Here is a 262,660-nt window from a genome sequence, read left to right as displayed (position 1 = left end):
GCTAAGCCGTGTGTCCAGGAGCAGGCTGGAGGCACAGATTCAAGCCTCCACTCAGATCTTTAAACTCTGCACCTCATTTCCTGTAATAAAAGCTACCAAGCTACCAGTCAATGCACTTTTGGAACAAAATAGAAAGGCAGGTGCTTTTACATTTGTCTGAAACTGTACCTGTTTCACATAGGCCATCTTACTCTCCCAACCTTTGACTGTTTAGAAGGGAGTGAGGCCGGATCTCAGAGTCTGGCCACTTCTCTAGTTCACTGTTTCCACTCTGCTGGGCTACCCCGTGGCCAGTCATCACCACCTCCCTGTTGGATTAATCCAGACCCTCCTGGTCTGCTAACCCCTAAGTCAATGCAAGCTCTCCCTGTTGCCTCTGGAGTGGAGAGAGTGTCTGGAACCCTTCAAGAAATTCAGCAGAGGAGTGTGAAGAGTCACGTCTGACCCCACCCCTCAGAGACACCACATTTGCATTGAGTTTCTTCGAAGTCTTCCCTGTGCACATAGAATGGGGTCATATATTTGGTGTGGCAACTTTTTCCTTCGGTAGTCTACCTGTAATGAGAATTTTCCTGGAAAAAAAATGTGATTTTGTTGGTTTGGGGTGTGTGGTGTCATATTACACTGTAGTTTGTTTATTGAATCTTCTTTGTGTTTTGCGGGATGTTTAGGGTGTTTTCAAACTTTGTTCCATGGTAAACTCCTGGTGCAGAGTATGTGTGTGATCTGATTGTTTCCTTAAATTGCTGGATTATGGAATAGGAATATGTCGTTTAACTTTTTATTTTGAATTTTAATCTACAGATTTGTAAAGCAGTACAATGACCTCATGACTCCTTACCTCTAAGTCCATCATCAAGTATCTCCTAATAACAAGGTCCATGTGTAGTAGGGAATTTGGACTCACCCAAAGGAAGGGCTGGTCTTTGACCCCTTTATCTTGGTTTAGGCACCATACACCAATAAAATTTGCAACTTAGATGAAATAGGTAAATTTTTTGAAAGACACAAATTACCAAAACAGACATGAAAAGAAGGTTTGAATAGGTATTTAAAAAATTGATTTACTACCCTTCCCACAAAGAACATTCCAAACCCAGATGGCTTCACTGGTAAGTTCTATGAAATGTTTAAAGATGGATTATACCAGTCTTACATAACGTTTTGGAAGACAGAAGAGAACCCTATGTACCAGTTAATGTGCATTTTTTTCAAGAGATGGAGTTACACATATGTTGATATATATACGATTTGATATGTATGCTATTTTGTTGTATTGACAACAAGCTTCAAAACTCATATGTCAAGTTTTCTGAAGGTGTTAACATCATAGGTATTTTTATGCTTAAAAATGTCGAATTTTGTGCAAAAAAAGCATTTGCAGGAAGTTTTAATTCATTATTTTGAAGAAAAGTGTTGCTGAAAGTTATTGTATACTTTGGGAAGCTTATGGTGAACATGCTCTATCTCAAGATACTTGTGAACACTGGTTTAAACGCTTTTTTTAAAAAAATATATTTTATTGATTTTTTTACAGAGAGGAAGGGAGAGGGATAGAGAGTTAGAAACATCGATGAGAGAGAAACATCGATCAGCTGCCTCCTGCACATCTCCCACTGGGGATGTGCCCGCAACCCAGGCACATGCCCTTGACCGGAATCGAACCTGGGACCCTTCAGTCCGCAGGCCGACGCTCTTTCCACTGAGCCAAACCAGTTTTGGCGATTTAAACGCTTTAAAAGTGATGATTTCGATGTGAAGACAAAGAACGTCCAGGTCAACCGAAAAAGTTTGAAGACCAACAATTACAAGCATTATTGGATGAAGATGCGTGTCAAGCTCAAAAACAACTTGCAGAAAGATTAAATGTTGCTCAGCAAACAATTTTCGATCATTTATAAGCAATGGGAATGATTTTAAAGGAAGGAAAATGGGTGCCACATCAACTGAACAAAAGACAAATGGAAAACCAAAAAGTCATCAATAAAATGTTGCTTCAGTTGCACAAAAGAAGGTCTTTTTTGCATTGAATTGTGACTGGCAATGAAAAGTGGATTTATTTTGAGAACCCCAAACGCACGAAATTATGGGTTGATTCAGGTCAACCATCAACATTGACTGCAAGGCCAAATTGCTTCAGAAAGACAGTGCTCTGCGTTTGGTGGGATCAGGAAGGTGTGTATTTTGAGCTTCTACCAGGTGTACTGGTTAGTAATGCAGATTTTACAATCAAAGAAAACACGATAATTTCAAGAGAAACATCAAAAGTGCTTTATTAAAAGTAATGTCCATCATGAGCTACACATTTCCCCCACCTTTCGGGTACTTTCTGGAGACCGTCCCAATAGAACTTTTCTTGTTTTGAGGCAGACCATTCAGAGACCAAATTTTCTGCCTTTTCGTACGTTTTGAAGTGCTGCTCAGAAAGTGCGTGTGCCATTGATCAGAACAAGTGGTAATCTGAAGGAGCAAGGTCTGGTGAATACGGCGGGTGGGTTAACACTTCCCAGGCAAGATCTTTTAATGTGTTTTTAACTGGTTTTGAACTGTGTGATGGTGCATCATCATGAAGCAAAATTACTTTGCCATGTCTTCTGGCCCATTCCAGTTATTTTATGATCAAAGCGTGGTTTAAATTGATTATTTGTTGTCGGTAGTGATCAGTATTAATGGTTTCACCTGGTTTTACCAGCTGTACCAGTTAATGACATGGATTTTTTTAATTGGTGGAGTTATGCATACTAGGTTTACTGGTTAATTATGCAGATTTTTTTCAATAGATGGAGTTACATATACCAGTAAACCCACCACCCCAAACAAGGTATATATTTTTACATCATCCTAGAAGGTTACTTTGTAGCCCTTTCTAGTTAAGTTTTCCCACCACTTCTATCCTCTCCAGCAGCAGTTCTGATTTTTTTAAACCTCTATAGTTTATTTAGTCTGTTCTAGAACATTATCTAAATAGAATCATACAGTATATATTCTTCTGCACCTGGCTTCTTTGCTAAATCTAATGTCTCTGAGATTTGGTCACGTCTGCAGCTTCTTTTTATTGCTGAATAGTGTCCCCCTATGTGATTTTATTGTTTCCTGTCAATATATATTTGGGTTATGTCCAGCTACAATGAACCCTCATGTACCAGTGATTCTGTGGACATGTGCTTCCATTTTTCTTTGTTACCAGTTGTACCGGTTAATAATGTGGAATTTTTTCAATAGATGGAGTTACACCTATGTTGATATATACCATGGTACATGAGGACAAAGTGGTTTTTCCCCAGGAATGCAAGGTTGGTATAATACTTGAAACTTGATTAGTGCTTTTTATCATAACAGCAGAATTAATGAGAAAACACACACACACACGATCATTTCAATAGGCACAGTAAAGACATTTTACAAAGTTCTTAATAAAAGCTTTCAGCAGACAAGGAATAGAAGGGAACTTCCTCAACCTAATAAAGGGAATTTACAAAATACTGGCAACATCATATTGAGTGATAAGATATTGAACACTTTCCCCCTAAAATCTGCACCAAGATGAGGATGTATCCTCTCAATACTTCTGTTCAAACTTGTATTTGAGGTCCTAGTCAGTGCAGTAAAGATTGGAAAGGATAAAGTAAAACTGTTTAGTCAAACTCAATAAAACGTCATCTACACACTGCATCATGCGCTCACCACCCAGTGAAGTCATCCCCATTCATCCCTCCTTTGCCCACTTCCTCATTCCCCAACCTCTTTCCCTCTGGCTATCACTATACTGTTATCCATGTCTATGTGTCATATATATCCTATATAATAAAAGGGTAATATGCAAATTAACCATCACTCTGTCACAAAAGATGGCGGTGCCCAGTCCCCTCATCCCCGCCGCTGGAGTATCTGGTCCTGTCAGCCCCGCTGGGGGGAGCAGCGGCTGCTCGTCTGCCACTGGAGTGTCCGGTCCTGTCAGCCCTGCCGGGGTAGTGGCAGCCGAGCGGCACAGCTGGATCCGCCCTCAGGCGACAAGCTCTAGCGTCCCACACACCCCGGCCTGCGGAGGGAGGGAGGGTGGGCAGGTGGGCCTCTGGCCAGAGGTCGGCTGGGGTGTGTGGGACACTGGGGCGGCATTGCCCCGGCGACGAGCCCCAGTGTCCTGCATGCCCCGGCCCGCAGAGGGAGGGAGGGAGGGCAGGCGGGCGGGCCTCTGGCCAGAGGCCAGCCGGGGTGTGGGACGCTGGCATCGTTGCAGGCCGGGCTGAGGCTCCCCTCCCCCCCATGCACGAATTTCATACACCCAGCCCATATATATATATATATATATGTTAATCCTTCACATTTTTTCACCCAACTCAGAGCCCCCCTCCCCTTTAACAGCTGTCAGTCTGTTCTATGTATCTATGCTTCTGTTTCTTTTTGTGTGTGTGTTAAATTATTTTGTTGATTAGATTCCCCATATAAGTGAGCTCAGATGGTATTTGTCTTTCTCTGACTGGCTTATTTCCTTCCCTTAACCATAATGATTTCCAGGTCCATCCATGCTGTTGCACAAGGTAAGATTTGCTTCTTCTTTATGGTCGAGCAGTATTCCATTGTGTAAATGTACCACAGCTTTTTAATCCACTCATCTAGGGACTTGGACTGTTTATTGTAAATAATGCTGTATTGAATAATCACTTCTAATCTGTGTTTTACAAATTTAAATTTTTATTTTTTTAATTATAGAAAGCTACACCTGAATATGATAGAACTCATTTAGCAAGTCCTTATAAAAACTTGGTGATAATAAATACTATTTAAAAGCGCAAGAAAAGAAAGTGCAGTGTATCTAAAAGTGGGAAGAGGATGTGCTACTGATTTCCCTTTTGATTTTAATGTTCTTGATCTTTAGTAGCATTCAAGGGAAATTAAAAAAGAGAAAGAGAAATTAAGAATGTTAAAATCAAGGAAGCAGCTTCTAAGAAACTGAGATTATTATTGGTGGGCATCTTGGGCCTGTTGTGTTTGGTCCCTATGGCTTCAGGAGGTTTGCTCATCACTTGGTTCAATTGTACTAGTTTTTGTAAAGTTACAGTCCAATATACTGAATGTTCTTACTGACCTGAGTCTCCTTTAATCTCCACATAAAATTCTGCCAGGACAAGGAACCAATGAATGTAATGTCCTGGTTCCCCTAATCTACCTATCAAATTGTACTTCACCTCTGGTCTGCTTGGCTTCCCCAGCCTTGCTCTCCCATCCCTCCTTGGAGCGAGGTGAAAGCACTGTAGCTATGGGAACTGTTTACAGCCGTCACCGCAGCCTGTGTTTGCAGCTTGATCACAATGGGCAATATCCCCGCTTCCATCTATTTTGTAAAGCGTAGTCTGCCAATGTATCTGCTTCGGCAAAGTCTCAAACTGACCAGAGTGGGCATTAGACGGAAGTTTTACTGGCTAGTTAGATTCTTCAAAGCCCTTCATTTATTGTGGGTGACTAGCATCTTTGAGCCAATAAAGTCCCTCGTTTCCCAAAACAGGGAACTCATTAAGCAACTTTAGGATTTGCTGAGACCTGTTTCATAGGTCAAGGAAGCTAAGTTTCCATAAAAAAAAAAGAGCTTTCATTTCAGAACATTGTCCACCAGATGGAGACAAAGCACCTCTCCCCGAAAAGGCTCCACATAAAACCCACCTGTGACTTCGCAGCTGCAGCCACGCCAGTTTATGTAACGTTCCAAGCAGGGCAAGCCTGTGGGAAGACAGGGACAATTACCTTTGCCAACCAAAGATATTCTTGCCTCCACTGGGGAAAATCCTAGGAACTAACTTAAAAGATAGCATATGGCTGATATGTCTTATTGACCCAATTAATTGATCTTGCATCTAGAAATATTTTCAATTCTTTTCCTAGCTCACTTTGATAAAATAGACCATATAAACTGATATCAAGACTGAAAAAAAAAGTTTTTTTAAAAGGACGGTATTATTATTCATATATTATGGAGTGGAAATTTCTGAAATAAAATCACTTGCAAATAGAAATCAACATCAGCACGAGTAAATTAGCTTAAGCTATGCTCACAGATATTTTAGGAAATATGCAAATGTAATAACATAACTTAGACTTATTTTTAAGTCTGATTGGCAGCTCTCAACTTTCTTGCTCCCATCTTTGCCAAGCTTTCTCACAGACACCGTGAAAGCTACAGGCTTGATCTCTGTCCCCTTGTAGCTGGAGGTCGTCAGTGAGATGGAGGTAGAAACCAGAGGGAAGGGCTTCCCTTCCAGAATAAAATAACAAAGGGAGTACAGGAGATATTTTTCTCCCTTGTCCCCCCTCCTCCTGCCCCCATCTTCTTGTGGGGACAAAACTCGGTGGTGGAAGGGCCATCCCTGCCCCTGAGATGACCAATGTGGGGATCAAAGCCATGTAAGGAGGGCAGAGACGGCAGCAGGGGGAGCCTGGGTCCTTCCTTGATGAGCATTTTCCAAACCAAAAAGCGTCGTCTGACATATCGCCTGGTTACCTGGTGACTATTTTCAACAGAACGGAGCTAGAAAAGCCAGGCCCTCCCGTCACCCTCCTGACACAGCCTGTGATTCCCCAGTGCACACACCAGGTCAGAGCACACAGACCCTGCCAGGGCCGGGCACCCAGATAACAGAATAGGAACAACACACCAAATAGCATGGACAACAGTATTATAGCAACACAGGCCGCATTTGATCTCGAGGGCAGATGGCACGCAAAGGTATCTGATTGCAGAAAGATGGGAAAGAGCAAGATTCCTACATTCTGATGAGCACAGAGGCGATTTGGGATGTAAAGGCCCGGGTACTCAGGATCATTCCTGGTCTAGCATCCAGCCCCTCGAGGGAGGACTTCATGGGAGAGGATTTCACAGAATTCAGGGGCTGCTCAAAGAACTCAGGAGAACTGAGCTGGCAAAATGTGGGGAAAGATATGATCGGCATAGGGTGTCTCCTGGGAAAGGTCACGAAGGCCTAGTGGGCCCTCCCTTGAGCACAGCCCAGACAGGTGTCGCGGGCGTGTGCTGTGCACCAGCTATGAGCAGCCCAGACGGCGAGGGTGGGCTTCTAGAGGCAGAGGTGGGAGGGAGGATGTCCCCTTCATTGTCGAACTCCCCTGGGGCAGCAGCAGGGGCCGCCCCAGAAGGTATCAGCTTGTTGTAAAGGGTGAATTTGTTGCTGGAGCCGAAGTCTGCTGCTCACACCAGCATTAGGAGCAGGTGTCCTGCCTGCAAGTCTCTATGGACAATGTACTTCCGGGGACAGTGCACAGCAGACACTCACTGCGGGATTTGTCTTCAGCCTCTTTCCGTTCCCATGACCGTGAGTCATTAGGCAGGCAAACGAGGCCTCTCCTCCACGGGAATCTCCTCCGTCGCTTCAGATATGTCACCACAGCCGAGTCGCCCTTGCCAATGCTCTTGAGACCGTTGCGATATGAGCCTCTCCCCAGCAGAGGTGGCCGAGGGCCCTGCAGCACGCTGGGGGCACTGCTGTGCCCGGAGTCACAGTGGGCAAAGCTGGTGAGAAGCTTGGTCCGGATCATCTCCACAGAAATCAGTTCAAAGTTCAGTTATTGGATACTTGGAATTTCAAAACAGTAGCTCCTTAGGAGGTCATAGAAAGAACCCATCCACAAGGTTGGGGATAACCCACAGTCATTTTCTCAGTTTTTGGTCTCAAGACCCTTTATTCTTTATATATATATATTCTTTATTATGTGTGTGTATATATATATATTCTTTATTATGTATATATAATCTCCAAGAACTTGTTGTTTATAGGGGTTATGGCCATCATTTATCTTGTTAGAAGTTAAAGCCTGTGGGCTGCTTTAGTTACTTTTTACTTCTAGTTCATAAAGCTGTCACTTTCGGCTTTTAAAGAGCTTATAATGTTTATACTTAAAATATTCAATTCCTTTAAAAAAAAAAACTTCTTAAGTGATTGGTCTCCAAATGCCACCACAACCTAAGTGGCATTATGAAACCGTGTGAAAATGCATCCTAAATGCACTAGGAACACCCATAGCAGTTTCACCCAGTTCTTCGTAGAGTCCTTCCTTCCACCGGCCAGGGAACTCCGTGTCAGTGTCAGTATCTTGAAATGTCGAGGGTGCAGCTGTGAGTTGTTTTCTCAGCCAACAATCCGTGCTCTGTGTCCCTCTCACTCAGCACGGGATGTGGGTGGGGTGTCTGGGGTTGGACCTGTCACTGGTACCTCAGAGGAGGGAAGCAAGATTCCTCTACACCAGTGGTTCCCAACGTGGGCACACACTCCTCAGGGGGCCAATTTGATTTTTAAGGGGGGCAATTCAAGAATGAGTAATTAACAGTGAATTTTTTGCATTTCTTATGGTTCTAGGGGCCTCAATACAGTATATAAATATATATTGTGACATATTTCTGCATTTCAGTTCTCTATTATGTTTTGAAACTTTATTTGCTATTTGTTTATATCACTTTATATTATTATTATTTTTTCAACAATTTCTTAGTGATTTCTTCCTCAGTCCTTCAACTGTCCTTTCGTTTTTTTATTTTTCTCTTTCATGGATGCCATGTTCTTTGGAAGCTTATTTAGACCAAGTTAATGGCCTGCTAGGCTTCCTCCATGGGAATAGGAGTTTACTTTTTGAATAATAAGAATTATGTGTCACAGGGAGGGGTATCAGGATTTTAGAGATGCTTAGGTGGGGCATGGACAAAAGAAGGTTGGGAACCACTGATCTACATTTTTTTTTTTTTTTTACAGAGAGGAAGGGAGAGAGATAGAGAGTTAGAAACATCGATGAGAGAGAAACATCGATCAGCTGCCTCCTGCACATCTCCTACTGGGGATATGTCCACAACCCAGGTACATGCCCTTGACCGGAATCAAACCCGGGACCCTTCAGTCTGCAGGCCGATGCTCCATCCACTGAGCCAAACCGGTTTTGGCAACATTTTTGTTTTTAAATGTATTACTATTGATTTCAGAGAGGAAGGGAGAGGGAGAGAAAGATAGAAACATCAATGATGAGAGAGAATCATCAATCTGCTGCCTCCCGCACACCCCCTACTGGGGATCGAGCCCTTGACCAGAATCGAACCCAGGACCCTTCCATCCACAGGCCGACGCTCTCTACTGAGCCAAACCAGCTAGGGTGCTGGTTTGAAGTATAATAGAGATACAGAAAAGTGCCCAAATCATCAGTGGCTGCTCACAAATTGAACTCATTTACTTACCTAGCATCCAGATCAGGAACTAAGACACGGCCAACTCCCCAAGTCCCCACAGTCCCCCTTTCCAGCCACTTCTCCACAAGGATAACCACTGTTCTAGCTTCTAGCAGCATAGGTTAGTTTGCTTATTTGGGTTTTTTTAGAGAAGGGAAAAAGAGAAACATGAATCTGCTGCCTCTGAGCCTGGGATCAAACCTGCAACCTGGGAACGTGCCCTGACCAGGAATCACACCCTCACCTTTCGGTATATGGGATGATGCTCCAGCCAACTGAGCCAGGGCTGGTTTTGCTTGTTTTTGAACTTCACATGTATGGACTCACACAGAATTGAGTCCTTGGTGTCTGCTTCCTCTGCTCACTGTTTTTGTGAGATTCACTGTATTGATTATTTTGGTTTTCTAACTGCTGTGTAGTAGCCCATTGTTGATCCATGTTGCTATTACTGGGCATTTGAGTAGTGCTCAGTTTTTGGATGTTAAGAATCGTGCTGCTCTGGATATTCTTGTTCCAGAAAACCTTTCCCATGGTTTTCTGTTGGATATATAGGTAGAAATGGAATTGATTGCTTGTAGTAGACATGTGCCAGTTTACATACCTACCAGCAGTGTGTGAGAGTTCTGTTTCCTCTCTAATGACCAGTATTGCCTGCTTTTCCCTGTGGTCTTCCTGTGGGTGTGTGGTGGTGTAGCATTGTGGCTCTAATGGACATTTCCTGAGGCCTAATGAAGTAGAACACATGTTCATGTGCTCATTGGCCATTTCCTTTTCTGTAAAGTGCCTTTTCACATCCCCTCCCCCGTCCCCCCCCCCCTTTTCTATTGGGTTGCCTATATTTTTCTGATTGGTTTGCAGGTGTTTTTTGTATATTTGGGGTATGGATTCTCTGTTGGATTTGGCCCTGCATGCGTATCCTCTCCTCCCTATTCACCCCTGTTAATTCTCTGATGCCACACCTCCTGCTATTGTACCATTGACATCCCTTTCCAGCCATTAGCTCCTCCTTCCTGGGACAGCCCTACCAGGCACACCCACCTCAGAGCTCTATAGTAGCTCCCATTTCTGCTTGAGAGGTTCTTACTCAGAGATTCACTTGGATCTCTTCCCACTGCCTCAAGTCTTTGCTCCGTTGGTACCTTCTTAGTGAAGGCTTCCCTGATCTACCTATTTGGTTTTTTACATCATCCCTTACACATCCTGTTTGCCACCCTATCCATCACTTAAAAATGAAATAAAACTTTGTACTAATGAAATTTTCAAACATATACAAAATTAGAATAGAATAGAGGGCTTTCCTTGTGTTTCTATCATCCAGCATCAATAATGAGCAAAGTTTTACAATTTTATTTTGCTCATAAATACTTGTCTGAATCTTTAAAGATAAGGACTTTTTTTTTTTGAAACACGGCCACTATGCCATCATCAGATCCAACAAAATTAATAGTTTCATATACTAGTCGAGATTCAAATTTCCCAGTTGTCTCAAAGATGTCTTGTTATAATTGATATGTTTGACTAAAGGTCCAAATAAGATACACACATGGTTTTGTTGGCAGCGAAACGGCACCAGGTTCTTACCCTGATGGAGTCAGACTGGAGCTGGGTTTAGCAACCTCGGTACAGTGGGGCCTTGACTTACGAGTTTAATTCGTTCCGAGACCGAGCTCGTTAACTCAAATTACTCTGTCAACTCAAGGCAAAAAATCGGCTGAGAGACAGCTGGTATCTCAAAAAACTCATTAGTCGGGACACTCGTAAGTCAAGGCCCCACTGTACTTGAGTTCTGGCTAGGAGAGAATTCAGAGCCAAGACTCAAACTATAAGAGAAAGCTTATGTAGAATGTCACAGAGGTAGAAGAAGTGAGCTGTAGAAGTGGGCTCAGGAAACAAGTTATAGAGGCAAAAGAAGGGGCCTTGAAGCTTAGGAGAGAGAGGCGAGGAAAACACACCTGGAGGAAGGGAGTGGGGAAAGGTGCCGGGTCCTCCGGCTTGAGAGTTTTTATCTGGAGGACTCAGGGCAGGATCCCATCGAATATGCATCAGCTTTGCAGGTGTGCTCGACCAGGGTTGTGGTCTCTTTTGATTGGTCAGCGCCAGGGCAGGGGGTTATTAGTCAATGCAGTTGGTCCTGACGTCAGCCATGGTATTGCTTGTCTGGTTTTGCTGCTTTTCTGGGCCTGGAGCTGAAACACATCGGAGGCCTAGATGTATTTGATGCCGGAACCTCATTGTCCTGGGGGCTTCATGCTGAAGGGCTATTTTCCAGTCCCCTTGTTCGGGGCCCCCTCTGAGGAGGTCTAACCCACATGACCAGCAACAGGCCAAGGGAGGAAAGGTCAGGGGAGGGCCCAACCTCATGACCAGCGATAGGAAAGGTCAGGGTGTCTCAACTCTATGGCCAGCAATATGATAGGGCAGGAAAGGTCACCCTGGGGGCAAAGTCTTTTTTCCCAGTTTCGCCTGTTGCTAGGCACCTGGGGCTTCCTTCTGGTGACCTTCTGGACCTGGCCCATCGTCCTTGCTCTGCTCATGTCTGTCTAACTGCCTACCACAGCTTTGTTTCCACAGCAATGTCACCGTCATTCAAATACTATATATTTTATATATTTACTTGCTTATTTTCTCTCCCATTTGAGTATCAACTCTGTACGAGTGGGTTTTTGTCTGTTTTGTTTTTTGCTGCACCTTCAGCACCTGGAATGATTACTGGCACATCATAGGCTTAAATAGGCAAATGTAGAATGAGTGAATGAATAAAGTTGTCAACAAGGATCTCATGGCTCAAGGTGTTCTGCTGTGCCAACATGGGTCAAATCTGTTACCGTCTAGCTATAACGCTTCGAGTAACTCTCTGAGCTTCAGTCTTCTTCCCTGTATGTAACACCAACTTAGCAGGGGTTTTGTGAGAATTAGACAAAGTAGGTGTACAGGGTGTGGTACCTAGTGTAATCTCAGTGTAGTTATGTTTGTTTTTCACTGTACCTGCCTTGAGAAGGCAGAAGCAGAAGAACATATGTAGTAAAGAATTTGGCCTTGCCCAGCGAGGTCTGGCCTTTGTCCTTGATTCCTGGAGGATAACCTTTAAAGCCTTCCCTTGGAATTTCCCAGGTGACAGGAGTGTCTGTGCTGTTCATAGTGGGCTCCTTAGCTCACACCTGATATTCAGGCGAAGGAGGTGCCTTTCAGCTGGCTGTGTAGGCCAGGTGATATCAGCCTGACCTCCAGGGAGTGGGTGGGGCTTGAGACTGAGTTCAATCCCATGGGCAATAATCACTCCCAATAAAAACTCTTGGACCCTGAAGCTTCCTTGGTTGGTCATACTCCCTGCATATTTATTGATTGGTTTATAAAATATATTTGTATTGATTTCAGAGAGGAAGGGAGAAATAGAAACATCAATGATGAGAGAATCACTGATCAGCTGCCTTCCGCACACCCCACATTAGGGATTGAGCCTGCCACCTGGGAATTACCCTGACCGGGAATTGAACCCTGACCTCCTGGGCAATACTGAGTTCTTATTGTTTAAAGCTACTGAGTTCGGGGGTGATTTGGTATGCTGCAATAAGGAACTGAAACATAAGGAAAACCTAGTCACAAGTTTCATCAGTTCCTTAGAGCAATTAGAACTTCGAATGTCCTTAGTTTCTCTGATTTCTTCTCTGGGCCCTTAACTCTCCTTCCCCCTATTCCTTGACACCATCTCTCCCTCACACCCTGCAGCCTCCACTGGCCACTGACATGAATGCTCTGGTCTTTCTCTGCCCTATTTCTCAGTCTGCACCTTCTCACTGCTGCCCAGGCAGCTTGTCCTCCTCCCAGAAGCCCATGGCGTTTCCTTCTCTTTGAGGGTGAATAATATTCCACTGTGTGTTTACACCAGATTTTCTTTATCTATTGATGGACATTTAGGTCGTTTCTATAACTTGGCTATTATGAATCGTGCTTCAACGAACACGGGAGTGCAGATAACGCTTTGAGATCCCACAGATGGACCTGTGGACATTGTGCTGCGTGAAATAACGCCAGTCACGGAAGGACAAATGGTGCGTGGTTCCACTTATATGAAGCACCTAACATAGTCAAACTCAAAAAGCAGAGAATAGAGCGGTGGTTACCGTGGGTGGGGGCCGGGGTGGGAAATGGGAAGTTGCTGTTCAATTGGTGTAAAGTTTCAGTTATGCAAGATGAATTAGTTATAGAGGTCTGCTGTACAGCATACTGCCTATAGTCAACAATTCTGTATTATGCACTTAAACATTTTAAGAGGGTAGATATCATGGTAAGTGCTTTTACCCCAAACACACACACACACACACACACACACACAATCCAAAGGGGAACACAGGGAAACTTTTAGAGGTGATGGATGTGTCTGTTACCTTGATTGTGGTGATGGCTTTGCAGGAGTATGCGTATGTCTGGACTCATCAAATTGTATTCATTAAATATGTGAGCCTTTCTGCGTGCATCAAATATACCTCTGATAACTGGCACGGTGAGCCAAGGTGTTTCCTGGGGTCGTGTCTCTTGATGCCGAAGAATGAGCTCTGAGGACCAGAAGATTTAAGCAAAAGTGTGGGAAACTCATCACAGGCAGATTCAGACTCCCCGAATGGGGGGGGCCGGTAATGGGCTGCCTGTGAAGGCGTGTAGTGCAGGCGTATATCACCTGCCTGACTCCCTCATTGTTCTTGCCCAGCACGGACCTGAACTTCCCCGTTTCTACGTGCTCTTTCTCTGTCCTATGCTGCACTTTCTGTGTCTGTGCCTTCGTACACCTTGTTGCTGCAGGCCCTCCCGTTTCCTATGCCTCCCGCTTGGAATCCAGAAACATTTTGTTATTCCTGCTTGGATGGGTTCTGCGATTAGGCTGCTCAAACTGCCGTGTCTGCCCCTGCCTGTGTTCCACCTGCCTTTGTTTTCCACTGGACCCCTGCCCTGCCGGCCTGTCAAGCTAACCCTCTCACCTCAATAAACCTGATTTTATTATTATTTTTAAACCTTTATTGTTGAAAGTATTCCGATGTCCCCTTTTTACCCCCAGTGACCCCTTCTAGCCACCCCGCCCCCGCCCCAGGCCTTCACCACCCTGATGTCTGTATCTGTGGGTTATGCATATATGCATACGAATTCTTTGGTTAATCTCTTCCCACCCACCCATCCTCCTCTGCCTTCCCTCTGAAATTCATCAGGCTGTTCCAAGCTTCTATGTTTCTGGATCTATTTTGTTCATCAGTTTATTTTGTTCATTAGATTCCACATATGTGTGAGGTCATGTGATTCTTGTCTTTCTCTGTCAATAAACCTGTTTTTTAAAAGCAGCAGCAGCAGGCCTGGTACAGGTGGAGCCAATCCTTTCAACACAACTGTGTGCTGTGGGCTTTGATTAACTGGGTTCATAGCAAACTGGTGGAGCCAGTTCCCTCTCTGTCCTTCAGCGTTGGGGGGACACAGGCGGCTGTGGAGAGAACGCTGGAGTTTGGGGAGCGGCAGCATGGGAAGAAAGGCAAGTCCTGCTCTTGGGGCCTGTGCTGTGGTCTGGGCACCTGCTGCAGGTGAGCGCTGCTCTGAGGGCCCTGGGAGTAGCTGGTGGCTGAGGCCTCTGGCTGCTCAGGTCCCCCGTCCAACTTCCTCCTTGTACTTTCTCTCCTGTGCTTTCTGGGTCGAACCACCACCCAAGACGGTCTTCTCCAGAGGGTGTCGGGCAGAAGCAGAAATGGCTTAACAGCTTCTGCTCCTGGTTGCTGGTCTGCAAGGGAGCAAAGGCAGAAGCAGCAGCAAGACCAGCGGAGAGGTGAAAGATGGTGGGCTCCCCCTGTGGATGGGCCGGCGGGGAGCCAGCTGTGGGCGACAGGTGGTTGGATGCTGGATGTATGTTGAGGATAGAGCCAGCAGGATTTCCTGATGGGTTAACTGGGGGAGGGAGGGGAGTAAAAGAAAAGGCTTCAAGATTTGGGGGGCCACTGGAATGGCGGAGATGATTAGCAGAGGTGGGGGGGGACAGGGGGAGTAGGTTGGGATGAGGGAGGGAGGCAAAGAGCTCAGAACCCAGCCACCCGGTCTGCCGCACACACATCGCAGCATTTACATGGCCGGGGGGGGGGGGGGGGGGAGAGGGAGGGGGGGGGACAGAGGAGAAAGAGCAGACAAGCCAGGACTCACACCCAGTCAGTCTGCTCGCGGGCCCTGCTCCAGAGGCTGCCTCCGAATCCTGCGTCCACTCTGACTTGCTGGGCCCAGTCAAGGGCTTGGTCCTGACTAGATGTGCCTCACGCGGGCCTTGCCCGCCTTTCGGGCTGAGGACATTTAGTGCCGACACTTACTGCGGCTTTGAGAAGTAGCCGCCATGGAGAGCAGGACAGAACCCCCGCTAAGATGACCCACATTCTCGCTGGAGACTATTGTGATGTATTATGAATGGGTCCTTCTGAAGTACGGTTTGAACACCTAATTAAATAATAATTCATTCTCCGCTATGAGACATTTTGAGCGATGGTCTCTAATAGAATAATATTAGCACTTGTGCACTGGAACCTTCCATTAAGAACGACATTCCATTCTTTTCTCTGTCACCTTTAGCTTTCTCCTTGGAGGGAGAAAACCACCAGCCCTGAATTCCTATGGAAAGCGGGGAAGTTCCTGGGCCCTGCCCTCACGTGTGTGTGCGTGTGTGTGTGTGTGTGTGTGTGTGTGTGTGTGTGTGTGTGTGGTTAAGAAGCCAATCTCATGGAGAACAGGAGGAGAAACAGAATCTTGTTGCAGGATTTTCACTCATGTGTTAAGGCCTGACCCTGAGTGGGGAAGTCGGTGGCAAGACTCCCCATGTGAGTCCTGGGTCCACAGCTTACTAGTCAGGCCCTTGACAGACCCAGTGACCCTTCAGAAAAATGTCCCCATGCGATTTCTCCCCTGACCCCAGGAGGTTATTGAAAAGTATGTTGTTTAATTTCCAAATAGTTGTGGAACTCCTAGATTTCCTACTGTTCTTGATTTCTAATTTAATTCCATTGTGGTCAGAAAACATACTTCAGACGATTTCAGCCCTTCCCTATTTATTGAGACTTGCTTTTTCCATCCTGTTGATATTATTTTGGAGAATGTTCTACGTGTGCTTGAAAAGAATGTATATTCTGCTGTGATTGGGTGGAGTCTTCTGTGATTGGAAGGTCCAATTGGAAGTTGCTGTATATTCTTCCTGTTGTCCTTTCTCTATTTATTGTTGTTGTCGTATTTTTTTCTCTTTCAGTGGTTTCCTTTAATTCTTTGAGCATATTTAAAATTGTTGCTTTGAAATCTTCATTTGCTAAAATCAACATCTGGGCTCATGCAGAGTCAGTTTCTATTGGGAGCTGTTATTCTGTTTGTGGGCCACACACCCCTGTTTCTTTGTATGTCTCATGATTTTTTGTTAGAAGTTGAAGAACATTTAATAGAGCACCTAGAGATTCTGATTTTTTTTTCTTGAAGGCCTCTCTTAATTTGTTCCTTTGTTTTGGTTTGGTTTGGTTTGGTTTGGTTTTTGTAACTTGCCTGGACTCACCTGGCAGAATCTTTCTTCCTCACGGTGTACAGGAGATGATGTCTCGGCTCAGTCTTTTTATTTTTTTTTATTATTTCTTCTTCTTCTTTTTAGCCTGACTTCCTAAGGGAACCCCTGCGTATACATAGCTTGGTAGTCAGCCTTGGGTTTGGACAGAGGTTGTGTTTAAACACCTCAAGCCCATGACACTTCCCTGACCTTCACTGATGGGTCGGTGTGTGGGTTGGGGATGGCACTCAAAGTTCAGGCAGCTCTCAGGTCTGCTTTAGCTTTGACATTTCCCTGGGCCCTCTCGTGTTTCCCCAAAGGTGAGGATAGTTTCCCAGCCAGCCAGAGACACGTGGAGAGTTCATTTAGGCCTCCTATTGCTCTGTCGTTCCCAGAGTCGTCCTATTAAATCTCTGGCTGATCCACTGTTCACCCCAGTTGGGACAGCAGCCTCGGGCCAGCAGAGCTTCAGGTTTGCTATTTGTTTTCTGTTGAGCTTGCTACTTGGGCTTACAATGCTGTCTAACATGGACTTTTCACTCTCCATTCCGAGTCAAGTTTGCCCCTACTTGCAGCCAAGCTGGTCTGTAATTCCTGCCCTGCCCCAATAAAATGCACCTACCCAGCTGGGTTGGGGGCTGGGGGAGGAGTAGAAGCAGTCCTGGACAAGGAGGCTGTTGTTCCTACACAAACTCCAGCAGTTCTTTAGGAATAAACATCCCGTGCCCTGGCCGGGGGGCTTGGTTGGTTAGAGCATTGTCTCATATACCAAAAGGTTGCAGGCTTGATTCCCAGTCAGGGTACATTTCTAGGTTGTGGGTTCAATCCCTGGTGGGGCACACACACAAGGCAACCAATTGACATTTCTCTCTCTCTTCCCCTTCCTGTCTAAAATCAATAAAAACATATCCTCAGATGAGGATTTTTTAAAAAAGAATAAATATCTCTCAAGTTGTTGTTTGCATTTGGTTCATCTCTACAACCTTGAAATGGTTTGATTTTGATAATTGTGTCCAGTTTTATTCTTGTGTTTTGGAAGAGAATATTTGCCTGCCTCTGAATAGTGTCATAGCTGGAAGTCTTATTTCTTCATATTTTAAAGTTTTTAATACCTATGGTCAAACTTTCTCAAAAAAGGCTTTACTTCTGTCGGCTAGATTAAAAAGCACAAGGAGAGGGAGCTGGCTGAGCAGGCTGCAGTGAGCCACACCGTACTGTCCCAGGGTGTGGCATGAGCCCAACTCACCCCTCCCAGCTTCCCCCATAGGATTAAGCAACACCATTACAAAACAAACAAGAGAGATGACAGCAGCAAGCCATGGTCCCAAGGGGGTTCCAAACCCTTCACAATCATCTCCTGCCTCATTCATACTAAGAAACAAGTTCAGACTGTGAAAATCTTCTCAATCTTGGGCTGCAGTGGACCTAATAAATCAGATCTTCCGAAACCATGCCAGCAGGCTAGGGAGATTTTAAATAGAATGACTGTACAATTTTGCCTAAGACCTGTTTCCCAAACATTATTGTAAGATCCCCAGAGAGGTTAAGCCAGTGGTTCTCAACCTTCCTAATGCTGTGACCCTTTAATACAGTTCCTCATGTTGTGGTGACCCCAAATTTCATTGTTACAAATTGAACATAATTAAAGCATAGTGATTAATCACAAAAACAATATGTAATTATATATATGTTTTCCGATGGTCTCAGGCGACCCCTGTGAAAGGGTTGTTCAACTCCCAAAGGGGTCGTGACCCACAGGTTGAGAACTGCTGGTTAAGCAATATGTCCAAGGAACCCAACCACCAAGTAGCAGAGATAAGACTGGACCTTCCAAGCCTTAAACGTGCTCTTTAGTGTTTTAACTAGAGGCCTGGTACACGGAATTCGGGGGGAGGGGTTGCCCCTCAGCCTGACCTGCACCCTCTCCAATCTGGGAGCCCTCAGGGGATGTCCTACTGATGGCTTAGCCCCGCTCCCCACGGTTCTCTGCTCTCTGCAGGGCCTGCCTGCTCCACACCACAGCAACGGCCAAGCAGGCCGTGCTGGGAGCTGTCTGCAAGCCACGATTCCCTGCTCCTGGGTAGCATGGCAATGGCCAAGCAGGCCATGCTGGCACCTGCCTCCTACCTGCTGTCAGTCTCCACAGAGGTGATGAGGTTAATTTGCATACTCATTTCTGATTGGCTGGTGAGTGTAGCAGAAGGACAGTCAATTTACATGTTTATTTTCTACTAGAGGCCCAGTGCACTAAATTTGTGCACTGGGGGGGTGTCCCTCAGCCCATCCTGCACCCTCTCCAATCTGGAACCCCTCGGGGGGTGTCCGACTGCCCATTTAGGCCCGATCACAGGGATCAGGCCTAAATGGGCAGTCAGACATCCCCCTCACAATCTGGGACTGCTGGCTCCCAACCGCTCGCCTGCCTGATTGCCTCTAACTGCTTCTGCCTGCCAGCCTGCTCACCCCCTAACAACTCCCCTGCCAGCCTGATCAATGCCTATCTGCTCCCCTGCTGGCCCAATCTCCCCCAACTGCCCTCGCCTGCCAGCCTGGTCCCCCTCAACTGCCGTCCCCTGCTGGCCCAATCACCCCTAACTGCCCTCCCCTGTCAGCCATCTTGTGGCTGTGGGTGCCGCCATATTTGAGGGCAGGACAGTCAATTAGCATATTCCCTCTTTATTAGATAGGATTATATAGTATGACTGTGCCAGAACCAGCCAGTGACCTACAGAGCAACCTCCCTGCATTTTAGGGAGAGGGCCCAGCAGGGTGGTGATAGCATTTTTCTTTCTAATCCTTTCCTTGTACATATACATATTTTTATAATTTTTGTAGATATCATTGTACATACACAGAGGTAGCCTACTTATTCCCTTAGTACCATGTCATTAGCATGTTATCATATAAAAACTTTTCATAGACATTACTTTTTTTTTTTAATATATTTTATTGACTTTTTTACAGAGTGGAAGGAAGAGGGATAATTAGAAACATCAAAGAGAGAGAGAAACCTCAATAAGCTGCCTCTTGCACCCCCCCTACTGGGGATGTGCCCACAACCAAGGTATATGCCCTTGACCGGAATCGAACCTGGGACCCTTCAGTCCGCAGGCCGATGCTCTATCCACTGAGCCAAACCAGTCAGGGCCATAGACATTACTTCTGATGCCCCCTCCTCCCGGATTCCCATCCACTCTCAGTGACTAGCACTTGGGTAAGTTTTTTACTGTTGTGTGTGTGTGTGTGTGTGTGTGCATGCGCATGTGAAATATATACACAAGTCCAAATAACACCCAAGTATAAATTTAACAAATAATTATAGGTGAGCTCTCTTACAACCACTTCCCAGGCCAAGGATCAGACAAAAACCAGCTCCTAGAACCCACCATGTGTTTCCTCCCTCCTCCAAACTTTCAGCTATAACATTTAAAAAGGTCAGTGTATTATGATTTCATAATCTAATGGCTTTGCACCATATTAGAGGAGCAACCTTTGTCCAAAAAAAGGGACAGTTCTTTTTCCTGGGCTTTGCATATAGCTCAGAGGCATATGACCCCCCAGAATTTGTTAAAAATCACACATCTCTTGACAGTCATTTAAACCGTGTAACTTTGCCCTAAAACTTTTTTTTCCCTGGGCTCACTGGCTTGCAAGCCGTTTCTAATGACCATTCCCAGAGGCCTGGATCTGCTTGTCCTGCAATCCGATCTGGCCTCTCTAAAAATAGCTTCCTTTTATGTCTTACCCTGGCTTTTCAGATCACCCCAGAGGTCCCTCATCTGGGCCTTGGCCTCCTGTCTAATTACCTCTGTCCTGGAATCTCTGCCAGGCAAGCCTCCCTTCTCCTGTCATGCAAACATTAACCCACTTCAGTGCCCGCTAATTAGAACTTTGTCCTACCCTAGCCAGACAGGGGCACTCTCAAAACCACAGGGAGAGGGCGCAGGCGCTTTTGTCATGCTTCCCAACTCCCACCTGTACCTCTTACTGGAAGAAACTATGTTCTGAAATGATGCCCCTGTGGGTTATTCCCTGAGGTCCTGAGACCTTTTGATCTTTCTGTATTTTTTGTGATGGGTTTAGTACTCCTGGGAGTGTACATATCATACATGTCCACCCACAGAGCCAGGGGAGGCGTGAACCGTGAGCCCATTATGCTGATGAAGGGGTTCGTGCTGCCCCAGCTCCTCAGAGAGGACAAACATTGGAAAGGTCAGACAAAGCTGCAGGGAGACCAGCCATGGAAACCGGGTAGCAGAAGTAACACTTCATTGAGAAAGGGGAGAAATGCAAAATCTGAGAATGCCTTGGTGACACTCAGCGTAGGATACCATTGCCCCACTGCCCCCATACTTTGGACTCTTCTTCAGTTTCGGTAATCTTTAGCCCATGGTTGGTTGAGGTTTCATCCTTGGTAACTGATTATTTAAAAAGTGTCCAAATATGGTCATTCTGATTTCTCCCTGGTAACCTCAGCTTCTTCTGCGTGTTCTCTCTCCGGCCCCAGCTCCTCTGCTTCTCTCACTTGGTTCAGAATTCATAGAGAATTCTTAGGACAGAATGCATGAGTCATCAGTGTCCTAGGAAATAGAAGTTCTATTTGGTTGCAGCTGACAGAAACCAAACCAAACAAAGTTAAGCAATAAAAGGAATGTATTAGCTCCTTTGAAAAGTCCAGGGGAATTTCTGACTTCTAGACCACTTTATTCAGAGGCTCAAACAAGGTCCTCTGGACTTGGTATCTCTCCATCATCAGCTTTACCTGCTTCTGAGTTAGTTCACCTATAATGAAAGGCCTCATTTCACACCTCCCAACTCCATCCTTGGCTCACATTGGGTGGTCTCAGGGCCAGTAACTGTGGTAGGAAGTTGAGACAAGTTGAATGGTGAATGGCCTGGAGCTGAGCCAGCCTTGCCCAAACCTGAGGGTGGAAAGGAGGGACTCTCATAATAAGAATCAAGGTGCATTTTCAGGAGATTGGGGGGTAGATGCCAACAGGAGAAAAAGCTAGAGGTGTCCACTGCATAGGCTTAGGAGAGATAAGTAAGCCCTCATAGAGTCATTTCCAAATTGCAGCCCGTGGGCTATCAGATTCCTCTGGGCTCTTGGTTTGTATAAAAATGCAGAGACCTACTGACTCAGCAGATCTGGGGCAAGGCTTTGCAACTAGCACATTTATTTGCAATGTCCATGGACTCAGATTTGCAGCCAGGCTGTGAATTACTGCTGCTATGTACAAGGACTGTTCAGGACCAAGGATAGCAGTCCACCCTGGACCTCCTATCTCATGCAGGACCTGCTGTCTCATGCAGGCCTAGCTAGCAAGGGCAGCAGGGCCCCAGGGTCCGGGAGAAAGTCTGCAAAAAGGGCCTCCCCCATAAAAGTCCCTTGTCTAGGCAGTGCCGCCTGAAGGCATGGGAAGCTGCTCTTTCTTCCACGCTCATACCTTGCATTTTCTGCTCCAGAGCCTTTGCGCTGTCAAAGCTAGCTGCTTGCTTTGTTCTTTGGCATCTGGATTCAAGGCCTTACAAAACTTTCATCTTCATCATTCCCTTCATAGAGCAATAATCCTAAAGCAGGTCCTTGTGACAAAGGCACCAATGAGAGAAAGGAGCCCAGCTGCTGACTTAACATTCCATCTTTGTCTCAAAAGCTGTGTAGAGGGGGAAAGGGTTTTTAACATTCATCCACTTGACAAGATCAAGGATGTTACCGGAGAGGCCTTTCTCAGATCTCCCAGATGACAGCAGCCCCCGAGAAATCCAGCCCGGAGTGAACAACCCTGTCCCGTTAACAGGAACTGTCTGTCCACGTGCTCTGAGCATGGGCTCTGCTCAGTGCTTCCCAAATGGCAGCAGGCACAGATCCAAGGCTGAGCTGAGAGGCAAGTCCCGAGTCATCACTGCGTCCAGGCTGGGACCTGAGATGCCTGTCTGACGAACTCAGTGTGCACCTGTGGGGCCTGCCTGTCTCTCGTCCAGGCTCTCCAGCTGCCCTCCCACCCTGAGAGTTCCAAGCTTCCCTGCCGAAAACCCCCTTTACTTCAGTCAGCCGCTCTTGGTTTCTGAGGATGCAAACCAAACTCTAAGTGACGTAGTCTCTGAGCCTGTTTGCCAAGCTGCAAAGGGGAGACAGTAATCTGTAGGCGGAAGATACTCAGGCTCTCCCTGAGGTGCTGCTGGTATGAGGTCCTAAGTGGAGGTCCCACCAGGAGCTGCACAGCTCTGCTTTCCTTTCAGCCTCTGCTTTGGGCCAGGTAGCACCTTAGGATAAAAGAGCAAGGGAAGCCTGGCCAGCATGGCTCAGTGGTTGAGGGTCAACCAATGAATCAGGAGGTCACAGTTTGATTCCTGGTCAGGGCACATGCCCCGGTTGTGGGCTAGATCCCCAGGGTGGGGTGTGCAGGAGGCAGTTGATCAAAGATTCTCTCTCATCATTGATATTCCTATCTCTCTCTCTCCCTTCCTCTTTCCCTCTGAAATCAATATTTTTAAAAAGAGCAAAGGAAGCTATTTAAACTTTTAGCTAAGAAATTAACTTTTCTAAATTACCAGTTAATGGCTTTCCTTCTGAGTTTCAAAGACCTGATCATGCTTATTTAAAATACAAATTGTTTGGCCCTGGCTGGTGTTCTTAAGTGGTTAGAACATCAGCTCACCCCTGAAGGGTTGTGGGTTTGATTCCTGATTAAAGGCACATACCTGGGTTGCAAATTTGATCCTCAGTCCTGGTCCTGCTGGGTGCTTTCGGGAGGCAACAAATCAATGTGTTTCCCTCACATTGATATTTCTCTCTTCCTTCCTCCCTCCCTTCCTTCTACTCTAAAAATGAATGGAAAAAATTTCCTCAGGTGAGGATTAACAACAAAAAATTTAAATTCAAATTGTTTGGATTTCCTCATATAACTAGCTTAATGTAAAATTCTTCTCATACTAAAATACACTTTCATTAGCTGGCTCATCTGCTTAAATGTCTTGAATGGTAATGACATAATTTTTCTTAACGAATTACTACTTCCTCAACTTATCCAAGTGTCTATTACATGGTTACAAACAGTATCATATAGAAATTTCACCCCCTAAAAATCCTGTGCTTCACCTATTATCCTCTCCCCCTAACCCTTAGAAAGAACTGATTTTTTAAAAAAATATATATTTTATTGATTTTTTTACAGAGAGGAAGGGAGAAGGATAGAGAGTTAGAAACATTGATGAGAGAGAAGCATCGATCAGTTGCCTCCGGCACACCCCCAACCAGGGATGTGCCTACAACCAAGGTACATGCCCTTGACTGGAATCGAACCTGGGACCCTTCAGTCCGCAGGCCAACGCTCTATCCACTGAGCCAAACCGGTCAAGGCAAAACTGATTTTTAAGAGTTTCTAGCCTTGGCCAGTGTTGCTAACTGGTTAGAGCCTTGGCCTGAGCACCGAAGGGTCACAGTTCGATTCCCAGTCAAGGGCATGTAACTGGGTTACAGGTTTGACCCCAACCAGGGGTCCCCTCCCTTCTCTCCTTCCACACTCTCTAAAGAAGGAAAAAAATATCCTCAGTGAAGATTAACTAAATAAAAAAAAAGTTCCTATAGTTTTGTCTTTTCCCGAGTGCCGTACAGTTAGAATCACGTGGCCTTTTTGAAAGGAGTTTTAGCAGGTTTAGGACATTTTAGGAACTAAGGGGTCCATGGAAAAAGCACAGGGCTGCAGAGCTACAAAGGGTACATTTCCATAGAATAAGGGAGCTGAGAGCTGCAAAAGGTAAACATTTACAGAATAAAGGAAAGGAAGCCCCTCCTTCAAAGAGGGAAGGAGAAAGCCCAGAGGGAATAGGGAAACAATAAGGGAGAGGAAGGAGGGAACCTCATGTACTTCAGGTCTGGTTTGAGCTCTGGAGTTGCTATAGTAACCAATCAAAGGGGATAGTGACCAATCAGAGGGGATATCAAGGCACAAAGATCTGCAGCCTTTATAAACCAGAGGAAAGGACTCAGTGGGACTCTTCCCCCTCCCCACGGGGTAGTTTGGCTCAGTGGATAGAGTGCCTGCGAACTGAAGGGTCCAGGGTTCAATTCCGGTCAAGGGCACATGCCTGGGTTGCAGGCTTGAACCCAAGTGAGGGGCGTGCAGGAGGCAGCCAATCAGTGATTCTCTCTCACCATTGATGTTTCAATCTCTCTCTCCCATCCTTTCTCTGAAATCAATAAAAATATTTTTTTTAAATGAATCTCATGAGAGGCTAATACAGTTCAAGAAGCATTTATTGAATACCTACTGGAAGATCTGCTTGAGGGAGATGCAAAATTATTTTTCAAAAAAATCACATCAGTCTTTTGTAAGGAGAAAGTATGGTCACACACATTTCCTATGTTATCATCTTTATAAAATAGAAATCTCTAATTTCTATTCATTTTCAGTTCTCTGGGAAGATTTAATTTTTAATTACTTTAAAAATAATGTATCTACATAGTTAAGGAAAACATATAAAAGGTACCAATAAAAATCTCCCTCCTCCCTAACCTCTACCCTCCATTTCCAAACCTCCTATAGATAGCTAGTTTTCTTATGTATCTTTCCAGAGATTTTTAAAAGGCATAAACAAATATTTAGATAATTCCCCCACCCCCATTCTACTAGTGGCAACATACTACATCTTGATTTTCCCCTTTTAACAATGTACATCAGAAATATTTTTAAATACATATGTAAACAGCTCTTTCATTTTTTATAGCTGCATAGTATTCCTTTATGGATGTACCATTATTTAACTAATTCCCTACTGACAGACATTTAGGTTGGTTCCAATTTCTTTTTACATATACTGCTGCGACAGATTAACTTTATAGATATGTTGCTGTACTCAGGTACATGTTAAGATAAATTCCTGGAATTAGATCTGAGGGTTCATGCATTAGTAATTTTGACAAGATACTTTCTAATTGTCCTCCATATCAATGTACAGCCCAATCAGAATATATGAAAACGGCCCATTTATCATTGTGTTTGTATGATACTAAATCACTATGGCCCTTTCTGTGAATCAAATATATCAGGGTTAAATGACTGCCAAGTACTTTCTAAGTTATTCACTGAAAAGAGGTTAAGATTATGTTTCCTTTTGGTGGAGGTGGGGCAGGGGTGTTAGATTGACTAGGATGGGTTACAGAGCAGGGCGCTGGTTACATGTGCCAACGTACTCATTCCAAATCCACCTTCTCTGCCCAACGTTGTGACACTGAATGGACCCTGTAAACACTTTCCTTTGGGACATGGGCCTTTTCAAACGAGGGCACTGCAGTGACACTGCCAGGCTATCGTCAGGAAGGCCTCCTCCACGTTCCAGCCTCCTTGGTGACCGTTTGGTATGGGCACCCAGCAGCTCCGTGCAGGTGTCCAGTTGTACCTCAGGCTTCTCTCTCCACCAGCACGGCTCCTACAGACCAGCTCCAGCCTGCCCTGTTCCGTTCTCCTTACTCCTCACAGTTCCAGTGGTAGCCACACCCTCTTCAAAGGGTCTGAATCTTGGCTTTGAGGGAGGGAGGCAGAGGCCTTCTTTTAGGCAGTTGTTTCCTTATTGTCTACTCTCCCTCAGCGTAGAGACAATAGCTTTCATTGCCCCTACTTTTCTTTATTAAAGTATTCTTTTACTGCCTTTAGTATTTACTTACCAGACAACAATTCCTTATATTACATTTTCCCTGTTCAAATAACGTGATTTCTCTCCTGACATATTACATGTGATCATTTTGCAAAAATACATCAAGATTTGCACTTTAAAATAGTGCGCTTTTCAAGGTCTTATTTTTGGTGTACAATTATCTGAATTGATAAATAGATACATTTGGATACTGATAAATGAGTATCAGAAGGCCGTGGAGATGTTACCTCTCAGTTTCTGTAATAGGTTCTTGCTAATATTAAATGAGAGACAGTCCTATTTAAGAAGGGCACATCTTCTACTGGCTCGAAATATTCCAAGATGGCCCATGAGTTTGGTTCATTTGTGGAATATAGTAAAAAGTAAAAAAATTCCCACTCTTGCCTCAGCCAATGTGGCATCCTGTGCACTGGAAGGTCATGGGTTTGATTCCCGGTCAGGGCACATACCTAGGTTGTGGGTTCTATCCCTTGTCAGGGCACATACAGGAGGCAGCCAACTGGTGTATCTCTTTCTCCCTTTGTAAAAAAAATAAAAAATTCTCCCTATATGTATTTAACGTTCTTGTGATGGTAATACCACAGTAAGACTTAGATCTGTTTGTGTTAAGACTGAACATCTCAAAGCAGGCTCATTCCTCATTTTACCCCGGGGCCCAGGTGCTCAACAAATATCTGATAAAGTAGTACATGCTGATTATCCTACAACCACTCAGCTGCAAACCTTCCCTCTGCTCAGGGTATTTGTTCCAGGAAGTTAACAAAACCTTTCATCACTCCAGTTCCAATGGGTATTTGGGGTAGCGGGTAGTAGAGGAGGTAACCTAGAGAAAGGGTTATAGGCAAACAAACCTCTGCTTAAATTGGCACAGATTTAGTTTCTCTGCCTATCAAACTGTCCTTAAATGTTACCTCCCAATAAGCTAGGAGACAGATCTCAATTTTCACTAGAGGCCTGGTGCATGAAATTCATGCATGGATGGGATCCCTAGGCCTGGCCGGCGATCAGGACCTATTGGGGCCTTCTTGCTCAGTCCCGATAGGGGCTGGGCTGGCCAGGGCCTGCCGCTGGCTGGGGGAAGGGACAGGGGAGGTTATAGCAGGAGGTTTGCTAGCGGGGAGGGGAGGGGGGGGCGGCGACCGGGGAAGGTTGGCTGGCTGTGGGAGTGCACTGACCACCAGGGGGCAGCTCCTGTGTTGAGTGTCTGCCCCCTGGAGGTCAGTGCACATCATAGCAACTGGACAACTGTTTTTTCTGGTCGTTTGGTTGTAATAGTCATTTAGACTTTTATATATATAGATTTTATTGATAAGGAAACTGATGGTTTTTCTAAGGTAAAGTAACTTGTGCTACAACTAATTTAAAGTATCAGCTAGAGTATGCATCCAGGACTGTCCAACTATGCTGTTTCTCCTCTACTAGTATTAATAAAGTGACCTAGAGACAAAACAATGCCCATGGATGGAAGGGTCTGTATTTGATGTCCTCATTCTAGAAGATTCTCACCTTCTAGAATGAAACTGAAGTTCTTAGTATCTCAGGAAACAAATTGTGTGTGTGCTTCCAATTCACTTAAATATACTTTAAGATATCCCATGGCATGAGACTACCCAGATTTTGTCTAGTTGCTTGTCTAATCATAATCCATGTAGCTCTGGAGGTAGGCAAGAGGTGATACATTAAAAATATTAGAACATATTTAACATTTAAGCTAGCCTAATTAAAAAATTATGACAAATTCCTCTAATAATTTCTTTAAAAATTCAGATTTTTACTAAAAGAAAAATCTAACTACTGTGTCTATAACTATTATTTAGAAAAAGAATTACGTAGGTACAGAATTAATAATATTTTGGCAGTTGTTCAACAAAGTACACCTAGAGAACAGAAATATTCTTTATTTACCCTAATCCAGCCAGTATTGAGATCGTCTATATTAAAAACAAGATGTTTAAAAAAATTACAGCAGTTAGCATGGCAGTGACTAATTAAGTCACTAAGTTTAATTATAAATTCTTCACAGTCATTTGATAATCATGTAATGATGAACAATATTTTCAGCCACTTTGGAGATAAGTTAATTTCTGCAAAGAATTCTAGTTGTCACTGAATTTCATAGAAGAGGTTTAAAACAGTAATTTATAGAAATTACACAGTAAAGCAATGTGAAAATAAATTGAAAAACACAAAATATACCCACCTATCCCCAAAGTCTACAGCATCCCTTTAATCTGTCCCCCAATGCCTGCCTTTTATTTCATTCCCTCTTCCTAGAGAGTGAACAGACTATTTAGCAATTAAGAACGGCTGCTCTATAGGTGCTATTTCAAGCCTAAAGTGCCTGTTCCTTTAATTTCTCTTACTCCTAGAAATATCTTTTGAGGATGAGTATTACTTGCATTTCAGTGATGAAGAAAACTGTAGCTGAGAGAAAGATGAAGTCATTTGGCCAAGGTCAAGTTATTAAAAGCAGAATTAGCATTTGAACCAGGTCTACCCAACATGAGTCAGCTCATGCTTTTTTTGCTTCATGGCAGTGCACGCCACCTTGCTAAAGGGAATAGGACATGGTACTTCTCAAGCTAATAAGGCTCTTTAGATTTAAGTGCTTAATTCCAGGGCTAGAGGTCACTCTTGGTCCCCAGGCACTTGCAATTCCCTCCCCACAGCCCTAGAAACCCCACTTCCCTGCCCCCAAAAGATTAGTTATTTCTCTCACCCTCACAAGCCCTGATGCCAATAAGTCTAAGCAGCTACTTCCCCAATTTGGACATTAAAGTAGTAAATGGGGAACTGTGTGCTTTTATAATTTTAGTAAAGGCTGCCTAAAAACTGTTCTATATAACAAAATTATACAGGAAATAGCTAGTGTCTTTTTACCTTAAAAACGAAAGAAAAGCCAATATATTTTATAATCATAGTTATATAATCTAAGTTACTTTTATATGTAATCATAGATTTTTATTTCCCATTCAGAACTATAGCAGTGTTCTTAATAAGGCTCACTGTCAGTCAAATATTCCCTTCCTCCCCAAAGAATGGCAACTTTGAATGTTCAATAGCCATTCACATCAACTTCATATTATAACTCAAAACATTCATACTATAAAGATTCCAGTTTTAAATTACTAAAGTTAACATACATTACTGCAGTCTAATAGAGCTCAATCTCTATTTGCTACACTTCTAAAGAGAAGTGGCCACTCCTCAGTAAGAGGAAATTTATCATCATCATGCATTAGATACTGTAAACAAGAAAGTAAACAGGGTTTTTAGAACTAACTTTTAAAAACTTAATTTTAATTAATGAAAATAACTGCAAAATCATTCAGATTGCTGAATAACATTAAAAGGGCCACTATTAAAAATGGCTTAAAATAAATAATTGCTTCTTAAAAATTAATATAAAACTAGATAAACAGTGATTATTAAGATACTACCCTCATCAATATGACAAGCAATTAAAATCTAAAAACATTAGTATTGGTTTTTAAAATAATAAAATAAATTGTCTTATGCCAAAATCAATGACCTCAGTACTTACTCAAGACTTATTTTCATAATTATCTCCTCACTGACTGGTGTAAAAACAAAGAGCTCCAGGCCTCACCTTGGTTCACCACTGTTGGTTTTCTCTATGTTGAAATTAGACCGTAAACTACATAGAACCAAGTCTGTCGTGTTCGCCATTGTATCCCACAGCACTCAGCATAGTGCCTGGGCAAACAGGAGGTGATCAGCCAATACCTGAATAACTGAATCAATGGAAGAGAAGAGTAAAATAACTTTATTGAATTTTTTGCAAATCGTTCTCTATGCTCAAACTACTATAATCTGGCAGCTCTAATTTCTAGAAATATGGATTTAAAAACCTTACTCCAGTGATGGAAGGACCTGTCACCTCTCCCTCTCTCTCTCTCTCTCTCTCTCTCTCTCTCTCACACACACACACACACACACACACACACACACACAGTAATTAAGACTGCATGAGTCAAAATTACATTTAGAACTATGAGATGTCAACATTATATAAATAATATTTAATAGTGAAAAAGTGATCTGGAAGCCCTGTGAACTTTTACCTTACACATTTTGGAGGACATCACATGGGTTAAAAAAAAAAACAACAAAATCGCATTTGTTCAGATAATCATTTAAATGTTTACATACATTTTTGGTTTGTTATTTATTTATAAGTAATTTAATTTACATTTCCTTATATTAACATGTACTCCTGTTTACAACATGTAATCAAATTATGCCAATGAGAAAAGTCCTCAGTACCTTCATTGAGTTGCCAATTCTAAGAAAACACTAAACATGAACATGTACAAAAGAGGCCTCTGAGTAAAATAGCATGTGCATTCAATATTTGCACAGGTTGATCCTTACATTTCTGTCTGAAGAAAATATGAACAAAGCCAGGTTTCCCATGCTAATGTAATGGTTCAGACGACCGCCATAAAAGAAGTACATACAGAATAATGAGAACGAATCACATCCTTAGGTTCCGTGATTACTGAGAGGAGTTCTCCGGCCCTAAGTGCTTTCTTTATTTTATTTCTTAAAAATACGAGAGCAGCAGCTTATCACAAGTCTCCACTACTGTGCATTAATGATGGAATCAAAACAACACAACAGACTCATAAGGATGAGAGGACTGCAGAACGATAGGAAGTCACAGTTTTATGCTTCTTCTTGCTCTGGATAATTTAGAATTTTGCGGTGTGCCTGACGTAAATATTGCTGCTGTTTGAAGTAAACCTTGAATGCTCCTTTTATGGCAACAAAAGCAATTCCACCCTAAAATAAAAAGGAAAATTAGCTTTTTCTAATGCACATTTAGAGAAACAAAATAAAAATAAATTTACTGAGGTAGCTACCATTACTATCTTTATTCTACAGGCACAGAGAAGTCAAGAAACTTGTTTCTCAGCAAGACAATATCTGTGATAGGGTTGAACCAGGCAGCCTGACCGAGAGCAGAAAATAACCTTGCTGCAAGAGGGATGGTGTGAGGATTCCTGCATAGCCCGGGAGAGAAGTCACCCACAGCACAGTTCTGGAAGGCCAGCGCTACTGCCGTGGACTCTTTCCATTTTACTGCTATTACATGACCGTGAGGGTCAAATTGAGGAGCCCCAGAATATTTATATAGTCTCATTGGTTTTTTAAAAACAACAACAAATATACAATTCATTCTCTTTCATATAGTTACTTTAAAAAGGTAATATTAAAGCCATCTTACCAAGATTGTCCTTTGTAAATTAGAGTTAACACTACTAAACATCAGTTTACCAACTATAGTCGCAATAGTAGGAAAGACAAGGGCTCCACATAAAATTCGGGTGGCAGAGACATGATCTGCTAAAGGATTAGCCTCAGCTGGAATTCGAGGAACAGGACAGCCAATCCCTAGAGGGGAAAAAATGCAGGGTATAAGTGCCAAAAAATTAGCATAGCGAAAATACCTTTGTATACAGGGTTTCTTCCATAGGATTAATTTGGCATGCTTGTTACCACCACAATTCAGGGCCTTACCTGGAAATATACTGTTCAAAATTTGTAGTTTATTTGAGTATTTGCGCCATAGTCTAAGCACATAATCCTCCCAGCGAATCATCTTGCCTAATATCAGCATGACAGGAATAGTAGGAAGTCCAATTAAAAGGAATAAAGGATCAGCTCTCTCCATAACATCCAGACCTTCTTTATGGCCTACAACCTGTGAAACAGACAGCATTTGCTAGAATCATTTCCTTAGCTAATGAAGGGATGTGGCATGCTCGAGCTCAATTCATTTTAGAGGAAATGCTAAATGTCTAAAGAATACAGAACTAAAAAGCTTAAAAAATAAGCTGGAAAGGTATCAGTCCGGATTTATTTATAATAATTGTCTCGTTCAAGGTGGGGGGGGAGGGGCACCTCCCAAGTGATTTCATTTTACATAGCAACAAGTTTTAAAAATGGTTGACCCACATTGATTACATTTGAATGGAGGGAGGGCACTTCTGGTTCTTGCTCCCATTCCTCTTAATTGACTTGGTTTGCCTGGGCTATTTTAGGCTGTATTTGTCTTCTAGCAGAGGATCCGTTTTCCTGTTCTTCCTAACTAGGAGGTAGGCATAGCCAGGCAAGGGGCAGGACCTTAGGACAGTGATGGCAAACCTATGACATGTGTGTCAGAGGTGACACGCGAACTCATTTTTTTGGGTTGATTTTTCTTTGTTAAATGGCATTTAAATATATAAAATAAATATCAAAAATATAAGTCTTTGTTTTACTATGGTTTCAAATATCAAAAAATTTCTATATGTGACATGGCACCAGAGTTAAGTTAGGGTTTTTCAAAATGCTGACACACCGAGCTCAAAAGGTTTGCCATCACTGCCTTAGGAGAGAGCCTGAAAACTCACTTCTCTTTGGCTCTTTCTCCCTACTGGTGATGTCTGGGATAGTGAAATCTCTGTGGTTGGCTAAATGCTTGTTCTCCACACCTAACTCTCCTAAAGATGCAATTCCAAGGTCTAGGTTTGGGGGACTGCTGTAAGGAGTTTTGGCTACAGGTTCCAGTCATTATTTCCAATCTAGAACTTCCAGTGCCCTCTTTATGGGAAATGAAACTAAAACAATACTTCCCATCTCCTCTGGATCTTAGGGCTATTTCTCAATTGGTGTAGATGCCATGGGGCAAGAAATACATGATTAATTGGCATGTGTGAATCTCCATACTTCCCCTCACAGCAGAATCCTTTCCACTTGCTGATCAATCAGCCTTACACTTCTCTCAACACCACCACTTTGTTGGCGAGCTTATTTTTAACTAGACGATTTCCCTGGCAATTCTCTTTTAAAGGTCTCAAATGATGTCCCTTTAGCCAAAATTTTCAATTGCTCACAAATTAAAAATATTTATCTGAGGGATTATTCTTGGCAGTTAATAGGGGAAGGAGGGAGACTACTTCAGAAGCCCACCCAGGTAACACACTGTGAGGCCAACAGCCTGATAGGAGGACACTACTGTAAAGGACTCTACGTAAGTTTTTCTGATCACACTTGAGGAAGAAAGGATCAGAAAGGACTCAGTCTGTATTTTTTTATAGGAAGGAGGGAAAAAGGACAGGTAAAGAGGAAGAGGAAAAGAGGTAGGGAGGACTAGAAACTACTCAGAAAAGAAAGCTCATGAGATTTTTTTCAAAAATGACATGCCCTTTATGTCAGCTATTATAGCACTTTTTTTCAGGTGGACTACAAGATGTGAAATAAAGTCAAGCTGAGAATGATCAGGGAAAATTGAAATTCTGGAAGACAGTCTCCATCCAGGTAAAAATACTTTATAAAAGTATGTGGAGAGAACCGAAATAGGTGCCTTTAAAATTTCAGTCAGGGATAAACCCAGACTTGCACTTGGTTAAGTTCTCTAAGATATAATATTAAAGAGCAGGAGGCTAGCCTCTTCCAAATGGTCAAAAACCATGGCATCAGTACCTGATACTCTTCAGTGTCTCCAGGTAGAAACTTAGCAACTTCACATCTTGCATGTAAAGGGTGATTGTCTTGAGTTGCTCTAAAATGAAATAGTCTGGCTCGAAATATTTCATAAACCTAATCCAATACTGGCAGCAAAAGTAGATTAGCCAAGAGACCATCTTTATCTATAATGCTTTTCTAGGACATTCCATTTTTATACCATTTTATTATTTTCAATATAATGATCACTTTAAAGTTATAACTGAACGTGATTTAAATACTCTCAAAGTGTTAGCAAACACATGTGAAAATTCGTTTGCTGGGTTATGTATTCTGTTTAGAATTTAGGGTTTAAAACACAAAGCAACTTAACAAAGGGAAGATCAACAATCCAATCAAAAAATGGGCAAAGGACCTAAATAGACACTTTTCAAAAGAGGACATTCAGAAAGCCAAGAGACATATGAAAACATGCTCAAAGCCACTAATCAGCCAAGAGATGCAGATCAAAACAACAACGAGGTACCATCTCACACCTGCCAGAATGACTATCAACAACAAATCAATAAACGACAAGTGCTGGAGAGGATGCAGAGAAAAAGGAACCCTCCTTCACTGCTGGTGGGAATGCAGACTGGTGCAGCCACTGTGAAAAACAGTATGGCGTTTCCTTAAAAAATTGAAAATGGAACTGCCGTTTGACCCAGTAATACCACTTCTAGGAATATATCCCAAGAAGGCAGAAACACAATTCAGAAAGGATATATCCATCCCTATGTTCATAGCAGCACAATTTACAATAGCTAAGATTTGGAAACAGCCTAAATGCCCATCAGCAGATGAGTGGATTAGAAAACTGTGGTACATCTACACAATGGAATACTTCGCTGCTGTAAAATAGAAGGAATTCTTACCATTTGCAACAGCATGGATGGAACTGCAGAGCATTATGCTAAGTGAAATAAGCCAGTCGTGAAAGATAAATACCACATAATCTCACTCATTTGTGGAATATAAAGGACATTATAAACTGTTGTACAAAATAGATACAGAGGCAAAGAAGCATTGAACAGACTATCAAACTACAGCAGAAGACAGGGGAGGGTTGGGGGAGTAAGAGATCAACTGAAGGACTTGTATGTATGCATATAAGCACAACCAGTGGACAAAAGACATGGCAGGGGAGGTAATGGGGGGGAAAAAGACATATGTACTATTTGTAATACCTTAAGTAATAAAATTAAAAACAAAACACAAAGCAGAGTGAATATTCAGGTATGTTTATTCTTCATGGATAGCAGTTAAAACCTTACAACCAATTGTCTAAAAATGAGGAAACAAAAAAGGAAACAGGGCAGTGAGCAAAGCCCCATCGTCCCACCTGTTATAGCTAAAGCAGAGAGATGCTTTGTGCTCAAGCTAAGGCTCACCATGCAGGCACAGTTGCATGCATGCATTCATTCATTCAACTGAACTCTGATTATGTGTCAGAGACAGGCCTTGGTACTGGGGGTTAAGTGGTGAGCTAAACGGATGTCTTCTGGAGGTGAGAGACAACCAAATCAAACAAGGGGGCAAATATAAATGCCGTAAAGAAAATAGAATAGTGTTAACACCTGTAGTACACTACCTACTACTGTCAGACTCAAGGGCAATAAATGAAAAGATGAATTAAGCAATGAGGCTCATTTAACTTTGGTCAATAGAAAACCAGCAAACTTTGTGCATGATCATGTACATTCTGGTTTTATGCTGGAAGATTTAAAAACATAATTTTTTTTTGAAACAGACTTAGAAATACAGTACAGTCTGATGGCTGCCAGAGGGGAGGAGGGAGAAGGACTGGGTGAAAAAGGTGAAGGGATTAAGAAGTATAAATTGGGCCTGGCAGGCGTGGCTCAGTGGTTGGGCTTTGACCTATGAACTGGGAGGTCACTGTTGGGTTGCAGCCTCGATCCACAGTGGGGGATGTGCAGGGGATGTGGGTGGAGCGGCTGATTCTCTCTCATCATTGATGTTTCTATTTCTCTCCCTCTCCTTTCCTCTCTCTGAAATCAATAAAAATATGTTGAGAAAAAAGTACAAATTGGTAGCAACAAAATAGTCAGGGGGATGTAAAGTACAGCATAGGGAATATAGTCAGTAATATTGCAATAACTATGTATGGTGCCAGGTGGGTACTGAAAATGTCAGGGTGGGTGGGAACACCACTCTCTAAACTTTAGAGTCTAAAGTATATGATCATCCAGCCACTATGCTGTACACCTGAAACTTATAAAAATAACATTGAATGTAAATTATAATTGAGAAATAACATTTTAAAAAATATAAGCAGATTATTATTATTTTAAATCCTTACTCAAGGATATGTTTTTACTGATTTAGAGAGAGAGAAGGAATAAGGGGAGGGAGGGAGAAAAGGGGGGGGGGGAGATGGAGAGGAGGAGGGAGAGAAAGAGAAACATCAATGTGAGAAACATCGATCAGTTGCCTCCCATATACACCCTGACCAGGGATGGAACCTGCAACTTGGGTATGTGCCCTGACCAGCAATCAAACCCATGACCCTTCAGTGCACAGGACAACACTCTAACCAACTGGGCCACACCAGCAAGGGCAAAAACAGTTAAGACTTCTATTTTGGAGTGAGATTCAGGAATTATAGAATGCCTTCTCTAAGAGTTTGTTATCCACATCTATATATATAAAAGCCTAAGCAACCAAACAATTAAACAACTGGTCAACTGGTCGCTATGATGTGCACCGACCACCAGGGGGCCGATGCTCAATGCAGGAGCTATCTCCTGGTGGTCAGTGCACTCCCACAGCTGGAGTGCCGCTCAGCTGACTGACAGGTGCCAGATGCTGGGCTCAGGGCAGATGAGCACCGGTGGTGGTGCTGCGGCTGCATGAGCCTCTCCCTATCGGGACTGACTGGGCGTGAGCCCACAGCAGACGCAGTGGGGCCAGAATGAGCGGGAGCAGCAGGCAGGAGTGGCAGTTGTACTGCCATTTTCGGCCGATCCCCATAGGCCACACTGAGGGACCCCCACCGGTGCATGAATCCGTGCACCGGGCCTCTAGTATAAAATAAAGGCCTAAGGGGTTGGAGGTTTAGAGAAAAATTTTGTTTTTCTTTTCATTTTTCTGCTAAAGAGCTACAACCTAGATCTTCGTATACAGTTAGGTCTACAGTTCACCAATGCTGAAAGGGTAAGAGTTTTAATTAAAGCCTGGTCTTTTTTTAAAAAATATTTTTATTGATTTCTTACAGAGAGGAAGGGAGAGGGATAGAGAGTGAGAAACATCTATCAGCTGCCTCCTGCACACTCCCCACTGGGGATGTGCCTGCAACCAAGGTACATGCCCTTGACCAGAATCGAACCTGGGACCCTTGAATCCGCAGGCCGACGCTCTATCCACTGAGCCAAACCGGTCAGGGCAGGCCTGATCTTTTAAAGCACTGCCTATTAGAACCCTACTTTCAAATGAAAGGGTGGAACAGTGATGAATAGGTTTTCTTAGTTAGAATTTAGGATAATTAAGTGTAGTGTAATTAAGAATGGACAATGCTTATGGGGGATGTCTTTATACTAAATGCAAAAGTGGAACTAGGTTGGATATTAAGGTTCCATTGTTCCAGAATAAATGCTCCAACTGCCTTTGCAACCACATTTCACTTAAGGAGCCCAAGATTAGGGACAGAAAATGCTCCAATTGCCTTTGCAACCAGATTTCACTTAAGGAGCCCAAGATTAGGAACAGAAGTCTGTTTTTTTTGTGTGTGTATTTTTTTAAAAATATATTTTATTGATTTTTTACGGAGAGGAAGGGAGAGGAATAGAGAGTTAGAAACATCAATGAGAGAGAAACATCGATCAGCTGCCTCCTGCACACCCCCCACTGGGGATGTGCCCACAACCAAGGTACATGCCCTTGACTGGAATCAAACCTGAGACCCTTAGGTCCGCAGGCCGATGCTCTATCCACTGAGCCAAACCGGTGCTGGCTGTGTGTATTTTTTTTTTTTAAGTAACTTTTTTTTTTTTTAAATTTCAGAGAGGAAGGGAGAGGGAGAAAAAGAAAGAAACATCAATGATGAGAGAGAACCATTGACTGGCTGCTTCCTGCACACCCCCTATTGGGGACTGAGCCTGAAATCTGGGCATGTGCCCACGACTGGAATTGAACCCAGAACCCTTCAGTCCGCAGGCTGACACTCTATCCACTGAGCCAAACCGGCTAGGGCAGGGACAGGAGTCTTAATGCTTTCTCTTGCTGTGTGGTTCTGAACATGTAAACTCTTTGAACCTGTAAACAAGGAATAATTGATAGTATCTATGACACAAGATTCTTGCAAGGATTAAATGCATCAGTGCTTGAAAGGTCTTCAGCCCAGTGCTAGGGAAAAATGAACTATTGTCTTTTCAATAAAAATATAAGTGAAGTTCCTATTTAAGTTCCTCACAATTAACAGAGATTGAACCTATGACGTGTTCATGAAAAAATAAATGGGAATATCTCCAAAATGGACATACAGAAGGGTAAAGTCATATGAAAAAATGCTCAAAGTCACTAATCATCAGAGATGCAAATCAAAATGACAATGAGGTACCACCTCACACCTATTAGAATGACTACCATCAAAAAATCAACTAACGACAAGTGTTGGTGAGGATGTGGAGAAAAGGGAACCCTAGTACACTGCTGGTGGGAATGCAGACTAGTGCAGCCTCTGTGGAAAACAGTTTTCAGTTTCCTCAAAAAATTAAAAATGGAACTACCATTTGACCCAGTGAACCCCCTTCTAGGAATATATCCCAAGAAACTAGAAACACCCATCAGAAAGAATATATGCACTCCTATGTTCATAGCAGCGCAATTTACAATAGCTAAGATTTGAAAATGGCCTAAGTGCCCATCAGCAGATGAGTGGATTAAAAAGCTGTGGTACATCTACACAACAGAATACTACACAGCTGTAAAAAAGAAAGAACCCTTACCATTTGCAACAGCACTAATGGACTTAGAGAGCATTATGCTAAGCAAAATAAGCCAGTCAGAAAAAGATTAAGTATCACATGATCTCACTCATATGTCAAAACTGATGAACAAAAATAGACCCAGAGACCTAGAAATGTTGAACAGACTGTCAAACCTCAGAGGGAAGAAGGCAGGGATGGTGGAAGGGGTGTGTGTGTGTGTGTGTGTGTGTGTGTGTGTGTGTGTGTGTGTGGCGGGGGGGGGGGGGAAATCAACCAATGAACTCATATGTGTATATGCATAACCCATAGTCACAGACAATAGGGTGGTGAAGGCTTGGGGGTAGGGGGTTCAGAGGGCAAGGGGGGAAATAAAGGGACATATGTAATACTTTCAACAATAAAGAGAATAGTTGTGCCGAAACCGGTTTGGCTCAGTGGATAGAGCATCGGCCTGCGGACTGAGGGGTCCCAGGTTCGATTCCGGTCAAGGGCATGTACCTGGGTTGCGGGCACAACCACCGTGGGAGATGTGCAGGAGGCGGCTGATCGATGTTTCTCTCCCATCGATGTTTTTAACTCTCTATATCTCTCCCTTCCTCTCTGTAAAAAATCAATAAAAAAAAAATATATATATATAAAAAAAAGAGAATAGTTGTGATTCCTTAATCTGATTTACTTCATAGTAATAAGAGAACAAAAGGAAAAGTAACAGGAAAGTGTTAAAGAGAAAACCCTAAATACTGCTGATGGCACATTCCCTAACAAATATGCTCAAGTAGGTAAAAGTCTTCCTAATGCTCTTCAGTAACACATAGTACTACCTACTGTCCACAGTAATCTCTCTCATTTCTGAGCTTAAAAAAAAAATGTTTTCATGTGAGATAGTACATGTAAAGTTTATTTCTAAATGATAACACCTAATATATATGTATTATCATAATTTTAAGATTTTTTTCTTTACTGTCACGATTAACCATCATGTTCATTTTAATCTCTGTACTTATATCATTTCTTTTCTCTATCAATCCAAATTATTTCCTTCAAGGGTCAGCTCAAGACTTACCTTTTTCATAACTTCAAATGATTTTTTACTTTTATTGAATACAATACTGCTTATGTAGTTTCTACGCTCATCACAATTGTTTATGGAACCATATAACTGTTCTCCAGTTGTTCATTTTGTCCATCTTGTCTTAGACTATGTTCCTTGAGGCTGGGGATCAGGGCTTTCAATTTGTTTTATATTTTACGCAGACTCAGTGTTAACTTTTTGACTGAATCATACCAATATTGTTCAAAATGTCATGATACAACTAGTAGCCCTTTTTGGAGGATACAAACTATATTCCTTAATTGACTCCTGTTGAAGTGTCGCATTAATTATCACAAATCTTTTAAGATTGAGTTAAAGTCTTTTTCTCAAAAAGAGCCATCCCATTTCTTATAGTCATTTAGGTCTTAAGAGAAATCAGTCTCAGAGGGCCTAGTTTTCTCATCTGTAACAAATATACAGTTGTAATGTATTTGTACATTAAATAATGTAAAATCTGCTCTAAGTTTTCTCAGTCCTAGAATTGTCCTGAACTTCCTTGATCTAATGATGTAATGATAATCATTATTAGAAACGATCTATTGGTTAGAAAATAAGTAATCCTGTGACACCTGATAGAACTGATCATATAAAAAATCAATATTCATGAAAACGTTAAAGTGTTAGTCTCTGTTATATGCTACACAGGAATACATGAAAGATAGTCTCTACTTTCAAGCAAATTACCTTCTAACAGGAAAAGTAAGGCCTGAATATAGGAAAAGTTAAATAATTTAGGTAATCTATATAAGAAATATATAAATTTTATGTAGGTCAGCACAAAATTACCTGCCATTTGAGGAATAAAAAATGTCACCAATGCAGAGGAAGAAGAAACCACAGTGGGCAAATTTTATGGAGGTGGAGGAAAAGTGGCTGAACTAAGCCTGAAAGGAGGGTTTAGATTTGAATTAGTAGAGAGGGAACTGGAAGCACAGGTATGAGGCAGGGACATAAGCCAAAAACAACAACTACTAAACACATAAGGATGGGTTGGAGGAGACAACCCAACAGGCTCTCAAAGCAGCATGAAGTAAGACTATGGAGGACTCTGCATAACAAAGCAGGTTAAGAAAATGGGATCTTTTTCAAATCAGTGGTTCTCAATCTTTATCCACCACACTCACCACAAATGACATCTTACTATCTGTGATTCATTCCAGTGACTATATCCAGATTTTTGGGTGTCATCAAGATTTTATGAAGAAGCCTTTTAATACTGTCTCACCATGGCTATTGATGGAGCAACTTCAGAAAGGTTGCTTACTATGGACCCTGACATATACAGATTATGTGCAATTTTTGGAATATTACATATATACAGTAAGTCCTCACTTTAATGGTGTCAACAGGATCTGTAACTTTTTTTTTTTTTTTAAATATATTTTATTGATTTTTCACAGAGAGGAAGGGAGAGAGATAGAGAGCTAGAAACATCGATGAGAGAGAAACATCGATCAGCTGCCTCCTGCACATCTCCCACCAGGGGTGTGCCCGCAACCCAAGTACATGCCCTTGACTGGAATCGAACCTGGGACCCCTCAGTCCACAGGCCGACGCTCTATCCACTGAGCCAAACCTGTCTCGGCAGGATCTGTAACTTTTAAAAAAATATATTTTTACTGATTTCAGAGAGGAAGGAAGAGGGAGAGACAGAAACATCAATGATGAGAGAATCATCTATTGGCTGCCTCCTGCACACCCCCTACTGGGGATCAAGTCCACAATCCAGGCATGTGTCCTTGACCAGAATCGAACCTGGGACCCTTCAGTCTGCAGGCCGACGCTCTATCCACTGAGCCAAACCAGCTAGGGCAGGTTCTGTGACTTTAAAAAAAAAAAAAAAAAAAAAAAAAAAATATATATATATATATATATATTATTGATTTTTTACAGAGATGAAGGGAGAGGGATAGAGAGTTGGAAACATCCATGAGAGAGACATGGATCAGCTGACTCCTGCACACCCCCCACTGGGGATGTGCCCGCAACCAAGGTACATGCCCTTGACCAGAATCGAACCTGGGACTCTTCAGTCCACAGGCTGACGTGCTAGCCACTGAGCCAAACTGGTCAGGGCGGTTCTGTGACTTTTAACTGAAATGATGAATAATGAAACTAACTTTACCATACGATAATTGATATAAACAAGAGTTAACTTCCTACAGTATCTTATCAACATAACAAAATGATGTTGAATGAAACACTACTTGAGGACTTGCTTTAACTCCCTTTTTCTTCCATGCACTAATTTATATGAAAGAAAAACAAATTATAGCATTTATAAACATAAGTGTGTTTATTAAGTTACTTATGAAATGCTTAACCAATCTAGGTGCTACTTTTAAGAAGCAGTACTTAAGACAGAAGAGATGGTAAGCTTGAACTAAGATGTTGAAGGTATTATTTTAGGAAGATTCATTTGAAAGGACAGGTTGATAAAAGAAAATGAAGTTAGAAAACTAATCAAGAGGCTCCTTTAGTAGTCCAGGTTATGATGGGAGAATGACAAGAAATCATGAGGTAAAAACTGTGGAAAGGAAGCCACAGAGGTAAGACATCAAAATGAAAACTGCTTGGACTTGGTCAGTGGACTGCATATAGGGAGGGCTATGTAGTAGAAAGTTAAAAGCTAAGAATGTAGGCTATAAATTGAGTAGGTGAAAAAATAACAATAGGAATAAAAAGTATAAATAAATTATAAAAGGAACTAAATTTAGGTTTTAAATTGAGAAAGACAAGTTTGATTTCATAATATTGACAGTGAGGTCACAAGAAGTCCTTTTTAAGGAGAAGGGTCATGCTGCTATTGTAGAAGTGGATATGAGGAAAGATGAGGGCAAAAGACATAGATCAGAACACAAAAAATCAGAGATGATAGCTGAAAATCTTTAAGGACGAGGTATAGAGAGAAGAGTCAAGGGCCTGGGACTAAACCTTAAAATGTAAGTCTCTAATCTTCATCAACAGTTACTGGAAGCAACAAATTTTCTAATCAATATGACACTGGTTATAAATTGTGGCAATTCTGGACACTAAACAGCTTTTTATATACTTTCTTATTTTTAGATCACAAGAAAGTTATTACTTGTTCAAAATAAAATTTAAAACTCCTTGCCCTGGCTGGTGTTTGCTCACTGGTTGAGCACTGACCTATGAACCAGAAGGTCATGGTTTGATTCTCAGTCAGGGCACATAACCAGGTTTTGGGCTTGATCCCCAGTAGGGGGCATGCAGAAGGCAGCTAATCAATGATTCTCTCTCACTGATGTTTCTTTATCCCTCTCCCTTCCTCTTTGAAATTAAAAAAAACAAAAGAAAAAGAAAGAAAAAAGAGGTAATGTAACTGAATAAAGTAAAATAGTGAACCTGCATTACTGTCACTGCTCCGTAAGTCACAGCTGTCCAATAGATAGAGCCAACCATGATTCCCGCTGCAGCAAATGGACAGGCTTTTGAGATCAGTCTGTCTGCAAGGTCCAAGACGTACACAACTGGACCTATGATACAAAGAAAACAAGCAAAGTTTCAACACAGGACAGATTTTTTAAAATTACTTTTTCAGAAAAGGGGAGGGGGGCGGCGGGGCATAAAAAATAAAATAAAATAAAATAAAATACTTTTTCAATATTTCCCCTATATCTGATGGTTGTTCTGATGCTTTGGAAATAACTTTTATAAATGTGATGGAAATCCAGATTTGAATAGATTTAGAATTTCTCAGTCTTTTGCATGAATAGCTAAATGTTACTTCCTGAATTTAAATATAGCCCCTTTAAACTTTTTCTTTAGCAGCAACCCGATTAAAGCCTCATAGTTGCTGCTTATAAAAGAAGTAGTTCTCTCACTTCTCTTAATAATTACATTGGCTACTACAGAATGAAATAGCTGTTTCAGCTTGCCCTTCCCAAACAGTTCTTGGCCACAACTAGATTCTCTAGTATTTGCTAAGAGTATCATTTCTTTGACTTCAATCATTACTTTCTTGATACAGCCAGTGAAAGTAACTAAGGCTATTTTCTCATAGTTACACAAAGTCAATCTATCTTAGATTTTCAATATGCTATAATTAGTTGAGTATTATTCTCTAATAACTTCTTTTAATTATCATAACACCAGTTTTTATGGCATTCCAACAGCTGTGTGTGCCAATTGTGCTTCTATTATTATGTGCTTAACTGTGAAATTTGACTACTACCTCCCTCTGGAATTTATTTGGGATAGCTACATTTGGAGGTATTCTAATTAACAACCATTTAGCACAATAACAAAATTTGGCTCCAGAATTTTCCAGAGCAGTGGAAGGGTTTTAGTCCTGAATTGGAGCAAGGCCTAAATTTAGAACTGAATATCTAAGTTTAATCACAGGATTATGAAACCTTGATTTAGTAATCAGAAGTTACTGAATACCATCTATATACAATCTATTACTTGAGTCATTTTCTTAGAAATGTACAAGTGTTATTACCTACCTTCCGGGAACTTACAATCTATAGGAGGATACTATACACAAAAATAGTTTATTTGCACTGTACAAAGAAATTAACATAGCAAAATGATAAAATAATGACCGCATAAGAACAAGCATTCATCTTTGGAGCCTCTGATCAATACTTCCCCCTGATGACTGGAGCCAATAATATCACTAAGTCACAAAGAAAGACCACACTGTAAAGTAGAAGGAACATTTGGAGAGACGCCAAAGGATCTATTGATTTAAATTTAGCATATTTATTTTACTATTGCCAAATTCTAACTTACCAAACATTTAAAATTATAAGATTATCTTTTGGGACCAAATAGATAAAGTAAGCCTAGTTTAGTGCATTCAGTACATACGGATTCTACGTCCTCTAATGATAGCTATCATTTCTTGAGTGTCTACATGATACCAAATGTTGTGCCACAGGCATTACATGCATGATTATTTAATCTCATAATGTAAGGTTTAATCCTTAAAATATGCAAATTTGCTGGGTTAAGTTTAAAATTCCCTCAGAAGGCACAATAGAAGTCATTTTAGCTCTGACCAGTGTGGGTCAGTTGGTTGGGCATCATCCCATGTACTAAAAGGTTGCTGGTTTGATTCCCAGACAGGGGAGATGCCCAGGTTTCGTGCTTGATTCCCATGCAGGCGGCAGCCGATAGATGTTCGGCTCTCACATCCATGTTTTTCTCTCTCTCAAAATCAATAAAAAAATATTTTTAAAAGTTATTTTAGTGAGTCACCAAAGATCCCTCAAATGCTGGTATTAAAAATGAAAGATAATACTTCAACTTTCCTATTCTCTACTGATAATTTTTTTAATTAGAAAACTAAAGCCACATGAGAACATCATCAGACGCTACAGCACATGTACTCATCTACCAGATCCCATCCTCTCTCCAACTCAAATCCACAGCTCCTTCAATTCTCTCCTTTCCCACATCATTTCCCCCTACTATTTGTTGGATGATTTCCAAACAAACATGTCATTATTTCTTCTATCTTAAAGAAACTCTTCATTTGATTCCCCCCCCACCCCCCCTTCTCCATGTACAACAAAATTCTTCAAAAGACTTTGTTTTCACTCATTCAATTCTTTCTTGAACCCACTTACCAAAATTGCTCATCAAGGTCACTAATAACCTGTGCACAGCTAAATCCAATCTCAGCTTTCCTCTTATTTAGCCTATCAGCAACAGCTGACAGATATTCCCCTCTTCTTCCTACTACTAGTATATGGTTCTTCACTGCACTTCCAGGGTATCACCATCTCTTGGTTTTCTTTCCATCTTACCAGTCACTAACTTTTTAGTCTCCTTTACTGATTCGTCTTCTTCTTCTTGATCTCAGTGAGGCCCGCCCACCCTGCCAACATACACCTCACTATACTACCTATTTGATTACTCTGCTCTAGTTTTTTTTCCCAAAGCACTTATCACTAACATACTCTAATGTACTTATTAACTGTTTCCACATATTACAACAGGGGCTGGAGACTATGGCCCAGCTGGCTGCCTGTTTTTGTAAATAAAGTTTTATTGGAGCATGGCTGTATATTTTTTAACAGAAAAAAGTTCAGTGACTCCTGAATTAGAACAAAAGCTCAAAAAAGAAAATCTTTAGATCTTCCTTTTTCATTATTCTCTCCAGAGCCCGTTACAAAACTATTTCCTACCAGTCAGAATCAGAATTTATATGGAAAGAGGTTTTTACATGCTTCCAATGTAACTTCTTTCCTTCCTCTTTTTTAACAGTATACTTGGAATTATCTACTGATGTAGTAAAGCAATTTAATTTCTAAGAAACAATCAACCATTTGGACAAAAACATAATTCTAAAAAGTAATCCATCACTACCACTGTTATCTATCATGAACACAGACAATTTAGAGATGTTTGAATATCTTTCCTTTAACGATTTCAGGTTCTAACAAAATGAGCTCAATTTTCTTGCTGAATCATTAGGCGTGAATTCTTTTTGCACATGCAAAAGCAAACAAAATCTTCACTCTTCATTTTGGAAAATTTCTACTCATCCTTTGGTTCATAAGCAAAAGATATGCTGGATTAAATGAAGACACTGGCTGGATTTTATGGCCCTTAGTTTTTCTGACAAAATTCTATCTAGGCTTTGTCTTAAGTTTATTTTGTCTAAACTTCTCAAGGCTCTTCCAGATAGACTAGTCCAAGATTAGTTCAATAATTAAAAGAAAGATTAAATGTCTAATGGTAAATATACCATTAGAATAATAAGCTGCCACGCAGAGGAGGTATTTCTGAGAACTTAAGATTATCTAAATAAGATATTTGGTGGATAACAACAATCACTGAAGTCCTCTGCATGACAGTCCCTAAAATCATACCCTGCCTATTAGGAAGCTTATCATGTGCTACTACCCCATGATTTGGGGTCACAAAAGGAAAATAATAATAGCAACTAGATTCTTATTGTCATATTACAACACAAAAAGTTATTGCAATGAAGGAAAGGCATGACTCCAGTCCTTAAAAACCTTAATTCTAATGGGGAGGAAAAAATATGAATACACATACTTTATAAATTAAATATGTGAGGGCATAAAAAGGTTTCAATATTTTAAAAAGGCACATTGAATTTTTAATGCCTTAGTGGGCTTTGCTACTTATGTTTTCAATAGTATTGTAATTACACATGGATGACAATTAAAAGGAAATCCATTGTGAATTCTTTCATACAATAAAAATACTTTTGGCCTGGCTGGATGGTTCAGTTGGTTGGAGTGTTGTCCCATGCACCAACAGGTTGTAGGTTTGATTCTGGGTCGGTGTGGGTATGGGGAGGCAACCGATTGTTTATCTCTCCCTTTCTCTCTAAAATCAATTAAACAACATATCCTCAGGTGAGGATTAAAAAGAAAACTTTTGTAAAGAAAATAACTACACTAATATTTTGGGTAAATTCAAATTTTCACATTTCATATATGAATGACAGCAAATAGTGAGCTGAGAACTACTGGGGAAACTCCTAAGTCCATGTCTACTGAAAAAGTAGTAGTGCAGCGGTTCTCAACCTGTGGGTCACAACCCCTTTGGCGGTCGAACGACCCTTTCACAGGGGTCGCCTAAGACCATCCTGCATATCAGATATTTACATTACAATTCATAACAGTAGCAACATTACAGTTATGAAGTAGCAACGAAGATAATTTTATGGTTGGGTCACAACATGAACTGTATTTAAAGGGCCAGAAGGTTGAGAACCACTGTAGTAGTGAGTTTTATTGGACAGACACTATGAACACAGATTTGCTATAGCTGCGATTTAAATTCAAGTCTATGTGTATGAATGGTATTAAAGGCATATCTTGGAAGATACAAAATTAATGAACTAAGGGCAGGCAATACTTAGCATACAACATCTGCTGGCACTACTTACAATAATACCCAGAATTCCTAGGACCTTTTTCAAGGACAGATACCCTGACCAATTCCTGAAAAATAATTTCTATGTTATGAGTGCTATAGTTTCTAACACAGAACATAATTTAATGAGCATTTTTAGGTAATTCATAAAGTAATTAAGAAGTTTATAGCTCCCATGAACTCCAAGATTTCTATTAAGTGGCCAATGATTTAGAGAGAATCAACAAGCAAAAAGCTACTCAAGTTTTCAGGTTTTTATTGTGTTGTTTTTTCCTTTGCATTGAAAAAACAATTTTGCCCTGACCCAACTTAAATGCCAACTTGCTAAGTCAAAATATCAGCCCTACTTTCAGATTCAGAACTGCAAGTTTGGGAGGCCAAGAGTCCAACAATATAGGTTTAAACTTCTCTTCTTGCTCCAAGTCTTCTTTTTGTTGCACTCTGTTTCTGGAATGTCCTGTCTCTATTTTGACTGAGTCTGTATGCAAACCCAACTACCCAGTGAAACTAACCTAACCTGATAGAGGTTGATTGACTTAATTGCTCTACCCACCCTGTTCATGTCCCAAGAGGCTTCCTTTACACACTATTCCACAAAATGCACTTACCCCTTTGCTTGTGCATAATGTTAGTACTTTATGTTCTTGTTCAATGTTTGCTCAGTTGTCTCAATATCCTTTATGTCTGTCCATGTCAGCATCATCTTAGACTGAAAACTCCCAGGGGGCAGGGGCCATGTCTGTTTAACTCGTTTTGTACAGTGCCTAGGATAGAACCATGTACAGATAGGTGCTTAAAAATTGCTTTTTGATGATGATTGGCATCACTCTCAGGACTCTCTAGGCCACAGCTATCTCAGCACATGGTACTTGGCAGTACATCAGGACACTTTGGTCTGCTCTACAGAGCACCAGAATATAATGGCATAGGAACTAGTTGTAGCACTGGGGCAAGTCTTTGATTCAATCCATTGTTAAAAAAGAATTTTTAAAAAAAGGTATTAATTATATGGTCCCAAATCAACAAATGTGGATTTCATTGAGGACGAAATAATATCACAGCAACCAACTCAATTAAAAGTATGTGGGAATCCTCATGGGACAGTAAAGAGTTTTAACTCTTTCCCTAGCATTCAACACTGTTTTTAAACTTGACTTTGGAGGTGAGGTCTAAGAAGCCTCAGACAAGCTTATGTAAGTTTCATCTTTGACTGCTCTACTTGTAGGTTGAGAGTTGACCATTTTTATGTAAGAACAAACACCCTGCTAAGTTACATTGCTTGATAACAAGTTAGTCATCAGACTGTAAAAAGGAAGAAAGGATATGTTGTTCTTGGACAATTTTTTAGAAAACTAATCTAATAATTGATCAAAAATCTCCCAAAACAAAACAAAAACCAAACAAGCTTGAAGAATAAAAGATCCAGAGTCAAAGCAAATGAGTACTATTCCTCCATGTGAATATACATAGCTTATCACCATGAACAGTAACTAAAGACCATCATAGCAGTTCTTTTATAATTACAGTTTGTGCCAAGGGAAAACTTAAATTTATCCTTAGAGTAGAATAGCCCATAGCATATTTGTGGGTTATAAGGTCAACTACTAAGTACTTATTAAGCACCTATTGTACACATAATATTTTACTGTGTATTAAAATAAAGGCCTCTGCCTCCAAGGAGCCCATAATCTAGTTAGGGACAAACAATAAATTCATATTAAACAACTGAAAAATTTTAAGGCAAAGTTAATAATGTATGATAGTATGGTACAAACTATACAGATACATGTTAATGAAATATTAAGATTAAAGAGTTTTTAAATTGCCATATGTATTTACTAATGAACAGAAGTGAATCTTAACCTAGACTTGAAGTTGATAATCTGGGGAGGGAGAATGCTAAAAGACCTTTAACTAGCTAAACAACTTTATTCAAAAGGCTTATATATTTTTTAAAAGGTGGCATACCAGTAAGGTGGGGGTTATTTGATAGAAACCTTGACCAGATCTTTGAAGAACAAGACACAATATAAAAGAGCTAGTGAGAGAAAACTAATCTTATAACAGATTTAAAGTCAGAATAAACTAGAATAGAATCCACAAGATTTCGTATCCAAAGCGGAATACAAAGAAAGAAAAAGTATCAAATCTAGAGAAGCTTAATATAGGAGTTAAGTTAGGAAAGGATCAAGAAACATTAAAACTTATTAGAAGACAAGTTTCGTCTGCTTTTTGTAGAAAACCATACCTAAGATATTCAATTCTTTGAACTTCAAAATAAAAAGCTGAAAAAGTTCAAAGTGTAATGAAAGAAACACCAAAAAAAGATGACAATATTAATTACTACATAAAAAAGTAGACATTTTCTTTAAACATACCTACAGTTTTCAAGTTTTCCATTATGATAATATAATTACTTTTATTAGTAAGGAAAACTACTTTTTAGAGAATAACCAAGGGTATCATAAAGTTCAGCTTAACCATAACCTCAAGGAAAGTGAACCTGACATTATGGTTTCATTTTCATTACAGGAGCACCTATTAGACTCCTTAAAAGGCAACATAACAAGGTGGGTAAGCATTATGTAGGGTCTGCTGTGTGAATGTGGACAAACTGGTATTTCCAGACCTCAATTTCTGCATCTGTTCAATGAAGATATCTACCCGTTTTTGTGAAAATTAACATAAAGTAAAAGAAGCTCTTAATAGAGTACTTAGTGTTATGCAGTAACAATCAAGATTTCCTGGCTCCATGAATTTTCCTCCCCTTTCTTGTCCCAGACCTTTCAGCAAAAAGGATCTATTCTTTATTTCCTACATGAGAATTTCCCAAAAGTTCTGTTTTTATACCAGAGCCATATACCAGTTTTTTTCTCAAACATACATCTTAGATCAGAGTTCTATCATGCTTATTAACTTAGTTTACTGTTTTTGAAAGAGTAGCTGATGTGCATTTTTCTGATGATTAGTGATGTTGAGCATCTTTTCATACACTGGTTGGCAATCTGTATGACTTCTTTGGAAAAAATGTCTAGTCAAGTCCTTTGTCCATTTTTTAATGATTGTGTGTGTGTGTTTGCTATTGAGTTATATGAGTTGCTTAGATGGTTTGAAAATATCTTTACCTATTTCATAGGGTGCCTTTTCATTTTGCTGATTGCTTATTTTGCTGTGCAGAAGCTTTTCAGTTTGACGTAGTCCCACTTATTTATTTTTGCTTTTGGTACTTGTACTTTTGGTGTATCTCCAACACTCATTACTAAGACCAATGTCAAAAGCTTCTCTCTTTTTTTTTCTAGAAGTTTTACAGTTTCATGTCTTAAATTTAAGTCATTAATCCATTCTTAATTTTTATGAGTGGTATAAGACAGAGGTCCAATTTCATTCTTTTGTATGTGAATAGCCAGTTTGCCCAACACCATTTATTGAAGAGACTTTCTTTCCTCACCGAGTATTCTTGGCTCCCTTTTCAAATATTAGTTGAACACATATGCACAGGTTTATTTCTTGGCTCTCAATACTGCTCCACTGGCCTTTGTATCTGTTTTTATACCAGTACCACACTGTTTTGATTACTAGAGATTTGTAATATCTTATATAATAAAGAGGTAATATGAAAATTAACCCTCACGCCCTCACAAGATGGCTGCCTACAAACAGGCTGGCAGGGGGGGTTAGTGAGGGATGACCGAACAACTGAACAAGCAGGCTGCGTGGGGTGACTAGGCTGGCAGGGGGGGCGCAGTTGGGGGCGACCAGGCCGGCATGCAGAGGCAGTGAGGGGCAACCAGGCTGGCCAGGCAGGTGAGTGATTAAGAACCAGCAGTCCAGGACTGTGAGAGGAATGTCTGACTGCCGGTTTAGGCCCAATAAACCAGCAGTTGGACATCCCCCAAGGGGTCCCAGATTGGAAAGGGTGCAGGCTGGGCTGAAGGGACCCCCCCCTCCCCCCACGGATTTTGTGCACCAGGCCTCTAGTAGTTTTATAGTTTGAAATGAGAAAGTGTCATGCCTCCAGCTTTGTTCTTTTTTCTCTAGATTGGTTGGGCTAATAGAGTTCTTTTGTGGTTCCATATAAATTTTAGGATTTTTACTACTTCTGTGAAAAATGCCATTGGAATTTCAATAGGGGTTATACTGAATCTATATGACTTTGGGAAAATGAACATTTTAACATTAATTTTTCCTAATCCATGAATATGGGGTATCTGTCCATTTGTGTCTTCTTCATTTCTTGTATCAATGTCTTATATCTTTGTTTTATTCCTAAGCATTTTATTTCTTTTGATATTATGTGAACTGGCTTTATTTATTTTTCAGATAACTTATTGTTAGTATATAGAAATACAACTGATTTTTGTATGTTGATTTTGTACTTGCAACTTTACTAAATTAGCTTATTGGTTCTAACAAGTTTTTTTTTTAATGTGAAAGATACCTTTTTTTAAAAGATGTTTTTACTGATATTTAGAGAGAGAAAGGGAGAGAGATATGGAAACATCAATGATGAGAATCATTGATTGGCTGCCTCCTGCAGGTCCCCTACTGGGAATTGAGCCCACAACCTGGGCATGTGCCCTGACCAGGAATCTAACAGATGACCCCTTGGTTCATAGGTTGTCGCTCAACCACTGAGCCACCACAGCCAGGCTAACAAGTTTTTTTTTTTTTTTTTTGGGGGGGGGGGGGAGGGAATAGTCTTTAGGATTTTCTACATATAAGGTCATATTATTTGCAAACAAAGACAATTTTACTTTATTCTCTTTGATTTGGATGCTTTTTATATCTTTTTCTTGCCTAGTTGATCTGGCTAGGACTTCCAGTACTATGTTGAATAGGAGTGTGAAAATGGATGCCCCTTGTCTTATTGATCTTGGCGGAGAAGCTTTTGATCTTTCAATGTTGGGTATGATGTTTAGCCATGGATTTATCGTATGTGGCCATTATTATGTTGAAGTGTTCCTTTTATTCCCAATTTGTTGCTTTTTCTGCATCTATTAGATTATGATATAATTTTCATCTTTCATTCTGTTAATGTGGTGTATCACATTCATTCATTTGTAGTAAACCATTTTTTTAAAAAAATATATTTTTATTGATTTCAGAGAGGAAGGGAGAGGGAGAAAGAGAAACATCAATGATGAAAGAGAATCATTGATCTGCTGCCTCCTGCATGCCCCCCATTGGGGATCGAGCCCGCAACCCAGGCATATGCCCTTGACTGGAATCGAACCTGCAACCCTTCAGTCCACAGGCTGACGCTCTATCCACTGAGCCAAGCCGGCTAGGGCTGTAGTAAACCATTTTTGCATTCTAGGTATAAATTCCACCTCACCATGATGTATGATCCTTTTAATGTGCTGTTGAATTTGGTTTACTAGTATTTTGTTGAGAATTCCCATCTATATTCATCAGGGATATTGGCTTGTAGTTTTCTTGTAGTGTCCTTATCTGGTTTTGGTATCAGGTTAATGCTGGACTTATAAAGTAAGTTTGGCAGTATTTTCTCCTCTTCAATTTTTAAAGAGTTTGAGAAGAACTGTTTCCTTAAAACTTTGGTAGAATTCACCAGTGAAACCATCTGGTCCTGGGCTTTTCATTGTTGGAGGTTTATGACCTCCTTATTTGTTATTGTTTTGTTCACATTTTCGATTTCTTCATGATTTAGTCTTGGCAGGTTGTATGTTTCTAGGAATTTATTCTTTACCTCTAGGTTATTCAATTTGTTGGCAAATAATTGTTAAAAAAAAAGTCTCTTATGATCCTTTGTATTTCTTTTCTTTTCTTTTTTTTTTTTAAAATATATTTTTACTGATTTTTTTACAGAGAGGAAGGGAGAGAGACAGAGAGCCAGAAACATCGATGAGAGAGAAACATTGATCAGCTGCCTCCTGCACATCTCCCACTGGGGATGCGCCCGCAACTAAGGCACATGCCCTCGACTGGAATCGAACCTGGGACCCCTTAGTCCGCAGGCCGATGCTCCATCCACTGAGCCAAACCGGTTTCGGTGATCCTTTGTATTTCTGAGGTGTTAATTATAATGTCTCTTCTTTGTATGACAAGTGTACATTATATGCTTCATGTTGTGACGTAATAAGTACATAGGACCATCTATGAAATATTCTGCAAAAACCACACAACCAACTCAAAACCTCATCAATGAGACCTAACCAATCTCTGGGTATTTCCCTGTCCACTGTTTGTTCTTTTAACTCTACCCTAAAGTTTGCAGATTGTGTGTGTGTGTGTGTGTGTGTGTGTGTGTGTGTGTGTGTGTGTGTGTGTGTAGAGAGGGAGTGATGGAGGAAGGCAGGGGAGGAGTGGAGGGAGAGAGAAAAGAGAAACACCCTAGAATAAAACACCAGAGATTTGTAACAAGAAAAGTACTTGGCATCATGGCTGGAAGGCCTGGTAAAAAGACTTTTCATTGAATTTTGGTCCATGTGAATGCATTATCTGGAGGGAAAATACATAAAGTAGACTCAAACATTTAAAATAGTTAAAGGATGCCGGAACCGGTTTGGCTCAGTGGATAGAGCGTTGGCCTGCAGACTGGAGGGTCCCGGGTTCGATTCCGGTCAAGGGCATGTGCCTGGGTTGCGGGCACATCCCCAGTGGGAGATGTGCGGGAGGCAGCTGATCGGTGTTTCTCTCTTGTCGATGTTTCTAACTCTTCTATCTCTCTCCCTTCCTCTGTAAAAAATCAATAAAATATATTTTAATAAAATAAAATAAAATAAAATAAGTTAAAGGAAATACTGATTATGAGATATTGTAGTTGCTGCACATTTTGTTTCACATATTTGTTATTCCTTTCCATTTCCAGCAGGGCAAATATCAAGACAAAGAAAAGAGTACACCATCCATGTTATTCATTAATAGTATCTAAAAGATATTCAAATTAACATTATCCCTATTTCCTTTTATGGTACATAAAACTACTTCTTATTCATATGTGGCCTGGTAGCAGTCTCACTGAGTGACAGTAACAAGAAATTTAGCAATTTAAAATCCTGGCTCCTTCACTTACTTGCTAAAAGCACATGGGCTTCCATTAAATAAATTTGGTGACTCTGTTTTTCTTATCTGTAAAATAAGAAACAATATCTACTATGCTTTTGAGAGGCTTAAATAAAGCAATATACGCAACATATAGTGTCTGGCAAATAGTAGTGAACTGTTAGAAAATAATAGCTATTGATATCACTATTATTATTTTTTAATTGGTTTTCGAGAGAGAGGAAGGGGGGGAGAGAAGGGGAGGGAGGGGGAGAGAGAGAGAGAGAGAGAGAGAGAGAGAGAGAGCCTCTGCACATGCTCCAACAGGGGACTGAATCTGCAATCTGGGTATGTGCCCTGACCAGGAATGGAATCCGGAACCCTCTGGTCCACAGGATGACGCTCTAACCAACTAAGTCACACTAGGTGGAGCTCCCTGTTAATATTATTAATATTATTGTAAAATAAAATAAATAAAATTATAACTATTATTTCTGTTTGCTAAACTTTTAGTTTCTCCTAAGAACCACTCCTCATTATCCCTAGTGAATATCTTTCCTTTCCAAGCTTTACACTCCACTTAACATTTTACAACCATTTAAAATATCTACATTAATAAAAGAGAAATATGTAAATTGGTTATCACTCCGCTATGCCCCAAAGCCAATCAGGATGAGTATGCAAATTAACCCAACAAAGATGGCGGTTAATTTGCATTCACAGGCGCGGAGCGAAGACTTAAGACTGAAGAGGCTTGGCTTCTATGCTGCGGCCGAACCAAAGGCCTGGGTCCCAGGTGCCAGAGGAAAACCGGTGCTGACAGCAGGGAAGGAAGGCCTATTGCGCGAATCTTTGTGCAACGGGCCTCTAGTATATATATATTTGTAGTGATTTCAGAGAGGAGAGGGGGAGAGCAAGAGAGAGAGAGAGAGATCAACGATGAGAGGAAATCATTGATCTACTGCCTCCTGCAGGCCCCCACTGGAGATTGAGCCTACAACCCAGGTATGTGCCCTGACCGTGAATCAAATTGTGACCTCTTGGTTCTTAGGTCAATGCTCAACCACTGAGCCATGCCGGCTGGGCTTACAACCATTTTTTGAGGGTGATTGTTAGTTATTTTCAACTCTATACATAATTTTAAATTGATGCTTTGTTGAGAACAACCATAAAGAAATAACAAAACTGTAATAAAAACTTCACTTGAAAGTAACCTAAGAATTTACCACTAATGTATTAAGACATGAGAGAGGGAGTGCCTACATTTAAAGTCAATTTTACAGTTAAAATCGACTCAAAGACAAAAACTGTTAGTAGAAACAAAGAAGGACATTTTATATTGGTAAAAGGGACAATCCATCAAGATAGAACTAAAAAAATAAAATAAAAATAAAATAAGAGATAAAACAATTAGGAAAATATATGCACCTAACAACAAAGCCCAAAATGAATGAGGCAAAAAATGGGAGGAATTGGAGAAATAGGTAATTAACTAAAGTGGAAGACTTCATATCCCACTTTCAACAAAGGATTGGTGAAAGAGCCACAAGGAAATACAGGACTTGAAAATACTATGAACCAACTAGATATTTATAAAACACTCCTTCCAACAATAGCAGAATACATCTTCTTCTCAAGCACACATGGAACATTCATCATGTTAGACCAATAAAACAAGCCTTAATATATTTAAAAGGACAGAAGAAGTATGTTCTTTGATCACAATGGAGTGAAATTAGAAATCAAACAGAATGACATTTGGGAAATTTATCAACAGGTTAAAAAAGAAATCTAAGCGGTCCTTAGAAATTTAGAGCTGTAAATGACTACATTAAAAAAGAAGAAAGATCAAGAAAATGAGAAGAAATGCTACTGACTGGGAGAAAATATTTACGAAAGATATACCAGATCAAAGGCTGTTATACAAAATATACAAAGAACACGTAAAACTCAACAAGAAAATAACCTGATTTTTAAAAATTTCAAAAGATTTAACAGACACCTCATTAAAGAAGACGGATATCACCAAATGTCTAAAATCCAAAACACTGACACCACCAAATGCTGACAAAGATATAAAGCAACAGGAACTCATTGCTGGTGGGAATGCAAAATATACAACTGCTTTAAAAGACATTTTGATAATTTTTTTTTTTTTTTTTACAAAACTAGACATATTCATACCATATGATCCAGCAATCATGTTCCTTGGCATTTATAAGTTGAAAACTTAAGTCCACACAAAAACCTGCACACGTGCCCTGGCAGGTTTGGCTTTGTGGTTGGAGCATTGGCCTGCAGACCAAAGGGTCTCAGGTTTGATTCCCAGCCCTGGTCAGGGAACATGTGGGGGGAACCAGTTGATGTGTCTCTCTCACATCTATATTTCTTTCTCTTTCTCTCCCTTCCTCCGTCTCTCTCTAAAAAATCAATGAAAAAAATATCCTCAGGTGAGGACTGACAACAAAAAACACAAAAACTTTGCACACAGATGTTTACTGCAGCTTTTTTCGTAACTGTAAAAATTTGAAAGTGACTAAGTTGTCCTTCAGTAGGTGAATGGATAAATAAACTGTGGTACATCCAGATAATGGAATATTGTTCTGTGCTAAAAAGAAACGAACTATCAAGACATGGAGAAACTTTAAATATTTATTACTAACTGAAAGAAGCCAATCTGAAAAGGCTATATACTATATGATTCCAACTATATGACATTCTGAAAAAGGCAAAAAATATGAAGACAATGAAAACACTATGTATTATACTTTATTTTTTTTAAACTTTTTTTAAAATTTTTTTAAATATATTTTATTGATTTTTTACAGAGAGGAAGGGAGAGAGATAGAGAGTCAGAAACATCGATGGGAGAGAATCATCGATCAGCCGCCTTCTGCACATCTCTCACTGGGGATATGCCCGCAACCCAGGTACATGCCCTTGACCGGAATTGAACCTGGGACCCCTCAGTCCGCGGGCCAACGCTCTATCCACTGAGCCAAACCGGTTTCGGCTATGTATTATACTTTAAAAGTAGATACATGTCATTGCACATGTGTCCAAATCCATAGAATGTACAATACCAATAATGAATCTTAATATAAACAATGGACTAATAATGACGTGCCAATATAGGTTCATCAATTGCAACACATGTATCACTCTGGCGAAAAGGGTTGATAATGGAGGAGGCTATGAATGTGAGGAAGCAGAGAGTATCCTATATAAAAAAACCCTAATATGCAAATCAACCAAATGGCACAACGACTGGTTGCTATGATGCACACTGACCACTGGGGGCAGACGCTCAACACAAGAGCTGCCGCCCCTGGTGGTCAGTGCACTCCCATAGGGGGAGTGCTGCTTAGCCAGAAGCCGGGCTCACAGCTGTTGAGTACAACGGCAGTGGCAGGAGCCTCTCCTGCCTCCGCTGCAGGCGGGTGGTAAGGAGTGACGAGTTGCGGGCTGTGAGAGAATGCAGGCTGGGCTGAGGGACCCTTCCCCCCAGTGCATGAAATTTCATGCACCAGGCCTCTAGTATAATATCTCTGTACCTTCATCTCAATTTGCTGCGAACCTAAAATTGCTCTAAAAAAATAAAATCTATTAAAAAAAATGAAACCAATAATCTAAACTCCCACCTTTAAAAAACTAGAAAAAGAAGAGCAAACTAACCCCAAACCAAGCAGGAGGAAGGAAACTATTAGAGTGGAAATAAATGAAATAGAAAATAAAAAAAGAGAAAATCAATAAAACCAAAGTTGAGTCTGAAAAGATCAATAAAATTGACAAAACTTTAGCTAGGTTGACCAAGAAAAAAAGACAGAAGATCCAAATTACTAAAACCATGAACTAAAGAGGGAACATTAATACAGTACCAACCTTACAGAAATAAAAAAGATTATAAAGGAATACTATGAGCCATTATATTCCAACAAGTTAGATAAGCTAAATAAAATGGACATATTCCTAGAAAGACACAAACTACCAAACCAGACTCAAGAAGATATAGAAAATCTGAATAGACCTATAAGTAAAAAGATTAAACTAGTAATAATAATAATAATAAAAAAACAACACCTTATAAAGAATGACCAGGACCAGAGAGCTTCACTGTCATCAAACATTTAAAGAATGAACACCAATCCTTCACACACTCTTCACAAAAAATGTGAGATCCCTTCCCAACTTGTTCTATGAGGCCATTATTATTACCCCCATACCAAAACCAGTTAAAGACAACTAATTTGGTAGAACTACAGAGTAAGAAAAGACACAGTTAAATATGAAACCTTAACTTTGACTTTAGTGAGCGAGATATCAATGTAGTTAAAGATTGCAGCAGTAATTGTTTTCCCCAATAAATCATTTAAAACACTGCTCTGATATTATAATAAAAATTTTTGGATTACTCTTGAGATTACTTTCTCTAAATCAGTGGTATGCACGAAGACACATCTAAATGTCTGAGAAACACTACTTTCTCTACTATGCTACTTTCCTTTCATAGGAAGCTAGCCTTTCTTCTTATGCATTATTCTAGAGAAATAGACAATAATGGAAATTTTGTTTGCCCTTATTATTAAACTTCTCACATTATAAAAGCACTTCATTTTTACTGCCCCATTAAAAAAAATGGGTCTGGCCATAACCTGTTTGGCTCAGTGGATAGAGCGTCGACCTGCGAACTGAAAGGTCCCAGATTCAATTCTGGTCAGGGGCATGTACCTTGGTTGCGGACACATCCCCAGTTGGGGGTGTGCAGGAGGCAGCTGATCGATGTTTCTCTCATTGATGTTTCTAACTCTCTATCCCTCTCCCTTCCTCTCTGTAAAAAATCAATAAAATATATTAAAAAAAATAAAAAAATGGGTCTGATTTCAATATGTACAGCACCTAGAAAAAGCAACATATCTAATAATTCCAATTTCTCCTTGAACTTACTCCCCCAAACGTCATTATTTTCTTCTGACTTTCTCAGAACCAAATTGTCTTCATATACCTCTTGATTACAGCCAAGGATATTAAAAATGTTTACAATTGGCATGGCATTAACATCAAACGAGGAAAAAGATACCAGTTCATAAACACATGGCTGGAATGGAACATGCTAACTAAATATCAGTGTTAGTTACTGCTTCCTTTCAACAGTCTGCTATACTGTTTTTCAATGCTAGAACGACTTTTGGTTGTTCCCTGCTCACCAATTTACAGAAAAAGGAAAGCAGCTTTCATGCAAGATAACCACATAAACAGATTCCAAAGATGAGTTTAACATTGTCATTTATTAAATCTTTAATTTCTCTGCTTTTATTCCTTAATATTGAATTAAGAATAAGTATTAGAAAAAAACACGATTGTTTTCTTTTTCTACATCAATAGTTTCCAGAGAATGAGGCTCTTTAGTCAGCTTTTTATTATAGCTTTGTTATTTGATTTTATCCACAAGGTTAAGGTCCAAGTTCTTTATCCACTCAACCAAATGAAAACATTTAATGCACAAACTAATGAATGAATCTGGGGATATATTAAGGATAATGTAAACTGTTAACAAAACAAATAAATGCCTGACATTTAGAGGAAACAATAGAAAAAGAATAAGAAATTCACAAAAAAGCAGAGATGGCTCACTTTAAAATAAACCCGAGAGCACAGAATTATGTATAATAACATCATTTATATCTGCATTGCTTTTAAGGATCTTCTTACCCAACTTTGGAAAAACTATTAAGTATTCAGCATTGCACTGAGGACATGCCACTCTGGCGGTACTGTTTCCTCTTTGTTTTTCATCCACCCAGCGCTGTAGACAAGCCTGGTGCACCCATTTTGTAGATCCTCTGCACCTGCATGGTCTCACCCATTCAGCAGTTCTATCATCTTCATCAGTGGCAAAACACACCCAGCAACTTCTGTAAATTAAGAGAAAATAATGACATTATCTTTAAGACCCCAACTTTCTCTCCACTGCAGCCCTCACTTAATGGGATTGACCCTACTATGGTATTATAGAACCTCTATTCTACATTAAAAGACTGAGGAGACAAAACCATCAATACATTTCCAGTAAGAATAGCTTCTTTTTCTGGTTTTCCTTGTATTCATCTGCAGAATCATTGTTTTCTGAATTTTGTTTTTATGTAATTCCCTCCATCTTTCTAGTAATTTATCTTCTGTCATGAACCAGTGGAAGCAAAGCCACAGGCTGCTTTTGTGTTATAAGACTTAATAATTCTTTGATGAGTGGTAAGCACAGAAGTATGTGAAATTCAGTTTCCCCCCCATTTCAACACTAACCTTTTAACCTCTTGAACTTGGAAAACTAAAGTATTGTACAAGTGATTTCACACATGGTCTCATTCAATTTTCAACTGAGGGAAAACCCCCGCCCATTTCTTTCTGGTAAAGCATAACTATAAGAAAAGAGAAAGATGGTTAAATTAAAAAAACAAACAAACAAACAAACACACACCACACACACACACACACACACACACACACACACACACACACACAGCAAAAGGGAAGAAGAAATGAAGACATCAGGATAAATTGTTTTAGGATAATGACATGATAAATTTGGGCCTACATGATTCCATTATAGGTATGATTTGGTTTTCCTTTTGAGTTATATTTATTACACTTGAAGTTTAGAAGTCTCAAGTATGAGATGTTTTCTTTTTTAAAGATTCAATCACATATGCCAATCAGAGAAGTCCATTTTTTAAATCCTCACCTGAGGATATGTTTATTGATTTAGAGAGATAGGAAGGGAGGCGGGGGAAGAGAGAGGGGGGGAGAGAGAGAAGGAAGAAACATCGCTTGCTTGCCTCCGGAATGAGTCCCGAAACCTAGGTATCTGCTCTGACTTGAATCTAACCTGTAACCTTTTAGTGTATGGGACGATGCTCCAACCAACTGAGCCACTGGGCCAGGGCTGAGATGCTTCTTATGTTAAGAAAAAATTCTAGGGAGATGGTTAAATTTATAACATTTTTCCATTTTGCTTTTATAGGTACTTCAAGAGGTCTAATTTGTTCTTGTGGAACTAGGTTGCCAATTCCTTATTTTTCTCCCAATTAATACAAGTTTCAACACCAAGTTCTATTAGGGCAAATATAATTTAACTCAGTGAGACCATTCACCCTCCACCCTATTAAAGTATGAATGTACAATTGAAAACAACAGCTAATTAAAGCTTCTTACCTACTGTGCATTTTTCACTTAATTAGGTAAGTGACTTCTGTCAGAATAACTAGCCTAACTATGCTCAGTGGGAAAGATTATATAGTCAGGTACTATAGATGGGTGAGATCTTCAGTTACTGTAGAACATGAATTTTAATTGTGTGCTCCAATTAAAACTTCTCAATTAGAATAGAGGAAAAAACGGGACTGTATTCATGGCAACAATATCCAAAATTATGATTTTACTCAGCTTTCAAATTCAGTCCGGTTTCAAACGAGCAAGATAAGAATGGGAGGTAGGCAGCCTTTATTTAGCATGCTGATTCTCTAGGACCCACCTCAGCCACACTGTCAGGACCTTCACACTATCTTATGGTTATCCAAAAATGCCTCCTTCTCCTTTATCTTTTTAAAAATTGTACTATGGTAAAATATACATAACAAAATTTATTACTTAACCATTTTTAAGAATATAATTAAGTATACTGACATTGTGCAACTATCACCACTATCCATAATTTGAGTTTTAACCTTCAATTTTTGCATAAAATTTCAATTGACAGGTATATAGCAAACAGACCAGTTAATTAAAGTGTTATATATTTTCCCCACAACTGAGGTGATTTTGTAATTATATCTGTGTACACCTGGGAAATGAGATGTATCACTTTGGTAACAGAACATAGGAAGACTATGTAGAAACTCTCTAGCTTTGTATAAATTTTTCTTTTCAACAATGTAATATATATGTAGCTAAGTACAGTTGGACTAGCATAATTAATCAGTATTAAGATTAAACAAATTTTAAATTAAGCCAATTTTAGTCATCAGGAAAAAAAATGTAAAAACATATCTACTAAAACTATCCTATTTAGTAGCATTTTAGGTAGACTTGGAAAACACACACACACACACACACACACACACATCTACGCAATCTTAATAATAGGTTGTACCAAATGAAATTGCCTATATTTGTGTTTTTACTTACATCAATGGCAATTTCATATTTCAATCTAACAGGAATATTTGTATGTATATTCCCCATAAATTCTGGATAAGTGTAAGTTATTTCCCCCCAACATTATATTATGAAAAATGTCCAAGTGTCAAAAAGAGGTTGAAAATCTCTGTGAATACCCATATTCCCAATATCTAGATTCTGTAATTCTTATCATTAAAAAAAATATATATGTTTCTATTGATTTCAGAGAGAGGATGGGAGAGGGAGAATCAATGATTTGTCTCTTGAATGCCCCCTACAGGGGATCAAGCCCATAATCTCCTGGTTTATGGGTTAATACTCAACCACTGAGCTACATCGGCTGGGCTGTCCATTTTTTTTTTGGTAATTCTTACCATTTTAATATATGTGTGGTTTACCACATATTAATTCATCAATCCATTTTATTTTTTGATGCATTTTGATGCATTTTTTGATGCATTTCAAAGTTGCGGGCGTAAGTATAGTTCACCCCTAAATATTTTCAGTTTACTTTTTAGAAGGTATTCAACTGCTATGTATAGCAGGCACTTTCAGATTTTTTCTAATTTCACAATTATGGATTGGTTAGATGAACTATAATTTACAGTGGAAACTTATTAGGAGTCAAGCCTGATGTACAATACAATTTGAGAACTGCTGGTGTGGAGTAATGGCAGGTAAAAAAAAAAAAAATCAAGAGATTGGAGAAAGCCATCTGTATGAAGGAGACAATTATTTGATTTGCTTATGTTATAAATAATTGCTTCTGGTGACTAAATTTTTTTTTAGGAGGAGGAAAGGGAGAAGGGAGAGGATGAAGGGGAAAGGGAGAGAGGGGGAGCAGGAGAGGGGCAGAGAGATGGAAGCATTGATTGGTTGCCTCCCATAGGCACCCTAACCAGGGGTAGAACCTGAAATCTAGGAATTGAATCCACACCTTTCTGTGTATGGGACCATGCTCCAACCAACTGAGTAATACTGGCCAGGGCTAAATATTCTTTAACATAAATAACAGTTCAAAAAATGTTAAGTTCTAAAGAATTTATGAATTTATTTACTACCTTACTAGGTATGAGTTTAATCTACCTAATATGGAAAGAACATTAGTCTGTGAAATAGGGCCAAGGAAAATTAACTTGAAGCATATAAAAATGGTCACATAAATGTTTTAGGCAAATAGCCTATAAGACAAAATTATTAGTCTTCAGGGCTGCAGAAAAGGAAGGAAAGGAGCAAATAATGTATATGAACCCTTACTTTCCTCATTAAAAACAAACAAAAAAACAAAAAACTTTTGATAGACTGACCAGGAACATACCTGAGAAGTCTGATATAATTATGCTTCCCTTCTTTGTTTCCCCATACCCTTCTCCCTCCTTTTAAGGAGAAAATAGGTGTTTGAAAATAATGGGTTTACAGTTTCTCCAAACTTAGAATTGAGGGGAGAGTAGAAACTTGTGCTTTAATGCATCAACTTTCCCAGCAAAAAAATCTAAGGTTAACTATGACAAAACCAGCTTTATGTGCTCAGCCTCCTTCCCAATCACTGTAATCTGGGGGATAGGATACTCCTCAAACCACTCTAAGGATTACCCATTCTAGAGGTGGGGATGGGGAAGGACTAGCTGCCTAAACTACACACAAAGATGATGTTGCAGGGAAGAGTAGTTTTCCCTAAAAAGCATGGGGTACTATTTGTTCCTTAAAAAGAGGAGAAATTGGCCGAAACCGGTTTGGCTCAGTGGATAGAGCGTCGGCCTGCGGACTGAGGGGTCCCGGGTTCGATTCCGGTCAAGGGCATGTGCCTGGGTTGCGGGCATATCCCCAGTGGGAGATGTGCAGGAGGCAGCTGATCGATGTTTCTCTCTCATCGATGTTTCTAGCTCTCTATCTCTCTCCCTTCCTCTCTGTAAAAAATCAATAAAATATATTTAAAAAAAAAAAAAAAAAGAGGAGAAATTGGCATGTGCCCTGACCGAGAATCAAACTGTGACCTCCTGGTTCATAGGTCAATGCTCAACCACTGAGCCATGCTGGCTGGGGTGTGTGTGTGTGTTTTAGGTTAACTAGTTTGGGGCAGATTTCCCGTCATATATAACCCAAACAATTTTGTTACACAGTGTGAGAAACTGAATATAAGAGATGGCCCCTTTCCTAGCTGGTTTGGCTCAGTTGGTCTGCAGACTGAAGGGTCCTGGGTTCAATTCTAGTCAAGGGCACATGCCTGGGTTGCGGGTACAATCCCCAGTGGGGGGCATGCAGGAGACAGCTATTCAATAATCCTCTCTCATCACTGATGTTTCTATCTCTCTCTCTCCCTCTCCCTTCCTCTCTGAAATTAAAAAATATATTGGGGGGGGGGGAAGGAGATGGCTCTAAAACAATCATATAAATAGACCTTGTATTTCAGTGTGTTAAAGCGCATATTACTAGGTCAGATTTTTAATATTTTAATAGCTGTGTTTCAACATACTTTGTTTCATTTCAGATCCTATACATTTTGTTTAATTCTTTCAAAACATTCTGAGAAAGATCCCATAGATTTAACTAGACTGCCAAAGCTGTTTACAGCATAACAAAACATTCCGTTAAGATCCCGTATTATAAAGAATTAACACATAAAGCAATTCTGCTCAGCACCCTGGTGTTTAGTGGAGAAAGTCCTGGTTTCCTACTCTCAACCCCACGTTTTCAATAGGCTGCCACCACTGGTTAAGTCACAGCGGTTCTCAACCTGTGGGTCGCGACCCCTTTGGCGGTCGAACGACCCTTTCACAGGGGTCACCTAAGACCATCCTGCATATCAGATATTTACATGACGATTCATAACAGTAGCAACATGACAGTCATGAAGTAGCAACGAAAATAATTTTATGGTTGGGTCACAACATGAGGAACTGTATTTAAAGGGCCAGAAGGTTGAGAATCACTGGCTTAAGATATTCACTCAAATCCTCTCAATTCATTTTCTTTCAAGCCTCCTGCTTGCTGATGTACACACTATTTTAGTTCCACACCTTCCTACAAGCCAAGCTGGGGCATATTAGTTTACAAAGTATGTAAATGGAGATCTGGAAATTACCACGGTAGGTTCAGTGATCAAAGAACAAATTACTATTATACTGTAAAACAGAACTAAACTAAACAAATCTAAAAACATTACTTATTCCTTAAAATAATTGTACAGCCTTACAGTATTGGCCATATCATTAATGTGTATGTATAAAATGCTACTCTATAAAAGATCAGTTACTTGATTCTACATGACTTAAATATAACTTTTTCCAGTTATATATCCATCCTAATAGTAAAATTTGTGAACAATTCAAAGAATGGCTAGTTGGCCTTAAATCTAAGATTACTCAAGATCTCCTAAATCAACTTGAGTAACTATTAAGTTCATCATTTGATGCCACAAGGAACAAATATATGTATAGAATATAGACATACATTTAAACCCACCACATAAAACATTAAGTGCCAAGAAAAGATGTTAGATGCTATATGTAATGCAGAAATGTTATGACAATAAGAAACACAGGGTGAAATAGCTGAGATTTCATGAAAAGGAGAGAACTACAGATGACAATTCAAGTTGGATTGGGGAATGAAAAGGATAAGGGTAAATGGAAGAAATGCAGCATAACCAAGTTTAGAGATGGAAATGAACATATAATGATGGACAATGAGAAGACCAAAGTGTTGAAGTAGAGGTTTTAAGACATAGATATTACAAACCAGTTGCGAAAGGATGGATGACAAAGATAACCTCACTTCATAGGGTTCACTTGTGAGTCATTCCCTCTTTATATGATTAACTAGGGGCCCGGTGCACGAAATTCGTGCACTGGGTGTGGGGCAGGGGGGAGTGTCCCTCAGCCCAGCCTGCCCCCTCTCACATACTGGGAGCCCTCAGGCATTGACCCCCATCACCCTCCAATCATAGGATCGGCCCCTTGCCCAGGCCTGATGCCTCTGGCTGAGGCGTCTGGCTCGGGCAGCGGGGACCCGCAGTGGCAGCGGCCCCATTCGCTTTAGGCCCAGGCAAGGGACCCCTAGCTCCTGGGACTGCCAGTTTCAACCGTGCCCAGCTCCCATCGCTGGCTCCACCCCTATTTCCTGCTATCACTGGCCAGGGCGGAAAAGGCACCTGATTCTCCGATCATGGCTGGGGGGCAGGGCAAAGGCGGCCCCAGGGCCGCCTTTGCCCTGCCCCCCAGCTCTTAGCTCCCCCCTGGGTTTCCGATCACTGTCAGTGGCAGGGGGCTTCTTCCTGCTTTCCCTTTCGCCTCCCTGCATTGTGCCTACATATGCAAATTAATCGCCATCTTGTTGGCAGTTAACTGACAATCTTAGTTGGCAGTTAATTTGCATATAGCCCTGATTAGCCAATGAAAAGGGTATCGTCGTACGCCAATTACCATTTTTCTCTTTTATTAGTGTTGATTAAGTTAACCATTTAAAAAGTATGTGAAAAAAGGGCCAGAAACATCAATAAAATAGTTTCTCACTGGAACATAAGTTAACTAAGCAAGATAGGTAATCTAACAAAACAGCTGGCAGTACAGACTATCTTTGCAGACTCAAATTGCAGTTGTTTATCTTGGACTAGAGGCCCAGTGCATGGATTTGTGCACTGGTGGGGTACCTCAGCCTGGCCTGTGCCGTCTTGTAATCTGGGACCCCTTGGGGGATGTGGGACTGCCCGTTTTGACCTGATCCAACATCTCCCAAGGGATGTAACAGTGCACAAAGTGGCTTGCCAGCCATGAGCCTGGCTCTTGGCTGAGTGGCACTCCCGCTGTGGGAGTGCACTGACCACCAAGGGGCAGCTCCTGCACTGAGCATCTGCCCCCTGGTGGTCAGTGTGCGTCACAATGACCAGTCATAACAGTCGCTTAGGATTTTATATATATATAGATTATTAGAAACATCTAGGAAATCAGACTCCTGCCCTAGAGATCACTGATAAAAACTGGAGTGTAACGTAACAGAATAGAACAATTCCAGGATGTAGGAGAGAGAGCAACGAAACAAGCTTTAAATTGCTGCTCTTTTATTATATGTAGTTCCTTAATGTATTTGCATGGCTGTTTATGGAACAGAACGAACCCCCTAAAATTCAGAACAAGTTTAGAGATCCATACTCTGGTTAATGGAAGGAAGGCCCAACTTGACAATAGAAAAAACTGCACACTGCTTGCTTTGTCTAAGGACTAAAAGCGTCATATCCCATGTATTCTGGAATAGGAACTATACCAACAGGACTAAAAATCTCTTTATGTCTGTTCATTCAAGTGGAATGGAAGTTAAAGTTTCTGGATTCATCAAAGAGATATAACCACAATCATGACACATTACCAAAGGGCAAAGTTGAAGAGAAATACATCACAATGAAAGAAGTCATTTATTGAGCATATACCAGTATTCATACTATACCCTTTGTCTGACCTTCATAAACTCTGAAAGCATAATTATTTCCATCTTATCTAAGGAATCAAAAGCCCAGAAAGGTAATCTGCCCAAGACTTCACAGTTAAGCAGAGAGGTATTGATGCAACCTAGGCCTTGACTCAGCTTTTTTCACTGCACCATGCTGCCATATGTTTAGTGTATTCTGATAAAATTTTCCATTTCTCAATTCTTAGGAAATCGTAGCCAGTACAAGAAATGCTGTTTCATTTTTGCTGCCATAAGGAGGTTTCACCAGAAATCTAAAACCCTTCTAATTGACTCTAATGTGCCATATAAATATTATCTTTTATCTTATGAATTATGGCATGTAAAGAATTGGGAGGCATGCAGGTATGTATGGCAAGTAAAGAATTGCTACATAAGTCTGGATAAGAGGTGAAAAATATTTCTGGCTGAAATGTTCAGAAAAGCTTTATAAATGAGGCAGAACCTAAACTGGGTCTTAAAGAATGGGTAGAACTTTGAAAGACAAGATTGAAAAGAAAACCTGTTCAAAGGACAATGCGCAAATCAGTTTGGCTTGGGCAAAAGACATGTACTTATGTACTCTTCTTTTTCTTCTTCTTATGTATTCATTCTTAAAGAGAAGCAACACTTTAAAAAGACAGCTAGTGCCAACCATATACTCTGTGTCTTAAACATAATAGGAAACACAATAAATGTGATTACGGAGGGTCCTGAAGGCCAGGCTCAAGAATTGATACTCAAGCTCAATAAGCAATAAGAAAACAAATGGTTTTGAACAAATAAGACAATTGTTTAAACAGTGCCTGTAAGAATATTCTAAGCACTAGTATGTAATAAATAATGGGGGGAAAAGACATTGATTCAACAGTGTTTTCTTGAAGAGAAATGGGAATTTCTCTTACTAAGGGAATAGTTTCTGTTTTCAATGAACTTCCAGTTGAATGTGCATGCTGGTGGTGGTAAAGGGTGAGTGTAGAAGGCTCTGAGACACATAATAGGTGCATTAAAAAATGTACAGCTCTAGCTGGTTTGGCTCAGTGGATAAGAGCATCGGCCTGTGGACCAAAAGGTCCCGGGTTCGATTCCGGTCAAGGGCACGTAATTCTGTTGCAGGCTCCTCTCTGGCCGGGCCCTGGTCGGGACTTGTTCAGGAGGCAACCACAATGGTTCTCTCTATCTTTCCCCCTCTCTCCCAATCTTCCTAAGAATCAATGGAAAAATATCCTTAGGTGATGATTAACAACAACAAAATAATAATAATAATAATAATTTATAATACAATGTGACATACTAGAATGAATGCATAAAAGGTTCTATGGAAACACAGGAAGGAGTAACTCACTCTGCCTGAAGGAATTATGCAATGCTTCAAGATGATATATGAGCTTAATTATAAAGATGGGTAAGAGTTAGCCAGGTGTTAAAAGGGAAGAAGTAATTTAAGCAAAAATAAGGAGATGAAGGTGCAGGATATATTCAGAAGACAATGAAGTGGAATGCAGAAAATATCTTTATGATAGGTTGGGGCTGGATTATATTAGTCGGTTTAAACTCCTTCACTGGGGTCTTGAAAGTTTAGATTTTATCCTATAGATGACATAAAGGCTGACAATTTTTAGAGCATGGAAATGACATGATTAAAATTGTGCCATGGCTAATTCTGACACCACTCTGAAAGTCAAAATAGAAGAGAAAAACTGAGTCAGAGAAAGTAGAACCCACAATATTTGATAAGCAAGTGGATTTGAAGGGAAAGATACAAAAAAGAAGAAAAAAAAAGACTTAGGTTTTATGGCTGGTAGACTAGAAGAATGGTCTTAATAAAGACCAAACATTAGGAAGTCAAGATAGGTAAAAAGACAGGGAAATATCAGTTTAGACAGGTTAAGGTGATAGTAATAAGTATACACAAGTAGCAATATCTATTGAGCAGCTAGAAATGAGACACTAAAATATGGAAAGAGATAAGGAATAAAGACACACATCTGAGAGTCAGTCACTCAAATAGAGGTGAAAATGAGATAGTGAGTATACTTTTCAGAGAAGACTGCCAAGTGCTGAGGATTGAACCATACTTAAGTGATTGAAGGGAGTAAAAAGATGATATATGAGGAAGAAAAAAGCAAAAGGTAAATAGTCTGATATAACATAGTTTTAAGAAGTTAGGGGGTGGTGGATTGGTTTCATCTTCATTACATATATTGGTGGGTGACCTTTAGTATACTTTTAGTAGAGCTACGACAAGAAAGGAAAGTGAAAGTCAAATTATAAAGAGAGATAATAAAGAGAAAATAAAAACTAAATGTCATAGGGGAATGAATTAAAAAGAAAATGATTATGTTAAGATAGATATTTTATATATATATTATTTTTTATTGCTGTATATCACAGCTCAAAACAAGATTTAAAAAGCAAATGTAGATTTAAATTTTAGAAACAAAAACAAAACTATTTGTTATATATGGTATATAAGCATTAAACAAAGAATACTGGAAAAATATAAATCCATTTATGATAGTATAGTGGGGATGGGGAGACAATACCGGACTGGGGTTAATGGTCAAAGAGGACTTAGTGAAGTTTCTACTTTTTACATACAGATGGAAGTAAATATATAGGAGGCAGGTAGGGAGAAGATTATTCTCCTTGCTTTTCCTTCATCTGACTATTATGTGGACATTGACTACATTCCCTGCTTACTCACCAGGTGCAAGTCAGTGATGCAAAACAACCTCAACACATTCCTGAGTGTTTACTGTGAGACAGGGTACACGAAAGTCAAGTTTCCAGAAGCATTTCTTAGCAGGCCCAGACTTTGAACCTGAGGTCCATTCCTGCAGTTTGTTACCATATTCTTAGTATTCTCTATACATTTAATTCTAATTTTGAGAAACATTAGAGAAAGTAGATGGTGATAGAATAATATATGACAGACACCTCCTTAAAAAAGTGTGGTAATGAAGGAAAGAAAAATTGACCAAGGTTCAGAGAGCTTAATATAAAGGGTTTGAATTTATAAATGGTTATCACTTCAGGGCAATGATTTGTGAACCTAAATCATTCATGACACTAAAAAATGACCCCTTTCCCCCTACCCTCAATTTAAAAGACTCAATAAGTTTACATAAACAGTTGTTTATTGTTTATAAAATGAAAGGCAAAAAAATGAAAGGCAAAAAATCTATATCTATCATCTGCCTATCTATTTACCTACCTATCCTTACCATCTTCAAATACCGCAATTGCTAAACTAAATTTAGTTACTCACAAAAGACAAAGCAATTCAACTTCAGATATAAATTGCCATTGGTTTAAAAACCCCAAAAGACTGATTGGTATAAACTGAACATACCATTCATGTTACAATTAAACGCCATCTTAATTTTATTTGACAGTTATGGAACACAAATCCCACTAGAATTTAAGTTCCATATGAGCATTTTTTGGTTATGGTTACTACCATATACAAGGGCCTAGAACAGCGGTTCTCAATCTGTGGGTCGCGACCCCTTTGGCGGTCGAACGACCCTTTCACAGGGGTCGCCTAAGACCATCAGAAAACACATATATAATTACATAGTTTTTGTGGTTAATCACTATGCTTTAATTATGTTCAATTTGTAACAATGAAATTGGAGGTCACCACAACATGAGGAACTGTATTAAAGGGTCGCGGCATTAGGAAGATTGAGAACCACTGGCCTAGAATGATACCGAACATATGTAGGCACTTGAAGAAATCAACATATGGATAAGTTTAGGAGATAAATTCTGCCCGTCAAAAACTGCCACCCAAAGAAACTGGGGGGAAGCCAAAGTCAAGGCAAGAATTATGGGCCCCAACAGGCTGACATTTTAATCTGTTGGGCCTGTTAGTATTCCTCAAATGAACCCATCAAGTATCTTTGTGTTCAATCTGCATACTGAGTCTGCCCAGATTAATATAGTAACTATGAGAGAGATGGGGAGAAAATTGCCACACTGGTTTGTTATATTAGAATCTTAAGTAACTTATGTGCGTCTAATATATTAATAACACTTTATTGGTTTTTTGTTTGTTTGTTTTTAAAATATATTTTATTGATTTTTTACAGAGAGGAAGAAAGAGGGATAGTTAGAAACATCGATGAAAGAGAAACATCGACCAGCTGCCTCCTGCACACTCCCTACTGGGTATGTGCCCGCAACCAAGGTACATGCCCTTGACCGGAATCGAACCTGGGACCTTTGAGTCCACAGGCCGACGCTCTATCCACTGAGCCAAACCGGTTAGGGCAACACTTTATTGTTTTATAAAGTTCTTACACCTCTTCTCATTTGTTACCATCCTGTGAGAAAGAATATTCCCATTTTATAAATGAGATGTATAGCCTCAGAACTTAACCCCAAACTCACATAGCTAGTAAGTAGCAAAATGAGAATTTCAAGATTTTGGTCTCTAAATTAACCCAAGTTTTTCTCACTAATCTGTTACTATCTCTTATCATGAAAGAACCCCTTATGGTTTAAGGTAGGTTTTCAACAACATCAGAAATACCTGGAAAGCTTTTGAAACTATAAATGCTCAGACCCCATCCTCCAGAAATTTGTGATCTAATTGGTCTTGAGCCATCCATCCATCCATACTTTAAAATGCTCCCCAGGTGAATCTAATGTGGAGGCAGATTGCCAACTACTGATTTAATAACATAATAAAAGTCTTTGAATGCCATCTTAAGAATCTACCTTGAGGTATGTCTAAAAGGTAAAGGTTAGGGTAAGCCCGTATTACAGTCACCTGCTTTAGTAAATGCAGCCAGAATTTCTATGTTTCTGTTGAGATGCTTTAAATGCCTCACTAGCACTCCTTGGCTTTTTACTTTTATGGAAATCTCCAAAGAGCATATGAAAACCAGGTCAGCTTTTGGACACACAAACGTTTCTAAAGTCACTCACATAAGTCAAAGCAGAAGGCCCTCAGTGGGAAAAAAAAATTTAATTACAAAATACCCTGCACCAGAATAGAATATTATCTGATTGAAACTGGCAGTGATAGAAGGTGGTCTCCTGGGGGCATATTTGCCATTTTCTAAATTGCAATGAAACACACAAACTAAAAACTGGTAAATTATCAGACCCCTAGACACCTGAGGGGGAAAAAAATCATGTAGTATTTTGTTCATAAAACAAATATGTATTGATGACCCGTGGAGTACAAGGCTCCGTTCTAGCTTTCAAAATAAATAATGATGACTACGTTTCTGCCTTCCTGGAGCCTGTAGATTATTTACACACACACACACACAAAGTTGTCAATAAATTTGACCTGAATGCTGACCTCATGGTCAGCTGAAGAGACCATTGGGTAATCCCAGCTGGAAAAAAAAGTCAGCAACATGATTTCTATGAACTTTAGATGCCTCAACATTCTCAGCTCCAAAGGAACTGTCCCATTCTGGGGGGAGATGCTCTCTCTCTCGGGTGATCTGGGGTCCGGATGCGGTGGATCCAAACGGCGCTTAGCCAGACAGAATCTCCACGGAGCGAGGCCTCTCACCGGACACTTACGGCGGGACCTTTGCTCGGCGCAAAGAGCAGTGCAGCGCCGCTGGCTGAACTGGGTGGCAAGCGGCCCCTGAGAGCTGTCACCATCAACACGGCACTGGCTGTGCCAGGAAGTTAAGCCCAGACTAGGGGGAAACTGTGGATCGAGGCTCCAAAAATCTCAAGGTAGCGCCCAAGGACTAAGCATTTGAACAGCAGAGGGCGATGCATCCGATGTCACAAAAAGTTTTAGGTACGGGACCCCCCCCCCCGCCCCCCAGAAATGGGCAAGTGGCCCCAACAGAAGATGACCCTATCCCGCGAACTCCACGAAATCGTCAGATACGCTCAGTGTTCGGTGCGGGGCACCGGCGGCTGTTTCCCGTCACCTCGACCCTTTGGCGTGACCGTTACAGCTCCCGGGCGGGTCCTCCTGACGGACCTCACCGCCCGGGAGCGGGGATGGGTGAGGGGGGCGGAGGGCGGAGGGCGGAAGCCAGCCTATCGGGCTGATCCTGAGGTTTTGGGAAGATCCTGAGGTTTTGGGAAGAGCCTGGAAATTCACTGTAAGAGGATCATTCCCTTTTCTAAGAAGATAGCCTGGTTCTTCTCGCCAGTGACATCGCTGACAAACACGTTACAGCACAGTTAGTGGGGCGGGGGGGAGAAGAGTACAGAATAGAAAAAAGAAAACTCCTTCTGTGGGTTAAAACGACTGCCTCCCCTTTCAGAACGGCGTCCCCACCATCCGAGACGCTCCTCGTTAACTAAGTTTCGCTGTAGGTCCGCGCACCCCGGCCGCCGGCTCGCCCCCCCCCCCCCCCCCCGAGTACGGACGCCAAACTTTCTACCCCTCAGCCGGCCCCAGGCCCGGGGACTCCTCCCCGCCCGCCCGGCTCCGCGGACGGACGAAGCGCCTCGAGGCCGGCGGGCAGGGAGGGCCGGGCTCCCCGCGGCTCGCGTGCGCCCCCCAAAGCTGCCCCTACCTGTCCAGCATCTGCTGTAGGGCTTGGTCCGGCATCTTCCGCGGAGCCGGAGCACTCGCCTCTCCGGGGCACCCGGTCGGGGCCGGGCCCAGGGACAATAGCACTGAGAGGCGGCGGAGTAGGCCTCAGTCCCGCGGCGGCCACGAACCCGTCTCCCAGCCTCCGGGGTCAGCTCTGCGAGCCGGGCGGCGGCGCTGCGCGGCCTGCGGGCGTCCGGAGGCGGCGGCGGGGAGCGAGGAGGAGGAGCCTGGGACGAGGAGGCGACGATCGCAGTCCGGGTTCCTGCCCGTCGGCCCGGGGTTCCGGTCCATGGACCGCGGGCGCCGAGTTGCTGCCGGCGGAGGAGCTACCTCTGTGAGGTAAGAGTCCCCGCCTCCGTGCGCGCCGGGGTCACGACGCAGGGCGGCCCAGAGCAGCCTGGGAGATGTAGTCCTCCGGACCGTCCCCGCCGGAGGCTGCACAGCCCGCCCCGACCACCGCCGCCGCGCCCATCGCCGCCCGGCCGGCGCCCTCCCGTTTCCTTCCTCCAGGGGGGAAAATGTGCTTTGGGCCGCTTTCCAGGAAGCAGCAGGATGCGCCGCTCCGCTGTCAGTAGCCACAAGGTCAGCCCCCCCAACTCCCCCGCCTCCCGCCCCCCGCCTGTTTCTTTCCTTCTCAGCTCTTGCCTTCAGGTGGGACCGAGCCAGGTGAGGGGAGGGGGCTCCCGGGCCATTTCTCGGGTCTCCGGCTCCGGCCGCGGCATCGGTCATCGTGGCGGGGGTTGGGGCGGCACGACTGACTGCTGAAGCCCTCGGCGCAGGGGCCGGTCCCTGCCGCGTCGGAGCTCATGTGGGGGAGTTACACAAGCCCCGCCAGGGATCGGGTGCTCTAATGCCGATGCTATTCCTGCGGGGCGGGTGGGCAGGGACTGCCTCGACCAGCCGGCTCCCACCCGAATCGGCGTGTGTTTGGGGCTGGGGGGTGGGGAGAAAATATGACCTCTCCCTCTCTACGAGCCTCCTAAAAGGTGCCTGGGCTTTCAAGCGCCCGCCGACGGTCTCCAAAGGGAACACGTTGGTGAATCAACAGCTCCTGCTTACTCAGCTGTGGGTTGTCAGGGGCGTTTGTTTCTCTCTCCGCTGCTGGTCACTGTTAACCATTTCTAGTCGCCTTGACACCTCCACGCAGGTGGATGTGTGTGTGTGTGTGTGTGTGTGTGTGTGTGTGTCTCGGCGTGGGGGTGATCAAAAGGGAAAAATAATAATAAATCACCGATCGGGTGATGATCTGACGCTCTAGGGGCAGCTTTGGCGGGAGGAAAGAGCTGTTGGCTAAGACGAATGAGTCTTTTGGACGACCTGTGGCGTTCTCTGGTGCTGTGCTTGGTAGGGCGTCTGGTGGTTTTCCCTTGGTTATGCCTCATTTCTGCTGCAAGATATTTGATTTTTCTGTAAGTTAAAAAGTCTGTTTTAAGCTTCCCCCCCCTTTTAACCCCCCCTTTTTATGTAGAATTTTAAAATCAGCTGCTAATTCTCTGTTTAAAGTTTGCTTCCTGAATATATTTGACTTACAGTGTACATTGCCAGCGAGGGAAAAATAACTTGTGTCCAGAAGTTTATTTGGCTTCCAGTTTCTGAAAGATGCTTTTATGAAAGGCTTTGAGAATTTACATGACGAATTATAATTAATGCTTCACTTTTTTTCTTATGAGATGAGAAACAGGCCCCGCTAGGGGATGGACTGTGTTTAATTTAATCAGGGTGTTTGATATTTTAAATTCCTATTTATTGCTCCTCCTACTGTATAAGCCTTCTCTTACTGTGTATTTATCTCTTAAGCAATTGTTAGCCACAAGAGATGGATATATGCATTCCGCTCAAAAAATAGAATTTGATCCTACTTTGTTAATTAAATAGGCCAGTGCAAGCTCCATTTAGTTTTATGATTTACACTAAATGTAAAGGAGTTCTCACCTCATCTTAGAATATCTATATGAACCCCAAATTGGAAAGTAATATGACACAGTTATTTTGATAGCAAAGCTGTGTGCAGATTAACATTTTTTTGTTTCAAAAAGGTTTTGATATTAGCATTTGCATGAAAATTCTGTTCCCTGGCTACGTCACAAATCCTTTGAAATAGAAAAAAAGGGAAAGCTGTTTTTCATCTTAGGAGTGATTAGCACCTGACCTAGTAATTTTACTCCTTGGCATCTATCCATGAGAAATAGAAACATATGTCTACACAAAAACCTCTATGCAATTGTTTATAGCAGCATTATTCCCAATAGCCAAAAGTGGAAACAACCGAAATACCCTACAACCGATGAATGAATAAACCAAATGTGGTATATCTATGCAATAGAATATTATCAGGTGTTAACAAGGAAGGAAGTTCTGATACACGTGACAACATGGATGAATTTTGAAAACATTATGCTAAGTGAAAGGAGCCAGTCACAAAAAAACACATATTGTACAATTCCATTTATGCCAAATGTTAAGAATAAACAAGTTCAGAGAGAGAGATTAGTGGTTGCCTAGGGCTGTAAAGGCTGGAGAGAAATGGGAATGGACTACCAATAGATATGAGGCTTCTTATTGGGGTGATGAAACTATTTCAGACTTAAAGTTGTAATGGTAATACACATGGTAAATTCTACTTCAGCTTTAAAAATAAAACAAAATTAGATTCTGGTGATGGTGGCACAGTTCTGAAAGTATACTACAAGAAATTGAGTTGTACACTTAAGATGAGTGAATTATATAGTATGTAAATTACATCTCAATAAAGCTGTTAACAGATGTAATTAGCTACATATAAAATGTCCATAGGACAGCTAAGGAGGAACAGATAACTGATAATTCTTCATTATCAAACTTTAATTTTTTAATATTTCTAAATTAGTATGGGGAAAATAATGGTTAATAAGACTCATGAAATAAATTAATTCCTTGCATTTGAAATGAGTGACACATATACCCTGAATTTCAGTATTGTTTGTCAATATTGTCTTGGCTCTTGCATTTTCAAATAAGACTCAGAATAATAGGAATTATAGTTTACTTTCTGATTTTGAAGGAAATAAAGTCTTAATTACTTAAATCTTAGTCTGACCAAAAAAAAGTTAAAATGCACTCCTGCATTTTACATGGGGTTTAGGTTTATGGTAAACTAGAGGCCCAGTACATGAATTTGTGCACCAGTGGGATCCCTCGGCCAAGCCTGCGGGATCGGGCCGAAACCGACTCTCTGACCCCCCAAGGGGTCCCAGATTGGGAGAGGGCACAGGCCAGGCTGAGGGACCCCGCCAGTGCACGATCAGGGCCTGGGGAGGGACGTGGGAGGCTGGCCATCTGGGGAGGGACCATGAGAGGGCTCCAGAGTGTGTCCAGCCTGTGTCACTCAGTCTCCATCAGCCGACTCCAGCAGCAAGCTAACCTACTGGTTGGAGCGTATGCCCCCTGGTGGTCAGTGCATGTCATAGCGAGCAGTTGAGTGGCCTTAGCATATCATTAGCATATTATGCTTTGATTGAACGGCTGACCAGACTGATGACCGGACACTTAGCATATTAGGCTTTTATTATATAGGATGATATTCAGCCAAGAGAATACTATGACCACAGCCAAAAATATATTTCCCTAAATGATATATTTTGAAATAGAAATTAATCTACTGAAAATATTTAAACATTCTTCCAACTTCCGAGGACAAGAACAAGGATTGACAAGGTAGAATTATCCTAAAGAGTTATGGAATATAATATTAATAATTCAGTAATGGATTTAGAATGGAACTGCTCTAAATATGTCAGGAAATTTAAGATAGTATGTTACTTTAATCTTCTCCTGTCACATTTGTTTTGAACTGTCTGCCAAAAGGGGGCCCTGAAGGTATTCCATAAAGATAGTATCAAGTATCCAGGTGCCTCCAAGGAGAACTGTCAGTTACCAAATTTGAAAATAAACTGCAGCCTGAGTCCACACTGCTGGCCACAAAAAGTTCTTCATAAATTCATTCAGCAGATGTTTCCAGAGAACTTATGATGTGCCTGGGTACTCCTGTAGCAAATTAAATTATAACTACCCTTTAAGCAGTGTTTCTCAACCTGTGGTTGAACGACCCTTTCACAGGGGTCGCCTAAGACCATCCTGCATATCAGATATTTACATTACGATTCATAACAGTAGCAACACTACAGTTATGAAGTAGCAACGAAAATAATTTTATGTTTGGGTCACAACATGAGGAACTGTATTTAAAGGGCCAGAAGGTTGAGAACCACTGCTTTAAGGGCATACAAATTACCTAATACTGCTTAAATTTAAAAAATAATAATAAAACAAGGCACTTACATATGAAATATTTCATAATGATACATGGCAGTATATGATGAAGTGTCAAATGATTGGCGTAGAAAGTGATGTAGCAGTTTAGAGGAGAATGTTATGGGCTAGTGAATTAAAGATAGATTTGTGAGCCTGGCCCATGTGGCTCAGTGAACCAGGAAGTCATAGTTCGATCCTGGTCAGGGCACATGCCCGGGTTACAGTCTCGATCCCTCATAGGAGGAGGTAGGCAATCAATGATTCTCTCTCATCATTAATACTTCTATCTCTCTCTCCTTCTCCCTTCCCCTCTGAAATCAATAAAAAAAATAGTTTAAAAATTATATATAAAAAAAGAGAGCTTTGTGAAACAAGGGAAATATAGGCTCTACCTTGTAGCAATTTAGGTGAAGAAGTGGAGAAAGGTCTAGAGTCTGGATAAAGATGAAAAGATATAGATAAAGGAGTTAACCTTTGTAACTGTAGGTCTCTGTTGAGTAAGAATGGACAATAAGGTCGGCCGGTTAAATAGGGAATAGTTAAAAAGCCTTGAATTTATTTCTTTTAACAAATATTTATTGAATAGGCACCATTTATGTGACAGTCACTAAGCTAGACACTGAGGAAACAATAATGAGCAAAAACCTTTGTGGAGTTTATAGTTTATAGTGGGAGAGAGGAAATCACATGAATACATTTTTCTTTATTTATTTTCTTTATATTTTATTGATTTTTTACAGAGAGGAAGGGAGAGGGATAGAGAGTTAGAAACATCGATGAGAGAGAAACATCGACCAGCTGCCTCCTGCACACCCCCCACTGGGGATGTGCCCACACCAAGGTACATGCCCCTGACCGGAATCGAACCTGGGACCCTTCAGTCCCCAGGCCGAGGCTCTATCCACTAAGCCAAACCGGCTAGGGCACATGAATACGTTTTTAAAATTACAAATGTGGTACACAGTGTTATGAGAGGTTAAGAGGTAGGGATTTCATCTAGGCAGAGAGTTCAGAAAAGGTTCTCTCAGCAAATGTCCATTGTGCTGAGGCCTGAAGGTGAGCGGAAGTTAACCAGATTAAGGAGGGAAGAGCTTCTTAGGCCAAAGAACAGTATATGCAAATACCCTGTGAAGGAAACCTTTGTGATGAATAGGAGTAACTGACACAGAGAGGGGACTTGGGGCAAGATGGGACCAAAAAGGTCAATTGAGTGATAGACTCTGAAGAGCTTCGTAGGCCGATTTTAGGAATTTTGCCCTTCTCCTAGAATCCTGCTAGGAGGAGTTTAGCTGTAAGAAATCAACTTCATTCTGTAGGAAGTATGAAGTTAACTTATAGGTGTTCCTAAACCTGCTGTGATTCAGAGAAATCCGATCCACGTGCCTTTAGTTGTGCCCAATAAACTGTTGTTGTTTTTTAAAGCAAGTGTCCGAAGTGATTATTAGGCCAGTGGTATCTCTGCAGAAATACTGCAGTGGGTTGAGAGCTTTAACTCAAGCCTAGGTTGAAATCTTAGCATTGCCACTCAGAAGCTCAGCAACTTTGGGTAGGTTATTATATCTCTTTAAGCCAGTTTTCTCATCTCCGGGGAGAACTACAGAACGTACCTCATTGAGTTACTGGGAGGATTGAATAAGAGATTTCATTTAAATTGTTCAGTATAATGCTGAGTACCTGGTTAAGAATACCATTGGTGTTAGCTCTTAATTATTACTAAAAATTCTTGAGCAAAATGAGAATGATTTAGGGGGATTAATCTTGGCAGTGATGTGCATGTGTGGATTGGAAACAAAGACAAGTTAGGGCTGGGCTAGGTTTCAGTAACTTGACTATGGTCTGCAACTGTTGTCAAGTTTGCTTTAACACAGCTCTAAGTTTTTGAAGATCCTTAGATAAGCTAACTAATTCTCAAGTATATAATGTCCAAGTGCTTCTCTGAAGGAATTTTTTGGGGATACCTTGTTCCCCAGAATACATTTTACTGGATTAGCATCTATACATTTTATTGGATTACTTTGATCTATTTTTAAAAAATTACTCCTCTGCCCTGGCCGGTTTGGCTCAGTGGATAGAGTGTTGGCCTGCAGACTCAAGGGTTCCGGGTTCGATTCCGGTCAAGGGCATGTGCCTCGGTTGCGGGCACATCCCCAGTGGGGGATGTGTAGGAGGCAGCTGATCGATGTTCCTAACTCTCTATCCCTCTCCCTTCCTCTCTGTAAAAAATCAATAAAATATATTTAAAAAAAAAATTACTCCTCATCTGAGGATACATTTTTATTGATTTTAGAGAGGAAGGGAGAGAGAAAGATAGAGAAATATCAATCAGTTGCCTCCTCTACTTGTCTCAACTTGGGATGGAATCTGTGACCTGGGTATGTGACTTGACAAGGAATCGAACCTGTAACATATTGGTGTACAGTAGTGGTTCTCAACCTGTGGGTCGCGACCCCTTTGGGGGTCAAATGACCCTTTCACAGGGGTCGCCTAAGACCATCGGAAAACACATATATACTTACATATTGTTTTTGTGATTAATTACTACGCTTTAATTATGTTCAATTTGTAACAATGAAATTGGGGGTCACCACAACATGAGGAACTGTATTAAAGGGTCGCGGCATTAGGAAGGTTGAGAACCACTGGTGTACAGGATGGTGCTCCAACCAACTGAGCTACTTGGCCAGGGTTGAATAGACTTTTAACTCTGGCCAGAGGCTTCACTGCCACTTGTAGAGGACAGTCTAAAACTGTCTTACTTGCTACTCACAAAATAGAAGCCTTTACAAAGAGTAAATAATTTTTACTAAAAAATGATCATTTACTAATTTGCCTTTTCTGCCTCCTCATCCATATCTTGGAAGACCCGTTTCTTTACATAATCCTTGCTTAAATTCCTCCCTCCTGCTTGTTTCCCTGGGATATGCAGTGGTGTGTCAAGGATAGGCAAAAATCACAGGATAACATGCCACATCTTCTTGTATCTTGTTCCAGGAGTATTTATGAGAAAATGTATATGGAAATAATTATCGAGATTAATATAAAAATAATATTGAATGCCAATTGTAATTGAAAAATAAATTTTTTATCTACTATGCTTATGTTTATTTATTGAATTTTGGGGGGTGACATTGGTTAATAGAATTATATAGGTTTCAGGTGTAGAATTTTATAATACATCATCTGTACATTATATTGTGTGTTCACCACCCCAAGTTAAATTCTCCTTTGAAAAATAAAATTTAAAAAAATAATTATTTTTCTTTTAAAACAAACATGGATGTCATAGAGCAGCAGTTCTCAAAATGTGGTCTATCAGACCCCCTCAGGCTCCTTGAGAACTTTTCCAGGGTGGTATGTGAGATCAAGACTATTTTCATAAGAATACTAAAACATTATTTGCTTTTTTTTCACTACGTTGGCATTTACATTGATGGTGGAGGAAATTGCTTGTACCTTAGTACTATTAAAGGCATTGGCACCAGACTGTGCTAATGGTTATATATTCTTCACCACTATGCACACGCAGTCAAAATAGAACAAAAGTTCACTTAAGAATCCGTGATTAAGCCACAACCAGTTTGGCTCAGTGGATGGAGCGTTGGCCCGCGGACTGTAAAGTCCCAGGTTCGATTCCGGTCAAGGGCATGTACCTTGGTTGCGGGCACATCCCCAGTAGGGGATGTGCAGGAGGCAGCTGATCGATGTTTCTCTCTCATTGATGTTTCTAACTCTCTATCCCTCTCCCTTCCTCTCAAAAAAATAAATTATATATATATATATATATATATATATATATATATATATATATATATAATAAAAGAATCCTTGATTAAGCAATAATATTTTTATTTTATTAAATCTTGACCCTTAAATACAGGTGTTTTTAATATTCTGTGTGATGAAATGAAAATATGCACACTTCTGCTGCATCCAAACTATAATACTTGTCTCAAAGAAAAACATATGATTAAGATGCAGGCCAAACTGGCTGCTCATGGCACACTATTTTTACCTCAAAGACTGACAATCAAAATCTAAACTTTTGAGCTGCAAAGGATACTGTTAAGAAAGTGAAAAGACATCCCATAGAATGGGAGAAAATTTTTGGAAATTATGTATTTGAAAAGGGATTGGTATCTAGAATATATAAAGATTTAAAAATATATATATATATATATTTATTAATTTCAGAGAGGAAGGGAGAGGGAGAGAGAGATAGAAACATCAATGATGAGAGAGAATCATTGATTGGCAGCCTCCTGCATGCCCCCAACACTGGGGATAGAGCCAGTAACCTAGGCATGTGTCCTGACCTGGATTAGAACTGTGATTTCCTGGTGCAGAGCTCCATGCTCACCCACGAGCCATGCCTGTTGGGCTATAAAGATTTTTTACAACTCTATAATAGAAAGGCAAATAACCCAATTGAAAAATGGATAAAGAATCTGGAATAGACATTTCTCCAAAGATATGCAAATGGCCAGTAAGCACCTCCAACATTAGCCGCCAGGGAAATGCAAATCAAAACCACAGTGAGATGCCACTTCACTCTCATGAGGATGACTATAATAAAAAGATGAATAATAACACATGGTGAGACTGAAGAAATTGGAGCTGTAGTACACTGCTGTTGGGAAGGTGAAATGGCGTGGCTCCTTTGGAAATGGTCTGGCACTTCCTCAAAATGTTAAGCATAAAGTTTTCATATAACCCAGCAATTCTACCCCCAGGTATAGACCAAAGAGAAATGAAAACATATGTCTACACAAAAACTTGTTCATGAATGTTCATAGCTGCATTATTCATGATAGCCAAAAAGTGGAGCAAACCAAATGTTCACCAACTGATGAATGGATAGATAAAATGTGGTATGTTCATACAATGGACTATTATCTCTCTATATAAAAGGCTAATATGTAAAGAGACCGGGAGTACGCTCGCTCGCTATGACATGGACTGACCACCAGGGGGTGGCGCGGGACAAAGGGAGGCCCCGGCCGGCAGCCTGAAGGCCCCGATTGGCCCTGATCCCCGGCCAAGCCTAGGGACTCTACCCATGCACGAATTTCGTGCACCGGGCCTCTAGTTCAACAATAAAAAGGAACGAAGTACTGATAAATGCTACAACATGAATGAACCTTGTAAACATTTGCTAAGTGAAACAAGCCAGCACATGCTGTGATTTCCTTTGTATGAAATATTCAGGATAAGTAAATCTACAGAGTTAGAAAGAAGAATAGTGGTTGCCAAGGACTGGGGAGATGAAGTTTAGATGGGTGACAACTTAGGAGAGTATTCTAAATTGATTAGAGTGATGATTGAACTACTCTGTGAATATACTAAAAGCCATTGAATTGCACGCTTTAATTGGTTGAATTTTATGGTGTTTGAATTATATCTTCATAAATCTATTTAAAGTAACACCAGATAAAACCTTAAAATCCATAATTAGTACACTGACTCAATAACTAATGACATAGCCATACAGCCTAATACTATGTAGCTGAGCTATTGAAACAAATGAGATATTTCTATGAAATTTATAATGATAAGTTGCCAAAGATACAGTAGCCATCTGTTAGGATTTTTTGTTTGTTTCACAGACATCAACTCTAGCTAATTCAGGCCCCCTGTCCTCCGCGCCCCCCCCCCCACATTTGTTTATTTCTGGAGGTGTTTTTGAGTGTTATACTAGGGGATGCTGCTGGCCTCTGGTAGGTAGAGACCAGGGATGCTGCTAAAAATATTATAATGCACAGAATACCTCCTCACAGTAAAGAATTATGTAGCCCAAATGTCCACTGAGCTGAGATTGAGAAACCCTGAGCTAATTTAGGCAAATGATATGCGTGCACTCACAGAATTGAAAATCAGGCAGGAGAACCAGGCTGGAAACCATTAAGTGGCAGCCACCATAGAGAATCTTGGTAGCAGGCACGTTCCATGCTCATATGGGTTCAGCACCAAAAATAATAAACGTCAATGTTTTTATTCTTCTCACAGTTCAAAATCAGAGGAAGGCGCATCTATCTAATCAATCTCCCTTGCCACTTGACTAAGGCAGGGCAGTATACCTTGAATGAAGGCAATTCCTCAAAAGGAAGAACATTCATTAGCAAACACTTACTGACCATATACTATGTTCCAGGTGCTTTTTAGTGGAAGGTGAAAGATTTATATGCTGTGAAAAGAAACAACAGAGTACTTTTTGGATGCTAGGGATGGAATAGGGCAAAAGAGACAAAAATAATCTCATGAACCTTATATTCATGTGATGCTAAGTCAGGTCAAATCTTTAAGGAATAACTTAAAGAAATTAGAATAGTTGCCAAATACCAAAACCAATAAATACTACCTACATGTTAAGGGGAAAAAGCAGGGAGTAGATTATACCTATAGTAGTATCCCATTTGTTTTATTTAAAAAAATTTGGCATGTACACAAAGGGGACATCTGTAATACTTTCAACAATAAAGATAAATTTTAAAAAGTAGCATGTACATGTGAAGAGATTGCTAGGATACATAGGAAATTGTTTTGGTTTGTTTTAAAATATTACTTCTGGATATGGGGAGAGGCAGTGTCAACCTCTACTGAATGCCTGCCTGAGGCTAGAAGTATCTCACCTAATCTCCACAGCCCCATTTGAGAGACCAGGAAACAGGACTTCTCTTACTCCCACCCCTGCCAGGGATAGGTAGTTAATAGGCATTTATTTTTGGTGAGCTGATAGGTGCAAAGTGAAATTTCATTGTTACAGTCCAGTGATTTTTTAAAAAATATATATTTTATTGATTTTTTACGGAAGAAGGGAGAAGGATAGAGAGCTAGAAACATCGATGAGAGAGAAACATCCATCAGCTGCCTCCTGCACGCCCCCCAGTGGGGATGTGCCCGCAACCAAGATACATGCCCTTGACTGGAATCGAACCTGGGACCCTTGAGTCCACAGGCCGACGCTCTATCCACTGAACCAAACCGGTTCGGCAAGTCCAGTGATTTTCAACCCATGTACTGCAAGAGGCACAATGGTGTGCCACAAGAATTTTTAAAACATGCAATACCTGACTGTTTAGTCAGGGGCACTGACCTCTTTTACCTTAGGTTGTCAAATAAAAAAAAACGACAATGGCCAATAGCCATACTATGTGAATGAATTAAAATCATATCTCTTTTTGTCAAATCGGCAAAAAAAAATAAAAATGTTTTTTTAGTGTGCCACAGACTTTTTGTAATTAGTTTATGTGTACCATGGCATGAAAAAGGTTGAAAATAGCTGTTAGAGTCAAATGTTTACCTTTATTTTATACCATCTGAGTTTTACCTCTTGGGTAAGATGAATTAATGATAGAAGAGAACGTATATTATAAACTAAAAGAGTAGAACACAGTCTTTTGGAAGTATAGATATTCAGCATAAATTGTTTTCCTCTACTTGAAGGTTTAGGCCTTTATGGGACATTATATCTAATTTGACACCCTACAGCTGAAATCTCAACTTGGTAAGTCTGAGGAAGATACCCTTTCAATAATTTATTCAACATAATTTCTTGAGTTCCAACTATGTACCTTTAACACTATAGAGTAACTAATTATGAAGATATGTGTATAATACATTGTTATACTGTTCTTTCCATCATGTTGTTTACAATTTAATAGAAGAGACATGTCATATATTTACAATATATGGAAATCTGAGCCAATTCTATATAATAAAAGGCTAATAAGCAAATCGACGGAATGGCAGAACGACCAGTCTCTATGACGCGCACTGACCACCAGGGGGCAGACGCTCAATGCAGGAGCTGCCACTTGGTGATCAGTGCACTCCCACAGGGGAAGCGTCGCTCAGCCACGAGCTGGGCTCACAGCTGGCGAGCGCAGCGGCAGTGGCAGGAGCCTCTCCCACCTCCGAGGCAGCACCAAGGATGTCGAACTGACGGCTCCCGGATTGCAAGAGGGCACAGGCCAAGCTGAGGGACGCCCCCCCCCCCCCCATGAATTTTGTGCACCGGGCCTCTAGTATATACATATACTACCAAAAACCTGGGAGTCCTCCTTGAGTCATCCTTTCCCTTACCTCATATCCCTATCCTTACTCTTTAGTCAATCACCAGGTATGGTCTATTCATCTCCTAAATATCTCTCAACTCCATTTATTTGTCTCCATTCCCCTGCCTTCACCCCAGTCCTGCTGACTGTCATCTCTTACCTTGGACTACTTACCAGTGCCATAATTGGTCTCCCCACATTCACGTTCACTCCCTTCAAATGATTTGACAAGTGGCCTCTCCTTGTCTTCCTTTGATTTATTAGTAGAATGACTATTTAAGAAATGTAGAACTGATCACGCTACCTGCTTAAAATCCTTCAGTGGTCTATTTAAATCCTGGTGAGAAGGAGCCAGCAGAAAGCATACATTTAGCAATTTGGAGAAAAGGGGAATAATCCGTAAATGATGACTTTTATAATTTAAGCTTCGTGGGGCAGGGATTGAACTATATCTGTTTTGTTCACTATTATATATACCCAATGCATAGCACAGTGTCTTGCCCATGGCAAGTGTTGAGTAAATATTTAGTAAATTTTAAAAAGAGAGACACTTCTAAGGCTAGAATGAACTCTGTGATGTTTGATTGGAATTGGAGGTGTCAATACAAACTCGTGATTTTATAGGTATGTAAGCACACAGATGTGTGCCTACATACACTTTCTAGCTCTTTTTGCTGAGAGGGACCCCCCCCCCCCCGCCCCTCCGCCAGAATCAATGACTATACCAACTGCTGTCTCCAATGAAGGGAACCAGGGCTCTTTGGAGAAATTGCTAATTCCAGACGGGGGCAGGAAAAGTACGTTAGACTGGAACATCTGCTGTGCCAGAAAATAGGGATGTGCTCAAAAATGATAGGGCCATGTCAAAAGAACCTAGATGTCAACTTGTAGAGACCCCAATGGCCAAATTAGGGAGTAACATAATAAATAATAATAGTAATGAATTATACCCATAGAGTAAAATATGGATTTGTGAGTCCATACTAATAAAAAAAACCCAAATGAATAAATCAAGCAAAAGGAAAGACTCTTCCTTACAGTAACATTCCAATTAATGTCGAAGGGTTGGTGAAAATAGCAAATCACCACTTGCAAACCCCATAGGAATAATTGATGCAGGCAAGAGTCATCAAACTAGTGGGCAGAAGTGTGTTGAGAAACAGTATATTCACATAGAAACTATTTCCCAAAGATATCTGAGTCAAAAGGGAAAAAGAGCAGCTTTGCAGTCTAATGTGGCAGACACTACCTTAACCAAGCGATCGAAGTTAACATCACCACAATAGGACAAATCCATGTCATGCTCCTTCTAAAATGATGCACTACAGAGGACAGACACAACATCACTTCTGTGCTGTGGTGGCCAAATATGTCTGACCTGAATTTATGCACGAGGAAACATCAGATACATCAAGACGGAGGGACATTCTACAAGGTAACTCACCACCCCCAACAACTTGGATGCAATTGGATATGGGAGGCAGTTTAAGTTTGAGGAGATGGGGACCAGCATTGGTGGCAGTGACAGAAAAGGACAGATGAGGGAGTCTTATTACAGAATGAGCCGTAGGATTTGATAAGGGAAAAGGAACAGTAAAAAATGACTGAGGTTTAATCATCAGCTGCATAAAGGCACACAGTAGAAGAGGCAATTGTGTCACTTTTCCAGCAGTATTTTTTTTTAATTTTTTTATTTATTTATTTTTAATATATTTTATTGATTTTTTACAGAGAGGAAGAGAGAGGGATAGAGAGTTAGAAACATTGATGAGAGAGAAACATCGATCAGCTGCCTTTTGCACACCTCCTACTGGGGATGTGCCTGCAAGCAAAGTACATGCCCTTGGCTGGAATCGAACCTGGGACCTTTCAGTCCGCAGGCCAATGCTCTATCCGCTGAGCCAAACCGGTCAGGGCCCAGCAGTATTTTTTTTTAAAGTATGCTTCTAAAAATACCTGAACATGAAGTCTGTTTATTTTAAATAAAAATGCAAAAAAGAAGAATAAAAAAAAAGAAAACAACCACAATAACAAAAATGCAATATGCCCTTGGTAAAATACTATATTATGTGGTAAAAACTAGTATTTTAATGAAAATACTAATTAGCATGCTAATTCGTATATTTGGCATACTAAGAATTACTAGAGAATTTTAATAAAAATACTATATACCCATACTAAAATCTGTGACATTAAACAATAAAAAAATGCCCCTAACTGGTTTGGCTCAGTGGATAGAGTATCGGCCTGCGGACTGAAGGGTCCCAGGTTTGATTCAGGTCAAGGGCATGTACCTTGGTTGTGGGCACATCCCCAGTAGGGGATGTGCAGGAGGCAGCTGATTGATGTTTCTCTCTCATCGATGTTTCTAATTCTCTCTCCTTTCCTCTCTGTAAAAAATCAGTGAAATATATTTAAAAACAAAACAAAGCAATAAAAAATGACTATATGAGACTCCCAGAGTGTTCCTCTATCGTGGACACTGTGGTGCTCCAACCCAGATCTCTCTTCATTGCTAATGTACTTATCCCTTAGCTGCTGGAAATGTTAGTTCCTGATGGTGGGAAGTTTTGTTTTTTGCTGAGCATTGACTTAGGAGGCACAGTTCTATATCCTAAGGTTATGGATGCTCCCAGGAGCCCACAGGCAGTAACTGGCTGATTAAAGATGCAAAGAACAGGTTCCTTGCCTCATTTGAGAAAAAGTCTGGGAAACTACCCCAGCTCCAGAGCTCATCACAGGATCGGCTGAAAATTCATTTGCAACCACTTTGGGAATCAGTGTCTCCCTCTGATTCCTGCCTTCCTCATTTCATTGCAGGTGTACTTGCCAGTTTTGTCCTGCCCCAGTAAGTCATTTGCATGTAAAACTTAGTCTCAGAATTTGTCTAAGGAACTCAACTTTTGACTGCTGGGAGCCGGTCCATCCTTGCTGTTTCAAGGGACCTGGCATATATGGCATACGGTTCTTAATATGTTTGCTCACCTTCTGGCACTATGTGTTTTAACCAAGGTCACCTCTCTGAGAAAGGTTGTTTCCCCAGGTAGGGATTTTCCCCTAAAGTTAGGGAGGGAATAAAACCCCTTAACTAAGTGCCAGGTGGGTAATTAATCACCTTAACTACGAACAATCATGCTTAAGCTACATAATCTTTACTCCCTGGAATGGAGATAAGAAACGCCCTAACCTTTGGAATAGAGATTGATAGGATTGGCATCAACTGGTATAAATACAGATGTAACAAGACAACAGGACACAGAACCTAGACACAGAACCTACACAGAACCTAGAGACAGAAGAACTTCGCTGGAGAGAACATGGCAAAAGATCCTGGACAGAAACTGGCCACAGAACCTAGAGACAGAACCTAGCGAGAGAACCTGGCTGAAGATCCTAGAGACTGAACCTGGCTACAGAACCTGGATAGAACATGGCTACAGAACCTGGCTGGAGAACCTAGGGAGGGGACATGGCTACAGAACCTGGCTGGAAAACCTGGAGGACCTGGCTGGAGAACCTAGCAAGAGAACATGGACACAGAACCTGGCTGGAGATCCTGACCAGAACTTCGCTGGAGATCCTGAACAGAACTTGGCTGGAGATCCTAACCAGAACTTCGCTGGAGATCCTGACCAGAACTTGGCTAGAGATCCTGGCTAGGCTGCTGATCAACTGAACGCTGTCTCCGTGTCATTCCTTCTTTGCCGACTCCGTCCACACCTTTGGGGACCCCTGGACCTGCTGGGGTTGGACCCCAGCATTTGACATAATCTGCCTACTCTCTAAAGGATGCCATCATGGAACCTCTGTGTGTATATGTTTTTGTTTGCTTGTTTTCTTCCCCCCCAAAAAACTTTACAAAATCTAAATAAGTACGTAAATATGTGTCCAAATTAAATGTAGAGCTTGATGAATTTTCAAAAACTCTCAGCAGTATTTTTATAGAGAAAGAAAAAGAAAATGAGTTTGGATAGTGTGAGAACCAACTACATTTACAAATTCCTCATGGTGAAAACTTTGAGAGGGGGTTGTTGCCAATGAACGTTGGAGGTTTCTCAGATTTTAAAAGAGCAAACAGTTATTTTTTAGTTGACTGCAGTGCACTCTGAAATGAGAGGAACAGTCTAAGTATCCTATATAATAAAAGGCTAATATGCAAATCAACCGAACAGCAGAATGACTGGTCGCCCCCTGGTGGTTAGTGCGCTCCCACAGGGGGAGTGCTGCTCAGCCAGAAGCCCTGAGCCAGGCTCACGGCTGGCTAGTGCAGTGGCAGAGGTAGGAGCCTCTCCCGCCTCTGCAGCAGTGCTAAGGATATCTGACTGCTGGTTTAGGCTGAAATCCCCTGAGGGTTCCCAGACTGTGAGAGGGTGCAGGTTGGGCTGAGGGGACGGCCCCCCCCGCCCGAGTGCATGAATTTCATGCACTGGGCCTCTAGTCTTCTATAATAATGAAAGCATATGCTAATTAGACCAGATAGCTGAAGACCTTCCGGACATCCTTCTGGACGGCCGTCCAGACGAAGCTGCATCTGTGAGGGCTGAGGCAAGCCACTGTGGCTGCAAGGGCCAAGCCCCTTGCACAAATTTCGTGCATCGGGCCTCTAGTACTTTATAATAAATTTAGGTGAAAGGGGGGAAATAATGAGTATTAAGAACCAGAGAAAAAACTGTGAATCATTTCGTTAGGAAGAAAGAGGAAAAGATAATCTTCCTGAAAGTCAAATATCAGTAAATCAAATATGTCAAAATATTGCTAAAAATGTGAGTTCCAAGACTTTCTTATGAATCAAACGTAACACTATACTACTCTTTTGATTTTAAAGTAAAATTTCAAGAACCCTTCTGTAATTTTGTGCATTAGTGATAAACATAGCTTTCACTGAGGGTGTTCACTTTACTTTCTATGCAATTCTCTAGGTAGCTACCACCAGCACCTTCGTGATGATACAGTAGCTGATCTTCTAATCTCTGTTTCCGCTCTTATGCTCACCATGGTCTGTTCTTCACACAGAACCCCGGTGGTCTTTTTAAAGCATAAATCAAATCATGTCATTGCCTTGCTTAAAACTCCCCAGGGGATTCCAATTATACTTAGAACAAAACCCAAAATCTTAGTTTAGCTCAAAAGGCTCTACATGGCCCTAGTTGGTTTGGCTCAGTGGATAGAGCATCGGCCTCTGACTGATTCAATTCTGGTCAAGGGCACATGCCCGGGTTGTGGGCTCAATCCCCATTGTGGGGCATGCAGGAGGCAGCCGATCAATAATTCTCTCATCATTGATGTTTCTATCTATCTCTCCCTTTCCCTTCCTCTCTGAAATCAATATATGTTGTGTGTGTGTGTGTGTGTGTGTATATATATATATATATATATATGTGTGTGTATATATATATATATATATATATATATATATATATATATATATGATGTCGCTTTTGCCTACCTTTTAGACTTCATCTTGTACCACTTTCCTCCTTGTATACTTGCTCTCTAGCTACAATTGATTAGATGTCTTTCCAAAGCTGGGGTCAGAAAACTAAGGCAAGGGCCAAATTTTGCCAGAAGCCTACTTTTATCCTGCCAGGGAACTAAGGGTTTTTACATTTTAAAAGAATTATAAAACAACTGCAACAAAAAGAACAAAAACAAAGAATACACAAGAGACCTTATGTGACTTGCAATGCCTAAAATACTTACTATGTGGCCCTTTTACAAAAAAAGTGTGCCAGCCTCTTCCTGCGTTAGGATCTTCACATTAGCTGTTTCCTTCACATTATCCACCACCAGCCTTCACATGAATGGGTTCCTTTAATTTAGGTGTGAGCTTAATTCAGATGTCACTTCATTATCGAGGCCTTCAATGACCATCTAATCCAGTGGTTCTCAATCTGTGGTCGCGACCCCTTTGGTGACCCTTTCACAGGGGTCGCCTAAGACCATCCTGCATATCAGATATTTACATTACAATTCATAACAGTAGCAAATTACAGTTATGAAGTAGCAAAGAAAATAATTTTATGGTTGGGCCACAACATGAGGAACTGTATTTAAAGGGCCAGAAGGTTGAGAACCACTGATCTAATCTAAATGTATGTGTATATATATATATATATATATATATATATATATATATTCAATTACATCAATCTTTCGTTATTTGTAGCTCTTATACTTACCTGATATTATTTTTATTTTTTCAACAATTATTTCCCTTTACCCCCATGTAGGAAGATATTTTTTTTATTTACTACTTTTGAATATTCTTGATAATTTAGGTGGAAGAGAGGAATAGTGAATGTTAGGGAGCCTACTGCATAGCAAGTGCTCAATAAATGTGTTGAGTAAGTGATTTTTGCACATTATTTCTGCATATGAAGTTTTGGGCTGTGCTTTCTTTTTTTGTCCTCTCTGAGAGGACAGACTCTGCAAACTGCAATGAAGAGCCACTTTAGAAAGGAGGGGCAAAACCATGCCTTTCCCTTGAGAGGACAGATAAACTCTTTCCCTCCCCCGTCCTCGTCCTCGCTCTGGGATCGACCAGTACTAGAAGAAAGGGATGTTTCAAAGTGATGTCTTAAGGACTTCTTATTTTAAAAAGGAAAACAAAAAAAAAGAGAAAAACTTTCTTCCTTTCATCCTTTTTCTCTTGAAAGAGGAATGTTTCAGAATGATAATTGAGGTCTCATTCTCTAAGAGGCTCTGAGGATTTTGGGTGAAGAGTAAGTAGAGGCAGCTCTCTCTAGCATACCACACATTTCCACCCCCTTTCTTTTCTAGTCATGCCTTCTCCTTGCAGCATACCCAAGCCTTTCCCCCTTTCCTGCACCCTGGCCTTATAACCTTGCCTTTTTTCTCCTAAGATCCAAGGGCCCTTCTTTTGCCTCTGTGACTTGTTTCCTGAGCCCATGCAGCCCAGCTAGCTCACTCCTTCCATTGCTCACTCCTTCTACCTATGTGACTTTCTAAATAAACTTTTTCTTGTATTTGAAAAAAAACGTTTACATAGAGAGGCCTCTGCTTGGGAGATGGATTTAACACTAAGAAGAGCTGGGCCTGGGCTCAAAAAAGAAGCTGAGAACAATTTGTATAGGACTTGTAGGCGATCAGGTATGGGGTAGGAAGGTAAAGGCCGGCCCTGACCGGTTTGGCTCAGTGGATAGAGCGTCGGCCTGTAGACTGAAGGGACCCGGGTTCGATTCCAGTCAAGGGCATGTACCTTGGTTGCGGGCACATCCCCAGTCGGGGGTGTGCAGGAGGCGGCTGATCGATGTTTCTCTCTCTCATCAATGTTTCTGACTCTCTATCCCTCTCCCTTCCTCTCTATAAAAAGATCAATAAAATATATTAAAAAAAGAAAGAAAGGTAAAGGACCAGCAACCACAGGTCCTGGATTTTTCTGAAGTTTGATTATTTCGGATTGTCAGACCACACCTTTTGACTTTTGGTTTAGAAAAAATATGGTCACTAAAGGAAGAAGCAACAAGGAGCAGAAGCTTAATTGTAAAGAAGATGTGGGCTTTGTTGTTAGTCTTCCAGGTTGTACCTGGGTGTGGCATGAGGTAGGGGATGAGAGCTAAGCTTTAGAGCTTGAGTTTTTGAGTCAAAATAGGCCTGAGCTTATTCACCCACTAGTTATGTCACTTTGGACAAATTATTTAGCATTTCTTTTTTATTATTGTCCTTTGATTGGAACATTTAATCCATTTACATTTAAGGTTATTATTGATAGGTACTTACTTATTTATTGCCATTTAAATTATTTATGCCTATGTTTCTTTTTATATATTTCTTCCCATTATAGCTGTCCCTTTAATATTTTTTGCAGTGCTGGTTTGTTTGGTGGTGATAAACTCTAGCCTTATTATTATTATTATTTTTTTTTGCCTGGGAGCTCTTTATTTCACCTCTATTTTGAATGATAGTCTTGCTGGATATAGAAATCTTGGTTTCAGATCCTTGCTTTTCATTGTCTTAATTATTTCATGCCATTCCTTTCTGGCCTATAGAGTTTCTGAAGTATGGAAGCTCCTTTGTAGGTAACAAATTGCTTTTCTCTTGCAGCCTTTAAGATTCTCTCTTTGTCTTTAACTTTTGGCATTTTAATTATGATGTGTCTGGGCATGGGCCTATTATGTTCTTGGGACTCTCTGTGTCTTCTGAACTTGTGTGACTTTTTCTACCATTATTTTTTCAAACACATTCTCTAGCTCTTGCTCACTTTCTTCCCCTTCTGGCATTTCTTTTATGTGAATACCAGTGGCCCGGTGCATGAATTTTGTGCATGGTGTGTGTGTGTGTGTGTGTGTGTGTGTGTGTGTGTGTGTGTATGTTGGGGGGCGGTTCCCTCTGTGTGTGTGTGTGGGTTCCCTCAGCCCAGCCTGCACCCTCTCCAATTGGGGACCCCTTGGGGGATGTCCAACTGCCGGTTTAGGCCCACCCCTGTGGGATCGGGCCTAAATCGGCAGTAGGACATCCCTCTCGCAATCTGGGACCGCTGGCTCCTAACCACTCACCTGCCTGCCTGCCTGATTGCCCCTAACTGCCTCTGCCTGTCTTTCTAATTGCCCCGAACCCTTCTGCCTGCCTGCCTGCTCGCCCCTAACTGCCCTCCCCTGCCTCTGGTTGTTGTGGATGTGATGGACCCAGGGTTGTTATATATTAGGATTGTTATGTTCATGTTGTCCCACAGCTCCCTTAAGCTGTCTTCCTGTTTTGTTTGTTTGTTTGTTTGTTTTTGCTTTAAAAAAATATATTTTTATTGATTTCAGAGAGGAAGGGAGATGGAGGGAGAGAGATAGAAACATCATTGATGCGAGAGAATCATGGATCAGCCGCCTCCTGTACGCCCCCTAGTGGGGATGGAGCCCACGACCCAGGCATGTGCCCCTGACCAGGATCAAACCTGGGACCCTCCGGTCCACAGGCCGACACTCTATCCACTGAGCCAAACTGGCCAGGGCTGTCCTTCTGTTTTTTAATTGTTTTTTTCTTTTTGGTTCTCTGACTGAGAGATTTTTTTCTACCCTGTCTTCTAATTTACTGATCCAATCCTCAGCTTACCCTAATCTGCTGTGTATTCCTTTGACTGTGTTCTTTATTAGAGCTATGTCATTTTTTATACTTACTGTATTTTTTCTCATGCTGTTGAGCATCTTTGCCATCATTATTCTGAACTCTCTGATAAATTTCTTATCTCAATTTCACTTAGCTCTTCTTCTGGAGAATTCTATTATTCCATATGGGGCTTGTTTTTTTGTCTCCCCATTTTGGCTGCCTGTTTGGGTTTGTGAAAATGTATTATGTAGATCTGCTATGACTCCCTGTCTCTCGTGTAGGACAATGTCAGACACTGTGACCGGCCCTGAGTACCTTGTTTGGAGCTATCAGCAATCCACAGCTTGTGGCTCCCTCTGCTGGGGCTGGGTGCCTTTGGAAAGGACCAAGATGTGGACCAGCGTCTGCTTTTCCTAGCTCTGGGCCTGGGATTAGATTAGACAAAGACTCAAAGCTTCCAGAGACCTCTGCCTGCAGTCCCATTGACACTCAGACTTTATTAGCCTTAGGCTACCGACCACAGGGTGAGGTAAGAGGTCTTCCAACAGATTGGGGCAACTGCCTCCCTCCAGGCAAAAACTGCCTAGATAGCAAAGTTCTGCTGGAGAAAGTTTTTTTTTTTTCCCCACAAGGTGAGGGAATGACAGCACAGGAAACTAGGATCGCTGCCCTCCAAGCTCCAACCCAGAACCCCCAACTCTGGGTACGCTTCACACAGCTCCAGTCCACTCTCCCCTCCCTCTGTGGGAGCCCAAGGGGAGTGGCTGCACACAAAATTTTGTGCGTTGGCCCATTAAGAGTGTGCAAGAGCTCTCAGTGGGAACCCCCCAATAGCTGAGATAGCCCTCTGGAACGTCAGCTGCTGTCTGTGAGAGCCCAGTCAGCCCTTTAGCGTTTCTGCACTTCCAATCTCTACATGGTCTCCACTTTCCATCCTTGGTTATCAGGGTTCTCTTCAGGTAGTCTTCTGCTGATTATTCAGGGTGGTTTTTCTGTATTTTAGTAGTATTTCCAGTTTGGTCCTGGGAGAGTGTCAGTATAGCTTCCAATTACTCTGCCCGCCATTATGGAATTTCTATTTAGCATTTCTAAGCCCAGGTTTCCTTATCTGAAAAATGAGAAGAATGATAGTTTTTATCTTTTAAGGTTATTGTGAGGATTAACTGATAAGGCCTGTAAAATGCTTAGCTAGATGCCTACATTGACTAAGTGACCTTAGTATAAACATTATCATAGTCATCATCCCCAGATGATTAAGGAAGTCTCCTAATCCACAGATTTTTAAACTATTAATGCAGTCTGTATCCCATGGCAGTTTAAAGATATGTCCTACTGTATTCTGCACAGGAACGTAGGATATGGAAGGAGGTGGGATAAGAAACATCTCAATAGCAAGATCATTGTTGTCAGAAGAAGTATGGGCTTAACACAACTCAGTTGACTCCCAATATTAAGTGGAAAGGAGGCAAGGAAATCTGTACTTGAGTGTAGATCTTTCAGATAAACCCATCTGCATGTCAGTATCGGCTTTGGATTTCATACATTGACCTTTAATGTTTTTGCAGTCTATTTAAAATGCCCCCCATACACACAAATGCTGATTTTATAGGGAGGATGGATTATCTCTATTTTATTCTAGAAGAAACAAAGACTGAGAAATTGAGAACATGGGTTTTAGAGTTATACTGTATTGCCAGGATTTGAATCCTAGTTCCTCCTCTTCCCAGCAGTGTCACCGAGGGTAAGTTACTTGAACTCCCCAGAGCTTCAATATCTTCATCAGCAAATTGGGGATAATGAAGGTACATACCTCTTAGGGTTGTGTGAAATTGTTCATCATGTAAACAAAGTACATGGCATGTCCAATAGGATGTGCTCAGTAAATATTTGTTATTGTTATCTCTCAGGGGTCCAGCTAATAAGTGGTAATGCTAGTGTCAAATTTAGATATTTGGATTTCATATCCTATGTCCTTTCCACACAGCACCTCCCATAATATAAATAATGTTGACTTCCTGCCATTGTGGTGATGTCATGAACCATTAACATTAGGGTGGATGGTCTAATTTGTTTTTCCAAAAAGTGGTAATAGATCCATCTAAAGTATTCCTCTTGGTACAGTTAGCACACATGTGTGTTTCTCAGCTTCCTCAATAAGAGAACAGCTGTGACTCAGGACAGAGCTACTTGTTCAGCTGGTTGGAGCAAGTGCTAAGAATACCAGTCTGCCACATGATATAGCCCACATTAAACTGAACCTATGGAGTCCTGCAGTATAGTTGAAAAAGCATACTAACTAGTGAGTTGAAAGACTTGAATTCTAATCTGGGATCTACCACTTATTAATTATATCTTGCAACATTTCCAAGTCTGGGTTTCTACATCTTTATTTCTTTTTTATTTTTCCAGTCTTATTGTGGTATAAAATCGATATCCAAATCTTTAAAGTGGGGATCCCAACCATCATCCTCAGTGCTGTAATCTGTTTATACAATCCCTTTATAGACATTAGGAGAAGGTGCCTCTTTTTCCAGGCAGATGCAGCTCTAAGGTTCATGAGCTTGGTGAGCACTAGGTTTCAGTCTCCATTAGTCTCCTTGGCCAGCCCTTGGGAGTCTTGTACAATCTACAAAAGTGAACACCAGGGCCCTGTCTATGTTGTCTGCCCACTGCCCAGGGCTATTAACATCAAGTGAGATAATAAAGGTGAAGGAGTTTAGCAATGTCTAACCCTCTCTGTGAATGTGAGGCACTGATATTACACAAACACTACTTGGTTTCAAATAGTAGGATCCAAAGGCTTCCTGCGTAGACACACTGACCATTGATTGCCCTTCCATTTGCTCGGATGATCCCTGTGACTCAACATATACGGCACCTATTAATATGGCCATTAAAGCAGAGATTGTGGCAAAGAAAGTTTTTTTCCCATCACTTGCAGGCCTGGGCCAGCCTTGCTTTCTAGAATCCTGAAGACTAAAATCAGTTCTTTTGATGATTCATCATTTTTTATGACAGTCATGCTGTTTTTAAAATGTCCTGGAGTGGGACTGGGTCTTGCCCATTGGTGGAATTTGGAACCCTTTGGTTAGAGCTTACCTCTGGTTTTCAGGCAGAGGTCACTGTATAAAAGCTTTGTGTCGATGGGAGAAAGACACGTTGCTGAACCACAATGCCCTCTTTTCACACCTTTGAAGCCCAAGCTGTCTCCTGGGCTGTGTGAATCAAACAGCGACTCCTTTTATGAGTCACTAACCAAAGGATAGCTTCAGAGTCAGACAAACAGGCCCTAGTTCTGACACTACCTTGGGTAGGCAAATCACCTTTCTAAATTTTCATTTTTTCATGTGGCTTTAGGGACAATAATAGTATTTACTTCATAAGTTTGTTACATGGATTAAATGAATATTTGAAAAGCACTTAGCATCGTATGTAGCACACAGCAAATGCTCCATAAATGTTAGCTCTTATTACTAAGCTCCCTGCAAGCTATTCGACTAGATGTTGAGGAAAAACAAAAGCATAAGTTGTAATGCCTTCCCCCAAGGAGCTTGGAGTTGTAGTTGGGGAGTTAACATAATTGTTTCAGAAAAGGCAAAGCAATAAATGTCTGATACAAATAGATGCTACTGTTAGGGAACTGGTGTTTGAACTAGGGTCTGAAGAAAGGCGAGGTTAGGATAATAGAGTGGATGAGGAGGGCATTTCATTTGGGATTGGCAATACCAGCAAGGTTCAGGACCATTAGTAGACCAGCTTGCCTGGAGAAATGGAGATACTGCTGTCTGGGAACATAGATTGGGATTAAGAGGGGAGACCCCTAAATATTAAATACTAGGGTAAGTACTTGACTTTTGACTCATAGTAACGATGAAGGACATGATGACACTTGCACATGGAAATGTCCAGTAAACACTGGTAAAGCTGTTGGGAAAATGCTCAAAACTGTAGCTAAAACTTTGGGGATGGAAGTTGAAACTGTGAAAGCTGGGGATACCACTAAGGCCAGCTCCTTGAGAGGTGCTCCTTGATTCCAATTTAATGAGGGCAACTTTTAAAAATATATTTTTATTGTCAGAGAGGAAGGGAGAGGGAGAGAGAGAGAAACATCAATGATGAGAATCATTGATCGGCTGCCTCCTTCACGCCCCCTACTGGGGATTGAGCCCACAACCTGGGCATATGCCCTGACCAGCTATCGTGGACTAAAGGGAGGTATGGTGTATCAAAAACAGTTTTTAAAGCAGATGACATTGTGGGAAGGAACTCAATTTGCTATTGGATCAAAACTAAAAATAGTATGGGGTGCTTTTTAAAAGAGTATGAATTTAGTTTCTCTATAAGTTCACAAATTTTTGATGCATAGAACTTTTTATGTAAAAATATATGATCTGAGCATTATTCAGACTCAAGATGAACACAGATATAAGAAATGTATATGAATATTAATTTTTTAAAAAATTCAAAATATAATTTATATAAATATTACATTGCAAAATGGTAACCACAATAAGTCTAGTTAACATCAATCACCACATATAGTTACAGGTGTTTTTTTGTGTGTGATGAGAACTTTTTTAAGATCTACCCTCATAACAGCTTTTAAATGCACAATGCAGTAATATTAACTATAGACACCATTCTGTACATTATAACTTCATGACTTATTTATTTTATAACTGGAAGTTTGTACATTTTGGCCACCTTTGTAAACATTAGGTTTAAAAATAAAATTAGTGGGGTGGGAATGGCCAGGGAGAGGTCAATGAGGGAAAAAAGGAGACATATGTAATACTTTAAACAATAAAGAATTAAAATAACTTAAAATTAATTACAGTTGATACAAGCTATTTATCTTTTTTCTCAAATGGAATACACCCATGTACACATTTACATGTCATAATTTGAAATAGTGAAATAAACATAGTCTATAGTATTTAAATTTACCTTCACTATTTCATTATCACAAGAAGGTGTGATGAAGAAGAATGACAAAGTATTAAATATAATAGGATGCCGAAAGGGACTTAACCTTATTTGGTGTAGCAAAAGAATAGAGATATTTTTCTACATTAGGTTATCGGAGCAGTAAATATGTTATTCTTTATTGTATAAATTACTCATACATTGTTTTCATATTAGAGGTTCATTTCTCAAGGAAGTATATAATGTGCAATCTTCCTTAAACAATTTGTTAATATGTATCTAAAGCTTTAATGTTGTGCCTTTTAACCAAGTAATTTTTTTCTTTAGAAATATGGCTTAAGGAGACAATCAATTTGGAAAATAGTGAAACCTGTGAAACCTTGGAAACAAATTAAATGTCCTACAACATGAGGAAGGGTAAATGAATTACATCAAAATTTAGTATGGAATATCTTCATTAAAAATGAAATATAGTGTCATTAAACATAGTGTGTGTTTCTTTTGTAATACCTTTAATGGCAAGAGAATGTCTCTTTTAAAAAAAAGAGAATATCTCTTCATCTGATGTTAAAGAAGTGCTCTCAGCCTCTATAAATTGAGGTAAAAGATAACTTTGTTCTTTGATTTGATCAACAAACTTTTATCTCTGTGTTTCAGGCCTGCGTTACAAAAATGAATGTAGTCCTAATCCCGAAGCTATTCTAGGAAAGATGTATAAACAGATAGTTACATTAAAGTATGAAGAATATTGCAATAGAGGTATGTGTGTGTGTTACAGAGATACATGAAGGAGGGAATGGGCAATTCTGCTCACGTGGTCAGGGAAAGCTTCAAAGAGGTGACATTTGGACTGGGTTCTCATGGGTGAGCAGAATAGGTCATCAGGAGGTAGGAAGGTATTTCAGGCAGAAGGAATGTGTGCAGAGGCATTAAAGTAGACTAGCATGGGCCATCCAGGGACCTGTAATAGTTCGGTATATTGGGAAGAAGAGTAGAAGATTATGTTTGTATTTTATCCTCTTGGCAAAGGAGAGGTCATTAAAAGAGTTTTAGGAATGGGCATAACATGGTAAAATTGTGTTCGAATGATTACTCAGGCTTTAGTATGGAGAGGCCACATTTGGAGGGGTACCAGATGGGAGATACCAGGATATTACTGCCATAATTTAGGTGAAATGTTATACTGGCTGTGAATGAAGAGGAGGCAATGTCAAGCAGAAATTTAGGAGGAAGAATTATTAAATTTTAGTGACCCGTTGGACACTTGTCCCTCAGTGTGGGAGAAGGGAAGGGAGAAAATCATGTTGAGATTCCTAACTTGAGTGACTAGATGGATGGTGGTGCCATTAAACAGAATAAAGATAAGTAAACCAGGAATAAAGGCAGAAGCACATTTGTGGGAGAAAAGGTGCTGTAGGACCCTCAGATAGAGAAGTTATTAGTTAAATAGTGGTTTGGAGCTTAGAAAAAGATTTGATCTGGAAACCTAGATTGTGATGAACTTAATTTCCTGGTTCATGAACATAACATTGCCTAGGGAGAGTGTAAAATTAGGAGAACCCTGGGGGAAGCTGTATTTAGTGGCCAGGAGACTGAGAAGAAACTTTAGAAGTGATGAACCAGGAAAGCAATGTCTTCAAAGAAAATTGGAGTAGTGTTATGTGTTCTACTGCAGCGTAACAAATTACCACAAGCTTATGGCTTAAAGCAACACTCATTTATTAACTTATAGTTCTGTAGGTAAGAAGTCTGATAAAACATGACTGGGTTCTCTGTTTAGGGTGTCAAATCCATTTTTAAGCTCATTCTTGTTGACAGAATTGCAATTATAAGGAATAAAGTTCCTGTTTTCCTTCTATCCTGGAGTCTTGGAGGACCATCTTAGAAATGTGCATACTACAAGTGTTTTATGAATGATGAATGGCAAATAAAATAAATTAAGCTGAAAAGTATCATTTGGTCATTGGTAACTTTAGTAATGTCAGTAGCAAGAGCAGTTTTAGCAGGATGGTAGAGGCAAAAGCCAGATGCAGTAAGTTTGGTTGTCAACTGGAAGTGAGAAAGTAGAGTTAGGGTTTAGAGTTTTGTTTCAAACAGGAAAGGACAAAGTTGGGAATAATTAATGAACTAGGTCTCAAGGAAACTAGAAGGAATGAGCTTTAGACTACAGATGGAGGGATTAATTATGGACCTGTATGGGAACTCAGCTTCCTCTGAGATAGGAAGAAAGAAAGTATGGATGGAGATACGTTTGTAAGGGGAGAAGGGGGTTGGTTGGTGGGCAGCTGAGAAATAGAGGACATTTTTGTCAAATAGCCCAGTTTTCTCTTAGAAGTTAGAGATAAGGTCAATGAAAAAGTAGGTGAGATTTTGGAATCGCTACTTTGTGCCTAGGAGGATTTTCATACAATTGTTGAATGAATGAATGAATGAACTTAAAACTAATGGAGTGGCAAGAAACATTAAAAAACAAACAAACACCCAGATGCTCTCAGATTGTCCACCAAACCACACCTGGCTCACCGGGCTCCCTTTTTGCTCCCATTCTCCCTTTCTCTGGTTCTGTTCTCACAGTTAATCTGATCTAGAATTGCTTAACAGATCCTCCTCACTCAGAGGATGTAGACTTTCTGCTCATAAATTACTTTAGACTTTAATAATCTAAAATCTTTCTAGGTTACCTAGGGGCTATTTAATTATCATAGCTGACAAAAGTTAGGCCCCCCCCCTTCCCCTTTTTCAGACTTTGAGGTCTTTGAAGTCAAGGGACTTCATCTTTGCATTTAGTGCCTCTAGCACAGACCTGGCATAGGGAACCCTCAGTTTATTTCTCTAGTTTAGATGACCCAGACTTATGGCTCCTCTTCCCGTATGGCCAAATTGTACTATTTTTCCCCCTCTTTACCCTATGGAAGATAGTTAACCTTTACAAATACATGTATATGTTTTATAAATTTAATGGAAATATAACAAAATGCAGAAAAGTGTATAAATTGTGTTAGGTTTTCTGAATTTTCAAAGTAAACACACCTGTGTGTAAGAGTGTACCACCAGCGTCCCTGCAGTCCCCTTTGATGTCCCCTGCCAATCATTATTTTCTGGCAAAGTTAACCACTATGCTGACTTCTAACCCCATAAATGAGTTTTACTAGAAGTTTATATAAATGGAAGCATATAGTATGTACTCTTCTGTGTTTAGCTTCTTTCACTCTTCATTGTAGTCATGCATTTCATTTATATCTTTCTATAGAGTTGAAGTCTACTCATTATCTTGATATCCCATTATATAAATCTATCACAAATTTGCTTATATATTCTGTTGTAGTTGGGTATTTGGGTTGTTTCCAGGTTTGGGCTATTATGAATAATGATGCTTTGAGCATGTCTTTTGGTGAACATGTTGGCATTTCTATTTGGCATAGGTCTAGATGCAGAATTACTGGGTCAGGAGGTATGTGAATGTTTGCTTTAGAAGATCCTACTGTATAGTTTTGCAGTGTGGTTGTATAACAACACTAAATTATGCTTCCACTGGCAGTGTTTGAGAATGAGTTGCTCCCACATCCTTACTAATATGTGGCATTGTCTGCCTTTTCCAATTTTAGCCATTCTGGTTTTATTTTGTATTTACTTGATGATTGGTTAGGTAGGGTACCTTTTCATATGCTTTTTGGCTCTTTGGATATCTTTTGTTGAAGTCTCTTGCTCATTTTTCTTTGGGATGTCTTGATATCTTCTGCTATTAATTTGCAAGGGTCCTTTGTATATTCTGATTACAAGTCTTGTTGAAAATATATATATTGCATATATTTCTCCCATTCTGTGAATCTTCACTCTAATCTGGCTTTTGGTAAACAATTGTTCTTGATTTAGCCTATTAAATTTTTCATTTATGGTTATTACTTTTGTGACCTGTTAAAGAAATTTTTGACTATTCTAATGTCACGAAAATATCCTCCTATGTTCATTTAAAGGCTTTGTTATTTACCATTTACATTTAGACCTACAATCTGCCATATAGATATAGATATATTGCAACGGTTGACTGCAATATCCGTTATTGAAAAGATCATCCTTCCACTACTATAGTGCTACTGTTTTGATAAATCTGGTGACCATCCATGTTGATGTTTCTGGATTTTTTATTTTGTTCCATTTGTCTACTTTCTGGTCCTTGTGCCAATAGCTACACAGTCTAATAACTATAGCTTTGTAATAAGTATTGATACTTGTAGTATAATTCACCTGTAGGTTTATTTATTTATTGCCACCTAGATTGCTTTAGCATTCTTGGCCCTTTGCATATAAATATAATTTTAATTCAACAAATATTTATTGAATACCTATTTATTATGTGTTAGGCACAGTGATAGATGTCAGGAATATAGCTATCAACAAGATAGGCCTGGTACTTCCCTTATAGTTGGGAAAGTCATATATATATATAAATAAATGCTTAAGCGACCATTACGACTGGTCGATCCCTCAACTGATCGACCGGTCACTATGACGTGCACTGACCACCAGAGGGCAGATGCTCAATGCAGGAGCTGCCCCTGGTGGTCAGTGCACTCCCACAGTCAAGCTCCCACAGCCGGCCAACCTCCCACAGTCCCTCCCCCAAGCCAGCCGGCCTTGATCCGCCCTGATCGGCGGCCAGGCCGAGGGATTTCAACTGTACACGAATTTGTGCTCCAGGCCTCTAGTAGAGAGATATGAGAAGAGGGCCTAGGGTAGAGCCCTGAAGAACTTACTATTTAAAGTCCGTTAGCAAAGAAGAGAGAGAGACCCCAAATATAAGAAAATCAAGAAAGGACAGCATGAAGAAAGCTAAGGGAAGAAGAGAAGCAGGTGTATCCAGAAAGTGTGGTAAGTTATGTCAATGTTGCTGCAAGGTCAAGCAAGATAAAGCCTGATAAAACCTCCAGTGAACTTAGCTTGTAGTGGCTATGGCTATTGAGAACTTAATGATGCAGTTTCTAGGGGGGGGGGGGTGTCTTTATTAGATTGTGAATTCTTACATGGAACGAAGTTTCCTGTTTAATTAGTGAATGTTATTTCATGATATAATCAAATGATCTTCAAATTGTTGAACACCATATGGGCCAAGATGGTTTTCTACTTTATACCACCTCCCTTCAAATTTATTCTTACAGCTGATGAAAAAGTAATTGCTCTTCTACATGGAGAATAATTTAATATCTATTCAAACCTTGGCTGTTTTAGATAATCAGAAATTATATTTCATCCATCCATTCATTTATTCATTCTTCCATCCATTTATTCATTCATTCAGTAAACATGGAACAACTACCATCTACCTAGGACTTATAAGCATTGTGCTAAAGATGTAAGTAGAGAAGGAAAGGAAGGAAGGAAGGAAGCCTAGAAAGATGTATTTCAGTGAGTCAGCTCTGCAATCTCTGTTTTTATATTTTCCCATGACTATTCAAAGGAGGTATACGGTTAAGCTCTGTAACCTGAAGACAAAATTTCATAAAGTGCCTCCTTTCTGGTTAAATAAAAAGCAGGATTTTAGTACAAAAGTTATTTTCCCTTTTGGGGAGCCTTCCTATAATTTATTGTTTGCTTAGTACTTATTCACATCTTGGTATTTATGTTTGAGTCTTTTTTTTAGATTTGAATGCTCATTTTAGGGAAGGAAGAACAGAAATTAGTTGATACAAGATGATTAGATTAAGCCTGGCCAGCTTGGCTCAGTGGTTGAGCATTGACCTATGAACCAGGAAGTCCAGGGCACATGGGTTGCAGGCTGGATTCCCCATGTGGGCGTGCAGGAGGCAGCTAATTGATGATTCGCTCTCATAATTGATGTTTCTCTCTCTCCCTTCCTCTCTGAAATAAATTAAAAATATATATTAAAAATTATATTAAGTATGTACAGTACTAATTTTTATTATCATTTATCAAGGTTTAAGAACCAAAGTTTATTTTTTCTCCAGGGTGCGAAGTTGTAATAGATCTGTACTTAGGGTCTATTAATGGATTAATAAATGCCTAAGTAAACCATTTTCAAGCACACCTAACTAACGTAAGAATTATTACTTTACCGATACAATATTGAAATTAATTTCAAATTATTTTTAAAAATCAAGTCTCTGTAAGGATTTTATGAGGGATTTAAAAAAACCAAGAACAACTTCCAATACTTGAAGATGTAATAGAAGTTTGGTAGGTTAGGAAGTCTTCAGGAATAAGATTAACCTTGAGGTGATGCTTACTGGCTCTGGAATGCAAATGGAAGTATAGCACCTTGGCAGAGGTGACGTTTCTTTAGGAGGTTAGAGGAAGAGAAATAAAACAGGGAATATAAATTAAGTTTATAGTAGTAATAAGATCATTTAGTCCTTTTAAAAAGCTTTTGGCAGATTGATTAAAAATGATTTTTTTTCCTCATATATTGTTAGTTTTTTTCCTTAGAAATAACTAGAAACAAAGATTACTAACTGCTATAAGTTGATAGTCTCTGGTAATACTTTAGTTTTAATTGGTGAATAAGGGAAATAGAAAATTAAGACTATCTTATTTTTATTTATTTCTATTTTTTATTTTTAAAATTTATCTTTATTGTTGAAAGTATTACAGATGTCCCCTTTCCCCCCATTGACCCCTCTACCCTGCAACCCCCCTCCCCCGCAGGCCTTCACCACACTATTGTCTGTGTCCATGGTTATGCATATATGCATATAGTTCTTTCTTGCTTAACATTTTTTAAAAAATTAAATGTGTTTTTTTTAATCCTCATTGGAGGATTTTTTAAAAATATATTTATTGATTTTTTACAGAGAGGAAGGGAAAAGGATAGAGAGTCAGAAACATCAATGAGAGAGAAACATTGATCAGCTGCCTCCTGCACACTCCCCACTGGGGATGTGCCCGCAACCAAGGTACATGCCCTTGACCGGAATCGAACCTGGGACCTTTCAGACCGCAAGCTGACACTCTTATCCACTGAGCCAAACCGATTACGGCAGAGGATATTTTTTCCATTGATTTCCAGAGAGAGTGGGAGGGAGGAGTATGTGTGTGTGAGAGTGAGAGAGAGAGAGAGAGATGTGAGACACATTGATTGGTTGCCTCCCACATATGTCCCCACCAGGGCTGGGAACTTGCAACTGAGGTTCATGCTCTTGACCAGGAATTGAACCCTGGACCCTTTGGTCCACAGGCCAACACTCTAACCACTGACAAAATTGGCCAGGTCTGCTTAACATTTTTAGTTCCAAGTTCAGTCAGCATAGTCATCAACTGACATTTACTCTGAACCCCTTGGGCGAATGTCATTGAGCCAAATACCACAAGAAATAATATCTTCTGTCTACGTGAGCAAACTGGTAGTTGAAATATTGCTTTCAGAATCTATAGATAATAGTGTTTGATGTTAATATGTTGTGAGATTCCAGCCTTGGAATCATGATGTTAAACTAGGAAAAATGTACACTGAAACTTTAAAAAATATATGTATATATTTATTGATTTCAGAGAGAGGAAGGGAGAGGAAGAGAGAGAGAGAAACATCAATGATGAAAGTCAATCATTGATGGGCTGCCTTCTGCACTCCCCCTTCTGGGCATCCAGCCTGAAACCTGACATGTGCCCTGACCAGAACCGAAGGGTGACCTCCTGGTTCATGGCTCAACATTCAACTACTGGGCTACACTGGCCCGGCAAACTGAACATTAAAAAAAAATTAAAAAAATAGAAACTGTTTCTACTGTCTGTCGAATAAAAAAGTCACTGTCCTATGCAGTGAAACACTAAACATGTTTTTTAATATTTTAAATATTTCAGCAAATATTACTTTAGCTTAAAAGAGTTGAATTTTATTTAATTGAGCATTGTATGAGTAATGTAAGGTAAACTTTCATTTTGCCAAGTAAAATAAGGAGGTGAGTGGATTCAGAGACTATCAGGTAAAATAAATGATTTGTGCCTTTACTGAAAACTCAAATACAAAGAAATCTTGGTAGATAAGATGTCAGGAAATTTGTGACTGAAACTTACTTTCACCTGACCTCCAAGGTTAATATCACATTTCACACTGAGATACTTTTCATTCTATAATGTTAAAAATGTTTCTTTTATGTATGGTCAGATTTTAAGTATTTATCTTCTCCCATTAGTCCCCCTCCTTTTTTCATCCCTCCCCACCGCGGTCTCTTCGGCTCTGGTAGGGTTCCTATTGCTGGCTATCTAGTCATTGCCATTCTAATACCATTTAAGGTAGCTCTGCTGGGTTTATTTATTTTGAGCCCTACAATCCAGTTTCTCTTTTAACCTGGCTTCCTAAATCAAGTTGACAAAGCCATTTTATTTTTTCTCCTTCTCATTTCAACAACTCGTGATGTAGATTGGTTAGGAAGATATAACGTGCAGCGGGACAACCTCTTCCCCCTGGAATCAGTTATTTTCGAGGTTTCCTCCTTTTCTGGCTGAACGTGCTTCAGTCGGGCAGAGTACCTTGTGAAGGACTTCAGCCCCCACAGTTCCCCGTTTGCGCATGCCCTTTCTTCTTACAGTTGTCAAAGTGCTTTTGCCAGAGCGGTCACATAATCAACCTGAAAGAAGAAAATAAATACTGTACACTTTTAAATTTTATCGATCCTTAAAAACTGGACCCTCAAAGGTAACTGCTACTAAGAATTTGTTACTTGAGATTGGGTGATTGCATGTAAAGGAAGATCTATTGTGTGTGTGGTGGGGGGAGGGGAAGGAGGAGGTATCTATTTCTCGGACTTTGCTGTAAATAAGAAAAAAAGAAAACAGAAAAACCCTGATCCAAACAAACAAACTATACAAGCAGTCACCGAAAGAGAGTGCATATTAACTTTGTAAATGTTATCTTAATCTATTGTTTACCTTTTGTTTAAAGGGTCTTATTTATTAAAGATGGGTCTTGACCTTGACAGAGTGAATTTATGAGAAAGTGAAATGTATGTCTTTAAGGGTATTGAGAAGAGAAATGGGTGTTCATGGTATGATAAAAATCTTTAAATTCAATAAATATGTTAATATTAATTACAGCCTTTATAAAATATTCTGAGTCCAGCTTACTTTTTGGCTTTTTTTTTCTATAGTACAGCATTATTTTTTCCACCAAGAGCATGTAGTTTACACTGAAAGTATTAACAAAAAGCATTTGTACAAGCATCAGAAAAGCTGTGAGATTGAAATTAGAAGCAACTGCATCTTTCAGCCATGATGATATGGCTATTGTAAAGACAATTCTAACCCACTGGAAGCATCTCAAATCCCAGATTATAATGGTTTACTGCAGCACTGCTTAAACCAAGTATGAAAATGTCTCTTTCTATCACCATTTCCTTTGGTAGCAATAGAATTTGGTGTTGTGAATCCCAGCCTTGCTTGCCTCTTTGTGTCATATTTTTCAATACTGATCAAAGCATTGTTTTAGACCAAGGGAACTGAAGAACATAAAATCAATCTTAAGTAGATTTTATTGGTAGTAGCTGGCCATTTGTGATGTATGTCATACTAGGTTGGGTTCTTTTGCGGGGGTGTGGGGGGGAGATAGGGGAGAAAGGAGTAGAAAAGGAGAGTAAGGTGGCTGTGAAGAATTTCTTGAGCCCGCTATTTTGTCTATGTATGGAACTTTAAAATGAAAGATTAACCATTTCGTCTTTTTTATTTTTAAATAACAAAATAAAAAGTTGATGTACAATATTATATTAGTTTCAAGTGTACAACCCCATGATTAGACATTCTGTAATCATTTTAAAGGTAGTCTTTAATAAAATGGAACTATTTTAATCCTATTTCTTGGTTTGACATAATTTTGTTTAATAGTTAAGAGCAGTAGCACCTCCATTTCCAATACATTTATTTTACAGTTATTATTATGAAGATGCCCAAAGGCTGAGCTTCTGCCTGTATTTGAATGCCCTTTCACAAGTGTCCTGAGAAAATTCTTCTCTGTATCTGAATTAACTGCATTAAATATATTCATAACTTTGTTACAATTATACTGAATTCTCACCTAAAATAATTATATGTTTGGTCATATGCTTCTTTAAAATTTCAAAATATTTGTTTCCAGGGTCTCAGCACTGTAATATTAATATAGTTAATACAATTAACATGTTCCAAGGGACACGCTAGCTCAGGGATAACTATATGTATGGCAATCTGGTTTTGAGTGATTACTATTTTCATCCGTGAATGAGAAAACAGGCAGTAGGTAGAGGTGAATATAATAGTCCGTGAATGAGAAAATAGGCAGTAGGCAGGGGTGAGTATAATCCTATTCGAAATGGAAAATACCATACTCTCCTTATATGGCTAAATGAAGCAGTGATGGCAATGCACTATAATTACAATGTATGAGAATTTGAGACTTTGTACTCTGCTATTTTTAACACTTTTGCTAGCATATGGTAATTCAGGGTCTTCAAACCATAATCTTTCACTGCTAATACTAGTGATAAGAGAGTGTATTCTAAATTTGCTGAAGTCTTGTGACCAAGGCAGCAGCAGGAGGATTCAAAAATGACAATCTGGCAACTCCAGAATTATCTTGACTTTCTACTTAAATCCCAGAAGGATTTTTTACTTTTTTTATTTTCCTCCCTAGAGGATTTTTTTTTTAAAGCCCCACCCCATCTCACACTCAGTGTCTGCCAGAGTCTCTCTCTCTCTCTCTCTCTCTCTCTCTCTCTCTCTCTCTCTCTCTCTCTCTCTCTGACCTCAAATACAACTAGAACATTTCCTCACTCTGCAGAGAAATTCTCAGGCTCCTGTTGAGACCTGAACCACTGAGATGCCAAAAATCTCTTGTGCGACAGAATTGGAGACAAGAAAATTGGAGAATAAGCAGAAAATCCTTAATCCTTAGAGAGTAACAAGGAGCAAGCACTTCCAAACGTTTCAGGAGATTTTTACCTCTTTTAAAACGGTGTGGGTTTTTTTTTTTCCCTGTCTCCTAACAAAATGGAGTGCTGCAGCTACTGGGAGGCCAGAGAACGATTGTGCAGCTGAGTCCTCCTCACAAATGCCAAGGATTTCCTCCCTCGTGGTTCGCTGCTGCTAAATGAAACAATTATCAACGCTAGAAGGCAGTTTGCTAATCAAGAGGGATGAGGCTGCTGTTTCTTTAAAGTGTCAGAATCGAGGAGGGGGGGAAGAAAGGGTCGTGCGCGGTGTCTTTTTAACCTTGCTGAAGGACGCAGCAGTATTTATTGACGTATGCAAATAACTAGGGGAGGGTGGTGCTTGGGAAAAAACAGGAACCAGAATCAGTTTCTCATTGCCGGGTGAACGCTCTTAGTTCCGGTGAAGGGAAAAGAGACGTGGCGAAATTGCTGTCTTTCTGTCTTATAAGCACATCTCTCACTAATCCAGAAAGGGAACCAAGACATCAAAAAGGGTGAAGACGCTCTCACAGTGTTTTTAGAGACCTTGCGTGAGCCCTCCCACCCCAGCCCGACCTGTTCTTCTAAATGGGAGATTATGGATTTGCATTGCAATTGGCTAGTAGCGGAGGCACTGGATTTTCGCAAGTAAAACACCCGCCCGCTTCAGCGAGGGGCATTAACGATCACATTGACAATAACGCGTCTCTCTTTTTTCCCGTTTCAGCTGCGCAAACCATGCAGGATGATTTACTGATGGACAAAAGCAAAACCCAGCCCCAGCCCCAGCAGCAGCAGCGGCAGCAGCAGCAGCAGCAGCCCCAGCCCGAGCCCAGCGCAGCCGAAACCCCGTCCACGCCCCTCTCCTCGGAGACCCCCAAGCCGGAGGACAGCAGCGCAGTGCCGGCCCTGAGCCCTGCCGCGGCCCCGCCGGCCCCCAACGGCCCCGAAAAGATGCAGATGGAGTCGCCGCTCCTGCCGGGCTTGAGTTTCCACCAGCCCCCTCAGCAGCCGCCGCCGCCGCAGGATCCCGCGGCGCCGGGTGCGTCGCTGTCGCCGTCCTTCGGCAGCACCTGGTCCACGGGCACCACGAACGCGGTGGAGGACAGCTTCTTCCAGGGGATCACCCCAGTCAACGGGACCATGCTCTTCCAGAACTTCCCGCACCACGTCAACCCCGTCTTCGGAGGCACCTTCTCCCCGCAGATCGGCCTGGCGCAGACCCAGCACCACCAGCAGCCGCCTCCCGCGCCGCAGCCCGCGCAGCCGGCGCAGCCCCCGCAGGCGCAGCCCCAGCAGCAGCGCCGGTCGCCAGCCAGCCCCAGCCAGGCGCCCTACGCGCAGAGGAGTGCCGCCGCGGCTTACGGCCACCAGCCCATCATGACCAGCAAGCCGTCCTCGTCCTCGGCCGCCGCGGCCGCCGCAGCCGCAGCTGCCGCCTCGTCCGCCTCGTCCAGCTGGAACACGCACCAGAGCGTGAACGCCGCCTGGAGCGCGCCTTCTAACCCCTGGGGCGGCCTGCAGGCTGGCCGGGACCCTCGCCGGGCGGTCGGCGTGGGCGTGGGCGTGGGCGTCGGGGTGCCTTCACCGCTCAACCCCATCTCGCCGCTCAAAAAACCCTTCTCCAGCAATGTGATCGCGCCGCCCAAGTTCCCCCGCGCGGCCCCGCTCACCTCCAAGTCCTGGATGGAGGATAACGCTTTCCGGACCGATAATGGTAACAATCTGTTGCCATTTCAGGTAATGCTCCAGTGCACCTGCACTCGCCTTCCTCCTACCTCTTACCCCACTTCCTCCTCCCCTCCTTCCCTGCCTTTTAATAGTCCACTGATTACCCTCGCCCCCTTCCCAAAGCCCCCAGTTCACTGGGGCCATTCCGCTCCCGAGCCCCGGGATGGGGGAACACTACGACTATTCAAAGATACGTGTCTATACACCCTGACAAGATAGAAAAGGGCCTTTTTCTTTTAGTTTATTTTTCCCTTCGCCGTTCTTACGCCTCTTATTTTGACCTCCTTTGACAAGTAAAGCGGCAAGTGTGTGGCAAGGTGCCTGCATCGCCCCGGGATGAGTAGGCGGAGATTCCGGTCGGTTTAAGTAGCTACACATTTCAGGTTATGCAATTTGGGGCTCCGGGGGCAGAGTGCGGGCTACCGCTCCCGTCCACTCCTAAAGCACCCTGGCCCTGCCCTGGAAGAGATGAACGAGCCCGTGAGTGGTGCCATTTCAGACAGTTGCATACGCTCAATTAAACTAATGTGAACACATGTGTTTATGTCTTGCTAAAAGGTGCTGGCATCTTTAATAGCAATCAGCATATTGCCCCTGCCAGGAAAATTATGAGTGTGAGATTCCAATCACCATCGGAACTATATCAGAGACCGAGATGAAGAGTGGAAATTCTAGGGGTAACCCTTCCTATGTTACCTAGAAGATGGACTTAGAAAAAATTTCTTTTTCCAGAGGAAAGAGACAATAGGACGCGACCTTCAGAGCCATATTGCAATGGAGTCTATTTGCTAGTTAGCACTGAAATATTTAAAGCTGCAGTGTCCTTCAGTTGGGTTATTTAAGAAGACAATGCAGATCAATTACACCATTTGAAACTGGGCAAAGTGAAAGTCTTGCAACTTTAATGAAAAACGAGCCTTGTGTCTTGGTGTTAAATGCCAATGAAAAACCCAGGAAGTGCCCCAGACAAAAAGGTTGAATGGAGTGTCCTTATTCTGTTCTTGCTTTCTGATCCGGCCGAGGGCCGAGGGCCGCAGTGGTTGACAGTGTTCTGAACATCTTGAGTTGGAAAGGGGTGGTGAGGGTGAGTGTTCACTGGGGGCTTTTGTTCTCAGGCAAACCTTTGTCCTTCACTTATAGATTGTTTTGGCCATAACATTCTAGGCTCAGTTGAAAAGGAAAAGAAGAAAGAAAGGAGAGAGGAGGGCTTTGGATGAGACTCACTTTGTGTGGTCAAGGAAAAAAAACAACAAATCCTTTGAGCATTGCTGAAAAATGGCAGAACCAGCATTTGACAGAGGTAGTTTAACACATCAGGTGCAATTGGAGCCTTCATTTTATTGTTCTATGTTTCAGATGTGATGTTTGGGCACCTCCCATCCCTGAAGGTGGAGATAGGGTTATTGAGAAGCACATGATTCTCTCGGCTAGAGCAAGGATTTTTAATCTTGATAGTTGAAGGAGGTCCATGAAACCCATCAGTTGTGTATATGAGGGTTTTTAATGAGAAAGGATCTTAACAAGTTTTCACAGGCTGCTTCAGGGATGGAAGATTGTAATAGTAACATTTATTTTGTGCCATTCTAAAGTCTGCTTATTAAAAAAAAAATGAAGAGACACTGCAAGATGAGATCAGTTTGGTAGGTAGAGAGAAGAAGGAATCCCCTTTGTGGAATTTCTCTCTGCATTTATTTGGGGTGGGGTGGGGTGGGGTGGGATGGGGTGGGGTAAGGCAGGGATGGAGGCTGCATTTGGTAGGAGAGCTCTTTTTCTACAAGCTGTCCACTTTTTCATAGTATTCTTTTTCTAATAGGCCCTCTTTTTATTTTGGTGCTCCCAAACCAAGTCTTAGAGGATAACCTCAAATCTAATGAGGTTTAGGAATTGAGAGCTGACGATGTAGACATCAGTCATCTTTTTCTAGGAGTTGAATTTGAATACAACTAGCTTTTGATTAATTATCTCCGGAAATGGGATCTGGGGAGAGATTAAATCCATTAAAGTTCCCCCAAACAGATATTGACAAGTAGTGTGTTGTTTCTCAGCAGACCATTTATCAACAATGCTAATTATAGCCAGACACACTGGATTGCGTTTGGTCTCCTGTCTTTTCACCTAATGGTGCTATTAAATAGGCAACAATGGCCAAAAGATTTGTAGGTGAAGAGATTTGATTTAAAATTGAGCTTTATATATTTGACCAGAGAAAGAACTGCATGGACTTTATGTCTCACTTTGTTTCTTAAAATGGAGCTCCCGGGTTTTGAAGCAGTGTTAGAATCAGAGTAGGAGTAACTAGGATGTATTTTGGCTTGGAATGTTATCAGACTTGGTTTGTGTTGATAAGTTTATAAAGTATGTTTGAAGTGTGTTTGAGTCTTGTGTGGAGAATTTTACATGTTTGTGCATTTACTTAAATAATTTTTCTCCAAAGGGGAGAAAATATCTTAAGTAGTCCTAATGACTTTTAAAAAATTTTGTTTATTTGACAAATAGGATTTTTTCTTTGAATTGAAAAGTTTATTTCATAGAGTGCTAACTTGATTTTTTTTAAATTTCACAGACACTTTGAGTTCAAAGGGGCTTTCAATAGTTATCTACTTTGATGTATCTTAATATTTTTAAAAATCCATGCGCCTCTCCCTTTCCCTTTCCCCAATGCTGCTTCACTTCCATTTGCCAAACACAATAGCTTTTTTTTTTGGAGCTTTACTTCTGTAGTTTACATGGGAAAAGCAATAACTGTTTTCAAATGTGTTTTTTCAAAGTGCACATGCTTCCTTACCCCTTCTCTCAATTCTGGCAAGGTTGATTGGTTTCCCTGGATTGGGGTGGCTGCTTCCTTAGGGATTACTTGTATCTATAAGCCATTACATTTCTATAAATTAAGGAAACTGAGGTCCTGAGAGGTAGAGTGACATAACTCAGGCCTTAGAGCTTTTGGCTAATTTTGTTGATGTATGTTCTTAACTTCCCTGTAGCAAGCAAATAGTGCTGTCCGATAGAATTCATTTTAAGTCAGGTTTTCTTTGAACTCAATTCAAAGAGACTTAGTTATGGAACTTTCTAGTGAGGTTCCCTACCTGACCGATGCCTCCCACCAAACAGAGCTCAAGAACATGGAGGCACTCTGCTGAGGGAGTTGCACAAGACTGGAGACGCCTAGGCATGTAAAGGACTAGAGCGGCGATGCTTTCTGTACAGTAGTGAATTAGGTTAAGTAGCATTTTTGTCCAGAAAAATCTAGAAGGGGCTTTTGAGAGCACCCGTCCCACCACTCTGCTCATTTTCCAGAGGAGGACATCGAAGTCCCAGTGTGGAAAATGACTTGCCCAAGTTCAGGTGGGTAGTTGCTGTCAGAAGCAAGCTTTGGAGATAGATTGCCCAGGTTCAGATCTCAACTCTCCGCCATCGTAATCTTGAACAAATTGTAATTGTTGACCTTCAATTTCTTCATCTGTAAAAGAGGAATAATAATTCCTTGCTTCCTATGCATTCAAGTGAGAAACTACATAGAAAATGCTTAGCACAGTGCTTGGCCTGTAAGTAAGAACCATATCAATGTTGGGTTATGATTATTGTTATAGTAATGGTGACTTGAGGCTCTGTATGATCTTATAGTATGGATTACCAATTGTTCCATACAGTGCAATCTGAATAACACCAAACTTCTGTGTAATGTCATTTAGTCTTTTTTTTTCTTTTCTGTCTGAAAATACACTCTGGTTACTATAACAATGTGGCAAACCACCGATTTACCTGTCAGCCAGGCCCTGTGCTAAGCTCTTTACATGTAGTTTTTCATTGGAACTCATTTGAGGTAGAGACTGTTATTATCCTCATTATACTGATGACTTGAGGGTTAGTGCATTTATATTATTTGCTCAAGCTCACAGCCAGAAACTGGCCGAGTTGGGATTTGAACCTAGGCAGTCTGCCTCTGAGCCAGGGGAGGCATTAATACTTTGGCTATGATACCTCTTGGACTTCAGTTAACAGTGCAGGGTAGAAGCAGGAGCCTCGGCTGAATCTGTACTTGACCTTGTGATATACCCTGGAAATTGTGTTTAAAAAATCTTTATATGTATAAAAATAGAGGAAGAAAAATACAGTGCCCATACATATACCACGACTGGAATTCACAGTAGCCAATATTTCCCACTATTTATTTATTTAGTTAGCTTATATATTTTTGAATATTGTATTTTTGGGGGGAAAATTCAAATTTTCTGCTATCTGTCTGCATCTCTACCTTTATCTCTTCCCTCTTCCCCGACCCCAAATTGAAAGTGACTATGTAGATTTCATGTATTCTGACATAAGTCTAGTTAAATGTAATTTAGTGTTAATTTTGTTGGTGGGTTATCTATAACTGGAGGAGAAGTTCCTTACATGATGAATTCATGGGATTATTAATTATTTTAAAACTAAATGTGCCTATTTATAATAAATCCTGTGGAAACGGTATTTTTTCAACTTGTCCATGTTCCTTTTTAAAAATATATTTTCAGGAAGTAATATAAATTATCTAGCTTATGCTTGCTCTTAAATAAGCATAGTATGACCTAGATTTAAAACTGGAGATTCTTCTGTAATTGGTTTCTTAACTACCGCTCTAATGCAAAGCCACTTAAAGTCCACCCGACCCCACAAACTGAGAACATATTATGGCATGGTTAATATGAATGCCAGCAAAGCCACATTATCTATATTCTATTGGGAAAAAGGGGTTGGTTAGGAAATATTAGAAGGTTTTTATGCTACTGGAAACATTAATAATAACTGTATACTTCAGAATTGTGTGTTGTAGTTAGTGTTAAACTTTTTATAATCTTTCAGTAAGTTGACACAGAAGTGATCTCTCAGAAATGTAATGTTTTTAGATATTTTCTAAGACACTTAAATAGTTTTCCTCATTGGCCAGCCTATCCTTCTGTCTTTCAAGGGCCGCATACGCGTAATTCTTGTCCACTTGCAACTTATCATTGCACAGGTGGTTTTTGCTAGTGTCAGAAGGATGAGGAATACAGCCACAGCTCTGTTTACTGCAATGTGAAAGGTTTGATTAAGCCGCGTGGATTTATTGAGGAAAGAGATGGAGGAGACATAGAGTAGTGTGCAGCTCATGAAACCTGAAGTGAGGAAGACCCTGGGTGAAGCCTCAGCTCTGTCACTGGCGATTGGGGTCAAGGCGTTTAGCCAACGATGCTTTTCCCCAGTCTGCAAAAATGGAGGGGGGTGGGCAGAGAAAGAGAGAGAGAGAGAGAGAGAGCGCCTCTCTTCTGGGTGTGCTTTATGAGAGGATGAGAACAAAGTGTTCAGAAAAATTAGATACTGTTATGGCTCATCAATGCCTGCTTAACTACCGGTAAGTACAGTTGTCCATCAGTATGCATGGAGGATTGTTTCCAAGACCCCTGTGGATACCAACACCCGTGGATGCTCAGGGTCCTTGTATAAAATAGTGTAGAACAAAGCATATAGTTGGCCCTCCACATCCACGGATTCCAAAAGGTGGAGAGAAAATACCGTTTTCAATCCTCGGTTGTATTCGCGGGTTCGGAACCCGTGGATACAGAGGACCAATAGTCCAGACTTAAACACTAGTCCATGACGCCTGGAAGTGGAGAGGGGCTGGAATGCTGTGTGTTATGGTGACTGCCTGTCCTGGAAAGCCAGTCTGGCGCTCAGGGCTGGGGAGTGCAGGCTTATGTCATAGGATGGTCTGCATTTAGCTACCTGCTGCTTCTTATGGCTGACTCACCAATGCAAGTGGAAGAATTTTCCTTGCTCTGTGACTGTTTTAATTGGTGATGAGAGAAATGCTTCAACTCTTAATTTCCTGAATGCCACAAGTGTTGCTTTTGGTAGCTGTGAATCTCCAAGGTCTGTAATTTGAAGCTCCTTATTACTGCTTCCCTGAAGACAATACCTGGCTCTCTGTAGGGGCCAGTGTGGTTCGCAGAGATAGAATTCTGTGTACAGCCCCAAGTTAGGATCTTGAGAGCTGAGGAATATAGCCACAGCTTCAAAGGGGCTTTCCCTGGGAGAGTGCTGTGGCTGCAGCAGCCAGCCTTGCAAGGAATTTTCCACAGCTGGTTCTTATATCTTGTAGATGGCTTGTTCGGAGGGGTTCTGCTTCAGTTCTCTCACATTTATTTTCCTAGCCTTTAGTGTTCTTGTTCTTTACAGGTGCTGAGCATGTGAACTTCTTCATGTGAAATCATTCTAATATTTGCATTTTGATTTAACTTGAAATAGAAAAATACAATTGAATTAAAATAATACAATAAATTGGCATCTTGGAATCAAGCCTATTTTGTCCAGAAGCACTATTATATAATCCTCAGGAATAATAAATACGATATGAATCCTTGTTGGCAGACTTTAAAGGAGAAAAATAGAAATGGGCACCAAACAGCCTTTATATCATTTGGAGTGATCATAGAATTAATGTACACGAAGAGAAGGAAAGGAAACACTGTGTACTGATTTTGTATGCGTAAGACAGTTGTACAGCCAAATATCTTTATTCCTGAAGCATTCAAACTTATTTCAAAGTACAAGAGAAAAAAGTATCTCCCTATCTTTAGTAATACAATGCAACTAAATTAAGTGGTCAATGCTGCCAAATGAACCAGCATCTAGAACAGGGGTGGGCAAACTTTTTGACTCGAGGGCCACAATAGGTTCTTAAACTGGACCGGAGGGCCAGAACAAAAGCATGGATGGAGTGTTTGTATGAACTAATATAAATTCAAAGTAAACATCATTACATAAAAGGGTACGGTCTTTTTTTTTTAGTTTTATTCATTTCAAACGGGCCTGATCCGGACCGCGGGCCGTAGTTTGCCCACGGCTGATCTAGAAGTTCATGAGCACCTGACACTTAATAGGTGTTCATTAAATGAACGAGTAAACATTTAAACACAAGCTGCAATAGCTTTGTCTTTTCTACAATACAGTATATTTAAAACATTTTTGAGACAGATTTGTCATCATAGCATTTCTCTGCAAGATGTACATAGAATATAGAAACAGTTGAATGTACATAATGTCATAGAGGCCATCTTTAATTTGTTAAAAATAGAAAATATTATTTGTGTTTCCAGATTTTATGGGCATTCCATAGTTTCTGAGCTGTGACTCTGTATTTGTAGGTTTGGCATGCCTAGATAGCTTACATCCTATGAGTTAAATTTTTCTTTACCTCGTCACTGGTACTCATCTAATTTTTGTGGAGTTAATTTACTCTGTCATGATGTTCTGTTTTTTTCCTGTCTTCACAAATCAAGATATTAATATTAGAATTGATCAGAAAGAGGGTCAGAATAATTCTCACAATAGCACTTAAAAATATTAAGGAGAGAATAGGTCTAAGAGTTTGACAGAGAATAGGTTACAGTAGGCCCACTCAGCCAGTCATTCTTTTGAAGAATGTGAGATTGGAAAGCAGAGATGTAAAGGGCAAAAGGCTGTCTATCTTAAATACATGGTAAGGTTTGGGGACTGATTAGAGATGAAAATACTTCAGAGGAAACATTTTAGTGATCTGACAATCTAACCTCCTACTCAAAGTCCAGGAGACCTAGTTCTTAGGTTTCAGATAAGGAGCACGTAAGAAGGATGGGAAGTAAATGTACCCAGAAGCACCTCTTGTGTAATCTGCCATGGAAAATTCCCTTTCCTCTTTGGGACTAGAGAAATATAGCCTACATATGCAGGGGATTAAACATCGTGAAGACCAATGAAGTTTATGAGATACTAGGGAAAGGCTAAGAGAGAATTTTTGGATCCAGAATCTGTGTTTTTCGTGTGTTTGCACTTGGTATTACGGGGAGACTATTCCACTCTGCCACATTGTTGTTTCAAGCAGTTGTAATTAGTAGAATCCCCAGTTCAGATAAACGGTTCAGGATAGCATATGCAGTCTTTTTGTTAGCCACATATCACAGAATTCTCTGGTCAAAGGGATGGGATTTACATTGTTAAGTTTCTTTTGGCATCTTCACTTACAGTCATAATCCATGTAGTTCAGCTTTGGGGGGTTATATTACTTTTAGTGTCCTCCAAATAGATACAGCTCACAAATACAGCAGGCCCTGAGTGCCACACACTGGCCTCACCTTAAGTTACTTTATTTAATCCTGACATGTTTTTGTGAATTAGGGATTATCATCCTCATTGAGACTCAGAATATTACCTGGCTAATGAGGTGACAGAGTAGAAATGGAAACTTAGGTCTTTTGGCTCCATGTCCGGTCCTTCTATTCTTCTTCATCTGCTTGCCTCGTATCTGGCCACCATCTTTCAATATGCCTTTGATGCTGCATTCTTTCCCCAGATCATCCATGACTCCACCTATCCCACATTTTCTTTATAGCACGTGTTCCCCTCTGAAATGAGCTGGTTTATTTTGTTTTGTTTCTCAACAAGAATGTAGGTTCCATGAGGCAAGGACCTTGTCACTGCCGTGTTCCCAGGGGTTGTGACAGTACCTGGGGGTATTTTAGGCGCATGGTAAATATTTGTTGGGTGAGTTAATGATTTACATTTACAGATGATTGATTAGGCACTTCTTGGTCATTTGCATGTAGCTAGCAATGTAAGAATAATTTCTTTTATAAACATTTAACTAGCTTCCACCAGAAGTCAGGCACTAGGGATTGAAACTGAATCATATCACCCTTGATGGTTTGGTTCAGTGGATAGAGCGTCAGCCTGTGGAAGGAAGGGTCCCAGGTTCGATTCGGTTCAAGGACTTGTGCCTGGGTTGCAGGCTTGATCCCCAGTAAGGGGGCATGCAGGAGGCAGCTGATCAATGATTCTCTCTCATCATTGATGTTTCTATAGAAACTCTCTCTCTTCCTCTCCCTTCCTCTCTGAAATCAATAAAAATATATTTTTTTTTAAAAAAGCTGAATTATATCCTGTCCTGAGACAGCTCCCTGGCAGACATGAATTGAAATATAAGATGATAAAGTTTATAACTGTGTGACATGCACAACAAAGAGAGTGTATACTTGAATCAGAGGAAGGAATGATTAAATTTGTGTGTGTGTGTGTGTGTGTGTGTGTGGTTGGAAAGGTTCCAGGAAAGTCTTCAAAGTTTAAAATATATTCAAAGTTTTTTTAAAGTAATACTTAGTCACTATTTAAAACTTGAGGGGAAATTTTTCCCTATAACCTATTATCTAGAGATAAGTATTCTTTTAAAAAAATCCATTTTTATTGATTTCAGGATAGAAGGGAGAGGGAGACAGAAATAGAAACATCAGTGATGAGAATCACTGATTGGTTGCCTCTTGCACGCCAGATCAAGCCTGCAACCCGGCCATGTGCCCTGACTATGAATGTAACCAGGACCTCTTGGTTCCTAGGTTGATGTTCAACCACTGAACCACACTGGTCAGTTGAGATAAGTATTCTTAATGATTTGGTACATTTTCTTCCAGTTATCTCTTTCGTATGTGTATATATGATGTATTTTATTTGTTGAGATAACTCTGTGTAACAATTTTATAGTCATATACTTTAGCTTTTCATATCATTAAATTTGTAAACATTTTTACTGCATAAATATTCCATTACAGGGATTCATTATATTGAATAAATTATTTCTGTATTTGGAGGATTTAGGTTGTTTTCAGTTTTTAACTATTATCAAACACAATGCTGTCTTAAACATCTTGGGATTTTTAAAGCTTTATTTAGTGCTGGATAGGCAGACCAGGGGATGGGTTTTTAAGCAGAGGGAAAGCAGGTACACCGGTAAGAAACAACATGGTGTGCTGAGAGAGCAGCAGATCAAGGGGAGAGGTGAGATAAGTAAGACATAGGGCTGGAGAAGTAGGTAGGGGCCAGATTATAAAGGACATTCCAGCATTCTCTGCCTTCAGCTTTCTCCATTAGGGACACTGAAGGATTTTTAAGCTGAGAAAGGTAGCCATTATAAGGTTTTTAAATAGGTGAGTGAAGGTATCATATCTTTGTTTCAGAACGTTTATTCTGGCATATAGATTGTCAGGAACCAAACACAGGCAGGGAAACCAATTAACATGTAGAGACCTTAAGTGATTGGGAAGAAGGGACAGAATTGAGAAATCAGGAGGCCAACTGGAAGGACTGGTGATTGCTTGGATGCAGGGAATAAAGGAGAAGGAGGAGTTTAGAATGACTCCAGGTTTTGGTTTTCACAGCTGGGGATAACGAGCTACAGGGGTAAATGCTTAATAGCGGCAGATTAGAATTTCCATGACTCATAAGCCAGGTGGGTTTAGAGTAGGGGAACTTCACAGGGAAAGCTATGTGTTGGGAATATTTGAGCAAGTGATTTGACATTTCTTATCCACCCATGCTTTTGTGTGACTCTTAATGCGTGGGAAGGAAAACCTTATTAAGATAGATTACTTTGTGGACTACTTATTAGAACACTAAATCTGAGAGAAGAAATAACTACCATTCTAAGTCAAGAGCTTTTGCTGATTCTAGCCTGATTTTTTTCATTGCATCCTGAGAATTAGAGTATATGTTAGCTGATTAGTCATCTTGTTTGTGGGTTACAGCCTGGCGTTGCAAAGAATTATAAGGAACTGCTAACCAATCAGCAATAAGAGAAATGAAACCTGGCACCCTTTATTATATAAGTTGAATAAACTCAGTTGGGTGGATGTTATTAACCAATTTGAAATATCCTATATAATAAAAGGCTAATATGCAAATTGACCGAATAGTGGAACAACCTGTCAGTATGATGCACACTGACCACCAGGGGGCAGACGCTCAATGCAGAAGCTGCCTCCTGGTGGTCAGTGCGCTCCCACAGGGGGAGCGCTGCACAGCCAGAAGCCAGGCTCATGGCTGGCGAGCACAGCAGCCGTGGCAGGAGCCTCTGCCGACCTCCAAGGCAGCAGTAAGGATGTCCGACTGACGGCTTAGGCACAATCCCCACTGTCAGTCGGACATCCCTCGAGGGCTCCCGGACTGCGAGAGGGTGCACGCTGCACCCCCCTCACTGCAGCCCCCCCCTCCCAGTACATGAATTTCATGCACCGGGCCTCTAGTCATTAATAAGGTATAAGCAAAGTAGAGATTAGACCTATGAAATTTATTCTGCTAATACAATGCTTAGTTTTTAAATGAGTGTAAATATAATGAAATGTTTTGAAGCTTAGGATTTATAGGGCCACAGGAGATGAGCTTTGTGGGAAGATAGAGGGGAGAGGAGATAGGAACAAGGTATAGGAACCACCAGAATTGTATGTTGTTTATTCATTTGTATTTCTAGGGAGAGAGGTGGGCTATTAACTCCATTAAATAACTACAAAATGATTAATAATTATAGATATGGAATAAAAGCACTACTACATGGTACCCAATAAACCTTTGAAAGATTAAAAAACTTAGACATCTCATAAACGTTTTCTTTCTTCCTCTTCATAGTTGAGAGAAATCCTTCCTAACTTTAATTTGAGAACTTTCTAATAAAGGAGTCTAACTCCTCCTTTATCTAGTTTTTTCTAGAACATTCACATTGCTCTTCATCATACAAATACTTTCTTGGCAATCATTTCATTGATTTACATATAGTACATTAAATTACGTAATTACAATACTACTAAAAGTATGAGAGTATGAACCCACCATCTCTAGGTAAGCTTGCAGCTCAGGTGATAGGGCAGAAGTTCACGGATTTATTTGTCACAGGTATTGAGTGTGCTATGGGCATTTTTTTTAAATAGGGGAGATGGAACTCATGGGTTAATCTGGAAAGTTAGCTAAGTGAAAGCTTTAACTATAGTATATATTTGAACGAATAAATGGATTAGAAACTTTTGATTCAAGAGAGGGATGTTGTTTCATTTCTGGTATAGGAGGTACAACTTATAAATATAGATTTTTCAGAAATTGGTAATAGTCATATGACCTTCTCTCCTCAGAGGGACATTCCCATTCTCCCATATACCTCTTTGTTGCTACAGCCTTAGAAGGCCTATTTCTACTGTTGTAACCGAAAGAAGAGAGAAGAGAGTAGAACTGGGGAAGGGGGTAGAAGTTGAAGGTTTGTTTCCTTTCCTCCTCACTCCAGGCCTTGCCTGTTTGACATTAAGTTATAATTTCCTTTAAGTCTCTATATTTCACATTTAACAGAATCTAGGCCTAAATTAGAATATTAAATATCCCATTGTATTTAAAAATGAAAATTTTGTGTGATAACTGCATGTGCAGAGGGGTAGCTGTTCTAGATCTCAACGATAGACCTGCAACTCACTGAGAGAAGTGTACCAGACCTTGAGGTTTTTACGTCACAACAGTGTTGGCTACGTGAGGTAGGTCCTTTGTTTAGCGTTGTAACCAATTAACTACTTATGGGATAGTGTGGAAACTTAACCATCATTTCTTACTTAGGTTTTTTTGTTTTTTTGGTTAAGAGCCATTTTTAACAGCAATATTTTGGAATACAGTTTGTTTAAGATGTCCGACCTCAAGGCCTGGGTAAGAACAACTGACCAAATTTTGCCAGTTCTGAACTCTTTCTCTGCAGGTATCTGAATTAAAACAGAAAGACTCTGTTTTGTTTGTTTAGGGAGGGGCTGTTGTTGTTTTTAATATGACAGTTTAAGTTGAAGCTTTACTAGGCACCTCATTCAAAGGGCAAAAATTATCTGGAGGCAAACAACAAAAAAGTCTTTATTATTTAAATCTATGTCATGACAGTATCAAAATGGTTGAATCTGGTTAAAAAATAGTTGGCCTTTAAGCTGCAAAAACAATTTAAATACCTTGAACCATTTTATACTGCTGATGAAACACTGTTTTGCAATGTTTATCACATTCAACTTTGTGCTTATTTTAAGCAGAATAAAGACAGACGAATTGTGCCAATGCTTCAGGCTGTTGCAAAGTAAAACTGTGGAGAATGGAAAATTTTAAACTCGACTTTCAAAGGCATTATGAATTTAGCATTTTAGAAGATTGGAGACCGGGTGGGGAGAATGATTTTTATCATATTTTGACCTTGTATTCTTCAACATTCCAAAGTCATGAGCTCACTGAAGGGAGCCAAATTATTTAGTTAACGTTCTAGAGCTTACTGCCTACTTCCTACTTACTTGCCAATGTAGGTGATTCTATTTGACCTAGCAGCTTTGGTGTGATCGAGTATATGAAATGTTATTCCAGAGTAGCTATTTTAAAACTGGTGACTCATGCAGGTGTCACACAAAATTTTGATTTTTAAATCCAATGGGATATTTGATATTCTAATTTAGGCCTAGATTCTGTTAAATGTGAAATATAGAGACTTAAAGGAAATTATAACTTAATGTCAAAAAAGGCAAGACCTGAAGTGAAGAGGAAAGGAAACAAAAATCTCTTGATAGTGAATATATTCCTTCACACGGAGGGATATAATGGAGGGCTGAGGCCGACAAGGGGGTTGGACTGACACATTCTGTGAGAGGGACATAAATAATAAAGAATGTATTCAATGCTGAGACATCAAAGGACACTGAAAGACAGTGAAGAAGATTTCAACGAAGAGGACAAAGCTAGATAAAAGGATGCTTCAGCTTTTGTTACAATAATTAAATATTCAAAAAGGCAGCCATTTTATCCTGTCCTGGAAGGCAAGCCGTTGCCCATTTGTATTCCAGTTTTATGCAAGCAAGCCAGAGGCAAGTAGGCTGACATCAGGGAATCATATTGAGAAGTTTCTTCTAGGGAATGTCATAAGCAAGTTCAAAACCCAATGTTGATCTCCTGTGGCATAATCGTAATATTCATGATGCCTCTAAGACACTTTGTGTTTGTTCTAAACCACCAAAGAAAGTTAAACTGTGTGTTCAGCATAATATGCATTCTGTATATTATTAATAATCTAGCCTGATAACTTCTCACAGTGGTCAGTATTGTGAAAAGACAACCTATGTAGAAAAGATATGTTCTGTAGATCTGTGTTCTATAGAGACGGCTGTAGAAACTATCCCTGCTGTGCAAAATTCATAAATCTATAGAAACTCCCATGTGTGATAGGTGGCAGTGTGGTTAACTGGAGTTGGATTTCAGTAAGTATTTATAAGGCATGTACTGTGTTCTTGGACTTATGTTAGGTATTGTGGATGACACAAATTATCTGAATCCTGTCCTTAGGAACTAAAAGTTAGAGCATTATTTGTAAGCAAGTACCAGATTGTGTGATGTGTTAGTTGCTGTGAATGGTCAAGGAGGAATAGAAATAATTTGGCCTAGGGGGGGAAACAGGTGATAGAGAGGGTCCCTGTAACTTCATTTTGAAGGGTAGATAGGATTTGGCTAGGTAGAATGGGAGTCTAAAAGAAAGAAAAATGAACCATAAGTGGGATTATGAACAGACTTTCCTGACTAGAGCAAGGGACTTTAGGTCTTACTGGGAGATAAGGATGGATTGATTGTTTCATAGGATTAAAAATAATAATAAATTTTTACTTATTAGACACCACTTGGTTTAAAAAGCATTTAAGATGTCTTTGTATACACTATACTGCAAGAGAACCTAGATTAGAAGTAGGGGAGAAAAATGAGGTAAGGGAAAATAAGAGGATGCAAAATGGAGTCCAGAATTAAACTATATTGATGATGCTCATCATGATAGTGGCAATCCTGAATATCTGGCTTAGGAATGTGGACTCTTGTACAGACAGTGGAGCCCTGAAGGACTAAGATTGGAGCAGTGGCACCATGGGAATCATGTTTAGAAAGACCAGGCAGGAGGATTGTAGAAGTGTGTGTGCCTGCCACAGTGCAGCTTGGTGGTAGGGGCATGATGGTTATCTTGGGCTTAGCACAAATCTAGGAAGGTATAACTGATAAACCTTTCAAAATAAAAAATGTCAGGAGTGCTGACTGATGGAGTAGAGGATATGACGGAATGCAAGATTGTTCAAAGCTGTTAGGCTTAAAACAGTACCTACTTATAGGCTATTTTTAAAATATTTTTTTCTACATGGCTTTGCCTCAGCTCACACTTGGTGACACTGTTTCCTACATCATTCTCCATGGAGGTTCCTATCCATTAAAAGGATTGAGGGAGAAGAGAAGAGGATGGTCTTCCCTTTTCTCTTTCTGACATGCCCAGCATATCCAACTGCTGTCTTTGACTTTCATTTGGAGCTCACAAAGTCAAAATTGCTATTGCCTATTCCCATTTTTTAAACTACTAATAAGGATGTTTCCACTCTTAAATTCCTGTTGCCATAATAGCTGAGGGGCCATTCAAGTAAAAATGAGCAGCAGGCGTGAAATTACAAGTGAGGAAGAACTGATGTAAGTCAGGCCCTGGGAGTGAACGGGAGCATCTCTTTATGCTGTAGTGTTCCCTTAACAACCTCTATTGCTCTTCTTCCATAGATTTCGCAAAAGGGCCATCGTATCTGCTCAGTAATTTATGTTGGCTCACTGTGGGTAGTTAGTACACTTGCAGGTAGGCAGGAGAACAGGATCTGCGTCTGTAGTTTTTTGCAATGAAACACATACGCACATCTTTCTCTTTCATATACCTACGCACACACATACATCTGTACCCTGTGGAAACTGAGTCTGAGATATTTGAGCAGACCCTGTAGCTGTGAAGTAGTATTAATGGTCTAAAAGTAAAAAATTCTCTTTGATTTTGGAATACTGTTTTTTCAGTGGTCATTCTTAATCATGTTTTGTTAATACAAATTTAATTTGATTTGAGCGTTCGTGGATAAAGAAGAAAGACTTAAGAAGAATGCCACACATCAAAGTAAAGCTGCCAAAGGTGCAAAATTGACTGTGGGTCATCATTGGTAAATTAGGTAGATGCGTTAATATTTAGATGCCACCAACCGTGGTTTTTGTCATCAATGTATGGTTCCCAAGTGGGGAAATACTTTTATTCTGATGTTCTGTAGTTAGGTTGCCATAGAATTTGGAGGGTATCTGATGTCTTTGTTTATTAAAATTTTATTTTTACTGATGTGGAGAACACTGGGAAAGTTGAAGGGAAATGGTTAGAATAAGTTTGAGGGGGATGGCTGTTTTGGGGTAAGCGAAAATGTTTTTGCATTGCTTGAGATTAATATATGTGCAATGGTAAAAAGTTGAAAATTGAGTCATATGTATGGTTTTCTGTTTAGTGATTTGGGAATAAATTTAGATTTCATAAATATGGCTTATTTAAGTAGCTATAATTCTGGAGTTCAAATGTGGCCGTTGATGGGAATTAAAATGGCAGGGTGTAATTTAGTCTGTCCCGGGGAGACTTGGTGGACTTCAGCTATTGTGCCACGTCATAATCCGTATTGGGCTATAAAATGTTGTTCCACTGAGTCCTGAGACTGGAGGAGAAGTAGTAGAGATGGCCACGTTTATTCTATGTCTTCCACAGAACCCCACCCAATTCTATTTTAAAGACCCAGTCAGGATTTGACTACCAAAGCATGAGAATAATAAGCGTTCTACAAAGTCTGAAAATTTAGATGTTTTTAGTCATTCTCTATGGCTCAGAAACCTCAATGAAACTGATATATGTTATTCCTGTTGTTTCCAACTTAATGCTGTCTTCTACTCTGTCAGCAGGAACCTAGTGCCCACATGATTTGCTTGTTCACTCTTCCAAAACAAGGTAGATTGCTACAAATGTTGATTTTAATTTAGGTAATTTACATCACTAGACAAAACAACGTTTATATTATTTTTTCTAACTGTTCCTTTTTGTTATGCATCCTCAACACAACTTACTGCATTTTTTACAACTCTTATTTATTGACTGTGAAAGTGCTGTACCAAGACTACCAGAGGAATCTGTTGATTATACAAAGCTGGGTTTCCTAAACTTGCTCATAAGCACCACCTTGACAGAATTTCAGAAGGGTATTCTTAGAAGGAGGGAAGTTAAGAGTATTTAAAATTTTGGGGGCTGAGCTTAGTCACAGGGTGGTTTTAGGATAGAAAGTAGTAAGCCAAGTTTGGGCCCAGATTGGTTAAATTTGTAAAATTGGTCTCTGCTGGAATAGTCAGTAGTCTCAACTTGGAACATAGGAATTCAGGCTGAGTTCCCATTAAATTTATTTGTCGGTAGCAGCATTGCCCAATAGAAATGTACTGCAAGACACAGGATAATTTAAAATTTTCTAGTGGCATATTTAAAAAGTAAAAAGAAACAGGTGAAATTAATTTTAATAATATATTTTATTCAACCTGCAATATACAGAATATCATTTCAACATGCGATCAATATAAAAATTATGGAGGCATTTTACATTTTTATTGAACTGTCTTCGAAATCCAGTGTATTTTACACCTACATGTCTCAATTTATTTTAGCCACATTTCAATTGCTCGCTCTCTCCCTCTCTCTCTCTCTCTCTATATATATATATATATATATGTATACATATATATATATTTGTATTAGCTCATGTATATATTTAGTCTTGTCTTAGAATAAATGGGTCTGAAGGAGCTGTTGTTTAAAACAGTTTGATGTTAATTTGTGTTTTATATCATGATTTGGCACAGTTTATCTGTACTGAAAGTAATGGTATAGTTTGATAACTTGTGGTTTCTGTTTCATTCCTCACATTTATGTATAAATCTGTAGTCTTTATTAGCATACCATTATTAATAAACATATAGAGAGGTACAATATATAATCAGAAGGGGAATGTAAGTGTTTTCTTGTATGCTTCATATACCATCTCCTAGAGCAGTAAATGGCGAACCTTTTGAACTCGGTGTGCCAGCATTTTGAAAAACCCTAACTTAACTCTGGTGCCATGTCACATATAGAAATTTTTTGATATTTGCAACCATAGTAAAACAAAGATTTATATTTTTGATATTTATTTTATATATTTAAATGCCATTTAACAAAGAAAAATCAACCAAAAAAATGAGTTCGCGTGTCACCTCTGACACGCGTGTCATAGGTTCGCCATCACTGTCCTAGAGCAAGTATGTCAGAATCGCAGCCCGTGGACCGCATGCCTCGTTTATTGGGCCCATGTTCACCTTTGAGTTTGACATGCTTAAGCCTTTGCTTCCAGTAGGTAAGACGTTTCATCAAATTTTCTAAAGTTGTTAGGTATTTTGAACAACAAATACTTCCCAGAAATGGCTAAGTGTATATATTGTAGTGCCAGTGTTTCTATTAATTTTGTGTGGTGCTTTCTTTAGTTGACAAAAGCATTTTTCATATTCTCATTTGTTATCCCTTAAAGATATTCCCAGATAGTCTTTCACATTTTAAATAAAATTGTTTTGATATAGGACAGATGAGTTGTCAACAAAATCATAAAATTATTCAAATGAAAAGTATATTTAAAAGCCCTCTCTATATCCATTGAAGTTTTGTTCATATCTATAGTTTTTCCAAGTGACTACAGAGTGTTCAAAAATTTAGGTATTAGTCCTTATAATGTATATGTGGTGTGTGTGTGTGTGAGAGAAAAAGATATTTTTCCTCATTTCTTTTGGCCTTCAACAAATTTCCTATTTTCCATTGTTTCAAAAATAATTGCTGTAGATTTTTCACATGCCAATATATATATATTCAGTGCTACTTAATTGAATGCATTTATTTGCCACTTGCCTTTTTCACAATCCCATAGTTTGCCTCCTGTAAATTATGCTTAACTTTATGTTGGTTCATTATTACCTCATGAAAACAGAATTGAGGTTTATGCTGAACTTCCATACCATGGTATGTGACCACTATCACTTTCCTGCGTGCTAACAGAGGAGGCTGGCATTCATTTGTTTATTTTCTTAATGCCTATTTGGTGCTTTAAAAATATTATCTTCTTAACATCCATATAAGGAGAATATTATTATCCACATTTTTCATATGAGAAAACTGATCCACAGGGAGGTTAACTAGTCCAATTCTATTAAAATTTGGGTGCTTATGATGTGCTCTGATTTATGAAATTTTACTTTAAAAATTTATTGCAGAACAGCACAGCATTCTAATTCTGGCTACCACTGGTTGTTCCTGTGAAAAGACTGATTATCTTGTGTATACAGTTGAACAAATAGCAAGTTCTGTCTGCTTTTTCCTTTTCATTTTTTCTTGGCTTTTCTCTTCTTTTTCCTTCCTCAAATACTTTATTGAGATTCCATTTTTGAGTCTTTGCTTTTAGAATATTGTATATACGCTACAGTGTCATTGAATGAGAATATAACCACAACACTGCCAGTCTGCTTGCTGGTATTGTGCTCTTCCTCCAGAAGACATAATATATCCCATGGATAGTAGAGCCCATGGAGAGAGGAATACTATGTATTTATGTTTATATACTTATAGTAATCCCCCCTATACATGAGGTATATGTTTTAAGACCCCCAGTGGATGACTGAAACTGCGGATAGTACCAAACCATATATATACTATGCTTGTTCCCTATGATAAAGTTTAATTTATAAATTAGATACAGTAAGAGGTTAGCAATAATAACCAATAATAAAATAGAACGATTATTACTATATGTTGTAATAAAGGTTATGTGAATGTAGACTTTCAAAAGGTCTTGCTGTACTGTACTCACCTTTTCACTTAAAGGAAACCCTTTACAGCTTCTCTGTCATCTGTCTGCATTGCCAGCATCATTACTCTTCTGCTTTGGGGCCATTAGTAAGCAAAATAAGGACGACTTGAACACAAGCACTGTGATACCCAGACAGTCAGTCTGATAACCAAAACGGCTGCTTAGTGAGGTAGCATATACGGCGCGGATAACACTGGACAAAGGGATGATTCATGCCCTTGGCGGGATGGAGTAGGGCAGCACAAGGTTTCATCACACTACTCGGAACAGCGAACAATTTAAAACGTATGAATTGTTTATTTCTGGAATTTTCCATTTAATATTTTTGGGCTGCGTTTGACTGCAGATAACAAACCACCAAAGGTGAAACCATGGATAAGGGGGATGGCTGTATTTGTGTGTGTGTGTGTGTGTGTGTGTGTGTGTGTGTGTAAATTTTCTTACTTTGATACCTCACTCTTTAGGCAATACATGTTTCCACAACACTTTGGGAATAAAATTAATTTTTGTCAATTGAATCAGTTTTAAGAACCTTCAAATAGGAGGTCCTACTTTAATTACTTTTTATGAGCAAATTATTACTCAAGTTTTTAACTTAAGTAAACTGTTTCCCCCAAATAGGGTTTGACACACAAATTAAAGTTAAGGGGAAAAAAAGTGGTTTTTCTGTTGTTGTTGTTTGGTTAATCTTTTTAGTAGGTATGAGAGAGAGAGATTTAAAATTATAGAATAAAAAAACCCCCCAAAACAAAACCCCACACTTTAGAATTATTTACCTTTTTGCTTTCCTTTCCATTGTCCCTGGGAATGCAACTTAATGAGTAAGAAACAATAATATAAGAAGGTACATTTCTCTTTCACACCCCCACACTCCCATACACAAGGATGAGTAGAAAAATAATGGTTAGATAGTAACAGAAATGAGAATTATTAACTAGGAATGATTCTTATCCTAGAGGCAGAAGAGCACAATGGTTTTAAGGCTCTAAATTGCCTGGGTGACTCCTGTCTCGGATACGTTTTGTGTGATATCTTTGAACCTCAGTTTTCTCATTTGTAAGATGGGATAACAGTAGTATTTATTTCCATAGGCTTTTGTGAGGAGGAAATGAGATAAAACATGTAAAGTGCTTAAATCAGTACTGGGCACGCAGCCAGTATCGATCAGTTCTACTATTATTTAATTCCAAGAATTTTTGACAGCCTGTTGTTGATTTCATAAGGAGAAAGGTTCTGGGATATGTTGAAGTGGATAGGGCATGCTAAGTAAAGCTCAAAAGAAGACCTTAATGAGGTTCAGATGAGCAAGGATGTGAATGAAAATGCTTTGTGAGATGTGAAGCACTCCTTATAAATAACAAGTAATATGAGGAAATTAGATTAGTATGCTGGAAAGTGAATATTTACAGATCTAGCTCCAATAGATAATGGTACTATTTCCCTCCAGATCCTCAAAATTGAATACCAGGGGAAAGATTTAAAGCCACACACAAAAAAGTTTTAAAAAGGAAGTTGGACTCTCTTTTTTTCCCCCCCCCCTTTACATTCCCCCATTTTTGTTTTTTTTTCCTCCTTTTCCCCCCCCCTGGACTCTCTTGCAGTAGAATATTATCTATACATCATTGGTCCTGGAGAAAGGGTTTGCTAAGCCACATCCTTAATGTTAATAGTATTTTACAAATTAAGTCTTATCTATTTGTAGCCTATAGCCTATCTGTCCTTTGTAGAGTTTCTTATTGGGTCCTTACCAATTTCTTGAGGAAGTGGGCCCTTGGCACCTATGCAAGTCTCTGTGCCCTGGCCTTCCTTTTCTGGAAGCCTTTGATCTCTCCATTTTTGTGCTCCCGTAGTTCTAAGCACACAGCTCTGTCATTGCATTTCCTGCATTATGTAGTAATTAGCTATAAACTGGACAGCTGGCTTCTTGTGGACAGAGTCCGTGCGTCACTTAACTTTTTAATCTTTAATGGCCTGGCATATTAAATTTCCCCCAAAATATATGAGGCATAAATGAAGAAAGAGTAAAAACAGCCTTTGGCACACTTGGCAAAATTTTGTTAGCACCAAGACTTGAAAGTATTAAAGAAAGATGTTCTAAAAAATACTCTGTGCTACAGACGTTTTTAAAATTATGATTGAACTTCCCATAATCTAAATCATTACATTTTACTTTACTGTATGATCTGTAAAGTACCTTAATGTAGCATTACCAGAATGACACAGGCTTCATTTTGAAGTAAATTTTTTTAACCTCCCAAATACCAACTGTTTTTAATAAAATGCAGATGCTTTGCATTTTATTTTTCTTAATATTCCTTTTTAAAAATTGATTTCAGAGAGAGGAAGGGAAAGAAAGGGAGACAAGAGTTAGAAACATCAATGCTGAGAGAGAATTATCCAAGGGCTGCCTCCTGCATGCCCCCTACTGGGGTTGAGCCCTCTACCTGAGCATGTACCCTGACCAGGAATCGAACCATGACCTCCCCTGGTTCATGGGTTGATGTTCAACCACTGAGCCACACCGGCCAGGTGCTTTGCATTTTAGATGCTTTAACATCTAAAAGAAAAAAGTGATAACATTTTAAATGGAAAATTAGGTTAAGGATTTATAAACATATAAAGTTCTTTTCTTCCTGGAATGCTTCTATAACAAATAATTTGTGTCTTCTTCAAGAACACCTGATTTGTATTAAGAACTGAATTTAAAGTTTTTCTCATCTGTAAAGTAGAGGTTGTAATTACCTACTTCATAGGAGAGTGTTAAAGGTTAAATAAGGTAATCCAAGCAAAGTACTCCGCCCAGGGTCTGGCACATGTTAATCATCCGTCATATGGTAGCTGTGACTTGTTATATGACTACGAGACGTGTTATGAAAAGCAATGGAGACATCCATTTTCCTCTCCCCAGAGACAGATTGGTAGCTAATCTTATAAACCAACTTTGTTTTATGTCAGAGATGGGTTGGGCAAAGGGGGTTAAGGAGTAAGCCTGTTCAAATTTAAAAATAATAAAACTTTAGAAATGGTTAAGACAGTTTGGGCTTTTGACTATATGATTCTATTACATTTGTTAGGTTACTTAATTTATTTTTTATTATTGGTCTCATCTGGAATCAGAATTGTACAATAAATCTGAGATGCAGGGTTTTTTGTTTGTTTTCCCTTCTCCTCTGAGATAAAAAAAAAAAAAAAAAGAAAAGGTTCAGAAACAAACAGAAATACTGTGCTCCTCTCCCTCTGGTCCCAGTCCATCAACGTGGAGTGAATTTTGTTTTTGGTACTCACCAGGTTCCCTGCCTTCACATAGACACACGTACACATTTGTGACTGCTTCAGTGGTGGCCAGGGAGGGACTGGGAAGAACTACAGTCCATAGTTGTTAATCTGTGTGTCCTCTGGGCATGGCCTTGTCTGTTGGTTTTTCAAAGGGGGAAGAGCCCTAGACAGCTGCTAGTCCAAATCGGTACAGTGTTGTTGCTTTATCGCTTTCATTGCTGGAGGACTATTTGCCTAAAAGCAGCTGTGTTTTGCTGCTCAGTTTTTAAATACAAGGATCATAGAGGATAACAGGCGGCCTCAGCAGACACATCACAGTCCCCATCAGATTCTGGTGAATCTGTGAATTCTGCTGTTTATCTATCTCCTCACCTAACCATTCAAGTCAAACCACAATGGAAATGAACAGAGTTAGGGCAGAGTTTGGTGTTTATGCATATAGGTGTCCTTTATGGTCTAGTAATGCTTCTAGGTAGATGCTGGAGCACATTATTCTTAAAATGTGTCATGGTTATAAATGGGATGGGTTGCGTCTCTGAAGGATTGTAAGACAAGACTCTGGGATTTAAAAAAAACTCATCAGAAACAATGGGCGACATGAGAAGATGGTGTTTGTGGGTAATATGGCCAATAACTGCTTGTAACTCTCAGAGGAGCATTAAAGACACTCCCAGAAATGTAAATGACACATGTGACAATGGATGGCATTAGTTATTTGACTAATTAACTAATTAGGGTTGTCTTTCGAGCTTTACTGCTCTCTGGGTTAGGTGTAGTTAGTGGCTGGATCTTTTAGTGGCTCCTGAATGGAACAGTTGAAGTCAAGACTTTGCCATCCTTGAGTCATAGTTCAAGGAAGTTCTTAGGTGTTATGTCCTTTACCTAAAGTAGACAGGTGATGTGCAGGTGATGTGATAGTTCCTGCTAAAACCTTGGAAAAGCACTTTAAAGAAATAATAGCTTTATCCTATATAATAAAAGGGTAATATGCAAATCGACCAAATGGCAGAATGACCGGTCGCTATGAAGTGCACTGACCACCAGGGGGCAGACACTCAACGCAGGAGCTGCCCCCTGGTGGTCAGTGAGCTCCCACAGGGGGAGTGCTGCTCAACCACAAGCCAGGCTCATGGCTGGCGAGCACAGCAGCGGTGACGGGAGCCTCTCCTGCCTCTGCGGCAGCGCTAAGGAGCAGGCCTAAGCTGTCAGTCGGACATCCCCCGAGGGCTCCCAAACTGAGAAAGGGTGCAGGCCTGGCTGAGGGAACCCTGCCTCCCCACCTCTCCCAGTGCACGAATGTCATGCACCAGGCCTCTAGTTGAGATATTCACATACCAAGTTGTGAATTATGCACTGTATTCTTGAGCTGGGATCACCCTTTTAAAGTATACAGTGCGGTAGTTTTTAGTGTATTTACAAATTTATGTTCAATTATCACTATCTAATTCTAGAACATTTTCATCGTCCTGAAAGAAACCCCATGCCTGTTAGCAGTCAACCTCCATTTTCCTCCTGACTTCCCCAGCCCTAGACAATGACCAATCTACTTTCTGTCTCTATGGATAAGTTGCCTATTCTGGACATTTATATATATATATAAAAGCCAAGCGACTGGAATGCCAGAACGACCAGAATGACTGGAACGACTGGAATGACCGGTCGCTATGATGAGCACTGTGGCCGGCCAACCGGCCAGATTGGAGGGCGGGGCCCCCCCCTCCCCCGGCCGAAACGGGGGCGGGGCCAGCCAGCCAACTGCCCACAGCCTCTCCCCACTGGCGGGCCCACCCCCAATTGCCCCTCCCTCCCACCCGATCAGGTACCGGACTGTCTGGCCAACCTCCTGCATCCCCTCCCCTCCACCAGCCCGGCCCAATTGGCCCTCATTGGAGCAGGCTGGCCAGACCCCACCCATGCACAAATTTGTGCACTGGGCCTCTAGTTTCACATAATTGAAATTATTCATGAGATTATTTGTGACTGGCTTCTTTCACTTATCATAGTGTTTTCAAGGTACATTTATGTTACAGCACATATTAGTACTTCATTTCTTTTTATTGCTGAATAATATTCTATTATATGGATGTACCACAATTTGTTACCCATTCACCAGTTCATTGGCATTGGGTAGTTTCTCATTTTTGGAAATAATGAATAAAGTTGTTTTCTAAAGCTGTTATAAACATTTGTGTACAGGTTTTTGTATGGACATGTGTTTTGTTTTTCCTTTTTCTATTTTTTCTCGTTTTTTTTTTTTTTTTTTTTTTTTTTTTAATCTACAAACCATTGTGTCGAGGGCTGATTTTCAATAGATTGCAGTGAGGTAGCTGCTGGACGTGTGTTTTTATATTTCTTAGGTAAATACTTAGGAGTGGGGTTGCTACATTGTAACAGTGTATGTTTAACTTTATAAGTAACTCCCAAATTGTTTTGTTTTGTTTTGAAATAGCTATACCATTTTGCATTTCCACCAACAATTTATGAGATTTCTGGTTGTTCCTTGTCCTAGTCAGCATTTGGAATTGTCAGGGGTTTTCTGTGTTGTTATTGTTTTTAGTAATTCTAATAGGTGTGCAGTTCTTTGCTAGTTTCAAGTGAAAATCTTGCAATATGAAACCATCAGAAGGAAAATTTAAATGCAAAGTAGGCATTTATTTACTGAATATCCATTATGTGCCAGGCCCTCTGCCAAATGATGGGAATATGGAAGAAATAAGACACATCTCTGCTCTCATAGAAGTGAGTTTATTGAGGATGACAGGGATATAAAGAAGAAATTATAATAGGTTGAATCATTGCTATAACTGGAGCTAAAATATTGGGGTGGGGAGGGGAGAGTCCAACTATATCTAGAAGTGGTCAGCTTTGTGGAAGGATTTCGACATTTATGATCAGTTAAAAAAGAAAACAGTATGAGGAGCTGCATGTACCTTTGCATAATGTTCCAGGATAGGTTTTGGTTGCAAAGGTCAAGCTTCCCTTACATTATCTTGTCTAATAAATCAATGCCTCATAAGCTGCTTGGAATAATATGCTGCCTAACAACCTTGTGATTTGGAGCAACACCAGGTAGTCTCATGCATAATAACCAGGGAAAGGGCAACTTTAAATTTTTGTAGTTTCTTTTAAAAATATTTATTTATTTTTAAAATATATTTTATTGATTTTTTACAGAGAGGAAGAGAGATGGATAGAGAGTTAGAAACATCGATGAGAGAGAAACATCGACCAGCTGCCTCCTGCACATCTCCTATTGGGGATGTGCCTGCAACCAAGGTACGTGCCCTTGACCGGAATCGAACCTGGGACCTTTCAGTCCGCAGGCCGATGCTCTATCCAAACCAGTTAGGGCTAAAAATATATTTTTATTGATTTCAGAGAGGAAGGGAGAGGGAGTTGGAGATAGAAACATCAGTGATGAGAGAGAACCACTGATGGGCTGCCTCCTGCACACCTCACACTGGGGATCGAGTCTGCAACCCAGGCATATGCTCTGATCGGGAATTGAACCGTGACCTCTTGGTTCATAGGTCGACACTCAACCACTGAGCCACGCCGGCTGGAGTTGTGAAGTTTCTTGAAGCCTACTCTTCTGTATCCTTCCTCCTTCCTAGGTCTGTCTCAGACCTCCATCTCACTTTGTGTCTTTTACCTGGCACACTGCTAAACTGTATAATCCCTCCTTTTTTAAGTGCATCTGTACTTAGCTCGGAATTGTTTACCACAGCCAGAAGTTGTAGCAACAGGCTTTGGCTTTGGACTGTTTGTCCAGTTGACCCCTTCAGCATTCACCTGGCCAGATTTGGCCTCAGTAATGTAGGTCATTTCGGGTGAATACGTGATTCCAAGGGCCATCTTTCCCTGTGTCTGATGAACTGGGCCTCTTATCTGACCTGCATGGCAAACCAATGAGAAGAGCTGTGATGGAAGATTGGGGATGGTAGGGAACAAGAAGAGACTAGGATCAGGGGTGGGCAAACTTTTTGACTCGAGGGCCACAATGGGTTCTTAAACTGGACCGGAGGGCCGGAACAAAAGCATGGATGGAGTGTTTGTGTGAACTAATATAAATTCAAAGCAAACATCATTACATAAAAAGGTACAGTCTTTTTTTTTTTTTTAGTTTTATTCATTTCAAACGGGCCTGATCCGGCCCGCGGGCCGTAGTTTGCCCACGGCTGGACTAGGTGAACATTGCTGGGTGGTGCTTCAGGCTGTCATGCTCATTTAACTTTTGAGCATCTTTCAGAGCAGATGAATCTATCCTCTTGCTTGTTTTATAAACTTCTCGAACACCTTTGCTTGGTTTGCTATTCTATAGCAAGGGAAAATACAATCTGATAAGAAGGTTAAAGTAATTGGAATTAGTCATCCTCAAGAAGAAAAAGATAAGGAAGTTGTAATTTCTTACTACAGTGGGGCCTTGACTTACGAGTTTAATTGTTCGGAGACCGAGCTTGTTAAGGAGTTCGTTAAAGAGCTCGTTAACTCAAATTACTCTGTCAACTCAATGCAAAAAATAGGGGAGAGACAGCTGGTATCTCAAAAAACTCGTTAGTCGGGACACTCCTAAGTCAAGGCCCCACTGTACACTGTCATCTTATTCCAGGCTATATTGAGGGTTCTTGAGAATTTCTTGTATGGAAGACTGGGTTTAACAATAATTTTAAAGAATATTAAAATTCACAGCAGGTGGTGATCAATTAATTATTCGTTTCTTTGGACAGAAAAGGGAGAAAAGTTCAACTTCCTAAGAACCTTGAGTGAGATATAAGGAGCATTTGCTTGCTATTGAGTGATTGAAGGAGAGTCTACAATCATGTTTTCCAAAAGGTTACACATGTAGGGCTAGTCTTATTTGGGATGATTAAAATTTACCACTGACTAAAGAACTTAATACTTACTGAAGACAGGATGAAAATCTGCATTTGAAAGTTATTTTTTCCCCGTCCCCTGAGGTTCACGGCATAGGTTTTCCTTTATTTGGAAAAGGTTTTAATCTTAGGGCAATTATATGTCAAGCTGTTCAGTACCATAGGACAGTTCAGTTTGATATAGGAACCTCATGCTTTTGATAGGTTCTGAAAAATAACAGCAGTGATTGGTTTAGAACATTAAGTAAATGTCCTATCTGTTCTTGTGGTACTTTTAAGCAGATTCTGTGCTTGAAATCACTACATGTTGAGCTTTTGAATGTGTACAGCCTTTTTGGTTTTTACATAGGCTGGCAAGTTTCATATATCCTTATTTTTCAATATTAGTGGTGTCCTTCATAGAAAGCAGGGGTCAGGAAACCATTGTGACAAAGTAGATCAAGCATGGAAGAGATGCAGTTAAAGGGCCAGAGCAGAAATGTTGAGAAAATTGGGAGATGGGAAAGATATCTCAAAATCAGAAAATGTTTGCCTTGGCCAGAGTGGCTCTGTTGGTTGGAACATCATCCCGTACACCAAATGGTGGCAGGTTGTGGGTCAGGGCATGTACGGGAGGCAACGGATCGATGTTTGTCTCTCACATCAATGTCTCTCTCTCTCTCTCTCTCTCTCTCTCTCACAATGTAATCTAGTTAGAAAACAAGAGCAATAGTGTAGAAATTTAGAAATGGCTAGTTTTTTGGCTTCAAACTCTTATGTGTTGAATGCATTTAACTTTGAAATGTTTTATCAATACATACATTGAAGCTATATGATAAACAGAAAAACCTTCCTTTGAGAATTCCTTTTTTTTTAAAAAATATATTTTATTGATTTTTTACAGAGAGGAAGGGAGAGAGATAGAGAGTTAGAAACATCGATGAGAGAGAAACATCGATCAGCTGCCTCCTGCACATCTCCTACTGGGGATATGCCCGCAACCCAGGCACATGCCCTTGACCGGAATCGAACCCGGGACCCTTCAGTCCGCAGGCCGACGCTCTATCCACTGAGCCAAACCGGTTTCGGCGAGAATTCCTTCTTTTATTTTCTCTATTATTTCACAACCCCATTGATCCTTTCCTAGCCCTTTCAAACATCTTTCCATCTTTTTCTTTTTTGTTAATCCTCACTGGAGGATATTTTCCCCATTGCTTCTCAGAGAGAGTGGAAAGGAGGAAAGGAGGGGGAGAGAGAGAAACATCGATATGAGAGAGAAACAAAGATTGGTTGCCTCCTGCACCTGCCTCGACTCATGCCGGCATCAAACCTGCAACCCAGGTACGTGCCCTTGACCAGGAATCGAACCCGAGACCCTTCAGTGCTGGGATCAACGCTCTATCCATTGAGCCAAACCTGGCCAGGGCCACCTTTCGCTTTTTCACCATGTTTGTGTCCTTTCTTCCCAGCCAAGCCCCCATTGTTCATTGAATATGGCAGCTGATCAGGGCAGGAACATTGGCATGTGACTGGCGTGGACTGAACAGACCTGGGTTCACGTCCTGGTTTCTGACCAGCTTTGTGACTTGACAAACAGTTGAAGTCTGAGCAGTTTCATAATCTTGTGCGCCTCAGTTTTCTCCTCTGTGAAATGGAGATAATGCCTACCCTGCAGGGTGTGGTAAGGTTTGAGATTATGGCTATAAAGCATTTAACCCAGTGCCTACTACAGAGTAGGCACCATGATTAATTATATCTTTTGGTTCCAGAGCTGCTTTTTTTTTTTCCCCAGATGCTTTTGACCCCTTGTATCTATTGGAGAGGAAATGTCTGGAGATAAGCCAGAAAGGGTAGAATGTGTTCTGGATTTCTCTCCTAAGGAAAAGGCAGGTGCGCGGGATAAGGCTGGTAGAGGCAGGCCCAGGCCTGGGCTGGAGGATAGATCAAGCTCCTTTTTGAGTTGAGCTAGTTGTCAGTTCAACAAGGATTATTGATCAAGGGCCAGTAATGGGTGGCAGGGTGGGGTCAAAGAGGCCTCTCTCTGATTGTGCCAGGATTAGGTTGAAGGGGATGTTTATGAAAGGATTTAAGGTGAAGTAGGCGGGAGGCAGGCAGGGAGGCAGTACAATGAATGTCCTCAGAGCACAGTCTGGATTTGACTGGGTTTGAGCCCTGGCTCAGCTGCTTACTAGCCCTGTGACCTTGGGCCAGTGACTTAAATCTCTCCAAGATTTAATAGTTTAATTTATAAAATGGGGATAAAAGTGACCTAACTTGTAGAGTTGTAAGGTAATGCATTTAGCATACTTAGAACAGTGCCAGGCACATATTAAGCACTTGAATAATTTATTAATATATTAAGTCAAGCTGGGGGAAGAAAGAAAGCAGGGCTAATGAGCTGTATAGTGGGGGTGGACTGCCTTTGTGTACCAGTAACTGATAACATCTGTCATTGGTTATATTCAGAGGAAAAGAGTCAATAATGGGATACATTATTTATAAATGTCCTAATACTTCCTGATGTGTTTGTGTGTTAAAAACAAATGAAAAATATGTTTTCCTTATTTTTCCTATATTGGGAAACAAAATGTATGGAAAAAAGATTAAGATTAATTGCCACCCGTAACCTTTGTTGTGGAAGGGTAAATTGTGGTTAGTTTGTTCTAGTCATAATTTCTGTGGAATTTCAATGCAGAATTTTTTGTTTTTCTCTTCTTTCTCTGTTTCTTTCAGGCTTCCTGGTTAATCAGTTATTTCAGCCATGTTTACTACTTGTAAAACATAAAGGATACAGCAAATAGACATTGATGAGGCATAGCTAGAATTAATTTTAGTGAGAAATTAAGCCTCTCAGCATGGAAGTTTGTTCAGTTAAAGAAGCCTGGGCACATTCTGTCACGCATTTCACACGTCACACTGCGGAGCACTAGTGGGCCTTGCTAGGTTAGCATCTGTGAACCTCTAGTCTTTTAATCTGCATCCCAGTACCATGACGTGGCATCACAGAAGTCTCTGTGTATTCTCCCTAATATTCCAGTAGCCATCACTGTACAGATGCTTTGCATTACATTCTGTCTTTAGCACTGAAGACAGCTATAAAGAGAGAATTATTATCACCCCTATTTTATGGATGAAGGTAATCAAGCCTTAAAAATTTGTGCAGAGTGACATGCCAGCATGTGGCAGAGCCAGAATTTGAAAATAAGATGTTGGATTTCAGTGTTTGGGCTTTTAAAAACCAGACCACCCATTGTTTCTCTAATTCACAATCCACTGAAAGACTGCAAAGCTGACTTTTGGCCAAGCAGCCAGGCTTGTTTATTCGCTGACGCTGTCCTTCTAGTCCCCTCCCTTATGTTAAATAATGCCCCATTTTACAAATCAGATTCATGAGTGTTAAAGGCTTAGTTAACTTGAAGAATCATCCAGTCTAGTGGCTCTCAAATCTATGCAATCACCCTGGACATTTATTTATTTATTTATTTCATTTTAATTGTGATTAAGTGGGTTTTAGCTGGGGACCAGGAACCTACGTTTAATTTGTTTTACATGTGATTTTGACATTCTGACCGGTTTGGGAACCACTTCAGGTATATGAACCCTCTCCAAACATCCCCTCCAGTTTTCCTGACGGGCAGTCACCTAACATCTGATATTATCTTCTGACAGGAACTCACTACCACCTTAACAGGAAGATCATTTCATCAGTGATTATATGCAACGCTGTGTTTCTAAAGAGTTTTCATGTAATATCCCAAATGGATTGGATTAATTTCTTGGACAGATTTTTATACTCCTTGGTATTGGCGTTGAGGTCAGATCCAGACTGCATCATCTCTGAACCTCATCTCCCTCTGTAAAATGAGTATGTTATCTACCTTGAAGATTATACCAAGAATTAAATGGGAAAAAAAAAGGAAACTGTCCTGGCTGGAAAGATTCTTGGATTCTTTAAAACAGCCATTTCTTATAGTCCCTTCACTTTAGCAGCCTCTCTTCAAACAGCCCCGTGGGAGGTGTGGATGGGTATGATAGAAGGCTCCTAGACATTTATTATGGGATCATCAGTGCCATAAATAGGTTGTCATTTGCCTCTTCATCAGCACACTTTTTTTTTTCTTAACCTCTGGCTTTTTCTTTGGGCAAAGAATATGATACCTCTTATGGAGAAAGATAAGCCTGCATTTCTGGAAGTTCAGCTTTATTCCTTAAGTAATTCAAGTTTCCACTGACAACTTGAACCCAAAGCAAAACAAATGATCTCCAGGAAGACCTGAAAAGTAAAGGAAAGGACCTTCTTAAATTATATAGAGACCAAAATGGAGAGCCAAAGAAAATATTCCCTGTCTCTTTCTTATCCAACAATAGGAACAGATAACTGATGAGTGTTAAAAGAAAAAAATGGCTGGGGGTGGGGGAACGCATCAGGAAAGTAAGAAATATTGACTACTTGCTCTCTGGCACACACAATGTGCCTAAAATAAACACTAAGTAATTTCAACCTAATTCTAACAGGATCCCATTTTACTAGTGAGAATACTGCGGCCATTGAGAATGACTAAGACAAGCCTTACATCTGGTCACATGACAGGCCCATATTCAGGACACCTAGGACTTGATAGAATGGGAGTTTAAAAAATAATTACAATACACACATACACAAATATGTGCTGTTTAAGAAACAGATGTGACTTAGTTTCCGTTGTATTGCATACATTCCTCTGTCAAAGCACTTGTCATACTCTTATTTTAATTGGTTATGTTCCTCTTTGCTAGTTACTTGCAAACAGGGACTAGGCCAGCAGAGCCAAATATCCACAGTACAACGATTGAAATTTCTTCTGAGAGCCAAATTTTTTAAACTTAAACTATATAGGTAGGTACATTATTATTAACTTAATTAGGGTACTCCTAAGCTGGCCTTTGCTAAAAACTTCCTCAATCTGATTGAGGTACGTTTGCTGAGGTCGACCCCTTCCAACTCTCCCATCCACACTCGTCTTGTATACTTGTTTTGTAAATCTCCTTTCCGAAAACTGACTTCTGTACATGGGCCACGAAGTTTCAATCACACTGTACTGCTGGGGTCCAACCCCAGCAGGTCCAGGGGTCCCCAAAGGTGTGGACGAAGTCGGCGAAGAAGGAATGACACAGAGATAGCGTTCAGTTGATCAGCAGCCTAGCCAGGATCTCTAGCCAAGTTCTGGTCAGGATCTCCAGCGAAGTTCTGGTTAGGATCTCCAGCCAGGTTCTGTGTCCATGTTCTCTTGCTAGGTTCTCCAGCCAGGTTCTGTAGCCATGTTCCCTCGCTAGGTTCTCCAGCCAGGTTCTGTCCAGGTTCTCCAGCGAGGTTCAGTCACCAGGTTCTAGTCAGGTTCTCTTGCCATGTTCTATCCAGGTTCTGTAGCCAGATTCTGTCTCTAGGTTCTTCAGCCAGGTTCTCTCGCTAGGTTCTGTCTCTAGATTGTGTGTCCTGTTGTCTTGTTACATCTGTATTTATACCAGTTGATTCCAATCCTATCAATCTCTATTCCAAAGGTTAGGGCATTTCTTATCTCCATTCCAGGGAGTAAAAATTATGTAGCTTAAGTGTGATTGTTTGTAGTTAAAGTGATTAACTACCTGCCTGGCACTTAGTTAAGGGGTTTTATCCCCTCCCTAATTTCAGGGGAAAATTCCTACCTGGGGAAACAACCTTTCTCAGAGAGGTGACTTTGGTTAAAACACAGCGCCAAGAAGGTGAGCAAACATATTAAGAACAGTATGCCATATACGTCAGGTCCCTTGAAACAGCAAGGATGGACCGGCTCCCGGCACTGTACGTGCACGCCCGCACGTGGTATTTTGTGGAAGAACCACACTCAAGGGGCCAAAGAGCTGCATGTGGCTCACGAGCCGCAGTTTGCCGACCACTAGACTAGGCTACAGCATTTACTGCTGAACTGCCAGGGCCTAGTAGGGCAGTGACCCTCAACTTGTGCATTAAAGGTTTGTAAAGTCTGTGTCCCCCACCCCTACTCCTCATCTATGAGTTGTTGTTCTTTTAAAGGATAGGGTTGCAGAGATAATAGAAATAATGTAGCTCAATCCTCTCATTTGTATAAAGGGAGGAATTTCAGGCACAGACTGGAGCAGTGGATCATAATGTTCCCCAAAGCCCCAATTGTTTAGAGTTGTTCTAGCACTCTTGCCTCCTGGTTCTTAGGTCAGGGCTCTTCCTAGGACCTACATGCGTTCATGCTGCATTCATTTATCCAGTAATCCTCTGAGTTCTTTATGTTCACTGCCGAAATGTCACCTCCCTTTTTGCTTTCCTGGATAGGTATACAGCTAGGCTGTATACCAGAGACCAGAAGAAGACAGCTTTCCAATAGTTTAAGACAAACCTCGAAAATGGTTATCGTAGCTGAGGTTTATACCTGTCGTATATATCATACTCATCATGTCCTTCTGTTATTCATAGGAGAGGATAAGTGATCATTTGCAAGGCTGGATAAACTGTTCAAGATCCTGAGAATAATCTCTCATTGGTTATTAATCTCTCATGGTTTGTTTTGTGTGGTTATTGAGGTGTATGTTTATCTTGCTTTTCTTTTTAAAAAAAAGTATTTTTTTTATTGATTTCAGAGAGGAAGGGAGAGGGAGAGAGAGACAGAAACATTAATGATGACAGAGAATCATTGATCAGCTGCCTCTTGTATGCCCCACACTAGGGATTGAATCTACAACCTAGGTATGTGCCCTGGCTGGCAATTGAACTGTGATCTCCTGGATCATATAGGTCAATGATCAACCACTGAGCCACACCAGCCAGGCTGTCTTGCTTTTCTTAAACAAAAACCAACTAAATCTGTTCTCTAGTAATAAATTAGGCCATGGACTGCACTTCCTTTTAGACTCAGACTGCTAAAAATAATTGGTAGGTGATGGTCTCTCATGGGCATGAGTGAAATGTGGCAGAACAATTATTTTTCTTCACTTTTTTTACATTAGCTTTCTATTTGCAAAATGTTTTTCAATCTAACAGGAAAACACTACCTTGGGTTAAATTTTTTTCATGTGAATGCTTTTCAGAAGGTAATTTTAGTACTTTGGACATGCTGTAATTTTTATAACATACACCGAATATATAGACCTTATCATATGGACTTTATCAGTAATAAATATGAAAGATATGCAATACAATTATATTGACGCTACAGTCACTTTTTGTGGAAAGTAATTTTATGCTTTTCAGGAAAGTAATTTTATACTGAGAGTTTTTAATTATGGTCTTCCTCCAGAAAAAAACAGCACCTCTGTTCATTTGAGTAGAATCTTCACTTAACGGTGGGTGCAGGGGGTGAAGGGCAGAGGGCAGAGCCAATTCACATGACTCTTAACCTTTGAATTTACTTTTTTAATTCACTTGAGAAAAAGTCAGCCTGAAGGAGTGGGACGTGTACATAAAAGACGATTAGGGGAAAAGGGTAATAATTTAATTAATTAATGGAAACTTGTATTAAACGTAATGTTGCCAAGTCATTATTCTTTTTTTAAAATTCCAGCATTAATGTAAAGTTTAGTGTCCTTCTGAAATAAGCCATTATTCTTAATGCAAAGAATGACTGTGTGTTTATTATTAGAACTATCTGGAACTTTGATTCACGTCATCAGTACATGGCAAGAAGCAAATGCTATGGTATTGATTTTTATGGAGTGATTTTATGTGTTGTCTTATTGTCCTGTGTTTTTATTTTTAGGACCGGAGTAGGCCCTATGACACTTTTAACTTGCACTCGTTGGAGAACTCCTTAATGGATATGATAAGGACTGATCATGAGCCTCTGAAAGGTAAACACTACCCTCCCAGTGGCCCACCAATGAGTTTCGCTGATATAATGTGGAGGAATCATTTTGCAGGTTAGGAATATTCATATGTCCATTCCTTGCTTGGTGTTTTAAACAAAAATCAGCTTTTTAATAATTGTGATTTTGTTTTGTTTTGTTTGTTTGTTTTTTGTTTGTTTTTGTTTGCTTCTGTAAAGCATTGTGGAATGTATTTAAAGTTGATTTTTTTAAAACCTGGGTTCAGCTACCTATGATTTTCAAGGTTGATGGCTTTAATCATAATGTCTGGCAGAAGCATGTGCTGGGCAGCTGAAGTTGCAGTTACGGCATGAGACCAGAAGCCACATTTTCTGGGCTTTGCATTTGGAATCCACAGCCGAACCTGGATAATTCATTTAAGTCCAAGCATACTGCAAGGAAATAGGAGATTTAGTCAACTAGTCTCCAAAGACTACTTCAGAAAACTTCATACAAAAGGGTTTCATTTTATTAAAATATAATCAATTTCCTAGTATAGAGAGGTAACACCACACAGACTTGAGAGCAGCCAGCGACCCGTTTGCATTCTCTCAGGCTAAAACATTAAGGAAAATGTCTTAAAATGTGTAAACGTTTTGGCTTAAATATAAGGCAGAAAGTCCCAGCGTCAGCAATATTAGGATTTCCTACTTTTACAACCCATGTAAATTCAGGATAGAGGCTGATGTTACATTATAATTACAGCTAGTTCTTTTTATGGGTTATAGGAATTTTTAGGGGCCCCAAGGTATTTTTGAATACTGTAATGGAAATTTTCTGTTGAAGTATCTACAGTGCTTGGGTTCAGCGCCTAATATCTGAACACTGTAAAGAGTTGGCCACAGGGATGTCCATCTTGTCCAAACCCTCCTGTCCTCTGGATGGGGAGGAATTTGATCCCCTCTGGTTCTCTGCACGCTCTTCTAGAGGGTAGGAATGACTGTGAACACCTGATAGCCATTTCCTCCAGCCACACCAGGAATCCATTTCATCCTTTTCTTGTCACACTCATGATTTTCTGCTGCGGTCCTCAATTGCCAGTGAAAAGAGAGTGGTTAACAGACTATAAAGAAAAGAAAGGATTTTGAGAAAAGCTATATTTTAAAGCCGTCAGAAGTAGGGGGAAAAAATCTCTCATTGATTTATTGTTATATTTAACTGTTACCATGTCTGTCTTCAGTTGGGAGATTAGGTACATGGCCATTTAAAGCATATTTCACTTCGAAGTGAGAATGACGTTAAAAAAGAAACCCATGATATTCACAGACTTTTGTGTTTTTAATATCTTCAAAGGCTGCATTTGTCTGCCTTCTCTACCTCGAACAGCTAGAAGTCTCTCCTAACCTAAAATATTCATCCCTTGTTCTTTATGCGTATTTGTTTTAGCTTAGTCTGTATTCTTTTCATCCAGCAATAAAATGTAAAAGGATATTAGATTACAGTCTGTAAAATAATTTTGCAGAATTTTGTGGATATTGTTTAAGTGGGTGCTATTGTGCCCTGCCGTTTGAGCGTAGCATTGTTGAAGTGTGAGGAGGGTACCTCAGTACAGTGTAATGTAAATACCTTATTCCAGTTGTGGTGGCCTTTTTAAATATTGCATGTCTAACTGCCTGTGCGTAAATTTTTTCACTACACTTGCAAATGTGAGGTTTCACCTATGCAAGCCTTCTGCACTGTACTTATAGATATATGTCCTCAGAAATTGGAAGGCATTTAATATGTACTTTTTTACAGCCTCAATAGAGTTGCAACCTCTCAGTTCATCATACCACCCACATTGATTTCCTTATGAGGGGACCACTTCCCATGTTCAGTTACAGCATCACGTCAGCGTCCTCTGGTGAGGGTGTTTGAGCTTCCTGCTTCCCTTTTCCAGCTGGGAGACTGTTAGGTCTGACTTATGGCATCATGTGTTTGAACCTTATTATTCCTAGTAACATAATTATGATGCTGGTATTTTAAAGGAAAGATTTTAAGTAACGTTTGACTCTTAAAGAGGAGCAAATTATAATAACAAAAAGGTCATTAAAAAAAGAAAAGAAACATTGTGATGGCGTAGCCTTTATTTTTCTATTTCCCACATGATCAACATTATCCATGTTTTTATCCGGTCTTTATAATTTATTGATAGGCCTTATACTTTGGATTCTTAGATTGTTCCGAGCTTTTTTTCCTCCATTGTCGGTAATGCTGCCATGGATGAGTTCTTGCACATAGTTTTTTCTCAAGGAAAATTCATAGAGAGGGTCTCTGGGTCAAAAGATATAAACATCTAGTCAATTAAAAATCAAAATATGTAAGCGTCTAGGCAAATTGCGCTTTAAGAGAAAGGTGGTGGGCTAGGAGACCTACCCGGTGGCTTCTGGATGAGTCTGTCTAGAAACGCTTCCCTCCACTCCATTCTGTTTTCCCTCTTCTCTTTAGTATCCTCTTCTCCCACTTAAACATGGGAACACTATTTTGAGTATCTCAACACTCAAGCGATAGAGTCCTTGATTTTTTATATGCTTGCTTGTTTTGGTGTTTTCCTCCGAAGCTCAATTTTCTTTAGAAAATAATACATTCTTTCTCATTGTAAGGAATTCAAGTAGTACATAAAAAAACAAAAAGGAAAGTGGAAAAAATCACCTGAGACCTACTACCTAGAGATAACAAAAATTGTTTATTAACATTCTTTCAGACATTTTATATTCTCTATAAAGGAGATGAAATTCCAACTCGGCCTTTCTGACTTTGCAGTCACTCAAACCTGTATTTGAATTCCGGCTCTGCCTCTAGTTAGCTATTGATCTAGATAAATTAGTTAGCCTCTTTAAAGTCTTAGTGTCCTCATTGTTAAAATAAAGCACCTACTTCACAGAATCAGATCAAGTTTCTGACACCAGAAACTGCTCAAATGGTATCTATAATTTTTTTTGCTGGCAGTGGTAATGGTATGCCTACAGCCCGGCCTGTGCAATAAATTAAACCTTTATATTCCTACAGTGTTTCCTTCTAGCTAGGCTGCAGCTAAATGCTGAAAGCTTGCAAATGCAAGTTGCCAAAGTTTTGTATTTCCCATATGTAAATAATGATTGTCATGATCAAAAACCACCGAAAGGAGAAAGGAAAAGAATCCTCCTAAGTTATGTTGGCTTTCCAAAATTGCATATCTGAATGATGTAAAGAAAGTATAATAAAATAGGATATGACAGTCATGAAAAATAAAGTACCTCATATGTACTTAAAGTGAAGGTGGCGAAAATATGTTCACAGTGATATTTCATCTTAGAAATGTATTGAGTAAGAAATTCCTTTGTTCAATTCTTCTCTTGATTCAGCGGGAAGAAAGGGTTAGTGGGAGAAATGATGAAATAGGAAGTTCAGGAAGTACTAAGATTTCTGCTGCAGTAAAGAGCTTTAACAGTTTTCCAATTTTGTTTATACGTAACACTAGGTCAGCGTTGAAAGTGTTTGTAGGAGATTTTAAAAGACCCATCTCCCCCCTGCCCCCCAGTAGTAAAGTAGTAGAGAAAAAGTCAAATCGGTCTTTCTTCACAGCACTCAGGAATGTCTTCTGCAGTGTTGATCAGATCACAGAACCCTATTTAAATAAAACTTAGATTGAATTTTGGCTTCTTAAAGAGCTCAAATTACAGTTCTTGGTTATAACAGAGAAACATTTCATCATTACATTTGCCTCTTACCACATCTTACGTATGACTTTCCCTAATGTTCATTTGAGATAATGTCTCCAAGAGATGAGAAGGAGAGTGTTGAGATGGGTGATGAACTAATGAAAACGGTTCCTTATTTCTTTTCTAAGTACAAAAATCCTTGGGGTTGGTCTAGGTATGAGTGAGGCCTGGGTGGGAGGAATTATTCTCTGCCCTCTTTTCTAGTGGACTGAAGGGATATTCAATGCTTCTCATAACTGTGAGGATTAATGGGATTTCTGGCATTGGGAATAAGGGATAAGGGAAGAGGTTCATCCTTATGCCCTCCTTACAGTGGTCCACTGACTTGCTGCTAATGATGAGGGTTCATCTAGCCGCTGGGGAACCCCACATGAAAACCCAGGGTCATTAGGTTTGATTAATCATACCCTCCCTTAGGATTAAGATTCAAAGACAAAGTACTGAGAGAGAAGAATAGGGAAATGCCAACCATAGTACATTGGGCAGTGGAGGGGACATTGAGAGACAAGATTTTCTCTTCACCATTCATGGAACTGAAATTTGAGAAATGAAAAAAGCAGGTGTCAGTTGAGAACTGATCTTGAAGGGTTTGCTTTTCAAATATATACTCAAACTGGGGGAAAAAATAGCTGTCTTCCGATAATAGTGCTTTAAAATTTAAATTGACAGAAATCTGGAAGGCATAGGTGCCACCCCTTTGGTGTTACAGGGCGTTTTATTCATTCATTACGATTTGTGTTTAGAGGCATTTAGCCTTTCACACAGTTGGCCCTTTTTGTGGCGTGTTGCGGTTTCCTCGTTTTAGGAAAAGTGCACCTGTCATTACACTTAGTTTCTTCAGAAAAACATACTGTCTCTTCACGAACCTGAATCATTACTCCAGTTCTATTTTGTGTTACCTTCCTTAAGCTCTAGCTTATCTGGTATAAAAGTTAGCAGATTACACAAAGTTTTAGGGCACAGGTTCTAAATTAGAAAAAAGTGATTGTTCTATACTGGGAGTGAGGGTGGCGGGGGGAGAGACACAATAGATAGAAGTTGAGTGATCTTTTTATAGGTACCTCCCATTAATTTGCCCAATGATCCTTTCAATATAGCAATGTAATCACCTGTGAGGTTGTTGTTTTTCTCCTGAGAATTTTGAAAGAAAAAGACTGAGTACTTTAATCTTGGGTACTACCTGCAGAAATTCCGATTTAATTGTTCCAGAGTATGGCCTGAAATGAGGAAATGTAGGCACGTGCTACAAATTATCCACTACTGGTATGCAAAGAAGCTAGGATTTGACCTCAGGTCTAAGCTCACAGCTTTTGCTTCTTGGTTCTTTGGAACATATTTAGAATATTATAGTACCAGTCTCTAATCATTTTTCCCTGAAAGGGATTTAAAAGACCATTTTATTGTATTCTTGCATATCATATTATTACATCTTGTGGATACTTTCTCTGAAGGTATATACCTTCAACTTTATAGAGAAAAGTGGTAAGAAACAGAATCCAGTAGAATATTCATTTTGTCTTATAACCTTTTCTAGAACATGGCACTCACATTCTGTTCTGGGAAGGTCTCTTGAAGGACTTGACTTTTTAGAGCAAATGGGGATGATTGCAGGAAGATACAGCAGTTGTTCCCTATCACATAACATATTGCAGAAGTGAAGAGGTGACTTTGCATAATTAAGTATGAATTAATAAAAATTCTAATTTTAATTTTGGACATATAAAAGTACAGCTTTAGTTGGGCTCTGACACTTTGAATAATAGTAGAGGTAGTTTTTTAAAAAGAATAACTGTTCTCTTAAATATGAGTGTGAATTGAGCTTACGAGACTGATTTTTACAGACTGAATAACCATATGGAACCCTATTCTCCAAACTCTCCCTCCATCCCCTCTGACCCCCATTTACCAGGCCCCGTGCAGTGGGAAAAGTGGGACACAGCCTCAGATTTCCACAGCATCATTCAACTCAGCAAAACCAAGTAGGGCTTCCAGTTTTCGAAACCTTATATTTTACACTATACTTAAAAGATAGCTAGCTGACAAGAACAATTTAAAAATAGCAGACCATGGACAGGTGACAAAATGTCACGCTGGCAGCACCAGACTGAATTAACAAAAATCACCAGATGTCACACACTTGATTCTATTTTCACAGCTGATTAAACAGCAGTGTTTGTTGGACAAAAGAAAGGAAAAAGAAATGGCCTCATCTGAATTTGGAATCAGTTTTTCTTTTGCTGTTATATTTTAGTCTTTCCTCCAGAATGCCATAATAAACTGTAAGACTTAAGGCATTCAAAATATTAAATAAAAAATAAAATTATAAAATAATCCCCAATTTTAGAAAAGAAACCTTTGGTCATATGCAGTTCCTAAACTGGAAGACTATAAGTCAGAGAGTTAACAGAGCTTGTCTTTGATTGGTGATCTTGTTTTCTTTATTTTTCTCTATTGTCTCATTTTTCCCAATGAAGATATAGTGCACTTTATAATCTAAACGTGAACTTTTGAAGAGGTAAAGAAAGTAGCTTAAAGAAGCCATAAGTGGTTTTACTAAAAATAATTTGCATTTAGTTGGGAAAAATAGATTATTTTTAAATAATTGGTTCTGGTGGGTCTGGCATTGACCCAGAATTTTTTTTTTATAATATATTTTATTGAATATATTGATCCAGAGATCCATGGGTCAAAGAGGCTAACAGAATTAGGGAGGATACCAGGAAAAACAAAAAAGTTTCTGCTTTTTAGCAAGTATGATGCCTTCGTCTACAAAACGTTGCCCAAGGCTCTTGTTTTTGCTGCATCTTTAGAAAGATTGAATCAGAAGAAATCATTATGAGATGGAGGATGATTAATTAGAAAGCTACCAAGCTTCTTTTCATTTTCATTTTTCCTGGCTGAAAAGTCCTAAAACTTCATGGAAAGCGTCCAAAAAGGATCCAACTTCTGGAGGACTGTGGAGAGGGGCATACAGAAACATACAATAACTATTATTTGATGCAGTGATTGTAAACTACATAATTCTTTTAAAAATGTTTTTTATTGATTTTTAGAGAGAGGAAGGGAGAGGGATGGAGAAATAGAAACATCGATGAGAGAGGAACATCACCGATTGTCTGCCTCCTGCATGCTCCCTATTTGGGATCTAGTCTGCAACCTGGCATGTGCCCTCACCGGGAATCAAACCAGTGACCTCTTGGTTCCTCGGTCAACATTCAGTCACTGCTGAGCCACATGAGCCAGGCATAAACTACATAATTCTTTACCATTAATGAGCTTAGCAAGAAATAAAAGAAGTTGAATGAGGATCAGCTAAATTTGGGCTTACTTTGCTTTCTTGATAACCCTTTATTATTCTAGGAATGTTTAGGGAACATACCTAGCTTTTAAGAACCACACTTACCGCCGAACCGGTTTGGCTCAGTGGATAGAGCGTTGGCCTGCGGACTCAAGGGTCCCAGGTTCGATTCCGGTCAAGGGCATGTACCTTGGTTGCGGGCACATCCCCAGTGGGGGGTGTGCAGGAGGCAGCTGATCGATCTCTCTCATCGATGTTTCTAACTCTCTATCCCTCTCCCTTCTTCTCTGTAAAAAATCAATAAAATATATTTAAAAAAAAAAAAAAAAGAACCACACTTAACCTCTGAATATACCTTGCTTAAAGAGCAGAGAGACCTTCTCTACATAATATTTCCTAAAGTTTGGATAGGCAGTGATTTTGAATTCTTGTTGCGTTTTTAGGCAGACTATGCAGTGACTGGGCTATTTACTGTTAAATGTGAATACCTCAGAATATGTGTAAATCACATCTAGTTTTCATGACTGTTAGTATTTAGTGGTAATTAATCCATAGAGTATCTTGGCTATCTGAAAATAATGGAGAGCATATTGATATAGCTAACTAAAATCAGAATGAAATTCTCTCTACTGAGTCAAAGTCTGTTCTGGTAACAAATTTTCCTATAATAGGTTCTGATCAAGGTGGTGGTAGGAGATAGCACTCCCAGCATATGGTACAGACTATAATTTTTAGGGACTCTAACTTGACTTAGGAGCTGGAAAAACATATGACACATAGATACTGTTAAGTTTGTCTTTTAACAATTGGTAGTTTTTGAAACTCCTAATTACTAGCTTCTGGTAATATGAAAAGATCTTAAAAAATTCATTAAAAATAATAAAACAGTCAATTAAGTTATTAAGAGATGATTTGTTACTAATACGATGATTTTTCTGTAGAAAACATTCAAATATATTATTAAAAAGAATTTTACCATAATATAAGTGTTAGCAAAATAGTTTCCACAAAACTAAAGGTAGATGTAGTATCTTCCTCCGGATAAGGAAGTTTAAAATAATAAAAACTGAAAGTAATTTTTTTTGCAAGTTCTTTAATGCTTCATGGTAAAAGTAGAACAGTTTCATCAGAATCCATCAACTGTTGATGATTTTTCCATTCTTTTTTTTTTTAAAATATATTTTATTGATTTTTTACAGAGAGGAAGGGAGAGAGATAGAGTTAGAAACATCGATCAGCTGCCTCCTGCACATCCCCCACTGGGGAATTGCCCGGAACCCAGGTACATGCCCTTGACCGGAATCGAACCGGGGACCCTTCAGTCCGCAGGCCGACGCTCTATCCACTGAGCCAAACCGGTTTCGGCGATTTTTCCATTCTTAATTGCTCTCTCTGTCACACACACACATCAATGCAAGCAACATTACACTTAAGAGTTTTGTTTTTTCCTTATGCCTTAATATGAAATGACTTTTCACAAATTACTATGATCTGAGGGTCTTTAAGAGATTACGATGGCTTTGATTTCACAAGGAACTCATGATTCCCCCTTTTTAGTTGAGGCAAATACTGTGATTTTTCCCTTTTGGGCCAGAAGAGTTTGATAATGCTGTTTGCCTTCAGTACCCCATAACTGAATTCAATACCAAATGATGACTGGCCTTTTGCAGTTGTTTATAACACTGTATTTGTTGTAAGAGTCAATCACTCCCTTATCTCCAGCTTTCTCTGCACCAGTCTCCCCCCAAATGCTGTTGACATTTATTTAAAAAATGGTAGTGACCTGAAATTAACATTTTTCTGAGAATTCCATGTTAACTCTTGACACAATTGGACATGAAAACCTAGCAGAGCCAAGTTCGCAGATATTAGCTTTACACAAAAGCATTGTTTCAGTAATGATTTTATTTCGTGAATTGGTCAAGAAAACTTACTAAGTACATTTTTTTCTCATATAAAACTCTCTCTGTTTCATTTTTGTTTTGAAACACCCACCTCCTTTTCCTAAATAATTAATGAAAAAGCAAATCAAGGCTGTTAGTTGAAATATCTGATTTATTCTTGTCACTTTGTAAAGGGCCAGAGAGTAAATATGTTAGGCCTGTGGGCCACATGGTCTCTGTCACACATTATTATTTGTTTTTTAATTTTTGTTTTATAACTCTTTAAAAATGTAAAAATGATTCTTAGCTCAAGGAGGGGAACACACACAGGTAGCCAGCCAGTGTGGGCAGAAGTTTGCAACCCCTGTAACTACTATAAGGACAAAGGTCTGAAGATAAACATTATGCCCAAGGTCATACAACTAATTAGTGATAGGGACAGCAATAAGAACCCCAGGTTTTTAGCTAGTCATTGTTCCCCAATTCATTATATAAATTTTACCATCTTCCAGTTGCCATTCTGGTAATTGTTGCATTTTTGAGTCACTATAAGAACTTTATCTTTTTATTCCTCTGTAGCTTCAAGTTTATATAGTTCTTGAATTCATTAGTTTTCTGCTTGAATTTGAAGGGCACTGTGAATGGTTGTTTAAATAAAATGCTTAATTCAGGGAGTTGGCATGTTTAAATCGGAATGCAGAGATGTATTAAAATTTCAGAAGATTATAATGGGAGCTTATTGTTTTGTTTTGTTTTATTTGTTGTTATTGAGACTTTGGCTTTGTTTTAAAATTTTTCATGTGTATATTTTATGACTTGATTTAAAAACTTATGTGATTGCTATGGCCTTTGATAGCATTGTTTGTTGTCGATTAATTTGTTTTAGCTTTTTGTAATGTTCGTATTTTACAATGTTTTGAAATGATTATATTAAGCATTATTTTCTTTGTGCTTAAAATAAAATTACTTTATTTTTTAGGACGCATGGGAATAAATTTCCATCATCCAGGAACAGATAATATAATGGCACTTAACAGTAAGTCTTCATGTGAAATATCCTATAAAATTAGCAGTCAAGTTTACAGCATGTAATTTCCATGTTTTTTTCTTTTTAGTAATTTTTTTAATTTTTCTATTATAGTTGACATACAGTATTACATTCGTTTCAGGTGTACATTATATAACTGACTAAGTAATGATTTATTGGGATATTTCCACTTTTTAATTATTTATTACATTTCAACATTTCAATGAGTAAAATGTAGACCATTATTTTATACTCGTGGTTCTGAAGGTGTGGTCCCTGGAGCATCAGCATCCTTTGGCAACTTATTAAAAATGTCGAATCTCAAGTCCCACTCCAGACCTGCTGAATCATAAACTTTACGGATGGGGCCCAGAAATCTGTGTATTAACAAGTCCTGTAGGTTATTGTGATGGAGGCTAAAGTTTGGGAATGGCTACAGTGTGCCAGGGGTTGACAAACTGCAGCCCTATGAGCCCACTGCCTACTTTTGTAAAGAGCTTTATTGAAACGCAGCCACTCCCATTCCTTTATGGATTGTCTTGTGGCTACTGTTGTGTTACAATGGTAGAGCCCAAAAAGCCTAAACTGTTTTCTATCTGGTCCTTTACAGAGAACTTAGCTGACCCCTGCTGCATACCATGGGGGTGGAGTAAGGAAAGAGGAGGAGGAAAGGAGGGAGGTGAAGGGACAGAGGGGAGGAGTGGGTTAGATAATGTGAAGGACTAAGTCAACTTATTTATGCATAACTCAGAATTTTCTCATTTTGGTAGATAGCCACAGTTCAAACTGGACATCCCATTAATAGAGTTTACGTAGTATATAGGTGTCAACAGCTTTTTAGGTTAGAAATATTTTTGTCAGTAATTATTGGATTGAGTTCTGGAGCATCAAAACCTTGTTAACCAGAAAGTCAATGTATTAGTTAATCCTGGAAGAAATTTCTGGCTGGCATTAATTCTCCTCCCAAGTGTCTATGGATCAAATAAATACTTTGAAGAAGACAGCATATTCTCAATCCTGACTTGATGAGAGAGACAGGTATCCTGGTGAGCATTCTCACTTCTCAGTACTACTTCCTAAGTGTGAATGGGCCAATTCCCCATTCTTTGGTGTTCCTGGTACGTTCTTTTCCTCTGAGAATTACCACTGCTGAGGTCATCTAAACTGAAATTATCAGTTGTCAGAAGGACCTATACAGCCATTGATTTAAGTTTTCTCCTCTATCAAATGAGTGATATCAGGTTGTCCACTCTTAGCCTTTCAGATATTACAAGCTAACTCTTGATACACCTGGCGGACATCCTGGTTAAATCTAGGGTTGTGTACAATATGGCCCCTTTCCCTTTTGAGTAGGGATGTTAAAATGCCAGTGGAGATCCTTAGGGCAGATTTCAGGTTATCTCTAAAATATATATTTCATATTCTTTTGGCTCCAACATGCAGTGTACCTCCTAGTGAGCTCTGCGGAGAACCCATGACAGTGCTTGACAGTGCGGTTCTCATTCACTGTGCGCACATTTTGTTCTAAAGAGCTAGTATCCCCTTTTTGAGGGTCTTAGAAACAATAAAAATTTACTCCAGAGTATTCACCTCTATGTTCTAATTTCTAAAAGAACGGTCACGTTACATTCAGATTGTGCTACCTCTAATTTTTTTCTAGATGTAGGTACATTGGGGTGAAGATGAATAGGCACCTTAACTTGCTGAGCTTCTGTGATTTTGTGAAAGTTTGTGAAAACACTTCAGCCAAGTGGTTAGATGTAGAGTCGAAGGTAAAAGGAAAGAACAGCATGGTAGTGTGTCTGCCTGAAAGAGTGAGTGTGCATTTGAGGAAAGATCGAATCTGACATGATGTGAGTTCTCTTTTGCAAGAGGGAGAGGATATAATTTTTTATTTTCTGTGTAAAGTAAAAATGAAGCTAGAAGACATTCTTCTTTCTAAAAGGTTTTGATACTTTGTTCAGATTCTCTTTAATTCTCTGCTTTTAAAGAAGAGATTTTGCTTATGTTCTTTCCACTTGGTGCATGTTACTTAAATTGCCCCCTTTAGCCTCTAAATGTTCTCATCTTTAAGAAAAGGGGACTGAAATTAGGTCATCTTAATGATTGCTTTCATGCAGAAGATTCTATGATTCTGTAATATATTTTAAAACATCAAAAGGGTCACTCTGGCTGGTGTGGCTCCGTTGGTTGAGCACCATCTGTGCACCGAAGGGGTTGCCGGTTTGATTCCTGATCAGGACACATGCTCTGGTAGGAGCCAATTGATGTTTCTCTTTCTCTCTCCCTATCCCTCTAAAACATTTTTTTTTCTCTTTTGCTTTTTTTTTTTTTTAAATGTATTTTATTGATTTTTTACAGAGAGGAAGGAAGAGGGATAGAGAGTTAGAAACATCGATGAGAGAGAAACATGGATCAGCTGCCTCCTGCACACCCCCTACTGGGGATGTGCCCGCAACCAAGGTACATGCCCTTGACCGGAATCGAACCTGGGACCCTTGAGTCCGCAGGCCGACGCTCTATCCACTGAGCCAAACCGGTTACGGCATATTTTTTAAGAATCTTTTTAAAAAAGCTCTTTGATTCATTTTCCTTTGCCATTGGGCCACTTTGATAGGAAAGTTGAAAATGATGCTCATTCATCTCATCCTATACTAATAAAAGAGAAAAATGGTAATTGGCGTACGACCAATACCTTTTTCATTGGCTAATCAGTGAGATATGCAAATTAACTGCCAACTAAGATGGCAGTTAACTGCCAAAAAAGATGGCGGCTAATTTGCATATTGCAGGCAGGATGGTACAGCGCCATCAGAGAGCGGGTTGGGGGTGTGAGTGCCAGCAGTCGCCCGAGACCTGATCCCGCCGGTAGACCTGGACGCGGGGCCGGCAGGGCGGCTCGCCCCCAACCCGCTCTCCCGCCCAGCAGGGGACCCTCATTTCCCCCCATCACTGGTTCTGCCCCCAGCCCAGGCCTGATGCCTCTGTCAGAGGTGTCAGGCCTGGGCTGGGGTCAACGCCTGAGGGCTCCCAGTATGTGAGAGGGGGCAGGCTGGGCTGAGGGACACTCCCCCCCACACACACACCCAGTGCACGAATTTCATGCACCGGGCCCCTAGTCTTTATTATAATCTTGTTTAAAACATGGCAGTGTTTTCATTTTCTAAAAAGGGTAAAGGAACTTGCTGATGTCATGCAGCCAGCAAATTGTCATCTGTGGCTTGGACACACACTTTATTCTGCCAGTCAGTCTCTTAATCCAGTGTGATTTCTACTCTTGGGTTTTCCCTGAAAGGTCACTCAAGTTGCATTTAGCTCCTTTATAAGAGTTAGCTAAAAAATACTTTATTGATCTTGGAGAATTAGTGCACCTCCAAAAGGATCAGTTTTACTTTCAGAACATAGTCTTCCTTGTTAGTGGCGCAAATTTTAACCATACTTCCAACGAGGCCTCTAGTCAGTGCAGACTGGGTGTCTGCTTTCCAGGACTTGGTATGCTCAGGATCCCTCGGTAAACTGAAGTAGATGAAACTTTGCCTTCTTTTCTTTGTTGCTCTTCCCACACAGATACCTTTGATAACTGCGTAAGTCTTTTTCTTCAGCCTAGTATAGTGGAAATAATGCAGTTTGGGGGAGGAAGGGCAAACAGGTCTGGGTTTAAATCCTTGATCCATTACTGATTTGCTACCTGGGCAGCTTACCTGGTTTCTAATTTAAAATGGATATATTCCTGGAGAGTATTATACTAAATGAAATAAGCCAGTCAGAGAAAGATAAGTATCACATGATCTCACTTATATGTGGAATCTAAAAATACCTATTAAAACACTGATTTTAATTCATAAAATAACAGCTTTAAGTATAATGATGAATAAAAAACTAATACTATGGTAGTAATAATGAAATGAAATAAAATTTGATTGCAAAGTTATTTTTCATTCATCTTAGATGATGCTACTAAAAGCAAACACTTAGAGAATGAAGTTTGTGGAAACGCTAAAGAAATTTCTGGGTACTTTCAAGGACTTGATAGGTTGAAATACTGGCGCTTCAATGTTGGGATTTAAGAGTAAAGGCTTTCAAATGTCTGTCAACTGGTGTATTTACTGGGGCTGCCCTAACAAAACAGAAGTTTATTTTCTCATAGTTTTGGAGGCTGAAAGTCCAAGGACAAGGTAGCAGCAGGGTCGGTTTCTCCTGAGGCCTCTCTCGTTGGCTGGCAGATGGATGCCTTCTTTCTTGACCCTCACATGACTTTTCTCTGTGCAGTCCCAGTATCTCCTTCTCTTATAAGAACACCAGTCCTATTGGATCAGGGCCTTACCCTTATGACCTCATTAACCTTAATTCTTTAAAGACCTTCTCTTCAAAAACAGTCACATTGGGAGTTAAGGCTACAGTGTATAAATTTTGGGGGGGACATATTTCATTTCATAACCACTGGGGAATGGGTAAACTGGTATTTCCATACTAGTACTATGGAATACTACTCAGCAATAAAAAGAAAAGAAATATTGCCCTGGCCAGCGTGCTTGCTCAGTGGTTAGAACATTGCAGGTTCAATGTCCAGTCAAGGGCACGTACCTGGGTTGCAGGTTCAGTCCCCGACCTCAGTCGGGGTGCATGTGAGAGGCAACCAATTGAGGTGTCTCTCTCACATTGATCTTTCTCTCCATACTCCCTTCCCCCACCTCCCTGCCAGTCTCTCTAAAAATTAATGGAAAAAGTATCCTCACGTGAGGATTAACAAAAAAGAAAAAAATATTAACACAGGCAACATCATGGATAAATCTCAAAAATACTGTGTGCTACATAAAGGAAGCCAAACACATTTATTCCATTAATGTGAAGTTGTCGAAAGGGTACACAAACTGTAGTACAGAAAGCAAATTAATGGTTGCCAGGGGCAGTGGGTTCAATAGCAAAAGGGCATAAGGACATTTTTTAGGGAGATGAACTGTTCTATATCTTTATTATAATGGTAGTGGTTACCTCACTGTATTATTACCAAAATTGATCAAACTGTACACTTAGAGTGGTTGGATTTTATTGAATATAAATAATACCTCAACTTAAAGGGAAAAAAAGAATAAATGCGGTGGAACCAGTGTTGACCTGGACTCAGTCCCAGCTTTGCTGTTTTAGTAGCTGAGTAACCTGGTCCCAGTCACCTTCCTGGGCCTCAGTATGTCCATCTGGAAATGTATATTATGGCAGTTGCTTTGCAATTAGAATAGATTTGGTTAACATTTAGAATGCAGTGCCTGGAGCATGATAAATCATCAATAGGTTATTACATTTTACTTCATGGTATTTCTTCTCTTTTTGTAAAGTATGTCAGTAACACTAGTATTATTTACTGTTTAGTGTTACTTTCTAGGCTTGCAAATGAAATGGAAAGATTTTTCTGAGAAAAATATGAAAAGTCAAAGAGAGAATGGTAGGAAGAAGGGGCTTTAAAACATCCAAACAGTTTATGTAAATGTAGCAGGTGAAAATGTACCCCATCCCTTCAAGCATCATTTTTACCTGCTAAGTTCATGTTGTTTATAGAGAAGTTGATCTTTCAAATTACAGTGTGCCAGATTGAGAATCACTGACCTAAAACTATGTTACCTACCACAATAAAGACAAAGATAGAAGAGGAGCATTTATGAGATAAACTCCCATCGTTCCTGCTCTTTGGGAATTTACAATCTAATTAGGGAAAAGGGGACATTCTTTTAGTAACTTTAAGATCTTTAACTCATCTTTTGGTGGAATTTTTTGCATGACTAATAAATACTTAGATGGAAGCTGGACAGGGGCCATTAGATGTTTGAATAGAATTTAATTTTGCTTACTGAAGTGGAATTCAAAAAATAAGTTTGCAAGGTGTTTTTAAGAAACTGATTTTATTGCAAGGAAAGAAATAAACAATTTCTTTCTACAGTTGACTTTTACTAGTCCTGACAGATATTTCCAAGCCAGTTAATAAAATGTTATATTAAGTTCTTGTATCTTGTTCATCTGGTTTTCATCAATACAGCTTCCCAGGGACTCTGCTTAAGTTCCTGGAAATAGTGCCTGCTCTCCTGATCCACAACAGAATGGAGATCTCAGTCTCCCCACGACCCCTTGTCTTTGAGCCTTTATAGTGGAACCTGTATATAATGTTACTTTGCTTAGAGAAACTTTAGCAAATTTGGGTGAATCCATGTAGTTGAAGAATTACTTTAGATTTTTAAATCAGATCATAACATGCCCTTGGGGAATCCTGTGTATGAGTGCAGCTATTTTAAACCAATTACGGGCCAAGTCAAAAGGAGTAACAGATGATCCCTTTACAGCGTTTTCTCGTATGGCTAACAAGGCACTGTTCCATTAACGTGAGAGTGCCATTCACAATGTACTAGGCATTGATCATGTAAACTTATTTTAGAATAACTCTGGCCTATCCCACTGCTAACTGCCTGGACCTCTGTATATATACAGGGTATGGCAAAAGTAGGTTTACAGTTGTTCATATGGAAAAATAATTATACAAGAATAAACTCTGTATTTCATGTGCTCACAACTGTAAACTTTCACTCCACTCAGTATATGTGTATATATGTATTTTTATACTTTTCCAACAAGTTTTTATTATTAGTTAAGCTATACTTCAGGACCCCAGGGTGGGATGTATCCAGGTCCCCCTTCACCTCCCTGGGAGAAGGTTGGAGGTCAGAGGACAGGTGGGTGTAGCCAGCTCAGATCTTCCCAGGGAACATGCTTTCTGCCTGGTGCAGAGGGACTTGTACACACACTGGTACCATTTGCACACGGAGACATCACCCCCTTCAGTGGTCATTGCCTTCTCACAGCAGTGCAAGTCCAGGTAGTTCTGCCAGCAGTTCCTGCTCTGGTTCTAGTTGGGGAAGCGGTTGTCAAGGGGCAGCCTGGTAGTTCTTGGTTCTGGTCTTGATGTCTTCTGCCCTGTTGCTGACTCCTAAAGGTGCCCCTGAAGCAGCTCGTAGCTTAATGTGACCTTCAGCAAAGACACCTCCATCTGGCTGTTTATATTTATTTTGATGGATTAGAAATGATTCTTTACTTTTCTTTTTCAATTTTGGATTATTCAGGTTTATGATTCAAAGACTACAAAAATGGTAGCATGTCCCAGTGAACCATTCTAAAATATTTGTAATGTTTTTATTTTTTTATTGGAGTATAATCTACATACCAAACCATGCACAGATCATAGCTTGATGTGTTACCACAAATTAAACACAGCCCTATAACCAGAACTTAGATCAAGACCAAAACATTACCAATACCACAGAACCCCTCTTAGACTCCCTTCCAGTGAATACTTCCCTGGCCAAGGGGAACCACTACTTTTGACTCCTAAAAATTAAATGTAATTTTATGAGGTGCAAAATTATTTAATACATATGAAATGATAAAAGAATTTTATCTGTAATGACTATGATGATTGATAACCAAGAATTAAAGGTCTTAGAGGAAGTAGATATGACTTTTAAAGTATATCAGATCTTATTATATCTGATATAAATCAACACTAGCATAGAATATGTCATGTAGATGAAACTAGTCACATTACCCCCTCTTTCGCCTATGTGGGGTTGTTTTGTGCTGGCTCATTTAAATTTATATGTTCAATATTCTTCTTGTTTAAAATTCCTACTTGCTCTCATGGGAAAGCACTGCCGTTGTGCTCCCAAGTTTCTCTACTTGGTGTTCATGTCATTACCTCTCCCTTAGGGAAACGTTTGAATCTAATTAGTCTATTTGCAAATGGCCCTCATATGAGCACATTTTTAATCACCAACAGGGTTGGCCTACATTCTAAAGGCCATCAAGGCATGCGTTCCTCCCTCCCTCGGTTGCATACTCAGCTAACAAGCCGTATTTGTTGAATATCAGCTTGGTACAGAGCGTTCTACCGGGTTCATTAGAAGATATTAAAAGGAGTAGACGACATCAACCTTGCTCTCTAGGAATTTAACAGTACAGTGTGGTGTTTAAACCTGTGGAATCAGGAGCCAGACTGCTTAGATTTATATTCCAAGTTCACCACTTCCTAGCTGTGTGATTTTAGGTGAGATACTTAATACTGTGTCCCATTTTCCTCATTTGAGAGAAGCGTCTAAGAATACTTATGTCATAAAATCATGGGGAATATTGTTAAAATGTGTCAAGCATTTTGAACTGTTCCTGGCACACAGTAAGTACCTCATTAAATTTTAGCTGCTATAATAATCATCATCATAGAGATCATAGATAAAACACTGAAATTAGAACCAAGGTAGCACATAATTAAATTCCATTATGAATGAAGAAAGCAAGTTGAAGCATCTGAGATTACTGAATTGGCTGCCTATTCCATATGCCATCTTGCCTCCATGATACAAGGCAAGGACTCACTCCATGAGTCCCTAGGCTGACATGAATCCATTTATTGTCCTTGATTAGAATAGAAAAAGCAAAGAATATATAAAAATCATGTTTAAGGAAGTTTTGATTAAAACTCCCCAGTATATCTTTTCCAAATCTTCCCCACTCCCCAATTCAGGGTGCTCTTCCTTTCCCCACACCGGTCTGGATCTGTTCACTGGATCTGTTTCTATTACTGAATATTTAGCAGATAAAGACTTGACTGATCAGCATTCTCATTTGTCCTTTAGGTCTGATGAGTCATTTGTACCTTAGTATTGTAATCATATTCTTTTTCATTGAGCATCTGGTTAGAAATTAGATATAATGAAAGAATGGAAATTTGCTGTTTGGAAGAGAAATGAGTAATTTTGACATACAGAATGCTTTATTTTTTTCTCTAAGTAGAGGTTTTGCAGTGGGGGTGTTGGGTAGCATGACATCATTGGGAATGGGGGAAGGGACAAAAAAATAAGTGGTAGGATGTCAAAATCTATTTAATCTCTTTTGAATGTTATCTGTTATTGTTAATTCATTCATATTATTATAAATGAAGTAGGCTTTTCAGGAGGCCAAGCTAAGAAACTAACTACCATTTATTATACATTCTATGGGAAGATGAATTCCAGCTTCCAAAAAATGAAAAGTGTAAAAGTTAAAAAAAAAAATTAGGGGGGGGGGGGAAATGTATTTCCTTTGTAAGTGATGTAAACAGTAACTGTTTTGTAAGTGCAAGAAAGATTTTTTAAAAAATTGAACATTATAGTGAGAGAAGGAGTTAGGGAGGAAGTAGAGCTTGAACTGGGGAAGCATGAGTATGTCTGAAGAAAAGTGAAAACTTACAGAAGATGAGACGGGCCAATTGGTATTTTAAATTTCTAGCTGCAAAGTCTGAATTCTTTCCCTAGGAGGGAAATAGTTTTCTTTATTACTGTCTTATACTGCAAATACAACCCCAGATTATCCTTGTTTCTTGGTTTTAAGCTATTATGACACTCCATGATTTAAAAAATTGATTAAAGCCTGACTGATTTGGCTAAGTGGATAGAGCGTTGGCCTACGGACTGAAAGGTCCCAGGTTTGATTCCGGTCAAGAGCATGTACCTTGGTTGCAGGCACATCCCCAGTGGGAGGTGTGCAGGAGGCAGCTGATCGATGTTTCTCTCTCATCGATGTTTCTAACTCTATCTCTCTCCCTTCCTCTCTGTAAAAAAATCAATAAAATAAAAAAAATTGATTATAAAGATTTCATTTATTTTTTATAGAACCTGGGGTTGTCAATTTGAGAAACTTTCCACTTGAAAATAATTTTAGATAACAGTATCTCCTATCAATTTATGTATGATACCACAGTCTCGCTCTATTAAACACCGTAACAGTGCATTCTGTGGGTCTTGAGGTTTAAGGAAGATAATCTTCGAAGTACTCTATTCTTCAGCATGACCTGGGGTATACCCAGTACACTAATCTCTTTCTACTCTTTCAGCTCACTTTCTAGATGACAAATACAATGTTTTCCCCTCATCTATGATACTGTATGGAAAGTATGGGGAGACCAAGAGAAACTTGGTCACTGAAAATTTTATAGAAACATCTGTAAAGTAAGAGTTAATTTTGTGTAAAATCTCTATATAGTTTTCAGGGGACTCTCTGAAGTGTGTGTGTGTGTGTGTGTGTGTGTGTGTGTGTGTAGAAATTCAGAATTCAGAATGACCACCAGTGAAAATTTTTTAGGTGATGTCTGATGGTAATAATATATAGAATAAATGAATATGTATAAATTAGGAAAAAATTTTAAAGAACTCTATCTATATCTGATATAGATAATGGGCCACAATGTAAATCTTTATGAATCGTGTGAAACTTAAGCACCTAGTGTGTCTTTTCACATGGCTGCCACGTCCAGTTGACCCCCCCCCCCTTTTTTTTTTTCTGGTGAACACTTTTATTTTTATTGTATTTTTTTCCTTTTTAGGGGTTGCTATTCTTTTTTTCTTGTTTTTTTAATCTTTATTGTTGAAAGTATTACATAGGTCTTCCCCCGCCCCGCCCCCCCCCCCCCATTAACCTCTTCTAGCCCTCTTCAGTCCTCCCTCCTCCCCCCAGGCCTTCACCACCCCTTTGTCTGTGTCCATGGTCTATGCATATATGCATACAAGTTCATTGGTTGATCTCTTCCCACCCACCCTCCCCTGCCTTCCCTTTTCTCTTTAGGTTGTGATTTAACTTGTGCTTCATAAAGGATTTTTAAGTATAATATGTCTGCAGTCCATTTAAACAGTATCTCCAGATCAGTGCTGAGAATACTTAGGAAAGGTTTGTGTGAATGTGTTTTTTTTTTATTTCTAAGTTCATCATTTTGATACAAATACCCATGGTTTTCTTCTGTGTTTACATGCAGCCAGGAGCTATGGGCGGAGACGAGGTAAAAAAATTTTTTTAATGAGATCTTTTGCTTGCCAAATTGTGAGTAAATATGATTGTGTGTATGTTTATATCTCTGTGTGTGTATAAAACAGTTAATGTATGGTATGATGTCCTATCTTAATTATTTTAGTGACATAATTCTCTTATATGTTCATTATATATTTTTTGTTGTTAGTTGGTAATTTGTTCTTTAATCCTAATAAAGACATAGCAAAGACTATTTCTACAGGGAAGCTTTTGTTTATGATTTATCGTGAATGATCTTGAGGGGATACGAAAAAAAATTTTTTTTTGGTCCTGTATCCACTGTGTTCTTCTCCTACCACTTAGACGCAGAAGTTGGGTATTAGAAGGCAATTCTTGATCTTAGTAGGTTGACTGGTGAATTTTTGTGTGTGTTATATCCAGAGGCAGATTTACCTTGAAGCTAAATGAAGCTTCAGTTTCAAGGAACCTCACTTTCATGAGCCCCCTCCACGATCTTTAGTTTTGTGTTCTTTTTGTTAAAGAGGGATCCCCAACTTGTATAGTTGCTAGGCCCCATAGAACTTGCATTTTCTCCTAGTCACACCCAAACAAAATAATATTGCTCTCATTTGTATAATGCTTTAGCCTTTCTAAAGTATTCCCACATCTGTAGTTTGTCCAAATAATTTTAGGAAGTAGGTAAGCTTAATGTAGTAGAAAGAGTATGAGATTTAGGATCAAGGACCTAGATTGCAATCATTGCTTTATCACTTTAGTCTGGTATCCTTACCTGTACATTATAAGGTAATAGAACCAGTCTTGTTCAACCTCAAGAGTATTAATGAAATTATAGTATAAAAAATGGGAAAGGAAAACCTATCAATGTCAACTAAAAGCATTCCAGAAATATAAATTGCTTTGGGACTCAACTCATTTGTAGAAACTGGGAGAAATGAAGTAATTTACTTGCTATGTGATCTCAAGATCAGAGGCAAATCTGCTACCTTTGTCTTTTGGCTGCTTATTGGGTGTTGTTTACCCTTCATTGGCTGTCTCTGACTTTGTAGTTGAATCCTGAAGGGAAGATAACATTAAATTCATAATATTTTATTTATTTCATGGTAAATATTTGTTGAATTGATGAATATTGGCAGAGCCTAATATGTATTTGAGTTGCCATTGAAACCTTCTTTCATGGTGGAATCTGTTTTCACCTCATGGTAAAGAAAAACATTTGTGTTGTTGATTATTTTTAACCCTGGAAATAAATACTATTTAACATTTTTAACCTAAATTAATTATTATTTTGTTTTTATTTTAGAAAGAGAGGGGGAGGGAGAGAGAGAAGCATCAATTTGTTGTTCCACTTATTTACACATTCATTGGCTGATTCTTGTATGTGCCCTGACCAGGGATCAAACCTACAACCTTGGCGTGTCGGGACCATGCTCCAACCCATTGAACTATCTGGCCAGGGCCTGGACTAAATTATTTTTAGATTTAAAGTATAGAAAATAACATCACTAGAAATTATTTTGTACCATTTCTTTCTTTGGCTGCTAGAAAAATGATCACTCTCAGGAAGGAATAGGGAATGGACCATTTTACATGTAAGATAAACACCATCTGGAGGGTCGATGGTGGGAACTACACAGTGATCTGTCGCCAGATCTTGTTAATATTTTCCCACTGGTTTCTCAGGCTTTGCCCCTCTCCTTCCATTTGTATTATTTCACCTTTCTGAAATGCCACTGTGTCCATGCACACCCCCTTTCCATTCAGGATCCCCATCGTCTGGCTTCTCCCCGTTTCACCAGCGTTTTCCTCTGCTTCTGCTGCCTTACATTCTTCCTTTCTTTTCTGGGTGCCCTGATCTTCAACTGGAGATAAGTTCTTCGAGGACAGTTGTCTCTTCTCCCTGACACTGTGGTAATTCATATAGTTAGCACTTAACAATGCTTAGTGATGAGGATTGCTTTAAAGTAAACCCACATCTATGCAGAACAGAGTTTGGCATTACATTTTAAAAATTATTTTTTACAAGTTATAGTATATTAAATATAAGATCACCTGTAGTTTCTAAACTCATGAAAAAGAATTACTCTACCTATTTCCATGTTACCTTCTCGGTATCTATTTGTAAGTTTTGACTCAATCGTTTTCAGAAGCTATGATCATCTTTGCATCAAATGCTAAGCTAAACACTGCCTAGATCAGCAGACCACCGGTGGTCTGTGAGGCCCAAAAGGTTGGCAACCGCTGGCCTAGATGACTTGATCCCTACTTTCTATAAGTCTGCAGTTTTATAGTTGTAAATGAAAAGAGAGAGAGAGAGAGAATATGAGTGTGTACATGGGGGGAATAGTAAAGGATGAAAGTTGACTTTCTGTAATGAGGAAAGAAAGTCTTTGTTCCATACTTCTATTCCCAAAGCTATAAAAGAAGAAATGTCATCTTCTTTAAATGCAGTGACATAGCTAGGTGAGATGGGGCAGGTATACCTCATATCCACTTTCATTCTCAGAAATATACTCATCTGGGTCAATGCTGCATAATATAAATTTGATGAACTGGCAGATTTTCTCATGTTCATATATTTGTGTGACTAGAGATTATATTAATACTTGATTTGTTTCCTCCAAACAAAATTTAGACTTACCCCAAAAAGCATAAGAAGTAAGCTTGCTGATGTATGTTGTTTTATTCTACCTATGGTTAAGATTTGCTATAACTCACCATGGCCAGTGTGGCTAAGTTGGTTAGACTGTCGTCCCATACACCAAAAGGTCACAGGTTTGATTCCTGGTCAGAGCACATATCCAGGTTGTGGGTTCAATCTCCTGAATATGAGAGGCAACCAGTCGATGTTTCTCTCTCCCTGTTCCTCTCCCTTTCTCTCTCTCTCTCAAATCAATAAAAATTAATTTTTCAAAAAGATTAGCTATAACTCATAATCTATGTTACATATACAGAGTGTGGCAAAAGTAGGTTTATAGTTTGTATGGAAAATAATACAATAATTAATAAATAATAATACAAGGATAAATTCTGTGTTTCAAGTACTCACAACTATAAACCTACCTTTGCCCACCCTATATATGTCGGTAAATATTTTAGGAATAGGAAGCAGAGGGAATTACCTCACAGTTTTGAGATCTGTCAGCAAGAATTAGGCCAGTAGAATCTTTCACCTCTCCTGAACCTGGAAAAGCTGCCTTCGATAGGTAGAATTTCAGGAACACTTTCGATAATGGAAGAGGAGGGGAAGGCAAGGCACTTTAGGTATGTGATTCAACTTGAAAGAAAGCTTTGAGGTGAGATTGGCATGACCAGTTGCTTTGAAGATATGTCCCTGAGTGTGTGCAGTGGGGGCCAGCTGGACGGGCGAGGTTGGCAATGAGATGGTCTGTGCTGCCTTGATGAATGGTGGTAAAACAGAGGGGAAGACTCCCAAACACAGATATGTCAGGCTTTAGAAGGAGGGTTTCACGAAACAAATAATGAAAACCAGAGAGAACCTGGGCATCAACAGAAGGCTTAGGTGGGGAAACAAGTGTTGGAGGGTAGACTCTTTGACGAGCCACGTGCTTCCAGTAGTGTAGTTGAAGCGGCAGTGGTTAGGGAAGAAGAAGAATTAGATATGGAAGAATAGGATTTGAAAATGAATATTGATTGTATATAAAGTATTTAAACATCCAATTACATTTTCTGTTGATACTCATTTTTATTGTAGAAATGTGTTTTAGTAGATACATGTTGATTTCCCTTGTGGAATCGAAAGGACCCCAAAGCATTGTAGCATTTTCTTTCAGGAGTATTCTGTTGTTGTTGTTTTTTCTTAGGAGTATTCTGGTTTTCACAAGCTCTAATATGTGTTTTCCTATATAACTGCGCCCCCTGTTAGAAACTAGTCTAACAGGTGGTATACAGGATCTTTGCCTTACATTTAGCAGCACCCCTGACCAAAATATATGTTGTGTTTTTCATTGTACATGAATTTTTATGGACTCTGGGAGACTTCTGTCCATATGTAGACATGTTAGGTGTGTGGCAGTGCTCTGCTTAACAGCATTTCTTAATTAAAAAGCAGCAAGGAAAATAAAAAAGATCTTTTTAAACAATGTAAATGAGCAAATACAAGTAATGTTTGGAGTTACTTTACTATCGGAGTTGCTGTTGTAATATGTACTTCTGTGTATATTTAACCCATAAAAACTTCATTGACATTAATGGATGGCTTAGTTGATAACAGTGGTTCTAAAAAGTCAATAAGACAAACTTGTGTACCAAGTTGGCGTTGGGTCTTTCTGCCAAAGCCTGCCCAAGGGAGGAGAGATCAGCTATAACAATGGAACCATAATGCAAGCATGCCACCCTGCTTATTCAAATCCGATTATGTGAGCTTTCTTGTCTAAAGGAATAGTTGGTTCTAGAGTGAAACATGAGGTACATGAGCTAAAGAAATTTCTGAGTGCTCATGATTAAAATCTCTGAAATGTTACTGTTTATTGTAATAGGAAACTTTGAGCACGGGACATGTTATGAGGAGTAGCACTAGTTTTTCACCTTTGCAAGAAGGTGCCTAAAGAAATAAAAAAGGGGGGGCTCTTGGTGGGCCACCCTAATTTCATTCATTACGTGTTTGTGTGCTTACTCTGGGTCAGATGCTGGGCTAGAAGTTACATGTGTTCTGTCTCTCTGCTAAGTGTTCATTCTAGTAGGAGAGAGACACACAATAAATAAATGAAACAAACATTTTTATACTCAAAAGTTATGATAAGTACTAGGCAGGAAAAATGGGAGGTTCCCTCCAACATAGGATGGTGTTCCCTGAAGAGATGTTATTTAAACTGAAACCAAAAAGATGGAAAGATAGCTATCTTTAAACTTTTTTATTATGGGAATTTTCAAACGTACACAAAAATAGAATAACTTAATGAACTGTATACCCATTACTTAGCTTCAGTGATTATCAACATTTTTGCCAATTTTGTTTCATATATTCCCCCCTTCAAGTATTTTAAAGAAAATTCCAGACATTATAAGACAGCTATTTTAAGAGGCTTGAGGCAAAGTATTGGTGTGTGTGGTGGGGGCTGGGGGAGGGGGGGGAGTAGTAAAAAACCAAATGTCACAACATTGATAAATCTTGAAAACATTATGCTAAATGAAAGGAGGCAATTATAAAAGATCACAGATCCCTCTTTTATGAAATGTCCAGAATAGGCAAATCTATTGAGATAGAAAGTAGACTAATGGTTGCCTAGGGCTGAGAGATTTGAGGAAAATGGGGAGTAACTGCTATTGGATTACGTGGGTGAATTGTATGATATGTGAATTATATCTCAATAAAGCTGTGTGGGGTGTTTTTTTTTTGCAAAGGAGGGGTGGGACTTGACGAAAGAAAAGGCTTTGTGTGTTTGAGGAAGTTAATAGAGCCCAAAATGGCTGAGCTTGGAAGGGAGAGAGGGGAGAGTGTCTTAAGAAGAGGCTGAAGGAAGGAAGGAAATCTGATCATGCGAGGCTTTAGCTCCTGGTGAGGGTTTTGAACTTGGTCCAAGTACAAGAGGAAATCTACGACTGTTTGAAAGCCGGGGTCAAGTGATTGGATTTATGTTTTTCAAAGAGTACTCTGGCTACTGTTTGGAGTGTTGTGAGAGAAGTGGGCTATCTACTAGTTCAGAATGATAGGCAAGAGATGATAATGTTTTAGGGTAGGGTAATGACAATGGAATTGGAAAGAGGTGAACAAATGGAAGATAGATTATGGGAGTTGGAATCTACCCTCTTCGATGGCATTAGATTGAAGAATTGAATGTGGAAAGTAAATCAGAAGGAAGACTGAAAATGATGTTCAGGTTCTGGATTGTGAAGCTACATATTGAAATAGGAGTGGGAGAGAATAGGTTTAAAGTAGATGCCAAGAGTTCATTTATAAACAGATAAAGCTTGTGGTAACCAGGAGATACCCACATAGCAATACCAGGAAAGATGCATTTCTATCTATTTGTATAGTAGGGTTTTATGGAAGACTTTTGTGTAATAAAAGGAATTCTGCTGCCCTCAGAGATTTGAAAAATCTCATCTAGTTTAAATATATCAATATGTAAATGAGACTCAGGGAAGTGATATATTTTGGCCAACGTCACAGATTAATGCATAGCTTAGAACCTGACTCTCTTCACTTACGGGCAGTTTTTTTAAGGGAGTCATACCATTTAATCCACTTAAAAAAAATTCCCAAAGTGACTATTTCCTGAGCTATTTGCAAAACTAAGATGAAAAGAGTCCGGCTTGGAATGCATGCGCTGGGCCAGAAGCGGCCTGGTGCTATTGATTGACAGCAGAGCTCTGGTGGGGGCTCCCAGGTAGGTCGGAGCAGCTTTGGCAGCCCAGCTGGAAGGGAAGCCTCCTGGGGTAGAGTTATCTTGGACGAGCCTTCTGTGCTTCAATAGTGCTTTGCAGGTTTCTTACTTGGCATTTTTCTTACAAGGGTCCTTCAGGTTTAAGTCATCTCTGCATTCAGAGAGTATTTTTCTAATTACTGGGCCAAAAATTACATTCTTGTTATTTTTTTATGTTATTTTTTAATATGTTTTTATTGATTTCAGAGAGGAAGGGAGAGGGAGAGAGGGGTAGAAACATCAATGATGAAAGAGAATCATTGACTGGCTGCCTCCTGCATGCCCCACACTGGGGATCAATCCCACAACCAAGGCACGTGCCCTGACCAGAAATCGAACCGTGACCTCCTGGTTCATAGGTCGACACGCTGGCTGGGCACATTCTGATTATTAATTGAAAATAGATATCAGAAAACCAGACCATTTGGTAGAAAAGAAAGCCAAATGGCGAAGTCATAGCAGATGAGAAGCTTTTCTCTGGCTTTTGTTGAAATATTGAATATGAATATTTTATATGGAAGTATCATGAGGTTAAAGCAGATTTATATACTAGATGTATCAGAATATAATTTTTTGTTAGGTAAAATGGCTTACTTTAAGTATTTGGTCTTGGAGAATGTTTTCATTAAAGAAAAGAAATACATCAGAAAGATGCTAGTTAGTGAAGCAGGGCCTTCCGTGGGATGCAGTTTGGGTGCAGCCTCTTCAAGGGTCAGTTTCTAGTAACACATGTCCAGGAACTAAACCTTGCCAGTCTTCCCAGGGCTGGTTTGTCGTGAGGGGGATGGATTTATGCCAACCAAATGAATGTACAAATACCAGCCTCACAAGGGACCACTGGACAAGTCAGAACACCACTGCTTTAATGTATTATGGAGATGGATGCACTAGAAATACAGCGTCAGTGGCTGGTTACTTGTGTACTAGTTCAAGAGTCACCTCTTGCCCTAACCAGTTTGGCTCAGTGGATAGAGCGTCGGCCTGCGGACTCAAGGGTCCCAGGTTCGATTCCGGTCAAGGGCATGTACCTTGGTAGCGGGCACATCCCCAGTAGGGGGTGTGCAGGAGGCAGCTGATCTATGTTTCTCTCTCATCGATGTTTCTAACTCTCTATCCCTCTCCCTTCCTCTCTGTAAAAAAATCAATAAAATATATCTTTTTTTAAAAAAAGAGTCACCTCTTCACAATAGCGACACGCTAAATTCACTTATAGTCTTTCAGGAGCTTGTCATTGGAGTATAGGAAAATAAATGGTTGTCAGGCTACGGAAATAACAGATGAGCCATTCTGTCCCACAGAAGAGTAATCCCTCCAATATGATAAAATCCTTTTATCTCCTGTTGGTCTGCGCTGGGTGAACGCTACAAGTTCTTCCTCTTCACTTCTTTTAAATGCCTCCTGCAGACTAACTTTTTGTTCCATCAGCACTCCGGGCAGTCACGTTACAGTGAGATGGACTAGATTATGGATTTTGCAGTCCATTCCTGAGGATATACTTCCTTTAACTTGATTGAGCTTGGATGTTTCCCAAGGCTCAATCTATACACTTCACTCAGCACCTCTTTCGGTGGCTGCCTGCTCTAGATGGGCAATCTCCATGGTTCTTAAATTTGAGCACAGGGTTCACTGGGGAAATCTGTTAAAAGTGCAGATTTTCATGTTTGACCTCCACAGATTCTGATTACGGAGACCTGGGGATGGGTTTCTTAGTTCTTACCCACAGTTAGGGAAACATCATGTATGTGTGAATTCTTAGTAGTTTCATTTCTAAGGGCCACTTTATTACTAAAGTCTATGGTACTCTAAGTACTAACTAAAACAGAGATTTGGTTTTAAAGCCTTGGAAAGTTTAAGTATCCATAACCAATTTTTAAAACAGTCCAGATTTTCACAATTAACTCTTGCTTTTATTTTCTTTGTCAAAATACTCTGGGGAAACTGTGGTTATGTTGGCCATGCAAAAGCAAGTTCTCCTTGTTCTAGAATGTCTTGAACATCCACTTCTCCTTCTTCACTGCTCTGGTTTAAGACTTCCTCATTCTCTCACTGGACAGTCACAGATTTCTTCAGACTCTCACCCCACCCCCCTCTCCCTGGGTGTAAATTGCTGGTGGAGCTGATGGTAGCTATTGTAGGATCTGGGGGTAGAGGAAATACCATGGTCACAAGCACCTTAGAGAATTCATTGTGACAGGATGGGAGATGGATTAGATGGGAGTATCAGACTTTTCAGGGAGTGAGCGTAGTTTTAAAAAGAAAAAAAACCACCTAGTATGAGAAAGAAATATTAAATTTGGAAAATGGGGGAAATTTTCTTTTGTTTCTTTTGTAATACAGAATATAATGCAGCCGTGGGCAAACTACGGCCCACGGACCGGATCCGGCCCGTTTGAAATGAATAAAACTAAAAAAAAAAAAAAAAGACCGTACCCTTTTATGTAATGATGTTTACTTTGAATTTATATTAGTTCACACAAACACTCCATCCATGCTTTTGTTCCGGCCCTCCTGTCCAGTTTAAGAACCCATTGTGGCCCTCGAGTCAAAAAGTTTGCCTACCCCTGATATAATGTTTGAATGAATAGAAGCAATAGGAAAGGTCTCGATTTTCTGGAGCATGGTCCCATCTCTTGCCATCGTTACAGCGTGTGTTGTGTTCCAGCCTTTACTTACATCCCATGCCTTTGCACATGCTGTTTCCTTTCCTGGATACTGCCTCACTTCTAACAGTTACTGAGTACCTTTTAGGTGCTCTTATTAGAACATGAAGATACAGTGATGGACAAGATTAAATGGGTCCCTTTTCTAATAGAGTTTACAATTGAATGGGGTTTTGGGAAATGAGATACCAAATAAAAACCCATACAAAAGTGCTCTGAGTGGGTAGAAAAGGGGACCTTAACCGAATCTAGAAGGTCAGGGTCGTTCCACCTGAAAAAATGACTTTTCAGCTGAGACCTGAAGAATTGTAGGCATTACCTAGAAAATTAGGGAGCTGGGAAGAGGGTGTTTGTTGGTTAGGGGAACACTCTGTCCTTAGAGCCTGAGGCAAGGAGGAATAATCAAGAAATTCAAAGGAGGTGTGTGAGATCGGAGGTTAGTGAACCAGAAGGAGAGGCAGCAATTATGATGTAGGAGAGGCAGGCAGAGGCCTTATGGTTACAGAGATGTGTCTGCACTTTATCGAGAGCAATGGGACGTTATTGAGGGGTTTTACAGGTAGGGGTGAGGAGTGAGGTTACATGTTCAGGTTAATTTTTGAAAGTGATGACTTTGTGGAGAAAGCACTGTAGGGTTCAGGATAGAAATCAGTAGACTAAGCAAGCTAGTGTGTAGAGCAAGCTTGTCAAACTCAAAGGCTAACACGGGCCAAATAAACAAGGTCTAAATTTATGTGGGCTGCAAAAAAAAGCTTCAATTTTCATAGAAATGTATGTTTACTTTGATAGAGACATGCTGAATACAAAGGGCTGAAATAAATGAATAATCGTTAACATAAAATAATAGAACATTTTAATAAAGTTAATATTTTTTCTTGAACACTTACCAGATACTGAATAACTGCACAAATTAATAAGTGTAACGTAAATATTTTTCTTCTTCTCCAAAAGCTGAAATATTTCCTGTTGTGCACACCAAACAAGTCAGTACAAGACTAATGACATGGCAACCGGCTGCTAAAATATTCGCTGCTAGTATTAGTGGAGAGAAATGGTGCGCCTGTGTGTAAGGCGAGTAAGGAAAATGAATGCAACATGATTACAGTAATTAGTCATTAGCGAATGTTGTAGTTCATTATTAATAACTAGAGGCCTGTTGCACGAAAAGATTTGTGCAATACACCTTCCCTCCCCCTGGCTGCTGGCACCGGTTTTCTTCCGACACACAGGACCCAGGCCTTCGCTCCGGCCGGAGCCGCCTTCCAGCCCATGCTGCTCCAGCCCGAGCTACCTTCCAGCCCGCCAGCCCCGGGTCACCTGTGGGAGGGCCGGTTGAGGGCAGGGCGGGTGCCCGATCGCCGCGGTCCCGCCCACCAGCTACAGGTCAGGTTGCACACGGGACGCCCGCCGCCCCAGGTTGCAGATAGCAGGCCCAGATGGCGGTGGGGCAGGTGGGATGGCACTGTTCCTCCATGCCTGCAGTATGCAAATTAGCTGCCATCTTTGTTGGAGGTTAATTTGCATATCGTGCTGATTAGCCAATGGGAGGCGTAGCGAAGGTACGGTCAGTTACCATGTTTCTCTATTATTAGATTAGATTATGTGTAACAGGATATTGTAAAAATTAAGTTACGAAATTTTTATTGAAATGTTTCTCACATACTGTTCTATTGGCTGGGCTGCAAAAAAATATTCCTTGTGGGCCACGAGTTTGACATGCTTGATGTAGATTCATTAGAGTGTTACTTCAGGGGAGAGATGATGGTGATCTGGACTAAGCTGTTAGGATCGAACATGGAATTGACTGGATTGAAGAATTTTATAGCTTGAGTTGGCAGGACGTATGGAGAGATGGATTAGAACTGGAGTGTGAAAGAAACAGAGATGTCAGGGATGACACGTTGATTTTGTGGATTGAATTGGATATGGATGATAGGCATTTTTATTGAGAGGAGCAGGTTTGGAGGAAAGATCCAAACTGCGTTAAAAGTTCTTTCTCTGTGGATTCTTGTTCTTTACCTTAGGCACTCCCACAAGATGCTGCTCAAATCTGCCCTCCTGTGAAATCACTCTGAAGGTCTTTTTGCCCCCATCTCCCATCCGGCAGTAAATTGTGCTTTTGTGTCATTTAGTAAAAAGTCTTCCCTTAGTACTTATTCCTCTGTTTTATAATTGTGCACTTGACTATCTCTGACCAGACTTGATTTCTTTGTCAGGGACTTCCAAATAACGATCTTATTTATTTGGTGTTTGTGGATGTGGATAAATATTTTTTCACAGTTATGTATGTTAAAGATTTCTTTATCTTTTTTTTTTTTTTAATATATCTTTACTGATTTCAGAGAGGAAGGGAGAGAGATAGAAACATCAATGATGAGAGAGAATCATTGATTGGTTGCCTCCTGCACATCCCCCACTGGGGATCAAACCCACAACCTAGGCATGTGCCCTTGACCAGAATCAAACCTGGGACCCTTCAGTCCACAGGCTGACGCTCTATCCACTGAGCTAAACCAGCTTGGGCAATTTCTTTATCTTTTTAAAAAATACATATTTTTATTGATTTAGAGAGGAATGGAGAAAGAGAGAGAGAAACATCAATGATGAGAGAGACTCATTGATCGGTTGCCCCCTGCATACCCCACACTGGGGATCGAGCCTGCAAACCAGGCATGTGCCCTGACCAAGAATTGAACTGTGACCTCCTGGTTCATAGGTCGATGCTCAACCGCTGAGCAACACCAGCTGGGCAAGATTCCTTTATTTTAATCCAGGTAATACTGGAATAATTTGTTCTACCGTGGAACTTTTTGCAGCCTTTTGTATTCCAATGTGGATCGTTAATCTATGGGAAAGGCATAAGCTGGGCAATGTTTTCCAATATAATTTAGTTCTCCCTTCCCTCCTCCCACACAAGCTTTTGTTTTCTGAGCATCTCATGTTACTCGTGTTGAGGGTCAGAGATGGGGATAGGAACAATCTGTGGGAAATGTGATTGGGCGTGTTCCTATCACAGAGTAGGCACATAATTCACTGAGTGTGGATTACGTGAAAAGCAAAGCTGACGGCCGAGGGAGAACAGCTCTTCGTGTCTTTGGGAAACTCATTTTGCCTATAGTTGCTGCAGATCTATTTTTCCCTCCAATAATCAAAACAAATAACAAGGATGAGAATTTACTGTCCATTGTTTGTTCCTGTCAGGCTGGAAAAGCTAGGTGACATGAGGTGACCAATTTTGTTCTGTTTCTTTGTAGCTAAGCTGGGAAGAGCTGAACAAAAATTTCTTTGGTCCTTTTATTTATTAACTCCCAACATCAAAATAGTGCCTTTCTTATACCACCTGGGTTCATAAAATAAACAGAGTTATATTAGTAACTATTTTTTTTTTGTAAAAGAAATAAATGTTCAGTTCTTTTCTAAGGCTATTTATATTCTGTTTCAGAGAGTTGACTGTAGTGACGCAGAACCTAGGTTTCAGGGAAATAAAGACAGGCTAAAGACAGGATAGACTAAATGGGGAAGACTTTTTTTTTCTTAAGAGTTGTATGAATTTATTTTAGAGGGAAATTTTTCTTTTAAAGAGTGCTCAAGACAGTTTGTTTTTAGAGGGGAACCTAGTGGAAAGTTTTACCAGGAACTCACTGACTCAAACAGGAAATGTATTTGTTTTTAAACTTAGATTTTATTTTGTTGCCAGATGGCATTACTGTGTTACATTTATTAACAGACTCTAACTGCCGGTATCTTTCTTATACCATGTGGCGTGGATAGGTACCTTTACTCTGTACACTTTCTTTGGCTGTAGAGTTAACAATTAGAAAAATTTTTTGCGTGATATCAAATATGGCCTACGTTAGGAGGGTTAAAAATGTCATAACCATGTCTGCGTCTGTCCTCCCACATCTTAACTGACATGTTTCGTTTACCTGTCCCACCTTTTATTATTGCAGATATTTATTTTCAAATTGGAGTAGCTTGAAATGGCAGAAAAACTTAATCATGTTTAGTCCAGCTCTCAAAGAAGTTATCAGCCTCTGTCATCAGTTTAATATTCCCTCAGCCATCAAGTGTCCATCTTTAGAACTGAACCTTTGAGCTCACCATAAAGAGCAAATAAAGATCTGTGAATAAAGATTACTTTTTCATTTATTTTAAGAAATGCTTAGGGAAAGGATACACAACTTGCTGAATACTCTTAGCAGCAGTGATAGGGACTCTGTGAGTAAGATGTGGTGAATTTTTAGCAGCAAAAACAGCTGCAGCATTTAATGCTTCTTCCTTAGTATCAGTCTAGTCGTGTCTGTGGGTTACATACCTTTACACAAAAATGATGGTACAAATTCGTCTAGACCTGGTAACCTGCCGTCACTCGTTCTATTGAAAACGTCATAGCTCAGGAGTTATCTTTTTATATGCTTTACTCTGCATTTTGGCTCCTAATAAAACGTTTGTTGTCCAGGAAAAGAATTTTAACTGTGCAAACTCCCACATTTGTTTCAGGTCGGTCTTCTCTCTTCCCCTTTGAAGATGCCTTCCTGGATGACAGTCATGGCGATCAGTCCTTGTCCTCTGGCTTAAGTTCCCCCACTCGCTGTCAAAATGGGGAGCGAGTAGAGCGCTACTCTAGAAAGGTGTTTGTTGGAGGCCTTCCTCCTGACATCGACGAAGGTACTGTGCATTCATTGTTGACTTTATAAAGGCCAGGTTGGTTCTTTGTGTGATCCGACCCTGCCTCTCCTCTCCAGGGCAGTTTTAGGACGTTCATATCTTAGTGAGCAGGGGGTGAGAATATTCAATGGATGGAGCGGCAGTAGATGATGTATTTCAGGTCTACTGTTTATATGCGTTTTATACATAGCAGTCTCCCAACAGCGTCCCATTTCCTAGTTACTATATCAGAGCTAACTTTTCTGAAACTCTTACTACGAGCTCATAATTGTGCGAGGTGCTTCACATTGCAGTATCTCATTTAATCCCCATAGCCATCCCAGAAGGCATAGCCTACCAACTCCATTTTATAGGTGAGGAAGCTGCGGATCAGAGAGAAACAATTTGTCTGGGGTCATGTAGCTGTGGTGCAGTTGGAACTCAACATCACAGGTTTTGCTTATGTCCATTATATCACACCATCTCATATTTTAATATAGATGGCCTGCCTATTAATTAAGAGCTTCCCTCTTATCTGTAAGAATGAAGATTAAGGAGAAATTTTCTTAATGATATTTTTGAGATCCTACCAATCCAAAAGTAAGTTTTTCTCTTATGCCTAAAGCCAGTTAGCACACAGTAGGTTGTCAATAAATATTTGTTGAGTGGATAAATGAAACAAAATTATAACAGTTAAGGGGAAAAAACAACAACTCTAGTTCTAGGCCTTGGACCTGCTATAAAATGTTTACAAAACCTGTTTTGCCAGCATTAGTCTAGCTCTGACATTTCTCTGATTTATCATCCTTTTTGTGTGTGTGTGTTGAGAGAAGAATAGTCTCTAAAAATAGTTTTATTTTAGACTTGCTGCTTTAAAGTTGTACACAAATGGAGACTCACTTTCCTCCGAACTGTTCTTGTACTAATGTTAATTTTATTTATCAAATGGATTTTTCTTTAAGACAAAGTTTTGATCATGACTAAGAGAGTGGCAACTTAAACCTAGATAGGAGCTAAGTTATAATCTCCTGCTTTGAGTCAAAAGTCAGAAGGAGCCCTAACCAGTTGGCTCAGTGGATAGAGCGTCAACCTGCAGACTCAAGGGTCCCAGGTTCAATTCCGGTCAAGGGCATGTACCTTGGTTGCAGGCACATTCCCAGTAGGGAGTGTGCAGGAGGCAGCTGATGGATGTTTCTCTCTCATCAATGTTTCTAACTCTCTATCCCTCTCCCTTCCTCTCTGTAAAAAATAAATAAAATATATTTTTTTAAAAAGTCAGAAGGAAAAGATAGTTATTGAACTCTAACTTTTGAAACATTTTCTTTATAGGATGTGTAGTAGGTGTGTATGAAAGAAACGTTGGCTTTTAAGTTTTCTTAACCCACCAAATAGAATTATCTACTTATTTCCCCTACTCCTCACCAAAAGAATTAACTATTTATAAAATAATCGTACAGATTAATACTCTTTAGATTAATAATAATAATCCAGGGTTAATAATCTGAGAGATTATTTTACACAAGTAAAAATATTTTAAATATTCTGTGTACTTTTGCCTTTTTTCTTTTTTTTCTTTATTGATTAAGGTATTACATATGTGTCCTTATCCCCCCTCCCCCCCCCACTCATGCTCTTACCCCCCTGATGTCTGTGTCCATTGGTTAGGCTTATATGCATGCATAAAGTCCTTTGGTTGATCTCTCCCTCTTACCCCCACCCTCCCCTACCTTCCCTCTGAGGTTTGATGGTCTGATGTTTCTCTGTCTCTGGATCTGTTTTCGTTCATCAGTTTATGTTGTTCATTATATTCCACAAATGAGTGAGATCATGTGATATTTATCTTTCTCTGACTGTGCCTTTTTTCTAAAAGCAGAAAACATTCCTATTTTTAGAATCTCCATTTTATTTGACAGGGAGGTCACCTTAGCTAACGTCAGATTTTTTCCCTCCCAGATCTTTATATCAGTGAATTGGCAGTGAAGGGAAATGAATTATAGTTAGAATCACATTCTGCGTGGGTGAGAGTGAATGACCAAAAGTATCCCCCTGAATGATCGGCATTTTGCTTCGTAGGTTTGCCTTCTGTACAAATGCTTTACAAGACTGCCCTCCAAACATTTCTTATGAAAAGGCATGTTTTATGCTATGCGGTTTGCAGTGTTCGTTTCTCTTTTGCTAAGATTCCTCCTCTGTTTGCAGATGAGATCACTGCCAGCTTCCGCAGGTTTGGACCTCTCGTGGTGGACTGGCCTCACAAAGCTGAAAGCAAGTCGTACTTTCCTCCGAAAGGTAATGCCCTTGACAGGACTCCTCTGCCGGCACTTAAAGTGTCTCTGCTGCCTGCCTGTTGGAGAGCTAGCTCGATAGTTCAGTAAAAAGCAGCCTTTTAACTCTTGAAAGAGCTGTTGACATTTCCCCCCACAATTGAGAAAACATTTAACATTGGTCATCTGCTCGTGTCTCTCTGTTTATCACTTGAAGACTGTTCCCAGGAGCACACTGATTGTTTCGGGGCATCTATCCTACTGACAGTGAGGCCTTGCCAGTCTGTTGTGAATGAATCTCGTGCTAACTATTTGAGAAAAAGGATCTAGGGTTTTGAGAAATGGCAGTGATGGGAAAGGAAAATATTACTTAAAGTCAAATTTTATTTGTATCCCCTAGCCCTGTGGTTTTCTAGATCTTATAAAGCCCAAACTTGGAAAACGTAGTGACTAAAGAATGACATTATATGAAATTACTTTTACTCGTGTTTGTCTCTTAAGCAACTTAATCTGTTGATGGGTAGAGAGCAAGCTAGCAAAGGACTCTTCATATAACTTTGCTTCTCTTATTTTCAGTAGGCTTTTCTTTTATTATTTACAAGGCCATGAAAATATATTAGTTTGTTCATAGTTTCCCATTTTTGTGGAATCTAAGGATCTTTTCTGGTGATATTAACTCTGGGTACGCATCTAGATGTATACAGAAGAGTGTTTGGGTTAAAGAGAAGTGTTCTTCTCATGTTATGTTCTGTAGATATGTTTTAAGGCTGCCTTTCATCTCTAAGGAATTGTTTTTTGGGATGAGTTGTTGTGTAAAACATTAGCCACCACTAGAAGATGGGGTCAAAATACTTGTCCTTCTTGTGCCTTTTCCAGGAATCAAAGATAGCTTAACCGAGTAAAGGCAAGTGGCTTCCTTTCATGTTTGGTTTCTTTGTCGCCTGTATTTCTCCCCACTCTCTTTATAGCCTATGAAAGTGTTATTCACTAAAGAGGGCTGTTAGTTTGCTTTTAACATATGTCCGTATGTTAGAAGAATTTTTAAAGTAAAAAATTTAAGTTTTATATTAATCAGAAAAGATAAAAATCATCATGCTGATTATTTCAGCAAAGGAATGTGTTCATGCGGTGCATGTATGACACTGTCTAAACACACGCCTTTAAGACATATTTTTAAAAGTGCTCACCTGAAATCTATATAATTTTATTAACCAATACCACCCCAATAAATTCATTAAAAAACAAACAAACAAACAAACAAAAACACAGTCAAGGCAACACCAACTCCTGACCCAGCAGTGAGCTGTGTGTTGGCCCCAGGGGAACCCTGGACAGCTTAACCACACTTTGACAGCAGGCCTCAATCGGAGAAGAAAGGTTCTGGAAAAGTTGTCTCTGAAATAAATTTATTTTAGTGTAAAGAAAAAAAGTGTGCTAATAATTCATTGAATCAGAATAGTGTTATTTCAGTGAATGAATAAGTTTACTACACTGTACCATATACAATATACTCTTTTAAGTCCCATGTATAAAAAGATATTCCTCAGAGTACTAGTTGCCTATGTGAATCATGACAGTGTTGTTTCAGTGAAAGAATGTATTCATATTGTGGTTATTGTAACATACTGTGTAAAATGACAAGTATAAAAGATACGTCTAAGGGTGCCAGTTGAAAAAAAAAAATCATGCTGAGGTTATAAAAATAATTCTGGGATAAAAGGTGTCAGATGATCATTATAAAAATGAAGGTAAATACATATGATCATATCCAAAGAAAATTATCCCATATCTACCTCTATCAGAAATAATCACTGTATACATTTTATTAAATAGCCTTCTGATATCTCTGTGAATATATACATTTACATGAAATTTAAAATTTTACATAAACAGGATCACATTATGCATGTTGTTTAATAACCTACATTCCCCCCCACCCTGCCCCCAGCAATGTCAGCACCTTTCTATAAGAAACCTACATTATTGTTAATGACCTTATTTTATATAATCAGTCCTACTGATGATGGACATTTAGGTTACTTCCAGTTGTTTTCACTCATGGATGATGCTTCAGTAAATATCCTTATGTCTTCACCTTTTTGTCCTTTCATATAAATATTACCTCTTAGGGTGAACTTTCAGAAGTGAGGTATATGTTTATACATATTGCCAAGCTGCCCTTAAGAAAGGTTATGCACATTTATATCCAAAACTCAGGTTTAATGAGGGTTTGGTGATATGGCCTTTTCCATCTTTGCCAATCCAATGATTAAAATAACATATTTTTTGGCATTTTTTCTTTTTGGGGCATTTGAATTTATTTTACTTTTTTACATTGCCATCTGATTTCTATCTGGAAGTTATAATGGAATAAGGCAGAAGAAAGGATCCAGATTTATTTTTCCAATTATCATGCCACTTGTTCCAACAATTGCTTGTTGACTGTTCCATTTTTCCTCATTGATATGAATCATTAGAAGGTCACCTCTGTATTTCTCAATGCTAATGAGTACTTGAAATGTGACTAATTTATTGATTGATTGATTTTTCTTGATTTTAGAGAGAGGGTACGGGAGAGGGATATAGAAATAGAAACATCAGTGATGAGATCCTACTGGAGATCAAGCCCACAGCCTGGGCATGTGCCCTGACTGGGAATTGAACCAGTGACCTCTTGGTTTGTGGGTTTACGCTCAACCACTGAGCAACCCTGGCCAGGTGAAATGTGACTAATTTAAATTGAGATATGCTATAAGTGTGAAATACACTGGTTTCAAAGACTTAGTTTTAAAAAATGTTAAAAGGTTCACTAATTTTGTTCACATGCTAAAATGATAATTTTTGGATATATTGGATTAAATAAAATATATTAAAATTAACCTTACCTGTTTCTTTTTACCTTTTTAAATATAAATATTAGAAAATTTTCAGTTACAGTTGAGTAACGGAAAAATGTATGTGAGTAACACTTCTATTGGACAGCACTCCTCCAGAACAGGGATCAGCAAACCACCTGTTTTTGCAATGGCCCCCAGGCTAAGGATAGTTCTTATATTTTTAAGGGCTATAAAAATGCACACACAAGGAAGAATATGTAACGGAGACTGTATGTGGCCCTCAAATCCCTTTGCATAAAATCTCTCGACTTCCTACTCTAAAATAGCCCAGAGAATTACTCAATTAGCTTCTGAGGCATCCAGTTACAAAGGAGGCAGGTTATTTCAGAGGAAGTCTATATACTTGCAGACCTAACTAATTATTAAATTTTGTTTTCTGTTGAGTCAAATGCTTCCCTGCAGTCTTTATCCATTAGTCAATTGTGTCCTATAAAATAAAACAGAATAAGTCATCATTGTGACATCCATTTCATGGTACTTAAAGGACTATCAGTCTTCTCTTTTCTAAGTTAAATGTTTTCACTTCCCTTAGTAATACCTTACATTTAATGGTTTCTGGATAACCATTCTTCTTGTCTTCCAATATATATACACGTGTGTGTGTGTATTTTTTACAATATCCTACTTAGATTTGTTACTGAAAATTGGAGAGAACATTGGATTGGTCTGAGCAGTGGAGAGTTTATCAGCTTTATAAACTCCATGTTTTTTTTGTACCACCTATATATATAAAAGCCTAAGTTCAACCCTTTGACCATTCAACCAGTAGCTGTGACGCGCACTGACCACCCAGGGGGCAGATGCTCAATGCCCAGGCATGGAAACATGGAACAGACTGATGAATCTCAGAGGGAAGTGGGGAGAGTGGGAAGAGATTAACAAAAAATCTTATATGCATACTAGAGACCTGGTGCACAGATTCATGAACTGTTGGGGTCCCTCGGCCTGGCCTGCAGGGATTGGGCCAAAACTGGCAGTCCGACATCCCCCGAGGGATCCCAATTGCGAGAAGGTGCAGGCCAGGCCAAGGGATCCCTCCGGTGCACGAATCTGTGCACCAGGCCTCTAGTTCCTATATAACAGCATAATATAAAACTGTAGAACACTAGAATTGGTGCCCTTATTTTACAGCTGAGGTTAAGTTTGGAGATGAATCGGTGAGAGCCAGGCTATGAAGAGAATCTGGATCTCCTGATTCTGGTCCTCAGGCTTGTGTCCTCAGAAAGCAGGTTGCATTTTTTGGTGATTGGGGTCAAGGAGGAGAAATAATAATTATGCTTTTGGCTCCTGTCTTGTTTTGCTCTTAGCTAAAGTTTGACCTATTTGGGAAGGACCTAAAGAAATTTGGTGTTAATTCCAAGACTGAAGTTAACTTTGAGCATCAATGCCCATTGCTTTAAATGTTGGGGCCATCTAAGTAGTTCACCCCAAATTATTCTGTGCCTTTTGAATAATGCCCCTTTTTGCTTTTTCTACTTTTCTTTAAATCCCTTAGGTTTTAATTGAGTTTTGTGCCTTCTTGGTACTGTCTCTTTCTCCCATTGTACTTTTCTTTACGTCACCTAAGGTTGGCCATTAGGTACAGTTTGTTTGGCTATATGTTTTAGGCTTACATGTAAGTAGAGAGGAAAGCATGAACGATCCACTATAGTTTTCTTTGGCCCTTTTTTAAAAAAAGTATATGCCTTATAAAAAAAAAGAATCATTCATTCATTCATGTATCAGGTTTACTGTACAGAGCTGGAGTAGTTTGTAAAACCATGATAATTTCAATGAACTCTAGAGGGCTTAAGTTCTACATAGAGAGACAGTGGCCAGATATAGCAACTGCCCCCTTAAGTGTTGTAGAGTCAAGCAGAGTTGGAAGTGATGGAGACGAGGGCCACTGAGGCATTTGACCAACCATTCGAGGGTATGTAGAGCTCTATGGACACTTAGTCTGTGGCTACAAGCAGGCAATTGCTTGGTGTTCTCCAGAGCACCACTGAGAACATGGGAGGCGGAAGAAGGCACGGAAGTCAGATTGTGTGTCTTTATGATTCTTCTCAGACCACATGAACTTATAGTCCTGTGGGGAAGATAAAAAAATAATCAGATGATCACAAAATAAACACAATTACAAATAGTGATAGTTCTCTAAAGGAAAAATAAGAGAGTGCAGTGACTTTAAAATGTATCAATTTAGATTGGGGATATGGAGAGAGCTTCTCTGAGAAAATAGTGAAGCAGACCCGAAAATTGAGGTGTTAGCTAGAAAGTGTAGGGAAGCAAGTTCCAAACAGAAGAGTACCACATGGGAAGCACTGAGTATGAAGAGCTTTAGTACTTTGAGGAAATGAAGGAAGTGTGGTTGGAATGTTATGAGGAGAAGAAAATGGTGCACAAGAAAGAGCCTTGAAGAAGTAGGACTTTTTTTCTTCTTCACTAAATTAACCTAGTCCCCCTGAGAGAGTTGACATCAAGGCATTTGTGTGGTGTTTGGCTTTGGGATGGAGGGAGAGTGGAGTTGGGTCAAGTAGAAATATCAGTTTAAAATACTTTTAAATAGCTATTGGTAAAATTGAAGCAAAGTCTTGCTCTGAGTTTTCTGCATTTCCTTCTTGATGATGAAAAGAAATCCACCTCTAATAAAAATATTGAGGAAAAGTTTCCTGAAATTGCATTCTCATGCACTTTAGATCTGGAATAATAGAGCTGAAATCATGAGTCCTGGGAACTGGGATTCTCCCAAATGTTAGGGCATGAACCAGATCTCGCATTCATACAGAATACTAATCAATATCATCATGTCTATAATAGCTTGGATGCAGGTACTGTATTTTTCCGTGTATAAGATGCTATTGTTTACTAAAATCGTTAGACTGAAAATCGAGGGCCATCTTATACACAGAAGTCAGCCTAGGAGGGAGCCACATGGGTCATACTGCCTATACCTTGTCAAACAGGCTTCCTCTAATCACAAGCCTTATTGTTACTGAAGTCAGCTGATGCCATAATTGAAGGTGGAGGTGGAGAGTGTGCAGATGCAACAGGGACCGAGCATTCTGAGCCCATTAAGATGTCAAAAAATAAAAAGATAAATACCGGTAAGTGGTTGTCTTACTCTGCAAAATTCAATGTAATCAGCTATGCAAAAGAGCATGGAAATAGAGCTGCAGAGAGACAGTTTGGACCTCCTCCCACTGAGTGTCTGATCAGACAGTGGAGAAAACAGGAAGAACAGCTCCTTAAGATGCCAGAAACGTAGAAGGCCTTAAGAGGAAGACCAGCAAAATGTTTAAAATACTGATTTCTTAATTTGGGTTTGGAAAAGTAGGGGCATCTTATGCATGGGGGCGTCTTAAACACGGAAAAATAAGGTAATTTGCAGGTAGTTATTGAAAATAGATGCAAGAGAACAATAAATACAGAGAATCTAGCTCCTAGTGCAAATGATCATGCAGCATGATTAATCCATCTAATATTTGTTGTACATCAGTCTATGCAAGAGTCTGTGCACATCAGTCTGTGGAAGAGTCTGTATATGGCCTGTGGGGATCAGAGAAGACACCATTCTTGTTTTGGAGAAGGCAATAGTTTTCCTGGAGAGACATGAAAACACAGATGTAAAGCATTAAGGGATGGTAAAGAGCATGAATTCTGGAAACGGACTTGCTGGGCTCTCCCACTTATTAGTTGTATGACTTTAGGCATGTTGTTTAGCCTTTCTGTGCCTTACTTTTCATCACCTGCAAAAGAGGGATAATAATAGTACCTACTTTATAAGGTTGTGATGAGGATTAAAATAAGTAAATCTGTGTGGAGTACTTAAAGCAGTCCCTACATACAGAAGGTATCATGAATGGTGATGTTATTTTTATTAAAATATAGGTCAGTTTATGGTTGATGACAAGCAAGTAAAGTATCCTAGGCATCCAGAGGAAGAAGAGATTCCTGTGGACTGTGGTTTTACAAGCTGGGCAGGAAAAGAATAGGCAGGAATTGCCTGGGGCTGGGATTATGATAATTAGATAGCTACCGTTTACTGAGGGTTTGTTGTGATCCAGAGAACAGGTTACTATTATCTGTGCTTAATCTCATTTAACCTTACCAACTCCACAAGGTAGGCACGCTTATTATTTCCATTTTATAGAGGAAGAAGCAGGTTTAGAAGAGGGTAATTAATTTGTCCACGGTCATGTGTTAAATGTTAAGACTTGGATTTGAGCCTAAATAGGCTGACCTGAGAGCCCAAGTTTCTTAAATATTACACTATACACTATCACATTCAGGGGAAAAAGAATGGCTTAGAGATTAAGAATGGTCCTGCATGTTCAAGGCAGGGTTAGGTGGTAGCTTCACTCCCAGGCCTAGAATCTGTGCCTGGTAACTAATGATCACGAGTATAAGCTCTGGCCTAGACGATATGGCTCATTGGTTGAGCATCTATGAACCAAGAGGTCATGGTTCCATTCTCAGTCAGGGCACATGGCCAGGTTGCGGCCTCGATCCCTAGTAGGGGCCGTGTAGGAGGCAGCCAATCAATAATTCTCTCTTATCATGGATGTTTCTATCTCTCCCTCTCCCTTCTTCTCTGAAATCAATAATATATATATTTATTTATTTATTTTATTTTATTTTTTTAAAAGAATACAGGCTTTGGAGTAAGCTGTCTGTGTTGAATTTCCATGCCACTTCTTGCCATTGCAAGTATCTTTGGGCTGATTATTAATCTTCCTAAATCTCTTTTGTAAAATCTACAAAATGGAAATAATAGTAGTGTCTACTTTGATTTGCTATGAGGATTAAAGGAAAAAAATACACATAGAATACTTTTGTAAAGCCTAGATATTATTTAAGGCTTTTAAAAAATTAATATATATATATATATATAATTTTATTATTATTTTTTTTTTAGTAAGGGACAGGTTGGGTTTAGACAGGATCAGTAAAGCCACTTAGAAGTCTTCTATAATCAGGCTTATAAGCAATGATGAGGACCACGAAGAACTAAGATATTAGAGTTGAGATAGTACTTGAATGAAGGGAGAAGGGGTCCACAGTGATCGAGTAGATAGATCATGTTGACAGCAGGGTTGTACTAAAAATCCCTTCCACTGAATGGGAGCATCATGGCACTGCTGAATGTAGGGGAGTCTGTAGAGAGAAAACCATTTAGTGTAGTGATGATTTGATTAAAGACATGGAGGTTACTAGGCCCTCGCCTCTTACCTGAGAAAGCATTCCTAATGGGCAATTGGAATTATGGCTCTAGGGACTTTGGGAAAAGAGACTGTGGCTGTGGCTGGAGGTTACATCCTTCAAGAGTCATTTTTCTAGAAAGGAGGGAGAAGGAAAAACAGGTAAGAAGTAAATGTTGTTAGGAATCAGAAGGAAGAGGACATGGCAGTGGAGATGTGGGTGAGTGAAGGACTGGGAGTGTATCTATGGCTGCTGAGCTAAAGGAAAGAAGCAGCAAGAAAGAATAGTCAACACCATCAGATGGTGCAGGGTTACTGACAATCCTTCTGGCGTAGGGATGAGTATGTGGTCCTCTTTGTCAGGTACATAATCATAGTAATTTCTATTGTTATCCCACTTATAGGCCTTCATATTGTGATGAAGTATTAAAACCAGAACAAGTGTTATCTATCTATCTATCTATCTATCTATCTATCTATCTATCTATCTATCTATCTATCTATCTATCTACCTATCTATCTATCTGGCTAAGTGTCCGTCTGACTGGTAGTTATGATGCGCACTGACCACCAGGGGCAGATGCTCAACACAGGAGCTGCCATGATGCGCACTGGCCATTTAAAAATAAACGGCACCACAGACCTGGCGCTGACAAACCAACAGTTGGCTTCCCCCAAGTGGGACACCCCACCAGATCGCAGCCAACACTGCCATGGCACAAAATGCGGCCCACAGCCCAGCCCAGAAACGGTTGCTGTGGGTGCCAGGTAATGACATCACATAGCAACTCCCGGCTTCCTCTCCCTAGCAACTAGCCTCCTTGGAGTTTCTTCAGCCCAGGAACCTGACTTGCTTTACAGCCAGATGCAAACATTTTTTTTTAAATATATTTTATTGATTTTTTACAGAGAGGAAGGGAGAGAGCTAGAGAGTTAGAAACATTGATGAGAGAGAAACATCGATCAGCTGCCTCGCAACCCAGGTACATGCCCTTCACCGGAATCGAACCTGGGACCTTTCAGTCCGCAGGCCGACGCTCTATCCACTGAGCCAAATTTTACAGTTCAACCAAGTGTTTGTGAATCGTTTTCCCATTCCTCATCTCCGTTAATCCTCACAGAAGTCCTAGAGTACATAGATAGGAGACTTAGGTAGAATCCTATTTTTTCTTTTTTCATTAGCAAGACAACAGAGATTTAGAAAGTTTTGAAACTTGACCCAACTGAAAAGAAGTAAGAAATGGTGAAACTCGAAAATGCAGGTTTTCTCACTTGCAGAATATAGTCAAACACTGCTACCGTTAAATATTTTACCCTTTGTTCTCCCTGCGTGATCTACAATAATAATCTGCTTCATGTTGATATTTACTTTTGTGTTGCTGACAGTTACCTGAAAGAGAAGTTGGGGTGCGTCACTGAGCTGGAAAAAGTTTAGCTAATCTGAAAGCAGGTCTAATTAAGCAAGTTTATTCTATATCTATAAAAGACTAAGTTGACTTGTGCATGTGCAATACATATAAAGCTCTTGCTGGTGCCATTTGCACGTGTGTATTTCGATCTGTCATTGTCGATCGTGAATTTGGTTGACACTTCTATTATAGAGAAAGGGCAAATAGTGATATGAAAATATTTCTTCTAATTAATTTCCTTTCAGTGTGCACCAGGACACTAGTTTCATAAATAATAAGAATAATTCTGCCTCCCCAGAAGAACTAACTATTATCATTTTTCTGTTTCCTTCCAGTCTTTATTTATTTATATGTCTATATCTACATCTATATCTATGTAGATAGATATAGATATCTATATAGATATCTATATAGATAGATATAGATATATATATATTTCGTAGGGTATAGTAATAGCAAAGATACAATTTTCTATCCCCCTTCCTCCCATGTTTTTACATAATTTTCATATTTTTAAAGAGGCTGCCTAACCTATTATTGTGCCATAATGTACTTGCTTGTTGGTCATTTAGCTTATTATAAATAATGCTTCTGTTAATATATCCTGTATTCATATTACTTTTTTAGGATAATTTTGCAGAAGCTTAACCAAAGCTAAAAGAAATGAAAATCTTAATGACTCCGGATTTGATATCACATGGCTTCCCAAAGCAATTTTTTTTATAAAGTTTATGCTAATTTGGACATCTGCAGAACATTTTTTTTTTTTGCATATTTCCAAGTCAGATAAATGGTACATTGCAATTGTGGACTTACTTTTTGCCTGTGTGTTTGGAAAATAGGGGACCCCTGCAGAAGCCAGGAACACATTAGTATGGATCTTGAACTTGAAGCGTAAACCATTTCCTCTCAGGGGTCTGCTGAATCTTGGGTGTTCTTTGACATCATCTCCTATCATTCTCTCCCTTACCCTCTGGCCACACTGACTTCTTTGTTGTCCCTTGAAGTAAGGGATAACAAAGGCTTCTCAGCGTCTTTGGACTTCTACTTGTCTTAAACCATCTTCCCCCAGGTTTCTGAGTGGCCTGCTCATCTCTTCCCGTAGACTTCTGTTCAGATGTCACCTTAACAGAGAGATCTTTCTTGACTTCCTTATCTAAAATAGGCACCCCTCCATCCTCTTTCTCTCTGTACCTCTTACCCTCATTTTATTTTTCTTCAAAGTGTTTTTCATGACCTGAAAAATTATGTCTTTCTATTTTCCACATTGGAATGTAAGGTTTAACGAGAGTAGGGTTTTTATTAGGTTTTGATCCCTGTGCTCTACCCAGTACCTTGCATACCTGCCTCAATAGCTGGCCCTCAGATATTTGTTAAATGAATGAGTTTTATCTTTGCAAATGATAAGTTCATCACTTGCTTAGAGAATAGAGTCCATCAAATTCGGGACCTGGTAAGTTCCTTAAAGATCATCTCATTCTAACACAATGTAAATTGAGACTCAAAGAGGTAAAGTATCTTTTCTGAAATGCACACAGCTCTTACAGTATTTTACCCTGTGAATTATAAAGGAAGTAGTTTTTATTGGTTTCGCTAGTGTGTATCATTTGAGGGAAAGGAAGGTAGATTTAAGCTATCTAATCTGATAAATTGTGCTATTATTTATAAGGCTGTATTTTATATAAAAATTAGCAACTTAAGCTATATGACCTAGCTCAGTGGTCGGCAAACCGTAGCTCGCGAGCCACATGCAGTTCTTTGGCCCCTTGAGTGTGGCTCTTCCACAAAATACCACGTGTGGGCGCGCACGTACAGTGCAATTGAAACTTCGTGGTCCATGCGCAGAAGTCGGTTTTCGGCCTGGGCGAGTCTATTTTGAAGAAGTGGCTTTAGAAGAAGTGGGGGGTGTCGGTCGGGCGACGGGATACGCAGTGCGGGGTTGGCACGTGTGTTTCATGCACGAGTTGAGTGAGCCAGTCAGTCAGCAGTCTCATGTGCAGTGGTTAGTGCTAGTCGCATCCGCAAATCGCGTGCGGATGACCAAAGTACCTACTCAAAGCATAAAGTTACCTGTATTTTTCCAACCAGGTGAAATCCTACAAGTATTTTTGTCATCAATTTAAGAATTGTAATTATTTTGTGTTGGTGGCTTTATTATTATGTTAGCAAAGGCCAACTTAGGAGTACCCTAATTAAGTTAATAACAATGTACCTACCTGTATAGTTTACGTTTTAAAAATTTGGCTCTCAAAAGAAATTTCAATCGTTGTACTGTTGATATTTGGCTCTGTTGACTAATGAGTTTGCCGACCACTGACCTAGCTATTTAAAAATGAAAGTGATCCTTGGTGTTTTCCTGAATTCTTTTATTCTGTTATTCATACATAGCTGGGGTATTTCCAAGAGCTGGTTTAGGATGAATTTGTAGTTCTGAGCTGCCTTTTAGCTGTAGCCGGACTGTGGGATTATGCCTCTTGGGTAATGTCACACCATTTTGGGACATGAGTACACTGCTTTGTAGTTGAATTTTGTTTTGCTTTTCCTACTTTATTTATTATTATTTTTTAATCCTCACCTGAGGATATGTTTATTGATTTTAAGAGAGTGAAGAGAGTGAGAGAGGGAGAGAGAAAAAGAGAAGAATCAAAAAGGAAAGGAAGAAGAGAAGAAAGGATGAAAGATGAAAGGAGAGAAAGGGAGGGAGGGAGGGGGGGAGGGAAGGAGGGAGGGAGGGAAGGAGGGAGGGAGGAAGATAGGAACATGTGAGAAACATCAATCAGTTGCCTTCAGTACATGCCCAGACAGGGGATCAAATCCACAACCATTTTGGTGTATGTGACGATGCTCCAACCAATTGAGCCACCCAGCCGGGGCTGTGGTTGAGTTATTGACTGCAAAGGTAAGAGGTACTCTTGTGTTCTCTCAAATTGGGCATGTGATTATGAATAACAAGGAAGCCCAGAAATAGGACCTGTGATAGAACCAGGTGTCAGGGAGGAGACTGTGCCGGGGATGGCAGGCTGCAGGGATTTGAGCAGGGGAAATTACTCTTCATTATAATGTCCCACCATTATCATGACTCAGCTTTTTTCCTGCACGTGTGCTCCTCTCTGTTTGCGGGCAAATTGTTTTCATATTTCTAGTTGAAATCCAGAGAGAGGGAATCTGATTGACCCAGTTTATTTTTAACACCTAGCTATGACATAGGCCAGTGATGGCGAACCTATGACACGCGTGTCAGAGGTGACACGCGAACTCATTTGTTTGGTTGATTTTTCTTTGTTAAATGTCATTTAAATATGTAAAATAAATATAAAAAATATAAGTCTTTGTTTTACTATGGTTGTAAATATCAAAAAATTTCTATATGTGACACGGCACCAGAGTTATGTTAGAGTTTTTCAAAATGCTGACATGCCGAGCTCAAAAGGTTCGCCATCGCTGGCCTAGGCCAACCTAATTACAGCAGCCTTAGAGTCCTTGACTGCTGATTTAAAAAACAAAACAGCTTCGCTCTGCTTCCTTGAGCATGGGGCTATGAGTGTGGCAGCTAGGAAAATAAGTTGGGCATGACACGCTTTTATGACGACAGATAGGGTTTTGCATAACCTCCTTCATTGCCTCCCGGGAGAATAGCCCATATCCTAAGCCCCTGTCGCTGGAACTACACAAAAGACGTCTGCCCTCTCGGAGCCCTCTGCCCCGGGGCCTGCGCTAAGCGGCTGCTCCAGCCATTACTCTCACCTCGTGGGGGGGGTGGGGGGGGCTGGGCCAGGGAGAGAGCTGGCATCTGCTGGGCAGCAAGCACAGCTGCACAGCCACTGTTGGCAGAGACATCTGGGGCAGAGGCGAGGACAGCAGCCAGCTGCAGATGTTGGACAGGAGACCGGCCACGTGGCTCTGAAAGTGTTCAGGAGTCGGCGATGCCGGCAGTGGAATGGCAGAAGCTGCCATCCGCAGCCCACGCGGGCGGCCAGCTTCAGCTCTGGCAGTCCATGGGCACAGGGTCCAGTGAGCAGGAACAGGGGCAGGCATGCGCATTTATGCGAGAGGGACGCAGGCCTCGCGCTCTGTTGGTTCCCACCCACCTGAGCGAGTGTCCTTCTGAGGGGCTGTTGGTCCTGGTGATCCTGTCTTTTCCTCTGCACTGGCCAGACTGGCTGGACTGCTGGTCCTTGTGATCAAGGTCAGGCAGTTGTGGAAGTTTATACTAAATGCCCACATGGTTTGTGAACCTGGCCTAAATCAGGCCACACCAGGAAAGAGGGCTCCACTTTGAATGGACAGAAATAGGTCGTTGTGAGGCTGCAGTGCTGGGTTCACGGCATCCGTTTCTTTTCCCTTCAGTTTGTCTAAAACTGGCCTTGGAAAGGAAAGTTTTCAAACCTCACATTCCCCCCCTCCCCCTCATAGCATAACTTGAATGGAAGTAAGTCAGTGTTGTTTTAGGCCCAGATTCCAAGCGTTTCCACCTTTTGAGTTACATAAACCGACCAAATTGGGAAGCTGAGGCCTTTTAGCCTGTACTTAACCTTTTGCAGGTTCTAAGCTTTTGAGTAATACTTTGTCCTCCACCCTTTTTTTAAGGCAGGTCCGGCTTGCAGTATTCACACTCTTTGGTCAGTCCTACGTTTTAATATCTGACCAATGGAAGTTTCATGCTCGGAAAGGATTTTCTTATAAAAACACGGAAGCTGCATGCAGAGCCGCGGGAGGGGGCTTTTTGTCTTGTCCTATTTTGAGAGATGGAGCGGCATCCTCTTGTTGCATTTAAAAACTGAGCATGCCCCCAGTTTAAATTGTTTTATTAAACACTTACCTGAAGATAAACTATAAGAGTTAGTCTTGCTCTAGCCGGTTAAGTTCAGTGGATAGAGCATTGGCCTGTGGACTGAATGGTCGCAGGTTCAGTTCCCATCAGGGGCACATGCCTGGGTTTCGGGCGCGGTCCCCAGTCGGGGGGGGGGGGGGGTGCGTGCAGGAAGCAGCCAATTGGTGAGTCTCTCTCATCATTGATGTTTTTATCTCTCTCTCCCTCTCCCTTCCTCTCTGAAATCAATAACAATATATTTTTTAAAAAGAGTTAGCCTTTGATTTAAAAGCATCTACAGTTTCAGGGACAGTACAGAAAGGAGCAGGCAGTAGGACTGTCTGGCCATGGGACAAAGTCTGAGCAGGCACACAGATAGCAGGGACATCTTACAGGCTCTCACAGCAGTGCCTGCTGTATTATGCCTGGCAGAGGTGCTGGAAAGGCGGGGAAGCCAGAATCACTCCTGACGAGAACTTTCTTTGGAAGAGAGCAGGTTTCAGAAAGTGAAGTGGAAGGTATGAATTTGGCAGGCTGAGGCTGAGGCAGAGAGGTTGTGTTAGAAGAGTGCGTAGCTTGGGAGAGGACTTGCTGGCAGTCATTGGATAAGGGCTAGGCTATGAGCAAGTGAGACCAAGAGAGGATATGTTGGTTGAAATTTTGGTATGGGAAGCTGACTGAGAGGATCTGGTGAAAATTTTTGAAAATTGAGAACAAATTTGGATTGTCCTTCACCATATAATGGATAGCCCTGACCGAGTAGCTCGGTGTCATTCTGATACCCCAAGGTTGCAATCCCTGGTCAGGGTACATACAAGAGTTGGCTAATGAATGCATAAATGGGTGAAACAAGTCGATGTTTCTCTCTCTCTCTCTCTCTCTCTCTCTCTCTCTCGCTCTCTCGCTCTCTCGCTCTCTTTCTCTATCTCTCTCTCTCAGGTCAATAAATAAGAAACAATGACCTTAGTTTAGCCTTGACAAGGGAAAGTAGTGGCACAGAGAAAACCCACTGACAGCATTAAGAACTCAGAGGAGTAGTGAAGTGCCAGGGAGAGGAGAAATTAGATTGTCAGAGTTCGGCCAATATCCAAGGCCAGACTAAATTGTCACTGTAGGAAAGCGTTCTCTGGGTTAAAATGTAGAATTTGCCAGTTGTCTGATGCTACGTGAGGGAGAGAACAAGCAGTGGGCCAAGAACTGAGTATTTGTGGACTCAGATGTGGGCACCAGTCGCTACGACCTGTATGACAACGAGCCAGTGACTTAATCTCTGAACCTCAGTTTATTCACCTGAGTTAATACTCCTCAGGGTTAATACTACTTGAGATATTAAAAGGATTATGTGAGACACAGACACCTATGCACCAACACAGTACTTAGATTTAGTAGATGCGGAATAATACTAGCGTCCTTCACCCTGATGAAAATGTAATGCTCAGTCATAATAAAGTTGCCCAACTGGTTTGAGCAGTTCCCTCCGACACCTGTAGTCTGGTCTCAGTTTTCTTGGTCAGGTGCTTGTTGGAATTGACTATGACTAGAACCGACAGATTGGCAGATTTCACAAAGACCTCTTTATATGGGGACTGCGTGGTTACATAAAAAGAGCAGACTTTAAGGCGGAGTGCCCCAGGTCACTGCCCTGGGCTGCAGGACTTGACTAAGAACACAGGAAGTACATTTCCAATTTCAACTCAGGTGAGTCTACCCATCAGATTTATTTTCTTGTTCATTCCTACCTTCCCCCATCCCTGCCTGCCAAGCAACTAGCCCACAAAGCAACAGTTATTAGTGTAACACAAAACACCAAGAACCAACATATTTGAGCCTCAGCCCTCTGGAGTAAGTATAGTCAAGGAAATACCATTGGTTCTGAATGCAGGGGAATGTTTAGGAACCCATGGACGGAGGCAGGACCTACAGAACCATCTCTGCACTCGCAGCTGAGGCTGATTCCTCTCCTTGGGATGCGCTTCATCCTGTTTTCACCTGTGCCATTCCATTAAGGTCTGGCTTCTGTGCCACCATCTACGGAAAGTCTTTCCTGATTTTTCTAGCCATGTCTTCCCTGGAAAAGTCTGTCGTCTTTCTGTGAAGTTCAGTTCATTTGGAAAAACAGTGAAATGTGTTTTTTTTAAAATGCTTCTTTGGGTCCTTCATGCATTGTTTCTAGATCAGAGCTCTGTCTGTGCATATTCTTTCTGACCTTCTTGCACTAGCGTTTATAGTCCTTGAGAACAAGGACTTGCTGTCAGATCCCCCTGCAGTGCCCAGGACACGTGGTAAGTGTTCAGAAAGTCCTAGAGATAGATGTTCTCTTCCAAGAGGAAAATGAAGGAGGAATCCAGTTCAGAGACCAGGCAGCAGGCAGGGGGTTGGTGAGCTGCGATCTCTCTTCCCACCCACTGCCCCCAATCCTGTATTCTAACTAAGGAACTCTACTCACTGTTGTCCAAATGGACCGATCCTTCGACCTTTCAGTGCCTTGGCCTGTGCCCTTTCCTGACCTTGGAATGCCCTTCCGTCCTGGACAAGTAGTTCTCCTCCAGCTCAGAGATGGCCTGTGCTCTCTGACTTCCCGTGGTGTTCAGATGCCTCTGCTCCATTTGTCTCTCCCCAGCGTCCTGTGGGACATACCCCCAGCATAGCACTTTTCATGTTGTTTTTTTAGTTATTTATTTACAGGCTGAGTTTTTCTAGGGCAGGGATCTTCCTTAGCTTCTTCATCTTTGTAGCTTCGGTGCCTAGCATCATGCTTTGTACCTCCTAAATATTTTTGGTGCCATTGAATTGAATACAAAGACAAAGACTCCTAAGGCAAACCAGGTAAATCCTCTGACCTAAAAGCCAAGGTCAGAGAGAATGTTTGGAACAGACTTCCTGTGCCAGAAGAAAAAGTCTGAACTCAGGCAGCTCTGGCTGGGGAGATGCCCTTCATGTCTCTTTAGGAAGGTCACAGGAAAGCAGGGAGCCTGGACTCTGTGTGAGGAGAGGTTTCTCTGTCTGTTCAGACCGTGGATTCTCCTCCTGGGGCTGATGTCCCTTAATCAGTAGCCGACCATTGCTTGATCAGCCACTGCTTTCTGAAGGCAGCAGCAGGTCAGGGCACAACCCTATGAGCTGGAATTGTTTTCCTACTGCAGTCTGTATGGAAACATATAAATCACTAAGAGCAAGTTAGTTGATTTTAAGAAGTATTTCAAAAGACCACACACCTCTTTGGAGAATGGGAGAGTGTATTACCCTCTTCTTCATTAAGACCTCGTGGATTTTCTTTTTTTCACAAATCTTTTTTTTTTTTAAATATATATTTTATTGATTTTTCACAGAGAGGAAGGGAGAGGGATAGAGAGTTAGAAACATCGATGAGAGAGAAACATCAACCAGCTGCCTCCTGCACACCTGCCACTGGAGATGTGTCCGCAACCAAGGCACATGCCCTTGACCGGAATCGAACCCGGGACCTTTCAGTCCGCAGGCCGATGCTCCATCCACTGAGCCAAACTGGCCAGGGCCACAAATCTTTATTTTAAAAATCTGTGAAATTTTTATTTTTATTTTTATTTTATTTTTTTTAATATATTTTATTGATTTTTTACAGAGAGGAAGGGAGAGAGACAGAGAGTCAGAAACATCGATGAGAGAGAAACATCGATCAGCCGCCTCCTGCACATCTCCCACTGGAGATGTGCCCGCAACCCAGGCACATGCCCCTGACCAGAATCGAACCCGGGACCCCTCAGTCCGCAGGCCGACGCTCTATCCACTGAGCCAAACCGGTTTTGGCTGTGAAATTTTTAAATAAAAATTTAAAAATTGTGAGTATAGTATAATGAATACCTATGTAGCCATCCTCTAGCTTCACCAGTTGTTACCATTTTGCTACATTTGCTTTCTCTCTTTTTTTTTTTCTATTTGTATGTGTATATATACATGTATATATTTTTAAAAATATCTTTATTGATTTCAGAGAGAAGGGGAGAGGGAGAAAGAGATAGAAATATCAATGATGAGAATCATTGATTGGCTGCCTCTTGCATGCCCTTCAATGGGGATCAAGCCCACAACCTGGGCATGTGCCCTCACCCAAATCCAACTGGTTCATAGGTCAGTGCTCAACCACTGAGCCATGCCAGTTGAGCTATACAGGTATATTTTTGATGAATCTTCTGAGACTAAGTTGTAGATATCAAGACCCCTCCTAAATGCAGTAGCATGTCTCCAAGAAATAGCCAGATTGTTCCAGTAATGTGTTTTAGAGCTGTGTTTTTTTTTTGAAAATCCAAAATCCAGTCAAAGTCTAGCCTTGCATTTGGTTATATCTTTTTACTCTCCTTTAGACAGTTTCCCAGGCTTTTTGTCTTTTGTATCATTTGAAGAGTCCATGCAAGATGTTTTATAGAATATCACTTAATTTGGAAGTTTCTGATTGTTCCCTCCGGATGAGATTCAGGTGAAACCCTGTTAGCAAGAAGACTGCGCAGGTGATGTTCTACACTGAGAGAGACACAGTACGGGACGGACGCCGTGCAGTGGTGTCAGTTGCCCTGTGGTTGCTGATGTTGAGTTTGATCATTTGGTTAAGGTGTTATCTGTCAGATTCCTCCATTGTGAAAGTACCATTTTCTCCCTTTGCCATACTTATCTATGAAGTGATACCTTAGGATTATATGAGTATCCTGTATCCCCTGCCCAGATTCACCCTGTGGTTTTAGGATACATTGAGAATTCTTAAGTTGATTATTACTGTTACGGTGATACTCATTTTATTAAAATCCAATTTAATTCAGTGATATTTTCTCTCTAAATCCCCCAAGAGCCTTCATTCTAAATATTCAAACCAATAAGCATCTTTACTAAATAAGAAAAGTTGATTGACCTAAATAAAACTAAATCTAAACTTCTCCTGGTTATTTTAAAATTCATCATTTCAGTTCTTCTTAATAGAGTTTTTATGGGCTTTAGAGCAACTATATCTCCATAGGCCTTAAATTTTAGGACAAAAGCACAGGTCACCACTTCTTGCTACTAAAATAATTGTTTATTATTATATTTTGTCACTTTTGTGATAGTTAAATGGCCACTGTTACAAAGTGACAATAAATAATAAATTGGCAAGTCTTTATTCTCTAATGATAGTGCAAATTTACCTTAGCGTTGTTAGATGAGATAGTGTAAGTTAATGGCTAAAGAATGAGAGCTTTGGAAGCTTACCTAGATGTTAAACCTAAGTTTAATTTTTAGATTTTAATCTGTGTCCCTTAATCACTTGGAGTTCTGAAAATGGTAACAATAACAACTGTATTTACCTTATAGAATTACTGTGAGGAGGAGAAGAGCTAACAGATGTACAGTACTTACTAGCCAAGTGCCTGGCACATTGTAAGCGCTCAGTAACTGGTGTTTGTGGTGGTGAGGTTCATGGTGATTGATATTTGTACTAGGGATCCATATAAAAAATTATAACATGCGAAATTATGTGTTTAAGCACTCGGGACGCTTTGTTTTTGAAATGTAGCCAAGAACATTTTGAAGGTTGTTATACTTAATGTGTTCTCAGGTATTAAGAGAAAAGATCTTTTAATTAAATTTTTCCTTCAAAAACATGGCCAAGTAAAATGGAATTTTTCTAATTTAGCACCTCTTCCCTCTACCCCCCCACCCCCCCAACCCCCACCCCCCATACCTTCCTGTTCCTCTTTAACTCAGGGAAGTTCATTGGTCGGTTCAGGCTTGTCCAAAAATCCCTCACTATTCTACCTTCCTCCCCAACCCGTTTGGCAACGGTGGGAAAGCAAGCAATTTTCTGCCATCCATTCTGCCTGTGACCCAGGGTCGTGATGGTGACAGTGCTGAGTTCCTCCTGCTACCCCCAGAGCCCATATTGCCCCCGTCAGACTGGCTCTGCGTTGAGGGCCTCTTGTCTCCCACCACGTCTCCAAAGCCCCCGCATACTCATCAGGCATTTGGGAAACAAGGTCACCACTCCTGAAATATGAGGAGTTTTATAATCCTGTTATCTCTCTCTGGCTCAGAGGGGAGGGAGTTTATGAATTTTTGGCCAAGATTTTTTTATACCTTTCAAACTAATAGGATAACCTTCCATCATAGTGACAGTTTGAGGAACTTGATTTATAGGTGCAATAGGCTTTTATTTAAAGAATGTATTCACATCAGCAGATAATACCACATCTGATCATTCTCCTGCTGGGAATGGCTAATGATATATGAAAGCAAATGTTCAGTCACTTTGTTTACAGAAATATTCAGCCTGTCATTCAAAAAACTTTGTTTTTCTTTAGTATCTGGATGACTGCCCTTTACTCACCAAATGCTTGCAAATGCAAAGTAGAAAGTATATGTCATTAACTTGAACTCTAATTTTGTAATGAGACATATGCAAAACTCAATTTTACATAGCACATAAATAACTGAAAATGCAGCAAAAGAAAAATTGACACTTTCATGATATCCTAATTAACAAAGCATCCTCACATATATTATCTCATAACCTACATTTCTATAAGATAATCAGGACACATGTTTTCTTCATTTTACAGAGAAAAGAGCCAAGTCAATGTTCAAGTTCATGGTTTCACCAGTTACTAGGTGACCTTGAATAGGTCTCTAAATCACTCTGCAAGTGCTTTCCCCGTGAAACAGCATTTAAATAGTGCCTACCTCCCAGGTGTGTGTGAACATGAAATGAGTTAATGCTCATAGGGCCCATCAGCTGTTATTACCACACACAGCAAATGCTGGACTTAGACCCAAATCCAGTCCTTCTGACTCCTAGTCCAGAACTCTTTTCATAGTACCATGTGGAATTTGCCTCTTAGTAAATCATTGATTTAATTTCTATCTCACATTGACCTTGTTATTCTGGAAGGGATCTTTTTCTACTTTGTTTCCTTTGACCTTACATTTCTGAAGATCAAGAGGGAAATGTGTTTGAAGGAGTCTTCCTTCCTGTTTTTGTTTTTGTTTTAATCCTCTGGTTTCTATTGTCCTGTTGGTTTACTTGACCTAGAGGTATCTACCAGAAGGTGTTTTAGTTGGTGAAAGTATCATAAAGCTGTTTTCATGAGTGACTTGGGGTGTTTCTGGTGTATTTTGTTTTGGTTGGAAGGCCTTTTCATCTGATGCCCAAGTTGAAACCAATGCAGGATTTGATGTGGGAGATTGTAGAGGGTGGGCAGTGATGTGCAGGAAAGGTGCAGTCAGCCTGGTGGCCTTCCAGAGGCAAGGAGCTGGAGACCGCCCCAGCTCACTGATCACACCCATCCCCAAGCTCACCGAGTGTGCCCCAGGCCATTTTTAAAAATCTTCGCCTGAGGATATTTTTCTATTGCTTTTCAAAGAGAGTAGGAGGGAGGGAGGGAAGGAGAGAGGCAGAGGGAGAGGGAGAGGGAGAGGGAGAGGGAGAGGGAGAGGGAGAGGGAGAGGGAGAGGGAGAGGGAGAGGGAGAGGGAGAGACAGAGAGAGAATATGAGAGATACATCGACTTGTTGCCTCCTGCACACACAGCGACTAGGGCTGGGGAGTGAACCAGCAACCGATGTACATGCCCTTGATCGGGAATCGAACCCACGACCCTTCAGTGTGCAGGCCGATACTCTCACCACTGAGAAACACGGGCCAGGCCCCAGGCTGTTTTGATGTGCCTGTGCATCGTGTACACAGACAGGGTTCTTCCAAGAACAAGATACCCAGCGTGCCCCTCAGGACCTCTGTGGAAGGAAGATCACTTTAACCTGGTGAGGCAGGAGGTTTGAGAGCACATGCCAATACCTCTTCTTGGTGATTTTTGCATTTTCTAACTCACTCATCTCTAATATTCTCTTTGGCAAGTGGAATTAATGTTTTCACATTAAATGAAAATACTGAATTTTTAACAGATTCCCTGGGGCTCGGTGCTCGTTTGATACTATTTCTGGAAGAGAAATGACATGAAGAAATGATGTATTATCTTTTGTAGTTGCGCAGTTAGGTTTTATTTTTCTTGCCTGGCCGCCTGCTGAATCCTCTGACCCATCTAGCCTGGGAGCAAAGCCCAGAAAACAGCTCTGGGTCCTACCACATAGGCAGCCTCCCTCTGGCATCCACATACCCGCTCCTGTAGGCTTGGGGTCCCCCTTGTTGGTTGGCTGCTACTTGTTGCAGTGGTCACTCCTTGTGTGCTGGGCAGTACTTGATCTCTTTTCTGTTATGTTTACTTGGATGCTCTGTATAGTAGATGAGGAGTTTTGAAAAAGGATTTTAAAAAGAGCACCCATTCTTCATTATCCACTGCCAACGTTGTTACGTGCTGCCCAGGACTCCAGAGAGCTTTGCTTCTAGGCCAGTTAATTAACGCCTTTGATGTATGAGAATCTCCTGAATATGAGGGTTCTTATCTCTTCCACTGCTTCCATCTTCCTGGCACGCAATGCATCAGAGCAGAATTGTGTTGGTGACGGTCTCTTTTGAGGTCAGTAGCAGGACCGGGAGTGGAGGCGACAGCTGAGAGACTTAGCCAAGCTAGAGGGGTTGTAGAGAGGTTGAATGGTTGAATGCTCAGGCTTAGACTAGCTCATGATGGGCCCTTGCTCAGCTGTCATTTGTGAGTGCCAGTGTGGCAGCAAGTGTCAGAGTTGGCCCCTTGAACATCTGTTGCCCTCTTTGAAGTCTCTGCTGATTCTCCCAAGTCAGAACCCGTATTCTTCTGAGGTCCCAAGGCACCTTCTGTCTCCACTCATCTCCCTCAGCTTTGTTGCTAGTAGTTCATTGTCTACGTGTCTGTTTCTTCTACTGAAGAAGTCTCTTGACAGCAGAGACCTACGCTCAGTTATCTCAGTTTTATCATAATTTATAGGTTGTGTCCCACTTGTCAAGTTGCTCAGTCCATCTTACTGAACTGAACTGAACTGAACTAAGCTGGCTGTGTCCAGGGAAACCCTGCCGTTAGTGTCCTGTTTATAGATCACGTGCTCCGTCATGAGACAGGAGAGTGTCCTTGGCGAAACAGCGTCATCAGAAGTAACACACTGGCCTATTGTGTGGTTTTGGTTTTTGGACAAGTTTTGTTGAGATATAATTCACACACCCTTTAGTGCCTCCATTTAAAATGTATAGGTCAGTGGTTTTCAGTATGTTCACAGATGCCATCACTACAATTAATTTTTTAAAGCTTTCATCATCCCCAAAAGAAACCCTGTACCGATTCCCTCCAGCCCCGCAGCCCTAGGCCACCACTAATCTATTTTTTGTCTCTATAGATTTGCCTCTTATGGACATTCCATGCACATGGAATCATACAATATGTGGTATCGTGTGCCTGGCTTTTTCCCCTCAGTGTAATGTTTTCAAGGTGCAGCCATGCTGCTGCACGTATCAACCCTAAGGCAAGGTGGTGTGTATAGAGCACCTAACCCAATGCCTGGCAAGCGAGGGTCTCAGTAACTATGACTTCCCTGTGTCCCACTTCAAGTTCTTAGCTCTTAGTAAGAATTGGCCGAAGTAAAGCAATAGATAGCGTTGTAAGTGGTGTTCTGAGTTCAGTGTACTGATTCCTCCCTCCACCCTTTGTTTTTGTTCTCCCCAAGGCTATGCCTTTCTGCTGTTCCAGGAGGAGAGCTCAGTGCAAGCTCTGATCGATGCCTGCCTGGAGGAAGACGGGAAACTGTACCTGTGCGTGTCCAGCCCCACCATCAAGGATAAACCGGTACGTAACAGGCAGCCAGCTGTTGCTTTTCTAGAGCACATGTGCCATTGTAATGGGAATGCTGGTAACTGGGATCCTCTTACCCGGGGTGACCTTGCTGTGCAGTGGAGCTGGACTGTCATTGATGGGACGCTAATAACAAATTACTCTGTATTTCGTTTTATACCTTTGGGACCGCATGTAAACACATGTGCCCTTGTCTTTCACTTTACAGCTCTTTTAAGCTAATTCCTATTCAGAATCTCTTAATTGAAGTAAATAATGCTCTTAATGGTTTTGGCAGCTGGTTTGTATTATTATTTCAGATCAAGGACAGGAGTAATTTTTTTTTAAAGATCATAATTGTCAGTGTTTATGTGCCTTTGAATGCGAGGCATTGTGCTGAGTACCCACAGCTGGCTAAATCGAGCCTCTGGGCCAGGAGAGCTTGGAACAGGGCAGGGGAGGGGAAGGACAGGGAACACGGACCCAAAACCCTGAACAAATGTACACTAGTACAGGGTGTGGTTACTGAACCAAAGAGTGTAAGTCCTTGGGTGAGAGAGAAAGCTGCTTCCTTTCTCCTGGCAGAGTGGGTGTGAGTGGAGAAGGGGCAAACCTATGTCTGAGCAGAAGAAAAGAGCTCAGTTAACACGGAAGAAGTAAGGATCTGTGGGAAGTTGGGGGGGGGGTGCGTTTGTATGTCGAGACTTGGTGCTAGGAGAGGGAAATAGAGTACAAATAGTGATGTGGTCCAAGGCATGGATCATCCTTGGGGCCTCAGCACCCCCTGTAAGACTTACACCAGAAGAGGGGGGGCTCGCTTGGCAACTAGATGCACTCTCAGAAATGTGCATGGGGAAACAATTGGGGCTGGACATAAAAGTTAGAGTCTTGTCTCTAACATTTAAATATCTTCTTGGCTGTGAATAAACTCACCTAATTCTTGCTGAATCTTGGTTTCCTCATCTGTACAATGGGAAGAATAATGGTCCCTCTCTAGGATGTCAAGAGGCTCAGATAAGAGGGAAATGATCGTGAAAACATCTGGTGAGGTCAGGTACTTGTGTAACTGGATGTGCTGTTAGTCTAGCATAGTGCTTTTGGATTCAGAAGAGTGAGGATAGAGCTTATCTACATGGTAGCATCTGTTGAAGAGTGGTGACATCTAGGACAGGGTCTACAGTTGGTTGCACAAGAATGATGCTGGACTTGGCCACCTCTAGGAGGGAGGCTGCAGTATGTAAAGCAGAAGGGAGGGTTAGTAAAGAATGGAGATGTTGAGCATAATAGAATAATTGATGCAGAAAGAGAAGCCAGGATTTTAGTACATGTGAAGTGCTACTGTAGTTTTCAAATTCTGGGGCCATTAAACATTTTTTTATAATAACAATTAGCAGTATTAGATAAGGTAGCATGTGAGGCAGGGGGAGAGGAATAAAGAAACAGTACGTGGGGAAAGAAGTAGGGAACCTTTGTTAACTTTGGTCTTAATTTAAACAGTGTGGAGAGGCTGGGTGTTATGAGGGAGACATGGGGACTGACTACCAGGGGAGCGTGCAGGGTTTCATATGAGTGAAAAGCAAGAAAGCTGAAATAACTTCTCTCAATCTCGGTGGAATAGTGTGAGATTAGGAAGACTGAACCCAATTGGTCAGGGTCAGATGTCTGGCAGGTAAACAGCCAACCTCCAGAGATCATCTGCCACTTCACATCAGTGGAAGGGGAGTGGAGTGAGCTAGAAAGGGCTAAGGTGGGATTGATTGGTCATACACTCTAGGAGGCGATTAGAAATATATTTATTTATATATCAAAAGGCAGAGGTACACATTGAGTTATGCCCATAGTAGACTAAGAAGCAGTTGGATTGAGGGGAGGAAACTAGAGATGAGCTGATGGGTCTTGTATACCTCGATGGCTCATCACTGGCTCTGTGGGAGGATAATATTCCTTGTGGGGCAAGCCTCACCAGGACTGGGCATCTCTTGAGGAGAATGAGCAGTGGTGGTTGCAGATGGAGGTGGTGTGGAGGCAACACCATCACTGTTGAGTGTTTTCACTCCAAACACGTGTTACCTTTGGCTCGAGGGACTTCTGAAAATAATTAGTGTAATTATCTGTCTTGGAAATGTTTATGGAGAAACTAACTTTCCTTGTTTGTGTTTTCTACAAATTTTTGCCTTACTGCAGTTTTCACTTTCTGAGCTCAAGTGAAGCAGTTTATTGGAGCTCAGTGAATTCTGAATGGTGGCTGCTGATCACATATTTCTTTGACCCAAGCACACTCAGAGTTTCCAGCATAAACAATTTGAATAAAATTTAGGCTGGGAAACAAAGAAATCCCCAAACACCTGTAATTCGAAGGAGCTGGATCCCATTTTGGGTTCCAACTCTTTTGGCTCCATTTTTGAAACCTTCTCTTCCTGTGCCTCAGCTCTACGTCTCTCCCTTCTGGCCTCATGTAGCCACACTTCCCTCCCAGGTTTCGACACCTCCCACCTCACTTTGGATGCTCCCACAGAAAGTGAGAGCTGGGCGAACCTTTGGGAGTAAATGAGGACCTTGGCAGTAGCTCAAAGTAAAGTCAGCATTTGGAGCTCATTTGCCAAACTCTCTGAGCTATGGCTCTTTCTACTTTTTCTGCTCCTTAGCTTGGCTACCTTTCAGTATCCCAGTGCCCTCATTCTGCTGTTTAGTTCTCTCCAGTCCTCCCTGGGTTTCTCCTTGGAACTATACCGTGTTCCAAAATGACCTCACTGATTTTCTATCCTTTGTCCTTCCCCTAACCTCCCTCCCCAGCCCCCACCCCCACCCCGCATCCTCCTGCATCAGACCGCATTCCCTTTGTGTGGATTAGGTTAATCAAGATTCTTTTCCTAGTACAGAGCCTGAGAGCGAGGTTCCCTCTGACTTAAACCTTCTAAGATCATGTTTGTTTTTAACTCAAACGAATCCCTAATTAGTGGATTTCAGGTAGTGTTCGTGTTTTTGGCCTGCGATTACCTTTCATTAAATGGCTCCACTCAGACTGCTCTGTGAGCTGGACTGATCCTGAAAGGTGGCAGAAGAAACTTGGTTCGTGGCCTGATTGTTTGACTCCTTAGGCCCAAAGAATGGGTAGTCAAATCGGCAAGAGCAGGAACTATGACAAAATTCCTAGATATATGATTTTTCCTCCTCCAGCAAGATCAGTTCCATAGCTCGATGTCCCAGACATCCCAGAGGACAGCTCTGTCCTCGTCCAGGCCCGCGGTGAAGCGGACAGACATTGTGGCCGTGGTCCCTCTTGTTAAGGTGACACTACTTTTTGAATGTATGAATAGATTGAACCTAAAAGTTCAGGACAGCAATCTGATAGAGCGGGAAACCTGGGAGGGTCTAACAGAGATAGGGGCTGAAAAAGAGAAACTTGAAAAGGAGGTGAGGAAGGAGAGGTTTACGCTTTTTACCTTCTAGCACAATTTGGCCAGGGATGTGGGATAGTAAACACCTTGAAAGGCATATCAGAGAAGTTTCCTGCTTCCTTCTCCTTGAAGTTTATAGCACAATCACAATGATAAATATCCTGAAATATGACTGACTGATTTTCTATACAGTATTAAAAAACTGTCTTACCAGACAGTGTGCTTACGTCAAGTCATTTCTTTAGGTTATTGCTCAGGTAACATGGTCATCCACTTAAAACTTGAAAGCAAAAGTTGGAAAAAAAAAATGTTAGGAGCAAGGAAGCTGTAAATAGAGGCTGGCTTAATATTTAATTTTTGCTTCTGTCCAATCTGCTTATCATTCTGGCCTCTCTTGCTCCCATCCATATATGAATGAGATTGCTAGCACTTTCCATCCCTCCTCTTTAGTTACAAAAGCAGTCCACTTCCTTTTGCCTGGGATTTAATGCCTTCCCAGACTGGCTTCACATTTTTTTCCAAACTTAACCTTTTTCTGTTTTCCTTCTAAACCCCGTATTCAAATAACTAAGATATTTCTGTTCCCATCCTAATTTCTAATTCTTGTCCTTATTTGAAGACCCCTCTCAAATGCCTTCTGTTCCCTGAAGCCTTCTCTGGTCACTGCACCATCTACTGTACCTGCTGCTCGAGCTGTCGCCAGCCCACGTGCAGCCATCTTTCTACACGGTTTGCCTGCTTTCCTTCAAACCACCTTTGAGTGTGGATTGTGGGCAGGGCCTTCGTACTGGTTATTATGAATCAGAACTTATTCTGAATCAGGCATAAAACCCCGTGTCAAAAACGTAATAGTGTCATGGGTAGATAAAACAATATTTAAATACACACTAATATGGAGCCTGGTGCATAAAAGGTTCTTAAATATTTGTCAAATTAAGGAAAATAAATACAATGAGGATAAGATATAAAGGACTTTGGAGAGTTTATATATGCCTGGAGTGATAAAAGAAAGCTTCCTGAATGAAGTGTCATTTGAACTAGGCCTTGAAGGATTAAGAGAGTTTGGAGATTGGCCGGGAGAGGGGTGAGGGGTGGGTAAACAGACATTTTCGAGAAATCCAACAGTATGAACACAGAAATGAGAAATTGTGTGGTATGAATGGCGAACATTTAGGCTGGTTAGATGGAGCACAAAAGTATGACAGGAGTAGAGGAAGATGAAATTGGGAAAAGTAGAAAGGGGCTAAGTTATAGGGCATCTTGACTGACGGCCTCAGTCCTTGCGTTTGGGGTATATTTACTCAAACTCTTTCATTCTCCATCTACTACCTTCTAAAATGACAACTGTGTTTTTATCTTGGCTCAATCAAATCTGGTTTTGTTATATCCCCCCCTTGGAAATCTTTAGCATTTCTGATCTTCTTTGTTTGCTTTTTGAATCCTTGGTCTAAATTTGTGGTTTGGGCACTTTCCATCATAGGAATTTCTCCAAAGGAGGATTCCTCCTCTAAAATGAGAGCAGTACTTCCTCTTCATAATAAATCCTATTTCCCCCCTGAATCTCTGATTTTGATATGGGTCCAGAGTTCCTTAGTGCTTGCTTGAGTCTTTGGAAGCTGTTATATTTATTTTTTCGAAGCTGTTATTGAGGTCTAAAAGATGCTGCAGTCCCAGTGTACTAAGCAGCACCGAGTGGACAGGACAGCCAGTCCGTCCCCTGAGGCCGTGGTCGCCAACCTTCCAGACCTCACGGCCACCAGTGGACAACCGGTTGGCGACCACTGCCCTAAGGGACCATACTCGGTGTTTTCCAAAGTGCATTCTGAAGAACACTTGTGCCACCAACACTGGTCTCTTGAGAGGAACACTAACAAAAGGTTTGCTCATAATAATAATGGGTGTCATTTATTGGGCACTGACTTTGTGCCTTTTATATCTATTTTCTTCTTGAATTAAAGGTTCAATAGCCAAAAACATTTGGGGAAAAATTGATATAATTCTGACAAGTCTTGCAGTACGTAAATTGTGCAATATTGTTTAACCCAGCATATTATATACCTGGTTGGGAATTATACTTGTGAAAATTTGTATAGAACTACTGTTCCATGAAACGCATGCAAAGAATAGGCTTCTTCCCAGGAAAAACTTAGGTCACTTGAACTTTTATGTGTACATTCCTCTCAAGAGTCTTAGTGACCAGCATGCCAGTAACAACATCCTTGTCCTCGTACCGTGGAGCTGAAAATACACACTGGACAAAATCGTGTGGCTACAGAGCATGATTGCTTGAGTCTGTGAACCCGGAAGATAAAATAGCTGAAGACTATGCCAGTTTCATTGCGAAGTCATCCTCTTGAACTTTTCTAATGGCTAGGTTTGTTAGGTGTAAGAAGAGTCCATCTGTTACTTCTTTAATGCATTGAAAATGGGTAGAATAAGTTTGGAAAGAAGAGAGAGGTTAATCACTCACAAATAAACGTGCACCGTGACTTGTCCAGGAGACTATGAGCAAGTATGACTGGTGGCCAGTAGCCTGGAGGACAGGGAGCCTTGCAGGCACACGACGTCATTGCAAGGGAAAAAGTACATAGTATATAGGCTTTGGGTTAGATAAACATGGGTTTCAGTCCTGAGTTGACTTTACTCTTCTGATTCTTCCTTTTCTTATCTCTAAAGTAGGTATAATTTTGACAGCATAATAGTTTTAGTGAGTTTAAGTGTAACCATGTGTGCAGAATGCCTGGCACAATGGTGCAGTGTAGGTGCTCAAAAGTCCTAGTTTCTTCTTTCTTTCAAAAGGGACTCATCTGTCATGCTTACCCTTTTTAAGAGATGTGCAGCCCTAGCTGGTTTGGCTCAGTGGATAGAGCGTCAGCCTGCGGACTAAAGGGTCCCAGGTTCGATTCCAGTCAAGGGCATGTACCTTGGCTGCGGGCACATCCCCAGTAGGAGATGTGCAGGAGGCAGCTGATCGGTGTTTCTCCCTCATCGATGTTTCTAACTCTCTATCCCTCTCCCTTCCTCTATGTAAAAAATCAATAAAATATATTTAAATAAAAAAAAAGAGAGATGTGGAAGTACCAGCAGTAATGATGAGCACTAGGTACCTGGTGGCATCAGGAATTTACACTGATTGGGCCCAAGTCTTGGGACATCTACTGGTGACCAGAAATACTGTATTTCCATGCCCACACAAGGTAGCTTTCAGTGTAGTGAGGGGAGTGATCTGGGAGATAGAAGGGCAGCTGCTGGACACCCATGTCTGTCCCTCAGGAAAGCCTTTGTTCATTCACTGTGGAGCACTGAGCACTCACCAAGAGTTGGGCATTGTGCTGGGCAATTGGGAAGCATGCAGAGATATGGGCTCAGCCTTAGAGGACCCTAGAGGCCAATGGAGGAAGATAGACAGGTGAATAGTAGGCGAAGTAAGGAGTCACAGGTGCAATGATAGAAGCTTTGTAGGAGGAGTTGGGCTGGGGAAGGCAGGGATGGGCTCAAAGGGCAACGTGGTCAGATGTTCCTGCAGGAGTCAGAAAGGCCTTTAGACTTTAGGGGAAAGGCATTCCATTGAGTCTTTCGCTTAGAGGTACAGTTATTAATCATAGCATTTAACTAAGAATGGGTTTATTAAGTCAAGCATAAAGCAAGGATATGCATAGCCGTTTTGGGGGCACAGTTTATGTGTGCTCTCTTTTTGCATTGGGCGCCCTTAGGAAACGGTGTGCAGAGTGCTGTCTGAACTGTTCAGCAGTGACTGGAGGCCCTAGAGGGCTGTAAGCCTGTGGTTTCCATGCATCCGGTGGGCTGTGCTGCTTGGTGCAGCTGGCCGGGCTTCCCTTTTGTTCTTGGACTGTTTCTGACCTCGACGGTGGACCAGGAGCATTCTGGGACGGCATGAGAGAATTCCCAGGGTTACTTCTGGCTTCCTGGCTAGGGAGAGACCTGGCTCTGACGAGGCTCTGTGGGACCTTGATCTGCAGTCATGCACCACCTGATGACGTTTTGGTCAACAACAGACCACATATACAACAGCTATCCCATAAAATTATCATGGAGCTGAAAATTCTTATCCCTTAGTGATGTCTTAGCCATCATAACATCATAGCCCAAGGCATTACTAACCTCTTTGTGGGGATGCTGGTGTAAACAAACTACTGTGCTGCCAGCCCTATGTAAAAGTATAGCACATACAATTACAGCAGGAGGCCGTACCATCGAGGTTTGTGTAAGTGCACTCTGTGATGTTCACACAACGACGAAATGGCCTCACCACACAGTGCTCAGAACATGCCCTTGTCATTGAGCAACGCATGACTGTACTTTTATCTAAGGAAAGGGAGGCATGGCCTGAGTGTAAGACTCATGGCTTTATGCTTTAAGGCCCGATGGAGTTCTGACTGGAGGCCCCATGGAGTTCTGACTGGAGGCCCCAGAGCTGCCCAGTGTATATAATCTTGTCAAGGCCAGTGACTCTGATCAGCTCTCAGGGTTCCTTTCAGGCCGCGTCCCCCAGGAGATACAGGGAAGGCCTCTCCTTCTCGTCTCCATTGGTTGGAGGGCAGCACTTAGGGATAATAGGCAGCATCTAAACTGGAAACTGGCTGACCTTTTTGTTAGGGAGCCATGTGGCACACATTAGGTTGAAATGAGATATCAAATATGAATGTATTTTGAAGAGTCCAAACCACAGTTATTGCTGTGTGGCTGCTAGTTTTGGTGGTCAGTATTAATAAAACAACCCCTTATGCCGTGGAAGAGAGAAAGATACCTCACAAACCACACTCTAGTTTATTTGTGGGGTACTCCAGTCATCCTGTGAGGCCTCTGGTGCTTAAAATAGGATTGCTGACAACTGGAGTGGGTCTGAGTTCATTACCACTACAGCTGAGCCGTTGCAGCTGTATGTCAGCGGACCTGGGTTTAGCTGACTCATCCTGGTTGTCAGAAGAGCCGGGATGCTGAGGCTTGCTGGGGAGAACAATCCTGATAGTTCTGCAGTATTGTTTTTCTGACTCACGTAGATTGAAAGGATTGTAGGATTAGGCAGCGAAAAATGGAGACTTTTTCCTGAAGAGCTTGAGCAGGAGTTTGAAGGGTATTGAAAAAAGGACAGAGGAAACTGGGGGTGGGGTCTTAGCCCTGTGCTTTATGGGAAACAGGACATGGCAGTGAGGCTGTTTTGGGGTTGGGTAGTTTCCCCGAGCCAGCCATGGGATTGCACTGTGGACTCTGAACAGTTTGGTTGCTTTTTGAAGCGGCCTTGCGATGAGCAGATGAAAAGGAGGCACTGAGCATAGGATGTTCATGTGACTGCTGTTTTTAGTCTAAGGAGATGGCCAGACAAGGATGAAAGATAGGGCAAGACATTCAAAATGAGCTCAAGAGAACATTATTTATTGGTAGATGAACATCTAAATTCTAAATAGTGGTCTAAACTAAGAGAATTCTAGAGCTATAGGGAGGCTTAGTCATGTTCAGAAACTTGTAGCCCTAAGGTTTGTATTAAAAAGTATTCTTACTGCCCTGGCCAGGTGGCTCAGTTGGCTAGAACCTCATCCTGTACACCAAAAGGTTTTGGGTTCGATGCCTGGTCAGGACACATAGCTAGCTTGTGGGTTTGACAAGAGGCAACCAATTGATGTTTCTGTCTCTCTCTAAAAAATCAATTTAAAAAATTTCCTCGGGTGAGGTTTAAAAAATAATAATAAAATAAAAAACTGGTCTTTCTAAAACTCATATCCTGTTATTAAAGTTACAATAAAATGCATTTTGTATTTAATTATAACATAAAGACTTTTGAAATCTTCAATAAAGTTTTCTTTTGGGGAAATGATGTTATGCTTCCTGTCAAAATAAGTGACCCATATTGCATTTCTTAATTTTTTTCTTTGCCTAAGATTAGCACGTGGCCTAATCTTACCCCTATGAATAATGACTTTTAGTTGCATAACTAGGATGAAACTTTAGTTTCTATATAGAACGATAGTTAGGTATTTTATTCTATTAGGCATTTTTCTAGAAAAAATAGCCAAACTGATTTGGTAACATCTCTTTTGTGTAGTTTAGTCAGAAAACTCTCAATTCTTTGAACAGCAATCTATTATTCAAGTTTATTATACATGCTTAAAAAAACCCTAAAGGAAAGCCGTTTTGTATTGTCTCTCCAAAGTGCTTGTGGAACACAGCTTTCCGTTGTGAGCTGTGTGGTAACTAAGCCTTTCCAGCCACAGCATAGACTGGCCTGCAGATCGTTGGGTTTAGCCTACACAGTGATTTGAACATTTGAATTAGTTCCCAACATTTTAAAATCTTGAAGTTTCACATAAAAATCTAGCTACTCTTGACAAATGGGGAAGTCTGACAGCACATTTGCAAATTATAGCTACTTGCGGGAGCTGAGAAGTGCCTGCTTTCTTTAAAAGGAGTGATTTTTTAAAAAAACGAAAAGAAATTTTTTAAAGGGAGTGATTTATCCAGTGTGTCACTGACTTCCTACATTGCCTGGTGGCTTGACAAAGTTATGCTCCCTGCGAGGCCCTGCAGACACTGGTTTTGTGTAACCCCTGCTGTAAGGGCCTGGCGCACTGAAGAGCTGGTGGGTGGTGCGTCTTCCCAGAGTCCCCTTTATAAGCAAGTCTCTCCAGGAAGGAGAATTGGTTTTAGAATCAGCGTCAGCTCATTTATGAGAAACTTCACCATTTCTAGTGACATCCATATGTTTGTCCTCTGAATGTTGAGGCTTTTCCTGCCCAGAGTATAGCCTGCAATAGCCTATTTGACCACACACACACACACACACACACACACACACACACACACCCCTGATTGTGTTGCGGTGTTAAATGTATATTGAATTAGGACAGAATTCTAATTTTATCCATTCTCAAAACTAATTATTAAGGAAACGAAGGTTATGAAAAAGCTGTTCTCTCATTTATGTTTTACCCCTTTCTCCAAAATATTTGAGTCAGCTTATAAAGTATGGTATTTAAAAAGTAGCTGTAACCGGTTTGGCTCAGTGGATAGAGCGTAGGCCTGTGGACTGAAAGGTCCCAGGTTCGATTCCGGTCAAGGGCATGTACCTTGGTTGCGGGCACATCTCCAGTAGGGAGATGTGCAGGAGGCAGCTGATCGATGTTTCTCTCTCATTGATGTTTCTAACTCTCTATCCCTCTCCCTTCCTCTCTGTAAAAAATCAATAAAATATATTAAAAAAATAAATAAATAAAAAGTAGAGAAACATGGGGGTGGAAAATATATTAAAGGACCAGAAAACATATTCAAAGAGTAAGTCCAAAAGGAAAAAAACATGGCTATCAGGCCCTGAGAGTAAGCCCTGGTGATGGAGAATGCATTGCCTGGTGTGAGAGTGGACTTGTAGTTCAGAGATACCAAAGTGCGAACGGAACGTCTGGGTGCAAACAGGACCACACGTTTCCCTTTTGCTTGGTGTGCAGAGAGCTGAAGCTGGCCTATGCGGACATCGCTCTGACTTTGCAGCAGCGTGAGCTCCGAGAAGCTGCTTTCTCCTGTCAGCTGGGGGATGTGGGTTTTATGAATAGGGTTAATTATTCCTGTCTCCTGAGACCTCTTCCTGTATTTTTACCTAAGCTATAATGCCAAGAATAGGGTAGTGGAATGGGTCGTGTGTGATGTAATGAGGTGAGGGTGGGAGGAGGCGGGCAGGCACGAAGCTCTCAGCAAGAAGGTGTGAGGCCTGCACAGTTCTTTGGAGCAGCACTAACCTAGAGCTGGTACAGAAGACTGCGTTTTCTGTAATCGGATTCAGTGAAGCCAGAACAGTATGGGTACTGCACAGGAATTGTTTTCATTTGTGAAGCAAAGCGATTGAGGATCAAACTCAGTTATTGTAAAGTGATTGGAATGACAGGTCCTGAAGCTGCCTTAACTACTTTATTAGGGATAAGACTAAACGAAGAGACGGCTCTGTGTAGAAAAAGATGCATCCTACTTTTTTGTTGTTGTTGGTGATATTAGAATTCTTGTTATTACAGTGTCTGGAAATTGAGTTTTTAATTGAAAATTAATAATGGGCGCTCATGAAGGCATTTTGGGGCTTTTTTAAAATGTATTTTTTAACTCCCTCCCCTCCCCCCCCCCCCCCCATGTGATGTAGGTGGAGCAAGGCCTGTTTACAGAATTGCACACAGGTCCAAGTTTTCAGGAAAAAAATGGAGACTTTATGGCTTCTGGCTAACTAGTGAAGGGAGCAGGATCATAAAAGGCAAAAAGTTAGGTGGGGGTGAATTTTGTAGCAATAATAAGGAATGTGTAAACTGTTTCTGAGCAGTGCCAGTTTTAGAGTTGACATTCAAAGTGTTTTGAAAGTGTAATTGGCAGATTTTACTACCTTTCAAATGGGAGTACTCCTAGATACAAGCCAAGCCACATCAGACATTTTCTTAGGCCTTTCCTTGCATTAACGGTTGACAGTCTAGCATCGGCGGGAAATGGAGAATTCTGTCAATGCCAAGGAAACGAAAATTCAGCTGTTTTGTTTCCTGTCCTAATCCGTGAGAAGGAAGGAGAGGTATGTTCCTTAAGGACACACCGTTTTCTCTGCTTCTACACCTGGCCACCTCCTGGAACACACGTGACTGGTCCTTTTTCAGGCAGTGCCGAAACTCACCTTTCAGTACGGGAGGGTTTTTTTTTTTTTTTTTTAAGCTTTTCTTTGATAATTCAGTTATGGATGGAAAGGAATATATTTTAAGGTTCAGATTCTGATGAAATACCTTATTTTTTATCATTTGATAAAACAGTACAAACAATGGACAGGAAGTTGGTTTCCCAGTCAAGAGACATAACAAATAGAACTATGTCATGAAGATTCCTTTTTCTACTCTTTGAGAATTTTCTTCAGTTTCTAGGCTTGCCTTTATTTACCCGGACTTGTTTAGAAAAGTCAGATAAATCCGAAGTAGGTAACTTCACTATTTGATATTACTGGTAATTCTGTGCTAACTTGATGAGTGTTAATCCATGTGAAATCATATTGCTGAAAGATCTGTGTTTTAATTTTAGGGGGTGATGAGAATTTAAAAGCCAGACATACAGATAAGTTTTAGAAAAATATTTCTAATGTTTCCATTCCCTTCCTTCAGATGAGCTCTTACAAAGCTAAGTGCTGTACTACGACAGTTGATAAATAGTCTGTCTTTTGCTAATATGGATCTGATCCAAAACCCAGAATCTCTCTCTAAAAGACTGCTTTTTTTAAAAGCCACAGATGGTTTTTGAAGGTTTCATGGTATATGTCTCCAGTGTTGAGTATAGTACCTACAAGTAGATTTCCCAAGAGTTCTATCGAAAGGCACTTAATGCAGATTACATTAAATAATAACTGGATTTTGTTTGGGTTGTGTATGTTGTAAAATGCACAAATCAGTGGGTTTGTCTTTAGTCACCTTATTCTCATTTGGGGTTGATGGAAATGAAGTAAGGACCAAGTAAACAACTTTTTTTCAGGTGCAAATTCGACCATGGAACCTAAGTGACAGTGACTTTGTAATGGATGGTTCTCAGCCTTTGGACCCCAGAAAAACTATCTTTGTTGGGGGAGTTCCACGACCCCTTCGAGCTGGTGAGTGGAAATAGTAACACCGCAACAACAAAATCCAACAACAACAAAATTCCCAATGCATTTAGTCTTCAATATTTTCTAGGTTTCCGGTCAATTATACACAGTCTCCAAAAAAAAAGAATGCTCTCCTGTCAGTTTCGCTGAGCTGATGCTTTCAAAATTGAATGTTTCCTCCCAAAATGTTCTATTTCCTGATGGTGCAAGAGTGAATTTCATTAAAATGTTATTTTGAAAGGATGAATTCTATTTAGTGCTTTCCTATTCAACCACATAGTTTAAAAATAGTAACAATACATTTGGCAGTGTGCGTTCTTATGCCAGTTAGCATTGTAATGTATGACAGAAAGAGAAGTTACCCATATGCCCCCAGCAGCCGTGTGCCCTCAGTGACAGTCAAACCACGGCTGGAAATTGTGCCACTGAGTGTCAGACTGAACTCTTTCCAAGTGAAACAGGTTCCTATTTTTTTTCTTACACAGCTTGAAAAATGAATTATGTACGCAGGCATCTTTATGATGACTTTTCATAAAGCTTCCCTATTTTATTTTTTGTTATTTCCCGATGAGGAAATCATTGTTCCTGCTGGGATTGGGTCGTCATAATTGACTGGGGCAGTGGAAGGGATGCTGAGCTGATGACATCAATATATAAATCCAAATACAAGTCCCATCAGTTGTGGATCAGTGCTATTGCCAATGGAATATAACAAAATTACTTGCAGGAACTAAGTTTTTTAAAGTGTTTAAAATAATTGAGTTTGTGTTTTTAAAGGAAGATGAAAAGATAGGTTACTGTTGCCACCGTAGCTGTGAAAGCACATTATCTCTGTGTGATTTGTAAGCCGGCAGACTTGATCCTACCTAAAACATAAAAGAGAAAGCAGAGATCAATAAACCAAATTGTGAGAACAATTATGAAATGTAAAATGTGCCTACAGCTATCTGGCTCTATGACTTTGATGAGTTCTTAATTCCGAACATCCCTCAACATTTTAAATATATTTATTTAAATCTCTATTTCAATCTAGTTCTAAGTGATAACTTTGGGCCTGCATAAAAATATATGCATTATTCTATTTTGAAGGATTGTAAAACATCTTCATTGTGACTGTGGAGTTTGCAATTTTGTGGTATTTCAGAAAGTCAATACCTTTGGGTCTTACTTTCATTTTCCTGGAAATTATGTGAAAGAACGAAAGCAAAGCAGCAGAGCTGCCCCACCCCTTCCATGACCTGCTGTCAGAGAAGAAAGTCCAGGGAGGGCCGCTCCTCCGAGCAGCACTAGGCGCTGGTAGATGTAGCCCGTTGTGTCTGAGCTGCGTCTGCTTTAGAAAAGGACATGTAGGTGGGGGCCTTGTGGAATATTCCTGACTTTTTCCAACTAGTGTTAGATTTAGGAGTGGAGTGAGAGAAAAATCCCTTTTGCTGTCTTTTAACAGTGTAAATGGACATTCATTGCTAGTATTCTAGCTGTTCTTTTTTGCACCTAACTGCGAGCACAAATTTGTTTTAATATTCTAGCCCCTCTCTTTTTTTCCTAGATGGGAATCTGAAAAAAAAAATTCTGAAAGAAAAAGCCCCACAGTTATAAAAATAACAGAACCGGCTTTAGCTTCTAATGTCTATTTTTAAGTCACTGACACAATAGCTTATAAATTAAATTTCCTTTTTTATTATTCACCCTTTACTCTCTCTGTTTTAATGATTTGAAGGGATAGGCAAGGGCTTCTATATGGTTTTCCCTTTATAAATCCATTTTCACACTTCTCTAAGATCACACTGACACCACAGGGCAGGAACTCCAAGGTGCTAGATTATATTCTTTCTTTAACATCCCGTGTCTGCAAGATGTTGCAAGTTCTAGGATTAGGCAAGAATTATATTTCATTTTCTCATCAGAAGTGGGATTTTGTGTTCCCCACCTAGATGCTATCCTCTTTGTAAGTCTCTTAAGTTATTTTTTTTTAAGCTAAGCTAAAATTTTTGTCTTTCAGTTTTATTTTTGCAATTATGTGGCTAGTAACCCACAGTCACTGTGTCTGATGGAAGTGTCCATCCATGCCAGCACCTCCCATAACTGTAGCTGACTAAGTTATGGTTTCTAGATGGCTAAGTCATCTTTGTTGGCATCTTAGAATGTTCCTATCTATCCAAGACTTCCAGATTGGATGCCGTGCAATCTGAACGAAAAGAGCTAACGTCTGCAGCTTTTGCCCATGTGCAGAGAATTGGGCTTCCTTGGAACACACTGAACTTCATGGGCTGGTGTGTGCCTTGAATAGAAGGCTGTGTTTAAAGGAATTCACTTGACTTCACTAGACCATCTTCAACTGGACAGTGTTCTTGTTCAAGTGCAGTTCACTTGAACAATAACATTTATTGAGCATCCACTGTGTTAGCAACACTGAGCAAGCGCAGGTCATGCCAAACCGAGTGGACGTCTCGCTGTCCCGTTAGACAGGCCATCATCTGCAGAGCCGCCGATTTCAGGACAGAAGGCGAGACATGCGTTCATAGAATGCTAAGTAACTCAATGAAGTGGATGCTAAATTACGCTCTTTAACATAATGTTTCTCAAATTTGGTTTTTAAATCCTTCGGGCCATTTTTTATTATTTCCAGAGGGCATTGTGGTTATGGAATTTTGAACAGTCTCATACCTGTTTCAGGTACTATATGCAGGGTGATCCTGGACCAGAGATGGGTGACAGTACTCAGCAGGTGAAGTTTTAGGTGTCCAGACTGATTTTCACCTCATCCTGGGCCAAAAATGGTCCTTTAACATGGAATAGAGACTGAAATGTTATCACTCAAGAATTATTCCTTTGGATCTTGTGAGGCTATTTATCTTTGATATTTCCCCTAAGACAAGATCATTGTCACTAATAAATTACTATAAATATAGTCCTTACCCCACCAGGCAGAAACACACAAACGCTTCTAAAGAAACAAGGCAACCTGTTTTAAGCAGTATTAGCCTGAGTTTAGCTTGCTCTTTCTGGTCATTTAACAAGCCTTCCATTTTATAAATTCAAGTTGGGAGGAGAGGGGGAGTGAAAAAAATCACAGGCCCAGATAAATGAAAATGGGAAAATATCAGTGGAAAAATCTAGATGAGTTTACCCAAAGCTAGATTGCCTGTTGGTTTCTTTAGGTCAAATAATACACGTTCCTACTGTCTCCTTTCCCTCCCTCAGTCTGCGGCAAGCCAAGGACAGCTTGCCTGAAGTCTCCTGGTGTTTCCCAGCTCCTGTTCCCCTTCCACTCCCCACCTCTTCTCACCCCCAGGCCAGGGAAGGCGATAGGCAGACTCACCATGCCACCATGTGGCTAAAATGCAGATTCTTCTTCAGAGTGAGCACAGGGAAAGGGGTAGGTAGCCTGTCTGGTTCTCCACCTGGAAGTACACAGCGTATTTTCACTCTTCGTTCCCGTAATGTAAGCAGTAGGTCTTCCTGAGTCTCCTTCAGTACAGAAATGGCCCTGTTTTGCATATCCCTAGGGCCTTAGGGCCTCTCTAGAATGTATCTCTTTGCTCTGAGAGGAAATAAGTGCCAGGCTTGGGGATTATGAGGCTACCAGGAAAGAGTAGGGAATGAGGTATCTGGCCCCTGTACGCTCCTCCACTTTGTAAATATGAATATTCTCTGACTCCACCGTCTTGGCTTAATGTCTAATTTGAATATCGCCTTGGTGATCAAGCTTTGGGACCCAGCCCCTTCTAACTTCGATCAGGCTTGAAAAGCCCTCCGTGTCCTCTGATAAGAGGCATGTGAGCTGTTCTTCGCCTTCATGACTTCCTCATGACAGTTCACCAGACCAGGTCCTGCTAAGAGCTCGATCTTCAGAGATTCCATCTGAGTCCTTGGAGCCAACCTGACCATTTGCTCATCCTTAGGCCTTTCCTAACTATGGCTTTGACCATTCTCTCCTGTCTAATATTCTGTGATGAATCCTAAAATTTCCTTCTCTGCCTTTTCCCCCCTCTGACTGTTGTGAGCATGAATTTTCTGTAGAGGGAAGAAAAAAAAACTGAGGTAGATAGTCAGTGATATGTGGCATACATCTAGAGGACCTACAGCCTGAATTTTTTCCAAGAGCACTTATTTCAGACATTCTGTGCGGGCATTCTGATAGTTCACTTGCAGCAGGAGTCACATTCTGATTTGTGACTCAGGAAAGAGGAGTAACGGTAGCTTTTGTTGTTGTTCTAGAAGTGGTGGCAGGCAGAAACCATCTTATGTCATGCTTCTCAGTAGTAGGAGCTATTTCTTTTACTGAGTCCCAGGTTCAGTACGAGTTGTCCCAGATAAACTCCAGATTTGGCATACAGACTTGATGGACTGCATTGCCCTGAGGGTTAAGGATTTTCTAATGTTAGTATGCGTTTGTGTTCTCTCTCCCCCACAGCCGATGTCAAACTTTGCCATCTCATGGGCAGGTTGAGTAACGTTAGCATAAAGCCAAAGTAAGACTGGGAAGAATTGGTGCTTATGGAGCAGAAACCAAGCCAAGCCAAGATTTATGAGTAGAGGCCAAAACCACCCCGGGACCAAACTGGACATTCGAGCCCCACTCCGTGCTCAGCGGTGTGCTCAGAGCGCTCATGGATGTTTAATCCTCGTGATAACCCTGTGAAGTTGTAAGTGGTAGAATTCATTGTAGAGATGAGGAAGCAGGGTTCAGAGGGAGTGATCGGCCAAGGCCACTATAAGCAAAAAAGCCAAAACTCAAACTCGGATCTCCAGACAACAAGTTTGGGGCTCTTTGCACAGAAATGAGCTTCTTTATCAAGTTGAGGTCTGAAATGTTGTCTCTGTAACAATAGTAACAGTTACCTTGGTACCAGCTCAGTTTATTCAAGTTAAACACTATCTCTCTGGCTTTGTTGGTGGTTCATATCATTTGTTTGAAAATATTTTTAATTTCCCAACATCTGATGCTTGTGAGCACATTTCCCCATTTAAGATGCGTGAACTGCCTTGTGAACCAACTTGGCAATTGTAAACCTAGAAAGTCCACCTTCAAGTTGGATCTTCCTTTCATTCTGAAGTCCAGACCCCCCCCCCCCCCCCCGAGGTGCCTTCTGCCTCTTTCCCACCTGCTTCGTTCTTATGTCCAGAGAGAAGAAATGTGGCTTCTAGATTCACAATTTAAAACCTGGAAAGATGAATGTGTTGATATTCCCCCTTGGGAAGCCTCATTCCTGCTCCTCCACATTTGGTTCTCATAGTATCTGAGACTTAAACATTGCCTGATGGCTGGCTTTCAGATCCAACTAAGTGATAGGAACAGGACCCTGGGGTCAGATGAGGGAGTCATCCTGATTTCCTCTCTGGTGAATTAAAACCCCTTTCAGAGCTCTGTGAAGAATCAGGAGCAAATCCAAGGAACTGTGATTGGGGTTCAGATTGAACTTCAGAGGCCTAGTGACCACTGAAGGACTTCAGGGGGTTGCGCTGTGCTACATACAGCTGCAGTATTCTTGTTTCCCTCTCTGGTGGTGGCACAGTGAAGGTCATCACAAGAGCCAGTGTGTGAGCTAGCCCCATAGTGGTGTTGCTATTATAATGAAACAGGTATTTATGACGTGACTTGAGTGTTTTGGGAACACAGAGCTTATCCAAAGTGCAGAATGCCCTTGGCTAGAGCTACCAGACCTGCTAATTTCCTACCCCTGTGCTGACCAAACAGACCCTGTGAACACTGTCTCGATAGGAAAGAAAACATAAAAAGTAGTTTGGAGACTCCTGGCTTCTTCATGGACTCTGTCTATGCCTGCTGTCACCTCCATCTGTCTAAATCCCAGCCTTCACCTGTATTGCCTCACCTTCCTCAGGTTAAATGTAAAGAATGTGGTTCTGGGAGCCACACTGTCCTTGGCCTCTACAGAGGATGGTTGAGAATGAGGAGTCACTGTCACAGGCTTAGTAGGTGGTTTGCCCACACTCTCCAAGTAAGTTACACCTTCGATCAAAGGCGCACATTTCATGAGCAGAGTTGAGATCACACAACATCAATAGACCCATGCAGGTTTTAGTTGACTTCTGCCACATCCTTTCTGCCTTTCTTCTACTTCTCTCTCCTCCTCCCAAGTACTGGAGCCAGTAGCCCTCTTCCTGGTTCAGCTTGCCCCCATCAGAGGAAGGGAATTTATATGGGACTTCCCTACGTGGACTGATGATACTCACTGTAAAGAAGCCTGTAAAACCCAGGCTCTAAAAGTAGTTGTACATTCTGACATCTGTAGGTGAACTGGTACTTTCTTTATAAAATAATTATTTCAGGTTGAAAACTTAATAGGCCTTGAGGAAGGCTTGCTCTGCGTTTCTGTTAGTCATCTACTTAGTGGGTGAATTCAATTACATTCTCCCCCTAAAGCTGTATTTACCAAGTGGTTACTTTTCTCAGTAATGTCACTTTAAGTACTAGCAGAGTTACTTAAATGCCATATCTCTGTGGTGTTTGAGTGTAGCCCACAGGAAGTGTGCTATTAGTGAAGTCTTGCTAATTGAGTAAAGCACCAAACACAAACAACAGTTCTTTGACCATCTTTTACCTTTCTTCAGGGGTGTTCACCGTGTTAGATGTTTTGTCATTAAAAGAGAGATTCGGGTAGAAAGAGAGATGGAAAATCTTCATACTCTTTCCCCCCAAAGTTCTTTCTTTAGTCACGTTGGTTGCTTCTAGCTTCTCAACGAATTGCTCTTCCCTTAAGTGAGGCTTCACTGGCTCAAACGTCTGCAGACTTTTTGGTGGCCAAGAAAATGACTGAGTATAATCAGCTTATACGTGGAAATGATTTATTCATAATTTTCATAAAAGCATAGTGAGTGAGGGTTTCTGTTTCTTATCAAAAGTACCTAACTGCCAGCAACATAAGTCATGACCTAATCTTTGGCACGTGAAGATGATTTTCCAGCAGCTACATCTGCGAAGCAGTGGAAAGTGTCTGCTCGTGGAAGGAGCCTTCTCTGGCATCCGGGAGCCCCCCAGATTCCTTTGGAGACCACTATGCTATAGAAGCAGCTGTGGCTAAGTAACTCCCCGCGTCAGCTGGAGCTGCAGGCATACAGCCAGTGTACCTTCTTTCTAAATCAGACACTTTCTCGAGTGCTTCCGAAGGTGGAAGACAAGTGCCATTCTGTCCTTGCCAGCATTCTTCTCCTGGTCATCCACCAGCCTGAGGGGGTGTTTATTCCATTCCAGAGGAAGCCAGGTCTTTGGAAAATTTGTGCTTAATTTTTATTAAGCCCATTTGACCTTCAGGGAAATTCATGAATGACTACAATGAATGAATTCTGCCTTTAGTTTCTTCGTGTCTGTAACTGGAATAACATTAGTTAGGTAAGGAGGCCCTCAAGCCATCAGAGGTTGTTGGGGTGAAGAGTAAGGACTCACTAAACTCTGACATTCAGAGTGTGTGCACCATCATGATGGCATTTGAGTGTGATTCCTGGGTCCTGCCTCAAGACTGTAGTCAAGGTCTACTTAAGTGCTAATCAGCAGTGTTCCCTTGGCTGGTGTGACTCAGTCATTCTGATCATAATGGGATCATTGGGATGGCTTTCTGCCCTAAGCACATATTCTTGGACTTAGTGATTGCTAGCTTCTTTCCTCGCCTTCTGAAAATTACCTGTTGGTTGTAGGTCACTCTTACTATTAAAAATGGGCACTTAGAAAAATCATCAATATTAGGCACTCTAGAATGGGAAGAAATTTTGAAGTTAAGAAAAAAAGACAGGCCCATTTGGTGTGTCTCAGTGGTTGAGCGTCAACCTATGGACCAGGAGGTCATGGTTCGATTCCCGGTTAGGCCATATTCCCAGGTTGCAGGCTCGATCCCCAGTGTGGGGCATGCAGAGGCAGCCAATCAATGATTGTCTCTCATCATTGATGTTTCTGTGTCTCTCTTACTCTCCCTTCCTCTCTGAAATCAATAAAAATATTTTAAAAGAGAAAGAAAAAAGACAGCCTTTCTGTCATGGGGACATAGCTTTTCTTACCTGCCTCAGCAGCTTCATAGTACAGGAACCCGGTAGTACTTGGCTTTCCTTCTGCTTGTAAAATCCTGGTGGAGTTCTTGTACCTTCCGGCCCTTGTATCTGCTGCAGATTTCTTCCTCTGCCCCACCAGGCTGTGCTGCTTTTCTTCCCCCAAGATCCTGATTCCTGTGGGGCTCTGCTCTGTGATGGACGTTGCCCACCGGCGGTGGCCAGGTCATCATCTTTCCTCACTGTCTTTTCCTTTCCAAACACCATATGTCGGTGTTTGTAGGAAGTGGGTTCATGAGTCATTCCCCAGGGTTAGGGCGAAGTATTTTGGACTTAAACTATGTGAGTTGCCTGAAAGGAATGGTCGTACCTGGAGGAGGTGCCGTCCAGTATCAAGTAAACAATTACCTTCAGGCAATTTGAATCCAGGTAAGTAACTGCTACATTTCTCTCCATGGTACCTTTTTGGTGAGATCATTTTAGAATGTCACACCTTTGGAATGGATCACTTTCCAAATGTTTTCTGTATATATATCTTAAATATACAAATAGAAAGATATCTATAGGAGAAATGTGACAAGGACTGCAGACTAAACCTCTGGATTTTTAGCAGGTGCAGGATGGGTATGTTTTTACTGCCTTAGTAGCAGCTTAGTGTTCCTGGCACATTGTAAGTGCTCAATAAATGTTCATTGCTGCTGTTATCATTACTAGTATTACTAAGAATTTCCTGTGAGAGGTTAGTCTGGAGGTTTCTCAATTGGGATAAAATATACTCTAAAAGTCGTTTTTTTCAAGTGTAGAGTTTTACTTTAAGGCTGTAAGCATATTGCCTCTAGCTAAAATTATGACTTCATTCTTTCTACAGTTTAATCTTAACCATAGCAGTGTAACTTTAGTAATTGCTTTCAGTCTCAGAGGTCAGTAAGTAGGGCTGTCGCTTAATAACTTGTTAGGGCATCATGAAATGCTTTGCCTACCTAGGGCCCACTCCAGTAGACTAAGCAGTTAGAACAAGAGGATTACTGATAGATCATTCCTTTAATCCTGTTGCTGAAGTTCTGATTATGTAAATTCATTTGTGTGTGTGTGTGTGTGTGTGTGTGTGTGTGTGTGTGTGTGTAAATTCTTTTATTTTTTTATTTTCAAATAGCCTATGAGGATCTCCCCTACTTGAGGTTGTAAGACTGATGTGGACACACTTCACAATACTTCACATGGGTTTTCCTTTTCTTAGTTACACTGCATGATTCTTAAACAGTTCTTCCTGCTCCTCGTTAGGAGTTCCTTCTAAACATTTATACAGAATTGTGTTCATTTTCTTGCAGTTGAACTGGCAATGATCATGGACCGTTTGTATGGTGGTGTCTGCTATGCTGGCATTGATACGGACCCAGAGCTGAAGTACCCCAAAGGTGCTGGCCGCGTGGCGTTCTCCAATCAGCAGAGCTACATCGCAGCCATCAGCGCTCGCTTTGTGCAGCTCCAACACAATGACATTGACAAACGGGTAAGCAACTGCTCAGGGCGTACTTGCCACAGGAAAGAAATGAAGTTTGCTCTCTCTGCACCTGGGAGGAAAAGCACCTTGTGCTGCTAAGCGAGCAGCTCTCCCTTGCCTGGGGTCAGTCCACAAGCCCATCTAGGCTGCCTGAAACAGAGGCACCCTTGGTATTGAAGGTGTTAATGAAACCTCTGCCTCGCTCTCTCCAGGGCGATGTCACACTTATGAGAATAACCCTGCAGGATTTAGCTACCACGCCAGTGCTGTGCAAAAGATGATGCCAACAATGCATTCACGAAGGGTGAGAGCTGGTGACCTGTTTGACCCAGGTGGTGCTCTTACAACAAGCAAACTTGGACTAACATTTAATGCTGATACATAAAATGTTGATCTTGCCATTTCTCTTGAACCGAGTAGCTGCTGTCCCCTCCAGTGCCCCCTGCACCTCCCTGAGTTCTACAGCTCATACCATATACACACACGCATTACCTGCCTGGCCACCAGAGGCATTCAGATTTTCTCCTTCTGATCTAAAGAGGGGACCCGAGGTAGATTTGAGGAGCTGGTATGCTCAGTTGTTTTGTGGACAGGCATAGCTTTAACTCCCTTAAATCCCAGCTCTGTCATGCTTTGGAAGCTTGGGGGAATGGAAGGTGGTAGGTGTTACTCTGGGACCTGTGTTAATACAGTAAAAGAGCAGATAGGAGAAGAGCATCAAGAAGAGCATGTTCCTATGCAATTGTACGGTGCTTGTTAATGCTCCCAGCAAAGGATGTTCTTGGGGACACACTGAGCAGGCACCTGTCCTCAATGTTGGTTAATTTTGTGTAGCAGACTTAAGTTTCTTAGAGGGTGAAAATTTCAATTGGTGAGGGATTTTTAAATATTCAGCAAGATTATTTTTTCAGTCTTGTAAAAGCCAGTGCTTTTAAAAAAAATCAATTTGCTACATCACTGAGCTCCTTAAAAGTAAGTAGTGGTGGTGTGTTTTTTAATTAAGATGAATAAAATAACTCTATTTCAGATTTTTGAAACACCCCGATCCCACAGAGTCCAATACTTTTTTTAAAAAATATCTTTTATTGATTTTTTACAGAGAGGAAGGGAGGATAGAGAGTTAGAAACATCGATGAGCGAGAAACATCCATCAGCTGCCTCCTGCACACCTCCTACTGGGGATGTGCCCGCAACCAAGGTACATGCCCTTGACAGGAATCGAACCTGGGACCTTTCAGTCCGCAGGCCGACGCTCTATCCACTGAGCCAAACCGGTCAGGGCGAGTCCAATACTTTTAACACTTCGCTGCACCAGCCGCTGGTGACCCCAAGCAAGTTCCTGAATGCCAGGAGCCTCGGGTCCTCCTCTGTAGCGCCTCCTGGGGCGGGTCTGAGGTCTCACTGGGATCTGAGGATTGAACAGCCAGAGCTGTTGGGCAGTTAGGTAGATGTGTGACCGGCACTTGCTGGTTTACATACCCATCTTGCTACAAATGCACGTGATACTGATGTCATTAACATCCCGTGGCTTGAAGGCTGTTGGTTGCTCGGCTGAAGCTTCAGTGGAAAAGGCCCACGGGTTGGTGACGAGAGCACTAGGCCAGAGTCACATTGCTGGGCCCAGACTCTGTTGTCCCAGGAGCTGTGTGACTTTGGCAGGTCACTTAGACCCTGAGCGTCAGTGTGTAACGAGGGCAGTAGTAGCAGCCTCTTGTATCTTCCAAGATTGTTGAGGGTCCCAGCAGAGGTACTACCTGTCACACACTATCCGGATGTATAGGGAACCGTTGTTGTGGGCACAGAATGCCATCTGCATCCTCATGGAGTCAAAAGGGGGCCTGTCTGTTCCTTCCTTCAGTGCCTGGGGTGAGTTATCCAAGTGGGAGACTTGGAAATCCTTGAAAGTGGGAGTCCCCCCACCCCCCTTCATGCTCCTGCTCAGCCCTGAGCACTGTGGAAGCCGCTTTCTTTGCTTTGAGAGAGAAACGCTGCTTCCACCTCGAGTTGGGCTCCTGCTTCACTGTTCTGTGAACCTTACGCTTCCTCCCCCCGGTCTGTTATGCTATCCTCTTGTTGATTTCTTTTGGCTTTGAACACAGCCAACACTGCCTTATTTTATTGTCTCTGGCATTTTGAGCCTCTGCTAACTGTACCCTTCATAGATGCTTTTTCAAGTTCATTTCTAGTTTTTTGTTTTGTTTTTTAAATATATATATATATTTTATTGATTTCAGAGAGGAAGAGAGAGGTAGAAATATCAACGATGAGAGAGAATCATTAATTGGCTGCCTCCTGCATGATCAGGGATCAAGCCTGCAACTCGGGCATGTGCCCTGACTAGGAATCGAACCATGACCTCCTGGTTCATAGGTCGACACTCAATCACTGAGCCACACCGGCCAGGCTCAAGTTCATTCCTAGTTTTATTGTTATTTACCTTTCTCCTAAAGCTTGCATTTGAGCTTGGCAGAGAGCTCCCAATATACACAGGGTGGGGCAAAATAGGTTTACAGTTGTCATGCAAATAGCACAATAATTAATAAACAATAATACAAGAATAGACTCTGTTTGCTGTACTCACAACTGTAAACCCACGTTGTCCGCCCTGTACAAGCACATTAGTATTCCTCAGATGGTGGCCTTTTCCTTTCTTGGGGGCTCTCTTCGGGATTGTCTGCAGAGAATTCCTTCTTTCCTGCATAACCCACCAGGTTTTTGGCAATGGTCTCGTCACTAAGGTTTTGGAACTTGCTGTCCTCAAAGGCGGGGCAGATGTTCACCTGTGTCCACAATCCCTTTTTCATGCTGTTGCAAATCCCAAGAGGCTGCAGTCTATTTTCTCCTTCCTTGGATATAACATCCTAGAGTTGCCTTTTTAACCAGGACTGTGGCTCTTTTAAATAACATCAATTTTTATTACCTTTCTGGTCAGAGGGGCCTCCTTTGCTGTCTGCATCATTATAAGTGCAGAATCAGTGGCATCAGTGAATTTTTTTAGCTGTCGATGGAATGATAAGGGCCACTTGCTTCCTGCTTGCAGCCCTCACCCCTCACTGTTTGCCTCTCATGGAGAGTTGGAGTGGCAGCCCACAGACTAGTGTGCCCGAGACCCTGAGAGCTTGGGGACGGTGCGAGGTGGGTGCTCTCAGCTTGTACCTTCCTGGGTAAACGGGGGAGGGACATGAAGAAAAATTTGGTATGTTCCCTTTACCTCTTTTGTATCAACCAAGTTTTTTCAAAAAGACATATTTTTGGAGAGTTTGTATGGTTATGCATTTATTATTACTATAATTGCTGCTCTTTAGCTCAGCCTTTTTAAAATGAATTTCAGAGAGACAGGAAGAGGGAGAAATAAAAACATCAATGATGAGAGAGTATCATTGAACAGCTGCCTCCTGCACACCTCCCCCCAGGGATTGAGCCCACAACCCAGGCATGTGCCCTGACCAGGAATCGAATGGTGACCTCCTGGTTTATAGGTTGACACTCAAACACTGAGCCATGCCGGCTGAGCTGGCTAAGCTTTTAGATAGAGTGGTTTATGGGGAAAATACAATCTTTATAGGTTTGATTTCTTCTCACCGTCTTAGAGACTTTGGGGCTTGCTTGTGAGTAGGAAATATGTCGATATGCAACATGTATAGGAGCCGTTGACCCTGAAGCTTTAGTGCTTTCATCTCTGCTGTCATTTCTCTCCATTACGTCATCTTTAAAGAGGGGGTGGTGCTTTTCTTTTTATATGTTGTCTTGGTAACAGCTCTATGGAGATATGTAATTCACATACCATACAAATCACCAATGTAAAGTGTATGGTTTAACACACAGTTCCACCACACAGGCGGTTTTAGGACATAGGAAGAGGTATTTTCGTGTTCAGCCTTCAAGTCTGCAATAAGAGGATCAATTAGACAGTAACCCCTGTGGAAGGGGGCACAGCATTTGTCCTGTATAATTTCACTAAGCTCGTTACAGGGAGGGGACCCTACTTATTTAAACAGTACTCTTCCAAGTTCCTGGAACAAGGTTGCCCAGGCTATTAGGGCAAACTTCTGAATCCTGCAATAGCTGTGATTAGGGTCCCCGAGAATGTGTGACTTGTTAGAGTGGGCTGACCAATGTGCACATCAGCAGACTCTTTGCCATGGTGTGCCTGGAAATGGAAGCACTGGCAGGTGGAGGGGCTGGTGCTGATGGTCCCTTACAAAGCTGCCATGATCTGGACTCTGCCACCTGTGCCCAAAGGCCTTGGGTGGCACTCAGGAAATGTGCGGAAGAAGTTAGGGTGATAAATGGGAAGAGAGCAAGGACTGGAAACAACCATGGGAGTTTCTCGAGGCTGGTGGAGTGAGGCACTCTCACCGATCCCCGGGACGCCTGCAGCAGCTTTCTCATCGTCTCCCCGGTTCATCCTTAGCCCATCCCCCTTCATCCTGTGCATGAAAACCAGAATGACCTTGTGAAGTCATGTGTGCATCATGTCTTCCCTCCTTTACACCTTTGGATTATGTTCTACTGCCCTTAGGACAAAGCTCAGAGTTCTCACCTACCATGGCCTACACGACCCTGCGTGGACTACACCCTTCGCCTGCCTTAGCTTGCTCTTCCTTGGCGGGAGCCAGTCACAGCTGGCCTTTTTCTCTCTTTCTCAGGATTTATATACATGCTGTTTCCTCGGCCTGTCCAATAGCCACTTTTCCTTACGGTCTCAGCTGCCCTGTAATATTTTTAGTGGAGCTTATTTCTTCCCCATAGATCATTGTCATAATACCAGCTGCCATTCCTCTGTGGCATTAAAGCACCTCTGTGATGAAGCACTGCCTAAATGTCTTGTTAGACCATACAACCCTTGAGGCCGATGGCTGTATGTCTTTCATGTTAGTTGCTGATACTTAATACTTGGTACAGTGTGGGTACACGTTATTATTGATTTGCAGATGAATGAGTGAGTTTCTGAATGAAGGCTGACTGAGAGGTGGCTCGGGGAAGGCCCTTACAGACCAGCGTTTGGCATGTCCCGCCATCCACCAGAGGGACTTTGCACAGCATGCCTTTCCTACTTCATTATGAACACTTCCTTGAGTAATAAAGAAATCTAGGCTTTGCTGTTCAAACCATCAGAAAGTGTTCTTTGATACTAACCTTCAAGCTGGACTGAACCTTGGGCATGACCAGATGCAACCCCCTTTATTTTGCAACAGAGGAAACTTTAGGAGAGCTTTAGAGACTCTGAAGGCGCCTGTCCATTAAGGGCAGAGCGGCCTCTGCTCTCGGGACTCCCCTCCTGAATTTTCCTGCTTATCCAGGGTCTGATGTTGGTTCAGACCCACTTACTCCATGAAGTGCTTTTCCCACAGACCTGGGTTAGGAACCCGCAAGTCCGATCACAGGTCCCGCAGTGGTTTTACATATGTCTCAATAGTTCACATACTTTTAGGTAACCTGTTCTGCACAGAGCAGGGCACAGCTAGAGTTTATCAGGATCTTCTAGTATGTCTGTAGGTTATTTTGAACATTAGCAAAAGGAATTCGAAATTTTCCTGTGCTTTTTTTATAGTTGCTTTGCCTTTGTTTTTTACTTTTATGCTATCTACATGTAACACCTTTTTTCAAGTCAGTATGAGCCAATGCAGCTCCAAATTAACATCTTGAAATAAATCCTTTAAGGGTTACATTAAGCATATCTTATGGCGAGTATGCACCAGTTATCAGCCAATTGGTGATAGTCCCTGTGTTGACGATATCAAGGTTGTGTAGCACCCACTATGGTGGCTCTCAGTGTTTTCTTCTGCCTTAGCACACGTGAGGCATGTGATATACTTTCATGGGAAGAGAGGTTCCCTAGAACACTAATAGGGGGGTATCTATGGGGTATGAGCATAAATACCTAACGGGGGTTATACCCCACACCCACTCCGATCCTCACCATTCAGAGAACCATGGCTGTAGTGAAAAAGTGTCCTGGCTTGGGACTTGGGAGCTGTGAGCTACACTCCTCACTCTTCTCCCAGTCATGGTGTGATGTTGGGCAAGTTTCTTAACCTCTTAGAGGCTTAATTTTATTGTCTCATAGTAGTAAGAATTAGCCTACCAATTTATCGCTTATTGCACAGGTAAACAATGATAGATGAACCACTTCAGAAAGTTATTAGGCTGTATGGGTGTTGATGTGTATTATTGTAGAGCCTGGCCTATCTAAATTGTGCTGTTGCCCAATCATATGACCATGGCTAATTGTTGATGCTTTTTTTTTTTCCCCTTTGAAAATGCCTACTCAGTTCCACTAAGAATCCTTAATACAAGAGTAAGCAGTTGAATTTGACACTAGAAAAAACAAGAAATGAACATAGGTGCCAGTCTACCAACCTGCTGCTTAGATGTTAGTCAAGACACACATGTGGAGTCTTTTAAGCTCCTTCTATAGAGGTAAACACCTGGGTGCATTTTCCATTTAAAGAATTGAAGGTGGTTTCTTTAGTTTAGAAAGAGGTGTTTTTACCAGTATCTTTTCTATGATAATGAACAGATTTTGAACTTGAAATTCAGTAGAAGGTTAGGATTACATTTTGCTTATATTCCTTTGAACGGTGTTTCTGTGAAAAATGGAACAGTTTAAAGTATTTAAATGCAATAAGGGCAAAAGAGGGCCCTTGTACTCATTCTGTCCACTTTTGTGGTATTTTTAGAAGTGGCTCCAAAGGAACGCCTAGGATGTGAGAGCTCTGCTAAAACCAGTTTTCCTTATAACTCCAGTCTAGGCCACTTACGTAGGACAGATTTGTGTAGTGTGAAGAATGGGATCATATGAACATGAGTCATCTTCCTACATGGCCATTTTTCTACCCCCTTGTCTATTCTGAGAACATTTGTAAGGGTAGAGTCAATTGAATCTTCCCCAGTCTAACAAAAACATACACTTTAACTTGTATGAAAAATTTTCTTTATAAAAATCTGAGAGGTCCCCACTACGCACACACACACACACACACACACACACACACACACAACTATTGTTTAATACCAGTTGGTCATGTTGTCTCCTGGAAATGTGTAAATCAGATGTTTATTACTTGATCTGCCAACTCAGCCCAGAGAGACCTTTTTTTTTTTTTTACTAGTCGAAAGATACTAGACCACAACCAGCCAATCTGGGGGTTAGTCTTGACTATACCGCTTATAAAATAGCTTGAAGGAAGGAGGTGTGTACGGGGTAAAGCACTCTGTCAGTGTGCAGTGGCGCTGATAAAAGTAAATTCCATGAAATCACAAATGCCTAATATTCGAGCTCTTCTGGAAGAAGCTTATTAGTTTAATTGGCATTTTTCATAATAAAAGGAGTTAAATATTTCAGGCAAGATAGGGGGAAAGTGGATTGATTGAGTTTTTGAAATAGGAGAAAGAGCTCTGAGTAGGCAGGGTTCCATCCCTAAAATTAGTTCCCCTAAAGCACCATTTCTTAAGTCGCTCTTCATAAAGCATGAGTCCCTTGGGATTTTAATATCTGTTTTGCTGAGAAGCCTTTTTCTGAGTCAAATGAGTTTGGAAATGCTTTCTTGAAAGAACATAACGAGGCTGCTTTATTCTAGGACTTCTTAGAATCTTTTATATGCTAATCTTCATGGTGAAGATCCAAGGAGACACGGTGCAGTCTTTCACAGATTCTTTTGAAATGCACCATCTCTCGGGAATAATGTTCCAAGGGGCCCAGTTGAGAAAATACTGTTTTCAGCTTCTTTTCTTTGTTTCATGCTCAAATTCAGAAGTTTCATGCACAGTTGATCCCCACCCTTCTCCAGTCCCTGTTTACCAAGTACGCCACACCCACCATTGAGGTGAAAAACCTCAATGAACTTTGAGGTGAAAAACCCCTTGAACTCTATCCTCTCAACAGATGTTTAAGTGTGCAGCACACTATTAACTATAAACACAATGTTGTGCATCCCTGGGATTTATACCCTTTGGCCAGCAGTTCCCCACTTCCCCTGCCCCAGACCCTGGCAACTGCCAGTCTGCTTTTTGCTTTTGGTGATCCACTGGTCTAGATGCCTCCTATGAACAGAACCATGCAGGTGTCCTCCTGTGACTGGCTTCTGCACTTAGCAGAATGTCCTTAAGGTTGTTCATCCATGCTGTCACATGTGACAGAATGTCCTCCTTTTCAAGGCTGAGTAATATTCCACGGTGTGTATAGACCATGTGCTTTACCCATTTGTCTGTCACGGACATTCGGTCGCTTCCACACCCTGACTGTTGTGAGCAGTGCTGCTGTGAGCATGATAGTGCAAATACCACTCCGAGATCTTGATTTCCATTCCTTTGTATAAATGCCCAGAGCTGGGCGTGCTGGGCACATGTTTTCTATCCGCAAAGGGCTAGGGTGGGGCGGGGAAACAGCAGCTGTGCATTCATGGTAGCGGTGGGCATGGGCGGTGTGGTTGATATTCCCTGTGGTACTTATCATTTCTTGTATTTTGATTACTTGACATTAGCTGTTGTATCTTTCTAACATATCAGTCTCTATATGAAAGAGAAAATAGGTTGAAAATCAGTATACCATTGACAAATAATGTTTTCATGGCTCTGTTTTAGCTTAATTCAGAGGACCAGAGAGACTGATTGTCAGTTAGCTAAGGTGGGGCTTTCTGATACATGTGACAGCTAAGCTATAACATACTCTTTAGAAGAATTCGTTTTTATTGATTTCTTTATTTTAAACATATATTTTTATTGATTTTAGAGAGGAAGGGAGAGGGAGATAGAAGCATCAATAATGAGAGAGAATCACTGACTGGTTGCCTCCTGCACCCTCCCCCTCCCCACTGGGGATTGAGCCTGCAACCTGGGCATGTTCCCTGATAGGGAATCGAACCGTGACCTCCTGGTTCATAGGTTGACACTCAACCACTGAGCCACACCAGCTGGGCGTAATCTATTTTTTATTTAATAAGATGTTCTCCATTGCACCTTTCTTTGCAAGTACTTCACACATTTGATCTTTTTTTCTCTCTTCCTCTAGACCTGAATTTTAGCTAAAAACTATCAGAGTCTTTGTATTTTTAGCCTGTGTGGAGATTAATATGACCCAGTAACCATACTGACAGAAGCGTGGATCATACCACACTGTCCCTGGCCACAGCTGGAATACATAAGATAACTCAATAGCAAAAGGAGTTAAGGTTTTGATGACCTGTTCCCAGACAATGTCTGCTCCTGGTCTCAGTGGGGGCCCCATGACCCAGCCTTTATTTAGCTGCTGTTACTGGCCCCTGCCTTGGTCTGGCTTGAAAGCTTCCCAGCTGTAGCTATGGCTGTGTTGGATTGGATCCTTTAAGAAGAAGTGAGTTCAGGTATTGTCGGAACTAATCCTACCTGAGCTTATTTTGAAGCACTGGGCGTCTCAGAGCTTTTGACTATAAATAGTTTTTTAAATGGAGTTCGGGTCATCTAAAGAAAGCGAGAGAGATATTCCTCTTCTCTACATGGCATAGAAACTTTTTGTCCTGTCTCAACTTCCTCGTCTTGACCTCTGACCTCTCCTATCCTGTTCTCTCTTTTTATGTCTTCTGTCTTGGAATTGTGGTTTTCTTTTTATAAAATTGCCCTAGCCAGCTTGGCTCAGTGGATAGAGTGTCAGCCTGCGTATTGAAGGGTCCCAGGTTTGATTCCAGCCAAGGGCACATGCCTAGATTGCAGGCTTGATCCCCAGGGGAGTGCAGGAGGCAGCCAATCAATGATTCTCTCTCATTGTTGATGTTTCTATCTCTCTCCTTCTCCCTTCCTCTTTGAAATCAATAAATAAATATATTTTAAATAAAATTAAATAAAATAAAAATTTATTTACTTTATTAAATTTATTGGGGTGATTGGTTAATACAGCGGCTCTCAACCTGTGGGTCGAGACCCCTGTGGCGGTCGAACGACCCTTTCACAGGGGTCGCCTAAGACCATCCTGCATATCAGATATTTACATTACGATTCATAACAGTAGCAACATTACAGTTATGAAGTAGCAACGAAAATAATTTTATGGTTGGGTCACAACATGAGGAACTGCATTTAAAGGGCCAGAAGGTTGAGAACCACTGCGGCCTAGCCCCTTCCCTCTGGCAACCACCACACTGCTGTATGTATCCATGAGTTTGTTTTACATCCCACAAATGAGTGAAATCATATGGTTCTTAGGTGTTTCTGACTGGCTTATTTCACTTAGCATTGCTGGGGTCCAGCCCCAGCAGGTCCAGGGGTCCCCAAAGGTGTGGACGGAGTCGGCGAAGAAGGAATGACACGGAGACAGCGTTCAGTTGATCAGCAGCCTAGCCAGGATCTCTAGCCAAGTTCTGGTTTGGATCTCCAGCCAAGTTCTGGTGCCAGGTTCTAGTCAGGTTCTCTTGCCATGTTCTATCCAGGCTCTGTTGCCAGGTTCTGTCTCTAGGTTCTCCAGCCAGATTCTGTAGCCATGTTCTCTAGGTAGGTTCTCCAGCCAGGTTCGGTCGCCAGGTTCCATGTCCAGGTTCTTTCGCTAGGTTCTCCAGATTCTGTAGCCAGGTTCTGTCCAGGTTCTCTTGCCATGTTCTCTTGCTAGGTTCTCCAGCCAGGTTCTGTAGCCAGGTTCTGTCCAGGTTCTCTTGCCATGTTCTCTCGCTAGGTTCTCCAGCCAGGTTCTCCAGATTCTCCAGCCAGATTTGGTCGCCAGGTTCTGTCTCCTATTGTCTTGTTACATCTGTATTTATACCAGTTGATTTTAATCCTGTCAATTTCTATTCCAAAGGTTAGGGCATTTCTTATCTCCATTCCAGGGAGTAAAGATTATGTAGCTTAATCGTGATTGTTTGTAGTTAAAGTGATTAACTACCCGCCTGGCACTTAGTTAAGGGATTTTATTCCCTCCCTAACTTCAGGGAAAAATCCCTACCTGGGGAAACAACTTTTCTCAGAGAGGTGACCTTGGTTAAAACACATAGCACCAAGAAGGGGAGCAAACATATTAAGAACAGTATGCCATATATGCCGGTCCCTTGAGACATGCTGTGCAGATGTTTCTTCCCTGCAGCAACTTTGTCAAGCAGCAAGGATGGACTGGCTTCCGGCATAGCATAACGTTCTCAAGGTCCAGAATTGTGGTTATTTTTAATATGAAAGCACTTTAGAGTGATTAAATGTTCTTTACTGCCCATATTTGACTATAGAGGCTGTTTATAAGATAACTAATGGGAAAAAGTCCATCACCCCCTTTTACATCATTATCTCAGCAGGGTATTCATGTTCTTTAACCTCAGAAGTCGGGGCTGTCAGTCAACTAGCAATTTCTTGTGGGGTGCCTGTTCTTAGTTGAAAGAGCTGGTCCACATCTCTCATAGGGACAGGGAAACTGAGGCCTGAGGTTGTGATGTAGCCAGGTAAGGGGTACAGTCAGGGCGCTCTGCCCTTCTGTGCTCTGGTGGAGTGAGGGGGGTGCCATGGCAGTTATGCATTTCACAATTTTTTTTTGTTTTGTTTTGAATATATTTTTATTGATTTCAGAGAGGAAGGGAGAGGAGAGAGAGAGAGACAGAAACATCAATAATGAGGGAGAATCAGAATCACCAATCGGCTGCCTCCTGCACGCCCCACACTGGGGATCGAGCCTGCAACCTGGGCATGTGCCTTGACCAGGAATTGAACTGCAACCTCCTGGTTCATAAGTTGAGGCTCAGCCACTGAGCCACGCTGGCTGGGCTGCATTTCACAGGTTTTGTTTGTTTGTTTGTTTTTTGATTCTTTATTGTTTAAAGTATTACATCTCTCTCCTTTTTCCTCTCTTGACCTCTCCCCGGCCACCCCCACCCCCCCCCCCCCCAGCACATGCCCTCACCCCCCTAGTGTCTGTGTCCATTGGTTATGCTTATATACCTGCATACAAGTCCTTTGGTTGATCTTTTACCATCCCCCCTCCCCCCAAACCTCCCTCCCCTGCCTTCCCTCTGAGGTTTGAGGGTCTGTGGGATGCTTCTCTGTCTCTGGAACAGTTCACAGTTACTAATGATTGTTCTACCCTTTGTTCTCCACATGACACACTGTTCTGCTACTAGAAATTGGTTTGGGGCTGATTTACACCCTCATCTCCAGCCCCACTTCCACGGAGGGAAACCAGGCTAAGGGTGGATGTATGGATTGTGCAGGATACTGTCACCCGGCATGGAAAAAGTTGTTCTTAAGGCCACACAGACACTCCCAGATCCCCTGTGCTCTGTAAACGTATGGCAGCGGCATCAGCATGAGGACACACAAGCACATTCTGAACCGTGGGAAAAGCAGTTATTTTTAAATCTTTCTGCCCCTAGCCTAGCCCCTGAAAATAGGAAACATGATAAGGGCCGTCCTTTGAAAGGTAAAAAGAAAATGAAATCCAAACCCTTTCCCCTATGTGCTTTTAAAATCCCGGATAGCTTCTAAAATTAATAGCTGTGAATCTGCTAAATCTGGAAGGTTGTGCATAACTTCGTTGCTAAGGAGAAGCTATCTTCACGTTGCTGACAGATGCCTAGGAAATTAAACAGCAGGATTCCAGCTCATCGTCAGTGGAAAAACTAAAACTTGACGTTTAAACATTCTTAGTGTTGCCTGCGGTGGAGGGCGCTGTGTTTGGTGGAAATGGTAACAAGGTCACTGTGGTTTATAGGCTGGATATACTCTGTGACACGTGTCGTGAAGATGAGAAGCACATTCTATTTAAAAGCTTTGAGCACATCAAATGAAGTTATACTTCCAGGAAGCATGTTGCTCTAGATCAGCGGTTCTCAACCTGTGGGTCGCGACCCCTTTGGGGGTCAAACAACCCTTTCACAGGGGTCGCCTAAGACCATCGGAAAACACATATATAATTACATATTGTTTTTGGGATTAATCACTATGCTTTAATTATGTTCAATTTGTAACAATGAAAATCCATCCTGCATATCAGATATTTACATTACGATTCATAACAGTAGCAAAATTACAGTTATGAAGTAGCAACGAAAATAATTTTATAGTTGGGGGTCACCACAACATGAGGAACTACATTAAAGGGTCGTGGCATTAGGAAGGTTGAGAACCACTGCTCTAGATGATAAGAAATGGCCTCCCTGACTTCTGAGCAAGCCTTCCCATCTGTCCCTGATCAGCTATGCCTCTTCCCTTGTTCTCCTTCTCCAGTTTGTTCACTCTTTTCAAATCAGTGGGAGGAGCACACATTCAGTCTTTTCCATGATATTCCATGGGGCAGATGTACCACATTTTATTCAACCATTTCCCTATAGGTGGACATTTCCTTTATTTTTAGTTATTTGCCGCTATGAACAATTCCTCAGTAAATATTCTTTAGATGTGGTGGTTATGTTTATAGCACTAACAGTCACCAACAGTGGGATTATAGGGTCAAAGAGTATATGTATTTTTAATTTTAATCATTTGCTTTTTAAAAAAAATTGATTTTAGAGAGAGGAAGGGAAAGAGAAACATCAGTCAGCTGCCTCCCACACACACCCCAGCTGGGGATCTAACTCGCAGCCTGGGTGTGTGCTTGGACTGGAATGGAACCACCACCTTTCTCCTATGGGACAGTGCTCCAGCCAACTGAGCCACGCAGGCCAGGGCGCTAGATTGCTTTTTAAAAATGTAGCAAGTTACATTTCTATCGACAAATGATAAGTAGTTATTACCCCCTTTTAAATGTTTGCCAGTCTAAGGAGAACAAAGTGATATTAATTTTCTTTTTCCTACTCACCAATATGAAAACTTTTCAAGTGGATTGCCTTTGAATTCTTACATAAATCATTCTCTACCCATTTTTCATTGTGTTGTATGTCTTTTTCTTGCCAGTTTTTAAGAGTTCTTTATATAATATAAATAATCTGTAATTTTTTCCCAAATCCATCATTTGCTTGGTGACTTTTCTCAAAGTATCTTTTTGCCATTTATAAATTTATTTTATTTTTACATAGTTTAATACATTTATTTTCTTCTGGAGCTTCTAGGATTCTAGTCCTTATTAAAAAGGTCTACCTAGCCCTGATGGTTTGGCTCAGTGGATAGAGCGTCAGCCTGTGGACTAAAGGGTCCCAGGTTCGATTCCGGTCAAGGGCATGTACCTTGGTTGCGGGCACATCCCCGGTGGGAGGTGTGCAGGAGGCAGCTGATCGATGTTTCTCTCTCATCGATGTTTCTAGCTCTCTATCCCTCTCCCTTCCTCTCTGTAAAAAATCAATAAAATCTATTAAAAAATAAAAAATTAAAAAATAAAAAGGTCCACCTTGCCCTTAATAGGTACATATAGACCTAGTGGGGTTTTGTGTTTTTTTAAGATCATTTTCTTTTCTTTTTAACATTTAAATATTTCTTCATGTAGGTCCAGTGTCTCTATGGTCTAATTCATTCTGAGTAACATAATTTTTGTTACAAATGTGAATAGATTATTTTCTTCATTTTTATTCCTAGAATATCATAAAGCTACTAATTTTCTTACAAGTCTTTTTAGGGAAATGATACCTTAACCAGATACAGGATTTTGGGTCCTATCTTCTTCTCTCAGCCTGATAGGTAGTATTTCTTGCTGTTCCACCTTCCAGAGGTGCAGATAAGAAGTGTGATGTGTGGTGGTTTCTTTGCTTTGCAGGAGAGCGTACCTAGCTCTTTTCACTTGGAAGCATGTAGTGTTTTCTCTGTACCTTCAGAGTTCAGGGATTTTAGCCAGTGACTTCCTGGGATGTGCCTGGTGGTATGTTCCTTTTTCATCCAGTCCAGAGTGGACCTGCTGGTATTTTCTATATGTAGTTCAGGACTTTTACCTTTCCTCATTTCTTTTTCTCCTTCTGGAACTTCTGGATTAGGTTCTCCTGGATCTATTCTAAAATTTCTTAACTTTTCTCTCATTTTTTTACTTTGAAATATTTCCTCACTTGATCTTTTATGCCACTAAACTGGATTCCAACAGTGACTATCCTGTCTTCATTTCATCTGATAACTTAAATAGTGAAAAAGGCACACTTTACATGTTTTAGCTTCTTAATAATAAAGACGTTTGGATACATTCAAAAGTATAGAGGAGAGTATAATGAATCCCATCTTCCAATTGCAAGTTATCAATAGGCAATGTTTCTGTCATCCAGTTTCAATAATTATCAACTTGTGACCAACCCTGTTCATCTACACCTCTGCTCACTCTCCCCATCCTCACCCAGACATCATATCATTTCATCCTGAAATAACCCCGTAAATAATTCATAATATCGCTTAGAAAGAGTTCTTTAAAAAACAAAGCTGGGAGTTCCAGGTTTCCTTTTGCGGTGATGAGAATGTGCTGGGACTAGCTAGCGGAGGTGGTGGTTACACAGCACTGTGAACATGTCAAACACCCCTGGATTGTTCACTTTAAAATAGTTAGTTTTTATGACTTTAATATAAAAAAATTAATTTACACTTTAAAAAAAATAAAAAAAACCCTGAGGGAATAAAACCCATATAACCACTATTTTTATACTTAAACAAAAGTAACCTTTTTAAAAATTGAATTTATTGGGGTGACATTGGTTAATAAAATTATATGTTTCAGGCGTACAGTTCTATAATACATCATGTGTATATTCTATTGTGTTCACACCCCACGTCAAGTCCCGGTATTTTTTTAGTATTACCAGGAAGTCTCCTTTGTGCTAGACTTGAATCTCCTTAAGTGCCCTTTCCGTGGCTGGATATGCTATAAATGGCTATTGTCTTTCTCCCCAGCACTCCTCTTTTGCTGAGTGTGAATTCTGTTCCTTCAGACCAATCTCTCTGACTGCTGGGTCCCCTTTTCTAGGCTAGTTGGGGCTCAGGTCTGGTTGCTGGAACACTCTGCGCACTGGCATCTGCCTGGTGGTAGAAGCAAGCAGTCCCCAGCGCAAGAATTGAGGGGAAAGCGGGCTCCGCCCAGTTCCTGCCTGCCCTGCCTCCACCGTGGCCCAGCCTCAGGGCACAGAGGGGTCCGGCCAAGGTTCTGACTCCTTCCTGGCCTTCGATGCAGGAGCCGAGGCCAGGTTAGGAGCCGAGGCCAGGTTAGATGCACTGATAAGCTGCGCTCCCTTCCCCAGGAGCCCATAGTCTCCACAGACCGTGTTCTTCCCGGATCTGCCACTGCCCTGTCTCGCTCCAGGACTGTGTTTTCAGCTAAAGAGAGATGCTGGCCATGGCAGGACTATCGATAGAAAATGCCCGATGAGCAGTGTGCAGTATGAAGTCCACAGGAGGAAGGAATAGTTAAGGCTGGGCCTCTAATTGATTTTTGACAAGGTTGCCAAGACCATTCAATGGGTAAAGAATAGTCTCTTCAACGAATGGTACTGGAGCAACTGGATACCCACATGCAAAAGAATAAAGTAGACCCCTTCCTTACACTACATACAAAATCAACTCAAAATCACTCAACCTAAATATAGGAGCGGAAACCATGAAATTCTCAGAAGAAACGTAAGGGTAAATCTTCATGACCTTGGATTTGGCAGTGACATCAAAAGGAGGAATAACAAAGGAAATAAATAAATTGAACTTCATCAGTATTAAAACCTTTTGTGCATCAAGAGGCATTATCACAACAAGAAGGGGGAAAAAGGAGACATATATAATACTCTTTGAAATACTTTAAGCAATAAAACAAAATTTAAAAAAAAAAGAGGCATTATCACAAAAGTAAAATATAACCTACAAAGTCAGAGAAAATATCTGCAAATCATCCTATCTAATAATAGACAAACATGGTAATTGACCATACCTTTGCTACGCCTCCCATGGGCTAAAGTGCAACATGCAAATTGACCACCAACAATATGGCAGCTAATTTGCATACTGTAGGTGGGGCTGGCAGCGCATGGATCCGTGACCTGGCAAGGGAGCAAAGCGGCGGAAAAGGGAGAGAGCCCAGATGGCAGAGAAGGGAGGGAGCCGAGGGCTAAGCAGCGAAGGGAGGGAGCGAGGCAGCGGAGAAGGGAGCGAAGTCCGCCTAGATGGGCTTTGCTCCCTTCTCTGCTTCGCTCCATTCTCAGGAAGCCCTACTCTTGCAGGAATCTTCCTGCAACGGGCATCTAGTGTGTTGATAAAAGTCTAGTGTCTAGCATATATAAAGAATGCTTACAGCACAACAACAAAAAGATAATCCAATTAAAAAATGGGCAAAGGACTTGAAATAGATCTTTCTCCAAGGAATGTGTACATAGAGGGGATAAATGGTGCTAGAAGAAAGAAGAGAAGCTATACAAATGACCAGTAAAAGCTGCTCACAGTCATTAGTCAGTAGGGATGGAAATGAAAACCACACCTACTAGCACAGCAGTAATCACAGAGGTGGGAAACAGCAAGTGTTGGTGAGTGTGTAGGGAAACCGGAACCCGGACACGTTGCTGGTGGGCATATAAAGCCATGCGGCCTCTGTGGGAAGCAATCTGGCAGTTCTTCAAAAAGTTAGGCATGGAATCGCTGTGTGTCCCAGCAATTCTACTCCTAGGTAGATACTCAAAAGAATTGAAAACAGGGATTCAAACAAATACATGTCCATACCTTGATAGCAGCACCATTCACAGTAGCCAGAAGGTGGAAACAACCCAAATGTCCATCAGCGAGTGAGTGAGTGGATAAACCAGGTGTGATGTATACACGCACGTGTAACGGAATATCAGTCATAAAAAGGAGTGAAATTCTGCAGGGATGCACCTCAAAACATGACACGTGAAAGGAGCCAGATACAAAAGGCCACGTATGGTGTGATTCCATTTATAGGAACGATCCAGAATAGGCAAACCTGTAGGCGGAAAGCAGGTTGGTTGTAGTCAGGGAGAGGTGGGCTGAGTGGTTGCTGAGTGGGTATAGGGTTTCCCTTGGGTGATGAAAATGTTTTGGAACTAGACAGAGGCAGTGATTGTGCAACATTGTGAGCGTATTAAATGCCACTGGATTGTTCACTTTAAAATGGTTCATTTTATCTTAAGAAAAAAACCCTAAAAAACATGAAATTGTTGGGTGGGATGTCAGCCGTGTCATTAAAGCACGAAGCCCAGAGCCTCAGGGCAGTCCCACCCTTCAGCTGCCTGGCCCATCTATCTCCATGTGCGCCCCCCCGCCCCCAGCCCCCTTGGGCCTGGCTCATGCCAGACCAATCCCCAAGGACATGCCCTGCATTCGCCTGCTCTGGGCCCCGTCCTGGCTGGTTCCTCTCCCCGAAATGCTCTTCCTGTCCCGCATTGTCTGGTGCTGCCTGGCCTTCAGGGTTCAGCTCAGGTGCGGCCTTAGAATCCTCACCAGGACCCTTTGAGGTGGACGCTGTTACCCCCTCTTACAGAGAGACAACTAAGTGTGTGTGCGTGTGTGTAAACACCCACTTTACAGAGCTCAGGAAGAGCACACAAGCACAGAGGGGTGAGAATCTGCCTACAACAACACAACCAGTAAACGAAGGAGCAGGCTCCAGAGCCCATTCTCTCAGCTACAGCCCGACACCAGCTGAGTTCCAGGTGGCATGGGACTGAGACGCCTCAGTAGCTCTACCGTAGAGTCTGGAAAGGAGGAACGGGAGGAAGCCTTGCTAAACCTGTTTCCTGTCTCTCCTCTTTGGGTGCAGGTGGAAGTGAAGCCATATGTGCTGGATGATCAGATGTGTGATGAGTGCCAGGGCACGCGCTGTGGGGGGAAGTTTGCCCCGTTCTTCTGTGCCAACGTCACCTGCCTGCAGTATTACTGCGAATACTGCTGGGCCAGCATCCACTCCCGCGCCGGCCGGGAGTTCCACAAACCGCTGGTGAAGGAGGGAGGCGACCGCCCTCGCCACGTCCCGTTCCGCTGGAGCTGAGCCCAGGGCAGACCTGGCCACAAGTACTGGAGTAGATGACACGGAGGGAAACGAGAGGGCACTGCCTCAGGGCTTACAGTGTTCTGGAAATCTGTGCATTCGTTCTCGATTTTTAAAGAAGAAATGGGTCTTTTTATTATTATTATTATTTACAGTCATATTACTGAACTCAATGTCCAGTATAATGCAAAATTGCAGAGTGTATAACGGTACTGATTTGCACTTTGATTCACACCTTTGTCTGCTTGGTACCTTCATTTCTTATACCTGACTTGTCCCTCGTGACAGTACGTAGACTGCCATTCTCATCAGCGGCCATCAGGTCGACGTCTGTGATTTTTTCGTTTGTTGTTGTTGTGTTGTTGTTCCGATTGTTTTTGAACTGGAGCATGCACTTATTTTCAGAAACTTAGAGAGTTGCCCCTAGGAGAAGACTTACCAAAGGTAATACTCGTGAGTAGGTGGCAGATGTAGCAAAAACTTCACAACAATTCAGCAATCACTAGTTGGGGTCATTTAGAGTAAGGATAACCCTTAATGAAAATAAGCCTTTAGTTGCTCTCTATCTTGACATGTAAGGATACCTCATAAGCTGAATCTTTATTTTTTCCTTCACGTTTGATTTTTTGTTTTGCTGAGGACTTCAGTTAGATCTTTTAGTGTTACGTAAATTTATGCTGCAATAGCTTTTGCTGCTATTAAAATGGTATTATTAATACCATAATACTCTATTCAGGCTAAGGTATCAATGAAAAAAAACCCAACAACACACTTCTGTGATTTAGGGATAGAATCCGCTGCCGAAAGGAGATCAGAAGAGACTTCAGAAGGCTTCAACGGAAGGTCACTATTTCCGACTGCATGTTTACTTAATCAGGTTGCTGCATGCAATAAATTTTATATCCAATGTCTAGTATGAAACCTTCCCACAATGCACAAATTAAGAATCTATATAAGCTATAAAATACTGATTTTTTTAAACAAAAAAAAAACCAAGATTTTTTTCATTCAAAGAATTGGTAATTGACTGGAGGAAGGCATGCCTCAATAAATGGAATGCTTCTGAAATTAGGAAGAGCCCATAACAGAATGACCTATATTACAACCAATATACAACCTAGGTGTAGGATATTCTTAAAGCAAACTCGTGGATGGTAGATGAAGTACTTTGCGGTGCTCTGTTATATATTGTGCAATTTATTTTATATAGTAAAGTGATTATGTCTAACTGTGATCAAACTTAACTGTTTAAAGCCTCTGTGTCAGACGTTAATGAACTTGACAGTTCACAACTGGTATACTCTTAACTAACACATGAGCTCTTAGTTCCAATCTCCTAGTGCTTGCACCATTTTACATAGCTTCAGACCTTGTCCAGAAAACCAAAGAGCTCATCTTAGCTTACAAACACTAGGAATATATACAGTATATAGAGATAAGTTGTCAGATTGACAAACTAGGCACACTTTAAGAAAGTCGCGTGATGGTGATGCTAAAGAAATGTCTGTATAAGAAATGATGGCCTGGGTGGGGCTGGTTGTCTGGGTGAGAAATTCACTACTTAATTCCCTGGATTTATCCTGTAAAGCTTGAATAGAATTAAGACCTGCTAATACTACCGTGGACATTTTTTTAGCATTCACTCTTGGGCTGCAGATAGTAATATATAAACACACACGATGATTGTGAGACTATGTAGATTTTTTTTTTAATCTTCTTCCTATGTTTTGGAAATCTGGGGACAATCTGACTGGATATGACACTGCAGACTAGGTTTAAATCGCTGTGTTTTATGTGCTGTGATGTCCTTGTACTGTCTTAAGTTAATATTGCTTGTTTTCGTCCCATTCTGTTTTGTTTCTCCAGTGTTCCGTTGCAATTAACAGCTCTCAAACTATAGATTGTTTCCAAAAAGGAAAAACAAAATAGTTTTTTACTGGATTAAAAATGCTTATTAGAAATTCTCCCCTTTTGAGGTTACCTCTGGGCTTTTTGGTAAGAATTGCTTTTTTCCAGCCCAGCTGTGGTTTTTCTGTTTGTTTGTTTTCTATGTTTGTGGTTTGTTTTTTCATCTGTACAAGAAATTTTGTTATGCACTACTACTTTTTGTATTCTAGACAGTTTTCAAAAGTTGGCTGAAGATTTTTTTGTTTGTTTGTTTTTAAGGAAAAAGGCATGCTTTCTGACTGACATGATCTTTTGCAATACCTCAATTTTGAAATATAGGAGAGAAAATGATATTTTCTAAGTAATTTTATTCAGAAAAATATATATTAATTTAATTCTGCAAGAAAAATGATTTAACAGATGGGTAACTTTATTTTTTTCATGCTTATTTGTGTTTTTTGAAAATGAAGAAGTTAGAGCTTTATAACTATAATATTAAAGATCATATCTAACCTACAGAAATCTACCTAATTATATGAAAGAAGCAAAACTTTTTGAAGAAGCACCCCTCTTTCATGTACTAAAATAACACTGAGATTTAAAAAAAACAACAACAACAACAAAAAATGCTGGAAGATTGTACAGCATAAAGCTTAACGTGAAAGTGAGAAAACGTGGTCATGAAGAATAGGTTACAAAAAATAAACTCCATTTGGTGCTGAAAGTTGTGAATAGATGGTGGAAACTACTTTCCCTTAATTTGTATATTTATAATCAAGCGTTGATTGTGCACGACTGGCCAGGATTGTGAAAGAATTCTTCTGTTTGTATTTTTTTAAAGAGAACTTTTTTAGTTTATTAAATTATAACATGTTCCCTTTTGTTTTGTAAATAAATGTGCCCCCCTCCCCCAAGTTGTTAATGTTATATTAAAAGAGAGGGTCCTTCAAAAAAAATTATTTTTTAAAACACAGAGGTGTTCTGACCTGCAACTTGACTGGGAAGCCCCTGGGTATCACAGGTCCTGTTGTGGCCTTTCCTTGATGTGACACTTGAACTAGTCGATTTTTTGAAGGCTATAACCTAACCTCGACTATTTGTTGTTATGTGCAATACTGTTTGTACTGTTTGTATAAAAAATAGAAAAAAAAAGAAAAGAAAAAAGGCATAAATCTTTATTGCAGATTTATTTTCATTGCAAACTTTAGACATTGTGATTCACTGAAATCATTTTTCTACTGTCAAATATGTACCTTTTCTTCATGCTGGTATTTTTTCAATAGTAATGTAGCCTTTGTACTGAGACAAATTTTCATTGTTATTTTTAGAGAGATTTTTTGCTAAGAAAAAAATTAAACATATTTACATATTTTTCATTTTATTTCGTATTTTCTTTAAGGAGTGCTTTCTCAATCATTAATAGAGTTGTTTCTGGGAGGGACTTTCATATCTGGTCAATGTCATAATATTATTTTGTATTTTTACTTGGAATAAATTAATTTTATGATGCTAATTCTTTAAAAGTTTATTTTTTTCATTTTCAGTTATTTTTGAAGCTAAAACCTTTGTAATATTGTTACTAAAGTGTCTAGTTTTTTGAAATGCAAAGCTTTATGTATTAACTTGCTGATGTGGTTTACAATAGTGTGACAACAATGAAAACGGTTGGTTATGTAAAGTGATTGGAAAATGTAATGAATAATTGGGTAATAAAATGACAGAATGAGCAGAACATGTGAGATTTTGACAAGCCTTTTCCTTTGTTACAGTGGTTTAGTGTAAGCTTAGGGATGTCACAGTACAGTCCTCTAGGGATGTCACAGTGGATTTATACAACACCAGGTGCAGCCACATCTGTGGCCCTGATCATGGTCACCCTCACGAGACACCACCAGGCTGACACCTGGCCAGGTCAACAAAATGACTCATTGCTTTCCCCTCTGACTCTTCATTATGTCGTGTGTGTGTGTGTGTGTGTGTGTGTGTGTGTGTGTGTGAGAATCTGCCCCCCACTGCTGTCCATGTGTGAGTGAGATGGTGCCTTTCGCCCAGGCCACACCTTTTCCATTCATTCACTGTGGTGACGTCTGAGAGTAAAAGGAATTGCTGAGAGGACACTGCCTTCTGGGTAGTTAGACACAGATTGCAGGGTCTCCCTGAGTCACCCCAGTTCCGCTGGAGGGTGTACCGAGGAGGCACTCTCAGCCGTCACCACGGTCATGGACAGTCTCAGACTTCATCTTCCTTCACCTCCCACCTGCTCCCTGCTATGGTGCCCCTTGTTTGTCCCTAATTGTCCCTTATTGTGGCAACACATCTGGCAACCCTCTGAGCATGATCTGTCTGCCCTCCTGCTTCTTTTCCAACACCCACCTCACCTCGAAGCTGTGCTGTGAAGGCAGCGTGCCATTGTAATGGCACCTAAAATTAAGACGACAAAACGAACATACAACTGCAAAACTGGTGTTGCGTAAACAGAACATCCAATGACTTGCTCTAGATCGATGGTGTGTTTCTACAAGTCCTTGGCGGCCTCTTCCGGCCCCGCTGCCAGGGAGGCGAGGCTGTCAATGGCTCAGAGAAACGGGTGTCCAGCGTTGGCTTTGGGTATGCTCTCTGTATTCAGTTTTGTAAATAATATATAGATTAGATCAAGTCGTGATGTAAAATTTTAACTCAAATTGGGTATTACTGGTTGGAATTTTACATTAACTCACAAATACGTGATTAGGAACAGAAGAAACGAAATTGGAAAATTCTTGCTTAGTGGTATAAAGATTATGCTTAGATTTCTGCTTATATCTTGTGTTTTATAGCTTGTTAGTGAGGCATGGGCTAATGCAGAATGTATTGCATTGATGCAATTAGCAAATAACTGCTAGTTTTAATTTTATCTATTGTATTAGCAACAAAATGGTATTTAACTGGGTAAGGCTCCTACCTAAATATTTGAGTATTGTGACATCTCTACTTGCAAGGTTTGAGTGAAAGATTAGTCACAGATTAGTGAAAAAAAAAAAAGTATCTTTTTGTTAAAACTGGCTTATTTGTATGGATTGTTGCTTTTTCACCAGTTTGTATGGTATGTCAGCTAACATTTTCTGTTTCTTTCTTTTTTTTAAATAATAACCAAACTTCTCTATCTCAGCTGCAATAGTGTTCCATTTTACCACAGAGTATTTTATAATTAATGCTGTTGACTTTATACCCCAAAATGGGTCAAGAAGTGGATATATGATTCGGAGAGGTTTAAATTTGTATGACGGTGAACTTAATCGCCACAAGTAGAAAACTAGGGTGCTAATACAGGACAACTTCTGCTCTTTTTTCTTTTCTGGATCTAGTTCTGTTGGGGTATAAAGTATTAGGTATTTGTATTTTTGCTGTCAAAATAATGGACATAACTTTTAGAGTGTTCACAGCTAAGATCTCTGTATTTGTTTTTCAACTAACAACTAATTTTAAATGTATTGTATCTTTTATTACCTGTTCTCTTAGATTGTTTTTGCTAGTAATCCTTACTCAGCTTCTGCCTTTGGGCTTGGACTAACATTGCTTGTATGGAACTGCAGTACTGTGACTAAACATGGAGCTCAATGCAGCTACTGCTTCAACTGCTTAAACTTTGTAGTTTGGACTTCATTTTTTTCTGTAATAACAACTTATTAAATCTAGTTGTATGAAGTACTGACGCTTGTCATCCTTTGCATTCGCTGAGGAATAGCCTGGCATCTATGGAGCGCACCCGGGGACACGGCGCGTTCCATTTGCCTGGCTAGCGTTGGGAGGGAGGGGGACACGTTCCCTTCGGCGGATTAAGCACTAAGACGCGACATTCACCCGTTCTCTGCCTCAGCAGCGCTCACCCAGAAAAAACGAAAAATAAAAGCGGGAAGCCATGTGGTGGGTTGACAGTGGGAACCTGTACTCAGTGCCGGGTTCTGAGAGGGGCAGTCGGCCTTTTATGCCAGGCACTTGCCACATGAAACCAATGTTCAAAATCAAAATCAAGAAAGTCAATGAAAGCGTAAGTATGCTCCCTTTCGTTTCATTTTTTACACGAGGCTCTCTCGGATCATTTCAAAAAATGGGTCTTTTTTTAAAAATCCCGCAGGGACTCGGGACGCGCTCGAAGCTCGGGCGCCAACTTCCATCCTTTTAGAACGCGGGTGGCGCGCGGCCGCGGGGAGAAGCCGGGCGCCGAGACCTGCAGGTGCGGCGGCGCCACGTGCGCTCGTTGGCCGGGGGCGGGGCCGGGGGCGGCGGCGGCGCAGGTGTTTTAAACTCGGGCTTTCGGCTCCGGCCCGAGCCGCGCGGGACTTTCTGCCTCCGCGGGTCCCCTGGGCGCAGCGCCCGGGCCCCGGGGAGCCCCGCTGCCAGGAGGGTGGCCGCCATTCTCCCGCCGGGGCAGGGGGTGGGGTCGGCAGGGCGGCCCGGCTCCCTCCGGCCCCGCCTGGATCCTGGCCCGGGTGCCCCGTGTCGCCCACGCCCCTCGGTCGCAGCCTCCCTCGCGGGCATCGCACCCCCTCCTGAGGCCGGCACCCAAACGGCCCCCCACGTCTGCCCCCTGCACCCAGGGTGGCCCCGGCGCGTCGTGGCGGCCCATCCACTCCTCGCTGCCGCCCAGCAGGTAAGCTAAGCCGGGCCTGGGGGGGTGGGGGGGGGGGGGGGCGGGGAGCGCAGCTCGGGCGCCCGGGCTCCGCGCCGGCTTCCCCGTGCACACGGGTGTCCGGGGCCTGGAGCCGAGGCTGAACACTCGGCGCTTCGTGTCCCTCCGGGAAGAGGAGAGGAATGATATGTCTCAGTCCTTTTTCTGTCTGACGTTCTGAAAATGCACGACACACGGAGCACCGACGGAATGCTCTTCAGGACGCTGGTCTGGCTGGGCCCCGCAGGTGCCCCCTGAAAAGGGCTCTGCGGTCCCAGCTCCGGGAGGGGAGCGGCGCGGGAGCAGGGGGACCCCAGGCCCCGCTTGCCGAGGAGGCTGGGTCTGTGTCTAAGGCCCTTGATTGGCAGGGAAAACACCACCGCAAACACTGATGAACGCTCGCGCTCTCGGCTTTAACATTGGTTTGGGTGGTTTTTCCCCAGACGCTGGGCGCAGGGGTCCCTGGGGCACTCACATTGGAAGACTTAAAAGTCACGTGTTTGAACTGGAGCAGCTGTGCCAAATTGGCCAAGGATTTCGTCATGGGGCGAGGGGCGTCCAAGTCGATGGGTCCTGCTGCCGATCAAACGGTTGTCGGGAAGGATGAGTTTACCAATTTAGATTCAGTGTTAGGAGTCTGCAGATGGACTGATGAAGAGTAACAAAAGGGACAAAACGTATTCACATGCACATGAGACGCACAAAATAAATGACTCCTATAATATAATTTATATTATATTTATTCTATTATATTATAAATATAAGGGCGGGGGAGAAAAAGGCTTTTATGGAAAGACTGGGTTTGTAGAGGAACAGAGGGAAGATGAGAAAGTTGGTGATAATGCTTGTTTACGCAGCTGTGAGCGGGGTTTTTTTTCCTCCCCCTTCTTTCTGGCCAGGGAAACTCCCCGGGAGAGGGCTTTGATTAAGCCTGGCTCTCAGAAGATCCTGCCTTTAGTCAGATAAGGGAAGCTCTGAAAAAGCTGCCTTTTGCATCTGTTGAATCTCAGATGTCTTCAGTTTAAAATCATCTTCCTGTCAACTCAGGGGTCCGAGTGGGTTCCTGCAGGTTAATGGCTGGAAGGAAGCTGACACTGAACACATAACTGAACGTTACCTTTATTCTGCCCCATTACACCGTAGTGTGGAGGGAATGGCATGCAAAGTTTGGGCACTGTGTGTATTTAGATCCAGACGACTTGGCTGTAGCTGCATTTACACGCACCTCCACCGTGAATTCTGGCCCCTCACAAGTCACCCAGGCATGTCATGTGCTACTGGTTACTGGCCCAGTCTTTGGTCCAGATGGTTTGAGCTGAACTGTTAGGCATAAGGGAAACATTCCAACTTCTCACCTTCAGTGCAGGCCTAGACCAAATGATACTCTTTAAATCAGCGGTTCCCAACCTGTGGGTCGCGACCCCTTTGGCGGTCGAACGACCCTTTCACAGGGGTCGCCTAAGACCATCCTGCATATCAGATATTTACATTACGATTCATAACAGTAGCAACATTACAGTTATGAAGTAGCAACGAAAATAATTTTATGGTTGGGGGTCACCACAACATGAGGAACTGTATTTAAAGGGCCAGAAGGTTGAGAACCACTGCTTTAAATGGAAGAAAAACTCCTTGGGCAAGTTTTGGTCCCTAAACCTAGGAGTTGTCTTGTGTGCCTGGCCTCTCAAAACACAGGGCCCTTGTACTCATCATTAAGGCCAAAACACAATTCCAATGGGTACCCACAAGAATGACTAAAATTTAAAAACCTGCAAATACCAAGTGTTGGCAGGGTCTAGGTCAGTACTGGTAGAAGTGTAAAGTGGTACAATCCTTTGAGAAACTGTTTTAGGAGAGCTGAGCGTGTGCATATGCTATGACTCGGCGTTCTCGCTCATAGGTGATGACCAATAGAAATACATAGAGTGACCCCAGAAGACATGTATGAGAATGATCAGAGTAGCACTACTCCCAAACGGGAAAGTATCCAAATGTCCTACAGCATTACAATGGATACATTGTAGTGTCGATGTAACAAATTGAGCCAAACTGATAACATGTGCCAGGGAACAAGACCTCAGATGCTCCAGAGAATAAGAATTTTGTAGCTTCTTTTATGCCTTTGAGATGAAGGAGGGAGCTAAGGAAGATTACAGGGAGATGGGAGAAAGGCAGGTGCGGATTGGATTACAGGATAATTAACAAGGTTGTATGCTTTTTTCCCAGGGTTGTTAAGGCTTATTTCAAAGATGTGTTAATCCAGATGCACAGAAACAGTGGACAGGGCTGGTTTAAAACCTTCCTTTAAAGAAGTTACAGGTGTGGCGTGTGACTGCCCACCAGCACCTGTCCAGTTAGGAATTCATGACCAGTACCTTGTGAGGTTACTCTTATTCGTCCATAGTATATCCATAAATGGAATACTGTGCGAGTGAAGACCTACAAGTATAAGCAACATTACAGAAGGATTTTACAATGTTGATCACAATAAGCCAGGCTAAAAAAAAAAAAATGTATCTACACACTTTGAATAATTACAAAGGCAGTGTTTATTAAAATACATTTCATTTTCAAAATTGAGCTGTCAGCTGTTAAAGTGTGCATACATTGTGGGGTCACCCTGTATATGACTCCACTCATGTAAACAGGCAAAAGCAGTAACTGAAGGTAGCTTCTGGGGTGACTTTCTTGTGCTGGGGGGTTGAATACACAGGTGTGTTCAGTTAGTGAAAATTAATTGAGCTTATACACTGGGGTCTGTGCACTTTTCTATGTTCCAGTGAAACGTCAAAACAAACAAGAAAGGGCTCTGTGAGAACTGAAAGCTGATGCTGAGGCCACGTGGAATTCTTTCTTTCCAGGCAACCTCCGTGTAATTCACTTTTCACGCTCCCAAATAGTCACATTTCCCTCTGCCTGTCATTGCTGCCAGTGGCCCACGCAGGCTGGCCTGCCTTCCCAGTCCCCCTGCTGCCACTCTCCCGCCCCGCGCCCCTATCCCCAGGCTCCTCTCTGGTCTTCTTTAAGCCTACCAACACAGAGAAGGACTTTAAAATATATATATTTTATTGATTTTTTACGGAGAGGAAGGGAGAGGAATAGAGAGTTAGAAACATCAGATGAGAGAGAAGCATTGATCAGCTGCCTCCTGCACACCTCCCACTGGGGATGTGCCCACAACTAAGGTACATGCCCTTGACTGGAATCGAACCTGGGACCCCTCAGTCCGCAGGCCGACGCTCTATCCACTGAGCCAAACCAACTAGGGCTTATGGCATTTTTTTAAAGTCAATTTGGAGGGAAAGGTGGAGTGGAGACATAAAGTTAATAAAACTCCATTAATTTTCAGAAGTGGATGGTTGAGCACCAAACATGGAAAGCCCATTACTCTCACAGCGCATGTGCTGACTGGCTTATAGAAAGTCTTGTTTACCATCCAAGATCTGTTGGCCCCACGTCCACCTTATAATCTGATGGGGGTTTTTGTTAATATTAATGTTTTTGAGATACTTGTTGATTCAGATACTGTTGTAAGAAGACAGACAGAGAGACCCATGTATTATTTACCCAGATTCCCTCTAACATCTTTTTTTTAAAAAATATATTTTATTGATTTTTTACAGAGAGGAAGAGAGAGGGATAGAGAGTTAGAAACATCGATCAGCTGCCTCCTGCACACCTCCTACTGGGGATGTGCCCTCAACCAAGGTACATGCCCTTGACTGGAATCGAACCTGGGACCTTTTAGTTTGCAGGCTGACGCTCTATCCACTGAGCCAAACCGGTTAGGGCTCCCTCTAACATCTTGCAAAACTAGATTAAATACCACAACCAGAATATTGACATTGCTGCAGACACTTCAGTAGTGTAGGGAGAGAAAGGTGCTATTAACCTGATGCTAATGCCATGAGGTGGGAGTTACAATGCAAGCTGGGACTGTTGCCACCTGTGCCAAGGTTGGGGTACAGGGCATATCCAGGCCAGTGCTGCTTGATTGGAGTTTGTAGACTTTTGAGAGATGGTAGGAAAGCCTGCAGCAGAGACGAGGAAGGCCACTTGTGTTGAGCAGCCGCGGGAAAGGAGGGGAGGAGTTGGGTAGGGCAGGGTTTCAGGAACTCACCAGGGCAGGGTGAGAGGTCTTAGCCAGGTTAAGGGAGAGCACAGATTTGGCACAAAGACTGTAACAAAGTTCTGTCCTTGGAGAGAGTTGTGCCGACCCCCGGCCCTCCAGCCCTCGCCCAGAAGCTAAATTCAGTTCTTCCCCATATGTCCCTTGTGCTTGGGCTTTGAGCAGGTGGGTCTGTGTGCAGGCCCCTCAGGAAGGGTGTCCTGGTCTCCAGAAGCCCTTTCTCACTCAGACACAATCCCCGCTGGTTCCACAGCCACAGGTTGTGGGGACTCTTCCCCCTGGCACTGGTGCCCTAGGCTGGAGAGCCTGGTGTGGGGCTAGGACCCCTTGCTTCTTGGAGGGACCTCCACAGCTGAGATACCCCTCCTGATTCTTTTATTTTTTATTGATTTCAGAAAGGAAGGAGAGGGAGAGAGGAAAACATCAATGATGAGAGGGATCGAGCCCACAACCCAGGCATGTGCCCTGACTGGGGATTGAACTATGACCCCCTGGTTCATAGGTTGATGCTCAACTACTGAGCCATGCCAGCCAGGCTGATTCTTTTTTTTTTTTTAACCTCA

At 40.9% G+C, this 262,660-nt stretch overlaps 2 protein-coding genes across 15 annotated transcripts; one reads left to right on the top strand and one right to left on the bottom strand.

Moving 5' to 3' along the window:
• Positions 1 to 30,542: 30,542 nt before the first annotated feature.
• On the bottom strand, positions 30,543 to 75,289 carry MARCHF5 (membrane associated ring-CH-type finger 5). Its single transcript, XM_059662849.1, has 6 exons — positions 74,963 to 75,289; positions 60,549 to 60,751; positions 43,320 to 43,450; positions 31,947 to 32,130; positions 31,654 to 31,820; positions 30,543 to 31,208 (listed from the first exon to the last, which is right to left on the bottom strand). The coding sequence occupies exons 1-6, from the start codon at positions 74,995 to 74,997 to the stop codon at positions 31,092 to 31,094; spliced, it is 837 nt and encodes a 278-aa protein (XP_059518832.1). The 5' UTR covers positions 74,998 to 75,289; the 3' UTR covers positions 30,543 to 31,091.
• On the top strand, positions 75,186 to 257,007 carry CPEB3 (cytoplasmic polyadenylation element binding protein 3). Of its 14 annotated transcripts, none has more exons than XM_059662840.1 (11): positions 75,186 to 75,321; positions 112,923 to 113,935; positions 149,348 to 149,507; positions 159,294 to 159,350; positions 170,161 to 170,184; positions 183,718 to 183,885; positions 186,064 to 186,153; positions 210,009 to 210,127; positions 223,000 to 223,114; positions 232,435 to 232,616; positions 251,206 to 257,007. In XM_059662840.1, exons 2-11 carry the CDS (start codon positions 112,934 to 112,936, stop codon positions 251,431 to 251,433), a joined length of 2,145 nt encoding a protein of 714 aa, XP_059518823.1. In that variant the 5' UTR covers positions 75,186 to 75,321; positions 112,923 to 112,933; the 3' UTR covers positions 251,434 to 257,007. The 14 variants fall into 14 exon arrangements, with proteins under 14 accessions (XP_059518823.1, XP_059518822.1, XP_059518821.1 ...); XM_059662839.1 differs by lacking the exon at positions 75,186 to 75,321 and adding an exon at positions 75,353 to 75,564; XM_059662838.1 differs by lacking the exon at positions 75,186 to 75,321 and adding an exon at positions 109,833 to 109,953.
• The last annotated feature ends 5,653 nt before the right edge of the window (positions 257,008 to 262,660 follow it).

This window comes from Myotis daubentonii, chromosome 13, assembly GCF_963259705.1.
Source record: "Myotis daubentonii chromosome 13, mMyoDau2.1, whole genome shotgun sequence".
NCBI lineage: Eukaryota > Metazoa > Chordata > Mammalia > Chiroptera > Vespertilionidae > Myotis > Myotis daubentonii.
Note: the sequence above shows the minus strand (reverse complement) of the source record. Positions and strands in the feature narration are given on the sequence as shown.

What these genes read in the sequence shown, in the direction of transcription:
- MARCHF5 (XM_059662849.1), bottom strand. Translation starts at nt 74,997, where the DNA reads ATGCCGGACCAAGCCCTACAGCAGATGCTGGACAG. An exon ending in AATAGTTTTTCCAAAGTTGG is followed by an intron (nt 43,451 to 60,548) that starts GTAAGAAGATCC and finishes TTTGTATCATAG; the next exon opens with GTCCAGTTGTGTACGTCTTG. An exon ending in GAGCAGTGACAGTAATGCAG is followed by an intron (nt 32,131 to 43,319) that starts GTTCACTATTTT and finishes TCTGTTTCACAG; the next exon opens with GTTGTAGGCCATAAAGAAGG.
- CPEB3 (XM_059662833.1), top strand. Translation starts at nt 112,784, where the DNA reads ATGGGAGATTATGGATTTGCATTGCAATTGGCTAGTAGCGGAGGCACT. An exon ending in TAATATAATGGCACTTAACA is followed by an intron (nt 159,351 to 170,160) that starts GTAAGTCTTCAT and finishes GTTTACATGCAG; the next exon opens with CCAGGAGCTATGGGCGGAGA. An exon ending in TCCACGACCCCTTCGAGCTG is followed by an intron (nt 223,115 to 232,434) that starts GTGAGTGGAAAT and finishes ATTTTCTTGCAG; the next exon opens with TTGAACTGGCAATGATCATG.